Source organism: Rattus norvegicus, chromosome 1 (assembly GCF_036323735.1).
Source record: "Rattus norvegicus strain BN/NHsdMcwi chromosome 1, GRCr8, whole genome shotgun sequence".
In the NCBI taxonomy this organism is placed as follows: domain Eukaryota; kingdom Metazoa; phylum Chordata; class Mammalia; order Rodentia; family Muridae; genus Rattus; species Rattus norvegicus.
The window spans coordinates 63,928,866-64,217,223 of record NC_086019.1 but is presented as its reverse complement, the minus strand read 5'-3'; the positions used below and the strand labels follow the sequence as shown (position 1 = coordinate 64,217,223).

Below are 288,358 nucleotides of genomic sequence, written 5' to 3'. Positions count from 1 at the left end.
GATGAGTCACAGCACACTGTCCATCACCAGCTTCACCAATCACTTCAGCATGGGCCAAATGTATGTGCTATCATCCCAAGGAGTTTTGACAAAGGAATGCACGCTAAGCTGGAGGGTCCTCTTATGATACAGCGGTACAGGGTTTCTCTCTACAAAGGCCAGGGGCAACTGGGTAGCTGCAGGGCCAACGGTTGGAGCCAATGGTCTCAGGGTTGTGCCAGAGGGTGAACTAGAGAAAACCCATTTCAGCTAAGGGCCATCCATCTTGCTTTAATGTGGAAGTCTTTTCTTATCCCTGGCTTGTGACTGGATAGTTTGTTCATGATCTCAGACCTCCCTACAAAGAGCGATAAATAAGGAGCCCATGGCTCTTGTGGAATGCAAGGCCAAGATTTAAAAATGTGTTTCAACACAAAGTCATGGGGATGGAGGGCCAGGCAAGTTACATAACAGGGATAATAAATTGAAGATGTCACCTCGAGACGCAGAGTTGAACATACATTGGCAGCACTTAGCCCTGCAGCCACATGGGCGCGAGACATGCCACAGTTTGTTTAGAATCCGTCAGCGTTAACCACTCCAGGGTCTTGTAAATCACCCCTCAGGCATTTTAACAGATTAGAGAAGCAGAAGAAACCACTGTGGCAACTTGTTTTTTCTCCACAGATCCTCAGCAGACAAAAGAAAAGATGGTCATTCTTTTGCCTTGGAAGCTTTGGGAAACAGGAAAATCTCCCAGGTTCTGGAGAATGTGACAGGAGCTCCATTGAACACAACCTCTCCCAATCTGGCAGTTCGAAGGGGTGAGGTACCAGAGACATGCCTGCCATCCCAGTCCCCTCCCTAGTGTGTGAACTTGACCTTTACAGAGAAGCAATGGCAGAGACCTTAGTCTTATGCTGTATGTTAGTTTAGGGTTGGAGAGCTCTGATACTGGCTCCAGCACATGTAGTTTGGGCAAGGGGCAATTCATGTCCCCCTGTCAAAGACCCTGCAAAGCTACTTCTAAGCTGATTTTCCATAGCACCTATCTCCTGCAACTCTGCTGGTTTTCCTTGGACAAAGGAAGAGAGATTCTGGAGAGACACCACCCTACTCCCGTCCTTCACCTATGAAACTATTGAAACAATAGTTTCTAAGGCATCTTAATTCCCCAGGAGTCCCTTAGTGGAGGAGGCGAAGGGCTGGGGCACCATCCAGAGTGGGAGCTCGACCTCTAGAAAGAGATTCCACCAGTTCTGGCCTCTCCTCAGACTGCTCTGCAGGAGGGACTGGAGCCCAGGCACGGTTGCCTGCAGCTTTGCACTTACTGCTCTTTATTTAAATCTAAACCTCATGTCAGGGCCCCACAGATGGGAGTTTCTGAGGTGGGGTGGGGTGGTAACTGGATTACTTTAAGCTTTCTTCACAATGTGCCCATGTGGAATAAAACTTTCTCTATTTTTCACCTTTTTTTTTCAATTGCCTTTTTGGGGATACATGGCTAAACCTGTCTCTTTAGGGCTACCAGGGCCCAGGTTGTACTGTAAAAACTCCTATAGAGAAATATTTAAACTATAGGACCTGGCCCTTTAAGGAAGACTTAATTTATTGGACTCTCTGCTATGATAGCTGGCCTCTTCCTGGATCCTTCATTTGGTTAAATTGTACTTTTCCTGTGTGAAGAAAAATGAAAGCTTTATATAGATTTGAAGCGGCTATTGCAACTTTAGATAAAACAATAAAATAAATAGAATGCAAGAGAGAAGGTGTTCCTTGTCTATGTTTAGAACACCTCAGGACAGGCCCACACAGACATCTTCAGGATTGTCCCTGGCAAGACTGGGGACAGCAGGAACCAGAAGCAAGACCTTAGAAGTAGCCACAAACCTTGCTGCTGTGTGAGAGATGCATCCTAGCAGGAGTGGGGCCCACTGAGCAGGGCTGTGAGGACAGATCAGACAGGCCTGGAAGGAAAAGACAGCCACGAGAGCCATGGCTTGTAGAGAGCCTACGGAGATGGGATCGGTGCCCTTAGAGAAGCAGCCCCACTGACCTGCACCAGGCAAGTGAGAGAGAAAAACAATGCCTCCAGCGGTTCAGAGTCTATGTTTAGAGATACCAGAGGGCACAGAATCTGCTGATGATTCCCCTAAAGATGGACTGGAGGCTCGCCAGGAAGAGACAGTACTAGGTTTTCTCAAAGGAGAAATGGTGAGTGGGGTCCTACAGGGAGACAGGAACTCTGCCTTTGGGGAATAAACAAAGGGCACCAGCAAGAAGCTGGGGGCTCTGTGCAGACTGGATTGATGGAGGGAAGCACATGAGAAGGCTCAGGAGCAGGGACACGGTGGGTTCTGTCATCAAAGGAGATTGTTGGCAGAGAGGCAGAGAGGCAGAGTGGAGAGGGGTCGTCTCCAGGGATGCTCTCCAGACTGCAACCACTGAGCTTGCTGACGGACGGACGGACGGAGTCCGAGTGGTGATAGACAGGTCTGGAAGCGCACACACCCAATCACTAGTAACAGATTAATTCTGGGAAGCCCGGCACTCATGGTGATGGCCAACTGGAATCTTAGCCTCGATACTTTTTACACAAGTAGATTATATCAAAGAACATTTTGATCCTATTTGTGAATTAATGGGGCTTTAGCAATAACAGTGCTCTAATGAATATCACATGAACTTCAAAGTTCTCGACTAGGAAGCCTCAAACGTATGTGGAAAACTCAACTAAGCCATGTCCTTAACAGGCACACACTGTGTATTATCAAAACTATTTGCATAATAAGAAAGTGACCGCAAGAGATATCAGTTGAAGAAATGTCAGAACTCACCATTTCGTAAGAGCAGGGAGGAAAAGGGAGCCACACTGAAGTTGAGAAATCTGAGGAGAACTAGTTTTGGCTTTACTGCAAATTTAGTCAGGTTATTGAACATTATTTAGCATTTTCTTCTGGAAGATAAAAGCCCCTGCCGCAGACATATGAGGTGTGTGTGGAAAGGCAGAAATAAAATCATAAATGTGAGAAGATTTTTGCCCTATTCTAGTAAAGAACTTCTACAGAATTTAAGGGGAATATCTGTCATTCTGTTGGACATAGTTGACATCATGACTGTGTATCAAGTGTTGGTAGGGAAGACACGGTCCATACACACTTCTCAGTGACAGAAAGATGTATAATGACTGTATAACATCCAGAAAAGAAGCCACTTAACCTCAAGTGTGGCCAAAGATAAGTCTATAGAGAAAATTATTTGAAAGAGAAAAACTATGAACTTCAGTGAAGTCTATATAGACCTGCAGGTTATAGGTAGTAGCTAAGTAGCCAGAGAGCTGAGCTGAGATGATCTCCCAGCGAGTCCAGGCTCCGTCCCTCTGCCCATGACTCATCAGTTACACAAGAATAATAGTGGAAGGCAACCTCAAGAGGACGAGAAGTCAGTGTGAGCACATACACTTGGCCTTGAGTTCATCCAAAGCCATGAAGATGCCAGATGGCTCAAACTCACAGTGTGTTGGGGTTTAGGGAAGAGGGATATGACTGCATCAGGGACAGGAGGGCATATTCCATTGATCAAGTCATAATGGTATTTACTCAGGTGGAAAGAGTCCATTCCTTAGTCCGACACAGCACACAACAGAGTATATAGCGTACCTCAGACCTTGGGCTCTGTGACATTGTACATTCATCTGTGGCATTCTTTCTAAGTTGCCCATTGACCGAACTTAGGTACAAAAGAGAAATCTGCTTTAGTGTAACCATTTATTGCCAGAGAAGCAACTGGCCCTGCCATCTGCATTGTAGCTGGACAAGAAAGCATCAGGCCAAGTTTTCCTGCTGGTCCACTGTAGCAATCATGAGTCTTCTCTGGGGATTTCTCAACATCAGAACATTTGGTTATGAGCTCTCTCTCTCTCTCTCTCTCTCTCTCTCTCTCTCTCTCTCTCTCTCTGTTTCTAGAATAGACTAGATACCATTGAGTCATAAAATTATAAGACATGCTAGGATTTTCACATGCTCGTTTGAGAACTTACAGGAGATAGATTCTGGAAGGATTTTGGAACAATCCATTATAAACTTCATTGTTAAATCATAAATTTGAAGTTCCATTTGGTAGACATGAAGGAAATTAGTGTCATTCTTATGAAAAATATTCATTGTGCATTAAAAAGAATACCACATCATGAATCATACAAACCTGGCAACAAAGAGTCCCACCATGATTAACAGTCTAATGGGCACGGGCAACTTTGTTCAGTTTTCAGACTCAAGTTCTCTGGACATAAAAAGACACAAACCCTCTCTTAGTTTGAGATGTTCAGTTTCACTACGAAATCCGGATCCAGAGATCTTCAAGATAGCATGAATGGGGTAAGCCATGCAAACATTCAATCTTTGGTGACACTAAAAGAAAAACATAGAAAGTAAAACAAAAAAATCTCACTTAAGTATAAGTAAACTTGTAATAAAACATCTAGCCTCATTGTTGTTAATAAAAACTTAAGGACCTCAAAGTGTCGCTTTATACTAAATAAGTGAGTAATCTGGGTGATGAACATTGTTGATTTGGTGGATATCCACATACACCCTTCAAAGATATTAGAATGCTAAGTGAAAACCCGGGGACGTTAAGGGGACATTCCCTTGATCTCCTTTATAATTTAACTTCAGACATCTCTAGGTTCTGAGCCAGCCCAGGACAAGTTACTGACGCCAGTCACATTGCTAGGAAGAAAGAAGTACAACATCTGCCGGAAGGGAGCTCGGATACTGGATAGGGTGAGCTCCCACTGTCTGTGCGGGGATGTGAGTCAAGGTCTAAGGTGACCCTGGGTCAGAGCTTTAACATATGCCACACAGAGCACTCATTCCACAGGAAACCAGCTCAGACCCCTTAACCATTTAAATTCAAGAGAATGAGCCCCAGGAAAGCTCCTCAGTAGTGGTCCTGTTTCTGCCTTAGTCAGTAACTGTACATTTTTCCCTTGGTCATGAGCTATTGCCCATGGTTCCCCACTTCTGACAGGACCTACCCTCTCCTTTCAGCAGGGGTAGCACCAACACATTCCTGATACTATCGTGGTTGTTTGCATTCTGTCCCTTCTTCAATCTACCAACTTTTGTATTCACTAAGAACTACTAGAATGTTACTTTGGATATTTGGAAGGAAATAAAAAAAGTGAATTAGACATAATCCTTACCCTCAGGAAATGTTCAGTCTGTTAAAAGGATACAGATACTAATATACAATGCCCTGTGTGCCTAGAACAGACACAAAGGAGAGGTCCTTCAAATCTCTAAATGGTACATTTCAGAGGGCTTGACTAGCATTGGAAACTACGAGACAGAGAGGAAACCCTGCAAAGAAACAACTCAGACTTATATTTGACACCTCTTTTCCATCACCTCCGTTTGCCTGGTTTCCAGGTGGCAACTGTTGTGTCTGAGGTGAGGTGCTGAAACCCTGGGGTTTCTAGAAAGGAAAGGAAAGTCCCACAGACAGCCAGAACTTGCTGTTCCTCACTGAAATCATCAAAAGGACAGACAGGAACATGGAGGAGAGGCCAGACTGGAGCAAGTTGGTGTCATGAGAGGACAGACTCACTGTATGTGGAAACAGCTGTGTCACTTCTGGAGACCTCAGAGTACATGAGCTTCGTGGCAGCTCAGATGGTCCAGATGCAGTGTAGGAAGGCCTGCCTATGCATCACACAGCCTGTATGCCAGAGGCTCACTCCTCTTCAAGGAACCTGGGCCTGGCTCCCTCTACCTCCACTCTTTCTCGTTTGAGAAGTTATCTGTGCCTAACTCTTCAGACATATGCATGCATGGGGTTCTTAACCAGGTAGACAGGAAACTTGATCAAATATCCATTGTCTTAAGGTTTCGTTGCTATGAAGAAACAACACGACCTAGGTAACTTTAATAAAGGACAACATTTAATTGAGGCTGCCTTACAGTTTCAGAGGTTCAGTCCATTATCATCACAGCAGGAAGCATGGCAGCAAGCACGGCAGCATCCAGGCAGATATGGTGTTAGAGGAGCTGAGAGTTCTACATCTTGATCTAAGAGCATCCAGAAACAAAGATTCACTTTGGCCAGACTTGAGCCAATATATGAGAGCTCAAAGCCCACCCTAACAGTGACACACCCCCTCCAACAAGGCCACACCCCTCCAGCAAGGCCACACCCCTCCAGCAAGGCCACACCCCCTTCAACAAGGCCACACCCCTTCAACAAGGTCACACCCCCTTCAACAAGGCCACACCCCCTTCAACAAGGCCACACCCCCTCCAACAAGGCCACACCCCCTCCAACAAGGCCACACCCCTAACAGTGTCACTCCCTGTGGGTCAAGCATCCAAACACATGAATCTATAGGGGGCGAAACCTATTCAAATCACCACATCCATGAAGAATTAATACTGAACAACCCCAAGATCCTAGGTACCCTTCCATACTTCTACAGCTACAGCTAAGAAGGCACAAGCTATAATGCGTTATTGTGTCTTCTGAGCCCAGTGTGAAAGGCAGTTCCTCTACACCAGTGGTTCTTAACCATTCTGATGCTGCTACCCTTTATACTCATGGTGTGGTGACCCCCCAGCCATAAAATTATCTTCGTTGCTATGGCGGTGTAACGGTAAGTTTGCTACTGCTATGAATTGAAATGTAAGTATTTTTGAGGACAGAGGTTTGGGGTCTTGGCCCACAGTTTGAGAACCACTACTCCAGCTCATCATTGCTTAACTCTGATTAGGCACAAGGCCAGCTGGTGTCCAGCATTGTCCACTCACCCAGCCAGTGAGCTAGACCTGCCCTGCCAGAGGTGTGCAGGAAGGACCTGCATTAATTGCCTGTGTCAGATGTAAACTTCCTGGAAAGTCACTCAAGCTCTTTCTTCATCTCATACTCATGTCTGCGTCATCGTGGCGTAATCTTCTCATGGCTATATGCAGACAAAGACCAGATCTGATCATTTCCCGGATCATCTTGGCCTACTTCCATTAATTAGAATTCCCATGAAAGGAATAAGAACAGACAAGGGGTTCCTGCAGGCACACCTGTGACCTCTCCTAGCCCTCCTCCTCACAGAATAAGACAGCCACATTGGAGGTAGTGCCTCAGTGAGGGGTCTATTCAGAGCAGTGGGGCTGGGAGCAGTAGCAGGAGGAGCTCAAGAGATGAGTTTGCCTTCTCTTCTCTGAGGAAGCACCAGAGGTCGGTGGGTTGGGCGCTTCCAAAATCCCGTGGCCGCTATGGGCCCAGCATCCATCCCGACGTCACGATCCTTTCTTGGCACTCCACTGCAGCACCATACAGCAGACATTATGAAATTTAAATTTACATCTGTTGTTTTAGTTTTCCGAGATTCAATATGGATTCCACGTGTCATCAGGTAAACATCCATTTTGTACTGTATTTAGAAGGTCTCGTGGCTGAGCCCGGTCTCCATTAACGAAACTGCTTTTTAAAAAGACTCCGGCTGCCGCTGCAGAGAGCCCCTGGGCAGCACCCCACGAGCGAACCTGAGCCTCGGGACCACAGGTAAGACCAAAATTTCTGCTGCACGAAAGCTGCCTGGTGAGCTTGGGACACACGGAAGCAGAATTTCTCTAGGACCGGGCACGTTCTGTGTTTAGCGGAAGTCCCACACCCGCGGATCCCGGCCCGCAGCAGCTCTCTGCTCCCAGACCCGGTGAGAGAGAGACCCAACCGCCTGGTCAGGTGGGCACTCCTGAGGCTGCAGAGCGGAAGAGACCACCAACACTGCTCACCCCTGCCCACATCCCTGGCCCAAGAGGAAACTGTATAAGGCCTCTGGGCTCCCGTGGGGGAGGGCCCAGGAGCGGCAGGACCCCTGCGCCTGAGACACCGCCGGAACCTGAAAGAAACAGACCGGATAAACAGTTCTCTGCACCCAAATCCCGTGGGAGGGAGAGCTAAACCTTCAGAGAGGCAGACAAGCCTGGGAAACCAGAAGAGACTGCTCCCTGCACACACATCTCGGACGCCAGAGGAAAAAGCCAAAGACCATCTGGAACCCTGGTGCACTGAAGCTCCCGGAAGGGGCGGCACAGGTCTTCCTGATTGCTGCCGCTGCAGAGAGCCCGTGGGCAGCACCCCATGAGCGAACTTGAGCCTCAGGACCACAGGTAAGACCAAATTTTCTGCTGCAAGAAAGCTGCCTGGTGAACTCAAGACACAGGCCCACAGGAACAGCTGAAGACCTGTAGAGAGGAAAAACTACACGCCCGAAAGCAGAACACTCTGTCCCCACAACTGACTGAAAGAGAGGAAAACAGGTCTACAGCACTCCTGACACACAGGCTTATAGGACAGTCTAGCCACTGTCAGAAATAGCAGAACAAAGTAACACTAGAGATAATCTGATGGCGAGAGGCAAGCGCAGGAACCCAAGCAACAGAAACCAAGACTACATGGCATCATCGGAGCCCAATTCTCCCACCAAAGCAAACACGGAATATCCAAACACACCAGAAAAGCAAGATCTAGTTTCAAAATCATATTTGATCATGATGCTGGAGGACTTCAAGAAAGAAATGAACACACTTAGGGAAGCACAGGAAAACATTAATAAACAAGTAAAAGCCTACAGAGAGGAATCGCAAAAATCCCTGAAAGAATTCCAGGAAAACACAAACAAACAGTTGAAGGAATTAAAAATGGAAATAGAAGCAATCAAGAAAGAACACATGGAAACAACCCTGGATATAGAAAACCAAAAGAAGAGACAAGGAGCTGTAGATACAAGCTTCACCAACAGAATACAAGAGATGGAAGAGAGAATCTCAGGAGCAGAAGATTCCATAGAAATCATTGACTCAACTGTCAAAGATAATGTAAAGCGGAAAAAGCTACTGGTCCAAAACATACAGGAAATCCAGGACTCAATGAGAAGATCAAACCTAAGGATAATAGGTATAGAAGAGAGTGAAGACTCCCAGCTCAAAGGACCAGTAAATATCTTCAACAAAATCATAGAAGAAAACTTCCCTAACCTAAAAAAAGAGATACCCATAGACATACAAGAAGCCTACAGAACTCCAAATAGATTGGACCAGAAAAGAAACACCTCCCGTCACATAATTGTCAAAACACCAAACGCACAAAATAAAGAAAGAATATTAAAAGCAGTAAGGGAAAAAGGTCAAGTAACATATAAAGGGAGACCTATCAGAATTACACCAGACTTCTCGCCAGAAACTATGAAGGCCAGAAGATCCTGGACTGATGTTATACAGACCCTAAGAGAACACAAATGCCAGCCCAGGTTACTGTATCCAGCAAAACTCTCAATTAACATTGATGGAGAAACCAAGATATTCCATGACAAAACCAAATTTACACAATATCTTTCTACAAATCCAGCACTACAAAGGATAATAAATGGTAAAGCCCAACATAAGGAGGCAAACTATACCCTAGAAGAAGCAAGAAACTAATCGTCTTGGCAACAAAACAAAGAGAATGAAAGCACACAAACATAACCTCACATCCAAATATGAATATAAAGGGAAACAATAATCACTATTCCTTAATATCTCTCAATATCAATGGCCTCAACTCCCCAATAAAAAGACATAGATTAACAAACTGGATACGCAACGAGGACCCTGCATTCTGCTGCCTACAGGAAACCCACCTCAGAGACAAAGACAGACACTACCTCAGAGTGAAAGGCTGGAAAACAACTTTCCAAGCAAATGGTCAGAAGAAGCAAGCTGGAGTAGCCATTCTAATATCAAATAAAATCAATTTCCAACTAAAAGTCATCAAAAAAGATAAGGAAGGACACTTCATATTCATCAAAGGAAAAATCCACCAAGATGAACTCTCAATCCTAAATATCTATGCCCCAAATACAAGGGCACCTACATACGTAAAAGAAACCTTACTAAAGCTCAAAACACACATTGCACCTCACACAATAATAGTGGGAGATTTCAACACACCACTCTCATCAATGGACAGATCATGGAAACAGAAATTAAACAGTGATGTCGACAGACTAAGAGAAGTCATGAGCCAAATGGACTTAACGGATATTTATAGAACATTCTATCCTAAAGCAAAAGGATATACCTTCTTCTCAGCTCCTCATGGTACTTTCTCCAAAATTGACCATATAATTGGTCAAAACACGGGCCTCAACAGGTACAGAAAGATAGAAATAATCCCATGCGTGCTATCGGACCACCACGGCCTAAAACTGGTCTTCAATAACAATAAGGGAAGAATGCCCACATATACGTGGAAATTGAACAATGCTCTACTCAATGATAACCTGGTCAAGGAAGAAATAAAGAAAGAAATTAAAAACTTTTTAGAATTTAATGAAAATGAAGATACAACATACTCAAACTTATGGGACACAATGAAAGCTGTGCTAAGAGGAAAACTCATAGCGCTGAGTGCCTGCAGAAAGAAACAGGAAAGAGCATATGTCAGCAGCTTGACAGCACACCTAAAAGCTCTAGAACAAAAAGAAGCAAATACACCCAGGAGGAGTAGAAGGCAGGAAATAATCAAACTCCGAGCTGAAATCAACCAAGTAGAAACAAAAAGGACCATAGAAAGAATCAACAGAACCAAAAGTTGGTTCTTTGAGAAAATCAACAAGATAGATAAACCCTTAGCCAGACTAACGAGAGGACACAGAGAGTGCGTTCAAATTAACAAAATCAGAAATGAAAAGGGAGACATAACAACAGATTCAGAGGAAATTCAAAAAATCATCAGATCTTACTATAAAAACCTATATTCAACAAAACTTGAAAATCTTCAGGAAATGGACAATTTCCTAGACAGATACCAGGTATCGAAGTTAAATCAGGAACAGATAAACCAGTTAAACAACCCCATAACTCCTAAGGAAATAGAAGCAGTCATTAAAGGTCTCCCAACCAAAAAGAGCCCAGGTCCAGACGGGTTTAGTGCAGAATTCTATCAAACCTTCATAGAAGACCTCATACCAATATTATCCAAACTATTCCACAAAATTGAAACAGATGGAGCCCTACCGAATTCCTTCTACGAATCCACAATTACTCTTATACCTAAACCACACAAAGACACAACAAAGAAAGAGAACTTCAGACCAATTTCCCTTATGAATATCGACGCAAAAATACTCAATAAAATTCTGGCAAACCGAATTCAAGAGCACATCAAAACAATCATCCACCATGATCAAGTAGGCTTCATCCCAGGCATGCAGGGATGGTTTAATATACGGAAAACCATCAACGTGATCCATTATATAAACAAACTGAAAGAACAGAACCACATGATCATTTCATTAGATGCTGAGAAAGCATTTGACAAAATTCAACACCCCTTCATGATAAAAGTCCTGGAAAGAATAGGAATTCAAGGCCCATACCTAAACATAGTAAAAGCCATATACAGCAAACCAGTTGCTAACATTAAACTAAATGGAGAGAAACTTGAAGCAATCCCACTAAAATCAGGGACTAGACAAGGCTGCCCACTCTCTCCCTACTTATTCAGTATAGTTCTTGAAGTTCTAGCCAGAGCAATCAGACAACAAAAGGAGATCAAGGGGATACAGATCGGAAAAGAAGAGGTCAAAATATCACTATTTGCAGATGACATGATAGTATATTTAAGTGATCCCAAAAGTTCCACCAGAGAACTACTAAAGCTGATAAACAACTTCAGCAAAGTGGCTGGGTATAAAATTAACTCAAATAAATCAGTTGCCTTCCTCTATACAAAAGAGAAACAAGCCGAGAAAGAAATTAGGGAAACGACACCCTTCATAATAGACCCAAATAATATAAAGTACCTCGGTGTGACTTTAACCAAGCAAGTAAAAGATCTGTACAATAAGAACTTCAAGACACTGAGGAAAGAAATTGAAGAAGACCTCAGAAGATGGAAAGATCTCCCATGCTCATGGATTGGCAGGATTAATATAGTAAAAATGGCCATTTTACCAAAAGCAATCTACAGATTCAATGCAATCCCCATCAAAATACCAATCCAATTCTTCAAAGAGTTAGACAGAACAATTTGCAAATTCATCTGGAATAACAAAAAACCCAGGATAGCTAAAGCTATCCTCAACAATAAGAGGACTTCAGGGGGAATCACTATCCCTGAACTCAAGCAGTATTACAGAGCAATAGTGATAAAAACTGCATGGTATTGGTACAGAGACAGACAGATAGACCAATGGAATAGAATTGAAGACCCAGAAATGAACCCACACACCTATGGTCACTTGATTTTTGACAAAGGAGCCAAAACCATCCAATGGAAAAAAGATAGCATTTTCAGCAAATGGTGCTGGTTCAACTGGAGGGCAACATGTAGAAGAATGCAGATCGATCCATGCTTATCACCCTGTACAAAGCTTAAGTCCAAGTGGATCAAGGACCTCCACATCAAACCAGACACACTCAAACTAATAGAAGAAAAACTAGGGAAGCATCTGGAACACATGGGCACTGGAAAAAATTTCCTGAACAAAACACCAATGGCTTATGCTCTAAGATCAAGAATCAACAAATGGGATCTCATAAAACTGCAAAGCTTCTGTAAGGCAAAGGACACTGTGGTTAGGACAAAACGGCAACCAACAGATTGGGAAAAGATCTTTACCAATCCTACAACAGATAGAGGCCTTATATCCAAAATATACAAAGAACTCAAGAAGTTAGACCGCAGGGAAACAAATAACCCTATTAAAAAATGGGGTTCAGAGCTAAACAAAGAATTCACAGCTGAGGAATGCCGAATGGCTGAGAAACACCTAAAGAAATGTTCAACATCTTTAGTCATAAGGGAAATGCAAATCAAAACAACCCTGAGATTTCACCTCACACCAGTGAGAATGGCTAAGATCAAAAACTCAGGTGACAGCAGATGCTGGCGAGGATGTGGAGAAAGAGGAACACTCCTCCATTGTTGGTGGGATTGCAGACTGGTAAAACCATTCTGGAAATCAGTCTGGAGGTTCCTCAGAAAATTGGACATTGAACTGCCTGAGGATCCAGCTATACCTCTCTTGGGCATATACCCAAAAGATGCCTCAACATATAAAAGAGACACATGCTCCACTATGTTCATCGCAGCCTTATTTATAATAGCCAGAAACTGGAAAGAACCCAGATGCCCCTCAACAGAGGAATGGATACAGAAAATGTGGTACATCTACACAATGGAATATTACTCAGCTATCAAAAACAACGAGTTTATGAAATTCATAGGCAAATGGTTGGAACTGGAAAATATCATCCTGAGTGAGCTAACCCAATCACAGAAAGACATACATGGTATGCACTCATTGATAAGTGGCTATTAGCCCAAATGCTTGAATTACCCTAGATCCCTAGAACAAACGAAACTCAAAACGGATGATCAAAATGTGAATGCTTCACTCCTTCTTTAAATGAGGAAAAAGAATACCCTTGGCAGGGAAGGGAGAGGCAAAGATTAAAACAGAGACTGAAGGAACACCCATTCAGAGCCTGCCCCACATGTGGCCCATACATATACAGCCACCCAATTAGACAAGATGGATGAAGCAAAGAAGTGCAGACCGACAGGAGCCGGATGTAGATCTCTCCTGAGAGACACAGCCAGAATACAGCAAATACAGAGGCGAATGCCAGCAGCAAACCAGTGAACTGAGAATAGGTCCCCTATTGAAGGAATCAGAGAAAGAACTGGAAGAGCTTGAAGGGGCTCGAGACCCCAAAAGTACAACAATGCCAAGCAACCAGAGCTTCCAGGGACTAAGCCACTACCTAAAGACTATACATGGACTGACCCTGGACTCTGACCCCATAGGTAGCAATGAATATCCTAGTAAGAGCACCAGTGGAAGGGGAAGCCCTGGGTCCTGCTAAGACTGAACCCCCAGTGAACTAGTCTATGGGGGGAGGGCGGCAATGGGGGGAGGGTTGGGAGGGGAACACCCATGAGGAAGGGGAGGGGGGAGGGGGATGTTTGCCCGGAAACCGGTAAAGGGAATAACACTCGAAATGTATATAAGAAATACTCAAGTTAATAAAAAAAAAAAAAAAAAAAAAGACTCCAAGAGCTGCAGCCACAGAAGGCAGCAAGAGCACTTTGATTTTTTTTTTTTAGAAAGATTCACACATGTGCTAGGATGAGAAGCCATTCGAGTCTGTGGAGCTCTTTGCTTTCGAACACCTCCAATAAGTGTTCTTGGCTCTTGAGTAACGGAAAGTGGAAAGTGAGCGGTTGGCAGAGCGTGGTCATGGATGATGGAGGAGGCTGCCTGGAGAAACAGCTGCTGGAGAGCAGCTCTCCGTGGCCACAAAGGCTGTGTGCTGAGGCCACAGTGGGAGAGGCTCTGCCAGGAAGCAGTATTTCTGGGTCGGGCCTCTAGCCACTATCTTCCGCTCTCTGGCAAAGTCAAAGCCATGGGACGTGGAAAAATTCTTGAATTCTGAATAACGTCAAAGTAAGTTTATCTGGGCAGAAGAACATTTAAGTGGCTACTCAGAGGGGGGGAAAAAGAAAACATAGGAAACCTAAAGGCATCTGTGTGCATTCAAAGCCCGACCTGAATGCCTGCAGGGCAAGGCAGTCTGTGGGAAGCTGGAGCTGTTCAATCACCAGACTGACCTTTGAACTGTGTATTGTGAACACTTAGCAAAAACTAATCAGTGTACATTAAACACACCTTGTACGGGACCAGGGTGTAGCCCAGACAAAGAAAAGAGAGACGAAGAGCGGGAAGGATAGAGGTGAGAGATAGGTTATATGTAGAAAGAGTAAGGCAGTGACCAGCGGCTATTCCTGTGCAGTAGTCAGAGGTGAACTCCAATCTAATGTTTGACTACAAGAGGGCAGACCTAAAAGGTGAGGATGACCTGGGTCACATTGTGTTGCTGTGACAACAAGCCTGGCTTAGGCATTTATGAAGCAAGGAGGCTCATGCTGCACAATCCCACCAGATGGAAGTCATAAGCAACATGGTGCTAACAAATGTCCTGGAGAGGGAACCACAGGGAAAGATAGAAAGAGGAAGACGGCGGCTGAGCACAAAGGGAGCACATGTGTATACAGGACAGCGGGTGGCCAGAGCCACGATCCTGTGACCCGCCTTACACTATAGGGGAGCACTCCACTCCTGCTAGACCTGACCTACTTCCCCGAGGCTGGTCAGTCCTTTTTGGAGGATGGAGCTCCTTGATCAGACCCTTTCCCACTAGGACTAAAGCTCTCATGCCTCTATAAACCCCGGGGGAGCAAATGACAGCAAGGGAGTCTGTGGAGGACAGATCATGTCTAAACTGCAGCAGTGGAGTACCAGGTGCCAGCAGAGGGACCATAGTGGTACCCAGTGCTGGAAGGCTCTCAATCTGCAGGAAGACATGGGGTGGCTATGAGCTGTGTGTGTGTGCGTGTGTGTGTGTGTGTATTAGTGTGTCTCTATGTGTGTCTCTGTGTCTGTATCCTTGTGTTGGTGTGTGTCTCTGTGTGTGTCTGTGTGTATATCCTTGTGTTTGCATGTGTGTATGTAGTGTGTGTGTGTATCCTTGTGTTTCTGTATATCTGTGTGTGTCTCTGTGTGTTTCTGTGTGTGTATCCTTGTGTGTGTGTGTGCTGTGTGTGTCTGTGTCTGTGTGTCTGTGTGTGTATCCTTGTGTGTGTGTGCTGTGTGTGTGTCTGTGTCTGTGTGTCTCTGTGTGTGTATCCTTGTGTCTCTGTGTGTGTGGTGTGTGTCTCTGTGTCTGTATGTGTCTCTGTGTGTGTCAGTGTGTGTATATGCAAATGATGTGGTGTATGTGATATATAAGGGGTTAGGGGAACAGTACTCTCTACACAGAGAGGAAAGAGAGCAGAGGGAAAGCTCATGGCTAACTGATCACCCCTGTGGATTAGCAGTAGGTAATGGTGCAAAGGCAGGCCATGCCCAAGGTCTACCATCCATTTTGCCCCAGCCATCATGTCTTACTCTCTCTGAGGGTGCTGTTCGTCTGTGCTTTGCCCTGCAAACATCTGCAGAGGACTAGGAGGCTCCAGATATGGGCTATTAGAGTTCTTTTGTTTCTTGTTGCTGTGATAAACATACCAATCAAAAGCAAATCAGGCGATAAAGGGTTTATTTCTTCTCTCAGATTACAAAGGGAAGTCAGGGCAGGAATCCAAGGCAGCCTCTGAAGCAGAGACACTGAAGGATGATGCTTGCTGGCTTGCTCATCAGGGCTTGGCTTGCTTTGTTATAAAATCCAGGATCACCTGCCAAGGGTGGTCCCCCTTCCCCCACCCCACACCTTGCACACACACACACACACACACACACACACACACACACACACACACACGCACACACGCCAACCTCTCCTACATCAATCATCAACTAATTGAGAAAATGCTCTGTAGACATTCCAACAGGTTAAACTAAGTGGGGCATTTTCCCAATTAAGGTTCCTTCTTCTCAGATGTCTCTAGCTTGTGTCAAGCAGAAAACTTAATAATAATAAAAAACAAACAATAACAACAACAACAACAACAACAACAAACTAGGCAGTTCATTCTCTGGTGACATAACCGCAAACCTTCAATCTGGAGTTTCTCAGAGGACTCAATGAGGCAACCAGAAAAATTGCTCTGGGTTTCTCAAGACAGAGGACAAGAGGCTTTCTGCCTCACACACTCCCAACTATGACAGGAAGCCACACGCTAGCCTTAGGGGAGCATTCAGTCACTGGTGTACAAGGAACAAAGACCCACAGTCTCAGCCTTTCGCGGGTAGTGTTGGTGTCCTTATTTTATTTATTTTGATGACCTTATTTCGCAACTCTTCAAGTGTCAGTGTTTTCTTGATTCCTGTTAGATGTTACTTCCCTATTCTTGGGTCCCTACTTACCAATTACTCTTCTATTAGCTATTTTTTCTTACTGCTATCACCAGATACCTGACTAAGCCATTTGGAGGGCTTATTTTGGCTCACAGTTTGAGGATACGATCCACTGTGGCTGGGAAGGCCCAGTATCAGGATCATAAGGAGGTCTGTCACATTATCTGAAGTCAGGAAGCAGAGAGTGGACAAGAAGGGAGACCAGGGTGTAAAACCTCCAGGCTCACTACCAGTGACGTGTTTCCACTAACAAGTCGGCACCTTTTAAATGTTCCACAACCTTCCAAATCAGAGCCACCAGCTGGGGACCAAGTGTGTAAGCACATGAGCCTGTGGGGGGCATTCCACATTCATACCGTCTCTACCAGGCTGTAAGAGTTGGGTGAAAGATTGTCATTTGGTCACCTCTGAGGCACACGAGTCCTGTGGCTCAGGAACAAGCCCTGTGGGTCCTCTCTCACCCAATGGCGGTGTGTCTACAGCCACCTTCACTTCAACTCATGATCTAACAACCACAGCGTACAGTGAATTCCTGCTCTAACGAGGCGGGGCCGTGGGGCGGGGTCATAAGAGACAGGCACGTCTCGTGGTCCACAACAGCACGTTAGGAAGGCTCCTGCTCTCTCCACCTAGAGTGCCAGTCCCGTGGCCTTGGAGTTTCCCTTCTTCGACACACAGAGTAGACACTTAGGTGGACAATCCACTAGTGTGGCTTCATCAAGAAATGACTTCGCTGAATTGGGAAACAACGTTTTACTATGTTGCTTTTCCCAAGCGTGAGACTAAGCTTTCAGAGCCATCTTTGTGCCATATTCTGCATGTTCCTGGACGTTTGTTTTGCCAGCTTCAAAGAGCAGGATCCCAGCTTCCACCCCTTTGGCTGTCTTGTTGATTCTCTTCTTTCTTCTCCTCCCAGGGGACGCTTCTAAAACCTGGTGTCTCACCCCTGTTAATGACTACATAGTGTGGAACTTGTCAAAACCAAGTGGAGCCCCTAACACAGAGACAAGCTAAATAAATAAAGATAGAGGGTATCTTGGCTCCTGCTGGGTGACAAGAATAACCATGTGACATTTCCATCTGCCAGGCATCTGCTCCCTGAACAGAGGCCACCTTATCACTGCTATGTAGCCACACAGGACTGCCGAGGGGTAGTTCACTCAGGACCACCTCTGGAAGGTTCTCTTCCACACGCTTGCCTCCTGATTCCCCTGCTCATTTCCAAATAAATAGCATACTTTTCAGAGAACCTCTTTCCTTTATTTTGGTCAGCAATACAAATATTAACCCCAGTGCCCATATCTTTGAATTTGTGGGGCAGTGTGCATTCATTAGATACACTTTTTTTATGTGACTAAATAAATAAATAATAAAATTGATCAGTCAACACTCCATGATACTTGGGCATAATACTATTGGACAGAATTGGCCTATACAAGCCTTCAGTATCGCCCTGCTTCCTCTGGGCAAATGGGCAATTTTTAGTGATTTCTTTCTACCTAGTATCTCTGTGGGTTACCTCATCACATTTTCCACCTCTGAGCACAGACAATGGAAAGAAAGTGACTCTTGACATTTATTGTTTCTTCAAACCTTAGGAGGCTGGTGAAAGGTGGTCGCAACTTTCCCTGAGGCTTATATTAAATTTTAGTCAAATCCAATAAACAATAAAAAGTAACATGGATATTTGTAGTCAGTTCCCTGTTCACATTGTGCCCGCTGCAGGTTTTCTCATGCGTGACTGGACTATGGTTTTTGTATGGTGGGTAGTGCTAAGTGTTTTCTTGGCGGGTGGCACTCTGTGCATCCTGTGTACCTTACTCAGCCCTCCTGAGGCATAGCACCTTTGACAGCAATGAACCATCAAGCAGTAGGGTTATCTCTTTATGATGGACTGTGTTCACAGTAACAATACACTCCATTTGTATTGTAATGGATTCTCGGGAGAGAAGCTCATCCATTTCCCTGCCAGGCACATTTAACTTCTTTAGAATGCGGCCACCTGGTAAGGTTGTGCTCTGGTAGCACATTCTGCCTTCTCCTTGTCCCAGATGGTACAACAAGCAGAGAGATCCTAATGGCCATGTCTGTGTCTTCATACTTTAACCTCTCCTTCTCTCAAGGTTTTGACCCCATCTACTTCTTAGGTTTTGGCTTCCTCCCCTTTGACCCTCTTAGTTCTTCTAGGAATCTATGTCTGCGTGAAACGTGTTGGAGACTGTTCTTTGTCTACAGTGAAATTTTATAGCCAAGCGCTGCAGAGGTCACTGCCTTCCAGATTTGGATCTGCAGATGACTTGAGTCTTCCAAAGCTGTGCATTGAACAGACCAGGTGCAATCATATACCTTTGTCCTCAGAAAGCCAATTAAGGAGACAAAGTAACTGTGAGAAGGAAAATGGGTAGTTCATTCAATGTGACCATACTGACAAGAACAACAAAGAGGCCCAGGGACCCCCCACCTAGGCCCATCTTTGAGGTCCTGACAGGTTTAAATGGAGGGCAAGACCCATTCTTGACCCAGCTCATTCTTGGCCCACCATTGACTCAGTCATTCTTGAAAAGTGGTCCGACTTATCAGGACAGTGTGAAATCTTTTCTTGGGAGGCAAGCTCCTTCTCTGGCTTCAGCCTTTTCCTTCTCATAAAATTCAAAGGGAAATTCAAATCACTTGGAGTCCAGTGTTTCAATGGCCCAAAGGAGGAGCAAAGGCATCTCTATAGAATGTCTCATCTCTGCTAGGACCATTACAGTGTTAGGCTGTGCCTTGCCCAGAGTGACTCCATTTTCTAGCAGGAGCTGGGTCTATTTTGAAAGCAACCATCAGAAAAAAAGTCACCAGAAGCACCTACACACCTGAGAACAGAGCTCCTTGCTCCCAAATCCCATAGGGGAAAGAGCTGAACAACCAGAAGTGCGGACCATCCTGAGACATCAGGACAGACTACCACTTCTGAACACCTTTGCCCACATCCCTGGCCCAAGAGGAAACTGCACAGTGCCTCTGGACACAGCAGGTACCTGCAGTTCTGGTCTGCACCCAGAATTGAATTGAACCAGTCAAACAGCTCCCTGCACCTGAATTCTGTGGGGAAGAGAGCTGCACCCTCAGAAGTGCAGACACTCCTGAGAAATCAGAGGAGACTACCCTCTGCCCACATTTCTGAACCAAGAGGGAATCACCTAGTGCCATCTGTGAGCCCTGGGCGCAGGGACCTAGGAACAGTCAGGGGCAGGACCCTTCCAGTTCCTGCCTGAGCCAAGAGCTGAAAGACAGTCACCAGGAGCACCTACACACCCGAGAGCAGAGCACTCTGTTCCCAGAACCTGCTGAGGGAAACAGGTCTACAGGAGTGCTGACCCACAGGCCTACAGGAGTGTCAAGTCACTGTCAGAAACAGCAAGACAAGCTAACACCAGAGATAACCTGATGGCAAGAGGCAAGTGCAGGAACCTAAGCAACAGAAACCAAGACTACTTGGCATCATCAGAGCCCAAGTCTCCCACCAAAGCAAATACTGGATATCCAAACTCACCAGAAAAGCAAGATTTGGATTTAAAATCACATTTCATGATGATGAAAGAGGACTTTAAGAAGAACATAAATAACTCCCTTAAAGAAATACAGGACAACACAAGTAAACAAGTAGAAGCCCTTAAATTAATTAAAGAATTACAGGAAAACACAACAAAGCAGGAGAAGGAATTAAACAAAACCATCCAGGATTTAAAAATGGAAATAGAAACAATAACAAAAGCACAAAGGGAGACAACCCTGGAGATAGAAAACCTAGGCAAGAGATCAGGAGTCATAGATGCAAGCATCACCAAGAGAAGAGATAGAAGAGAGAATCTCAGGGGCAGAAGATACCATAGAAAACATCAACACAACCATCAAAAATAATATAAAATGCAAAAAGATCCTAGTCCCAAACATACAGGAAATCTAGGGCACAATGAGAAGATCAAACCTAAGGATAATAGGTATAGAAGAAAGTGAAGACTCCCAACTTAAAGGGCCAGTAAATATCTTTGACAAAATTATAGAATAAAGCTTCCCTAACCTAAAGAAAGAGATGCCCATAAACATACAAGACGCCTACAGAACTCCAAATAGATTGGACCAGAAAAGAAATTCCTCTCGTCACATAATAGTCAAAACACCAAATGCACAAAACAAAGAAAGAATATTAAAAGCAGTAAGGGAAAAAGGTCAAGTGATATATAAAGGCAGACCTATAAAATTTACACCAGACTTCTCACAAGAGTCTATGAAAGCCAGAAGATCCTGGGCAGATGTCATACAGACCCTAAGAGAACACAAATACTAGTCAAGGTTACTGCATCCAGAAAAATTCTCAATTAACATAGAGGGAGAAGCCAAGATATTCTATGACAAAACCAGATTTACACAATATCTTTCTACAAATCCAGCCCTACAAAGGATAATAGATGGAAAACTCCAACACAAGGAGGGAAACTGCATCATAGAAAGAGCAAGAAAATAATCTCCTTGCAAGGAAACAAAAAGAAGAGAGACACACAAACATAATTCCACCTCTAACAACAAAAATAACAGGAAGCAACAATCACTATTCCTTAATATCTCTCAACACAAATGGACTCAATTCCCTAATAAAAAAGACATAGACTAACAGACTGGATATATAAAGAGGACCCAGCATTTTGTTGCATACAGGAAATACACCTCAGAGACAAAGACAGACACTACTTCAGAGTAAAAGACTGGAAAACAACTTTCCAAGCACGTAGTCCTAAGAAGCATGCTAGAGTAGCCATTCTAATATAGAATAAAATTCACTTTCAAGGAAAAGTCATCAAAAAAGATAAGGAAAGACACTTTATATTCATCAAAGGAAAAATCCACCAAGATGAACTTTCAATCCTAAATATCTATGCTCCAAATGCAAGGGCACCAACATTAATAAAAGAAACCTTACTAAAGCTCAAATCAGACATTTCACATCACACAATAATAGTAGGAGATTTCAACACCCCACTCTCATCAATGGACAGATCATGGAAACAGAAATTAAACAGAGACATAGAGAAACTAACGGAAGTTATGAACCAAATGGACTTAACAGATATTTATAGAACTTTCCATCTAAAACAAAAGGATATACCTTCTTCTCAGCACCTCATGGTACCTTCTCCAAAATTGACCATATAATTGGTCAGATACAGGAAGATAGAAATAATCCCGTTCATCCTATCAGATCACCACGGATTAAGGCTGGTCTTCGATAACAACAATAATGACAGAACGCCCACATATACATGGAAGTTGAACAATGCTCTACTCAATAACTTGGTCAAAGAAGAAATAAAGATATTAAAGACTTCTTAGAATTTAATGAAAGTGAAAGTACAACATACCCCAACTTATGGGACACAATGAAAGTTGTGCTAAGAGGAAAACTCATAGCGCTGAGTGCCTGTAAAAAGAAACAGGAAAGAGCATATGTCAGCAGCTTGACAGCACACCTAAAAGCTCTAGAACAAAAAGAAGCAAATACATCCAAGAGGAGTAGAAGGCAGGAAATAATCAAACACAGAGCGGAAATCAACCAAGTAGAAACAAAAATGACTATACAAAGAATCAATAAAACCAGGAGCTGGCTCTTTGAGAAAATCAACAAGATAGATAAACCCTTAGCCAGACTAACCAGAGGGCACAGAGTGTGTATCCAAAATAACAAAATCAGAAATGAAAAGGGAGACATAACAACAGAATCTGAGGAAACTCAAAAAATCATCAGATCCTACTACAAAAGCCTATATTCAACAAAACTGGAAAGTCTGGAGGAAATGGTCAATTTGCTAGACAAATACCAGGTACCAAAGTTAAATCAGGAACAGAAAAACCATCGAAACAACCCCATAACTCCTAAAGAAATAGAAGCAATTATTAAAGGTCTCCAAACCAAAAAGAGCCCAGGGTCAGATGGGTTTACTGCAGAATTCTATCACAACTTCATCGAAGACCTCATACCAATACTGTTCAAACTATTGCACAAAATAAAAACAAACAGAGCACCACCAAATTCACAATTACTCTTATACCTAAATCACACAAAGACCCAACAAAGAAAGAGAACTTCAGACCAATTTCCCTCATGAATATCTATGCAAAAATACTCAGTAAAATTCTTGCAAACCGAATTCAAGAGCACATCAAAACAATCATCCGTCATGATCAAGTAGGCTTCATCCCAGGGATGCAGGGATGGTTCAATATATGGAAATCCATCAACATAATCCACTATATAAACAAACTCAAAGTAAAAAAAACCACATGATCATTTCATTAGATGCTGAGAAAGCATTTGACAAAATTCAACACCCCTTCATGGTAAAAGCCCTGGAAAGATCAGGAATTCAAAGCCCATACCTAACCATAGTAAAAACAATTACAGCAAACCAGTAGCTAACATTAAACTAAATGGAGAGAAACTTGAAGCAATCCCACTAAAATCAGGGACTAGACAAGGCTGCCCACTCTCTTCCTATTTATTCAATATAATACTTGAAGTCCTAGCCAGATCAGACAACAAAAGGAGATCAAACAGATACAAATTAGAAAGGAAGAAGTCAAAATATCACTATCTGCAGATGATATGATAGTATACTTAAGTGACCCCAAAAGTTCCACCAGAAAACTACTAAACCTGATAAACAACTTCAGCAAAGTGGCTGGGTATAAAATTAACTCAAGCAAATCAGTAGCCTTCCTCTACTCAAAGGATAAACAGGCTGAAAAAGAAATGAGGGAAATAACACCCTTCACAATTGTTCCAAATAATATAAAATACCTCAGTGTAACTTTAACCAAGCAAGTGAAAGATCTCTATGACAAGAACTTCAAGTCTCTTAAGAGAGAAATTAAAGATCTCAGAAGATGGAAAGACCTCCTATGCTCATAGATTGGCAGGATTAATATAGTAAAAGTGGCCCTTTTGCCAAAAGCAATCTACAGATTCAATGCAATCCCCATCAAAATTCCAACTCAGTTCTTCATAGAGATAGAAAGAGCAATTTGCAAATTCATTTGAAATAACAAAAACCCAGGGTAGGGAAAAATTATACTCAACAATAAAAGAACTTCTGGGGGAATCATCATCCCTGACCTCAAGCAGTATTACAGAGAAATAGTCATAAAAAACTGCATGGTATTGGTACAGAGACAGAGAGATAGACCAGTGGAATAGAATTGAAGACCCAGAAACAAACCCACACAGCTATGGCACTTGATCTTTGACATAAGAGCTAAAACCATCCAATAGAAAAAATATAGCATTTTCAACAAATGGTGCTCATTCAACTGGAGGTCAGCATGTAGAAGAATGCAAATTGACCCATTCTTCTTACCCTGTACAAAGCTTAAGTTCAAGTGGATCAAGGACCTCCACATAAAGCCAGATACACTTAAACTAATAGAAGAAAAAGCGGTGAAGAGTCTCGAACACATGGTCACTGGGGAAAACTTTCTGAACAAAACACCAATGGCTTATGCTCTAAGATCACGAATCGACAAATGGGATCTCATAAAACTGCAAAGCTTCTGTAATGCAAAGGACACTGTGGTTAGGACAAAACGGCAACCAACAGATTGGGAAAAGATCTTTACCAATCCTACATCTGATAGAGGCCCTATATCCAAAATTTACAAAGAACTCAAGAAGTTAGACTGCAGGGAGACAAACAACCCTGTTTAAAAATGGGGTTCAGAGCTAAACAAAACATTCTCAGCTGAGGAATATCGAATGGCTTAGAATCACCTAAAAAATGTTCATCCTTAGTCATCTGGAAAATGCAAATCAAAACAACCCTGAGATTTCACCTCACACCAGTGAGAATGGCTAAGATCAAAAACTCAGGTGACAGCAGATGCTGGCGAGGATGTGGAGAAAGAGGAACACTCCTCCATTGTTGGTGGGATTGCAAACTGGTACAACCATTCTGGAAATCAGTCTGGAGGTTCCTCAGAAAATTGGACATTGAACTGCCTGAGGATCCAGCTATACCTCTCTTGGGCATATACCCAAAAGATGTCCCAACATATAAGAAAGACACATGCTCCTCTATGTTCATAGCAGCCTTATTTATAATAGCCAGAAGCTGGAAAGAACCCAGGTGCCCTTCAACAGAGGAATGGATACAGAAAATATGGTACATCTACACAATGGAGTACTATTCAGCTATTAAAAGCAATGACTTCATGAAATTCATAGACAAATAGATTGAACTAGAAAATATCATCCTGAGTGAGGTAACCCAATCATAGAAAAACACACATGGTATGCACTCACCAATAAGTGGATATTTGCCCAAAAGCTCGAATTACCCAAGATGCAATCCACAGACTACATGAAGCTCAAGAAGAAGGTTGACTAAAATGCCAATGCTTCACTCCTTCTTAAAAGGGGGAACAAAAATATCCATAGGAGGGGATATGGAGGCAAAGTTTAGAGCAGAGACTGAAGGAACAGCCATTCAGATCCTGTCCCGCAAGTGGCCCATGTATAATACAAGCCACCAATACTAGATAAGATTGATGAAGCCAAGAAATGCATGCTGACAGGAACCAGATATAGATCTCTCCTGAGTGACACAGCCAGAACATGTCAAATACAGAGGTGAATGCTAGCAGTAAACCACTGAACTAACTGACCTGAGAACGGAACCCCCATTGGAGGAATTAGAGAAAGGATTGAAAGAGCTGAAGGGGCTTGCAACCCCGTAAGAACAACAATGCCAACCAACCAGAGCTTCCAGGGACTTAACCGCTACCCAAAGACTATACGTGAACTGACCCATGGCTCTAACTGTATATGTAGCAGAGGATGGCCTTGTTGGACACCAATGGAAGAAGAAGCCCTTGATCCTGCCAAGGTTGGACCCCCAGTGCAAGGGAATGTAGGGGGGCAGTAAGGGAGGGAGGGTGGGGAGGGGAACACCCTTATAGAAGAAGCGGAGAGGGAGGAGTTAAGGGGCTTATGGACAGGAAACCAGGAAAGGGAATAACATTTGAAATATAAATAAAGAAATATCCAATAAAAAATAAAATATTTCAAACAAATTGAAGATTTTGGGGAACATAATTCTTAAAACATAAAAGACACACAAATATTTTAGAAAAAAAATTTGAAGATTTTTTTGAAAAATAATCCTTAAAATATAAAAGACATAGAAAATATTGCAGAAAATATTGAAGATTTGTGGAAAATCCTCCTGAAAATACCAAAGACAGAAAATATTGGTAATAAAAAAGAAGATTTTTTGGGAAAAAAATTCCTGAAAATATAGAAGACACAGGAAAAAAAAAAAAGAAAAAGTAAGAAAGCAACCACCACAGAGCCAGGATGACCTTAACTTGTTAATTCAAGTAAACAATGTCTGTGCAGCACAAACCAGAAAACAAACATGGACAAACAACTTATTTATACAAACAACTTATTTATACTTTTATTATTTAAAAAATATTTATTACCACCTATGAACCAGCCAAATCATGTCAGGAAACATGGACATGTGAAATCATATCAAGAAAATCAGGCCAACAAAGGATATAAACCTTCACTTGAATCATACAGAAGGAGAGAGCCCTGACACTGGATCCTCAGGTCGTCGGGGTTACTGATTTTTCTCATGTCTTCTGGAGATGAGTTGGTTTTCCGGAGGGGAGTTCTTACCAGGAACTAAGCAAGGTGCCCTGTGGTTCCTCTGCTTGAGTCCCCTTCTCTGTCCCTTGTCATAGGGCTGGTCATTCAAGCATATTTCCAGTGCAAGTATCCTCCATGTTTTCTAGCTGTGGATGGGCAAGGCTGGTATCCAATTACAATTCTACAGCTTCCTCCAAGGAACACCCCAGGTCCCCACCCTGTGTTCGTCCCACCTCAGCCAGCTCTTCTAATAATGTCACATCCATGGTGTGGCCAGTCCTCTCTAGTTGCCACTGGTTGACAATAGCACTCTATTCTCTCACAGAACTCCTCTGGTTCAGTAGCTCTTGCTTGTTTACCCCTGGTGAGAGAGTGAACCCTTCAGCTAGAATGTTAATAAAAAGTCTACGCACATCTGTGTCCTTCAGAAAGAACTCCTGGAGCTCACAGACAGCCCCTCACTAGGAAGGAATGTAACAGATTATTGCTGAGAAAAGGAGCCCAAATGTTCTGACTGCTCAGACATCAAAGGTGAGGATCCACCGGGAGCCTTAAGCTCTGAGGCTCTGAGGAGGACTTAGCTGATCCTCAGAAAGAAAAAGCAAAGTTTGAATGTTTGAAAAATGTGAGTCCAGGTGGTATGAACTTCTGGCTCCCAACAAGACAGCAGACTGATGTGGGGTTTGTCATTCCTGTCCTGAACAGGGTCACGGGCAGGTCACAGAAGCAAGCTTTGGCGCTCAGAACTGCAGGAGCACCCGGTCCAGGAAGAAGGGAAGCAATGCTCAGAGAAGTCCAGCGTGCGTGTGAGGGGTCTACGGCGTGTTGTCATTTTCTTATTTCTCCCCCAAATTTGTGACATGTAGCAAAAGTCTGTTTCTCTAAAGTTACCAAGGCAGTGCCTTGCAAGGCACTGTTGGTACATGCTCTGGGGACACTGGCTTATGAAGAAGCCCCGTGGATGGGGAGACAGGCATTAGAAGACATCGAGACTGTCCTACGCGATGAGTGGGAAGGCTTTGCCACGGTGTACCAAAGGGCAAACAACTGTTAAGCAGTTGATGCATCAACATGGAGGGTTACTGGTCAAGGAAGATGGCTTTTGTCACTATGCATTAAAATGGCCTCTAATGTATTAGACAAAACCAAAATGGCCTGGCTTCAAAGGGACAATGGACTCTGGGTATGGAAAATACAAGTTTGTTGGCAGAGCAGAAGTTGAGAGTGAGAGATACCATGTGTGCTGGTAAACGTGCAAACTGAGAATTCCCTGGAGTGAGCCTGGGGTGCTTACAGCTACTGTCACCATGGAGAGTTGTGGAGGACTTTTTTCCTTGCCTCATGACTTTATTTGGGGACAGCATTATGTTAGGTAGCCTAGGCTGGCCTTGGGTGTGTGCTACCACACCAGCTCCTTCAGGGCCATCTCTGTAGCGTGACCCTTAGCGCTCACAGACAGGCAGACCAGCACTCTGTGGTCTGTGGGTTGGCACTTCCAGAAATTTTGGATCCGGGTTCTGATGACCTCGGAGCCAGTTTGTGCATGAAGTGTGCTCTGCAAAATGCATGGCGTGCCAGTTTGTCCTTGGGTGTCATTGGTTAGGACATCGTGTTTTCCTGTGAAATGGTGTGTGTAGCTTCATTAAAAGAGTATTTCGCCCAGCCTTAGAGGTTCAGTTCTCACCCCCATTAGCTCCCTCTCCTCCCACATTCTCTTCTGAGGCTCCATTTCCTGGGGGTGCCATCATTATGATATCGAGAATTAAATGAAAAGCCCCTGCAGTAGGCTTTAGAAGCCAACTATGGTGTGTTTCAGGAAGCAGTTGGAATTCAAACTCTAATACAATCCAGGTTGGGTCCAGAGGAATTCTAAAGCCAATCACTCTCTGGTGTAGTTTCCAGTGCTGTACACATAGATGGGTGCACCCTGTCAGGCCCAGTGTCCTCGTTCCCTCAGCCACCACTGCTTTTCTTCAGGGTTTTATCCGGGTCCAGCCTTTACTTTAATAGAAATGTGAATTTCTGTTTTCCTTGTGATGATCTATAGAGCCTGTGATGATCTTGTCCTCATATTGTGGGTGGTCATATTGTCCAACTTGAATCTGTGTTTAAATACATTGATTTTGAAACAACTCCAAGTGGTTTTCCTCTGTGAGTACTAGAACCAATCAGGCCAAACACAAACCCCACACTAGTAGACACAGCTTCTGTCCTGGTCTGAAAGGCTTTTCTAAAACTCAGGGTCTAGGCTGTGGTTTCAAAGTGGCTGCAGTTTTCCATCTAGGACTCAACATCAGGCATTACTAGCAGGGACAGCCGTTCTGTGATGCTGGTTCATCATCCAACTACGAGCTTGTGTTGGGCAGGCCAGGAATTCCAGAATTTTCAGGGAGTTGAGAGTACCCATAGCAGAGACTTATCCGTACCCATCAGAGCAGGAAAACTCAGACCTGCAGGAGAACTGCCACCTGCCTGTGTCTCACAGGCCATAGAGCTGTTGGTCATAGACCAGGAAGCACCTAGGGGGCCGAGGGGAGGCAATGTATTTGATTAACAGCACAGCAGAAGAGGGTCGTGGCTCAGAGCCTGCCAGGCAGGGCGGACAAGGGCGCTACACCAGCCAGCCTCTCTCTTCAGCGGGTGGGCTATTATCTGGAACACACACAGGCAGCACATGTCGAATATGTGCTCAAACACACATGTGTGCACATTGTCAGTCATTATCTAGAACATTCACAGACGCAGACACATGCACACAGGTGCTCATTCTCAGTATCTAGAGCATACCCAGAGGAGACATGGAGGCTGTGTGTGCCACAGGCATGTGGGTGCACTCAGAAGTCGCATGAAGCCTGTCCAGTCCTGTGGGAGGCTGAATGTGTTCCTTAAAGCTACGTACACGACACTAACACAGTTAGTTATTAACTTTTGTGAAGTGTATGTGTTTTAAAGTATAAGGCCCACACTTAAGGGCAAAAACAAACGAAAACTAAACTAACCAGAAAGGCCACGTCGGATTTGAGAGAAGCCAATCGAAAATTAAATGCGAGTCTCGGGCGCCCTCTGGTGGTCATAACTGCACCACAAAGGGGCAAGTGGCTGAGATTTGCTGTTATTAAAATTCATTAGATTGAACTATCTGGTCTTTAAATGGAGAATGATATTTTATTTACGAATTTCTCAGGTGGTTCTGATGTGATCCTCTGAGGGCAAACGAAAGACAACACACCAGCTTACCACATGCTGACAGATAATCTGTCCCCGTGGAAGAAGTTTGATTTAGACTTACAGTTCTGATCCCAAATTTTGTATCAAGGTGTTATTTTGTTTCCCCTGGTAATAGACTCAACAGTCTACTAAGAGGAGAATAACTGTGCTGTTATCAGCCTCAAAGACCATGCCATAATACCATCTGTATGTCAAGATAGATGCGCTGGCTAGGTTTATACCAACTTGACAGAAGCTGGAGTCATCGAAGAGGAGGGAGCCTCAATCGAAAAATGCCTCCATAAGACTGAGTTGTAGGCCAGCCTGTAGGGCTTTTTCTTAATTAGTGGTTGATGTGGAGGGCACAGCACAATGTGGGTGGTGCCATCTCTGGGCTGGTGGTCCTGGAGTCTGTAAGAAAGTGGCATGAGCAAGCCACAGGGAGCAAGCCAGTAAGCAGCACTCCTCCATGGGTTCTGCATCTCCCCTTGCCTCCAGGTTCCTGCCGTGTTTGGGTTCCTGTCTTGACTCCCTTCAATGATAAACAGTGCTGTGGAGGTGTAAGCCAAACAAACCCTTTCCTCCCTATTGGCATTTTGGTCATGGTGTTTTGTCTCAGTAAGGAAACCCTAACTGAGATAGCAGGAGACACAATAAATAAATAATCCACAATACAGCATAAGACACCAGGAGAAGGCTCTCTCCGCGGGCTGCCCATGCTAGAGTAGCATATCCAACTGCTTTCTTTGTATTCCAAAGCTCCAGTGTTCAATGGAAATGTGACCAGTAATAGAGGCAAAGGAGAGAGAAAGGTGGAGTTTTAGAGAAACAGGAATAAATTACAAAATACTAAAAACAGAACATATACTCACATGGGGTCAGGAGGCAAAGAAAGTAGGAACTGTTGTAGATGACACCACTCTGGACACATTATATTGTAAGAAATCCAGTTTGAGGCTTGCTGCAGCCATGGGTGGGTTATAGCGACAAGAAGGACAGTCCGGTGCTCAGAAGCAAGTGAGTCCAACCACTGTCCCACAGTGAGAACACAGACACAGACGGTGGATAAAATCTCTGTGAGCGTTGCTGACATGAATGTATCTAAGGAGCTCTGGCTCGGCAGTGTGGTGACCTGTGTGACTGTCACAGGATGCCACTGTACAGATGTGTCCCAATCAACCCTGGTGGTGTACCCTCAGGAGTCACACTGAGATCAGGGCAAGAGAGCACCCAGGCTCTCTGGGGGATGCTATCCCGACTCTTATGTGTGGAATAAGCAAAGCTCGTGGCTCGAGTTCTGACTAGAGGGAAAGTTCATCCGACAAGCACAGACAGAGAAGCAGTGGGCCTAACTTTCACTTGACTTTGCAGCAGGGGCTGGGGTGGGGCTAGAGAGCTGCAGGGTAGTCACCTGGCTCTGCAGAAGGTACCCTCCGGTCATAATGGACTGGAATAGTCATATGGCAGGAAAAGATGTAACTAAATTAATGCATCGGAGGTCATCACAGGCATGACTTGGAGAAGGCGGAGACAGGACGTTGCATGGGCTCACCAGACATAAACCACTAAAAACAAGGTTTCCTTTGACCAGGAAACTGAAAGGCAAGCTCACAGGGCTCGTGCCGAGCAGTGTAGTACAGAGCAGGATGAAGTCACATGACCTGACTCACACCTCAGCCCTGAAGAAACAATGCGCTGGAAAATGAGTCCCCAACAGGAGCCCAGATCCACCAGGGCAGCCATGGCTTCCTTTAGGAAAGCCTTGGTACTACACTGAAGTTATAACATAGTAATTGATCAAATATTGATCATCAGACACATTTCCTGCTCCATCTCTCGTCAATCAGGACTCCTGTTTGCACAAAGGGAAACTGGTAGTTTGAATATGCTTGGAGGTGTGGCTTTGTTGGAGGAGGTGTGGCTTTGTTGGAGGAGGTGTGGCTTTGTTGGAGGAGGTGTGGCTTTGTTGGAGGAGGTGTGTCACTGTGCTTGTGGACTATAAGACCTTCATCCTAGCTGCCTGGAGGTTAGTATTCTACCTGCAGCCTTCAGATGATGATATAGAACTCTCAGCTCCTCCTGCACCACGCCTGCCTGGAGGCTGTCATACTCCCACCTTGATAATAATGGACTGAACCTCTGAACTTGTAAGCCAGCCCCAATTAAGTGTTGTCCTTATAAGACTTGCCTTGGTCCAAAGGACACTGTGATTAGGACAAAATGGCAACCAACAGATTGGGAAAAGATCTTTACCAATCCTACAACAGATAGAGGGCTTATATCCAAAATATACAAAGAACTCAAGAAGTTAGACCGCAGGGAGACAAATAACCCTATTAAAAAATGGGGTTCAGAGCTAAACAAAGAATTCACAGCGGAGGAATGCCGAATGGCTGAGAAACACCTAAAGAAATGTTCAACATCTTTAGTCATAAGGGAAATGCAAATCAAAACAACCCTGAGATTTCACCTCACACCAGTGAGAATGGCTAAGATCAAAAACTCAGGTGACAGCAGATGCTGGCGAGGATGTGGAGAAAGAGGAACACTCCTCCATTGTTGGTGGGATTGCAGACTGGTACAACCATTCTGGAAATCAGTCTGGAGGTTCCTCAGAAAATTGGATATTGAACTGCCTGAGGATCCAGCTATACCTCTCTTGGGCATATACCCAAAAGATGCCCCAACATATAAAAAAGACACGTGCTCCACTATGTTCATAGCAGCCTTATTTATAATAGCCAGAAGCTGGAAAGAACCCAGATGCCCTTCAACAGAGGAATAGATACAGAAAATGTGGTACATCTACACAATGGAATATTACTCAGCTATCAAAAACAATGACTTTATGAAATTCGTAGGCAAATGGTTGGAACTGGAAAATATCATCCTGAGTGAGCTAACCCAATCACAGAAAGACATACATGGTATGCACTCATTGATAAGTGGCTATTAGCCCAAATGCTTGAATTACCCTAGATGCCAAGAACAAATGAAACTCAAGACGGATGATCAAAATGTGAATGCTTCACTCCTTCTTTAAAAGGGGAACAAGAATACCCTTGGCAGGGAATAGAGAGGCAAAGATTAAAACAGAGACAGAAGGAACACCCATTCAGAGCCTGCCCCACATGTGGCCATACATATACAGCCACCCAATTAGACAAGATGGATGAAGCAAAGAAGTGCAGGCCGACAGGAGCCGATGTAGATCTCTCCTGAGAGACACAGCCAGAATACAGCAAATACAGAGGCGAATGCCAGCAGCAAACCATTGAACTGAGAATAGGACCCCATTGAAGGAATAAGAGAAAGAACTGGAAGAGCTTGAAGGGGCTCTAGACTCCATATGAACAACAATGCCAAGCAACCAGAGCTTCCAGGGACTAAGCCACTACCTAAAGACTATACATGGACTGACCCTGGACTCTGACCTCATAGGTAGCAATGAATATCCTAGTAAGATCACCAGTGGAAGGGGAAGCCCTTGGTCCTGCCAAGACTGAACCCCCAGTGAACGTGATTGTTGGTGGGAGAGCGGCAATGGGGGGAGGATGGAGAGGGGAACACCCATAAAGAAGGAGAGGGGGAGGGGCTAGGGGGATGTCGGCCCAGAAACCGGGAAAGGGAATAACACTTGAAATGTAAAGAAGAAATACTCAAGTTAATAAAAAAAAAAAAAAAAAAAGACTTGCCTTGGTCACGGTGTCTGTTCACAGCAGTTAAACCCTAACTAAGATAGAAACTGAGACATGAAGCCATCTGGGGACTTAGAAAAGCTGATAAAGGTTGAGTCAGGCCAGCTTAGATCCCCTGTAGCCAGCAGCTGGCTTCTCTGCCTCTTGGAACTCAGCATGCCTTTCTTGTTGGTTCCCAGGTTGGGTGAAAACCCACTGTGGACCTCTGAACTGTCTCCCAACAACACTCCACTCTACAGGCCGTTCTGCAGTCCTGCCTGGGCTGCTCACAGCTCTTTAAGGCATCTGGGCTTGTGGGTAATCAACAAACTGCCAGTGCCCACCTGTGGCCAGTCAGCTCGATTTTTTTCTTTTTAGAATATCCCTTTTTTACATCCTATAGCTTCTAATAGCCCCCTTTAAAAAAAACAAAAAACAAAAAACAAAAAAACCCTCAGTCATCAAGAACACCCTCAAGCCCTTTGGCCTCTCAAATCTCCTCTCTTGGATGTAGAGGCCAAGAGAATTCCTTGTGCTCCATCTCCACATAGCCCACTCTGGAAAGTTGACTGTAGGGGAGAAAGGCCACCCTCAAGGCCAACCCAGCAAAAAGACAGACTAGGGTACCAAAATGCAAGCTTTCTGGAGACGTTCAGAACTCCGCCAGTAGGTGGCAGGCATTCTCCTTGAGCAAAATGCTTGAAGCCAGAGTCTGGGACCAGACCTCACAGAGTCTCCTGTGAAAAGAAAACCTTTAGGTGTCCAGGTGCATGGAATTGTGCTTCAGGATTCTAAAGATTCTATTAATTAAAGAGCTCTGAACTCCAATAATCAAGAAGCAAACGGAACAATTAATTTACAAAGAAAACCATGAGAAATCTCTTCTACCAGCCGTCTGTCCTGTCAGGATCCAGTCAGAGTCCCTGTGTCCCCCTTCCCCGCCCCCACACCCAAGTCCCCGTCTGGCCCACCCCACCCCATCCTTCCCTCCATCCCTCCACCCCTCCACCCCATCTCATTCCCATTCCCATCTGGGTTCCCTCCCCTGCCTCGCCTCCCCTCCCCTCCCACCGTAGTCTTTGTATGGTTTCTAAGTAGGGACCTGTGTGCAGAACAGAAAGGTTTCCCAACACCACTGGCCCCTGGAACCCCTTCCCCATGTCTTCATTTTCTTTGTTCGGTGTGAGCTCTGTGCCTCCGTACTGGCATGAGCGCATTTGCTGACAAAGAACATCTTCATTTCCCAGCAAGCCAGCTCTGCTTTATACAAATTTTGTACGTGGTCAATATTTATGACTATCTGATAAGCCGCAGATAAGGGAATGTTCCTGTGTGGTTGGGACGAGCCACATGGAGAAACTGCTGATTAAAAGGGCCAGGCTCGGGGCTGGGGGTTTAGCTCAGTGGTAGAGCGCTTGCCTAGGAAGCGCAAGGCCCTGGGTTCGGTCCCCAGCTCCGGAAAAAAAAAAAAAAAAAAGGGCCAGGCTCCGGGTGGAGCAAGAGACTGGGTATAATCCTTGGGCTCCTGACATACGTCAGGTCTAGACCACAGCATAACAATTGCTGTTCTTGGTGAATCTGACACATTCATAACGCATACAGCCAACCTCTGTGGTGCTGAAATGAACCTTTACAAAAATAGAAAAATCAAGCCACAGATATTGCTTTGAACTATTTTCAAAGCGTTTTCCTCTCCTCTTATTAAAGAAGAAAGCCACTAAATTTAAAGGGAGGAGACATGTGTTTAAGCAACTCGGACTTGTTGACAAAGCACTATTTCCCTGATATTAGGTACGTTTGACATCTCAGTCCCAGACACTGTTCAGACCTCACTGTCTCACCCCAGAAAAATCTTCGCAACAGAGCTCCCAAGTCCCCAGCTTTTTGCTCTGGCCTGGAACATGGACCTAGGATCCTTACCCTGCCCTCTCTGTGGGAAGGGAGTTGCTCCATTTCCACCACAAGAAGCCACTGGTCCCCCTCTGGGATAACAGGTCCCCATCTGACCTAGACCCCACAATTCTGGAAGTCACTCATTAAAATCTCTCTGTCAGGAACCTCCTGGGACACTCATTTTCTAAGCCTACAACTTTTACAAAAATTATTACTGAGGTGGTGTGTGGTGATTTTTTTTTTAAAAGTGTGTGATGGAGAGGCCCCTCCTAGAGCGATCAGGTGTGATGACAAATTCTAAATATGCCATACCTGAGACAAAAGAACCAGATTTTTCTTTGGCAGAAATCAGGCCCATTCCTTTCCACACCTGTACCACTCATTGCAAAACTCAATTTAGAGGAAGAGGCTCCAGGAGCCCCCTTACAATTGGTCAAGCAGAGTAGAGTCACGGAGCAACGCTCAGAATCCCCTTCACAATCCACCCCTCAGCCAGAGCAGTGGCTGACACACATTGCTCTCACATCAGGGTGTGACCGTGATAGCTGAGTAAGTTTTTTTGTTTTGTTTTGTTTTTTGTGTTTTTTTTTTTTTGTTTTTGTTTTTTACCTCAAAAAAGCAAAACCAAACAGCAAACCCTGCCTGCCTGCCTGCCTGCCTGCCTTCCCAGAGAGCTTTCCTGTTCCCCAGAGAGCAAGCTTCCTCGCTGCTGAGAGCCTAACCTAACACCCAGGTGGAAAGAGCCTGATTGAGTTCTCCTGTATCCCCTGGGCTACTGGGGTCTAGAGCGGCCATGTGCTGGTGCCAAGATGAGGGTTACTGTTATTGGGAAGCTGAGGTCTTGATGACCCCAGGAGGCAAGAAGTCCCTCCACTGCCTTCAGCTGGCTGTGGCTGGTGCTCTTGGGCCTCTCTGTGTTCCTGTGCGTGCAAAACCCTGCTTTCATAGATTTCTTTTTTTGTGAGAAATTAAATAAGACCCACAGCCAGGTAATCAAACAAAAAGACGGTGTTCCAATGCGTTTTCGCCTGAGCCTGCGGACACAGCCTCCCCTTGTGCTCTGTGTGCTGACTAGCTCCCCAGGAAGCCTCCTGTGATAACTCTTGCTGACAGGTACCAACCTGCGCGTGAGGGCCAAGACAAACGTGGACACGAAGCAGCTTCTAAACATTAACAAGTCCCACTCTGCTACTAAATCAGACTTCTTTTCACTTTGGGGAAGCCTGCCGGTTACAGAGGAAGGAGTAAGAAATCCACACTGCCGTTAGGGTATGTCCTCCATTTTCACTTTCTGGGAAAAGGTGGGTGGCGCGGCACATGTTCTGACTTGCTCTTTCAAACGTTGAAAGAAAAGTGGAACAAAGTGAGAAAGAGGAACGGCCTCAGGCAGGACAGAACTCCCTCTGCTGGGAGCCTGTCACAGAAGCCAACTAGGACTGGCACTGAGCCAGGCAGGCCGGTCCCTGAATCAGTTCTACTATTTATCACAACAAATTTTCTATTTTCCTACTCAGTGTCCAGTGGATGCAGCCAAACAAGACAAGTCTTTAATCTCACGATGCTCAGCAGCCCCGTGGCGTGCCGTGCAGTGGGGCGTGGGGAGGCGGGGTGCCGACTGAATCTTGTCAGTGGGTACCCGCAGAGTGTAAATCCTGTCAGGCAAGGCCGGAACAGCCAGCCTGTGGTTGGGGTGGAAGAACCCAGCTCTGCCAGACTCTGTTAGCCTGACCCCGGCCAGCAGCAGGGCCACCTCTGACCGCAGCCTCCCTGGCCACCACCTAGGGAGGAGGTCTCCTTGGTCACAGGGTCCACTTACTGGAAACTGCCGCCACGTCATGGGGTCAGTCCCTGTGAGACCCATAAATAACAGCTCCCAGAAGTACCTTTTCTATTTGCGGTAACCCCCGCTTCTCCTCCCACCTCTCCAAGTGATAAATCAGGTGAGCGGCCTAAACAGCGCTGTTGTTCGTCAGACACTGTGGTCACAGATGACTGACTGCCACGGTGTCCCTCAGCCACAGATGAGACATAAATAGATGGCTATTAATCTCTGCCTAATGAAGTCGAGGACTGGCTGCTTAGATGCTGGTGTTGGGTCAGAGCCACCAGCACTGGGTTCTTTGTTCCTAAACTGGGGTAGGGAGTTGCATCATCACCTGAGAAGGGACTAGGGTCACCAGAGATGTCCCGAGATGGCTGCAGCATGACCATGCACACCACGAATAAAGCATGACCCGCTCTTGAGCTGGGAATCCGGAAGTAATTCCGATGCATTATCTCAACTTGGTGTGAGTGGAGCCTCTGTAATGCCGGTCTGTGTAACAGCTCGTCCCTGTGAAGATATAGACTCTCCTTGGCCTATAGGCTCAGTAGGAGCCTGTCCTGGGGGTACTGGGAAGAGAAGCCATTTGGCCTGGCAGCCAAGTAAGCTAGCTTTTCACAAGCCTCTGAGAGGCCAACTCCATGGTCACTAGGGAGGCCCACTTTAGCCCTCATCTTAACAGTACAAAAGAAAACACATGAAGACTCACGAAAACGCCAGCCATGGTGATTAATGCTTGTAATCCCAGTACTTGGGAAGATGAAGTAGATATGCCTCCATTTCATGGCCAGCCTCACCTACACTATGAGTTCCAGGTCAGCTTTGACTCCAACATGGCACACTGTCTCAACACACACACACACACACACACACACACACGCACACACGCAATGTACAAAGAGTAAGTTGTTACTGGCCTGTTAAGGAGAATGCATACACAACATTTGTGTCGACCACTCCACCCGGACACAGGAAAGTGGACAGAGCACTTCCTGATACTGGCAGTCACCAACCAGGGTCCAGGTAGACTCCATGCCGGGTCCCTAGAACCTCCTCTTGGCTCTCTCTCCTCCCAACACCACGAGAGCTTCAAACCCGTGCTCCACAGTTCTCAGCTGTATTCCTGTACCCCTGCTGTGATCTCACTCCATCCAGCTCAGATGGTAGCCCCAGCGGGCAGGGAGACCTGGGGATATGGGTAGGTGTGCACTAGGATTCCAGCTCCTCTCACAAAGAAAGAAAACGTCACCGTGCGTGCGCCGTTTGCTTGCTTTTAACCTCAGTCCTCTCTGCAGCGAAGGTGTCACTGGTCACGCTCATCTGTGACAGCTCAGGAGAGCCCTAACGCCAGGGGGCGCTGGTTCATCTAAAAAGAGAACATGCTACAAGTTGTAAAACAATTTGTTTCTTCATCACGCAAAGGACCTCACAATAATGAACGCTGTGCCTTCGGGAGCCACAACATAGCATGTGGCCTGAGTCCTCAACACCTCCCAGCTGGTTTTTCTCTCCACTCAAGGCAAGGCGGGTCTGATGCCTAAGCCAACACCAAGGTGCAAATAGAAAGTTCACTTAAAAAGCAAGCATTCGTCACACCTTGAAATAGATGTCACTAAAGTATGCGTTGTGAGATCCTTCAAGCCTGAAAACAAGAAAGTGATGTATTTTATTTAATAGCTACCTAAAATGCTCCAAATTCCCCTCAACTTCTTTCTTCTTTCTTCCTCCCTTTCTTTCTTCCTTCCTTCTTTCCTTCCTTCCTTTCTTTCTTCCTTCTTTTTCGGCATCTCATCTAACCCTCTGTTCATGAACCACGTAACTATTGCTTCTTTTGATGTTTTCTATTACAGGGAACAGAGAAAAAAACAACAACAAAAAATAAAAATAAAAAACCCTCCGATTTGTATAGAATCAATGCATTACTTGTGATTCATCAGTGGTCATTTCTAATTGATACATTTTACCTGGCATATGTGTGATTACACACACAAACATGTTGCATGTGCTTTCTTCATGTATTATTGATAGAATACCCTTAACGGAAGGTGATTCTGTTTCATCGGGGCCCAGCGGATACTCATAATGTTTATGGGCAGGTAAGCTGTGAGAGTTTTCCACAGAATGCTGCCTGGCTCGGCACTCTTTAGCTCCTCCTTGTTTGTTTAACCCCTCTCCACAAGAATCACAGTGACTCTGATCCTGGCTCTGTACTAATGGTTCAAGAGAGGGAAAGCAGGAGGGAGAATGTTCTGGAATTATTCCCTCACTGAGAAGGTCAATAGTAACTTCATTGTCAGCAGAGAGGAAAACACTCAGCAATGGAGCTTCTCACCTCCATTCAGTGCATGGGCTGCATTGCTCTCTAAATTGGACTTAAGTCACTTAAGATGGTTCTAGTGCCACCAAACAGGGCACGGTGATGGGAAGAGCACTGGAGGGTAAGGAAGTTACATTGGATACATTGTAGCTTATCCCCTCAAACATCTTGCAAGTATGTAACCCTGGAAATCTATTCCCAGCATCTCTAGGGCTCCTCAGCCATGAAGTGAGTCCATATCTGACATGTGTGAAGTAGTTAGGGAAAATGGTTGGAATCACATCTTGTGAGGAAGCCCAAATCCCCACTCCACCCAAAACCTCTGTTTAATTTACAGTCTCCATATGAGCAGGGCAGCCAGGAGTGTCCACTCCCAGAGGATGTTTTCCTCATGGCGAGGCATCACTGGAAACTCAGTGGCTCCGGTCAGCATTTGTGCACTGAGCAGCGCCGCATACCGCCAAGGGCACAATGCTTTCAACTCAGGCGTGTGGTAAACTTAAAAAAAGATCAAAAAAAAAATCACACAAAGGAGTCCGGCAGCCCGTGAATGCCCTGTGTATGAGTAATGTTTAGTGTCATCTACTCCTAAGTAAGTATTTAGGGTTAGAGGCACAGGTGGAGACTAAAGGAAAAGGCATGTATGGGAGCCGTGCTAGGTCTCTGTGCACAACGGTACAGTCCAGTCACGTGGAAAAATCCTCCGACCTATGTCTCATGGCTGTGCTCTTATAGCTGGTGGAACTGTTTGCGTCACAGTAGGCTTAAGCCCAAGAGAGAGTAGACTTGGACAAAATGAAGAGAGGCCAGGTAGATTCCATCAGGGCGTGCCTCCTCCCCTTCCTATGCAACACAAGCAAATCAAAGAGTAGAGTTTATGGTTTCTGTCTAGGAAGCTCTGACTTTACGTGGTTTCTTTCTGAACAGGGTCCAGGCTTGTTTCTGTGAGACTGATGAAGCACGTTGTAGAACAAAGCTCCTGGCTCCCACCCAGAGAGATTTTTCCCCTTCATGTTTTCATGGAATAAACTCTCACTATAACACCCTGCTGCAGCCTCTACAATTAAAACTGGGGCACTTGACTGCCACACACAGGCCCATGGGCTCCATATTGGGAAGTGGAAATTGTTCTTCTAGATGACTTTGTACCCATTGCCATATTTCATATCCACTGTCACAGCCCATCCACCTGCTTTTCCACAGTTTAGCCTGTATTCTTTATTACTCTTTATTCTATCATTTCTGTGTTAGATGGTTTTACTTGCTATCTGCCAGTCAGTGTGAGAGTAAGCAAAGAGAGAGAACTGCACACCCTCTCTTCTCCTCCAGAGTTGGTTAATTCCACTTCTCCTATGTCTCCCAGATTGGACCCAGAGCACCAACCAACACCCCCACACTTCCGCAACACACACACACACACACACACACACACACACACACACACACACCGCCAATCTCTGGTCCCCAAACTCTCAAAGCCACTTTGTTTCTAGGATTTTTCTTTCTGCACACTATACCTTGCCTAGACCTGGAGATCAGTGAGGATGCAGGCCCCAGTCTGTGGGTCTGTCTATCCCACTGTTGCTCTACTCTAACTCCCTGAGTTCCTTCCTGCTTACCAGGCAGAGCCTAGCTCTTCAGGGCTCCAGCTCAGCCCAACCTGGCTTTCGGCAAGCTCACACACAGGAAAGGAGTCCCTGAAACTAGAGATAAATGGCTTGCTTCTCTGGTTTCAAGGTAATTTGCATATATTTTCTCCCCCAGGATAGCAACCTTATCTTAATTATGTATTTTCATCTAATTCTCCCATTACATGGGCTTCTGGAAGTCTCCTCCATCCTGCTGACTCAGAACACAGTGCCTTGTTTCAGTTAGGTAAGACCAGAAGTAAGAAAACCGCTCAGGGCAGAAATGGACAGACGGACTTAACAAGGAATAATGTAGGTGTCCATAGGAGTTGTACCATCAAGCGCTAATTCATTTAGGCTTGTCAGAGCCTAGGAAAAAGTTGGCCTTATAGTGGGTTATGGGGGAGACAGGGCAGAACAGGGCTACCCATTCTCCCCAGGGACCCAAGTGAACCCTGCTGAGTCTCAGCTCCTGCCCATCCTCTGCCAATATTCCCTTCATTTCCTCAAAAGTAACGAAAATGACCATTTTGGTAACAGGCATCCATTCTGAATGCCATCAGTCCTGCTGAGTTCCTTGTTCGCACTTAATCTGTCCTTTAGATCTTTAGTAAAATAGTAAGTCTATGATGCAGATAATGTCACCCCCAAGGAAAACTGGGGCATAAACGACTCATCCTCTAGTCTAAGGTCAGAGTTTTACAAGGTAGACACTGTGGAGGTCATCCAAGGGCATCTCTGGAATTCTGTACAGGTACAGAGGGGACACAACAGAAGGGTTTAAACCAAAGTAATAATGCACAGAAATTCATGCAATATTGAGATAGATTTGAAGACCCCCCCCCAAGCAGGATGGGACAGAAAGGAGACCAATAGGAACATGGGAAAGAGAACCAGACCCAGCACCAGCTGGGGCGCTGCTACACACATATGGGGTCTGGGGACAGGTCTCGTGTCTCCAGTATTGCACTGCCCTGCACCAACTGTAGCAGCACTAAGAAGGGTAAAGTGTGACCTAGCAGTAAGCTCACACCATCCTGCAGGTGGAGAGCCAGAGCCAGTACTCGTTTAGCCCTTCTCTGCCCAGTCTCCCTCATACTAAATAGGAAACAGATGCCATGGGAAACACGGGTAAATGTAATTTCAGTGTTGGATTTATCATGATTTTCTGTTGCTAATGCTCCAAAAGTTTATGTCATTTCTAAATATATCTAACTCCTAAATATGTAGGTTACCTTCCCCACACACAAAAAAAGTATGTTCAAACGTCATTTTACCCCAGCCGTTAATAACTGCCCAATGTCAACATGAGCCAGAAACTGGGAATGAATCTGTAAATCTCCACTTATTATGAATTGAGATTCATACTCGAAAATATTGGAATGACATTTGTAAGCTGTCTTTGTACACTTCTCTATATTTAGATGTGGCTTGAACCAGTCTTTTTAAAATTGCTCTGATCAGCTCAGGGACCTTGGAAACTTCTGAAACTGTTATTAGATTTCATAATGGCTCCCATCTTAAATAACCCTCGGCATGTCCTTGTTTATAAATGTTCGTAGAGATGCATGTATAACGGGGTATGTTACATTTCATTTGCTTCTTTTTTAATTTGTATGCTGTACACTGAGAAACCAGTGCTGGTTGGATTGTTTCCAATGGTTCATTTAGGAATGAGTCTTGCTGGAACTGAGAGAAACACAAATCCTTACCTATGCGAGACAGTCGAGGAAGGTCGGGGAAGGGGCGTGCAAATGGCCCGTCTAGCTCTTTCTCTCACACAGCTACCATGTTCTGTTAGCTCTTCTCTGTGCCTAAGAAAACAGAAAATCAAATGGGTTCTCATTGTCTAGAGACAAGTTCAGGCTTCTCTGATCTTGGCAGTGCCTAAGCATCTTGTCAGCCTGTCTGTCTGTCTGTCTGTCTGTGAAGCATTCTAGACAATACCAGAAGGTACCCACTTTAACTCTAAGCAGAACCCAAGCTTCTGATCTTTACAGTGCTCTCAATAGCACAAGGCTGCACAGGAACACTGCAGAACAATTCTTAATGATACGCAAAGTCACTTCTCGCCATACATGGAGGTGCAATCCGTTGTAACAGTGGGGCTCGGGCGCTGCACTGCGATACAGTGCAGTCTTATGATCCACCACAAAGCCTGAGTGCCGACTTCTCTTTGAATCCACAGCAACTCTGGCTTGGGGTTTGCTGCATTTGGTAATTCTTGCTCTGAGTTCTTTTCTCTCCTGGAGCCAGTCCTGAGCTGGGTATCCAGCTCATGTCTTAGTCTGACCCATGGAAGAGCCTTGAGTGCTTACAGTTTATAGGACCAACATATTCCATAGAACGTGGCAAGCGTCTTGTAATAAGAGAGGGTGTTCAGAGTCGGGCCATTCCACAGCTGGTGGGGCACATTCTTTGGACCACGGCCAACAGCTCCATCTACCACCTGCCTTTGAAGGGCTCCACTTTCAGACGGGATGCACCTGGAGGGGTCAGCACCTATGACTTCATTGATGGTATCGGGTCTGCAAGCCTGTGCATAAACACCATCTGGCGCTCAGCGGTTCTGCAGAACGCTGCAGAGTACAGCAAGGTCCTCCACACCCCTAGCACTAGGCAGACCTGGGGGCTGGGACCCACAGAGCCTGAAAGGTAGTGATTCAAGCGTACAGTTTGTTCTCTTCCACCCCCGTGCAGATGGTTCATTTCCAGAGTCCTCAGAAGCACACATGTGGACGTTCAGGGCCAAGGTCCGGTTTCTATATGTGGCCTCTTCGTGTTTTCTTCAACCTGAAATCCTTAAACTCTCAAGTGCTAAGAAGCAAGCCGCTGTCTTAAGAAGAATATCTCCTTCTTTTAGTTCAGCATTTTCTACCTGATACTGTTTTCTTTCCTAGATGTTTAGAAAACAGTAGAAACCTTGCAGGATGTCCCTTGAGCGCTCTTTAAGGATGCTCTGCTTATGCGTGTTTGGAGTCTCCATGCTCATTCCAACTACTTTAAATTAATTTTTAGCATGGTATCTATCTCCTCCTCCATGGCTTCACGCATTATCTGCACGTATCTGTATAACCGCACCTGAAAGTGGATTTCTCATAGACAACAGATAATGGGGCCTTTACTGTGGCAATTTGTTCTGGCAATCTTTGTCGTTAACACTTGGACTGTTCTTGCCTAGCCTAGGATAACAGACGGTGATGAGCATCTGAGGTGTGTCACACTGCCTGCCTGCCTCCCTCCCTCCGACTTACAGCGGTGGTCAGTAGCTGTTGTCTTTCTTCCTCTTTCCCTTTAGTCCAAACCTCAGGGGCTGACCACACCCCCTAGTGCATCTGAATGATCATCTGCAGGTTATCAGGGTCTTCAAACTCATCTTCCTTCCGTGGCAGATGATGGGCTCTGAGGAATCCTTAGATTGGCTCATAGCTGTAGGCGATGGAATCTTCATTTCTCAAGCATCTATCAAAACCGAATTTAAGCAGAAGACTTCTTTAGCCATACATTATGCCCATCTCTAACCCTGTGCCCCTCTACTCCCATGCCTTGAGCTCCCATACACACTGCACCACCCACATGTGTGGGTTTGGCCGCCATTCCTTAAGCTCCCCTCTGGGAAGAGGTGGCCACAGCTTCTTGGCACAAACTGAGAGACCCTTGTGAGAGGCGTAAGTGGAACTAGAAACTCCCATATCAAACCACACATGCCTCTAGTCTGGGACTCAACTCAGCACCCCACCATTCTGGGGGTACAGCAGTACCTTCAATCAAGGACTACAGGCAGGAACTCTTCTGCCTAGGGAGAATTTGCTTTCTCATCTTTATTGAAAATTTCAAAAAGAATTTACCAGGAAAATTTTTTAACAAGTCCCTTTAGTTACTACAAAAGGCCAAAGCAATTGAGCACTAAGTAATAAGCCACAGGTAAATGCATCTCTTGCCTTTTGATGCAGTATTCGTAATACGGTTAACTTTATTTTTATTTATTTGATTTAACTTACTAATCTCACCCATAATTTCATCTTTACTTGAATTATAGGTTTTAGAATTGAAGTGAGAGGCATTTTTAATCAAATCCCTTCATTTCTCAAGGAGGAAAATGGAGGCTTAGTACATTCAAAACACTTGCCAGGGGGGAGGTAACTTGATAAACAACCAAGTGAAAGCCTAATTTGCTAATCACTCTCCTCTAACCAGGTCATGTACTTCATTCTTGGGTAGGACAACGCACCCACTTGAAAACATCAACATATAACTCGAAGGGACAGATGCCCTATGCCTAGGAGGCTCGCAACAGAGCAGTCCTGGGGGAGCCATGAACTTGCAAGGAAAGGCTGCAAACAACACATCAAATGTGACTTCAGTGTATTTGAGACCTGAGAGATCTCCACTGAGGGATATAGACATAAGAACATCAATTTGTAACCTACCACGGGCCTATACTTTAGTAAAAGATGATTAAAATTACAAAATGTCTAATAAAATAAATACATTATAAAATACAGTCAATTCTTAAATTACCCTAGGTGGTTAATTACCCAGGTAATTAACTCCTAAGCATTTATCTAAGAAGTCCTCACTCACTTCATGTGAGAAGCTACTTTATGGAGCCCCCACATCCTTCCCTAGGAGCCCAATACTATTCAGGGAGACATTGAACCTTCAGTTTAAACATGAAACCATATTTACAGTTTACATCCTTGTACTGTGGAAATCAGAACACTATAGCTCATATTTAGCCACTTTGTGAAATTCGGACTGTTCACCAGACACAGCTGTGAGCATGAAGCAGCTGGCATGTTCTCCCAGCAAGCTCTGGGCCACCCTTGGAGAACCAGATTCTATTTCCTACTCCACTGTGCCATAGACTCGTCCTGGAGGAGACCTGGAGCACTGTGGTACAGCACGGTGGAGACGCTGAGCCTCTCAGGGCATGGACAGTTGAGGTGGCCTTCCCCATAGTAGAGCTCACATTCCTTGGGGTTCAAATTTGTTGATGCACCTTGAGGGGGAAAAAACCCAACTACTCATTCTTTGGAGTTGTCCTACACCAGATGCTTAAACGGTTGTGAGGAGTGTTTCTTTTAAAAATGAGACAACATTCCATTCATTATTCCCAGCTCCTAGATGAAGCCCAGTCAGTATACAAGACACAACCCTCTCAAGGGTTATTGGATTTGAAAGAGAATAGGTCTAATTTTCAGTACCTCCCAACAGTCTAAAATATACCCGTATGCAAGATTTTATCTATAACAACAAAGATTTTGTCTATATTGTAACCGATGACTTTTGAGTACAGCAGTGACATATGCTCTAAGACCACTGTCCTTCCTAGGAAGGGCGAGAGTGCAGCAGAGAACACATATCCAGCCATGACAAGCTTTACTGGAGTGGAAGGTAATATGCTGAAGGCAGATGTTGGCAGCTGTAAGGAGAAAGGTTTGCCCCCTGTAGGATGAGTGAGGCTTGACATGGGACATTGATGAAGAAAGGAAAAGCTTCACTAAGTGTAAAGGCTGCTTTAAGTAGGACTCATGGGGTGAAGGCCTAACCTCTACTCTGCAGTCATCAGGGTCAAGGATACCCATGTCACATTTCCGATCGTGAACACCCCTTACCAAGCTCAGAAAGGGATGTCCGGGGAATGAAGTGCTGAGAATAAGAATGAACAGAGAGCAAAGGAATCACAAGGCAGGGCCTCTGCAGACTTGATTTATGCCATTTTCCTGGGAGACAGTCAGAAGCACTAGTCCACCTATGCTAGGAAGCCCTTCATGTGAGGACTCAGAGATAGTTCAAGGCCTGCATGACTTTCACCCATCAGCTTGGGGGACTTGGACAATTTCTTCTGAACTGTGGCCCTGCACAAACAGCGGACCCTTCGAAACCCAGAACCCAAAGCCTGAGTTCTAAGCAGGGAGTTCGTGCATCGTACACGCAGGGGCAAATGTTGGCACCTGCGCGGCGGCTCACCATCATGAAGTCATTACTCAGGATTCAAACACCTCTCCCAGCACTGTAGCTAGACCCATCAGTGTGAGTTTACAAATGGTTGTGCATGTGTGTTTACACAGAGGCATTTAATTATGTGCATACTTATTTTGTAGCTACAGTTCTAAGCAACTTTCCTTCACTAAGGACTGTTTATTAAAAGTATAGGCTGAGAGTACAGCTCACTATACTTTATCAACTAGCCTGGGTCCTGGATTAGGTATCCAATAAGATAAAATAGAAAGAGATGAACGATTTTAAAAAACTATTTAAATAACAATAGTAATAGAAACAGATTAAAATAATCTGATAATAACAATAACAACAACAACAACAACAACAACAATAATAATAATAATAATAATAATAGGAAGAGCCTGTCCATTTTAAGCATGGTTTTTCTCCTATGGCTCTGCCAAGCCAGTGAGGCATCCTGGGCAAAGTCAGAGTGAGTTGAGTGTGAAAAGTCTTAATTGATGTCGTTTTCCTGGGAGGCTCAGGCAGAAAGCAGCACTAGTCCACTGGTGCAAAGAAGCCTGCTTGTGAGGACTCAGAGAGAGTTCAAAGTCTGCATGACTTCTACCCACCAGCTTAGGAGACTGACAATTTCTTCTGAGTACCACTGTCCAGAAAGTGGCCTGTTGGAATGGTTCCTTTGCTTGCTTGCTTGCTTGCTTGCTTGCTTGCTTGCTTGCTTGCTTGCTTGCTTGCTTGCTTGCTTGCTCGCAACATTGTATTTGCCCATTATACTGTGCAAAATTGTTATTCCTGTGATGGGCAGGTGGGGTCAAAACTTAAGGGATAATGCCTAAGAAGCCAGGCATTTCCTCCTTAGGACCCTTCAAGTAAAAACAAACAAAACACAAGTTACAGTTATGAAATTTGGTGTCTGAACCTTTTAGGCCATTTAATTAGGATTCACCACTGATTCAAGTTAGAAACGTGACAAATTAGACAAACCAGACAGATGACAGGTGACTCTGAATAAGCAGTCTCTATAATTCATTCAAATTATCTCATAGATGGGCGCCATTACTATTCCTTTACCTGAAGCTTCTGAAGTAGAGGCAGAAGGATCAAACATTCAAGGTCATCCTTGGCCTAATGGAAAGTTCCAGAGCCTAACCTGGGCTACAAGAGGCCACATCTTTAAAAAAAAATGTTGCATAGATGACTTGTGATTTCTCATCAGCAGAGCAATGATGAGCCCAATGGCTGGGATTTGATATTGGGCATGAGTCACAGTCCTATCTGACATGAAGGGTCTTGGAAATGAGCCCCAAGCCAGCTGCTCACTTTCCTCTGGCTAAGGATTGGAGTCTGCAGCTGCTGTGTATCAAGTGTCCTGAGGTGGCTTCTACAGGCTGTGTGTCCCACATGAAGTGGCCCTCAGCCTCCTAAGGTCTAAAGACTCTCTGTTGGAGCAGATGGTTTCTTGGAGTCTTTTCAGGCAGTGGAAATGGGATAGAGCAAAGGGTGTCCTACTTGCCCTGGAATGAGTCCCCTTAGATCTCCCAGCGGGTTTCTATGCTAGCCTTTAGACTCTGATATCATGATTTGCTCCTGGACATAAATTAGCTCAAAGATGCTTATTTCCTGAGACATGGGTGAGATGCAGGCATTTTTTCCCCACTTAGTTTAAATGTCATTTTTCATCCTTTAAAGAGCTCTCACAGTTATGCCCTGGGTCATTTTAGGACTTTCAAAAAGCCACCTCCTTCTTTGGTTACTGAACCATTGCCTTGCTCCAATAAAAGCTAAAAACTAAAGGACTACCCAGCTTCTGTCTACTAATTGCTTGATCCCAGTTGACTTACAGGGGTGGTTACTTTGATGTATTCACTCACCTGAACAGTCCTGATCCCCCATGAGCTGTGCTGTGGACAGCGTCTTTGGTGATGGCATATGGTTACTGTATGGGGACATCAGGCCACTTCTGTCAAATAAGTGACGAGTTTAGGAGGACCCAAAGAAAAGGTTGGACACCTTTATAACTCTGAATGGGCTTTGCCACCATATCTCTCTCTCTCTCTCTCTCTCTCTCTCTCTCTCTCTCTCTCTCTCTCTCTCACACACACACACACACACACACACACACAGAACAAATACACACAAGAACACACACACAAGGACACACACATACATAAAGAACAAACATATACAAGGACACACACACACACACACACACACACACACCAATCAGAAAGCATCCTAAGTTCTGGAGAAAATAAGAATATAAAACCTGTACTGAGCACAGAGACTCTTCTTGGAGCCAAATCCTCTGGGTTCCTGATCTTGCTGGTCTGCCAAACAACTTGTCCTTGATTCATGAAGTGTCAACCAAATCCACCACTTGATTCAGTAACACTAAGGTGAGCCTATATGTGCTGGTTGGACTCCCAAGGTTCTGATGTCCTGTGGCTAAAGGTCATGGGATCCTAGAGAGGAATAAGTTCTGAAGCCAGGCCCTTGTGCTCATGTTTACAATGTTTGGGTATTTCAGGAAGTAAGCTCACATTTCCTGAGTGTGTGAACAATATTTTTAGATATGAAAGCTGACTTAAAATAGGTAGTGATGCACATTCTGTATATTTGCAGTCAAGGTTTCCTGAAGTGAAGTCTTTCTAGAACAGTGAAGACACACAAACATAAAAACTAACTATAAATACACACACACAACAACAACTAGGCACAAGCAGAAAATAAGTCACTTAGCTTTTATAATTGGATAATAAGTGTCTACATTTGACAAGTCAAAATGGCATTTTCCAGCATCATGGGAAGTGGGTGTGTACACACTGTCCGAGGGAGAAAGCTTTCACTATCTCTTGTTTCTATCCCTCACTCCAAGCAGCAGAGAAGGAAGCTCCAGGGCGCATGCTTCTCTGTCAGGCCTGTCTGTAAATCCTAGGATGCTGGTCATGAAATCTTGACTGAATCCCACACAAGCGTTCCATCTCGGACTAAGGCAATTTGAAAAAAAATCAACATCCTTTTCCACTAAGTTAAATTTGAATGTAATGTAATTTGTGATCACCAAGGAATAAAACAAGACAGGGGTAATTAATTATGTCATATATGTGAAGAAAAGTTTGAGTGTAGTTATTTACAATGGTCTCAGGGTGTATTGAATGTAAAATGAAAAAGAGCTATGCAGGCTGACAGCTGGTTTAAATTAAATAAATCCTGACTCAGAATATTAATTTTCAGATGCTATATGCATGAATATGAATTATACACTCTGTATGATCTCACAGAGTACCACGAGAGAACCACGACTTCCAGGACATTTTTCCTTAACCTCCTGGGCTCCTGTGTGTATACAGACATCTTGCAAGGAAACTTTGTGATCCTACAGTCTCTGGGAATGAAGAGAATTAAGAATGTTTACTGATGTCTTTACTGTGGAGACTCTTCCCTGTCTCCTCTCAGATTTTATTTTGGGGTAAGGGAAGTATTGGGGTGAACTGGTAGGGTGGTTTGAATATGTTTGGCCCAGGGTGTGGCACTATTAGGAGGTGTGGCCTTGTTGGAGTAGGTGTGACCTTGTTGGAGGAAGTTTGTCACTCTGGTAGGCTTTGAGAGTCTCCTTCTAGCTGCTTAGAAGACGACCTCTCCTGGGCGCACTTGGATCAAGATGCAGAACTCTCAGCACTTTCTCTAGCACCATGTTTACTTGGATGCTGCCATGCTTCCTGCCATGATGATAGTGGATTGAACCACTGATCCTGTAGACCAGACCCAGTCAAATGCTCCTTATAAGAGTTGCCTTAGTCACTGTGTCTCTTCACAGCCATGAGAACTCAAAGACACATGGGTTACAAACATGAATGTCAGGTGCACGGATGCAGGGATGCTACCTGTCCTTGAGGTGGCCGGCATTGCCAGGTTCACATATTGGCAGTGTGCACTACTCAGGACTCTGTCAAACATCTGAGCCGGTCACCAGGGCTTGCAGAGTGATATTCCTCAGCCCCGGATCAATTGCAAGATGAAGCTTATTTATCTTTTTTAAGATCCTGAGAAGCATCTCCCCTGGTGGAGAATGTACAGGTCGGTTTCCTGCATCTATTAATGTACAAAAGTGAACTTTTTGTCTACACGGTTACCCTTAAAATTGTCCCAATTGTGACACAACTAAGGTCAACTAAGAATTTCAGCTAAAAAGACATGGAGAAATTGGGTTGGTGCCCAACAAGAAACTTCACCCCTGCTGACCAACCTTCATGGTATTAGAAGGTACCTTGTGAGCTACTGGAGGAGAAAAGCAATCCTCAGTATCACCCAGCTGCAAACTCTGTAACCTCCAACAGCGACCTGCCTGCAAGGTACACTGGAGCAATAATGACACAAATGTTACGGGAGTAACCAACTACTTTGTTGTTGTTGTTGTTGAGTTTATATGTATCAATAGTAAAGATATCTATCTATATATATAGATAGATATAGATAGATAGATATATAGATATAGATATAGATATAGATATAGATATAGATATAGATATAGATATAGATATAGATATAGATAGATAGATATAGATAGATAGATATAGATAGATATAGATAATAGATATAGATAGATATAGATATAGATTAGAGATAGAGATAGAGATAGAGATAGAGATAGAGATAGAGATAGAGATAGAGATAGAGATAGAGATAGAGATAGAGATATATGTGGGCTAGTTCTGTGTGTCAACTTGACACAAGCTGGAGTTATCACAGAGAAAGGAGCCTCCCTTGAGGAAATGCCTCCATCCAGTTGTAAGGCATTTTCTCAATTAATGATCAAGCAGGGAGGGCCCATTGCAAATGGTGCCATCCCTGGGCAGGTGGTCCTAGGTTCTATAAGAAAGTAAGCTGAGCAAGCCAGAGGAAGCAATAAGTAAGCAGCACCCCTCCATGGCCTCTGTATCAGCTCCTGCCTGTAGGTTCCTCCTCTGTGAGTTCCAGTCCTGATTTCCCCTTTCCTCCCCAAGTTGCTTTTTGCAACAGTAGAAACCCTGACTAAGACACTAGGTATATCGACTGCCCTCTAGGGAAGGCCTGGTGCCCAGGAGTGGTTGAGGAACACAAAATGGACTCCAAGTGGAAAAAAAAGTTTTTGTATACTGTTTTGTTATTTTCTTTGCTTTTTTTAGTTTTAGTTTTAGTTAGTTTGTTTCGAATTTTTGAGAAGGAAAAAGAACATGGAATGGGGTGGGTAGGGAGGTAGGGAGGATAAGAGAGGAGTTGGGGTAGAATATGATCAAACAAGTTATAAAAATTAATAAATGTCAATTTTTTAAAAATCTAAGGAAAAATTACAATGATGTCCTTCAGAGAATCTCCAAAAGTGAACAGTTTATCAGTCCTTTAAAATCTCATTTTAAAATCCAAATAAAAATGGAAACCACCCCCATGGAGTTGGAGTAGTGGACTGTGGTGGTTAATTAACCATCTGGCCTGTGTATTTTCCACATTTGAAGTGTTATACACACAAGGCCAAGCCCAGTGGTGGGGTGGGTCTAGATCTTTGTTTGCCTTGGTCTACAGAGAAGTTTGTTCCTGAAACTCACCGGGGCTGTGGTGCTGAGAATGTGGGCTGGCTGGGCAGGACTCCTCCTCTTCCCAGCATCTGACAGCAGCAGACCAGGTGGTTGCCAGTTGTTCACTCCCAGAGATGCTCACCCTGAGCCTTGTCGGGTGCAAGCTTTCTTAGATGCAAGATAAAGGGTCACTTGGATTAAAAATCTTTTTAGACATTTTAAATTCTATGCATATGATTATATCTCCTGCATATAAGTGCTTCTTAATACATGTAAGTGTGTGCCCCATGTGCATGTTGGTGCCCATGGAAGTCAGAGGATGCTGTCAGGTCCCCTGGAACTAGAGTTACTGATGGCTATGAGTCACTGTGTGAGGACTGAGAATCAAACCCTTGTCCTCTCCAAGAGCCACACGTTCTTTAAACTAGGGACCCATCTCTCCAGGCCCTGCCATCGCTATTTCTTCTTAGAAAGCTTGCCCTTGGGCTTCAGAGTGTAGCTCAATGGGTAGAGTGCTTGCCCAGCAGGCAAAAAGCCCCAGGTTCAGCCCCCAGCACCATACAAACAGGACATGATGGTGGACATACATAATCCAAGCACATGAGGTGTGTAAGAAAGGAGGATCAGAAATTCAAGGTTATCTGTAGTGAGTTCGAGGGCAGCCCAGGACACACAGGATCTTGTCTTTGAAAAAGCAAAATGAAACAAAAGCCTGCTCGGCAAAGAAACTTTGGAAGAATGGAACACAGGGGGAAAGAAGAGCAAGGTATCCACTGAGTTTGGGAGTTAAGTTTGGGGACACTGGTGCAGCATAGCTCTCAGCAGTGACTGGCTGTTCAGCCTTCTTGAAAATCAGCTGGGTGGTCCTAGGGACTAGAACTCATAAAGTATCAAGGTCAATACCCAGCACAGAGCAGCCCAGCAAACTGCAGCTTCACCCCAAGTGAGAGAATTAATGTGTGCAAAAATAAAGCCAGGCTGGAGGCAGAAATGTTCTGAGGACTGGCAGGCAGACAGACAGAGAGACAGACTGACAGACCCCCAGGGTTCTGGTAGCATGTGGGGAAGCATGCGGGGAGCCTGGATGACCCAGGGGTGTCCATGTTTGACCACAGCTCCTCAGGTAAGCTTAAGCTCTTTGTCTCAGACACATGGACTCTGCTGTACTCATGAAACAGAGTCTGTACTTGTTCTAGGACAAGATTTGTCCCTAAGAATCTGTAGTATCTCTGCCAGGAGCATCATAGCTTCTCAAGCAGCAGGAGAACAAAGCCTGTCAGGATCTCACATCAGATCCATCCCAAGGTAATCCGAGCATGCAAAGCCCTGAATATAGACTAGAATGGCTACTGCCTTCCCACCCATGTCCTTCCTAGCTGTAGCCCTCAGGGCAAGGGCACTCTGTTCCTCTGTGTCCCTGTCTTCCCACCTGTAGCACATGGCCTTCCGTTTCCCAGGCAGCTTCATTGAGTCTTCCCTTCACATGCATTGGGGCTGTAGACTGACACTGAATCTTGCGTGCTTACTATCAAACGTATTTTTATGCAAGTATCCACAACCACCAAGTGGAAAAACTCACGACAGAGTTGAAACTAGAAAGGCAACTAGCTTTAAAGCCTCTTCCAGGACTGCAGTGTCCCGTACCTGCATTCAGTCCTTCCCACCACAGCTTCAAAGTGGCTAGTTGAAGGTCTCTCTGCATAGCCCTGACTGTCCTGGAACTCACTCTGTAGACCAGGCTGGCCTCAAATTCACAGAGATCCCTTGGCCTCTGCTAGGATTAAAGGCATTCAACACCACACCTGGTCCTGTGTATATTTGTTTTAACAACTATTCAACTAACTATTTTAACTATTCATTGAGATATATAAACTTTGAGTCTCCTTATTTTTGGTATATGATTTCTTTTATTTGCAAGTTTCTTATAATAAAATCTTGATAAAATAATTAAAATATACTAGCCATGCAAAGATGGTTTTCATTATGTTTCATAGACTGTCATGTACTTTTCTCAGGTCAACCCCCATCTTACCTCATCTTGCTTCATCCTGTCTTATTCTATCCCTGTTTCCAAATTATCTCCTCATCTTTCATGTCCTTCTTGTTATTAAATCTTAGTTTTGCATAGGAGGGAAAACATGGTGTGTGTCTTTCCAATTCTGTCCTGTTAAGCTGAAGATAATAATTTTTATTTCCATCTACTTTCCTGCAACCGACATAACTTCATTTTTCATAGCTAAATAATACTCCACTCTGTATTTTCGCCCACCCTCATTGATGGGCATCTGGAATATTGGTCATTCCCTCTCTTTTGCTATCTCTCTCCATTTTTCTCCCTCCTCTTAGTTTTGGAGGGCAGGGCCCTTGTAGAGTTTCCTGAGATCTTTCTTAGCTCTTAGACTCCTTAGCAGTGAGCACTCCCTTCATCCCACCAGAGTCGCAGAGACTGCTGCTGTGTTGTGTTCTTAGCTCTTCCAGGCCATGTTCAAGACTTTGGCCTTCTGCTCATGGCAATTGCAGGAAACATTTTCCCACATTTTAGAAATTATCATCAAAGGTTTCGGGCTAATTCTATTTTTATTTTCATAGTCCAAGCAGAAGGTAAAAGGCAGGTGCACACTTTCCCAGGGAAGGGCTGGAGGTGGAGTCTCTCCCCCAGGCCTTGACTCGTGCACTGATTAATCAGGTAGAAGCTGAGACGACTCTGTTCCATGTTCAGCAATTTCCTGCTCTGGGATGAAGAGAGGCTACCTCCTCCCCTTGGTCAGGGTCTGATTGACAAGGGCATAGAGAGGTCACTTCGACATATTTTTCTTCTTTCAATCTTGTCAGCTATTTTTTTCCATGCCCACCCCATTTGACTGTCAAGAAGGCCTCTAAGGAGGAGCCACACCTTCCCTGGTTGCAGGTGTTTGACATAGTCCTTGCAGCTTGTTGACCAGAGCTCCATCCATAGACATACTGCAACAGTTAAAAAGCAAACATGTCGGGTTTAGATATCTGCGCCTGGGAGGTGGGGTGCATTTATTTGCCTCACCCATGCAGAGCCCTGGAATCCTCTCCCAGCCCTATCTCCACAAAAGCAACTGAAAAATGGAAGTCTTCCCAATTATTATCAGTTCATGAGTGGGAAATATTGATCCAGGCCACGTCCTACAGCTTAACATCTAGAACACGGCTGCTTTTCGGGCGCCCAAAGGGGGCCTGCGCACACATCTGCCTGGAATATTGACAACCCCACACACTGAAACCAGTGCCAGAGAAGTCGAATAAATTACAGCTCCATTAATGGGCCCGTCCGCCTCAATGAATGCCAGATGTTGCACAGGTGACCTGAAGGAATGCTACGATCCCCCGGTTCCCATAAATAACGGGAAAGCTGTCAGGACGAGTAGGCAAACATGGAGTGCACAGAGTGAGCCAGCATTCCTGATGTTTTAACTCTTTGTGAACCAAAGATTCTGTTTTTCCTTAGATGAGGGAACTCAACGCAATGCAAGGCAGAAATGAGTTGGGTGCGTGGAGAGTGGAACAGCTTCAGAGTTAAGCACTGTGGCATAGCGTGCATGTGTAGAACTGGGGTGGGAAAGGCTTGGGTCTCATCGAACCTCACAAGAACGTGCCTTAGTTTCTTGGCTTTTTGTCCTGAGTCTCTGCTCAGAGAAGACCTCAACTTTCCAACGCTGAGCTCCGGGTGCTCCTGACACCCCAGGGACACTTTCTGTCACGTCTCCTTTGCTGCAGTGTATTTTACTGTGTTATCCTCCAAGCTGTGAACATTTGAACAATTCCTTAGTTTGAGAATTTCAAGCAGGTATTAAATAAAATATGATCATATCTACCTCTATTTCCCCTCCTCTATATCCTCCCTAATACCTGCCTCTGAACTTCATGCCTTTTAAAGATATAATGCACTAAACCTGTAAGTGTGGGGATGTGAAGTGTCCACTGGAGCATAGAAACCTGCAGTGGCCACATTCTCAGAAAAAGAATGAGTCTTCTTTCCTCAGAGACTATTAACTGCCAATAACTGCAACCCGTGAAAGAAAAAGAAGGAAGGAAGGAAGGAAGGAAGAAAGGAAGACAAGCAAAAAATCCAACCAACCAACCAAGAACCCGCCATGGACTGAGCATGTAGGATTCCAGCAGCAGCAGAGTGAGGAGTAGAAGAGAATCTGCAATCATACAGCACGTTCTTGGGCGCCTCATCTCATCGGGTTTCTCTGAAGCCTCATTTAGACGTTTTATTGAGCTGTAACTGACATGTAGCACAGGGAACACGTTCTAACGTACAACCTTGTAAGCTTGCTTCTGGGTACTGTGCCATGGGTAACTGACATCTTGCCGGGAAGCCATGGTAAAGTGTAGTTTGCTAAGTCCACACCTGTGCCCATTCATAGTTAACCATCTCCCCATCCTCCCCAGACAACTCTGAAGGCCACTCCACATGCTCTCCAGCTGGTCTGTGGGGGCCTGAGTGATGTACACTTTGACATGTACTTTAGTGTGCTTGCCGATATGGCTGAGGGTGAAGATACCAAGTCCTTGCTTTCTCTCCATCTGCTTTCTTTCCTTCTTTTCTTTCTTTCCTTCTTTTTTCTTTCCTTCTTTTCTTTCTTTCTCTTTTCATTTCTTCTCCTTTCTTCCTTTCCTTTCTTCTTTTTCTTTCTTTCCTTCCTTTCTTTTGTTTGTTTCTTTCTTTCCTTTCTTCCTTTCTGTCTGTCTGTCCTTCTGTCATTCTGTCTTTGTCTATCTGTCTGTCTCTCTGTCTGTCTGTCTGTCTGTCTGTCTCTCTGTCTGTCTGTCTGTCTCTCTCTCTCTCTGTCTCTCTGTCTGTCTGTCTGTCTGTCTCTCTGTCTGTCTGTCTCTCCTTCACTATCTCCTGAAGTACACTTGGGTGAACATCCTGTTAGGGCAGCTCCGTGCCACCCACCTGGGTTTCGTACTCAGGGTACAGTTGCTACTCATAGGACAATTTGGTGAGCAGCTTTAGCCAGATACTTCCCAGCGGGAAAGCAAGAGTTCATGTGTGACTTTCTGTCACCACAGCAAGGAAGCACAAGCCACCACAGCCAGAGTGCATGGACTTCCATCCTTTCCCGTGGTAGTAGCTTAGTCCTCTATGGCTGGCCTCAAGTCACAGACTGCTTTTCCACAGTCTAGCGTATTTGTCAGGGACATCCTCCCCTGACCTTTTGAAAAGTTCTTCTAGCTCTGAGCACGGCTTTCTTCCTCTCTCACTACCCAATGCCTCCGCCATGGCTGCTGCCTTCAGAGCCTCTTGCCTCAGCCACTGGACCTCCCTGGTCACCTTTAAAGGACATTCTTTCTGCTGGGTTTTGGCAGTTGGACTTTTGGGCCTTCAAAGGCACCAGGAACTCAGACAAGACACATACCCACACATAAGCAAAAACATTCATACATATAAAATAACAACAGTAAATAAATCTGTAAAAAAAAAAAAACAACAACAAAAAACAAAAATAAAACCCCCAGAACTCTAGGCCTTGCCCATTTCTCTAGTAAAACAACCCCTCACCCCCCCTACACACACACCTTATAATGAGAGTCTTACTTATAACTGCACAATCTGAATTTTGTTGCCTGTCTTCTTAGGTCTATTAGTGAATTTTAAAAAACTTTAAGTGTTCAGAACATGAAGGGACTGGGGAAGCCCAGGATGGTCACAGCTCAACACTATTATCAGGGTGACTAGTAGGAGAGAGAAAAGACTCCAGACCAGACAGTGGCTAAAATCCCTTCCAAATCTGATGAGGACTTAGGAATGTATGCACAGGACTCTCACATCCCCTCCCAAGAGACGCTTAAATCCATCTCAGCGTGTGTCATCTTCAACATCTCTCCTAGAGTCTCCTCTACTTTCTGCAGCTTCTCTGGCTTACGGGACCCAGAAGAACTTGAGCCTTCGTTGACAGTGGCTTCCGTGAGTTCTCATCATGTCTGTCCTAGCTGATTTCAGTTGCTTCACCTGTGAACCTCCCCTATCTCTTCCACATCCTTCATCCCATCTAGATATGATGGGACCGGGCCACCGTTAGGTGCTCTCAGGGTAAGGAGAAAGCCACCTGCTTCCTGTGTGGATGTGGTGATTAGGGCAGAGGTTACAGGAAAGGTAGCATGTGTGGAATCTGATGGGTTATATCACAGAGATGGATTTCCCAGCTTACAATTCTGTTTCTCTCCTGCTCCGATATACAGCACTCTGTAGCTTAACCCTAAAGGTGCATGCCCTTCATGTGTGCTGTCTGCTCATGAGAGTCAGGCTGTTTCCACCCCCACCGGGTCCCGTTTTCCTGGAATTCTGTGTTAGGAGGGGAAAATAGACATAGTCAGAATCCCATCCTCCAAGTCGCTCTCCGGAGATCCCAGAACTGTGTCCGTGTGTTTAGAAAGAGCCCCTCCCTGGTTTGCTGTCAGCATGTCATTTGGCCTGGGATCACACTGGAATAGACACGGGACTTGTTTCCCTGCACGGTGAAAGAGGCTAAGATCCTAATGGCCAAACCAGACCACAGCGAGTTGCTCTCCTTGGACTTGGCCAGGGTGTGAGGCCCTGTGTGAGGGAGATGGAGACAAGGTCTCCCCCTCCCCATCTCGAAGACCATCCCATGTGTCTGAGGAAAGAACCCACTGTTTTTCAGATACGTAAGGATGCAATTTCACGCATGGCAGCTCAATAAAGCATATTTAATATATTCAAGTCTACAAATGTAAACCAGACCTGGCCCGAGTGCAGCTTCCAGTGGAGTTTACATCCCTCCGAGCCTCTGACATTTGTAACTGTTCACGTGCTAACCCAAACCATCCACTCATTCACCTTAGTAAAAGCATATTTTGGGATTTTATGTGCTGGGACTGGACATCAAAGAATCGTTTTTTATTATAGCGTGATTGCTAGCCAAGTCTGGCTTTGGAGCGCACTGTTCAGCAGCACACGATCTAGCCAGCCGTGGGGCTGGGTAAGAAGGCAGGTAGGCTGCGCCCGTCAATCTGGGCCATTGGCAAGATAGTTACAGGGTCTGAGCATGGAATCCAGCTCCCTTTTGCTATCACTGGCTGCTCTGCCAACCAGCTGGGCTGGGGAGCCTTGGCCGAAAGCTGTGCGTTGCCCTGTTCTGTGTAGATCCATGAGGAAGGACCTAACCCCCAGAGCCCCCATTTTTTGGGGATGTGTTATTGGATAACCCCCTCCCCCAAACAGCCTCGGCTTTTCCCTGCCCTGTCCCTCCAAGATGGCTATAGGAATTACCTCGTACACTTTTCACATGACTGGATCGGAATGACGGAGCACCCTCACATTTACATGGTCCACCAAATACCTGCATACTAAGCCCCATCGTCTCCCATGGCTAATAGGTACTATATAGATGTCACACTTATCCAGGGCCCCACATGAAGTCTGCGCTTCAAGCATGAGGTCCATAGCTCACTCTAAAGTTGGAAGCCAATTCAGACTTCCTGCCTTTCTGCGAGTAAATGCTGATGAGCTGGGTAGGGAAGAGAATTGGTTAGAGCAGGAATAGCACCTTCCCTCAAAATGTGTGCAATGAAACAGGCTGGAGAAGGAACTTTCTCCTCCCACACGTGTTTGCAAAAGAGGAAATTGGCTCGAAGCAGAGCGAAAACAAACAAATATAAAAGCAGTTTTCGTTTCACATAAGGAAAAACTTGACTGGAAATGGAAGTAAGAACCTGGCCCTGAGGACGTGTTAGCCTGTGGTAGGAGACATGCTGAGTTCACAGCCTGCTGCAGGGGTGTGAGGGGCCTGCCAAGACATAGAGGTGGAGGCTCAGGGTGGGTGGCCTGCCCACAGCATTCCCCGGAGCCTGTGCCCACATTAGCAGCTGGCCTGTTGCCAAGCCAGAATGTTGGAGGTCAAGTACCTAGGAAGAGGCTTGGCAGGGCTGAAAGGGAAGTCTGGTCAACCTTAGAATGGGCATAGCCAAGACCCCTCAACACGGCGTTTCTGTCTACACCTGGTTGGTCCCAGGGGCAGGGGAAGCCTCCTCAGGCTGCTAAGAGACGGTGTGTACACTTGCTGTCCTGCCTGACCAAGTAGACAGGTCCTGTTCTCAAGTAAGGGATGGTCAGGACACACGCTGCACATTTGCAACAGAAGAGACCTGTTTGCAGTTCTACTGGACATGCCTCACTCCAGCATCCTGCATAGGATAGAAGTCTCAGAGCAGGGAACCTGCAAGGAGGTCTCTAGAAACATCCAGGTCCTGTCTGACTGTTCTGGGGTCTGTTCTCAGGGAAGAGGGTTACCCAGGGTCCTCAGACAAACAGCATGAGGAATCTGGGATATGGGATGTAGGTGGGGATGGAATGTGCCCCATGATTTAGGAGGTAAAGGTGAGGTGCCAACACCTGGGAAGGCTCGGATCCCTCCCTCTGGACACACACACACACACACACACACACACACACACACACACACACACGCACTGTGGGTGGTCTTGGTTGTATTCTATAACTTTAGCAACAATGCTAGGGTTTTTTTTTTTCTTATGTAAACTGCCCCTCCCCCCCCCTCTACTCTGGCCAGGGAATCCGGTTGGCAGATCTTCCCATCTCCTTCATCTGTAAATCCAATCCCCTGCCTCACCCTCACCTCTGTAGCAGTGGCAGATCTCCTGCTGTGTCCCGGTTCCTCTCCCTCCCACCCCTATCTCTGGTGGATCGTGTGTGTGTGTGTGTGTGTGTGTGTGTGTGTGTGTGTGTGTGTGTGTGTGTGTGTGTCCTCCAGCCTTCCCTCCCACTCGTTTGTTATTCTAGACCACTGGGCTTTCTCTGGGCACCCACCAGCCAAGCCTGTCAGAGAAGCAAGTAGGCCAGCTAAGCAGGAAGGTGAACTTCAGCTCCTCACTCTCTCTTCCCTCCTCCATCAGCACCGCCTCCCAGTCTCGCCCTCGGCTCTGTAGCAGATTACTACTGTGGTTCCCCTCCATCTCTGAGTCTCCATAGCCCACGGACCTAGGGGAAAAACCAAACACTTCTGTTCTACTAAAAGAACCTAGCAACAAAATGACTCCCAATGACACTCTGCTATACTCATAGTGCCTCTGTCAGCCATCATCAGGGAAGCTTCCTCCTGTAGCAGATGGGAACAAAACAGAGACCCACAGCCGGAAAGGCAGAGAGTGAGAGACGTTGGTACAATCAGCCCCGAGTGAGACATCTCCATCCAATCCCTCCCCTCAGGGCACAGGAACCTCTAAACCAACAGGACTGACTGCGTGCCTTCACAGTGGCCGAGGAAGCTTGCTAGAGCCTGCCTGGGTCTGCAGCAGGTGGGATCCTAGAGCTGAAGGAAATAGACCCCGCCATTCCTAATTCAGAAGTTACCTCCACTTGATAACCACTTGCAAATGAGAACTTAGTTTTCTCCAGGGGAGTCTCACAGGGGAAGCAAACCAGTCTTCAGGGTGGACTGCACCCTCGCTGTAAATGGCTGACAGAAAACAAACTCAGCGGCCATCTTTGGAGGATCCTTGTCTCCTAACATCATGTTGGGACTTTTTAAACATTTATCTTAATTTTTATTTTTATTTTCATTTTATTCGTATTTTCTTCTCTATTCCCCTCCCAGTCCTTTGGGTATATATTATGGTTTCCAGCTTGGTGTTTATAAGGGATCCTGAGTGTGCAATCAAGTGGGTCTCTGTGTCCATATCTGTTCCTTGTGTTTTTCTTGGATTCTCTTCCTTCTGTTTAGTTTGTCCTGGTCCAGTGAGTTAGTTTTTTGCTCTATCTTATATCTTATTTCATTATTATCATTTAGAAGCCTATGTGTTTTCTAATGTGGGCAGAAAAGAGGTGGATCCAGCTGGGACAGGAAGGGGAGAAAGCGCGTGGGCGGGAAACATCAGGGTCTATTACGTGAGAAAAAAACATTATTTTCAGTAAAAGGAAGAAAGACATTCCCCAATAGACACTACTGTGAAAATCTTTCAAACAGAGAGGAGGGATATGAAAAGAGTGTGCAGAAAGAGTGGGAATCCAACGGCAGCTGCTAGGCTGGGGGCCCATGTCTGTGAATGGTTATGGCTATGGGCTGCTGGTGAGAGTTGTGGCCTCACAGATTTACAAAGTCACACTGAGACAGGCCAGACCTCTCACTTCATGCTGGGAGTACCTTCGGTTCTGGGTCCCAATCTGCACATTCTGAGGATGTAGGGAAACTTTCTTCTGTTTTCAAAAACTACTATTATTACATGTGTATGGGTGTTTTGCATCTATGTATGCCTGTGCACTGTGTTCATGCCTCGTGCATTGGAAAAGCAAAACAGGATACCAGAGCCCCTGGAAATGGAGCTACAGACACTTGTGAACCACCACACGGATGCTGGGAATTAAACCCTAAGCTAGTGCCCCTACCTACTGAGCCATCTTTCCAGCTCTGTAATCATTGGAGGCACTAACGCTAAGCCGGCACTTTCTTGAGGAGTACTGCTCACGGCCTCAGGTCTACACAGATTGGGAGGAGTGTTCTGGTTGTACTGGGGCTGAGTTCCTGACAACCAGCCATGTGGCCTCACCCAGGCTAGCCAGACCGAAGCTCTGGAAGTTCCTGAGCTCCCGAGTTCCGTTTCCCCCACAAATCTCCCATTGTGTCCGCTCTTCAAACAAATGCATTTTGTCATCACGTCAGTATGAATTGAGAGACAGTGAACTCAATAAGACTTGCTACCAAGCATACAGTTACTTCATCAGGCAGAGTTAATGAGTAGCAGCCACGGACTCTGCTCTCTTTTTTTGCCCTTAAAAGGATATTTCTGGCTGGGAATAAAATGAATCCCATCCCCAAACTCTTCTGAGAATATTAAGCCGAAAATCATATTTTGGAATTTAAAAGCCACCAGTCACAAGGTTAAAATAAAACGCACAGTTCACGATGTCAGAAACAACTATTTCTGAATGGGACAGAATTGCCAGCAGCAGTGAGATGCTGCTCAGTAGGACAGCGCGAAGGAGAGATCTAGCTCTTCTCCTCGGGACAGCTGCCCATAAAGAGACCATAGGTGTGTTCTGCTCAGTCCCCCTCCTCCCCAGGCAGCTGTGGTAATAGGGATGTGTGGGGTGCCTGGTACAGGGGCAGTGCCTCAGGTCAGAAGTCTAGGAAAGCCATTTCTTATTGAATGCAGTTTTCCCCATCAGTTTAAACTGTTTGTGAGAAACAACAGTGGAAATCTTTGTCCCCTCCCTTGTCCTTGTGGTCATCTGAGCAATTCTGTTTCCTGTGTTTCGTCCCTTGTCTTATGAGAACATTTTTATTCGGAATTTTAGACTCAGAGAAACTAAAGTACTGATTATTAAAAAAATGGAAAACTTAAATGGAAGGCTAGGGGGGGTCAAAGTTATTGATGCTGCCTGTTAGATACCAGGAGTTCCCAGATGCCTCGCTGTTGCCCAGGAGAGGAAGGGAAACGACAGAGACCCAACCTCATGTTTCCATCTGCCAGGCTCAGAACAAGGGACCAAATCTCCAGCAGTATTGCATTTAAATATCAACTTCCTTGTGGTGTGTTGGCCTGTGGTGGCTTGTACTCTAATGCTAATTTGGGGCTCCCTGGAGTGACCCTGCCCCCAGTTAATTGTGACTGGTGAATAAAGACAGCTAATAGCTGAGCAGAAGAGATGGAGAGAAGTAGGTGGGGTTGGGGAGAGGCGGCCATGGGCTAAGATCATGCAGGAGAGAAGAAAGGAGAGCCGCCATGGCTTAGCTGAGCCATAAAACAAATGGCCAGCCGATTGGAGATAAGAGCAGCTCAGATGAAACATAGTCAGTAATAACCTGGGTTATGGATAGGAGGGTAGATTCTAACAGCATGGAGGGTATGCAGTTGCCCAGCTATTGAGCTGCCTAAGGCATATTTAAATATAAAGGCCATGTGTGTCTTTCAGGAACATTCATGGTCTCAGGCAGGTAGAAACCCCACATCAGGATTTATTAATATTTTTCACTACAGTTCCTTGTGAATTGCATTTCAAGATGCAGATCCTTGGAAGAATCTCGCCATCACACACTCACTCCCCAAACACAAACAGCGACCAGCCTTTTCCTTGCCGACAATAAATAGAAGCTTCATCTCCACGAGCGCCTGAAGATGACCAGGGCATCCTCTGCACTTTGCAATGAAGTTGGTCACAGTTGCGATTTTTAAGACTCTCTCTCTCTCTCTCTCTCTCTCTCTAATGTGTGTGTGTGTGTGTGTGTGTGTGTGTGTGTGTGTGTGTGTGTGTGTGTGTGTGTGCTTAATCTCCCACGGGCTACTCAGTGAAAACTGGGATGCACATGTCCCATGCACTGACGGGTGGCTCCTTGGCCCCTGAACAGTATGAACCTGGAGCAGCAGTCTGAGCAGGGACCGTTAGGGAGAACTTCGCTGCAAAGGCAGCTTTGACTGGTTCACCTGTGTGGTCACTGGACACCTACTCAAGGGACTCATGCCCAGTCTCAGGCTGAGGACAAATGAACGTGCACTTAAGTGTCACAATTCTCTCCAGACAGAAGGCTCCTAAATGACATTAGTGGCTCAGTCAGCCCCTGGTTCCTTTGCAAAGTAAGGGTAAACAATATCTTGGCTCAGATACACAAGGCAGTTACTGCTAAACTGACCTAACCATCTGAGTGGCCTTCCCCTGGATGACCTGTTTCCCCAGATGAAACTGCATGGTGCCCCAGCATCTTGCTCCGCCTGGGTGGAGATTGGCCCAGCCCTGTGGGTTTCTCCTTTGCCTCGCTTTAAAAGAATCATGTACTTGTTCCTACAGTGCTTCTTTGCAAATCTGACCAGTTAGTAGGATTGAGGAGCTTGGCTGAAAGCATTTCTCAGAGTGGGGTCAGAACAGTCTGGATGTCCACACTGATGGAGGATCAACTCATCTGTCCAAGGGTTAGCACCTTCACCTTGTCTGGGTCACCTTATCCTCAAAACCTGGGAACCTTCTAGACTCCCCAAATTTGATCTTTTCCATCACTCCTTGGTAATCACAGCAGACTGAGACATTTAACATGACTTCAAGGACAATTTGGATTTTACATCGACATCAACACCCTAAATAGAAGGATGGGGGGTGGGGGGGAAGTAGCCAAGCCCTAGTACCCTGTAATTTGCATTACACAAATTATACATCATAAATGGAAATGTCTTCTCTCCTATCTCTACTCCTATGTTTGAGGTATCAGGATATCTGCGTACCTTCAGTCCCAGGGGACACGGTGTTCCATAATTTAATACCTCGTGCATTGGAGCGCATTTCTCAAATGAGGTAATATATAAACTTGCAAATCCTAGGATGTCTGGGTTGTCAGAAGATGTTTCAAAGAAACAAAAGTGGCTTTACTGGAGCCTGAATGAGCAAGTCCAACTCTGAGGCATCAGTGACAGAACCTAAGAGGCACTTTGTAGCTACAACATTCTTCTGACAGTCACAGGACAGTCAGGTATCAGGCGCTGAAGGTGCAGTGGCTGTGGTGGGGACCACCTGTGAGGCATGCTGATTGTCTTGACAACTGGGCAGCAATGGAAGCCCCTGGGGCAATCACAGGCTGACAGGATCACACAGCAACAGGGCCTCCCAGATCGATATGTTGCTGAATGTCTTTGTCCTTAAGATTTACAAGAACATGGTACAGAGAGATTAAGATGTTTAAGAGATTAAGAGATGGCCAGGTCATGAGAAAGGTTCCTCATGGTGGGGTCTGTGCCGTAAGGTAAATAGAACCTTCCTCATACCACCAGGAGGAAGGCAGTTCAGTGAAGCCATCACCAGAGCTCTACAGAAGCATCCAATCTCCATCCTGATCACCAAATGCTATGCCTTCCCCAGACACCATTGTTTGATACCCACCCTCTGGTTCCTTATGGTCTGTGGAAATAAGCCTGTCTTGTAGATCTCATAAGGTCACATGAATTAGGTTCTGACAACCTTGTTTCCTTTGACTTCTCTGGAGCTGTGTCCCAGTCTCATCTGACATGCCCACACAGCCTCCCCAGGCTTTCTTTCCTGGTGTGTCCTCCTTGGGTGCTAGAGTCTTTTGCTCTCTTGGAGAGTCCATACCTTGTGTCCTTACCCCTGAGACAGATGGTAGGCCAAAGGCCATAGCCAACTGCGTATAACAGTTGTGCATGCAATTGTGTGTGTTGACAATTCCACCATATATCTACAATGAATGAGGATAGAGAGAATCTCTTATAAGCATCATCTTTTTTTTTAATTGTATGGCCAATGAGCTGAGGCAGGAAGTAGGAGGTGACATCCAGCAGGGATAATAAGACTTCCGGGAAATATTGATGTAGGAGATTTGCCTTGGAAGTTTGAGGAGGTAGACATAAGACAGGGAGATGAAACCAACTAAAGTGTAGCTAAACTTGGGTTAAAATACAAGGGCTAACAGTTATGAGCTAGTTGGAGAATAAGTGGAAGCTTATGGCCTAAGAATTTATTAGTAAATAAGTCTCCGAGTCATTATTATGGGGAACAGACTAGTCTTGGGTGGAAAAGCCCAAAGTAGCTTATGAGTACTAAGACCTCTCTTAGATTCAAAGAACATGCGAGGGCGACTCATTCATGGTCCTTGAGCTGTATTTTTCCATGGCTCTGTGATTCTTCTAAGTCTGTCATGCTCATTCTTAGGCCTGGCTGTGGACATGGTGGCCTTGAACTGGCACAGGGTCCACAGCCTAGCATCACACACGGTGGTCTCATCACACCGCACCCTTTTGCTTTCACCCTGCCTCTGGAGGCTATGAGTGCTCTGGGAATCCTGTGTCAGGAGGCTCATGTAAGCTGAGGTGAAAGGCCTCCTGGGAAAGGAGTGGAGCCTTTGGCTTCTATAAACTTAGTAAACACTGGCTTGCTTGAAGGCAGCTGAACATCTGGGCAACGTGTCATGATAGGATCTGTCTGGACAGGGTTTTCCAAACATCTTGGGAGGCAGAGAATCACCCAAAGGGTGAACCATAGCTGCAGGGCAGGTGTTTAACAAGCCTGTCACCCTAGCTGTGCGCACGAACACGGCAGCCTCCTTCATGTTTGGCTAAACAATTTTCATTCCTTTGATTTTTCTTTTTAAATATACACATACTTTGAGGTACACAGAGCCGTTACCGCCGGAGCACAGGACAGTCTTTGATTGTGTGTCAAACACCATGCTCATTCCTAACCTTGACCATACAGCTCTTCACAATCCGGTTGGTGAGCTCAAAGAGCTCACTGAAAACCTTTAGCGGCATTCCCATCCAGCGCCTGACAGGATGGTATAAACAGAGCGCCAAGCACAACCGTGTGCAAGATGCCTGAACGTCACACTGGTGCTGGAGACACGGAGTGTGCATCTGTGCGGAGAACTGAGCCAGTTCTCACCCGGGAGCACCATGCAGAACATTGAGCATACTCTGCCTCTCACTTGCATCCATGTGAAGGTGATGCTGGAAGTGTGTGCCGGGTGTGCAGCTGTGACGAGAGAGAATGTCACACAGCTGAAGGGAGCGGCTGCCAGAGGCCCGAAGTCACAGCAGGAGCCTGAGCCCGTTTAGAAGACACTCAGACTTACCTCCATCTGGTCACTGCCAAGTTCAATGTCAGATCAGAGGGCTGAACCTTTTGATCTCGAAGAGGAGCCTGATTATTGTGATTTTCATAAGTAGCTGTTTGAACATGTCACCAGAGAGGACGCTGGCTTGCCAACTTGAGGCCTCTTTGTCTATCACGTTTGTCTGAAAATGCTTTCAAAAGTCGACTCTGTTTTTCAAGTGAAGTCGTTCTGTAGGTTCTAAGACGAAAAACAGAGATGATTTTCCATTTCCATCACATGAATTTGTCACTTTCATAATACATGACTGTTGTGATTCAGAAAACATCCTGAGGCTATCCTGATATGCATTCAGCAGTTGGATCTCAGTCGGGGGCTGCGATTGCGAGTGCAGAGTCTGAATTTCCTCCACTTGGCAAGGAAGTTCTGATTTACTAAGAATAAGAGAGGTTGTTGCAAATAGCTATTATCCTTTAAAAATATATCCTCCAACGCAGGGACACTTTCAAATAACACCCCACTAGGGCCTTTAAAAAGCCACAGCAGATGCTGGTAGAACTATATATAACTCAGTACCATCTCAGGAGATCATAAAACCAAAACATTGATCTACTACATCATCTGGCTCACCACTCCTTGGTATTTAAACAAAGAACTCCAAATCAACCTTGTAAAACATAGAAGACAGGGACGCAACAGCCGTTGTGTTTGTGAAACGACTAACAGAAAGACACCCGACAACAGTGTCTGTTGCAGCACTGCCTATAACCGCAAAGTTATGCAGCCAACCTAGGTGTCCAGCAGCACAGGCATGGGTAAAGACAACAAGGCGTATCTTCAGGCATCAGGATAGATCAAGTTATGTCACTCACAGGAGAACACATGTAGTTGATGTCATTGAGTTTGACAAATTAAGCCAGTCTCATGAGAACAGATGCACATTTTCTCTCATTTGTCGTCCCCAGATGTTATAAGTCACATGAAATCATGTATGTGTATATTAAGTGAAAGTCAACGTGCAGTTGTCTAGGGGGGGAAGGGGGGATTAACGTGAAAGGGGATGTCTGAGAGGATGGGTGGAAGGAATGAGGTATTTTGTCCATCATTTAATATATAAATGCACAAAACATTTTAAAAAATTACAGGTTACTTAGAAAAAAAGATGGCAATAAAAATAATAAATTGTGGATGTGAATTGCTACCTCCCAAAAGAGCAGTAGACAATGTTTTTTCCAAGATGTGTTAATTAACAGAAGGTAGCATCTGTTCTTCTGGGGGCAATAAAAGTCAGATAAGAACATCCAGAGAGCTCCAACCTGCACTGAGACTATTGGTAGCAGATTTTCCATCTGATTCCTGTTTTATGATGGCAAAGACCCAGCTTTTCCAGGAGGCTCTAGAAGGGTCCCCATGGAGCCCATGGCTTGGATGTTCACAGAATTGGGTTCCCTGCACTGGAAGCTTGGAGCCTTTATGTTTGAACTGTGCTCACTAACAAAGGAGGACGCAGAAAGGAAACTAAATTTTCACTTGGTTTGAGAAAAAAAAAAAAAAGAGAGAGGCTTTGTTTTGTCCAAGAGCAAAACAATATAAGCTGGATGGATGAAGAGATGGACAGACAAACAGATGGATGTCACATGAGCGGGATCTTAATTTGAACACAACCCATTTATGGCTGCACAGGAGACCATGGAGCTGACTTGGAAACAGAGCAACCCTCATAGGAACAAATGTTTCTGAAAACCCTAAATTCTCTCTAGTCTATCACCCCATAAGTGCAGCAACTCTTATTTAGGGTTTCCAATGCTGTGAACAGACACCATGACCAAGGCAGCTCTTATAAAGGACAGCATTCAATTGGGGCTGGCGTACAGGTTCAGAGATTCAGTCCATTATCATCATTGCAGGAAGCACGGCAGCATCCAGGCAGGCATGATATTGTCAAAGGAGCTGAGAGTTCTATATCTTCATCTGAAGGCCAATGGGAGAAGACTCTGGATCGTATTGGCCACACTTAATCATAACTATGAGACCTCAAAGATGAACCTCTACAGTGATACACTGCCTCTACCAAGAGTCAACTCCTCCAATAAGGCCACACTTCCTATTAGTGCCACTTCCCATGGGCCAAGCATATTCAAATCACCACACCTACTGTGATGTCCTTGAGCTGATCTTGGTTTTATTCTACTTGGCAGGCCCATGGTTTCCATCCATCTCTTTTTACCTGTGTGTAAATATGAACTACTGTACACCAATGCTTAACAAAGCTAAGACTTGTAGTAAACATGAGATAGCGTGTTCAATTGTAACCAATATTCTTACGTATGATGAGTGGTTATTTATGGTCTACCTCTCCACTTAAGTTTTCACTATGCTGTGAAATGTGTTTGATTTTTGCATATTGGTTTACACCTTAAGATTTTTGTTAAATGTGCTTATTACTTCAGCATTTTATAAGACCATGAAGCTTTGATGTATGAACCTCATCATAAACTATGAAATTTCTGTCAAATTTTTCATAAATGCACTTTATGATACTCAGATGCAGATGAACCCACATCTAGTTGAAGTGTGTTGAATGTTTTAAATCACAAATGGACATTAAATTTTATCAAATGCTTTACCTTTGACTACTAGATTATTTTTGCTTTAGCAGTGACTACTAAATTATTTTACAATCGCTTTCCTTTGTTACTCTGATAATTTTAATTGATTGGCTTTCAAATTTTAAACCAATTTAGTCATGGTTTTGAAGCATTGCCAGATTCAATTCCTTACTGTGTTGATATGTTCGCATCTGTAAATCAGTATGTGCAGAGAGTGTTACATTGTCTGTAGGTCCTGTACTATTGTCTTCTTGTCCACGGTGTTTGATTACTAGCTTGTAGTCCTTAGATTCTCCTGGTCAATGTTACTAGGAGTTTATTAATTTTATTCATTTTCAATTTTTGACAATTATATTATTTATAAACTTTGTTTTATTGAATTATGTTCTTTATAAATTGCTGTTTTATACAAGTTTATTTTGTTCTCCTTTTGGCTTCTTAGGATAAGGTACAAGTCAATTATTTTATATCTTTCTTTCTGCTAATAAAATTAATTGAAGCTATACATTTTACTTCCCATGCTGCTTTAGCTGCAGTCATACACTTTGATACAGTTTCATTACATAATTCAGTCTCAACAATATCTAAATATACATTTTTCTTGATTCTTTTGTATTCTGAATTTCATTATTGAATGATTAAGTGTTTAAAGACTTTTAGACTAGCTTAGTAACTTCTAATTTAGTTCTTAGGTTTGAGTTAAATTTTTAATTATTTCAGTTTTTAAATTACTGGGAACTGTTTAATGGCAAGAAGTAGCCTTTGGAATTTTCATGTTCAGCTGAAAAAAAAATGTATTCCCTGAATTTGGATCTAATGTTCTGGAAATAGAAAACAAGTTAGGGGGTTGGGGATTTAGCTCAGTGGTAGAGCGCTTGCCTAGGAAGCGCAAGACCCTGGGTTTGATCCCTAGCTCCGAAAAAAAGAAAAAAAAAGAAAAGAAAACAAGTTAGTCCGTGGTGCTCTTCAATCTTGTATATCTTTACTAGTATTTGAATTATTTTTAAATAGTACTTTTAAATAGTACAAAGGAATCAAGAAAAATGTATATTTAGATATTGTTGAGACTTTTAAAGTTTCTAATATTTCAAGGACGTTTGCTTCATCAGGTCACTTTTCAAACTAATCTCTTAAGCATTATATTGTCAACAAAAAATAAAGATCAAAGATCTCAGTTTGCTATATAAAACATAGAATATCAGTGATGTGTATATATTAATAAATGGTATAAATATTCACTTTATTCACATGACATAACACTTATATTCAGTAGTGCACAAAAATAACACAGCAACTTAACATGTTATATGCTCTGTGTATATGATTCGTGTTTACCCTGCATTTCATGTGCTGGAAATAGGGCCCCAGTGTGCTACCACTGGGAGTTGGTGAAGCCTCTATAGGAGAAGTTGTAATGGGGACCAATCATACCAGTGGGCATGAGGTCATTAGAAGGCTTTAATGTTTTCCAGTGACCCTGCAAGTGTAGGCTTCTATTAAAATAGCTAGAATCTCCCCAATCCCGGTGCCTGTCTCCCCATCCAGGTCTTTTTATATTTGCTTTTGCCATGATGCCATCCATCATGGGCTAGAATCCACATTATAAAAGCATTACCAAAATCAGAAAATACATAGCTAAAGAAAAAAAGAAAACCAGAGGGATCTCCTTGTCTTCATGCATTAGATATTCAGATAAAACAGACAAATTCTTGGGGTCACAAATTATTAAAAATCACACAGGAAACCAAAGAAAGTGAAGCAATGAAAATCCATCCACTGAAGAGGCCGATTTCAGGTAGAGTTGTCTTCATGTGTGAACACTTCCAAAGATAGAAGAAGCGATCCTACCTCCTCACAAAACTGCCGGAAGATAGAAGAGGAAGGGTTCCCAACGGACTTTGTGAAGCCAATGTTTCCCTGATACTAAAACAGACTAAAATATCGTTGCTGTAAAGGAACACTATAGATTGGCATCCCTCGTTGTCTACACTGTTCAAGTGTTTGTGCTAAGAGGCTGAAGAGCTAAGAGGCTAACATGTGAAAATTATATGCATGGCCTTGCTGGAGTGACAGATGCCTGGTTGGTATAACACTTACTGTTGAGGTTTGGCCTTTTGCTATGCTAAATACTGGGTTTTCCCAGAGACTTCAATAGACCCATGTGGTGCTATGTGACCTTGCCCCCCAAATTGTCCTCGATTGGTGGATAAAGATGCCAACAGACGATAGCTGGGCAGAAGAGACACAGGTGGGGTTTAGGGTTCCTGGTCTTGGGACTGGAGGAGAGCCAGGATGGGGAGAAGAAGGTAGAGAGAGGGAAAAAAGGGTAAGAATCTTAAAATAATGGGCATGTGGCTTGGCTAATTGGAGTTAAGAGCAGCCCAGCTGAAACACAGCAGACTATATGAGATTATTGGCTGAGAATCAGGCATAACAGCATAGAGGGTAGACATCTGCCCATGTCTTGTGCTGACTAAGGCTTATTACAAATATAAAGGTCGTGTGTGTCTTTTATCTGGGAAGCGAATGGTCAAAGGTGGAGTAGAAGCCCTGAGTTGAGAATATTCAACAACATATACAACAATTTAAATATCAATCATTGTGACATGTCATATTAACAGAAGACAAAAACACATTATGTGCTGGCTAGTATTGATTGCCAGACTAACAGACTCGAGAATCACCTAGGAGACTGATCTCTGATCACATCTGTGAGGTGATGCTAGACTGAATTAACTGAGGTGAGAAGATTCTAGTTTGGGATAATGGGCACTAGAACATCCACTCTGGCTATGGAGCACAGCTGGAGTCATGACCTGAATGAAAATGAGAAAACAAACTGAGCACCCGTGTTCATCTCTACCTCCTCCCTGCCTCAGGTTTCTGCCGTCATGCTCTCGTTATCCTGTCGGACTGAAACCTCTAACTGTGAGGCTAAACAAACCTTCCTTCACTAAGTCTTTGGGTGTTTTGTCACAACAATAATTGATAATTAAGTAACTAAAACACACCCAGAACAGACACAGCATCAAGTACAAAACATGCACAACACAACCGGCCACAATGGTCACTGTGAACCCTCCAAAAGCAGTGGGAGGTTAGATCCTCAGTGGGGTCCTGTGTCGTGGGGTCATGTGACATCAAAAGCTGTAGCTATTATGTACCAGTTCATATAGATTTAATTTAGTAGTTCAAGGCTGGAATCAACAACACAAGGAAGATACCCCAGCCTCCATTTATAAATAAACTCTGCCAGAGAGACCATGAAAACAAACCAGCCCTCCAAAAGGAAGGTTCTCCAGTAAGATCTGTTAAACATTGAAAGGGACCCAGGCGTGTCTCATTAAGAGTTGTGCTCTGTGCTCTCGCTTGCAAAGGTCAGTGTTTTTAAGATGGAAATTTGTAAGAAATTGGTTCGTAGAGACAATTTGGTGTCTGTACAAATGCCAGCAAGCTTTTCACAGTGAGTGACAAACGAATCTGAAAATTTCCATGAAAACACGCAGACTCAAAATAGTCCATAGAATCTTTAAAAAAATAAACAAGGGTGGGGGAATTCTGCTTCCTAATTTGAAAACTTACTTTAAAATGGACTTAAAAGAAAAGACGAAACCCTACATTTGAAGTAGACACAGACCGCAGCACTGTCTCTCATCCACACAATTGGCTTTCTGAGAATAACAAAATCTTGAATGGTTTTAAAAAGGGCAAAGTAGAGACCAAAGCAGAATTGGATTCCAAAAGCATGGCAGAGTCCTGGCTGGGCCTTTACTAAACAGAGATCAAAATGTCCAGAAACAAACGGAAAGTGCTCAGTCTGTTTGAAACAAATGTGAACTGTCAGAGCCGTTGTATGTGTTTCCCACAAGCTTAGGACAAAGTAAACCAATCTCACTAGGCAGTATGAAGCTCAGAATTGCAACCACAGGTATCTCACACGCTTCTGGGGAAGGGGGCTGTGAGCCATATATAGTTCAGATATACTTGACAATCTAGAGCAGATCAGAGCACAAATGTTATCCTATGAACTGGAAAGTCTCGTAGGAACATGCTCAAACTCCTCCTCATGCATATTGTGAGGCATACAACAGTTCGTTGTGGCAAGTTCCAGTAAGAAATCTGCCCATGTTCAACAACAGGGTAGAGCTGCTTTAAACTCGAGTTCCTTTGTACAATGGGAATGGAAGACAGATGGGCCGCAGGCATTGGTTTGCATGAACCTCATTATGCTGAGATACAAGAAAGCCACAAAGTAGTGCGGTGTGATTCGATTTTGTGGTACGAAGTTGACTCTTTATCTTTCTAAGGATGTGTGCTGCCGTAGAATGTGGGTATTTCTTTCTTGAACTCTTAATAGCTATGGTTACCTGAAGGAGCCCCAAAAGACTGGGCCCATGAAGTTCCATGATGGGGGAAGATCATGATACCTTGTTCCTTCCCATGGTTAGATAAACAAATGGTTCATGGTTGCTATGGGAGACAGTTTTCAGCAATACGACCACTTCTAAGTAAGTTGCCCACATTTCTGTAGGAATCTCCTCCCCCACACACCTGGTAGGTAACGTCAGAGAAACACCCTGGTTCACCAAGCTAGACCAGAATGAGTTGTTCCTGTCACCTGCAATTTGTGTGCTGTCTGGGTGATTAGACAATTTGTCTCCCCAAGAAAAGTTCACACTATGTACACAGTAAGCTACACAAAGTAAGTGGGTTTTGTCCCGGTGGGGGGACAATAGACACATGGCTGACTTTCAAAATGTAAACGATGCACTTCTCAAGCCGTGTGGTGACATGCAGGCTGGGGCATCACTATATCTTGAACCAGACACATATGCTTTCTGTGCATTTTCATTACTCATATTTTACAACATAATATGCAACATATAAATGTATTTACAAGGAGACATGGACACTAATGCAATGTGGTAATAATAATAATAATAATAATAATAATAATAATAGCAGCTGATGTGCTCAGAATCAGAACAGTTACACAGTGATTTATCCACCATGGAGTACTAATGGGTAGCTTACTCTAACAGGGTGAGTCTAAAACACTCTGTGTTAAGGGGAAGAGTAAACGCAAAAGCTCAGCATGGCTTCTGCGACAGGAAAGATTTGGGCAGGCTGTAGGACACTGGAGCCTCAGACACAGGCAGGTTTGCCCTGATGGGGAGGTACCGTTTCAAGGAAGGGACATAAACTAAAATTGGACTGTGTTTTGGGTTGTACAACTCTACGTTTACTTTTTAAAAATTACTGAGTTGTTTCCACCGCTACTCTACTAAAGCAGCATAATTCCTAACTACATCCTAAATATTTATCTTTATGCCCACAGATAAATGTAGCTCTCACCCCCTCATAAAAGAAACTTCTCTTCACAACAGATGGAGACCATTACAGAAAACCACAGCCAATGAAATGATCGTGTGCTGCCCAGCCCCGGGTGACATACAGCACACCCAGCTCCCATACCCAAGGCTCAGAGAACATCACGGAATAGGGGCAGAAAGATTGTATAAGAGAGAGGTTTGCTGCGAGATTTCACCTCTCAGAAATGACAAGAAGCTGCGTCATAAAATCTTATCAACATGGCTGCCTTAACAATACCTGAGCTTCAGCAACACCAAGACAAAAACTAATATGGAGCAGGGAAATCTCACAGGGTCCCCACCCTAACTGAAGAATGAGAGGCAACTAAAAGACGCAGAGAATGGGAGAAATAATCCTCCCTAATTGGTTATTCAATGCCAGATGGTCAGGCCCCAAATCATATATCATATACGTACAAGTGACATTATATGGACTGTGCAGGTTATGCATATAAATATATATACATATATATGTGTGTGTGTGTGAGAGAGAGAGAGAGAGAGAGACAGACAGACAGACAGAGACAGAGACAGACAGAGACAGAGACAGACAGAGAGACAGAGAGACAGAAAGACAAAGAAATAGAAAGGAGGGTCATAAAGGCATGAGAGAGGGTAATGGGGGATGCATGGAAAGGGTTAAAGGGAAGAAACTATGTAATTATATTTTAACCTAAAAAGAATTACTCACTTGGGCTGGGGAGATGGCTCAGTAGTCAAGTGCACATGTTGCTATTACTGGGTTTGGTTTTCAGTACCACTCAGTTGGCCAGCAGTGGTGGGGTCCAGTAGCTGGTGCCCTTGACTCCTCATGCTCCCCCCCCCCATAGAGGCTGGAATATTATACCAGATTATAGAAAGAGCGGGCGGGGCGGGGGAGGAGTCACTCCTGTTTGTGACCTGAGGAAGTGCATCCCGTCTTAAGCATATGGGACTCATTTTGCCTTTGTGGTTGGCTCTGAAGCTGGGAACATTCTGACAACATGGACGGTTACACCAGCCCGTCTCTCTGTCGTCTCTCTGTCATTCTCACTGTGGCCATATTGCTCTGAATACTTCAGTCTGTGACCTCATTTTGGCCACGTGCAACAGGCACCAGCTCAGTTGCTGAACCACACCAGTGCAGGCGACACAAACAGGAGAGCTGGTCAAGCCCCCTACAGTTCTATTCATGAGGCTGCTGAGCTGCATCTTTGACGCTGCCCCTCTGGGGAGATCACTCACAATGTTGGCCCCATGATACCTGCAACGGCTGGTAAGGGAGAGAGCGCAAGTGGCTGACCGTGGGAAAGACAAAACTGTAGAATCTGAAGGAAGCAAGGGACCTATCATGCTACAAGCTTTTCCCGGGCACAGAGACAGCTCATGTGAGGTTTTGTCTGTTGAAGAACACAGGGAAACATGGGCACCCACAGGGGGTGATCCAGACCAGCCTGGAGAACCTTCTTTTTTTGGCCTCAGTGATGGAAGGCTGATAGATACAGAGAAAAGGCAGGGGTGACACTGGTGGTGGTTCCACCAGGCATTGATGCCTGGGCCACGCGTTCCCCCTGGAAAGACTTCCTACTTGAAGCTGGGGTGAGCACAGGCTCCTTCTGTTGGTTTCTTCTTTCACTGATGAGAACCATGCAGCAGCTGTGCGTGAGGAAAGGCGCGATGACATTTAGCTTTGCACCAGCAGAAACACTTTAAGAGATTTAAAGATGCTTATCTCAGTTAAACCATGGGGAATGTTTGGGCTCATGAAAGCAAACAGCCTCAGGCAGCATCTCTTCCCCACCCCCCATAGGATCTTTCAGAGAGCCCCAAAGCTGCTATGGGGCTTCAACACCCCATTGTGCCCCCAACTCCGGCGTTCTTTGTTTTATTAACATTCTAAGTGTTTAGCAATGTCAGTAGAAAGCTATGATGACAAGTTCTTGGCGGCTCTCATCTCTGGAAACAGTGAGGACAGGGAGTCCTTACAGGTGTGCCAGAGGCTACACTGTCACCGGAATAAGTCTAGCTAAGAGCCATTGGCCCCCAGGTCAGGGAGGCACGGGAACTGTCTAGCTGAGTCCCCAGCATGCTCTGCTCTTACAAGTATCTGGCAATGATTTCTGAGAGTGGTATAAAGGCCGAGCCCCGGCTTCACACTGTGCCAGCACACTTGAGAAGCTCAGAGCGCAGGGGCTCTTTTTCATGTTGTAGCCGAAAATGAGCTCTTAAGACCACTTACAACCGTCGTGATTTATGCAGCTGAATAAACACTGCATTTAAAAAGAAAAATTTAAAACTATAAAGTATGACATATTTAATGGGGACAGGGTGATGCGATAGGATCACCAAGCTTCGTAAAACTTTAAATAAAATTAACACACATCACTTTTTAATACACCCGTGTCAAGGCATCTTAAAGACGCAAGAAATAAACACGTAAGTCCTCCGTCCCCTTTTAAAGCCACACTAACATGTGAATCCTTATCTCCATTTATCAGAAGCTTTTAATAGCCTGGGTGGATGACAGAGATCCCGTTTCAGTGCTGCTAACAGCTTCCTTTGATGTTCTAATCCTGGGAGGTCAGAGGAAGACCCTCCACACATCTGTCTCTGGGCTCCGATGCTAGCTGGCACTTCTCTGCTTGCTGCAGCCTCTCTCTGCACACTCTTTCTCCTACAACCTGCTCCTGCCTTTGAGGTCTAAGCTTCTGAGATTGGTCTGGCCTGTTTCGTTTCTATTGTGCCGAGGAATAGCCCTAATCTCCCTCCAAACTAGGTGTTCTTTATTTGACTTGCTGTTAGACTTGGGACAGACCAGCAAAACTACCTTTTGGCCTCAAATGCATTTGACTTCCACCAGGTACCCTGCTGGCCCTTCCTTCTGCCCGCTCCCAGCTTCCACCTTGTTCCTGGTGTTACTTTAATCCTCTTTCTTGCATCCACCATCAGCAAGGGAGGCCATGAAGGAACTGTCATGGATTCTGGTATACTTCGCTCAGGGCTCAGGGAAGAGATTTTCCTGTTTGAACTATCATCTCTCTGTTTAACAGATTGGTCTTTAAGGAAAGGTCTCCTTCTATAGCTCACACTGGCTTGGAACACCAGAACCCAGGCTGGTCTCATACCCTATTCCTGCCTCCACGTTCCCAATGCTGGGGTCACAGACATATATATCCCCACCCCAGATTTGGCTATTAACAGCTTTTCTGAGGTCTTATTTCCAGGGCATGTGTCTTAAATGTGCAATTCAATGATATTTTATTTTATGTATATGAGTATTTTACCTGCATGTATGTCTGTGTACCACGTGCATGCCTGGTCCCCAGAGTTGAAAGGATCAGATCCTTTGAAACTGTGGATCATGCCACAAGTCAGAACTCAAATTACAGATACCAGCTCTCTAACAGCGCCCAAGGCTAGATGTCCAAGATTTGTGGTCAGCAGACCAGAGTCTACCTACTCTTGGCTTCCTGGTGCCAACTCCGGTGGTATATCCTCATGTAGCCTTTCCTTGGCGAGCACCTGCCCTACGTCTCTGCTGGTTCACCTCTTCCTATATGAATACCTGTGAAACTCGACGGAAGCCACTCTCATTTCAACTGGCCTGTCTCCAGAGTTCTTAATGCAGCTGCCGCTGTTTTTCAAGCAGGACTTCAGTGCATACATTTGAGGGGGACACAATTTAGGCCATGGTACCCACTCACTGGTAGACACAGACAGAAATTGGGTAGTTAATAAATAACCTGAGGTCAGCTCCTCTGAGCATTGTAGGATAGAGTGGAAACAGGGTAGGCTAGCTCAGGCTTGTCCCAGGAAGGACAGAGAGCCAGTGGTGGGCTGATGGCCAGAGTCTGACCACACAAGCTCAGAGCACTCATGTATGCTTATGGTGGAGCACTCATGCATGTTTGTGGTGGGCTGTTGACCACACATGCTTAGAACACTCATGTATGCTTATGGTGAAGCACTCATATACGATTATGGAGGAGAACTCATGTACACTTGTGGTGGAGCACTCATGTATGCTTGTGATGGAGCATTCATGCATATTTGTGGTGGGCTGATGATCACACATGCTAAGAGGACTCATGTATGCTTATGGTGGAGCACTCATGTATGCTGGTGGTGGAGCACTCATGTATGCTCGTGGTGGAGCACTCATGTATGCTCATGGTGGAGCACTCATACATGCTTGTGGTGGAGCACTCATGTATGCTTATGGTGGAGCACTCGTATATGCTGGTGGTGGAGCACTCATGCATGCTTATGGTGGAGCACTCATGTATGCTGGTGGTGGAGCACTCATGCATGCTTGTGGTGGAGCACTCATGCATATTTGTGGTGGGCTGATGATCACACATGCTAAGAGGACTCATGTATGCTTATGGTGGAGCACTCATGTATGCTGGTGGTGGAGCACTCATGTATGCTCGTGGTGGAGCACTCATGTATGCTCATGGTGGAGCACTCATACATGCTTGTGGTGGAGCACTCATGTATGCTTATGGTGGAGCACTCGTATATGCTGGTGGTGGAGCACTCATGCATGCTTATGGTGGAGCACTCATGTATGCTGGTGGTGGAGCACTCATGCATGCTTGTGGTGGAGCACTCATGCATATTTGTGGTGGGCTGATGATCACACATGCTAAGAGGACTCATGTATGCTGGTGGTGGAGCACTCATGCATGCTTGTGGTGGAGCACTCATGTATGCTGCTGGTGGAGCACTCATGCATGCTTGTGGTGGAGCATTCATGTATGCTGCTGGTGGAGCACTCGTGTATGCTGCTGGTGGAGCACTCGTGTATGCTGGTGGTGGAGCACTCGTGGATACTTATGGTAGAACACTCATGTGTGCTCGTGAGGTCATCTTTTCTCTCATTTGCATCCAGATGGGAATTCTGTGCATACTGTACAAGCCTGTGTTCAGTGTGTTTTATAAGAACAATTCACTCATTACAGACTCCCATCCATGTCGCTTCCTCATGTGGCAGTTTGTGCCATGGCGTGCTGTATGCGTCGCACTCTTTATGATACCTTTTGGTGAACAGAAATGATTAATTTCATTGTACTTGGATGGTTTTATGTCCTGTTCAGTAAATCATTCCCTCCCTCAAGGTCACAAATATAAATTCAAGGTATCTCCTAACAGCATCTTTTTTTCCTCGTTCTTGTACTTATTGTGCATAGTGCTAGGATGGGTCAGAGTCTGCTTTACTGTCCCCTAAGGTGAAGCATTTATCTCAACAAATGTGGGACTGTCCCCTTCTTCACTACCTACAAAAACTATGTTGCCCAAAGTTTCTGAGCCTGCTTCTGGAACTTTATTGTAGTCCAAGAGCAGTCTCCTTGGTGACATCGTGGTTTTCTCTGTAGACATCTTATGAGCACTCTGTGCATTTATTCCTGGGTTTGCTTTGATTTTGTCTTTGAGGCAAAGTTATGTGGCCTGACCATCCAATAGCACGTGGTACATGGGCTGCACTTAGTCTGTCATGATTTTCCTGTCTTAATTGTAAGCTGAAATTCTTTTGAGTGTCTGATGTTGGCAATTTCATAATAGTTTGACATACTATATTCAGTCTTTACTTACACATGTAGAAAGAACCTCTTCCTCTGGTTAAGTTCTCTTAGGCGACAGGTTATGTGAGGCCAGCCATGCAGATCTTACCGACAGTGTCCTCCAGGTTCTCATGGGACACATCCTCAGAGAGTCCCTCAAGGAGTGTACTGAAGACATTTGATATGTGCTGTGTTGGATATTTTAAAAGCAAAGTCATTCCAACTATAGTATAAATTTAATGACTTTTGTGTGCTTCTTGGCCTGTGGATAGGCTCTGAGCTGAACGACTACACTGATAGGAACCAAGGATGTGACTGAAACCTTAGTCAAAATGCCTGTGGTCCTGGGGGCCTATTTCAAGACCAGGGCCAGAGGCTTGAGGGGCAGTGCCCTAGGTGAGGAGAATAAGGGCATCCTGGTGAGAATCCACTCCGTCTGCTTAATGGTTCCCTGGAGCCTGGCCACTGGATGGTGCTGACCACACTGAGGGAAGGCAGATCTTCACCTTATCCACTGACTCACATGAAGCTCTCTTGGGCACACTGTCCCAGACACACCCGGGGCATCTTATCAGTCCAATCAAAGGTCAGGCTGCCTGGTCTCCCATTTGTAGGAGGTCAGGGCCCAGTGCTGACAAAAGCTCGGAGGATGATTCATGAAATAAACTTCATATACATTCATGTCATATATAAAACATTCAGTTAAAATGCCCTTGCTACCCTGACATAGAGGCCGTCAAGTTCACATACCAACTCTTGATCTGTCAGCTTCCGAGACTTCTCTCTGCTCTGTCACAGAGCTGGCAACCCCCAAACCAGGGACATTCTTAAAGAGAAGACAGTATGCTATCCATGTAACAATTTACCAAGATGGTCAACTTTTCAAAGGGAGAAGTTTGTTCTCTGAGGCTCGGTCCTTGCTTACTTGGCTCTGATATTTGGTCCCAGTGAAACACCAGAGTGAGAGCACATGGTCGAAAACGTATTCACCTCATGATGGCCAGCAAAGAGAGAGCAGGCAGCGGTGTCTCCGTACCCTTCACAGGTGTGCCCTCATACCTCCTTTGCTGGGACCCACAGAGTAAGCCTTCAACATTTGTACCTCTGGGGAAATTTCAAGCCTATTGAAAGTGGAGATGTTTTGAAAGATAGCTCCAAACTCAAGAGTCAAAATCAAACTTGGAAACAGTGGTGAGAAATTAAATTCTTTTTTCGACAATAGTATAAGGGTTATTGTATTGAATCTACCCTGTCACCAGAAACGTGTCTGTTTGCTAACATGTATATGTGTACACAGCCATACATTTGTATGTAGTATTCACACACATACACACACACACACACACACACACACACACGCTCTTCTATAAAATATGTCAATATGTGTACACAGGCACAAACATGTATGTAGTACGCACACACATGTATATGCTCTTGTATAAGATGTCAATGTGCAGTGTTTCTTTTCTCTAAATCTGTCATCATCTCATGATTCATTTCTCATTGATTTTGTGGTTGTGACCATTTATGTATTTACCCCTAGTTAGTTACATTTCTCACATTCTCTTAAGTTGGAGAGATGTCAGGAAAGACAGTAAAAGTCAGTTAAAATGGAACCATGAAATGAATGTAAGAAAAGAAAATTAGCTGTGAAATATTGACATATGTATGTTTTCTGAAAATATTTTTTTTTAAAAAATAGGTTTTTAATTCTGGTGTTTGACATTAGAGAAAACGTTTAAGGCTAATGTTGCAACCTTTGCAGAACCGAAATATCAAGGTATCTCCATGCAGCCTAGTGCTCGCAGAGTTAATCACTCTCACATCTCTCTTTGGCTTGTTTGCTAGATGTTAATGAAGGACGGAGGAAGAGCAATTTAGATTAATTGCTCTTAATTAATTAATACCAATTGACAATTTATGATCAAGTAAATTAGGTAATGAAAAATAAATAGTAGCCACAAAAACTGTCATGCAAACTAGAATGGTGAGCAGGATTTCACGTTTTTTGTGTTATTGAATTTACATGGGTATTAAAGCACACTCCAGTGCCACAGAGTTTATCCGGGGCTGTGACTGAGAGCTGATGAAATCCCCATGGAAAGAGCTTGCCCCCATCCCTGTTCTCTGAGTCGGCGTTCCAGGACACGGAAACCCAAGAAACCAAAGACAGGATCTCTGCACACTCGAGGTGGTACCGTTCAGCCAGCACTTGCTCCCGGGGTATCAGACTCGAAACTGGTTTCTCACACAGGTAGGCTACACTGAGTTAGCAGACAGCGTAGCTCACAGAGTTCTCAACACACAGAAATTCAAAGCCCCAAAGCAAAAAGTCGTATGAGATTCTTAAGAGTCTCTCAATCGGACAAAGGGGGAAACGCCCAAAACACAAAGCAAATGTTACCCACAATGCAAGGCCAGGCACTGAGTATCAACTCAAGTATCTTTTTAAAAGAATATAGCATGGGTTATTTTAATGCTTTAAGCTTAAAAAAAAAAGGACACATTGGAGAGGGCTAGGGAGATGGTTCAACTGTTAAGTGCATGCTCTGCTCTTCAGAGGATCCTAGTCCAGTTCTCAGCAAATAGGACTATCTCAGACTTTCACTTCTGTTACCCGCGCAAGCTCCCAGTGTCTCCTGTCCCATACTGCTCTTCAGACGGTGTGTGAGGGACTGAGCCAAGTTTTCAGGCTACAAACGTTTCATTTTTACTTCTACAAGAAAGAATAATTTTGCCCACAAACAGTTTCCTAAGGAAAGAAAACGTAGGAAGGGTGCTCACTCATAGCTTTGGTCTACATGTTGGATCTGAAAGAGCTGGGGCTTTTGAAAGAGACCTGCAGTCAAAACTCTGTCCTTGTGTTTAAATCCAATGTTTAATTTGTGAAAACATAAAACAGAGATTTGAAGACAAGCCCATTTTGCTACACATGAAAATGTTCAGCTAAGGGGTAATTCGCTTTATGTTATGCCTTTTCACTATTTTCACAGTAAATATAATTAAAAAGTGCTATAAGAAATAAAAGAATATCTTTTGGCTAAAGAAAAAGCCAAGTAAGGGCACAACAGGGAGAAAATATCAGACATCTTAAAGTGGAAAACAGAAGAATTACATCAGGGCAAACGTTTAGGGTTTACTAGCCTTTTAAAATAATTTGCTAATAAAATTCCATATTAAATTAGAGGGCTCATGTTCAGAGCCAGGGTTAGAATGGTATATAATTAATTCTAGATCGTCCTTAATTTATTTGAAGTTTCAACACTGTCTGTAACAATGCCTAAAACAATTTATTTCAAAAATTATCTCCTCCAATTTACACACTGAAGAGAGATTTGTGCGGCTCCATTTACACCAAGTCTTGTAAAGTGTCTCTTATGGCCACTCTGTCACCCCAAGAAAGGGGAGGTCAGCTGCCCAGAGGGCAGTGTCTGGGTTCAGTCTGTGTGCATTTATGAGGACCCGATCACAGTAAACATTCTCTCATGATCGACCAGGGACTGTCCTAGCGTAAGGTTCCTCTGGTTGTAAGGCAAAAAGTCTCACAAGACAGCTGGGAACAGCAGCTGCCCCAGATGAGGAAGGTTCCTAGGCCATGAGTGCCAGCTCCCTGGGTCCACACAGCAACACCGGCTGGTATCATCCACGCTCTTGCATCAGCAGCCAACACTGTCAGGCAGGATGTGCACACGATACAGCAATTCACATAAAGCCACAGATTTTGATGAAGCCTGAGAATCCTGAGAACACAAGCTGAGCTGTAAGGACTCCTGTCAAGACAGAGTAAATTTTCACTGGCTCAGAAAGAAATATTTCAGGGTTAGGAGTGTAGCATAGCCCATGTGAGGTCCCCGGTTGGATCTCCAGCCCGTAAATAGACTTAGAAAGCTTCTCATGTTCCTTCCATCTTCACTCAGAATCCAGCCTCCTGCAGCCTCCTGCAGCCTCCTGCAGCCTCCCGCCTCATGCACCCTGCAAGAATGACTCTACCACTTCGATTGAGACATTTATCTGGTCTGCTCACACATTATCACCTGTGTGCTTTGATGGAAGATTGTACCATGTGATATGCCCTGCAGGATGTTCGCCCAACAGGAGATGGACTCTCCCAGGTTCCGGTTTGGACCCATTTGTGCAGAGCTTCTCATGGGCACTGCTTTCGTTTCCAATGCAAACAGATCTAGAACTATAAATGGCTGGATCATGCTTTAGCTTCCCCAGTCTACCTTCTCCAGACTCAGAACACATGTATTCAGAGCCATCTAACACAAAACCTTCTTTATAGCGAAGTGGCCAATGCCTCGAGGGACTCAATGAATACTTGTATTCAAAGCATGCTGGCAACACAGCGCAGGACAGATCGGCTTTTTTTTTTACCCTGGAGACCGTGCAGCTTCCTAGAGCCGCAGCTCTCTAGGCTGCCTGGAATTGCTAATGTTAATGATCCGGCCAGAAGAGACACACATTAGAGCACGAGGCCCAGCTTTCATTGAATGGGGGCCAGTTTTACACACTCATAAGTCAGAGCCATGTGCATTTTCAATGGTAAGAGGCTGCCAAGAGAATTTCCCAAGCATTTTCAGTATTTGCAGCAGTATTTCCAACTGTTTGTTATGGTCCCCAGCACGTGGCTATGTGGCCGGATCAATTGGCCATTGCATGACTCCGTGGGACTTAGGTCCATTCTGCTGATCAATATCGATGTGAGCTGTGACTTCCTGTGTAGCTCTTCTCCCATTTAAGGCTCCCTTAAATTCTTTTTTGGGTGACTGCTCTGCCACCATGTTCTCTCCTTCTGTGAATGATTGCTTGTTCACTGTGTGGATGCAGTAGGGGATAGTCAGTGGCTTAAAGTAGAGACCAAGTGCTTCTAGTTGTCTCAAAGAAAGACACAGCACAGTACATTCCTGCCCACTTAGTGGCTCCTGTGTGAGTGGTGTGTGGGAAAAGGATTAGAGTGGAGATGTGCAGGCTAGGACATGAGTCGGGGGGACATGCGGGCTAGGGAAAAGAATTAGAAGCGTCACGCCTATATTCCCATGTTTCCTCATCAAGCGATAATGTATCTAATGCCTCTCTTTAAAAGGACATCTTTTGGAGTTAGTGTAAGAAATAACCTGTGAAGGGGCTGGGGATTTAGCTCAGTGGTAGAGCGCTTACCTAGGAAGCGCAAGGCCCTGGGTTCGGTCCCCAGCTCCAAAAAAAAAAAAAAAGAAAAGAAAAAAAAAAAGAAATAACCTGTGAAGACTCCGAGTGGAGTTATCTGGGAGGCTCCTAACCAGAGTGGTTATTGCTACTCTCAGGATGAACTTAGCCATGGGGATGGAACAAAGTCAAGATCAAGGCCCTTCCCACTCAAAAAAATGTTGTCATTCCCCAGCTGGAGCTGGTTGAGATGCTTCAGTTAAGCAGTAAGTGTTGTCTGGTCATGTGAGCTCACAAGCTCCTCGGGCAACTGACTCAGGGAAAGAGGATGGTTTGGGGACGACCAAGCTCAAGGCTGTTCTACTTAACGTATTCATAAATTCCGAGATACTTGTGTGATATGGTTGTACTTTCACCTAATATTTTATACATGCCAAGAAGACAGCAAATTGAATTATGCTTCTCATTACAAAATAAAAGGAAAGGTTTAAAATATGCTCCATCTAGAAACATCCATCTTGTCAGCATTAAGCTAATCCCCCTGCAATGCACTCGTGGTCTTTGTCTCTCGGTTTATTACTGTTAATTTAAGGAAGGTTTTAAGACATGCTTTGTGCTTCGCACACTAATGACTAAACCAGAAGAAGGGACTGTAAGCTGTAGTTTTCTTTACACAACAATAATGAAACCCAAAACAAAGAAAGGCAGAATGAGCTGCAGGCATTGAAGCCTGAGCGGTGCCTGGAATTGAAGGATAGAGGACAAGAGTTGTTGCTTAGGTTAGACGGGAGAGCCATGGTTCAGCTGGGGCATTTAAACACACATGGGTGCGTGTACACGCACACATGAACACACATACACATGCACAGGCATACATATAAACACATACACACAAGCATATACAGAGACACACAGACATATACACATAGAGACACACCCATAGAGCAGCACATGTAGACATACACACAGAAGAACATACAGAGACACACAGACATACTCACAGAGAGACACACACATAGAGAAGCACAAACAGACATAAGCACAGAAGCATGTGCAGAGACACAGACATACACACATAGACACACGGATATACACAAAGAGACACACATATAGAGACACATACACACACATCCAGAGACACACAGACATATGCACAGAGAGACATGTACATAGAGAAGCACATACAGACATACATACGGAAGCACATACACATACACATTAGAGACACGTAGACACAGAGACACATAGAGAGAAACACATACAGACACAAGCATATACAGAAACATACAGACATAGGCACAGAGAGACATACACAGAGAAGCACATACATACATACATACACACATACATACATACATACATACATATACACACATACATACATACACACACACATACAGAGAGACACCTAGACACACAGAGAGAAACACACACACACACACACACACACACACACACACACCTTCACTAATTAGAGTTGAGTATGTGTAAGTGTGGATGGAAAGTCTCTCTGAGTCACTGGGTAAGGCCCCAAGATGCACCAACTGAACAAAGTAACCCTTCTGACAGCTCGACTGACTGACAGCTTGGCTGAGGACATTCCTTCTGTGCTTCGAGGCCATTTGTTTTTGTTTTCCTTCCTCCAGAGACCTCGGATGAACTTATTTTTTAAGAAGATAATAAAACAAACGCTTAGAGAGCTGGGTGGGTTTTGCTTAGTCACTCCGTAGACACTGCTAACCTGGGTATAATGCAGGGAGCCAGCCAGAAGAGCACCGTCCTTAAAGAATGGCATGGCTTCTTTTGTTTAAAGTACTCGCCGTGTAGTTGAGGGAGATGGTACAAAAAGAGGGGAGCAAACAGCAACTGACCTTTCAATGCTAGTCCAGTTTGATACATAAAGGAGCAGCCACACTGTTGCCAAAATTCCATGGAATATCAAAACTGCAGAGTGACCAGAAGAGGAGCATATTTAGCTAGGCGAGGAAGCCTATGCATTTGGATTCAGTGACTTAGGACTCCTCTCGATCTACTGCACTCTGACACTACAAGAAGAGCAGCACAGAAATCCCAATGCTTGGTTTGCAATGAGAAAAATCCCAGACTCTACTACATAGAGTGTTGATATGCAAGATTTAACAAGTCCAACTTGTTCATGAAATTTGTTCTACTAGAGACATAGATATTCCTGCCTCTCTGACTTACAGCTAGATGAAAAGCATTTGGCTTCATGGTTTATTCCAATTGATGAATCAGACCATCTAATTTTTCTCATATGTTTTCTATTACACAAAAAAATGACAAAAATTCTAGTTGGAAGAATGAATAGTGCAAAATCAGAACCGCAGAAGTCTTCAGTAGGATTTTACTTGGGATATGAAGTAGAGTTTTCCTATTTTTTTCTGCTAAGTGTAAATCAATGGTCTGGGTTAGTTTTTGTTTTAACTGCTCAGTTTGTTAACAAGTCCCATGAGATCAGAGAGTAGAAGCCTCAAGCACCGACAATATACAGTTCCCCAGAATTCTGGGGCTCCCCGTGATCATTCCATCCTGAATTCTGCAGCCAATGTGAGAACTTCACTTTAGATATCACAACTAGCTATGCAAAATGGCTGCTCTGTGTATTTCTTTCAATATCCAGCTGGAGGAAAGAAAATACTTATATTCATTAGAATCCATTTGCGTGACTTCACCTGCATGCCTTCCTGACATTTCATATCCAGATCTACAAGGAAATAAATTTCTTTGCTGATGCAATGTAAGGTAAATATAAGATCCAAGTGATCATGATCTCCCCTTCTTCCTAGATGCAGGAGGAGCTAAGTGGGGCCTTGTCAATATGTAGCAACCACCTTTAGGTTAGTCAGCACAGAGAACCCTGAATAGTGACTGTACTTCAGAAGGTAGTGGACAGAGGGTCCCCTGCTGGCTCTCTTTCCGCAGCACTGGAAATGCTACCAGAAGCAAAGGGAACAAGTTACCTCAGAATCTAGGCAACTGAACAAAACACCAAAGGCAGAAAGGTCTATTCAAGAGAATCTTCTGGAACATGGTTGGACAGTTGTCTAGATGACACAGACTTGGAGCTCTACCAGTCCCCTACCACCAGATCAGTCCCAGTAAGTCAATTCCGAAGTATTGCCAGTCCTGAAAAAACCCTGACCCCAAAATAACGTCTTCAGAGCAGTGCCAGTGTTTCTTACAAACTTGCGAATCCCAGACATGTTTTTAGAGTGTGAGCTGTGCCCTTTGATCTAATGCTCATGCCAGGGTGGTGGGGGCAGGGTGGGTTCAGAATTCAGCTAAGTTTTATGAAAACAGCAAGGCTCAGCTGCAACCCGAGCTCTGAGAGTTTAGCCTGGAGGAAGTCCTAGACTCAGGGAAGAACAACAGCTCACCATTCCTGCATATCTGAGGGCTACCTGTCTGCAAACCCTGAGCTGGCCAGGAATCAAGGACAGGGGGTGGCAGGAGCTGGAGGGGACAGCTCTGTCTTTTATTTAATGATCAGCCTTACAGAAAATTAAGAGATGCCAGTGAGGCTTGTAAGGAAAAATCAGAAGCTTAGCGTGCGCGCGCGCGCGCAAACACACACATGCACAGATGCACACACACTGACAGAACCCAGTGTCCATATGCTTTAGAGGGTGGACAATCTACAGAAATGTGTGCAGAAGTCATAAATAAATGAACAACAACAGGTATAAGGCATACATAACTCTGGGGACGCATCCCAGGCAAACCCAGCAAACTGTGAGGGTGGGGCTGAGGAATCTGCTTCCAGGAAGGTTGTGTTCTGCAAGAGACTAAGCAAAGAGAACCTTTAGGCCTGATTTGTTCCTGGGCTTTATATTGCCTTCCCTTGGCCTCGGTGTCTAACTTTATGCAATGCTCCTTGGGAGACAACAGCTTTGTGATGTATTTTGTACCACAAGTTGTCTACCGTGATGCTGTCCATACTGTGACTACAGTGTGATGCATTTCAGATGTTCCAAAAGTCAGGCTTCCTCGTCTTTTCTAACAGTGCTACAGTGTATGTCTTTATGCAGCTAAACATGTTCTTTTCTCCTTCACTATTTGACTTAGTTTTCAAATGCAACAGTTCAAACTCAAAGACTCTTGTCAATTACTTTCTAAGCACGCGTGCACGCACAGACAGACAGACAGACAGACAGACAGACAGACAGACCGACAGACAGACAGACAGACAGACATATTAACTAGGACTTTCACAAGAGGCAGAGATCCAATGTTGTAGAATTACTTGCAGACTCAGTAGCTGGCAGTATTAAGTGCACATAAAGTTAGCCTGAACATTTTTCATTTATTTTAGCCATCTGATTTCCTTTATTTATGTCATTTTTCTATGAATATTTGATTTATGTCATTAGTCAATTTAATGCTTTTTATACTTTATTCGCTATGTTATATATTGTTGAAAATTATTTCCGGTTACTATTTGCAATTTAATTTGCCTTGTGATGTTTAACATATAACTTCTTATTTATAAAATAAAATTAATATTTGTCTCATTATTTCTTGACTTAAATCTTAGGATGTTCTTTGATTTTTTTTCAGGTTATTATTCTCCAATATATGTGTCCAGTTCTTAAAAATTATTTCTTTTCATACTGGTCTGGAATTAATTTCAAAAAATGGTATTAAATAAATATTTTATTCTATTTTTTGCACAGATAGCCGGCTTTGCCTTAGCGTAATTTCTTCAATAATCCTCTTCTGGCTTTCCCTAGTGAAATACAATCACTCTTTTATATAAAGCATATGAAAAGCGGTTCTATCTGGAAAACTGCTCATTTTTCTGTTTATTTGTGTTCCAAAATGGAGCAAGCCTCAGAGTCATTATCAAGGCCATTATGCCATCTGGGAATTTAGAGAGAGCTCAAATTAAAGCTGGATGCTCATCACAGTATATGATGAGAAGACAGAAGGGAGATTCAGGGATGGGGAGAGGAGCTGGGGAGAAAGGGAGGTGAAGGACCAGAGGAGTTGATGGGGGCAAACACAGCTGGAGAACATAAAAGACCTGAAAGAGATTGTCCATCTAAAACCCACACTATACGTGTCAGTGAAAATATTACAGTCAGAAACAACCTGCTTTGCCCCGGGACTTAAAACTCCACTAGGGCAGGAGCACACATCCCTTTGAGTGCAATAGATGCTCCCCTTTAAAAGGCTCCTGCAACATTTGTCAATGTGAACAAGTATATCAAAATGAGTCCACAAAGGGAGAGAGAGCCTCGGGGTCAAGGGTCCAAAAACTGCTATGTGATGGAGAGGCCTCTTGAATTTGAATTTAACTTTGGAGACAACGGGATAGGGGCAATAGCAAAGGATTCCTCAGAGAGGTTTGCAACTAAGACTTATAATTCTTACCCAGGCATGCAATTATCATCATCATCATCATCATCATCACCACCACCACCACCACCACCACCATCATTATCACCACCACCACTACCACAACCATTGTCATCATCATCATCATCACCACCATCACTATCACCATCACCATCACCAACACCACCACCACCACGACCATCATCATCATCATCACCACCATCACTATCACCATCACCATCACCATCACTAACACCACCACCACGACCACCATCATCATCATCACCACCACCACCACCACCATCATCATCATCACCATCATCATCATCCCAGCACTCTGGAGGGAGGCAGATGCAGGTTGATCTCTGTGAGTTCAAGGCCAGCATGGTCTACAGAGCAAGTTCTAGGACAGCCAGAGATACACAGAGAAACCCTGCCTCAAAAAACATATTTATATTTGTGTGTGTTTGTGTGTGTGTGTAAAAATAATTTTTTCTGGCTGCCAGGTGCATGTGTTACCAGCAATCATTCCAGCAAGAACACAACAGGGATGGCTACTAGAACTTGGCAGCCAGCAAGTGGACCAGGCTAAGTGAGGCCACTGGGTACTCATGGTAAGTCACAAGCTCAGGACAGGATCACCAATATGGGCAGAGTCTATGAAGGATTCTTACAATTCTAAAAAACCCCTTAGTGGTCCCATAAGGATTGGGCCATCATATACGTGGGTATGGATGCCTGGGTATAAAGTCTCTACACCCAACTCAATATGGCTGAATGGTAGTGTTTGGAATGTGCTGAAAAGGTGCGGAGAGGAGACTGATATGCATCGTAGACACCCTTCTGGAATTTAGCCAGACTCTAATGGTCAGAAGTGATTGCTTTGTTTGGCCTTCATTCTGCTTTTGAAGGCACAATTTCCACACTGCAGGGGTAGGGGTAGATTGGGGGTGAGAGAACAGGGACTGTGTAGTCCAAGCAGGAATGTTTGCTGACAAGTGAAGAGAGACAGAGAGTTGGGACACAGCACAGTCACGGTGATGCCTCAGCTCACAGCATAGGCGCCAGGCTCAAGGGTGTCTATAGTGACATCTGTGGACGATGCCTCCTGGGCTTCCAAGCCTCAGTGTTTCCCTAGGCCACCACCACCTCCACTGAGAGGATTGGAAAGGCGGCCCATGCCAAGTGTCCGCACATGCAAAGCGCTCGCTCATGGCGATTCTCCTATAACACGTCTCCGTCCCCACAGGTCAGCTTCTCTAACTACAGAGTGAAAAACCAGTTTCTGTCAGACTCCTCCCAGAATTCCACAGTGTTCCAAAGGACACGTGGATTGATGTGTGCCACCGAGGATAAATGGGTACCAGCTGAGCTATTCTGAAGTCACACCTAGGCCAGCCTGTTTACAAAGAAACTTGTTCAGTGCCTCTGGCAGCCTCGGGGTCCGCACTGTGCAGCCCTGTTGGGGAGTCTTCATTTCACCAGTCAGTCAAAAACACCTAGAAGGCTGCCCTGCTAGACTACCCTGACAGAGACCAAGTGTGCTGCATCTCTGAGAGGAGAGACTTCATATCAAGTTGAGGAACAGGGTTAGGAAGGAGGCACCTTTAAGAGTTTCGTGGAAGGTTCTGAAACTGAGCATATTAAATTCTCGGTTTTGAAGAAGGCTTCTGAAATTGAATGTTTATGGTTTCAGCCAGGCCAGCAGAGCTGGACATCACAAGAAGCAAAAATAATCCCCGTTAGCTGTGCTCTGACCACAGTACCTTCTCTTGTGTAGGAAGCTGGCAACCTTACTGGGCAGCCGCACAGAAGCAACCTCTGTCTGGGCCAGCAGAACCTGGACGTGGTCTTAACACAGATGGGGGCTGGCAGTACAATGCTGGACATTGTTGAGGTGTTTGTGTGTCAGCCTGTGGCGTGTGTGAGCATTGTCTCTATGTAAGCTGATGGGTGGTGTTGATTCACTCCTCTAGGAACAACTGACTGAGCGTGATTTTGCTTATCACTACTCTGTGAGGACAATCTCCTTACTTGCCAGTATCTCTTCACATCTCCAACCCTTATCCCTGAGTACATGGGGTACGTTTCACCATTCTCACTAATAAGTTCAATAGGAACTTTCTTTGAACACCGTGGCTTGCCTTTGGTGAAGACCAGTGTCCCCAGGGAACGGATCACAGAAATTCCCACCAGGAATTTCTCCCACACTTCTTCATGTGACCAAGAAGTGCCATGGACCCAACATCTCTGCTGCATGACTAGACCACAGCCAAGTCAGGACTTGAATGATGGGTCCAGAACTCCAATGGCAGCGAGTGGCATGGCGCCCATACACACAGCACCATTATTTCTGAACACGGGGCTCTCAATGGCTCACACTGCTGCCCATGCACATGTGCAGACTTTGACCTCAGCTGAGCCACAGAATCTCCTTTTGCTCCAACCCAACAAACCTGATGTCTCAGATCTTTCTAGAAGCACAAGATGTGGATCTGAATGGGCCTTGAGGGTTTTCACCTAGTTCCGTCCCACTGGGGTGGCCTTCAAGCTTCCAAATCTTGAATGCCACCATATCTTTAGTCATTCAGGGAGATCCACAGCTCCTGATAGAAATAGGCACTAGAGGAAGGCCATGATGATGCCCACATGATCCCCCTTAAAAAGACTGTATGAGAGAGGCCGCACTGGGAACTCTGGGTAGCAGCAGTGGTTTACTGCTGCAAGCAAGACCCAGTGCCCAGCCTTGCTGAGAGTAGACTCTGCCTGCTTTCCAGCAGAACTCCGTGAAAGAACACTGATCTGAAAAACTCAGATGCTTCAGAAAAACCTAGTCCCAGGGCTGTAGAATAGCTCTCTGGTAACCTCACCTGCTGCACACACGTGAGCCTGATTGTGAATCCTCAGCACCCAGGCAAAAAGCCAGGTGTGCTCATGTGTACTAGTAACCCCCCAGAACCAAGGGCAAGGGCTGCGGGGGTTCGATATTGCCAGCCTCATCCCAGGGTTAGTGAGAGGCCCTGCCTTGAGGGAATAAGATGCAGGAGATAGAGAAGATGCCCAACACTCTTTTCTGATTCTCCACTGCATGTGCACAGACATACGGGCTCTGCACACACCGCCTACTCACTCAGACATATACACACGCACATTCTGATATACTCACAACACAGACACACATTCACATGTTCACATAGACGCTCACATGCTCACACGGAGACACACACATTCATACACGCTCACACAGAGACATACATTCACACGTGCACTTACACACAAACACACATTCACACACACACACAAACACACACATTCACACACACACAAACACGCACATTCACACACAGAGGCACACATTCACCCACACTCACACATGGCCACACACATACAAAGCATGCTCACCTATACATACACACACATAGACACACACAGAGATATACGTACACCCACAAACCCACACAACACACACACACACACACACACACACACACACACTCACAAGAAAAGCTGATCCAGACCCTGGCTTAGCCGTGACCTCTTATAGTAACAGAGAGCTAAGTTGTCCCCCTGACCAATTACCTAGTGACCAGTCTCAAAATGGAACCAGAGAGTTCTGCTTTCTTAAGAGAAACCCCAAGGAAAAAAAACCATTAACAAATAAGTGGAGAGTATAGAAAGCAGAGATGCCAAAGCCACAAAAGAGACCTGAAAATCACAACTAAAATGAGAAGTTTTCAGAGAGATATCCAATTGGAAAAGGGAGAAACTGTGGTAATCAAGACTGGGAATCCTAAAAGCTGAAACCAGGACAGAATTTATGAATGTACACATCATATGTCAGTGTGTGCCTCTCTGCTTCCTCCTAATACACACACACACACACACACACACACACACAAACACACACAAATACACACACATACACACACAGAGAGATACGGAGAGAGAAGAGACAAAGACAAGCAGACAGAGGGAGAGAAGGAAAAGAGAGAGAGGCAGATGGGAGACATAGAAAGTTCAGGTGAATAGCTTGACTTTCTCAGACTATTTCATAAAAACAGAAGAATATCATGAAAGTAAAGTTGAAGAAACTTTGACCAAATGTAACAATTTACATGTTCTAAGAAGCGACTAAGTTAGTTTTAGAGTGAAAAGGTAGAGAAAATCGAGGAAGAGGAAATCGTTAGATAATACCAAAAATTATCGAAACAAGGCAGAACGAGAGAGTGTGAATTCCAAAAACATAAAAACTAGGCTGAGTGTGAGAGGTACAGTGATGCTATGCTGGGAAACAAAACTTTCTGGTTATTGTCACACCGTAAGCCACAGTTGTCACTAGGGCCAACAGAGATCAACTCCAGGGCTTCGTGACCTTTGGCTGTGAGCCTAGCCTTGTGGGGGAAGTGAGTGCAGGAATCTTCCCCTCCTAGCTCACCACGCAAAGTGACCTTTACCTGCCCTGCACTTCTACACAGTTCACTCAGCAGAGTGAGTTGGGGCTTCTCAAAGGCACACAGCATGCAGGGGTGGGCTTCTGAGACTCGTGCTACTGCTAAAAAAAAAAGACACTCAATTTACACAATCTCATAATTTATTAGCTCTTGGGTGCAGATAAATAATACTTACTGGAGGCTGGAAAGATGGTGTCACAGTTAAAAGCACTTAACTGCTCTGCAGAGGAGCCGAGTCCTATTCCTCCCGACACATCAGGCCACTCACAACCTTTGGTAAATTCAGTTCCAGAGCATCAGACACCCTCTGCTGGCTTTGTCAGGTAACTGTACTCACGTATGTGTGCCTGCAAAACACACACACACACACACACACACACACACACTCACACACACACTCACAAACACTCACACACACACTCACACACATACACCCACACCCACACTCACACTCACACACACACACTCACACACACACACTCACACTCACGCACACACTCACACACACACTCACACACTCACACACTCACGCACACATTCACACACATATACTCTCACACACTCACACACACATACACTCACACACACTCACATACTCACACACTCACACACTCACACACACTCACACACACATACACTCACACACACACACTCACACACTCATACACACTCACACACACACTCATACACACTCACACATACACACACTCACACACACTCACACACACTCACACACATACACTCACACACATACACACACACTCACACTTAAATGAGTCTTTTTTTGAAGGGTAAATACTGTTTCTTCTTTTAAAAATCAGGACAAGGACAGTAAGGTACTTTTTTTTTCCTCTGCTGTTATGAAGAATCAAATCCACCAGGAATCGGCCATTTCATAAACAGACTTCATTTTGTCTCCTCTCCAAGGAGAAGTTTATATAAACTGAAAACCTATCTTAAAAATTATCTACAAATGAAGCTGAGGTGGAAAATTGAGCCATTTGGTCTATTATATATTCCAAAACACTTCCCACCACGGATCAAGTCAGAGAAAGTACTCTGAGCAATTACCTCAATTTGTCACGGTCCCTGAAGATTCCCACCTTTCAACCTCGCCACGCTGGTGGTTCAATGGTTCAGTTCTCCATAACAGCAGACCTGACTTTGCCCAAGAGGACAAGAGCTTGGCTTGTGGAGCAGGGCTGATTCTGACACTTCTGTCCCCACAGGCATGGGATGTCCTCTCACTGTCCACGTCTGGGGTGGCCACTTTGTTTTCTGAGCCCCTTGCCTCATGTTTTAGCCTCCAAATCCTGCCTGGGATGATATCTGGAGCTTCCCAGCATATTTTCCAGAGCAGGAGCCCAGCGCTAATCAGGCCATTATATCCCCTGTCCCCTCTAGGGACATGAAAGGAAAAGCAGAATCTTGACCTGTTTGTACCCACCATAGCCCCTGACAAAGGGCCAAAGTAATGCTAACAAGGCCCTGCCCTGATCCTGCCCTTACCCTGCCCTGACCCTGTCCTGCCTCTGCTGGCTCCTGTACCCTGCTCCCGAGTGTAGCACATTCAGAGAGACACATAGAAGAAGATGCATTCTCCCTGTCAGAACACAAGTTGCCTTAGCCAAGCATAAGCTCTAAGAAATATGTCTCAGGAGAATTAAGACTGGGTGTCTGTGCTTACGAAGAGGGTGCGTTCTCACTAGAGCACACAACTTAGCCACAAGCCTCTGTTCTGGTACCTTGCGCACAACCCAAGCGTGTCTGCCCTATGTCAGGAGACAAACCTGCTGGCACGTTGTACAACCCATCGTTGCTGTTAGAAGGTGACCCGGGTTGGACAGTCCTGGATGCTATTCTGGAAGGAGAGCCAGCCACTCCTTATTTACATACTTAAGACTGTTTGATTCATAAACCACAGCCCAAATATTTTCTTTTAAAATCTCTGTAAGGATTGAGACATACTTCACAGAAAGCTCTATGTGTCCCTGAGAGCAGCTGCCCTGGAGAATAACTGTCTTGTTTTATAGAAAAACACCTAAATCACTCCTTGAGGCCCAGCCATGGGGGCATTCAGATCAAAATGACTTGTGAAGAAACAAGCCTTGTTGAATTGTTTTTTAAAAAAGATGATGATTTGGAGTAAGCATTTAGACATTCCTCCCGTGGCAGAGGTATCCAGAAACCATTGGGGTTGAAATGATTAATTGCTCCAATAGACTCTTTGAGAACGGTGTTTATACTGCCATGTGTAACACCACAGGAGTGCACAAATGGCTTCCAAATTCCCAGGCTTCCTCCAAGACTATGGAGGAGAAACTGGGCTTCGTGCCAGGTCGACCCATTCCAAGGCCATATAAGTGACCTATGGACACCCAGGCCTCTCAGAGAAGAACCCAGGTCCACAGCTTCCTCTGCATCTCGCTTGTCCCTTTGCCCCTAGTGTCTCCCATCAAGAAGGGTGATACACGGGTTAGAGTGTCCACGCTGCTGGATGGAAGACTGGGGAAGAAGCCCAGACTGCAGCCTCCCTGGGCCTCAGCAGTGTCCACGTAGCAGGTGTGTGCCAGCCAGTAGCACAAACCACACTCTGTTGGGTAAATGTGGCTGGCCTAGCCTCCCGCTGCTCTGCACAGACTTTGCCTTGGCAGTGGCTGTCCATTGCCTAAACGCCCAGTTCACTTCAGCTGCAGTGTTTGCTCTCTTTGCTTGGATAAAACAATCTTTCTCTGGGTAATTTGAGACCCTGGAGGTGAACATGTGGTGTTATTTTTCTCGCTCTTTCACCAAGTTCAGTTTTCTGGGAAATAGGAAAGGCTCATTATGTGAGTCTGCATCTAATCTACAGAGATGGTAATGGTTGATTCGGCTTTCTGAAGGTCCCTCCCTACTTGAACCCTGACCTCCACCCATTCCTTTGCTTTGTCCTAAAACCAAAGCCTGTGTGGTTTGTAGAACAAAGCAGAACAATGGCATAAAACGTGGATTAGTAACTTACCTCACTGCTGTGAAAAAGCACCTGACAGATGCAGCAGATCGAGGGTCTTGGTTCATGGTTCTACAGCACATGATGGGGGTCGGGGAGAGGCAGCAGGAACATGAGACCATGCAACAGAAGCAAGAGACCATGCAGCAGGAGCAAGAGGCCATGCAGCAGGAGCAAGAGGCCATGCAACAGAAGCAAGAGACCATGCAGCAGGAGCAAGAGACCATGCAGCAGAAGCAAGAGACCATGCAGCAGGAGCAAGAGGCCATGCAACAGAAGCAAGAGGCCATGCAACGGAAGCAAGAGACCATGCAGCAGGAGCAAGAGGCCATGCAACAGAAGCAAGAGACCATGCAGCAGGAGCAAGAGGCCATGCAACAGAAGCAAGAGACCATGCAGCAGGAGCAAGAGACCATGCAGCAGAAGCAAGAGGCCATGCAACAGAAGCAAGAGGCCATGCAACAGAAGCAAGAGGCCATGCAGCAGAAGCAAGAGGCCATGCAACAGAAGCAAGAGGCCATGCAACAGAAGCAGGAGGCCATGCAGCAGGAGCAAGAGGCCATGCAGCAGAAGCAAGAGGCCATGCAGCAGGAGCATGAGGCCTTGCAGCAGGAGCATGAGGCCATGCAGCAGGAGCAAGAGGCCATGCAGCAGGAGCAAGAGGCCATGCAGCAGGAGCATGAGGCCATGCAGCAGGAGCAAGAGGCCATGCAACAGAAGCAAGAGGCCATGCAGCAGGAGCATGAGGCCTTGCAGCAGGAGCATGAGGCCATGCAGCAGGAGCAAGAGGCCATGCAGCAGAAGCAAGAGGCCATGCAGCAGGAGCAAGAGGCCATGCAACAGAAGCAAGAGGCCATGCAGCAGAAGCAAGAAGCCATGCAACAGAAGCAAGAGGCCATGCAACAGAAGCAGGAGGCCATGCAGCAGGAGCAAGAGGCCATGCAGCAGGAGCAAGAGGCCATGCAACAGAAGCAGGGGGCCATGCAGCAAGAGCATTGTTTGTTAGGTGACCCTAGATTGTGTCTAACTGGCAGCATTAACCACAAGACTCCTTTACAAGTGAAAAACGAAGTCACTGGGGACATTCTACCCAATTCATTTTAAAGGAGAAATATAAATGATAATAAAGTTTAAAAGTCAAAACAAAAACCATATGACGTGAAAAGCAAAGTCTTAGCTATTGTTAATTTGGCAATAGAGAGTCTGTCACATTTTCCGTGTTAGTGGTATCCCAGGACTTTGTTAAATTTTCTTAACATATGTAATTGGCATGTGTGTGTCAGGCCAATTTTCAAATAATTGGAAGAACTTAGTAATGACAGCAGTAGTGGGAGGGGTGGTGGTGTTGTGGAGGAAACTCCCGGCCATGCATCTCACCTGAGCCCTCTCCCTCTCTTGTCATCACCAGAAGTCCATTCCGGGGTCGCTTGGTGACCTTAGTACATACGAGCTGCCTTCTCTACGTTCCCAGCGTGCAGTAAGTATTGTTCCACTTGGCATGTGCTGATTGATCCCTTCCTGGCTGTTTCCATTTCTCCTTCCTCAATATTGTAGGTTCCTTATGTAACTGACATGCCATGCTCACCCCCAAAATATACCAATAGGATTTTATTCTAATAATATGTAAGCTTGTCCTAATGGTACTATGCTGGCAATAATATGTTAGGCTTGGTGTTTTCGAGGCTGGACGTGCAACGTAGGGCCTCTATATGTCATTCACAGTGAAACTCGGTGGAAGAAGAATGGCTGGCTTTTATTGGTCAGGCTCTAGTAAACGTTTAAACATCCCATAGAATTGTAACTTAAATCTGCCAAGAAAAATGTTCTGGAGTCTAATATGGCTGGGGGCTTGATGGCAGATCAGTGCAGAGTCCGGAGTAAAAGCACCAGCTGCCGGATTCCACATACTTGCTTGCTGTGGTCCATCAGAAAACTCACTAAATTAAAACAAACAAACAAACAAACAAACAAAACAGCCTTCAGGAGCAGGTGTCTCCAACTGTACCCATCCAAGGATCAGGCTAACCTGCTCCTCGTTGTATCTGTCCCAGCTACAGTTTTCTGGAGTAGTCAGGCACCCCTTCTCCCCTTTTAGACTATGTCTTCTATCTGGAACGTTCTTCCTTTTTTTTTTCGGAGGTGGGGACTGAACCCAGGGCCTTGAGCTTGCTAGGCAAGCGCTCTACCACTGAGCTAAATCCCCAGCCCCTGGAACGTTCTTATGATCCCAAATAGTACATGTAATTCTTTAAGATATTCATCTGAACAATTACTCTGATTAAACTTCTACCTTCACGACCTTATAAGCCACCCACCCATTCATCCATATATACATTTATATGTCTACTCACCCATCCTTCTACTCAGCCATTTGTCTGTCCTTCCATCTACCCATCCATTTATCTGTTCGTTATTCCATCCACCTAGCTATCTACTTACATACCAACTTATCCATCTCTACATCCACCTCTTCATTCACTTACCTATCCAACCTTCTGTCTATCCATCTAACTGCTCCATGCGCCCACCTACGTGCCAATCCATCCTTTACCCATGTGCCCACCACCTTCCTTCTTTCATCTACTTGTCCACCCCATTCCTCTACCCATCCAGCCAACCACCCATCTGTCCATTCACTGATAACATCAATATTTAGTAAATGCCGGTGTCTGCTAGGTGTAGGTATTGCAATAAATAATAGGATAGAAATATACACAGAACAAGTTATACATGTTGAAAACCCTTTTATTAAGTAAGTAAATATATGCCTGAGAAAATGCACACGAGGAGGACCTGCCATAGGCTGTGCTATTTGGGGAAGTATAGTGGAAAAGTCAAGACCTAAGCATAACTTCAAAACTTAAAGTGTCATGTTAATTATATGTTATTGAATTATAGGTTAACTCAAAAATACGGTCACTTTAAAACATAGCATTTGGGGCTGGAGAGATGGATCAGTGTTTAAGCTATCTGGTTGCTCTTTCAGAGAGAGGTCCTGTGTATGATTCCCAGCACCTACATGGTGACTCACAACTATCTATCAACTACAGATCCAAGGTCTATGACACACAGCTTCTTCTGGTCTCTGTGGGTCTCAGTTACACATATATTTCATAGATACACATGTAGGTAAAACATCCATACACATAAAAAATAAAATAAATACAAATTTGTTTTGAAATCTAGCATTTAAGGTTCAGGATTCCAAGCATGACTGAGCTCTTGGACAGAGCCTCTCTGGGGCTTTAATCAAAATGCTGGCTTGGGCTATCGTCTGACCTAAAAACTTGTGCTCAGAAAGCCCTGACTACAAGCTCACTTACAAACAGGCTTGCAGGATGCAGATCTTTTGGAGCGGTTACTCAGACATCTCATTCAGTTTCCAACTTGTGATCATTGAAAAGCAAGTCTAGACAGGCAGCTAGATTTATTAAGATCATGTGGGGAGAGCTAGAGATCCAGCAAGAGGCCTTGGCATAGGGTCCCTTAGGTCACTCTCCACCAGTTCATTAGAAATTGAACTCACAGTCTAACTCACACTCTGGGGGAGGAGGCAATGCTGTGCAGACATCAGAACCACGGGCATTTATCCCAGGAGCCCTGTAAATGCCACCACCTTCTTGGATCCTTCAGTATGAAGAATCCGGGTAAAAGTGGGTGGGATGTGCACTTGAGTCTGCTGACATACAAGAACAAGAGCTGTCTGGGAAGAGCCTGGTGGCAAAGCAGGCTCTTGGGTTAGGGTGCTCATGGGGAAGAAGGAAGGTGGCTGAGTTTTAGCTGTAAGGATAAAATCACTTAAGAGGAATAATGTCCCCTCCCTTGACACCGTTCACCTTCCATTTGTTCATCAACTGCTCGCCAGGCTGCCAAGTCACTAAGGTTAACAGTTATTCAGCGCCTTGTACATCTTCATCAGTTCACGTTGCTTGTCAATCTCTTCTAGCCGCTACAGATTCTCACAAAGGAACTGTCAGTGCTGTCTGCTGTCAGTGATGGCTAAGAAATTCTGATCAAATCCCTCTGAACAGAATTCTGTAATTTTCAAGTGAAAAACGTCCCCAATAATGTGTTTAACATTTGGTCTCCGTTGGTGAAACTCTTGAGGAACCTATAGGAGGTGGAGTCTCACTAGAGGAAGTATGTCACAGAGGGCGGGGCTTGGGGTTTTCTAGCCCAGTTGTCTAGCCTGTTTTTTTCCCTTCTGTTTCCTGTTGGTGGTTGGGAATGTGAATTCCTGCCCGCGCCACCATGTTTTTCCCACAGACTGTAGCCTCTCTGGAACTATAAGCCAAAACTAAACCTTTTCCCCCTAAAGTTGCTTTTATGGGGATGTACGATCTCAGCAATAGGAAAGTACCTACCTACTATAGTGGCCCACACGGTGAACCTTGCTGTAGTTTTCTTGCTGCATTTTGGTGGGATGTTTTGGCTACCGAGGCTATGTATGCTGTCATTATCCAACTTGGATTGTCTGAAAATGTGCATGTGTGCCTGGGAACTTTTCCAGTGGCCCAACCCTGAACATAATTCGAGCTCTCCGAGGTCTTTCGCCTCATCCCCACAGGACATATCCATAACCTTTGCCCCAGCTTTAAACCCATCCCGGCCCTCACAGTAATTGCCTTGGCATCCTTGCCTTTCTGACCCCGAGAAGCAGCAACTGTGTGTTGAAAGGGCCGGAGAGTCGAGTGAGGGGTATTTGCAGGGGCCTGTTGCCTTATCCTTCCAAGTTGACAGGATTCCATCTAACCTGGGATGTAGAGCGGGGCCCTGGGGCTCATCCAGTTGAGGTCGTGGGGCCAGGGGAGGGAGTGATGCCTCAGCCCACAGGCCCAGACAGGGCACAGAGGGGAGTCTGCCTGGAGCTGGTTGGCGCAGGGCCCCAGAACCGGATGTACAGACAGTGAGCGGAAGGGAGTTAAGGAAGGCCCAGGCCCAGGTGTTTCATCCCAGGCCAGGCCTATCACTCCGTCTTGCTTCACTCTGGGAGGTCTTCATTAGCCCTGTATTTTCATTTAACACAAGTATTCCATGTGGGGAAAGAAAAATCACATTTTTGGTTCACCTTGGTTGAACTTGGAGCCTTTCAAAAAACAGTAGGACCTGATCCCGCAGCTGAGTGTGGACCTGGGACCATTGCCTCAGCAGCAACAGAGGTAACACCACCTCCCTCAGAAGTGTTTGATCACTTCGCCAAGCCACCCAAAGACTTCTAGAAACGGAACTGAAGTTCACAATGCCACTTCAATTCATGCTGTGTCTGCAGCTCATTCTCATGTTCCCCGAGATGGGAAAGAAATTAATAATGATTTCAGGCTCAGTCAGAATCTTGTTGACGCAGATCTTCACTCGTTCGTTTTAACCTCTCAGGCGCTGCTTTTGAGAGCCGTCTTGGTCAAGTCTTAAACCTCGCTTGTGGTCAAGTCTGAACAAGACGCAAACTTCTCTCTTACGTGACCTTGGCCTGCTACTGTTGGGAAGCTCAAACTCAGAGCTCCATTTCAAGTCTTGAAAGGTGCTGAGCTCCCTACCTTAAGCAAACTCCAGCCTCATACTGTGCTTCAGTTGCTAAATGGGGCAGATTGGCTTTCTTGCTCCCATCTGCTACCGGAAGAAAGATCTCTATCACAGGTGTATGAATGATGCAGAACAAGGAAATGGGTCTAGTTTCCTACATCAGCACTCCATAGTCTTCAGAACTGACCTAGGCTGCAGATCTAGTGTTTCTAGTGGCTGCCTGGCATCTGACACACTGGCTGTCTAGAGCACCCATGACACCTCAGCAGATGAGAGGTCCTTTCTGCACCTGCTCTCTTTTAGGAAGTTTCTGGCACTTTCCTAAAATCTGCTGAGATCCTAATGGTCTATCTTGACCCAGCATCCTCTGCCCTGCGCCTGTATGCTTTTGCTCCGGCTGATAATGAGGTTATCATGCTCACCAGAGTGGCTTCCTTCTGAAACCCTTGGTAACCGGCAGGGGCCACACCTCAGCTGCTTCTTTCCAATGTATTAAAGCTTCCGACAAAGTGCTCTGGTGTTTCAGGAGACATGGCTGGTACTATCAGTACAGGGTAGATGCCACAGCTTTGGATCTAATAGCTTTTTGCAGCGCAGAAGAAAACACACAAAGCTGTTATGGTGGCTCTTGCTTGAAATTTTAGCACTCAGGAAACTGAGGAAGACACAGTTCAAGGCTAGTGAGGGCTACACAGTCCAAAGTGAGCCTGAATGTGGAGTGGGTCCTTGCCTCAGAGCACAACCCTCATTAAGACAAAATTGCAAAGTAGGTGGAGGTGGGCTCCAAAACAAATGGCACATTGAAGGTGTACAGGGGAATCCCTCCCAATCTTTCCCGGGTAAGCGGACCTTGAACTTTCTTAAATATTAATTTTTCAGACTTTTAACAGAGAAATAAGTGAAGGTTTTTGGGCGGAAGAAACTGATGCAGGTGGGAGGTGATGCCTGGGCCACACATTGCAAGGAAGAGCATGTGGAAACAGATGCACCGAGAGGCCGTCGCCCCAGCTTCTGAAGGGCATGGGGCTTATAATAAGAGTCTGGAGCTTTGCCAAGCTTTAGGTGGACGACATGTGTCTGATTCCAAGTCTAGACAGCGGGATATAGAGTATGCAAGCACGGTATGTCTGCGTGTGGAGGCTAGAGGAGGGCGCCGGGGGTCCTCTAGCTCTCCACCTCATTCCCTAGAAACAGGGTCTCCCACAAAGCCTGGAGCTTGTGTTTTTCAGGTTGGCTGCCTGTAAGCTCCAGTGATTCCCCCCTTTTTCACCCTCTTCTCACACAACACTGGACTTACAGACAGACATGGCCACTGCTGACTTTTTGCTTGGCTGCTAGGGATCTAACCTTAGGTTCTCATGCTGCTCTCCTCCAATGAGCTATCTCCCCAGCCTCCGTACATAGTTTGATTTGTTCTCTTAGTGACACAGTTTAGATATGAGGTGCCCCCTCCTGTGTCTCTGTTTGGTCCCTGTCCAGTGGATCCAGTGTCATTGGTAAGTGATTGGATCACGAAGGTTCTGACTTAAACCACTGCTGTGTTCATAATTTGATAGTGGCTTTGAGAAATGGAGCCCAACCGAAGAAAGCTGGGGCATTGGTTTGTATTCCTGGGCGCTGTGTCTTGCCTGAGGCTGTTCCTTTACCTTTGGGCTCTCGCATGGCCCTTGGTCTCTGATGTCACATCCTCTTAACGCTATCACAGCGTGCCTGCCACAGGCTACCGCAATACTGTCTTGTTGTCCAGAGACCGAGTCTCTAAGAGCAGCATGCGAAATTAACATTCTTCACCTCGTGCCATTCATCTCAGGTGTGTAGACACAGACAAACACCCTGACTCATTTGTACTTGGGTTCCAGCCCCCTAACACTTTCCTATAGATATACTTTCCATTATCAAAACAGATGATGACCTTTAATTGCATAGAGCAGTTGCTTACAGAGAGAGATGGAGAGTTCAGCCACATGGAGCAGGTCCTCTCATGGTTTATTAAAGATTTCTAAATATTGCCTGAAATAAGGAGCCCCCCCAGACGCCCAGCAGAGAACCATTGTGTGTTATGACAGTGTAACCCATGAGCTCCAGAAGCTCCCACTGGACTTGTCAGGATTGCTTGATTAGACTATTTGACATCTAAAACTTTCTCCCATCCTTTTTCTCCTCTGCCCCTTTCTTAGTCACTGAAGTAATAAAAGAATATGAGTTTGATTTTCCTGTTCGCCACAGGGTCTTAGGCAAACTCGTCTGCGAAAGAATAAAGCACTTTTAATATTGGAAATCCGTGCATCCAGTTTTTGGAAAGGGTGAGAAAATTGAGTGTAAAAAATGTTGTATATTAAGTGTTTTGTTTGATCAAGTGTTCCTTCACAGACAGTTTATTCAAACTAAATATTAAACAGTATTAAGTTTTTAAAAGTATAAACACAGAGAATATAAAAAGTTTTCAGAAACAAAATGAGCTTGAGAACCGATTTATGGATATTAAGAGAGATGAGGTTGCAAAACACACCCAAAAGGAAGCTCTGAGCTCTGGGTTATGTAAATGTGGCAGGAAGTTCACAGCGCCTGCCTTCCAAATTGGCCTTTGCTCCATAGTCAGACAGGGAGGCAAGTTTTCATTGCATTCGAAGATGGAGATGAAGGCTTGCGCATTCTTCTGAGACTGAAAGTGAGAACAGACACCACTGGCATCTGTGCCTGGGTCTGCCCTGGTGTGTGCCTCCTGTACAGATCCCAGTCCCTGGTGGCTCCATGCCCTGTCTGCAGTCTTTCTGCAGATGGGATCTAGGATTGGTGACTGTCCCCTAGACCACAGGGGACCTGGAGAGAGAGTGCCTGTGATCTAAGACCCTGTGAGTGGTCACCCTGAATTCTTACCTCCACTCGTTTTCAATTTTGCAAAGAAATCTTTTCACTGGGTAAAGTGTGCCTGGGGTCTGTGCTGAGATCAAGGAGGAAGCAGGTTCCATTTTCCTTCTCCTGCTGCCCAGAAATGTCCAGGACCCCTTCTAGCAACACAGTTAAACTTGTAAAAAAAATATTTCCAGATGAGTCTAAGGACATGCTGCTTTTTCCACATTTGGTCATACCTTCTAGAAACAGCTCTTTCACCCGCACAGGAGCTCATGTCATGAAAAGGTTAGAGCTCAACTCATCACACATCTGCCACAGCCAAGAATTTGAGGGTAAGAACTGAGGACCGCTTTTCCTTTCCCTGATCATTAGACCTCCGGTGTATGTCTTACTGCTTCCTTTTTCCTGGGTTTTGGCATCCAAGCATGAGAACCCAGGACTTAAAAATGATCTCCAACTGCCAGACTTTCTAAGTGATAGCATTTGGACCACTTTTTTTCTTTTTTTCGGAGCTGGGGACCGAACCCAGGGCCTTGCGCTTCCTAGGCAAGCGCTCTGCCACTGAGCTAAATCCCCAACCCCAGCATTTGGACCACTTTCAAGGGAGCATCAGAAGTGAGCATCAGATGTCCAGTCTCAAGTAGCTAGGTGTCTTCACAGTCAATCTGTCAAAGGGGCTCACTGTCATCTCTCTGACTGAGTCAGAGTCCCCAGTCTCAAGAACCATGTTTTCCAAGCTCACCGTCCTCACATGTAGGGTTGGGAAGGCTGTTCCCCTCTACCTATCACAGTCATAATTGATTGTCTAACCCTGAGCCCTGTGGACATCCATCGCTGCTATGGACCGCTGTCCAGCTGGCCAACTCCGCTCTCATCCTTCCCAGAATAAATGTTCAAGTTCATCCTTCAGTGATCCAGTCCACAAACTAAGCTGAAAGTGGTGGGCTGGCTGCCTGAGTGTCTGCAAGCCTCCCAATGCCCTTTCATTTGCATGCATTGGAGAATTTCTATAATTTCTTTATTGTCATCGAATAAATGTGCAGTCAGCATACGAATTGGATTGATAGTGAAGATCCAAGAAAATAATGTGAATTTTCTTTTATGTCGGTTTCTGAGGTTGCTGTTGAGGTCAAGGACGTGTGCTACCCTCCTCTGTGAACTGCAGCTGGAGCCACAAGAAAATGCTTTCAAGAGAGCTCACCTTGTCCTTCATGTTCTTCCCATAGAACATAAAATTCACCTTCTTTAAATTTCAACATTTTAAAGTGGACAACGTATCAGCTTTTATTCAGTTCTCAAGCTATGCAACGATCACGACCACCAACATCTAAATTCTAAAATGTTTTCATGACCTACGACACCTCATACTGCCTGACAGCCAAGTTTCCATCCGCCCTGTGACCATGCCTGCTTTCCTGCAGAAGTTACGAATTACACTGTATCCACCATTGCCAACTCTTACTATTTGCTGTGCTTCAGTTCCCAGAATGCAATGCATCATGATCAAGTCATGATCTTCGCATGCAGCCAAGGCTAACTGAGGTTACATTTTCATTAGTGGAGTGCACCATAGTAACCAATTAAACTAGTGCAAAGATTGTGAATTCGTGCACCAGAAAACCTCTTATAACATGCAATATCCATTCATGTCTTTAAAATATTGGGAGACATGATAAACTTGATGCATAGGAGAAAAACTTCAATCTGATATAGAAACATGTAAAAAACGTATAGCTGTTGTTACTCAGCCTCTTTGCTACATTTATTTATTTGTGTGTGGTGTGTGTGTGCTCATGTGTACATATGCACATGCATGGTGTATATGAATATATGTGTGTTAGTGTGTATAGTAGTGTGTGTGTGTGTGAGAGAGAGAGAGAGAGAGACAGAGACAGAGACAGAGACAGAGACAGAGACAGAGACAGAGAGAAGACAATTTGAAAGAGTAGGTTCTCCCCTACAACTGTGGTTTTCTTTAATTGAACTCAGGTCCTCAGGCTTGGTCTTGGGTGCCTTGGGTGCCTCCTTAATCATCAATCAGAGAGTCTTAATCAACTCTCTGGCCTTCTATATCTTTTTGAGTGATAAAGTACATATGTCATCATAGGGCCAAGAAACTGTTAAGTGCTTCCTGCTAACATTAGAGTTTAATAATGTAATTCATCATTATTTTATTTAAAGTTTTTCTGGAAACCTTATCCACTGAAATAAGACAATGGAAATAAAAGCATTCAAATTTGAAAAGAGGAAAATTTAAAGACATAAAGCTTAAGAAATCGGCAGAATAATCTTACAGAGGTGGTGAGATGTTGCCTCTGTATTTAACATATTTAACAAAGAAACTAATAAATTTTCAAATATTTAATTAAGCTTACAGTATCATAGAGACCATAAAAGAGCTTCTTAGATATAAATTTAACAGAAATTGTACAAACAATTTATGTTGACAAATTTTAAAGCATCACTGAGATAAAATAAAGGGAAACCAAATAAATGGGAAGACATACCGTGTTCATGGACTGTAATACCCCGATATTTTTTTAAATCCCGATTGCCCACAAATCAGATATAAGCACAACATAAGCTCAGCCAAATCCATAGCTTTGCCATATAAATTGATGAACCGTTTCTCAATTTTTTAGAATAATTCTAAGCACATGAAACATCAAAGTCAAAAAGAACGCACAGGGTTGCTTCATGTTGTAGGAGGGTGTTCTGTCAGGGACGGTGGACACTAAGGGCTTCAAGAACAGAAGGAAGAGAACAGCAAGTCGTATTTTTACACTTCATTAAGCATAAGGGGGAAAGTTAACTTTAGGCCTGCCTTAGGACCTCCAGACTGACTGCCAACCTCCCTTAGGACCCGCAGAGTTGACCCTCAACATCACCTTGGGGTCCACAGAAGAAGCAGTCACTGGTGCCTTTGGGCAGGGGTGGTAAAGCAGGAGAGTATATTTGCAAAGCACGTAATTCATCACATTCAAGAGTCTTCCCCAGTAAATAAATAGACCAAGTGGGCAAACGTTTTGAACATGTCACAGGGAAATGTATACAAATCTCATACAAAACCTTTAAGAAATGGCTAGAATCATTAACAATTAAATAAACACCAGTCAAAACTGTAACGAGCTGTGTCTTCACTGAATCCCCAGGCTGTGGCACACATGGCGAGCAAACACACGGCCGTGGGAATATGAAGAGATAGCTAAAATGCTTTGGAAAACTGGCTGAAATTCTAATGCTCTTCTATATAAATGAAAGGAAATCATCCATCCACAAAAGGATGTATACAAATGGTTTTTCTTCTTTTTATTATTTAATTATTTTACTTATTTACATCCCAAACAAGTATTTTTCATTTTTCCTAAAGATTAGACATATTGCAACCAGAGAAATGGATAGATAAACTATGGTTTAGAATATAGCCCAGTCATGGAAAACAAGAAGTAGCTGGCGTAGTGGTGTGTGTGTGTGTGTGTGTGTGTGTGTGTGTGCGCGCGCGCGCGCGCGTGTGAGTGCATGTATAAGTGCCTGTGTCTGTGAGCATCTGTGTGTATATCTGTGACTTTCCGTGTGTCTGCGCCTGTGTGGGTGTGGTTTGTGCGGGTGTGTGTCTCTGTCTCTATGTCTGTGTGTGTCTGTGTCTCTGTGTAGGTCTCTATGTCTGTGTGTGTCTGCATACTATGAATCTTTTCTGGAATTCTTTCTTCAGAGATATGAAATTCAAGAGCAGCATAAAACCAAATCGGTGTTTGATGGTGGGAAATGGGACATGACTCTTCATCGTGGAGGATTTCCTGGAGCGATGGAGAGTCTGCATTCTTAGGGTGATGGACTGTCAGTCCACAGTCATTAGCTTATGACTGACCACAAACTCTGCATCTATCTAGATGTAAATTTTATCTCAGTAAAAATATCCAAAATTGACAGTGTTTATCTGTAGAATTGAGGAGACAGAATGTGCACTTATTCACAGCAGACCATGTCAAGGAGAAACACCAGATGCAAATGGTGAGGGCCTGGCAGTGGGGTTGAAGGAATTCAGGATTTCCAGAATAGTTTGGGAAACTTATTTTGTAGGAAAAAGCCATTCTTTTGTGATTCACAGTTTTGTTTTTAGAAAATTGGACATCGCAGCCCTGCTGACATGTTACGGGAGAGTGGCATTATGCTAGAGACAAAATGTCCATCACTTAACTGACCACAGCAAGAAAGTGTGCCAGGGGTGAGGCTAGGGTGGTTCAGCCAAGTGTAGGGTGTAATGGGTTTCGCAAAATTTTCCATTTCTGTAATTTAACAAATCATATGCGAGAGTGTGCATGTGTGTGTGTGTGCGTGCACATCGGCTGTTCTCAGAACATTTCTGGAGCATTTTTTATCTTCTTCCCCAAAAGATGGGGCGATGAGTCTTGTGCAAGACTACTTCTAAGACTTCCTGAATTGCAAACTTTCAGCCAACAACCTGAACAGGCAACTCACAAAATCAGCAGGAGAGGGGAAAGCAATGGAGGAATTCATGCTTTCCAAATGGCATAAAAAGTATCGTCAATTGTCACATATATGTAGGGAGTCTAGGTCCAGCCCCTGCATGCACTCTGGTTAGAATGCAGTCTCCATGAGCCCCCATGGGCCCAGGTTATCTGACTGTCAATATTCTTATGGTGTCCTTGACTCCTCTGGCTCCCTCAATCCCTCCTCCCTACATTCTTCCATAGGATTCTCCTAGCTCCGCTCAATGTTTGGCTGTGGGTCTCTCTGTCAACTTCCAACAGTTGCTGGGTGAAGCATCCAGCTGCAACAAGACTTGGTGCACCCTTTTCCACCGAGGCTAGACAAGGCAGCCTAGTTAGGGGAAAGGGTTCCAAAGGCAAGCAAAGTAATCAGAGATGGCCCTTGCTCCCGAGTTAGGCCTTCCACATGAAGACCCAGCTGTACAGCTGGTATAGCCTGAGACCCATGTCATGAGAGGGAGTCCACTCCTGACACTATTGATGATATTCTGTTATACTTGCAGACAGGAGCTTAGCATAACTGTCATCAAAAGGGCTTCGGCTGGACTTGGAAAAAAATGGTACCCACTATGGTTAGGGATAATGCCCTGGAGGAGAGGAGGAGCAAGGAGAAGGAAGAGGAGAAGGAGGAAGAGGAGGAGGAAGATGGATTCTTCTCATGTGGAAACTCTTGACCTGTGTGCAAGCTCACAGGAAAGCATTCAAAGCAAGTACAGAGTCCCTGTGGTGTTAATCACAGATCCTCCATTTGCTATCAGCAACTGAAAATTAAGAGCAGCTAAGGTTGCACCAGGTCCACAGCCTTGAATCCTGGTAGAGGGGAGGGTCTGGAGATACTGGGACATAGGAGGCACGGAAGAGGGCCCAACAGTCACACTCTGTTTTATGAGCCCTAAAGGGCAAGAAGGCCTGAGGACAGTGAAGGTCAAATGCCAGACGACAGAATGCTCCTTACCAGGGCTTTTCATTTAAGAGAAGAGAAAAAAGAAGGATGTGGGAGAAAAACTTGGCATTCGAGATCCTATTGAGGGCATTCACAAGCATCCTTGCCACACTGAAGCAGAGGAAGTTTATAAATGGGACTAAACTGACACATTTTATTTAGAGAAATGTCTGAAGCCATGGTCACAAAGCCAGATGTGGAAGACACTGCAGCAACCTCAACCTATGACATCACACATGCGCGAGCGAGTCTGAGGCTTCAGAGAAAGACTTGACTGGGAGTGCCAGGGAGCTCGAAGCTGTAGTTCTGGGGTTTGGGGGCAGAAGGTGGGGGTAAATAGAAGGTTTTGTCTTTGACATTAGAAGTGGAAGGATTGTAATTACTTGAGTGGACAAGAGGAATCAAATGTCCTCCTTCCTTACTTTTGGAACTGCCAGAGTGATGTTCTGCCTTGGGGAACAATCATTTCACTTTATCAGGGCAGGAAATCCGGCAGTGTTTAAAGGAACTGTGGTGGGACATCTTGATTGTCAACTCAGTGGGACCTAGGATCACTATGGAAAAAAGTTTTCAAGCATTGAATTAGATGAGGTGGAAAGACCCACCCCAAATGTGAGCACATCACCCCATGTTCTAGAGGACCAGACTGAGAAAGAGTAGAGCTTGAGTAAAGAACCAGCATTCACTTAGCTCTGCTATTGTGCAGATGCAGCGTGGCCAACTGCCCCATTATCACTATGCCTCCCACTGTGAAGGACTGTATCCCTGAAAACTGTGAGTTCTGTGAGTTACAATAAAACTTCTTTCCTTAAGTTGGTTATATCAGTAAACTGTCTCAGACCAGTAAGAAAAGTAACTAAGTAGCAAGGAGCTGGGAACTTGAGATCTCAGGAAGAAGCCTCCTTCTCAAGCAGGAGGGAGGGGCAGAGGAAAGGAGGGTCAGGCTGAGTCTGTGAAAGAAGGTTGCTGGAGAAAGATTAGCAAGAACCAGATGGTAGTAGAGCTACTGGTGATCTGGATCTTTCCAGAGCTGTCCTTCCTGGTTTCACTTACCACGTTGAGTAAGTTTTACCTAACTGAACTGAAAACACAACTAAAATGCCCTTCTGGCATTGCATTAGCTGCATTTCCAGAGAAAAATGGTCAATGTGGACTTGACCGGACTCCTTGTCACCATGATATCATACTCTGGTGGTGCAGAGAAAAGACCTGCAGTCCACCTGGCACCGGACACACTGGAGAACAATAAGGGGATGACTGTTTGCCAGAACTTCTGTTTGGACCTCTGGAGTTATAAGTCTTATAGCCATCAACACTTGAGACCATCAATACCCTTTCTCCTCCACATGTACAGTACTGGATGCCAGATGAATGCTGGGTAAGAAGGAGGTCCATTCATTCACAGTCCCAACACAACTGGTCTGAAAGCCATTGGCTCCCTCGTTTTATTTATTTATGTGAGTGGCAGAGGGAGGGAGGTAACTACACACATGGTTGTGCTGGGCTGTGGGAAAAGAGGACCATTAGTCAGACAAACTCCTCGTGGTAACCAAAGCGCAGGGAGTCTGAAGTTTCTGCGTGTTTTATAAACACTTTATTTCTAGCACATGTCACAGGGACTGCTGCTCATCTCTCAAGGGAGAAAGCAAGCAAGCCACAGCCCAACCAAGTCATGGGAGCTCTAACCTTTGCCAAAATAGGAGTCCCAAGATTTGTGTTTGCTTCTTAGTGTTTAAGGGGCAAAAACTAAGCCCTTATTCAGACTCTCCTTAACAGGAATAAAAAAGGAAACAAAATTTAAATGCTTAAGTATTCTTGAATGTCCCATTTACTGTTTTGTTGTTGTTGTTGTTTTGTTGTTATTGTAACACTTTTATAAACCAACTTTAGGAAAGACTTTCTCACAGCCAGGTATTTCCACCCTCTTGGTGGCCAGGGACAAGGTCTCTCTCTGGGAACTGGAAGTGGCATATTGCACTCCTTGTTCTGGTAACCAAAGTGGCTCTCCAACCATCACAACGTATTCTGTTCTTCCTCCTTCACCTGATAGGGTGATCTGGGTCAAGATTTCAGATGGAACCCACCACAGAAAGAGAAATACTGAATCTAGGTCACCCATATGTCAAGAGTTAAGTGCTGAGTGTGTCAACATTTGGTCTCTAAGCTTCTGTTGGGATTCCATCATTGCAATCTTCCTTTTGGTGACATGTTTTAGGAATCTAGAAACTGGAGTTTCAAAACGCATAAAATATACAAATAAGATGCCCAGATAATGGGTGCTCCTCTCCATAGAACAAAACTCAGACTCCATTGGTGGCCCCTTCAAAGGATCCATATTCCAAATATGTACCAGGCCACCCCTCTAAGTCACTATCAGTGGACACTCACAAATACCCAAGTTAGCTGTCACCAAGACCACAAAAGTGGGGTGGGTGGAGGAAACCCTAAGGTGTTCACACAGCAAAATGTCCCAGGATGGTTAATATTAAGTCGTAATTTCAATTGAGCGGTCCAGTTCTTGTGGAATACAATGGTCACTTGAGAAATTGACAAGGTCTGGCTCCCTGGCTCACGCCTGGCTCTTCAGCCACCACTTAGAGCTGATGGCTCACCCCACCATGTTTTCCTGTTCACTCGTCCTTACCAATGAGACAAGGATTACCCCTCACACCAAAAAGAAAATAGCCACAGTGTTGTTTATTTGCCTCAAAATCAAACCAAATATTTGTCTGAGGTTATAAATATTTAGATAACTTGTCCACTAATTTCTATTTTCCTTCATGTTTGGCATGTCCCTTCCCAGAGCCTAAACACCCTCTCCTCGGTTTTATTTGTTGATTTAAGCATTGTGTGTCATCAGGCAGAGAAGGGAGTTTTAACACCCTCGTGCACGCAGAGCTAGAGAGAACTTTATTTCTCATTAGTCTGTAAGTTCTGTCTGTACGTCTGTCCACCGTGTTCAGCTGTGGTCTGTCCAGAGATGGTAACGAGGGTGAAAATGATCAAAACCCATTATGAAATGTCATGATGAACCCCATCATCATGTATAATTTTATATATGCTAATAAAAACTGAAAAAGTATGCTTTAAAACCACTGAGATTCTCACAGGCAAATCCAAAGTTCAAGACCACTTGTTGCCTCCTGACAGGGTCGCTTGCTGTAACGCCAGCTCTTCCGAAAACAGATTCTTAAGAGTCCTGGATCAGAACACGCCTAGCATCTGTGATGGGCATTGCTAACTCTTAACTTGATGGAATCTGCAATTACCTATGGGGCAAGCCTAACTTCTCAGCGGCTCAGCTAAGTTCAGCCTCTGAGGATGCCTGAGAAGGACTATCTTGATTATGCTAACTGATGAAGACCCATCTTGACTGTCAATGGAATTCCTTTCTCAGGGCATCTTGAATGCTCTAAAACCAAGAAAGCAAGCTGAGCGCTAAGAAGCATCCATTTTTCCCTGTTTGACTGTAGATGGGTGTGAGCAGCTGCTTTGGACTTCTGCTGCCTTGAATCCCACACTATGACCGACTGTCCCCTTGACTCTCAATCTGCTGTCTTGATTTCCCCACTGCGATGGTCTGTATGCACCCTTGACTCACAAGTCAAATAAGCCCTTTCTCCCTTTAACCACTTGTTGTTGGAGTATATTTATCACAGGAACAGAAGAAACCAATGCTTGATGTGCGTCCCCATCCCTTTGGAGTATGAAAATTTTTACATGATGAGGCCATTCCCAGTCAGTGTCTGAGGGCTCCTGCTGACCAGGCCACTGTGCTAGGCTGCAGCGTGTGCCTGCAAGGGCAATGATGCTATACCCAACAAGTTATGTTTACCCCTCACGTCAATATAACACTGAAAATGGCAGCGTGAAATCTACATCCCCCGCCGGAAACACATGTCAGTCGGGTGTGTCACTTACGGGATTCCTCAGAGATGTCAGCAAAGGAGGTCCTGGGTCAGACAGAGGCCTGGGCAGCCAAGTGACAGTGAAAGTGTGAGGCTCTGTAGGTCACCTCTGTGATGGAGCTGGCTGACTGTGGGGGGTGCAGTAAGCCAGACCTAAAAAGGACTGCCACTTTTCAAAATACTCTGCACACGGCTGCTGCACTGGCTCCTGTCCACTGTCTTAAACACGTGGAGAAGCGAGTTGGAAGATGTGTTTTTCCAGAGCTTCCTCATTCTCTATTGGCTACATCAGTTCTCTCTGGGTCTCCTGTGGAGTGCAGGTTGAGCTGGAAGTCCCTTGTGATCAGCACAAACACAGTACTATTGTACCCCCAATAGGGCATGTAAAAAGTGGTTCCTAAGAGTCACTGTGAACCCCTAAACGTACAAACCAAGTCTCACCAGCTTTACCCTTGCTCTCCCCCTCCTTGCCCACCTCATGTCCTTGGGCCTGGACTCTTGCCCGTAAATCAAGCCTCACTAAGCCTGCACCTGGCCTTTCTGTGTCTGGGAGGGATGTGGCTGATAATGGGGACAGGGAGTGCAGAAGATTGACTGTGAGAATGGAAGGGGCACCATGGGTGGGGCTTGTATCTGGAAAACACTTTAGTCCCCAGCTATGGCTCTCTGTTCCCTTTCTAGGCTATGGGACAGGTACCCTTTCTTAGGTACCAACAGTTTCTCAGGGCTCAAAATTCTGGGGATAAATTCATTTGGCAATAGCTAAGTGGCAGATTACAGGTAGAACTGTGTCTTCCCAAAGATTGAAGTGTTAACTTTTCCCTATACCACATCCAGCATACCCTCTCCCTACACACACACACACACACACACACACACACACACCTTACTGCTCCCACAGCCCCCATATATACAACATATACTCGCTCCTACATGCACATACCCATCTGCACACATAGACTCACATGAACATATGTCACACACACATACACACATCCTTCCTACTCACCCTATCTGAAAAATGAGTCTTAGTAAATATCACCAAACCAAGATGATGTCCATGGACAAGGATCCTAATCCCAGTAGCCAGTGAGATGAATACACAGAGATTGAGTGAGGACTGCCAAGTAGAGATGAAGGCAGGAACCAGTGTAGGCAACTACATGTCGATTCCTGCACCTAAGAAGTTAGAAGCTGCATGAAGGGCCATCCCAACCTTCTGGGTAACAGCACTGCCATCTGGACCCTGGCCTCTGCCCCGGGACTGTGGAAACGAGGTTCTGTTTCTAAAGCCAACTTCTTTATGTGTTTTGTGACCACAGGCCTGGGAGACTGGCAGAGGAATGCAACATTACATGGAGGCTGAGGGAGACAGAAGCTGCTCTCCTGTCCCCGTGGCACTGTTGTGTCCTGAAGCCTTCCTGTGCGTAATTTAATAACTCTTAGTCACTGGTATAACGGGTCTTGTGTTCACTTTCTACTTTAAAAGTAAATGACAGTGTTTGGATTCTTCTTCTTCCTCAATTGAATAAACACTCCAAGAGTGTTCTGGATGCTAAACGGGAGCTCACCTCATCGTCTATGATGAACCTTGTAATGGTCCATCAAGAGAATTCACTGATAACTAACCTGGGAGAACGTTTTCTATTATTCTTCTGCATTTGATGAGGTTTTTTGAAGGGGATTGCTTTTGAATCCACTCCACCCTCCTCCCTGGTCACACAACGCAGAAGGGGTGAGTAGGAACTTCCTGACCTACTATGTGCTCCTCAGGTTCCCACTGAATGTAGGCCTGGTCATATCCTTGGTGCTTTGACTGACACATAAATAGTGCCAATCCCTCCTGGGTGTCCTACAAGTTGACAATGGTAGATTCCTCTGGTGAGGGCAGTGTTCAGATGCACACGGTTAGGATGTCCTGTTGGTCATGCTAACTCAGCATCAGATGAGGTCAGGACACAGGTTGGGAAAATTGTGGGCCTGCCTTTTAACTACATAATAAGAACCAGGAATTTTCACAATATTTCCACATTTTGTATTACTTCAGTCCCTCAGAGAGAAGAGCCTTGTTGAGGACGAGTCAGTTATTGAAGGGTGTCAAAGCTTTGCAGCTCAAACAGAGTTCAGTATCCAAGCCCCAGAAGCAGATGAGTTCTTGAGTGTGACCATCCTAGCTATGGTTCCCTAGATTGCGAGGGTGCCAATCGCACACCAGAGATGCCGCCTGCACCCCAGAAATGATGGGTTTCTCCTCCTCCCAGTTCTGCCCACGCTGGCCACAGGTAGTACCTGCTTAGATCAGTCCTCTGAATGCCCAGGTCAGTGCCAGGAGACAGCCTTCAGGATCCATGGGGCTGTCGACATAACCATTTGTCAAGAGTGGCTTACACTAGCCTCCCTAGACTGTAGTGCATTCTGGAAAAGAAAACAATTTATCTGCTTAATGGCCAAGGCCTGGACATTCCCCAGCCTCCTCTCCTTCTCAGTCTTATTCTGGTCTTTCTTGGTGCCAAGTGGCTGCATATGGTTCTCCGTGGACATTTAAGAGGTGGCTGTTAGCTTATTTGAGTAACAGAGATCCCTTTTGTATTTAAAAATAATCTCCATGAAGAGCTGTGAGCTGACATCTCTAAATCACACCAATCTCAGAGGCTACTTCAAAGTACTCTATGGAATTCCTCTTCTCACCTCAGGCGAAGGCTACTGAGGTAACTGCTTCAGGGCTGTGTGCCAAGAGGTCTCCAGCCAGTGTTTCATTTCCTGGTGCATACTGCTGCCTCCTGGGGCTTTCTGTCTACATTGTTTCTTCTCTTTCCTCCATTCCCTTCTCTTCAGCATGTCTTTCCCATAATTTTCAACTTTGTTGCAAGCAGCTGAGCTAGAACCAGTGGTATAGGAATATGGAGCATTTAGTGAATGGCGTGGGATGGGGTGACAGCCACTGATAATCACTGATAATCGCCCATTTATTAACCTCAGTGAGGAGATCAGAACTCAAAGGGACTTCTAACTAGCTGGGTAGACACCTAGGTTCGAGCATGCCCATTGGTTCCCTGAACGTTTGGTGGGGATTGTGCAGCCCACATTAGCTAGTATCTAAACAGGTCCCTCTGCAAGGCCTGGGCCTCACAGGGACTGGACTGGAGAGGTATCCCAAGAGGACTGTGAGTGTTCCTGTCCCTCATCATACTCCTCCTCCCCTCCGGCCTGTGGGCAAACTCTGCAACCAGCTTTCTTCTGTTCAGAGGCAGAAGGATGCCCTCTGGCTATCTCCCTCAGATGTGTCTCTGGTTGCCAAGTCCCTGTAACTCTTCCCAGACCTGAGAAAATCTATCCAGGCCTTTTATTTCCTTAGAGGTAAAGTCCAAACTTCCTTGCCCATCTGAGGCCACCCTGGCCCACCCTCCCTGTCTTACTCCTGTGCCTCTTCGAAGGCTTTCTAAGATCCTGTCCTGGGCCCAGGAAATCTCACTGCTTCCTCTCCTGAGGAAGAAGGTATTTACTGTCCTATGCCCTGCTCATGGAGATGAGAGTCCAGAACCAGGGATACAGACTGCTTCTGACATCTTCCATGACTGTTATGCTGTTAAATGAGACAGATGGCAGGTTTGACGGTAGCATGGTTAAGACCAGAGGGAAGAGAGTACAGTCTCCGAGGACCAGTTCCAGGGACCTCAATGAGAAGAGGTACTGGGGTTTCTTCTTGCTGCTTAGTTTTAACAAGTTCAGGTTGCATGTAGAAGTTGATAAAATGGTTTTATCCAGAGATCAGGATTGTGTAGTGTTGTCTTAAATGGAAAAAAAAGTGATTTGGCTTCCCACTCAGACCTACATCTGGCTCCCGTTGCTGCCTATTCTGAAGGAGTCTCAAACCCTAAACACCACCACACAGGGAGGTCACAGCCTCCCCCATACAGGATATCCACAGTCTACATCATACAAGAGGGCCACAGTCTACGCCATATAAGAGGCCACAGTCTATACCATATTGGAAGATCATAGTCTACATCATACTGGAGGGTCACAGTCTCCACCATATAGGTGGTTTTAGTCCCTTCACACATGAAATGACGAAGATGTTGCAAGTTGCGTTGTCTAGAAATGTTTACAATACACAGAGCTAACAGTTTCAGAATAAATTTCTGACTCCAGCTCATCCAACCTTGAGGCTGTTTGGTTTTCTATGCCATGCAGATATCTACCCCCACAATCCAGGCAGGAAGGGGTTCTTTGCGCCAAATAGAAGTCTCTTTCTTCCTCTGCTGCTAAGGCATTCTGTGCAACTCTTAAGGTGAAGGAGACGCTGCTTTCTCTGGCTGGGCATTCATTCACATGCCTCTTCCCCAGCTTCAGGTGAGCAACTGTAGCCACCCCAGAAGCACACTGAAGCCAGCATTGCCACCAGAGTGGGTTCAAGGCAAAGCTTCCACGGCACCGAGAAGCGCTGTTCCCATGGACCCATGCTGGCATCAGCAATGCAGTGAAGGCTTGGCAGCCTCGGTATGGAAGCCATGTGTGGTGCCTTACAGCTGCCAACAGTGATGACCACCAGCTGAGCCGTTTCTAACAGCAGACTCACTCTCGCAGTGTCCTAAATCCAGAATGTGGAGGTTGGGGTCTCAGTAGGACCATGTTGATGGCTACAGCACTGAGCACCTCATGCCTCTTCCAGCTCCTGGCCATTAGCCTTCACAGGCTCTGGCATGGGACGACACCCTCTATGACCCCCTTTATCCTCTCACAGGGCAGTGTCCTCTCTGTTTCTGAATTCCACACAGGCTGTCTCAGGACACAGGCACAGAGCCTAGGACCTGCTCTAAGCGAACCTCTGACCACATCTTGGGTGAGCAGAATCCCACAGACCGAGGTTAGGAGTGAGAGAGCTGTCAGCAGTTGTGGAATAGAGGTGCCTCCGGTCCCTCTGAGCCTAGGCTCGAAGGCGAGGCTGCTTCCATGAGGACTCTGGTCACCACACCAAAGTTCTGTGATCACCCTTTCCTGAGCAGATGCTAGAATTCCCTCACTGCTGGGGTTTGGGGCCATGAACTCAAGCTCTTCCTGTCCCATGGAGCTTTCCTAAACTCTTCTTTTTGTAAAACAAGATCCATGGTGCCTGCTTCTGTGACCATCAGGAGTGAGCCCAATACCCTGTCTTTCTTCTGATAATAGCACCACCATGTAATCCAGGATCCATCCTGAGGGCTCATTTTAACTAAATAATCCACAAAGACGTTACTTCCAAACCGCACCCTACTGGCAGCTTTTGCAATTGGCAATAATTTGTCTACAATATCCCATTTCAGGGGAAAAAAAAGAAAAGAAAGAGAGAATGTTGCTCACTTGTCCATGTGTGTAGGTTTGTGTGCCCACCTGTCTGTGTGTACATAGATGTAGTGGCTTGCAGAGACCAGAACAAAGTTTTGGACCTTTTAGAACTGGAGTTACAGGAAGTTGTGAGCCACCCAGTGTGGATGCTGGATCCCTGTCTGCTACAAGAGCCTTAAGTGTTCTTAACCACTGACCCACCTCTCCTGGTCCAACCACATTCATTTCATAAAGCACATTGCAACTGGGGTCCTGAGATTCTCTTTTCTGGTGACATGATATGGCCAACTTGCAGTGTCTTGAACAGGTCTAGACCTCCAAAATAAGGATACATAAACACCAGAGAATAAAATGTTTTAATGAAACTATTATTTTCAACAAACGAAAGAATAATATAAGTGGGGCTGGAGACACAGCTCTCTGCAAGAGCAACAAGTGCTAATGTCATACCAGGTTCACATTCATGATATCTGGGGAGGCGCATGTGCACATGCACACATACGGGCATGGATGCAAGGGATGTCTTCCTGAGATCACTGATTTAGCTGGACTAACTCTCCAGCAAGCTTTAGGGATCCTACTATATCTACTGTCCTGGCACTCAAGTTATAGCCATGCACCCCTGTGCCGTTTTTACACCGTGGTGTGGATTCAAACTAGGATCTTCCTGTATGTATTACAAGAAGTTTATCCACTGACCCATGCATGAGCCCCTCTGAGATGGTTCTTCAGGGTCAGGGCTGTCCATGGAAATTCTACCATGTAACCAAGATCTTCTCATGCATCTGCTCCACTGACAGCCCGGATCTGGCTCCCATGAAGCCAGGCGTTCCAAAATGGCGTTCCAAAATGGCATTCCAAAATGGTGTTCCAAAATGGCGTTCCAAAATGGCGTTCCAAAATGGCGTTCCATTGTTTCCAAAATGCAGAGTGAGAAGCTGCCTGGAAACCTTTGCAAGGCCACCCCTGATCTGGAAGGCTTCTATCCTGGTTGGGTTTTGTTTGTTTGTTTTGTTTTGTTTCTGTCAATCTGACACGAGTTAGAGTTATCTTGGAAGAAGAACCTCAACTGAGAAAATACCTCAATCAGACTGGCATGTAGAAAGGTCTGTGGAGCATTGACCTCATTAGTGATTGGTGTGAACGGGCACAGACCACTGCTGGTGAAACCACCTCTGGGCGTAGATAGGAGGATGTGCATATCATGGAAAGCAAGCCAGCAACCACTGCTCCTTCATGACTTCTGCTTCAGCTCTGGCCTTGATCGCCAACTGTGATCTAAGATGTGTAAGTTGAATAAACCCTTCCCTACATAAGCTCTTTCGGCCATAGGCATATCACAGCACTATAAAACTAAGACGGGGTCTCTCTAGAATAAGTTGAATTTCTGTTCACCCTGACTTCAGCCCTTCCCATTATGCGATGGTATATAGATTACTTACTGATTGCCTGCTCTATAGTTTGAACCAGAAACGTGTTAAAGCATTAGTGGCCAGATAATTCATTGTTGGGAAACTACTGGGTCGTGAGACTGAGACCATGTCAGTGAGTTTATTCAACAGTGGCTCCTAACATACAGGATTACTGGGAGGACAAGTAGGATCTGTGACCTGTTTGGATGAAATACATCACTAGGGTGTGTCCTGAAGGGACTACCGTGGTACCAATCCCTTCTTGTCTATCAGCTTGACAGCTGCCCCAACACGAGCAATTGTTTCCACTAAACGCCTCAGGCCACAATGTCTCCCTCACCACAGACTAAAAGCAGGGGAGCTGTTGTCTTAGTTAGCGCTTTACTGCTGTGAATAGACACCATGACCAGAGCAACTCTTAAAAAGAACATTTAATTGGGGTTGGTTAACAGGTTCAGAGGTTCAGAGGCTCAGTCCATTATCATCAAGACAGGAGCATGGCAGCGTCCAGGCAGGCATGGTGCAGGAGGAGCTGAGAGTTCTACATCTTCATCTGGAGGCTGCTAGTGGAATACTGGCTTACAGGAAGCTAAGGTGAGGGTCTTATAGCCCACACCCATAGTGACACACCTACTCTACCAGGGCCAAACCTCCTAATAGTGCCACTCCTTGAGTAAAGCATATACCCCCAGGGACCTCCAAGGTATGTTGCTGTGTGAGCAAACCTAAGTCCATCCTCCCGTGACTGTCTGCCAGGCACCTGTGGCAGGCATGGAAAGTGACGAACACCAGCTCCCTTCAACACCAGCATCTGAGGAACTCACTTGCTGCCACACAAATGCATGGCGAGTACAAAAGAGAGTGCTGTTCCCAGGGAGGAAGCTGCAGGGAGGCCACTCCTCCCCTCTTCTTGTAGAAACAAGGGGTTTTCTTTGCCTTAGGGATCCATGGCCTAGACAATTGCAGCCCCAAGAAGCCAGCAGCACTGACAGGTCACCAATGAGTGCTCCATTTTCTCTGTCAATATAACATGTTGAAGACAGAATAATGTATACTGTGGGTGGCAACAAGTTAGCCCTGGAGGATCTGGAGCATTAGTGACCCAGGGCTCCTTCTCTGCCTCCTACCCTTAGAGGTGGATGTGTATTGAGTGCATAAATAAGCGTGTGTGTGTGTGTGTGTGTGTGTGTGTGTGTGTGTGTGTGTGTGTGAACTTGGGGGCAGACGTGTGCATGTGGGAGGCATGGGGTACCTTCCTCGAATGCTTTCTATCTTCTTTGGGATACATTTCTTATTAAACCTAGAGCTCCTAATTTGTCCAGATTGACTGGCCAGTGACCAGTAGGAGATTCTCAGGAGATTCTCTGTCTCCCCCTTCCCAGTGCTGAGATTACAAATGCATACTGCTGTGCCTGACCCTTTACACAGGGACTCGGGCTCAAACTCAGGGCCTTCGCTTGCAAAGGAAGCGCTTCACCAAGATTCCTTCCCAGCCCCCATGTATACCTTTTAATGTCCACTTACCCCACAAGCCTCAGTCGGGAGATCCAGGCACTGCGGTCTCTTCTGGTCCTCTTTTCAGAGTTTATTTTTATTTCAAAATTGAAAACTATTAGAAACACTGTAATTGCTGGATTTAATGTTCCATCCAGGCAAGTTTACTGAACGTTAGAACAACCTTTCCAGCCTTACCCAGCCATTTAACTTTAAAGCTAATTTGGCGCCTCTGGAGAGACATGGGTTTTTCCTAGACAAGGTTTTCATGGTTTCATTTCGTGACATTTAACTACACGTTGAATGAAGAAACCACAAAACCTTGCAAGCCCACAGCAATAATGTCAGATGAAATTGCTGATTTTGTTCTGGGTTTCAATATTGCCATATGACTTCAGTCAAAAAGCATACAAATTAAACAAATGCTAAGCGGGAGACCTGGGAACAGTGTGGAGACTACGCTCACGGAGGTCCTCAAAGAGCTGAGGCGGACATCTTTATAGTAGTCGTCACCATCATCTTTATCATCATCATCACCAACATTGTCGGTACCATCACCGTCACCGTCCCCAATCACCCTTGCCATCGCCACAGCTGGGCTGCTCAAAGACAGCCACTGTCAGCCTGACACAGCCCATCTGCCTGGTCAGAGACCACAGAAAATCTATGGTTTGGAAAGAGTCAGAGAAACATGTGAAGCTCTTAAATCAAGGTGGTCTCCTGGAGACTCTGCCCAACCCTGTCTGCTCTGCCTAGAACCTCACAGGGAAGGAGGACTCACGCCCACTCAACAGCAAGAGAAAAGATCCCAGGTGACACTATCTGAGTGCGTTTGCTTGCTTGAAAAGGTTGCCTACTCATACATCCGCTGAGGTCAACCTATACACTGAAAACAGCAGGGCATTAGTAGGACTGATCATAGTCACTAATGAACAGAATGAGTCAGCAAGATGGGTCAATGTTAAAGAGGACTCATGCCAAATCTGATGACCTGAGTTCAATCCCTGGAACTCACAGATTCCCGGAAGTTACCCTCTGACCTCCATATGCACACCATGCACACACAAGCACACACGCACATACCTATAAAATTAAATAGATGTAAAAATTAAAAATAAGAACCAAGACATAGCAATCAGGACACTATAATGTGGTCAGTGCTATGACACCGATTCATTCCCCAGCCTTTTCTCCCTCTGTCTAAACATCTTAGTGTATCAGACTTAATGTTTCTAGGGTGAGTTGAGATGATGCTAGGCCGATGTAATGAGAGGAAGCAAGGAGATGGATACAAAATTGTGTGACACATTTCAGTGCAGAATGCAGAAAATCCACCTGAGTCCAGGCAGTTGGCCCAGCCACAGCCACTCTGACCACACCCATCGTATCTCAGTGACTAGCAGGTAGCTAACAGACACAGAGGAGCAGCCCTGACCAAGGGACAGTCCATAACTAGAAGATGGGGCAGCCAGACACACCCCCTTGCAGAGAGCACACAACTTCAACATGCTTTATTCATGTATGTTAACATATTTGGATGGCAGCTGAGCCTAGGTAAACGTAACTCAAATAGAAGTCAGATAAGGAAGGACTACTGTGTACACTGTGCACACACAAATACAACATCCTTGCATATGCATTACATATACATACATGCAAGAATCTATATGAATATGATTATATACATGTAGGTATATACTATGTGCAAATATGCACATATTTGAAATATATTATGAATGTGGATGTTATACACATATCCATTTTATACAAATGAACATACATATCTATATCTGTATCTATCTTTATCTCTATTTCTATCTCTATCTTTATCTCTCTCTTTTCTCTCTCTCTCTCTCTCTCTCTCTCTGACACTTCCTGGAACAGAGCTCTTTGATCTCTAAGTTTTATACCTCCTTGTATGAGGCCCACCCTCTGGAGAAGGCACACTGAGGCTGAGTGTAGGAGGCACTTTGCACTGGGAGGTTTCTGTGGGTAGCTATTGGGGTCTCCTTTTCATTCTCTTCAGAGGCCAGAGCCTGATGCCTCTCTGTCTCTGAGGAGCTTGCAATGTCCATCAGGGCAAGATGAAGGGGGCCCTGTAAGAAAGCGTCCTGAACCCCTTCTTGTATGTACTTCCTTCTGTCCAGATTCCCTATTCCCGATGTGGAGAATCATGCTTCTACATTCAAACTCTATACTCACTCAGAAAACAGGGAGATTCCCGTGTGCTTCTACTGCGGGAGACACATTACTCTGATAGAAAGAAAGCCTCTCTCCCTAACCTAGAACACAAGAAAAAGGACAGGCTGGGTGTGATGGCTCGTGTACAACCCCAGCACTTAGGAGGCGGGGGGGGGGGATTGCTAAGTGCTCAAAGCCCGCTACTCAGTAAGTGCCAGGATAGGGTGGACTAAAACTGAGCTTCCTGTCCTGGGTTACCACCTGCATTTTTGGGTATAGTTTGGCAAGGACACAGCAGCCTGGGACTGAGGACAGTCTTCATCTGCTTCTAGAGTTCCATATTATTTTGTCTCCCATTTAAATAAACCCCTGGCTAAAGGCAGAGGCTGCACCAAGAGGGATTGAGCTGAGCAGATCCTCAGGGAAGTCTCTTACTGCAGAAGAGACAGACAGGAGGATGAGCTATGCCCCCCCCCCCAGGTGTCTGTTGAGAAGGCAGTTGTCACAGGGTTTTCTGCTTCTAAACTTGGTCACCCCAACACACAATTGCTGGAATAAAGGCAACTGAGGTGCAAAGTCCTTAGTCCTGAGGGTTTGCTTCTTTCTTTCTTGTGCTTGGGAAGCAAACAATGGCAAAAGAGGGAAGAGCCTTTTAATTCTGGGTAATGAGTTCCTCATCTTTGTTGACCCTAAACAGCCACACCTAGGAAAATCATGTCTCACCTTTAAGACAGGTGAAGGATGCTGGAAGGGACTGGACTCTATACATAGTCAGTATGGACAGGTGCTATGGTTTGAATAAGAATGGCTCCCATAGGCTCATATATTTGAATGTTACCAGGGAAACAGCCTATTTAAGAAAGATTAGAAGGATTGGAGGTGTGGTCTTATTGGAGTGGGTGTGGCTTGTTAGAGTGGGAGTGGCCTTGTTGGAAGAGGTGTGTCACTAGGGGTGACAGAAAGCCAGAGAGACAGCAATGAATGCTATGATGACAGGCATAGGTCCTTATGAACTTTTGAGGTTTCCAAAGTCCACAATAAGCTCTCTCTCTCTCTCTCTCTCTCTCTCTCTCTCTCTCTCTCTCTCTCTCCCTCCCTCCCTCCCTCCCTCCCTCCCTCCCTCTCTTTGCAAGTCAGGAAATCAGGACTTCTCTACTGCTACTCCTGTTTGCCTCCAAAGCAAGCCCCCAAATTCTTTTATAAGAGTTGCCTTGGTCATAGCGTCTCTTCACAGCAACGTAACAGTAACTAAGACAACAGGCATGCCAGACTACATCACACCACACAACAGAGACACCATTACGTCAGGATGACTAGCTATACCTTCTTTTTCTCCTTCACCAAAACTCCACTGCCAATGAAAAGTTAAGGCAGCATTCCCTCTTGGGCCCCTGTTTTTTTTTTAATCTATGGCTTCGACAGCTTAACTCTAAGAGACTTAGTAACTGGTCAGGGGTGACATTCACTCCTGTACAAAAGAAACCTCATGATTTCAGAGTTGAAATATGGAGGTTTTTGAGAGCAACTTTTCCTAACATAAGGTCCTAACTCTGAGAAAACAGTTTAAAGTTCAAAAACTTTTGGACATCAGATAACTATTACAAAGCCAGGTTTAGATGCCTCTCAGTAAGAAGCAGGGAATTAGAAACATATGAATCACAGTTTCCGTTAAGACCCACTTGAACTTAAAGATTAAGGCACAGAGAGCTATTGCCTAACTGAATGTGTTCAAGGGCTTAGTAAATTCCAAATATTTAAAGCATAATGAAGACATTTGGAGGGGAATAGTTATACATCTTTCCCCCACCCTTTAAGCCATGCAAGTAAGGTTGGGTGCAGAGAGTCCTGACAGTTACTCTTAGCTTAGGACAGCTTACCTCACCTTGGACCAAAGACAGATCCTGAGACTGAGACCTGTGGATCTCTCTCTACCTTTCCACATTTTTATTTACAGAAGCTATTTAGAATTAGAGTTCTCCAAGGTGTGAGAACTGAAAAAAAAAACTGTGTTACAGAATCTTGGTGCTTTTGCTACTCAACAGCCAAGGGAGCCAGTTCCCAAAACGATGTGCTGGTTTAAATAACAAGGACGACGGATATTACCTGTCCAGGTAGAGAAAAATAGGTTAGAAAATCAATATCAATCAAATAGAAATTTATAAGAATTTACAAGTAAGAGTGCACAGAAAACTGTATTCTAAAGAGAAAGGTACAAATGTGGTTGAGCATCCCAGAAGACAAGGCAGAGAAAGAAAGGGAATACTCACCAGAGTTCTCATCCAGTTAGAAAGCCACAGCCATCACTACAGGAGCTGAAACTGGAAACGGTAACAAGCTATACTACTGGAGTCCCCAGAAAAGAAAGACCAGGCATCTTCCAGCAGGGAGGAGGGGAGCAGGACCAGACCCAGGCAGATATGAGGTCTCATCGTCCTGTACTGCAGTGAGGACAGGTGTGGACAGAGAGGACATCTTATTCCCCCTTCCCAGAGGAGGATGTTAGCCTAGCTTATCCGGACATTCTAGGGCACAGGTCTTATATTGTTTATTCTTGCATTTTATGCCTTAACAGCCAGAATTTTCATTGTTCTGTTAAACTGTTTTGTTACTTTGTATTTCCTTTCTCCATCGATGGTTACATGGACTAGGAACGTGTCTGTTCAGTTTCCAAGCCCTTACTGTTGCAATGTGAATGCCATGTTTCCACCTGATGTTACCAAGGTACAGTCCTGTGTTTCAGTGCAACGGAGCTCTACCTCTCTGTGGTTGTGCCTCCCTGAGGCTGTGCCTGTTTGCATTTTACAGCAACCTTGATGCTTATAGCACTTTTCTTATATGTTAACTTTTACTGAAGTGATTTATAGTTTACACAAAAGTTGGAAGGACAATGCAGGAAACTCAAACGTCACACCCACAGCAGTTAGTTTTTTACATTGGTTCCATCTGGCTCTTTCTCCCTCTCCCTCTCTGTTTCCCTCTCCCCATCCGGCTCCCTCTCCCTCTCCCCCTCCCTCCCTCCCTCCATCTTTCTCTCCCACCCTCTGTGTGTGTGTGTGCGTGCGTGTGCGTGCGTGTGCGTGCGCGTGCGTGCGTGCGTGCGTGTGTGTGTGTGTGTGTGTGTGTGTGTGTGTGTTTGCATCTGTCTTCCTGAAGCATGCTGAAGCATGAAGTGTGTGAACAAAGTAGATGAGCAGACATCAAATCTCTGGCTGTATTTTGTGGAAACATGGTTTCTTACTTAGTCCAGGGTTCACTGTTTTTTCTGGCCAGCAAGCCCCATGGATACAACTGTCTCCCTCATCCCTAGTTCTGTGTCTGTGTCTTTATGTGTATCTCTCTGTCTGTCTCATTGTTTCTGTCTCTCTGTCTCTCTCCCTTTTTTTCTCTCTGTGTCTATCCCTGTTTCTTTCTGTCACTGTCTCAATATCTTTCTACCTCTCTGTTTCTATGTCTGTCTCCATCTCTCTGTTTCTCTCTGTCTCTCTATCTCCCTGTCTCTCTCTCTCTCTCTTTCATACACACACACACACACACACACACACACACACACACACACCCCATTCTGTAAAGAAAATCTTTCATGCAATGTATGGAAGCATCACCTGTCAATAAAACGCTGTTGGCCTATTAACTTAGACAGGAGATAAGAGGTGGAAGTTCCTGGAGAGAGAGAGAGAGAGAGAGAGAGAGAGAGAGAGAGAGAGAGAGAGAGAGAGAGGCTCAGGCATAGGAAGAGACTTTCCCCAAACTCTGTGGAAGATGGCCACATGAACCATAACTAACCGTGTAGCAGGACTTAGAATAGAATAAACAGGATAATCGTCATGAGCTAGCAGGAACAAGCCAAAGCTTTTGGCCTAGGCAATTATTCATATTGAAGACATCTCAGAGTCATTATTTCAGAGAACTCAGGCATGGATGGAAAAGCCCTAGGTTATACCATTCCTTTTGCTTAGCCTTGCCAAGCCCAGTGGTTCGGACATTGTTCTGTGCTGAACTCTTTACCTAGTCCAGCCAGATCAACCAGATCAGACCAGAGGCAAGTCCTTCATGTTCAGCACCGTGTCACCAAGAAGATACAGTAACGGGCCTGTTATCGTGAAACCTGTGGTTCCAGTGGCCCTGATACTGACCAGTGATACATGAACTCCATGCCTACCTTATCCCTGGGCAGATTCTAGTACACAGTTTCCATACACCCCTAAATTAGAACTCTAAAGGCAGACATAACCTGCCTTCTAAATGCCCACAAGCTTTTGAGCAGCAGTGACCCTAGGCCTGGTGCTTTTCTGAGAGATCCTTGTGAGTCAAAGTAAACTGTACATCCTGGGTCTCGTGCTCCTCTCTCCTCCTGCCTTGTCCCATATCTGCATTGCTGGCCTGGAGCTTTTCCCATGAGATGCAGCCTACACAGCCAGTGGTAGAAGCTACCTCATCTCTGGTCAGCAGCTGCCCTGCTTTGTCTAACAATCACAGGCTTAAACCTCCCTCAGGCAAGGGGTTCCCCTTTTCCTCAGCTGTCACGTAGAAGTTCCCTCCTGAGTTACTGGGTTGATGGCTACACTGATGGGCCCAACCTCCTTACAGCTGAACCCAAAACCTCTCTGCTTAGACAAAAGAACAGAGTTTCTCTATGGGCACATCACCACCTTCCTTCTGTAAGGTGTGAGTTATGATTCATGTGCCTGTAGTTTAGATACTGAGAAAACATTTCCTGTTTGCTATTAATGGCAGTAAAAAAACAATCTTTAAAAAAAAGAAACATTAGTTGTTACTTGCAAAGAATGAGAGATTCAGAAGGCATGCTCCCGTTCAGAAAGCCGGCAGAGACGCTCCCATTCATGCCCTCATTCTGACTTAGTATACCCATCACAGGAGATACCCTTCTCCATACATACTCTATGCTTTACCTACCCTGTATTTGGTAAAGCTTCCTAGATACAAAGTGGGCTTAGGAGAAGCACTGACAGACTGTGAATTAATGAGTCACTGTCAGTTAAATATCTCTAATAGATACCATGAAGTTTTATCTTCTAACAACATACAAACTGTCAGGAAGAGGCGGCTCTCTGTCAGAGAACAGGTCTTCAGCTAAAATACCTACAAAGAACGTCCAATAGTCTGTGCCAAACCCACACACCTTTCTAGGACAAGAACTTTCTCACCGATGCCATTGTCCTGGCTGAGCCTTGGTAGGTTTAAACGCAGATCAGGGCTCAAAGAGCAGGGGGCATACAGGTAGCTTCTCACAGATCCAGATGGGCTGTGGGATGTTCTCTGTGCTTGTCTTAGAGAGCACTCTAGTGTTTGTGCTGCCCCTCCTAGGGGCTAACCCAGGTCTACCTCTTACCTTGCTTGTACCCATCTGTCCTCCAGTCTCATCTCCATAATGTGTTGCTCCATCATCAGGATGGGGGCTGAAGAATCAGACCTTGAGTTTGAAGACTGTGAGAAAAGAAAGCACACCCTCTACCCAGATGACCAGCATCACCATAGATTCCCACAGGAACTTGGGGGACTGCATGCATCTTTTTAAAGTCTTCTATCACCTACAGAACACGGGTGTTTATGGACTACTGTTCAATTGTTCTTCAAGAAATTATTTGTGTCTACGCAGCTCCCACACAAAGGTCACTGGCTGCGTGGGAAAATTGAGAGGAGACATCCTTGTTTCTTGAGGAGGCCACTCTTCACTCTGTGAAATAAAAGAAACCAATATGATTTGGGTTTCTCATGACTCTGATTACTGCTCAAACTGTTACCAGAAGTGCACACACCTCTGAGAGACAATCATGATGTCAGCCCAGTTTCTCCTCTGTAGGGTGAATGATCATGGGGGCCCGTTTAAGGGTTTGGTCAGTGGGTCCAGTAAACAGAGGTCCTGGGACTCAGGAGAAGAATGGTGTAAGACTTTCTGTTAAATTAGAAACTAAGTCAATAGATGAACAAGCAACACCTAAACAACCAGCAGACAGAGAAACATCCCAGTGACAGACACACAGACCATTGCCAACACCCAGGGACAATCACCAACCCCACAGACAGACAGACAAACCATCAACAACACCCATAGACAGGCACACAGACCATCGTCAACACCCAGGGACCATCACCAACCCCACAGACAGACAGACAGACCATCAACAACACCCATAGACAGGCACACAGACCATCACCAACACCCACCCACAGACAGACAGACATACCATCACCAACATCCACAGACAGACAGACAAACCATCAACAACACCCACAGACAGGCACATAGACCATCGCCAACACCCACAGACAGACAGACATACCATCACCAACATCCACAGACAGACAGACCACCACCAATACCCACCGACAGGCACGCAGACCATCATTAGGCTCGCTGATGCCACCCATTGTGTGGCACACAATTCTGCCACCTGTCATGACCCTCACAGGGGCATCGCTGTGCCTTTGCTCAAGTTACGCACAGACAGAAAGAGGGATTAAGAGGAATTAACGCATCCACCTCAATTGTGGGCATTCTAAAGGTCCAAAGACCTGGTAAAGCATACAGCCCTATGAGCCATAGAACCCTACCCTAAAACACACATCCCTAAATGAGAATCTACACAAAGCGGGGTCCAGCGGGGCTTTCTGTAAAGTGTGTCCAGTCACAATTTTGTTGTACCTCCTCTGTCATATCTGGGATTCTCCTTCTTAAGGATCAAGAGAAGAGCCAGCCATCTTCCTGATGTCTGGGTGACAGTTATTGTAGGGTGTCACAAAGTCTGTGTGCTCAACCCTCGGATGATGAAACACCATCTCCCAGTCCTTGATCCCTGAGCCACGTGCACTAGCTACTTCTAGGTCACTTGGCAGATGCTCCCAGATAAGCTGCAGCGAAGTCATTTAGCTGATTTAAGCTAAGCTCTCATTGATAATACTGTTAAAATGCAGTACAGTCTCTGTACTGTAGGGATGGAAAATAACAGAAGCAATGCAGGTGCTCCTGAATGGGAGACATCATACCCTTCCTGGTCTCCTGCTTTGCATAAGCTGTGCTAATTTCCTAATCAGTCTGTCTCCACTCTGGCCTGGTTCACCTTCCCAATCCCAGTGACACGGTCCAGGCCTGGAGCCTGAGATCTGAGAACACAGGGCTGAGAACGCAGGGCTGACTCGGGGGTCATAGCTAATGGAGCAGTGACCAGAATGAGGGTAGGGGACTAGTCCTTTACAAATCCCCTGCATCAGATGTGAAGTGACCAATCATGGCTTGTCTGGACCCCCAGAGATCAGGGCATCCAAGTGGCTGGGCTAGGGCTGGGACAAGGGGCTGAGTCACAATGTCCTAATACATTACAGACCAGGTGGCACTAGGACAATGACACAGACATCAGGAGGAATGTGACTGCTATTCGTCATTCAGACAGTGCTTTTGTAATAAGTAAATCGGACAAAAGTGGCAAAGGACTCTGTGTCTGTGGTGTTTTGGTTCACTCTGAGAGCAGGTGCCCTTTTTACTGTCAGGCAGGAGTCCCCAAGGTCCTCATAGGAGCTGAACCCATGCCTGCTGGAAGGCAGAACTGGTGTTTTCAGGAGCAGCAATGAGAGGACATATTGGACTCAGTTTTGAGATCTCTCCAGAATGTGAGTCCTCTTGGCTTTTTCTTGGTGTGTATTTATCTGGCTCAAGAGACTGGGATGCCAAGAATCCCTGGGGGCGCTGTTGGAGGGCCTCCAGGTGGCCTGAGCGCCTGTGAACAGCACCTCTCCTGTGTCCTGCAGGCCCCCTGTGGGAATGTGATGAATGTGTCCCTTTGTGGGGCTTTGGCTTCCAAGCTCTGGAGAGCGCCACCTGGCACCGTACTCCTCACCACTCAGGGCTTTCATTTGCAACCCCCAGAACATTGCTGCTTCTCAGCCTTTCCCAGTGAGAAGCACATGTCAGAGCTGCAGGGGGTTGCCTGGCACCCTCTGTAGCCTGTCCCTTCATCCTCTATACAGCAAGAGAAGTCAGGATCACAGTGACATTCCCTCCCCACCCCCGCAAATGTCCCACACAAAAGCTGCACGAGGCCTCAGTGAGATGGGAGCAGCAGGTCTTTTTTTTTAGGTTTTTTTGTTTTTGTTTTTGTTTTTTGGGATTTTTTAGGCTATTTTTAAATTTTTAAAAAGTTTATTTTAATTATATAAAGTGAGAAATGAATATTTCGTTTATTTTCAGTTTTTTTTAAATGAGAGCTATAATTCCTCTCTCTAATGAGGTAAAAAAAAACTCATAAAATTGTAGCTGGAAAAGTTTTCTGCATCTTAATATTTGATCTGTATACAATTGGTTCAGAAAATAAAGAATGAAGTCTCACGCGTGGGAGAGAAGGACACTGGGTCAGAGGTCGATGATGTGACATCCCCAAAGGGCTTTGAGGGGCAGGGAATGGGAGCATCTCCGTGGAGGGGAGCAGCTGGGACATTTGGCTCCTGACATTGCTGCCCAGCAGAAAGTGGAGTCTCTCCTGCTTTGGCATGGAGGAGTCTTTGGAGGGCAGGGCCAGCTGCATACCCTGCAAAGGAAATCCGGGTCCTCACCAGCGCAGTCTGCTGCCTTCAGGATACATGCTTCTGACTTCACTAATCTCTGGGACTATAGGCTTGGAGAAGAGGTTGGCTGTGTTCAAGAATGTGTTCTGACCTAGACAAACTGAGGACCACTGAATGCAATGAATAAAGACCGCTCTGATATCTGATGCGGATATTTAATGGGGGAGGAAATGGGTAGAAAATCAGCCAGTAGCAATGTGTCTGGGTAGATGACTCCGCCTCTTCTGAGAAGAGTGCAGTAGGATAGCCAATGGGCTCTAGCCTCACCCCCAGCATGACCAGGATTGCTCTCCAGTCTCTGCTGGTCCCTCCCACAGCTCTGGCTCCTTCCCAGACAGACCTAGGAAGACACTGATGACAGAATAGTGATTGTCTCGCACTTGCTTCATATGAGACCATCCATCTACATTCTACTTTGTGGGTCCACGTGCAGCCCAGCTACTTGGATGCTGGGCACAGCCTCTGCGAGTGCTAAACTCAGGGAGCTTGTTGCTGCTGCTGCTGTCAGTTGCTGGCCTATTGAAAGGGCCAAGTACGGCTCTAGGAGTGGGAGAACACAGTCTAAGTTGGGGGACACAAAGTTGGGGTTCCCTGACTTCTGGGCCTCCAGTTGCTGCTGGAGAACTGCACAGAGAAGTCGGGAACGAAGCGTCGAAGTGTCGGGGGTTCAGTGGCCCTCCACAAGGCCTGGACGGGGGTTCCCAAGGTCCTGGACATCCAGACATCACTGAGTTAGTTGTGAGGAGTTGGGAGTTGAGTCTGAGTTGGGGTGCAGGCTGAGAACAGCGTCTAGCTTGGGGGTAGGAGGAGGGGAATGGGAGCTCCTGCTTAGCTCACCAGTGATTATCCCTAGCTTGTCAGTGGTTGGCTGGAAGCACAGAGAGGCCTTCTATGGGAGATTTAGTTTGCGGCTCTGTAGGCAAAGGTCTTCTCCATGCTCCCCATGGTGGCTCTCAATGAAAGAGACAGTCCTTAGTTCCAAACTGTTTCTTGGTTGGTCATCATGGAAAATGTATACATACCATACCAACTTCTCAGGGTGGACCAGATTTTAAAAACCTTTTGCAGGGAGGAATGTCCAGGAAGGGGAGCTTATTGGCTAAACCCTCAGAGTTTCTAGGTACCTTATTAGCATGGAGAACTCTATTCTGGGCTACATGGCCAAGTAGGGAGTGTGGTCACGTGTTCCAGGCCAGGAATCTAGGAGGGAGCAGGGTGGCATCCACCATCTTAGGTAGATGCCCAGGTGCAGGGGACTCAGACCCACTCTACCTTACCAAGTTTCCTGGCATGGTCCACTGGCCCACACTGGGTGATTCCAACTAATACCTGAGATTCAATGGGAAGAAGGTAGGTTTAAGTTGAGCAGGAGGAGGCAGAAAGCTGGGGATCAGGGTTGCAGGCTTCTGAGAGCTAAGATTCATCACTAATATTGGCTCGGTTTCTTTTTCCTCGTCACTGAAATGAAAATACCTATCCAACAGGGCAGTGAGGTTCGTCACCTGACCTCGGGTGTGAAGTGCCTACCACACGGTAGGTGCCTATTACTGTTGGCCTATTCCACTTCTTGTCCTTTTCTGGATTCTTCACCCCTCCAGCCAGCCCTCAAAGCCCCTGCAGGCCTCTGAGCTCCACCCCGCTGGGGTATGACTTGGCCACAGGATGCTGGATGCTCAGGGATTCTTCAGCAGGCTGACTGAGAGGCTGTGGGAGGAGCCATGTGGAGTTCACAACAACCCCATATTGAAACACTGCAGAACAGAATTGGATACAAAATAGAAGCCACTCTGCCCAAATGTGGAAGGAGCGGGTTGAGTTCAGCTCCGCTCCGGCTCCGCTCCAGCTCCGGCTCCAGCTCAGCTCCAGCTCAGCTCCAGCTCCGGCTCCAGCTCCGGCTCCAGCTCCAGCTCCGGCTCAGCTCCGGCTCAGCTCCGGCTCAGACTGAATGTGAGGTAGGGCCTCTCCACTCACCCGTCAGAGCCACAGCTGAAGCGAACCACCTCTGCCATTTATCACACCTTCTGAACTTTGTATCAGAGTGTGCTGAGTCTGTTCCGTGTCCTGTTTGTCAAACCGTCACTGTCGGAACACGACTTTCTTGGACATAGCGCAGTTCTTTTCCAAGCCTGTAGTCTCGGCAACTACTGATGTTAGAAACAAGTGAGCTCGGAAGCAGCAGAAGCTTGCCCAAGCCTAAGTCTGACCACCCAAGCATCTGACTTGAGAACCTGTTCTTCAGGGTAGTCTCCACCCCTCCCTGCTGTAACCAGGAGGAAGAGATAGGAACAAAAGAGAGAGCAGTGTGTTTACTCTCACCTCAGGAAAAAGTCCGTGTAGAGCCAGGCTTTAGGGACTTAAGAGCTTCCTGGATCCCATGATCCAGGATCCTGATTCTGCCTGCTGGCCTCTCCCTCATGTTCATGGTCACCAGTTCTGGTTTCGAGTCTCCAGGTGGTGACCATGTGGGGTGATAAGCTTGAAAAGAAGGCAAAGGTGGCAGGTTCTACATGGCTGCTGTTGTCCCTGGAATCAGAGGACAAAACCAGCCCCCCCGGGTCACAAGGGCACATGTTCTGTCAGGACAGCAACAGGGCTTTAATCCTTTGACATCTCTTGGCATGCTGCAGATGGGCTGATTAGCAGTGCCACTTGTCCCTAATACTCAGACTTGGGGCATCTGGGCTCTGAGCTACAATGCTAACTCATGTCTCTCACCATTAGGAAGACTAGTTTTATAGACTCCTTTCCATAATGAACTTGGCATTTCAAAGTCTACCAGGATGCTCAGATATTATGACAACTGATACTGGAGAAGTGACTTACCTTCAAAGTCATGGTCACTGCTAAGAAAGGATATAATCACTGTTCCCTGACTTTTACTGCCAAATAGCTAACAAGTAAGAAGGGTGTCTCCAGATGGTCTGGAGGGTCTCCATAACTTCTAATAACATACGGTGCCAAACCAGCAGCATCACACAGTCCACACAGCCTGTACCACCAGCAGCCAAGCTGAGGCCTGCATTGGGGTAGCTCCCACTGGTTCCCATGGGTTCTGAGCCAAATAATGCAGGTTTTGTACGTGCCAGTTTCTTATCTACAAACCATCTGAGTATCCTGATTGTTTCCCTGTTCTCTGAATGAACTAGCTTTGAAACAGTCTCTGCTCCTGGCAGTGGGTTAGTATGGGATTTCTTTTGTGCCCAGTTTGGCAGGGATGACCTAAGCATCTTCATCTCTGTGTGTTGGGGTCTAAGTTGCTATCATACTGTAAGTGTGTGGGACCCTCAGCTCCCCCGAAGTGAGGTAATAGCTTCATGTCCCTGCTCGCCAGCTCTTCCTCCTATATCAGCTGCCCACACTGAACCAAGACCTGGACAGTTCTAACCTCAGGGCCCGCTGACCACTGAGCCTCCCTTCACCCCACGATACACATCTGAAGTACATATTCCATCACACTAGAGGCAAGTACGTCCACAGGCGGACCACACAGTGCATGTGTTACAGAATAGCTATGAGTGCAGCCCCACATAAAATTGCAAATTTAAAACAACATTCTTCTTTTTAAAACTTTCTCCTGTAACTCTGTTGTGTATTTCTCAAATGTGAACTTTGTGGTTAGTAATGTCGAAAGGTTGGGCATATCTGCTGGTGAAGTCCTACAGGAAGACCCCGTCCCCTGTAGCTGGACTATCTGCAGGACTGTTTACCTACGGTCATCTGTGTCCTTGGAATATGATATGGAAAATTCAGAAATAATTCATAAGAATTTTATGAAACCTTGGACCATCCTGCAGCATCCACCTCAGGTCTACACCAAATGTGATGCCCTCTGTCAGTCAGTGACTCTTTTTGTTTTTTGTTTTTTTTTTTTTTTTGGTTCTTTTTTTTTTTCCGGAGCTTGGGACCAAACCCAGGGCCTTGCGCTTCCTAGGTAAGCGCTCTACCACTGAGCTAAATCCCCAGCCCAGTCAGTGACTCTTATATCATCAATGGTCACTGTAACGCTTCCTCCCTCTCAAGAAGGCAGAGTCCCGAGGCACTGACTATTGTCACCCTATTTTACCATGAGTTTCTGTTGATGGCTTCCTAAGCCTGATTTATAAGCCCAGCTTTATGGTAGCTGTATGTGGGCAGAAACCTGTACCACACATAATTCTTTACTATTCAGAATTTCATTCACCAGGAGCCCTTGGCTGCATCTCCTGCAGAAATGGGACAACTGTGACATACACATGTGCGTGACACACTAACGTATATAATGTAGGAAGCATATATATGTGCACATATATTTACCTAATGAGGATCCATCTTTATTTATACGTATGTGTAATGTATATATATATTCAGGTGTGCATAGTACTTGCTCTATGTATGTGTGTATAATCTGTGTGTTTATGATATAATCTGAGTGTATGATATAGGTGTCACATACAATGTATTGGTGGTTTCTATGGAGACAGCTAACACATGGAGATGGTGCAGATGAGAACTCCATGGTGGGCACAACTGCTATAAGTCCCCTTTGACTTCATTTGTGTTCCCCAGAGTCTGAGACATGGCTGGCTGATATGCAGCCAGTGGCTGATACGCAGAGGATCCCAGCAGCCACATGGCCATGTGGGCAGTGATGGAGGAGAAGACACTAAGGAAGAGGGTGCTGATCCTGACTTAAACCTCATAAGAAGCATTCAGGTGACATTGGGTAATCCTGCATGGCCTCGGTCACGCGGTCAGCATCTGGGATTACAAGGTCTACTTCTTGCTCAGGGGGTCAGGATCCTCTTTCCTTGGCATAGAGGTAAAGAGGTTGCTGAGTGTGGGAAATTAGCTCACTGTAAATTCTGTGGTGAGGTGGACGGAGAGTGCCTGGGGCAAACAGCCAGGGACACATGGCTAACTATACATGACGAGGTATGCACGGCTGGGCAAGCATCTGAACAGCCACAGTCTGTGGTTGTTGCTGTCCCGTTCAGTCCAGCTTACAGATGGCCAGCCTCGGGAGCTACCAGTAGCCTCTGAACTTGGCTGTGAGCCTTGAAGGCAGGCATGAGTTGAAGTCCAAGGAGACAGTGTGACCACAAGTGGTACAGAGGAGAAGCTTGTTCAGTGTTACCAAGGTTCAGGGCCCACGGGGGAAGTCACAGTGCACTCCTCAGCTCAGCATGCATCTGTGGAACATGGCTCCTCCAGGGTCAACCATTACTAAAGCTGATTTACAGGGACACGTCTGTTTTGACTCGAGAAGTAGTTTTCTTCTTAGCAACTACAGACAAGGCTCTGGGGAGTCCCATGCACACCAAAATCAAACAAGTTTCTCACCAGGGCCGTGTCAGCTAAATAAAGATCCCAAGCCAATTCACCCCACTAACAGCCAGAGCTTCAAAGGGTCTATTGTTAAGGGAAATGAAATAAAAAATATTGTGGAACTGGGTTTCGCTTGGAGCATTAATGCAACAATGTCCAGAAGGGAAGTTCACCTCTGCTGTGGCTCTGTACCCACATGCCATTGAGATTTGCTGTTCATTTGAGGTCCATGCTGGTTCTTCCTTCATTTGCTTATCAGTTTGCCTGGTCTGTGTGATGCATACTGTGGATATTGTGGGGCTGGTCTTCTACACAAACAGTGCAAACATAACTAACCAAGAGCCAAATAGGTAAAAACAGAAGGACCTTTACTTCCCAGTGGTATATGTGGGGTTGCTCAGAGTGTCTCTGTCTGTGTCTCTGTCCCCGTGTCCATGTCCATGTCCGTGTGTGTGTGTGTGTGTGTGTGTGTGTGTGTGTGTGTGTGTCTTTCTCTACTATGTAAGATCTCAGGTATAAATTGATTATCTCCTAGAAGCAAAGAGAACTCTCACCAGAGCCTGACTGGGATTTCTCTTCTGTCTCTGTCTGAAATATCAGTGAGGACTCAGATTCCCATGCTGCAAATCTTGAGCAGGTGAACTCAATGGTGTCAGCCACACAGGCTCAAACCAACCTAAGCGATGAAGGAGAATGTGCTCCTTACACTGTCCAAACGCTGTGTTTCTATCCTGTGAGGGGGTCAGGCGAGCCCTGTGCTGATTCTCAATGACAACTGACCTGGCAGTGTTAGCTCTGCAAAAAGGACTAACCTGACCTGAGAGAAGATGCTGAGGTGATGGGTGACCCTCTCTGCTCATGGTCCCTACAAGACACCTGGACACAAGGCCTCTCCCCTCTGATACTCAGAGTCTTGCCTTGCCCTGCTCACGTGGAATGACAGCAAGGAACCAGTGCCGCCCGTTAGCAGGACGCAGTGCTCCTGGTGGAAGGCTGTGTGAGAACACAGAACAGCACATAAAGGCAGAAGCACTTGCCACTTTGGAAGTGTGGCTGATGTCTACACGAGCGATGCTCATGTCTACACTGACACACACACGATGCATTGTCCTTTCAGGCATGAGAACTCGTCTTTGGAGATGGACATGCCATCCAATACAATCAGTATTTAACGTGCCTGTGGATATCCCCAGATCACTCTGGACTCCACTGTTGTTGGTGTCCGCAGAGGCATTTCAACAGGGGCAACAGGCATAGTATTTCTTTGACTTGGACTATGTGACAACATGAAAGAAAAGGTGAAATATTAAGAAATGTGAATTTTGGTTTTTATTTTCATTTTACGTTCTGTATTTGTCTATTTCGTCTGCATACATGTGTAGAGGCCTAGTGCCTGCAGAGGCCAGAAGAGGGCATTGGGTCCCCAGAAACTGGAGTTGTGAAAGCCACCATGTGGCTGCTGACTATCAGTCCCAAATCCCCTGGAAGAAGCCATCTTTCCGACCACAGGAAATGGGGATATTTCACTTCATTAAAATGTTTGAGTATGTTTAAAGAATGTAAAAGTTCACCAGGAATGGGGACTGCATATCACCCTGCATCGGGCATTCACTTTGCAGCAGTTGTCTGTGGGTTTCATCTCTGCTCATTCTGCTCATGTCATGGGAGCAGATTGGGAACTAGCCCAGGACCACAGCGAAGTCACCTGGAATGCTCAGTGCATGTCTTCTGATTCTCAACAGAGTGTAGATGAAGGTTGAGGTCCAAGGTTCCAGGAACACATGGTATGTGCTCTGGCTACCATGTTTCTCTCTCTCTCTCTCTCTCTCTCTCTCTCTCTCTCTCTCTCTCTCTGTCTCTGGTTCTCTCTCTGGGTGTCTTCTCTCTCTCTCTCTCTCTCTCTCTCTCTCTCTCTCTCACACACACACACACACACACACACATTGATACTGTAGTAGATGAAAAGAATGAAGAAGAGTGTGATGGGGTGAAATGGAGAGCTTAAGGGGTGATTTTCTGTTACTGACATGCATGTTTGACTTGTAAACGTCCTTGTGAGTGAAAGCTGACACCCCAGGATAAGCCCTGACTGCAGGAAGACTGAGTTCTGCAGCACAGTGAGCCTCTTGACTTTATTGAGCATGTGCTACACCAAGTACCCAGCTGACAGAATAAGCATCAGCCAGTGCAAATGCGTTTACTGAGTTATGACAAGCCATGACATAGCTGCGGTCTTGAGCTAGCAGCTCTAATGAGAGAGATGCCTTTGCACGTAAACGAGCTGTTAATGCAAACGTGTCTTACTCTGCTGCAAAGGGGTTGACACAAGTCTTGCATGGAGCTGTGGGAGGAAGAAGGTTTCCTGGAAGGTTGGCACTTCTATGTGATGGCTTCCAAAAGGGACTTGCTGTATGGAGAGCAGTTAGTGACAAAGTACCTGTTTATGTGGAATGGAAGAAAGTTATCCTTGTGTGTGGATGGTAACCAGGCAGGTGTGGGCATGGAGAAGAATCCCCCATCATTGGTGGACAGTGACAGATTGCATTGTGGGTGAGCAGCCTGGGAGATACACTGCTTTGTAGACAGAAGCCATAGGACTTGTGCAGGGGTCAGTGCTGAGGCCAGAGGTCATCAGGTTTGTGCCCATGGGTGGCAAATGAGACATGGCCAGCTCCTGCCTGGTACTGACTACAAACCTCCTCACCATAGGGGATCCTGAGAAGAGGTGTTTTTGAGACTCCATCTGTCTCCCATCTTCCCACACTGGGAAGAACTAGAATGTAGAAGGATGTCCAGGGGTATAACGGTTCTTAGCAATGTGAGTTCCTGGCTCCAGGCTGGCTTGAGGCCCTTAGGACCTGTTCTCTACCTGTGATGTCCCGCCATGTGCTCCAGGCCCAGGTCATAAAGCTGGCTTTGCTGTACGTGAACCCCTATCACCGGGCCCTGAGCATCTTGGGGCTCCATGTTCATAGTAGGCTTTTTCTTCAATTGGGAACTGATGGGAATATTGGGAAGACGATAGAAAGGATGAACAGAGAATCATGCTCAGAGGGAGGAAGTACTTAGGGCCACCCACCATGTTTAGAGAGAAGGGACTTGTGGGCAGGCGAAGCCTGGAGATCCAGAAGCATGTATTTGGGGTAAATGAGGGGAGAGTAGAGAGAAGAGAGGAAGTTGTTAGGTCCAGAGACCTGAGACCATCCTGTAGGAAACAGGAGAGTGAGGAGTGATATCAGTAACTGTGGGGACATCCTTTCCACCCCATGAAGTGAGATTATAAATCCAAATGGACACCTATGGGCACACCTTTGAGATCTTTCTGCTGTTGCTCCAGGGAGAAGTTTAAGTAAAAAAAGAAGCACTGGGGGATCCTGTTATCTAGGGTCTGTGACAGAGTTAGGAATATCTGCAAAGGGGCCACAGAGTAACAATCCACATCATGGTCCAGACTAGGGTAGGGAAGACCATCTGGGCATTAGTGGGCACAGAGGATGGGCTTGGCACATCCTGGGCTGCAGGCTGATCCCCAAACCACTGGATACAGAAGGTTGGAGGCTGAGTGGGAAGCAGAATGTAGTAGTGGTGGAAGACTATCCTTCATGAGACAGTAAGGCATCTCCATGTCCAAGACAAGGCAGTGAGAGCCCAATTGATAAATGCTCATATTAAATAGAGATGGCACAAGTCAGGAGTACCAGTGCCTTGCTGGGCACTGGCAAAGGCTACCCATAGCTACAGGCCAACAGCCCAGAAGGCAGAGAGTCCCAACTGGAGTCCTCATGTGTGTATGTGAGGGGGTCTTTAGAACCTCTCTACAGGGAGGTTGGGTACAGGAGGCAGGAAATAAGCAGTAAGATCATGTGACCCTCCTCTGGAGCCCTACTACATGTCATCCTGTGAGGTGAAATTGATTTTCTTGTTTTTCAAGGGAGCTGAAATCTACAAAACTAAAGGGAAAATTGCCAGCTCACACAGGCTGACACCCTACTCCCAAGTCAACCTAAAGCATACCCAAAGGTCTCTTCCAACTCCTGCTGCCTTCTGTATAGAAATGCTGTCTTTGGCACCCACCCATTTCCCCTATGTCAGTCAGTATGCTTCCACAAGCATTGGTGTCTGGTTGATTAAAAACACGTTGGATGTATAGTCAAATAAGAATTGTTGGTCTCATTACTGGGAGCATTTGTTCACAAGGCTTGTTGGCACCCTAAAGGTAACCAGCTCCGGTTGTGACGGTCTTCCTTTCCAAATTTTGTTTAAAAGAAACGTTTTTATTTTATTAGTCCTTCTGCATTTCATCTCAATGAAATGGGATTGAAAGCAGCCCCCACATTCCCTCTGTAGGGATGCAGGCTCTGAACATGGTGGCTCCTCCAGGTTGACAGGACAAGAGCCCTGGCAATTCTCTCATGTCTAGAGAACATGAATGATGGCATCTCCACCTCCTGTCACAAGATGGGGTAGAAAATGTAAAAGAAAAAAAAGGGCTGGAGAGATGGCTCAGTGGTTTGGAGCACTGACTGCTCTTCCAGAGGTCCTGAGTTCAATTCCCAGCAACCACATAGTGGCTCACAACCATCTGTAATGAGATCTGATGCCCTCTTCTGGTGTGTCTGAAGATAGCTACAGTGTATTTACGTATAATAAATGAATAAATCTTTAAAAGAAAAGAAAATGCAAAAGGAAAGCGTTTTCATTGACCTAAAGACATACTGAGACCATAAAGTCAAGATACAGAGGGGAAAATGTGCTGACTTAGTGATGAGGACTCCGAGGGATGGGCAGTGGTTTCAAGCATCTGTGGACTTTGTAATGGTGGTTGTGGAGACCTAATTTCGCTTTGAGGATGCCAACATGAGCTGGCCCTGTGACAATCTAGCCCCCTCTCCCCATGCAGGAGGGAACTACTCTTCATGCAGGAGGAAGCCACTCTCCACAAAGAGGAAGCAACTTTCCCAGTGATCTGACAATGCAAAGGTAGCCATTATTTACACCATTTTGGAACATGTCTGTCAATTAACGATGAGTCAAAATCTTGTATGGCTTTGCTGTGGATATGGAGAGCCACTCAAAAGCCAGGAGCTGAAGGGTGACCCCTACCATGGTACTTTGGGATCTGGTAGAACACTTCAGAGAGTCGGGTCCTTTGGAGGAATCTACAGATCACTGGGATATGGGATAAATATTCACTGTCACCATCTGCCCTCCCAAGGAGCCAGAATGGGGCCACCCAATGTTGGACTTGAATCTCGTGTCTGAGCTAAACACATCTTTTCTCATATAAGGAACATAACCCTTTATATTTCATCTAATAGGTGTTTTTAGGTACATCCATCTGGACATGTTAAAAGAAAAACCCCAATGTCTCAAGAGAGATGAAGCACCGTCTTACACAAACCTCTTAACTCATGGCATCTGCAGATGTGTGGGTCCCTCCCATCCTCCCACTCAAACAGCAGGAATTTAATACTAGCCAGAAGCAGGCTGGCATCTAACTCACTTTGAGAGCTTGGCTGGCCTGGCCTCGAACTAGAAATCCTCCTGTCTCAGCCTCCCAAGAGCTGAGGTGACAGGACAACATCACCATGCCCTGCCAACAACAGTCTTTGGCAGCCTAACTCCTTGCTTATCAGGTAGATAGAAAACAGATAAAGTACGAGCTGTTGGCTCTGGCTCACTTCCCCGACTGTAGGATTCTCTGTGCTCGGTCACTGCCAAGTCCCCACTCATGCCAAATCAGGTCATGGTCTGTCCAGTGAGGGAAGGGGAGGGGAGAGTTCAGGAGAGATGCCATCCACCTGGGCTCTTCTCTTTGTTACAAATGGAGATTGCTCCACTGGAAGGCTCAGGGAATCAAAACTGAGAAAACCTGATCCACTGGAGTCTGGTTCCTGTGAGCCTGCATCTCTCAAAAGGCCAGACGCTGCTGCAGCAGGCTGCTTTCCTGATGTTACAGAAAGCAGTTGAAACATTCAAGCTGCCATCTGACACCCCCTCCCTCCCCCCATACAGGCCATTTTATTTCGTTTTACTTTTAAACATAACTTCCTTGTTATCGATGTGATGGCATCCATCGGTAATCCCAACACTTGGGAGGCCGAGGCAGGAAGATCACGAGGTCAAGGCAAACTTGCTCTATAGAATCCTTTTCTTGAAAGACAAGGTAATAGGCAATAGATTTAATTCATTAGGGCAGAGCTCAATTAGTGAAATTTCTCACCAAGTTAGAAGACCATTTTCTTGTGCAAGATGGCTTCTTACTTTGGTAAGTATTAAGTGATAGAACTTAATGATGAGGGAGATCATGAATATATAAATTAAAACTAAATCACAGAGACCTTTTAGTGAGTCCAGCCTCACTAAAAGATGCTCAGAAGTACCACGAATATGTTTTTCCTCCTGTGAGGAACCACCTCCACCAGGGAGAACATTAAGCCAGGTTGTAGGGGATGTCAAAACTCTAATTTTTATAGCAAACAACTTAGTATTTCTATTTGTTTATTATTTATTTACTGGGTATGATTTCAATTTTAACTTGAGGATAAAATATTTGTTCTGGAATGAAAGACTTAACCAGAAGGCCGTGTAAAACCTCTCCGCTGCGTAACACACATGAACTGAATTATGCGGCCCACTTATCATCATTACTAAGCACTCAGGCATCCAGAGGCAAGATGCAGGAAAGGAGCCATTTACATCACATAAAACACATAAGATAGATAAAAATCATGAGGTGTTGTTGCTCCACCAAGAATGAGCGGCTGCCTTGGGGCAATGTTGTTCTGTCTGCTGAGCAGGCCTCTCCCCTCTGTCAATTCTCAGATCCCTGTCTCATCGAAGGCAGGGAGCAGATAGTGAAGAGGCTGAAGCCATAGCTTCTGGTCAGAGCTTTGATAGGATTCTACTGGCTAAGCATGGGAAACTACAGATATGAAGCAAAATGCAGTATATACAGGCTTTCCTATCTCCCCTGCCCTCCTTTCTTCCTTGGGTTCTGAGGCACTGCTAGGAGCCCTTGAGACAGTATAGATATAGACAGACCTCAAAACCAGGAGCTGGGGCTCTGAGCAAACCATAGAACAGCTGGCTGCATCAGCCCATGCATCTGGTTTTTGCCTGACTTCGGGTTTGTTGGGAAAGTTAACCGAGTTCCTAGGTCATTGTTATTTCCCTTTATAATTTCTAAGAAACAAAATCCAGTCCTGCTCAGTTTCCTTGGTTCATTCTTAGACCTTAGAAGGATTACCTGTGCTGCTAGGAGGGTCTGTACTTTGCAGCCTGATACACTTCTGGGGTTTAGACTCAAGTGTCCTGTTAAGAGAAACATTAAGGGCTTGAGAGATGGCTCAGCGCTTAAGAGCACTGGCTACTCTTCCAGAGGCCCTGAGTTCAATTCCCAGCAACCACATGGTGGCTCTCAACCATCTGTAATGAGATCTGGTGCCCTCTTTTGTGTCTGAAGACAGCTACAGTGTACTCATATAAATAAAAATTAATAAAAAAAATTAAAAAAAAAGAAAAACATCCAAGCTAGCGTGAACTAATCAGACCAACTATGAAATACTGCAGAACACCAAGGAATGTCCTTCACATCACAAAAAACTTAGTATTTATATGTAATTATTATTTACTATATAATAAATAATCCCTAGGATCCCTAGGAAGGATCCACTGTTTGGTTTGCAGTAATGCTGAAGTGAGGTATTGAAAAAAATCTTTTGGGGACCTTTATGATGAAGTGGAGCATCTGCCATGAGCCCGGGAGTGTAGCTCTGTCCTGCATTCCACTCTGCTGTGGCTTCCTAGCCTGTGGCATTCACTGACTCACATGACGGACACGTGAGCACAGACAGACTCGCATGACAGAATGTGCAGCACAGGCAGACGAGTGGGCACTTAAGCAGCTGAGCTCACTGTGTCTCAGCACAATCATTAGAGAAGATGCCCCAAGGCACATTCATCCAAAGGATGAGAGCCCAGAGTAGCCCTGTGTCTAGCATGGGGCCCAGAACCAGGCTCAAAAGGTCCTGACTACTTGGCTATCCCAGACCACACGCAGAGGCAAGAACAGAAACAAAGCAGAGATGCTGGAGCTGCTAAGTTTTCCAGGGAGTTGTTTGTAGCACTGTGGAAAAATAGGGAAAAGATGGCCAACACATCTTTCAAAAGGGAAGAAATGCTAAAAATGTCTGATTACTCAAAAAGCACTCCAAATTTTGGCCTGTGGGGTAGGCTATGGTGATGAAAATCATCTCCCCCCCATCATCATTATCAAGTAGCAGCAGCATCACCACCACCACCACCATCATCATGACCTAATATTACCATTAACACCACCACCACAACCACTACCAGCATCATGACCATTACCATCATCACCACCACCACCATCACCACCACCACCATCATCATGATCATTCATTACCATCACTGCAATCACCATCATCATTATGACCATTACCATCATCATGACCACCACCACCACCACCACCATCACCATCACCATCACCACTATTACCATCATGTATCATCATGACCATTACCATCAACATGGCCACCACCACCAGCAGCAGCAGGACCATTAACACTACCACCACCATTATCATCATGACCATCACCACCATTACCACCACCACCATCATGATCATCACCAGCACCACCACCATCATCATGACCACCACCACCACCATCACCATCACTACCACCATCATCATCATGACCACACCATCACTGTTATGATCAGTCACCCTCCTCCTATTTGAAAAGACTTTCTTGCTTCCTCATCATCCTACTTAGATAACAGAAGGAGGGTGGGTGACTGTGATTATAATGGTGATGGTATTGTCATGATGATAGTAATGGTCACAATGGTGGTGGTGGTAATGGTGGTTGGGTAGTTATGCTGATGGTAATGGTGATGACAGTGGTGGTGGTGGTGGTAACCATGACTATCATCATCACATCACATTACCATTACTACCAAGACCACCACCAATCATGACCATTTCCATATCATCATTACCACCATTGCCATTATCACATTATCATCCCAGTCACTATTATCATAACCACCACCACCACCACCACCACCACCACCACCACCATCATCATCATCATCACTATCATCGTCATTACAGCCACCATCATTAACACTTGCCACAATCACCATCACTATTATCAATACCAGTATCCTGACTGCCCTCACCATCATCATCAGTTCCCCTGATTTCCCCTTTATGTGCGTTTTCTGACTTTCTGGAGTAGCTTTGTTGTTTGCACTATTTGGATTTGCACTTGGAAGCTAGGATCACATTAGTCATGTCCACATCAGTTTTAGCAAGAGCTGAGGCATTTCACCTTGATAGTGTAAACAGCCCAGGTGTGACATCTGTGTAGATGAGGTATGAGATGCTTAGTGTGCCTCTGAAGGCATCCAAGTAGGATGAGGAGGAAGCAGGAAAGCCTTTTCAAACAGGAGGATGGTGGCGGGGCATTCTTGGGGAGGCATCCAATCCTAAATGTAGCTCTTGTGGGCAGAGAGGGGAGCCAGCTGCTGGTTTAGATTTTCAGTATTAATGCCCTACAATCAGAACCATGTGTAGCTCCTGCCTCACCCATGATCTGTCAGCCTCCCGAACATTCTGTCCTCTCTCGTGCCTTCTTCAGAACCTGGCCTAAACCCTTTCTCCTCTCTGTGCCCTTCCAGCCTTTTCATTCCTTTCCCCCTGTGCACATCATCAATGCTCAGAATGAGGGTCTTTCTGCTCTGAGTTTGGAGGACCCAAGATGAAGTGGAGATACTGGAAGAGGCTGAAGGGGGAAGGGAACTTCAAGAATTTTCATGAGATGTTACGGAGCCCATCAGGGTGGTGAGGAGTTCTGGTGGTTGGAATGGGAGAAGGCAAATGTCACCTTCAGGGTTCTGGCTATTTTGTCTCATGCAACGGCACTAGCTTTAATAAAACAAGGCACCATTAACTGCTTCTTTCATGTCCAGAGTGTCTGCAGCAGGAGCAGCATGGGGCAGGTGGCGTTGATCCATCCTGGGGTTCTGTCACACAGTGAGGGCATAGAAACTTCTAGTGTATCGCATAGGGCAGACTGAGGTATTCACAACTATTAACTCATACATCCCACCTGTCACAGGGAATGTACCAGCACTCCTGTCCTGGAGGAGAAACTCCAAGGTTCAGAAAAGTTGAAGAACATGTCCCCCACCACACAGCCTCTCTCAACAGGCAAAATCAGACCCCAATCTGCTGGGCTAGCACCCATGACTTTGGCTTCCACTAGTGGACACTTTTTACAGTAAGCAATCATGAAGAACCAGAGAGATAACTCAGTGTAGAAGAATTTGTTGTTCTTGCAGAAGAACCGAGCTCAGTCTCAGCACCCATATAGCAGCACACAACTGTCCATAACTACAACTGCAGGAGATCTGATGCTCTCTTCTGACCTTCATGGGTACCAAGCATGAATGACGTACACAGACATACACACAGGCAAGACTCTCACACATGTAGAATAATCTAAAAAAATACTTTAAAACAGTAATTAATTGTGAAATGCTGAAACGAAGACTAACACAGTTTAATCGCATATTTTAATCTAATAAAAATGATTAAATTCAGAGTTCAGCAATATAAAAGATTATCCAAAACAGTTAGGATCATACTTTTTTTTTTTTTTTTTTTTTTTGGTAGACAGCGTTGATGTGAGCTGGTCACTTCTTGCCTATACACAGTTCAAACGAGCAAAGGCCTTCCGCAACGTGTGTTCACAATGCAGCCACAGACGTAGACTGAGAGGCTGGGGACCATGAACAGTTTTCCATTAAACCCCAATCTGAAAGAGTTGCCCCAACTCTGCCCCATCTGCAAGTGTTCCTTGAGAACAGAGAGTACAGATCGACCTAGGTCAGAGAGTGGCAGCCAACTATGCACACAGCCCAGCCCAGTCCCGTCCCTCACAGTGTGGTCATCCAGTTCCTAACCTTCATCCCATAAGGGCCTTGGATGAATCCCCTCAAACCCCCAGGCACCCACAGAACCAAAGTGACATTCTCAGCTGCCCGTTGCTCGGCACTCTTGGAGCGATCCAGTCTAGCTCTGCCTTCCACGGGATGTGGTCCATGATCTCTGCAGAAGGCATTTTTCCTTTCCAATGGTCCCTAGCAGGATGGCCCGGACACTTAGAAGTGAGGCAGGCAGACTGTATCCTTTCTGGGCCAGTCGGATGGAGCCAGTCAGCCAGAGTTAGATTTGCTGTCCGAAGGAGGACTCTCTGGCTGCTTGCCCACTCAGCTCCCTGGAGATTTAACAGTAGGGTTGACTCGAGCAGAGCTAAAGCTCAAGTGGAAGCTAAAACTGGAGTCCTCTGACAGAGTCTGACGGCACAGCCTCAAACAGGCACTACTGGGAGTTAAGGCTATGCCTGAGCTAGTGCCTGAGTGACATCTCTAGAGAGCAAAACCTCATGAAACAGGCGACCACTGAAAACTCCTAAGGACACGTAGGCTCTGGCTTGCATCAAGAGGACCAAGAGCAAGCCAACGGAGACTGCAGGCAGAGGATAGGGCAAAGGGCTAAGCCGGGCCCTCCACAGAGGGATGAGGAAGTGAAGCTGAAATGCATTTAAAAACCCACTCCATCAGCACAGATCTCGAAGGTCAAACAAGGACACATACATTGTATGTGATTAATTTCTCGAAGCCAGCCTTCCATTTTCACAGATCACAACAGTCCGTTTAAATATCTCATTTCTACAAAGTGAATTTACATTTAAAGTACAAAGTGCAAATACTATATGTTTTTCGTTTTTAATTGCTCTTTGGTGAGGGAGATTCCCACATGTCTAGGAACTGTCTTGAGTAGTCAGCCATTCATCCTTGTTTCCTGGGCTGGAAAAACAAAACGAAGATAATCTTATGAAGATGTCTGGGTATTCCCTATGCAGACAAAGGCTCGCTCCTGGAGGTAAACCTACTTGTGAGGGAAACAAGACAGGAAAGGACAGGACACTTTACAGTTAAGGATGAGTGGGCCTGTAGTTTAGGAAGCCTTTTCTTCCCTTGAAACCAGCAGGAAAATATATCACCTGAGAAAATTTGCATATTCAAATATCTTAAGTGGACTACTACATGGTACAGGGTAGTCTTAAACTTGCGGTCACCAGACTTTAGCTTGGGTACGTGTGCCCCCAGCCTGGATAGTCTTACACTATTTTAAAAAAATTTCCTTTCGATTCTTCTGTCTTGCTCCTTTTACCTAAGAAGGAATGCAGTTTGCATTCGTGTTTACGGTCTCTTGCTGTCCTTCACTGAATGGACCTTCAAAGAAAATCATTTAGAAAAGAAAAGCAGGAAAAAAGCAGTCATTTTTTTTTTTCGGAGCTGGGGACTGAACCCAGGGCCTTGTGCTTTCTAGGCAAGCGCTCTACCACTGAGCTAAATCTCCAACCCCAGCCATCTTTTTTTTTAAAATCAAGTGCGGTAATCTGCACAAATCGAGGTTGGTCTTTTTATCTGATACCTAAAATACTAAACTTTGAATCTCAGGCTGTCTTTCCTTCCTTCTGGTAACACCACGAGACGGTGAATAGCCCTCTATTCTAAGCTAATGAAAGATTTGTCTTAATTCTAAGGTCTTCTGACATATTTCAGTCAGTACTGAAGATGATCAGAACTTCTGCGGAAGAGGGTTGTCCTTGGTAGCCATATCCAGACACCCGAGCGCACAGCTCTGATCCTTGCTGAGCAGATATGAAGCTATCTAGAAAGAACTTTCTGATTTCTGGCCCACTGACATCACCCCACAGCATGCAGTAGGGAATCGCTCTGTGCATTGAAGTACTATAAGAAAGATGGAGAAACCATACTGGTCTGCCTTTTTTCTGGAACAGCACTAAAGTGGAAGGCTTGGTTTGCGGGGAGGTATTTAAGATTGTGTGGCACATGTGTGCCAAAGAGTTGCCATTAGCAAGAGCAAACAGCCCCTGGGAAGCCTTTGGAGGCAGCTGGGTAATTGCTCTCAGACCTGCCCCCTTTGCAAGTGTAAGTGATTTGCAGTGTGACTGGAAAAGTTAAAACCATAAACATTTACCAAACAAAGGAAAATGAATCACATGCCCTTCCCTAATGAAATCCCTCCAAGGTGTGTACAGGAGGTCCCTACTTAAAACCCACAACAAACAGGGACCCTCCGCCCGGCATCAAACAGGTGCAGCCAATGTAAACAGATAACATACCAGAGTCATAGAGAGCGCAACATGCCTGGCTTTGGGTAAAGAACCCTGCAAAGTGTCCCCACTTAGACTGCGGTTGGAGACTCAGGGACCACAACTGTGCCCTTTAATTGCATATCTAGAAATGTGGCCTCAGAAACACAAATGTTTGTTAACGCCGTTGGGAACTGAAAAGCTCTTTGTGAAATGAACTCCTGCCTCTTTTGATCTCCAGGTGAGTGGGGGTTATTTGAGGGGCAGAGTGTCTCCTGTCCCAGTTGTCACCTTAATATTTAAGAAACAAACACCAAACACCAGCTTCCCTAACCGTTCCTACCACACAACTTGGAAACCCATCGCTAAATTAACAAATTAATTGGAATTTCAAATAATTAAAAAAAAAGGGCAGAATCTTTAAATAAAGGACTTAGCTGGTCAGTGATCTCAGGCAGACTTTGGCAAAGAAAGTTTGTTTGCTACAAATGCTCTCACGTGTAGCTGCCTTAACTGAGCTGTCTGGTTTTTCTGAAGGGACCATTGCACCTAATCCTACACGTAGGCCCTGGATTTCTCTTGTAAAGTTGAAGTAGACGGAATATTATAAAGTCTGCAGCACAGACATACTCACCTGTCTATTCGAAGAAGTACTTTCGGCATTTCCTCTGGGGGCTGGAAAGGAAAAGACATTATTGTTAGTCAAATACTCCTCAATGACAGGCTTAACGTCATCGAATGACACTGTATCCATAGAGGCCTGAGGCTAGATTTGTAAGAGTGAGCTTTTTGTAAGTCACCACGGAAACATTGTCTAACAACACAAATGTCCTATTGTAACACTAGGAGAATGCCTTGTTTTATCTCAAATCCTAACCACAAAGAAAAGCACGGAGAGAGCCTGAGCCCCACCCACTCACATTCTGTTCTTTGAAATATTTTGGTTCAGTATTAAAATTAGAAAACATTAGATTTGTCTCATTTCACTCATACGATGTTTGCTCTTGGCTTGGAGATTAGGGGTCTCCCCTTTCTACTCCCAGTGAAGTACCCACCCATGTGCTACATGGCCACTCTACTTCAGGTGCCCCCTGACTCACTCGGGTCTCTGCTCAGAGTGCAGCCTCTCTCATCTGGCCAAAGTTCCTCCTTGGCCAGAGTCTGGGGGGAGAGGGGATTTCTCCAACCTTCCTTCCTACTTTGCAATGGCCTCCGTGTACCTCTGTGATCTCATTCATTCCCTCCTGGCTATGGACAGTTGCTGTCTGTGCCCTGTGGACTGGTCTCATCTCCCTCCTTTCTCCCTATTCACTGTTGGTTCCATGGTAATATTAGATACCTGTTTCCTGCTGGCCCACAAGTACATACAGGCCAGTATCCCAGATGCTCCGGTCTCCTAAGCCCAGACTCTACCTCCAACCATAGCGACCGATCAGAATTCTAATAGACTACTTAAAGGCAGCAAGGAGAGCAGGACTCTACTCCCATTAGCTGTAGTCCTGCCCATTCCTTCCCAGGGCCAGGCAGCCCCATTCCAGAGCTGCTCTGTAGTCTCCTGATGTCCCATCAACACTCCCTCCTTGCAGGCCAACACCTGTAATAGCCCTGCCTCCAAGCCCTGTTCTGAGTTCACGATTCCCAGCAGCCCTCTGTCCTGTGCAGACAGCCACCTCATTCAAAGGAACATGTTGAGCCCAGATCCCCTTTTGAAGCCATCCCAACTGTGATCTATACCATGTGGTTTCCCGGAAGGCAAAACGTCTCCCTCCTTGTATCTCTGCCTCTAGTATATGCCATGGTGACCATTCAACATTATATAACTAAATTAGGGACCAGGCTAGATTTCTGCCTTGAAGAAATGATTCTTGCTAATTTATGGGAAGATGACTTTTTATTTTGAAGATGGCTATCTAAAGTCCCTGCAGCCAATTACTGTAATGCTGCCCTGACCACAACCACACAGCTCCGAGGTACAAAGGGAGAAACGCACTCATGTTCCACACATGTGCTCCAACATGTTGATGAAGTCAGTCACTAAATCATAAAATCAAATGTCAGAACCTTGGACTCATGTCTCCTGGAATTCTCTCTACCCCTGCTATATCTGGTGACTTACAGAGGTCAGGCCTCACAGAGAGACCCATCCAACAGCTTAAGTCAGTTAACCCACCAGGACAACTGATTTCCTAGAGGTGACGATTTCACTGTCCCTGACCTGGCCTGATTGTTCCAGTGCAGTCTATGAACTGTGCTGGTCAGTTAGCACTAATGAAACCAGGAAGGGAGGTCAGGTTTGAACAGTTAGCCACTGTGATTAGACAGTAATAGGTTGGCATGTTAGAGCTGTGCTCAGCTCATGCTCCTGAGACTTGCTGCTCTCCTGGCCAGGTGACAAGCTGCTGGCTGACCACCTGTGGTCATTTCTACATGGGTGACAATAACCAATGGCATGCCATACTTCTGTACAGCAGACTCCGTCAAATCCAGGAAGCAACCCCATCTCCACAAAACCCCAGCATGATTAAAGTGCAGAGCAGTGAAGTAAGTAAGGCTTACTGTGACGCTTCCTGGTGTTGGCTTTACCCTCCTCTCTGGTGACGCCCAAGCAGCCCATGAGCTCCTGCACCGTGATGGACTTATCGTTGTTCATATCGCAGTATTCAACAAACTTCTTCACGCACTTTTTGGGCTTGGATTTCTTTCGCAGGAACCTCTTAAAGGGTTTGATTTCCTTCTTGCCAATGTCTCCGCTAGAGTTCTTATCAAGCAGCTTGAAGTACCAATGCACAACCCTCTCCTCCAGGGTGTGGCTGGGGTCTGGCTCTGACAGCCTAGAGGATGAACAACCACATCAGGTAGAAGGCCGACGCTGCTGTCTCCCTGACTCTGGCTTAAGCCTTCCCCACCCCAATGCTTATTTATGCCTACCCTGATGCACTACCTGAGACGGCCACTTTCAAATACAAAGTAGGAAAGCCATTCGTAATGGCTCAGCCAATGTGTTCAGAACAAGGAACACCGCAGCACATGTGTGCACTGCGGTTATTCACTTGCCCAAGGCCTTGAAAGCAAGGTCACTGTCCTGAGACCTAGGCTCCCCTAGGCCAACAGGTAGCTCAGATACCGGCATCCACCAAAGGCATCTAGAGTTCCAGGCTCTCTACTTTAATGTGATAATCTGTCTACTGTGTATGTAAGATACGCTTAAATAGATGAGGATAGTTGAAGGCAATATCGAAAAAATGATAAAGTGGTAACTCGACAGTTTTCTTTGGAATTCTTTTGAAGCTGTACATTCTGAGACATGGGTAAGTCAGGCTGTGAAGTCAAACCTTGAAGCTGTGCTGTAAGAACATGCGCCTCTCACCTGAGGTGGAGGACGTGTGTTATCACTTTGGACTCTGTGGACTCCACTGTCCACTGGTATAGATGAACACTTCCTCTGTGAGAGTGCAAACACAGCAGGCAGAGGCCAACAGCTGCCAGGGACTGGGCTTCCTGGTGCTATGCTATTGTGGGTCAGACACTCAAAAGGCAAGTCAGTCACTTCCACAAGTACGAAAAGTTAGGTGACTTCTTTGGCCTTGGCATATGCAATTGTGACATTTCCCCTTAGTGCTCCTTCTCCCCTATGACTTCCTTAGCAAAGGAACCACAAGATGAAGGGAGTTTTGCTAAGGAGACTGCATCCATGAGACAGCCAGGAGCTGTTATCAGGATGGCATGGAAGTCATTGTTTTCAGGCAAACAAAAACATTAAAATCAGGTTTCCTTTAGAAATAAGAGTGAGACACTGTGAACACACGGGGATGAGTTTAAGTACTGAAGTGCCAGAGCCATTCACCTGGGCCACTCCATCACCCTGTACTATGAGGAAGTGGGCGCAGAGGCACTGTAAGCTCTGCCATGGTACAGAACCCAAGCCTCGGTGTGTCTACAGTGTACACAGAAGAGCATCTCTAGGTGAGCCGTGTTGGCGGGATCGATGCCTCGACTTGTATACTTGAACCTGAACAAGTCTCACGTGTGCAGGTGTCCACAATAAGTAAATCTCAGCCCTCAGGAGGCTGAGGCAGTGGCTCTCTGAGTTCAAGGCCAGCCTGGTCTGCAGAATGAGTTCCAGGACAGCCAGGGCTACACAGAGAAACCATGTCTCAAAAATAAAGAAAAAATAAAAACAAAAAGCCAATTTTTTTTGTTGTTGTTGCAGCACTGCAGCATTCCAAAGCATTTAAAACCCGGTAGATAAGTCTCAGACTCAATTTCAACCTATAGATCCACCAAAGGAAATGTGTTCCTCTTCTCTGGGACCCAGGAGCCCCTGAACATGAAGCGTGGGGCTGTTCCCCAGTGTCTTCCTGCTCTAGAGGGTCTCTCTTCTCTCTCTCTCTCTCTCTCTCTCTCTCTCTCTCTCTCTCTCTCTCTCTGTCTCTCTCCACTCAAATGAACTGCCTGATCTCACATGGCCAGTGGCCAAGAAGAATTTAGCTTTCCAGATTCCTTCAGATTTCTGGGCTTCAGACCATCACATTGCTCTGCAGTAAGACTCAGTATACCTGCCAGATGAGGAAGAGGGGTCAGAGACGGCGTGGACCATGTCAGTGGAGAGCGCATCCAGGACACTTGTCAGAAACTCGTGCTTTTTGGCACCAGGACAACCTAAAAAAAAAAAAAAAAAAAAAAAAAAAAAAGCACATTCCCCACCTCTGTTAGTGGAATTCACAAAGTGTAACAGACGTCTCTGTACAATGGAAAAAAGGCTCAGTATTCAGAAATTAGTTTGTCAGACTTGCTTCATGTGAATGAGACAATTTGATGCAGGCACTTTGTGTATGTACCTCTCGCTAACCAATTGCACCGCTATAATTCATAGGTGTTGACCTTGACTCACAGCAACAATTAATCATGGTATTCAACATTTGTTAAATTGCAACAGGAGATTAAGAATTCTCAGGCTTTAGCCTCTGGTTGATCTTTAAAGCCACAACGCAGGCATGTATGGGTGTCCCCTTGTTACAGGAGGCCTCAGACACTTGGAAACATCAGTGGTCACCGAGTTCTCTCTAGTGGGATTTACATAAGGAGATCTAACCCAGGGTAGTGAGTCAAGAAGCTGCCAGCCACTGTTACACATCTCCTAAAATCCCAAGTCTAGTTAGAAGCAATTACGAGGCAGATCTGTGGTTGCCTCCTGAGGGGCAGATTCATTCTTAAACATCAGCTCAACACATATCAGGGATCACGGGCATTCACACTTGAGAGCCTCAGAGCTGACCGTGTAGGATCTCAGCCCAAGAGTGATTTACCAATGCTGGTATCAACTTTCCACAGAGCATTTACCTGCTTCTTCACCAACCTCCCCTGTACTCAACCGCACTTGGGGTACCTGTCTATCAAGTCTGAGATATTTTCTTCACCCTGAGTTATAGCAGCTGGGCAGGGAGAGACTAGGATGCTGGTGAGGCTGAAGACATTCTGGTCTTAGGGTTTTCCTTTAGACACCTGGATTGGTTTTGTTGTTGTTGTTGTTGTTAGTGGTGGTGGTAGTGTGTGTGTGTGTGTGTGTGTGTGTGTGTGTGTGTGTGTGTTTACTATGATTCAGATAAATACTGCCTGCCCGTGGCAAGGATCTGTGGAGGTCTGTTTTGACTTATTAAACATTCTAGCAGAAACAGATGTTAGCCTTTCATAGAGTGTGTGGAACTTGAGACAAGAAAGACTATCTCTTCTGTGCTCAATTAAAAGAATGGACTGCAATCTACAGAACAAGCCAGAACCAAACTGTCCTGAATGCCCTGAGGCACTCTCCAGGAAGAGAATGGAAGCCTGAGGTTGCTTCAGGTAGTCACTGACTCTTCAGAAACTTCTCAAAACCATCTTTGCTGGACAACTGGAGATGGCACGGGCACCAATGGTGTGAAAACAAGGACAGGAAATGATGCAGCAGGCCCATTGAATGGGGCGTCCTAACCACCTGCTGTATAATCAGATGGCCCATGATAACCTTGAAGGAGGAGGCATACTAGGAAAGTGTGGTAGGCCTGTGAAAAATCCTGGGGTACACCCATGAGCTCCCCAGCGCTTGTTAGCCTCTAGAGACTCAAAGGGAAATATGATGAAGGTATCCATTGGTCATATCTGCTCAGAGAATATCCACTGAGAGCTCATAAAGAAGCAGGGGTCTGGTCACAATCAAACTCAAGCAAGGTCCTTGCTTGGGATGAATGCCCAGGTATGAAGTCCTTATTTTGTTTTACAGGAGGTAACTGATGATCCATTTGTTTTAGATTCTGACACCTATGTTTGTTATAGTTTTAGAGACAACAATAAATGGAAAAAGAACAGTGGATCATGTCCAAAGAGGGCAGAATGAAGGAGAAGTGGTGGGACTGGTTGAAATGAGGACCCAGGAAGCCTCTCATGAGCTGTCTGGGTTGGGAGAGTGAAGGGAGTGTCTTATCTAAATAGATGGTCAGAGGTAATAGTGGAGATATGCGAAAGAGACCCAGACAAAGGGCCAGAGATATCTACAGGCTGTACCTGCCAGGTTTCTGTTGATTGGCCACCAAGTACCTTGAGCTGACTTGTTCCCTGTTAGAATCTGAGAGCCCTTTGCCTCCACTACAGAGCCCAGAGTCATACTGCTTTGTGATACATGGACTGGGGCATAAGAACATTCCCAAAGGGCAAGATAAACAGATATGAGACCAACTGACATACTCAGAAGAGAGAGCTAAGACCACCCATTGCTGGAAGGTGATGGCTTGCCATGTGTGAAAGATAGCTGCACCATGGTGTCAAAGTGTGTCACTGGGAATATATACTCTGACAAACATCCAAGATAACGGACCTGCCTTGAGGCAAAGGGGCAGGGACTAGACATGGCTTCACAGTGACCTGGTGTTGTAGACAGAAGTCTATTCATTCTGCAGACACCAGTTCCCATGCCCACAACCATAACCTGCCCAACCATCTCATGAGCAGTGAGCCCTTGGGTTCTTCTGAAACATCAGATCTCTGTCAGGACCATAGGCTGACAGGAAATACAAGACTCATGGTTAATGCTTCATGCCTCCAATGTCTCTTCTTAATCAAGCTGCCTGTCTTGGGGCCTGATGGAATGTTTCTAAGAATGCTGGCATTCCAGGGTAAGTGTCAGGATCAAGCACAAATCTTGATCTAACAGGACAGTCAATTTATTTAGGGATAGTTCTGCTAGGAGGATGTTCTTCCAGTCAATGCAGAAATGAGTTCAGAAGTCCTTGGCCTGCAATGGCTTCTCTGGAAGTTCATTTTCAATGCCTTAAAAAGATTGCTTTTTTAAAAAAAATCTTTTAAAAGAAGTGTGTTCTGCACTTTCTATGAAACACTCTTATTTTTAAAAACAGACTTCTTTTATTTAAAACTACTGATTTCAGTAATTTTGCTTATGCTTACGATTTATTTTTTTCCAGTATGAATTTATGCATGTTTACAATGGGTCTCCTGATTGCAGGGCAAATCCACTCTGTGGATCATCACAGTGAATGCAGACTTTCTCCCAGTAACCTGCATGGTATGCCTGGCTACCACAAGGAAACCCCACGCATAGCCAATGGAGGCAAAGAGCAGCTTATCAAGAGAAGAGACTGGGTGATCCTAACCTGGGTTTTATACACATGCTGGTCAGGCATAAAGAGAGCAAGCCTCCATGCCAATGAAACACCTTGAGATTAGGGAAGGCCACTGGGATAGGAACTTGGGCCTTGAGCTGGTCAAAGCCAGTGAATTCATGAGTCTGAAGTATCTGGTTGATGACATGTTTTAGACTTGTGGATACGTCCTTAGTTTAAAAAGTCTATTTTAAGTTGTAACATTGAACCTGACATTCAGCCAAAAAAATACCCTCTGTCTGCAGTGACTTCTCAGTGAGAAACTACCAGGGTACTCTTTTCTCTGAGTTTAGAGCTTCCTTGAGCATTTTTTAACAAGAACCTCTAAGGACTGAGGAGTCTTGAGGAGCATGATGTTAGCAGAGGTTGGACCACAGCTTCCAGCTCATAGCACAAAATGTTATACCTGATGTTTGAAGCCATCTCCACACACAGGTTCTCCCCACCACCATGCCAGCTTTAGGCACCCCCCCCCAGCCTTGAAAAATTGATGAATCTGTTCATACAGAGAGACACAGAAATACAGAAAGACACAAAGAGAAAGAGGCATGAATCTTATATCCACTTAGTGGAAATCTGAAAGTGGATGGTCTTTGAAACTACCACCAGGCCAGGCTAGAGGGAGCCAATGTACTGACCCCGTCCCTGAGCAAGGATCAAGGCCTGTGAGTTCTCCTTACCACTCTTAGGGCCACAGAATTGGGGATAAAGGACCAGATTCACCCTACCTGGACAACCATCCTAGTGAGTATGTGACCAGAGCGGAAAGCGATCTTCAGATGACTTCAGTCTCCTTGGTGAGGAGTTAGTGAGGAGGGGAAGGTGTGAAGCCTTGTGCGCAGGCAAGAAAGAGGCTGCTGTGAGCATGCCCAGTGGAAGCCTATCCCATGTACAAAGAAGACTCCACCACACAAGGTGCGGGGAGCTGGGAAATGGGCTTGGCTGAGAGGTCTGGGACTTAAGCAACAGGTAATGATCCATGGTCACAGGGCTTCTAAAACATGAGGTCACAGATATTCCTAGAAGGTGACTGTTCCAAGTAGCTACCATCTCCTCCTTGCCTGCTCGCAGACACAGGACCTATTTCTCCATCAATCCCCCGCTCTCTTTCCTCACGCACAGCTCATAACTCCTTAACATTTAAATTTAGAACTATGAAAAGAATCAAAATTTAGACACAAGCAACCAAGAGTTAGGGGAGTTTGCTCAGCTGCTTGTGTTTAGCTGCCTGCAACTTGTTACAGGTGTGAAAAGCCGATCCGGTAATCCTTCCTCCGGGCTAAGCCCACAGAGGGTTTAGTGCTAGAGAAAATCTCACCAAACTTTCCAACTGCAAGATTAAAACAAAACAAAACGAAAACCCACTCTTGTGTTAACTCTATTTTGCTATTTTCTTTATTTCTACACTTGAAATATTTATATTCAGATCTCTTTATATCATCGTATTGCCTATCTTTTAAAGCGCAGCTCCTGGGCTCAGGGGTGCACGTTAGGGAGTTTATACTCATACATTGGTGGAAATCAACTCAATTAGGAAAAGCAAGTCATGTGAGGCACACGGCTTGTCAATGGCCCCCATTGTCCTAATCCTTCAAAGAAGCTATGGATATAAAGCTGTGGGACTTCTCTTAACGAATATCCCAGAAAGCCTTTGCCTCGGTTTAAGTCTCCATAAGTTGAGCATCAGAAGAATATACACTAGGAACCTGAGGAACATGTCTGAAAGACAGAGTTGCCTAGGCATTTATCCTCAAGCCAGCCTTGCTGGTGCCTGGAATCTCTCTTGGCTTCCCAAGAGCATCGGTGACATTTGTCAAGGGCCTTGATGACAGCCATGACCCCAGCCCTCAAGGTGCTTGTAGAGAGAGGGAAGTGCTGCTGAAGAGATAGTGGGAGAGCCGTCACGAGCAAAGTTCAGAGTCACTTTACAGGACTCATGGGTTGTCTCTGGGTTCCTGTCTGTGTCCTTACAACAACTAAGGTCACAGACCCCCTGAGGCAGAGTGAGCATCTTAAGACGCATTCCACCTTGTAATGTGGCGCTGTAAGTCTCTTCCAAGAGTCAGAGCCAGTTCTGGTGCCTGGCCCCCATTCCAGGCTGGTCTGCTCTCACTCTGTCATGTGGTGAAATAAACATATGCTGCTGCTTGATGTTCTCCTGAGCGAAGGTTGTTGTACAGAAACTGCCCAGAACATTACTTCTAGAGCTGAACTGTCAATGTGTTAAGAACACTTGGTTGCTAACGGCACTCCAGGAAGCAACTCGGTGAAGGCAAGACAGAGTCATCATGTCACAGATGGGGACAGACAGAGTCAGAGACCAGGCAACCAGGGGAGAAATAAAGTGTATAGGTTTGTGTCCAGCGAGACCAAGCACTGACCACATACACAGGCTAAGTTGTCTAAAGACACAGACACCTGGGTGGGTGGCGTCTGCATACATTCTGAGTAGCCATGTCCCCTTGGGGAGTCCCTGGAGTTGAATGCTCAGTCAGTCCACTTGGCCTCTTCAGGCTCCTGTGAAATTTCAGGAGTCCCAACACAGGACAGGAAATTCTGTGATCTCTATAGATCATGGTGTCTTCATTTAAACTTTGAAACAGACAGGAAGACCAATAGAGAAGAGAAAATGACTCCTGAGAGTATAGTCAGACGTTGGCAGTGAATTTGCCAGAATACCTACATTCTGAGAACAGTTCCCAGTTTGGGCATTGATGTACATTTGATAATAAACACTATAAGAAATAGTGCATTCCCCATCCATTCCCATGGACTGACCCTGGACTCTGTCCCCATAGGTAGCAATGAATATCCTAGTAAGAGCACCAGTGGAAGGGGAAGCCCTGGGTCCTGCTAAGACTGAACCCCCAATGAACTAGACTATGCGGGGAGGGTGGCAATGGGGGGAGGTTTGGGAGGGGAACACCCACAAGGAAGGGGAGGGGGGAGGGTGATGTCTGTCCGGAAACCGGGAAAGGGAATAACACTTGAAATGTATATAAGAAATACTCAAGATAATAAAAAAAAAAAAAAAAAAGAACACGATTTCATTACATCCCTTGGAAACTACTTTCTCAAACACTGTGCTGGATAATTTTCGTACATCTAATGGTGGACCCAAGGCTTAGCACTGGTGTAGAGGTGGTACTCTTGATGTTAAAGGATGTAAACAAGAGAATTTATTGGCACCTTTTATAGTAGAGTTCCGTCCTCAAGCATCTTGGCAGATTGATACAAACAGTAATGGGCTTTAAAGAGGTGTGAAGGATTTTATTGATGGTAAAGAGCTTATGTTGATCACGTCACTCTGTTAGTTTCTAAGTAACGCTTTCTTTGAGTAAATAGAGGCATCTATTGTCTTTTCAAGGTCATTGTCATCTAATAATAAAAGACCCATGTTGATTGAAAAAAAAAAAAAAAAGAAATAGTGCATTCCCCATCCCTCTACCCCCTTATGGCACTGCTGAGATGGTGGCAGGTCTGTGGCACACGCCGGGAAGAGTCTGGGTGACTAATGAAAGCTGGGTGTGAGGGATGCGGGTGGCCTTGCCTGCCTGAGACGTGCTGTGAGCCTTCAGCATCCGTCTCTGTCTTAGTATATAGACCGACCTCCAGGCAAAGCCATGGGCCCACATGACAATCAGAGAAACACGAAGAGAAACAAGGGCCCAAACCCAACGAAGACCACTCTGTTCTGAACATCCCCTCTCGGGAAACCCTCTACGGAGCAGCATCTCAGAGCGTTATACTCCGGTCAGTTCATCAGAACCTGTGCATGCTCCCATCCAGGTCTGCAGGGGCAGCCAGGCCAGGCCCTCACAAGTCAGTGAGCGTAGAAATCTCTGTAGGCATCTCTCTCTTCAAAGGTAAACTTCTGTCCTCCATCCCAGGCCCTCAGCTCTCTTTGTCTAAACTTTGTGTCCTTTCTTTGAGTTATCATAAAAAAAAAAAACCCAAAACAAAAACCAGTGAGGTCATAGGTCAATGCTGAGCCTCAGTGGCCCTGAGAAGGCCTGGCAGGCTCTCAGGCTGCTGGTTTCCTAACCCCCATCATCGTCCTCTTGCCTGGCACATTAGCTCCAAAGGACACAGCAAGGCTCATGACTACTAGCTTGGAAACCCCAGACCTGCTCTTCCTCAGCCCCCTCCCTACCCACTGCAGCTCCCTCTTGACTGTGCTCCCTCCATACTACCCCTCAGGCAGCGTTCCTGCCTTCTTCTACCTGCCACGTGTCCCCAAGGCCACTGCTAATGGCAGCGGTAAAACGCAGCACTTGCGCTGGCTGCCACAAGTTCATCAATCAACATATATGTACTAGTTTGACATGATGACACACTTGCACGAAGTCCTGGATCTAACCCACTGAATGACGTAGAGTCCAAGAAGGAGGCTCCACTAAACCTCCCACACGCTGCCTCCCACCTTGACCTCTGTGCTTCTCATGGGACCTCACTTCCTGTTCTGTTTCCATGGCCAGCACTCAAATGCCACAGTTTCTGCATTGTCAGCATTGTCTTGGGGACTCTGGAATGACTGAGCCGGTCACATTTGTCTTTCTATTGTCCCTGCCATGATTCATTCATATTGTATGTGCATGAAGGCCAAGGGATTATCTCTTGGGAGCTCTGGGATCCATGGCATGGGTGAGGCACTTACTAAAATGCTATACACAGAAAACTTACCACAACTTCAACTGAGGTTCCTCTGCTTCTCAATCCTGAGAATCTCCAGAGCTCAGGATTCATCCCAAGATTATGAAATGGAAGAAGCAACACATTGTTCTAGAGCTCTCTAGAGGGGACTGATCTGATTTGGTTCCCAGCGGCAGGAGAAGGCAAGCTACCCAGTGACGAAAGTTGCTGTTAGTCATGGTAAACAATTGTCCTCAAGGAGAAGGGAGATTGGGCTTATGTGGTTTCTCACTAACACTCACAGAAAGCACAGAATGATGCATTGCTCTTGTCTCAACTGGACAAGCCTCTGTGGCTTCAGGAGGCTCCCCAAGGACAGCGGGAGACAGAGGAAACTTCTGCCCTTGGGATCCAGGAGGATCAGGTGCGACCTTGAGGTGTACCAGAGCCACCCACTCAGTGACAGAGTTAACTAGCTTACATCTGGGTCAGGAACATTGAGAAAAAAAAAAACACCTTGGACCAATGACAGTCTTAGAGAGCCATGCCAGGAAAAGATACAAAACTCTGTCTTCAGTCTTCTCCTTTGCAGAACATTCCACAATGGTATCAGTGAAGACAGATATTAATTACCTGACAACCAAACTCAGAAATAGTACAAAGATGATTTCTTTCCCAATAAGTTGGGTAGCCAAAAGTTTGCAAATTATGATCTAAATCATTGTGATTACTAGAATATTGAGGTAGCACCAACATGAAATGAAATAGTCTAACATGACATGCACCCAGGCTATGTAAGCCTGAAATATCAGTGTAGTTCAGAAAATGAATACTCGCTGACCTAAAATTCTTAGTGGGCAACAAACAACCACACCATCATATCAGCCACTGGGAACAAAAACATTCCCTTCGTGATGGTTTTCATAACTGCCTTCTGTTTTTTATGCTTTTAAAATAGTTATCTCGTAAAAAATATGTGAAGAGAAATAATTTGGTGTCTGGCACATTATTAGTATTCTGGAAAATTAGAACTATGACCGCACATGGCTGAGCATCTTCTGGCAAAAAAACAATTAATTAAGGACTCTACATGGCGGCTACTGGAATGGGGCTTTGGCAGAGTTGCTGTTTCCCGGGTGTCTCTGGTGTTACAGTTTCCAGTCACCCAAGCGACCTCTGATGAAAGAGCTGCCAGGCAGCTTCTTGTCATTTGAAAAGCCTGGGAGAAGATGACAGAAGGGGGTCGGTCTGCTTTATCATTTCCAGTTCACTGGGGTATCAAGCCTGGAAGAGTGGAGGGAGGGGAATGTTGTAACTCACGACTTCACAACAAGCTATCTAAACCTACAACACTGCCAAATCACTAAACCGCTCTCTTCTCCTCCTGGCCGTTACTCAAGGGAAAGGGCCCAAGAAATTCCAGGAAAAGAGTTCAGGAAAGTGGCAAATTCTCTAAGGAAAGACTATGCCCGTCTGACCCATCTCCCGGGACCCGGCCAATGACTTGTGAAATTTCCACTCACTGAACATACCTAATGCCACGATTAGGACAATAGGGAAAGCAAGGGAAGCTCTTATAAAACACAGGCTCTCCAGCCTTTGGCTTTCTTCACTCCGGATCCCTAGGTCTGGTTTCTGAGTGTCGTTCCTCTCTGTCTGTTCTCATCTCCCTCATTCTTACTAAATCAGCTCAAAGACACTGTCTTCTCGGCTCCTCTGATGAGGACTTCCTTCCTATTCTGTACAATTCAACACCATTAGTCAGTGTTTCCTCACCATGAATTCAACCTCACGGGAGCCAGCTCCAACCTTTATTGGTGTCTGACAGGAGATGGATGGTGTTTGCTGCATTTAGGAAACCAGACCCAGCCATATGTGTTTGGATTCTTTCTACCTTAGAAATCTTGGCGGAGAAGCCATATGCATGCAGCATCCGCACTGCGGATGAACAAAACGCTGCAATCTTCCCATGGTTCATCCAGATACTGCCCTAGGGAACTCAAAGACAGAGACTCGGGGCTTCCTTGCAGAGTAGGAGCAGGGGTTCTCACAGGATATGGCAGCCTAATCAGGTAACTGGATGACAGGGCTTAGCAAGGGAACCTGAGAGGCGCAGAGGGACAGGTCAGCTTCTTCCGTGTGACATCACTTCCGTGGCAGCAGGGAAAGTGGACCATGGACTGAGGATAAGAATCCCACTTTACAACCCAGTGGCCCAGTGCCTGGTGATCTGCTCTCCGGTTCAGCTGCTCCCTTAGTGGTATATCTGCTCAATAAATGTCAGAACAATCTAACTCATTTCCTGATGACTCTTGGGTTCCCCAGCGCTGTAGCAAGGAGAGGATTGTTAATGTAAAAGGTGCTGTTTGACTCAGGGATTCCTTCCTAGGCAATGTCGCCAGATGGTCTATATGTGGTAATCGAAGACAAACTGAAATTTCCCAGGTGACAACTAGCCTATTTAATTTAATCTTGGAGCTGTGAGTTCATACAGTGCACGTAGTGGGGGCAGCCCCAACCCTCTGATGGCCCTGTGTGGAACATCAATGCTGCCTCCTACACGGGGCAATCGCAAAAGAGTGAGGTTTGGGCTGCTCCAGGAGACACGCTCATCTTGGTTATTTGTGTTCAGGAAGAATCAAATGCAGACAGTGGACACAGTTAGATACGGTGCACGTGTCAGAGAACATGAAGTCAAGACCACAGACGGACCTTGATGGAGCAACCACATGCTGGTGGCCAGGAAATTGATCGGACAAGCACTATGTGCCCATACACAGGGGGCAACGAAGTGAGAACACGCATGCTAGCCACCCAGGGCAGTCCTCTCAAAGTAAGCAGAGCAGCCAAGATTATGCTCACCGAAAAAGAAGAGTTTTTCGAAAAACATGGTCAGCATCTCCTCACCCTCTGGCCAAGTGTGAGAACTGATCCTCTGTCCTGGGTTTTTTCTGTCCTTTACCCTCAGAGATGGGATAATATACTCCGACCTGGGCATCAGGCATGAGACACACTGAAAGCCAGCACCAGCGGCCAGTACCTTAATGGGTGCCAGTACTGGTGGGATGCCAGGTGAGGTATCTGTGGAAGATCTGAGGGGTCCTAGAAAGAGCAGAGTACCCCCAAGAGTTTTTAGGGAGGCCTCTATTCATCTCTCTTAATCCTACAGAAACCTTGCTAAACAAACCAGTCTGATTAGGGCTGGGAGGGGAGGAAGGGGGCTATGATATGAATGAAAGAATAATTTACACTGGCTAAATGCTGCTGGCTTTGCATTTGCAAACAGACTCTCTCAGCATTCTACCCCACACTTGTTTGTCAGAACTGAGACGGATTATCTCCCACAGACTTTCCCTGGCCATGTTCCAGACTCCTTCACCTAGACTGTCACAAAGCCAGGGCTTCAGGGAACAGGAATCCAGTTCCATTCTGAATGAATGTTGTCACCTCGGCACTTATACATATTTATAGGTTACTTTAATAACCTGAAGGATTTTCTATACCCCTAGAGTTTTACTTGGGAGGCAGCCACTGGATGAGGAAACTGGAAGCTATGTTTTCCTTTCAATAATGCTTGCATCACCACCAGGGTTCCTGTTTCCTCGGTATAAAGGTGGCACAGCCTGCAGGGTTGCTCTAATGACAGGACTCTAGTAGTGATAACTTAGTTTCAGGATAAGTGCCCTGTGGTCCTCATTTTGGCACTGGATGGCCACAGACCATCACATACAACAGGACAAACGAGCACATGGAGACTGGTGGGCTTAGGGACAGCATGACTGAACTTTCCCAGTACCGTGTCTACTCTCAGTCTTAAAGTACAGCTAGTGCAGCTGGACCCAGGCTTCCCTCATCAGATCACATCCCCTGAGCAGCATGCAGTACATGTAGTTCTGTGGGGCCACACAACCTGCATGATGGCCTGGACAGCCACTCCTTTAAGCAAGAGTCTGACAACCCACAACCTGTTTGTTAGCTCTGGGTCATTGGCCTCTTAATGGAGGTGTGAGCAAGAGACAGGGTGTATAGCTGTAAGATGAGGAATGCAGACTGGTGGAGGGGGTAGGCGTGAGTGGCCTGCATAGGATCCAGGTGGTGGAAACACACACACACACACACTGCCTGCATGGGTTCTTGAAACGTGTATATGTTGCTTGCGTGGGTTCTGGGCCCAGTTACTGTCTGCTTCTAAGAAAACTGGGACTCTGAAGATAGCACAAAACCTCATGGCAGGTCAACTGGGGATTTGCTACCAAGCTGAAGAACACACTATTGACTTTCAATATGTAAAGAGTAAAGTTGGAAAAATAAAATTACCAAAGGCCAGTGGCAAGGTAAAAGGCCCAGACACCTAAAGGCAACTACATGTGGCTGGACCCAACTTTTAGTGCATGTAGTCCTGTTGGACTATACAACCTCCAGGTAACCCCCCTGTGTCTGTGCCCTGCACAGCATAAGCATGATGTGATCTGGGTGTTCTCTGGACACCCAGTCATATCTCAGCTGCCTAGGAGCTGACCCAGGATACTGCGCAGGTGGCAGAGCTCCTCCCTGTCCAAGTCTACACGATCATGTTCCACAATGTATCTGAATGGTTGTTTTTGATACAATGTAATTACCTTCCCAGCCCCAACCCTTACAGAAGAATGCAAGCTCCTCAGCCCACCAATGTCTGAGTTCTGAAGCTTCCGGCCTTTAGTGTGTGTGTGAGGAATGTGTGTGTGACCTCTGTCTACTGCACACCCCCACGGACTCTTGCTTCAGTAGTTAAAGGGTCACGCAAGCATGAGAGCTTGTGTGAAAACAGAGTGGTGAGAATTTGAACCTGCTCCTACTGGGTGCTTCTGAGGACTCCAAGCCATCAGGCATCCAGGAATCTCCACCTCATGCTTAGACTTTGCCATATTCCTATAGCTATGACCTGAGGGGTGGAGGAAACACTGTCTTCACTGAAGGACACATGACACATGAAGGACACATGAAATTGTCCCATCTGCAGCTATAGGCACCGGCTCTTACAGAAAGGATCTCTTATAAGCATCACCAGTCAATAAAAGAGCTTATAGCCAATGAGTTGAGGCAGGAAATAGGAGGTGGGACATCCTGAGAGAATGCTGGGTAATAATTAGAGGTAGGGGTGATTTACCCCAGAGCACTGAGGAGACAAATGTAAACCAGCAGGTACTGAACTCTGGTTAGAATAAACAAATAAACGGGATAATAACTTACAAACTAGTTAGAGAACAAGCCAAAGCTTATGGCCTAGACATTTATTAATAAATAATTAGTCTCAGAGTTGTTATTTCTTGGAATTAAATAGTTGGGAGGAAAAACCAGATTTTACGGGCTCTTAAGCATCCACTTCTCCCTGTGTGGGCCATAGAGGTGTAGGTATAAATGTCAACAGGGAAAGGAAAGGGGGTGTTGGGCTGTAGCCCAGCTCCTTGCTCCTTCTCTAGACACAAAACAACTGTCTACTTCTACTAACATAGAAGCTATCTGGCCTCCCAGATGCCATGCACAGGGGATGCTGGGGTGGCAAGTTCTGGGAAGCCATTCTGTGCAATACAGAGTATACATCTCAAGAGTGAAGATCGTGGGCAACAAACACGCCATGGCCAGACCAGAGCAACAGGCAGCGGTGGAGCTCTGGTTTGAGTGTCTGCTTTATTCCTCTCATTACTTCAGAAAAAGTTCTCCATTAGAAAAAATTACAGAGATAAAGTTCCCATTGTGGCCCTGAATGAGCAAGTTGCCTGCTCTGCCCCGGGGAAGGTGGGAAGTGGTTACTATCTAACAAGATGGTGTTAAGTGACAGCGAGCCTCTCTGCTGAGCATGTCAGCGTGTCCCAGAGGTGTCCTGACATGACAGGCATCACAAGGTCCTCAATCTTTGAGCACCTCTTGGACTTCATGAGACCCTGATGACAAGACAGCAGAGTGAGGACTGAGAAAAGCATCAACTGTTGTCTAGGGACAAGGGGCTTCCACAGACTCAAGAAGCTGATTAGATAGGAAGAACCCAAGGGAAAAGACAGACACGTGGTGCTGCCGGCCAGCATCAGCATCCTCAATCGCCCCAGGAATTTCTGAAAGGCAATTAGCACATAAGGGGCAGCCACATCACCCTTTGCCAGACAGAGACTCCATTTGACTGTGAGACTGATTGCCCTCAGTTTGACAGTCAAAAGAGAGCTAGATAGAAATATTAAATCGTGTTTAAGGAAAAAGATGTAGAAATTTCCAGGCCCTGTTAGTATTCATTATAAACCATGCTTCCGTCTATTTTTGGCCACCCAGGAGCATCCTGGTTGCCCGTCACTGATTTATGCAGGTGGCCACCAAGGTCTTGGTCTGAAGAAAGTTATAAAAGGAACATAATCCGGTTTCTGCTTCCAGCAGGATCTTTTCATTGTCCCGCCTGTTACAGATGCAATCCCGGATGCATGCCCAGTATCACCTTGAGGAGCTGGATGTACCTTTCTCCTCCCCTGGACTTTCTCCAGCAGGTGACTGTCACCCCCCAATACCTGTGTCTTCCTCCAGAGGGACCTGACTCAGCATGGTTGGGTGTGATCGGAGCTTTTCTTCTGATAAATCTGGACTAAAGCTTTTCAGAATTTTACCCAAATCTACTCAGGTCCTCAGGTATCAACAGAGATCCTAACAAACACCACTATTTCTCTCTCTCTCTCTCTCTCTCTCCCCCCCCCCAAGGGCATGGATTGTGGGGTAATCAAACTATGAGCTTGATATCCAGGCCCCAGCTCCTGGAGAGTAGAGGTGGTTCTCCCACACCTGCACCCTCAGGAATTCCCAGTTTCGTCTCTCTCTGCCTCTGTGTCTCTCTGTCTCTATGTCTGTTTCTTTGTCTCTGTGTCTCTCTTAATCTATGTCTCTCTTCTGTCTGTCTTGGTCTCTCTCTCTCTCTCTCTCTCTCTCTCTCTCTCTCTCACACACACACACACACACACACACACACACACACATCTCACAATGTTGGGAAAGAACAACTCACATTGCCAAAGAGGAGTAACATTGTGACCAGCTCTTGATTCAAAGCACAGGAGTACTGAGGGTGAAAACTTGATTTTAGATGGTAGAATATTGTAGGAGTGAAAAGAAAGGCAACAGATGAAAACAGTGTCTGAGTGGCTTCACTCGGTGAGGTGAGGCAGCCTCCAACATGACAGGCTGACAGTGTCACCTCACTTCACAGCTCACCAGCCTGGGACATGTGACACTCGAAGATTGTCACTACCCTCTGGAATCCAAACCATCCCAGAAATAAGACTGACTCAGGAGCCATCAGGGGAAGCTCCATGAGAGTCAGGGCTGGGGCTTAGGATAAAAACACAAAATGTGTGGAGAATGAGGCAGGGGGAAAAGCTCAGTTAAGTAAACTCTTTGCCCTGCAGGCATGAAGGTCTGAGTTTGCTCTACAGAACCCATGAAAAAAACGGCAGGGGCAGTGGCAAGCACTTGGAATCCTCATGCTGGGGAGGTGAAGCAAGTGAATCCCAAGGCTGGGTGGCCAGGCACCCAGTCAAATGGGTGAGCTGCAACCACCACGAGATCCTGCCTCAGAAACCACCACCTGAGAGGTATATACGCCTTGCCTGGTGACGCAGGGCCCTGGCAGCACCATTCTGCCTAAGACATCCACTTAGATGTGGACGGATGTACTATGAGGAGCTTTCAACTTGGCTATTGTTAGGTCTTTAAAAAAATCAGATTAGTCCCGGGGTAAAGTGAGCTAAAGTCAGAGGACAGCAAGCTGGTCATTTCTTCCAACCGGGTTCTTTTAGATAAATGGCTTTAATAAAGAGGGAGGAAATATTTGCAACAGAATGGAGATTGTTTAGCAACAATTAAACTTACTCGGTGTTGTCCAAGGACAGTGCGTCCTCACGTGTTTTGAAGCCGTGTCTCTGAAACACTGCTTACACTGTGAGCTCGTCTTGGCGATGCTTCTTTGGGGACTGAGAGTGACTTAAATTTCATTCTGTCTCATTTCTTCGTAAAGACTTCTCCCCCATGCGTTGGAGTCAAAGTAACTAGTGATGAACCTGCCCAGCCAAAGCGAGGAACTCACAGCTCTAAACAACCATGGTTGATAGAGCACTGCGTCCAAGAGCTGCCCACAGCCAGGATTCTTAGAGTCTCTGTTGAATGTCCCTACTACCATTTCATGTGTCATTTAATACTGGTCCTGAGCTTCTTGGGCAAACCCCTGGGTATCTTGTAAATGAAGTATTTATATTAAAATGTGGGGAAACAAGAAATCAAGTCGAAGCCCGCAGATCTTGGGAATATGTAGATTTTTTTCAAAATCTGACAGTCTTTAAGCACTCTTTCCTGTTGGTGTCTCTCAGCACTTCTGGAACAGCAACCAGAGTGATGGGAAATGTGTCTGATTCCTGATGCTGCCCCCAGTTCCCTACAGTCCACCAGGCAGGGCCTGCTGCACGACCTATGCACCTATGGATGGGAAGGTGTACCTGCCCCTGTGGTCCACTTGACCTCCCTGGTGTCCCACCAAGCCAATATGGTTTCTACCTTGCTGTACAATCTTCCCTATCCTCCCAAGCCCTTTGCTAGCTGATTCCCCCAGTTGACCAACGCCTTCTAAACACCATGACATTGGTTCTGTGGGTAACACACAGGGGAGCCGCTGCTGTGTTACCACTAATCATGGCTAGCTAGTTAGTTGGGCTCAGTGTCGAGCTATCTGCACAAGGTAATTATCTTGAGGATGGTATTCATGGTGGTGAGCACAGGGCAGCAAACCGAGAGGGCCCATCAAAGCACAAGATGCTGTCATGTGTCCAGTCCCTAAAATGAGGCTAGCCCTGCTGCTTAGAAAGAGGAGGTCTATGGCTAAGGCCAATAAGATTCTCAAACTGTCACTAGGAGCCACCACAGACCTGGTCCAACCCTCTCCCTACCTGCTCAGTAGAAGGAGGGTGGCACAGGATACCCCCCCCCCCGTGTGTGTGTGTGTGTGTGTGTGAATTAGGGAAGCAGATGGCAGGAATGAGCTTGTGTAAGCACAGAGGGACACACACACACACACACACACACACACACACTCACACACAGTTTCACCCGTATGTTCAAGTGTAGAGGATTATGTCTAAAGCTCAGCATGAGCTAGGGCTGTTCCTCAGTTAGCAGAACATGCGGGAGGCTTTAGCTTTGCTTCTCTAGCAAGCACCACAGAAAACAGGTGAGAAAACGCATGTCTGTAATCCCAGAACCCAGGAGGTGAAGCAGGAGGACCTGGAGTTCAAGGTGATCATTCATTAATATGACAAGTTCAAGGTCAGCAGAGGCTACATGCGACCCTGTCTCAACATTTTTTAAAATGAATAATAAATAAACAAGCCTTAAAGTCACCTTGATCTCAGCTGACTTGTGTCCCAATGCAGCGCATAACCTGAATCTAGCATGAAAGTTGACATCTAGTTTTTAAATGAGAAACGTGGCTGTCTCTCACAGTCAGGGAATCCTGTGGCTGTGTAAAGTGCCGTCTGCTGTCTGCCCATCCACTTGGCAAGAAAGGTAAACACCAACCCCTCCATGTGTCATGTGATACCTGGCAAGCTGCATAGCTTAGGGTCTAATTACCTTTGGAAATCAAGCAAGGCCGTGCCTAGGGCGAGGTGGGGATCGTTTTCTGCTGCCTCAGAAAGTCATAATTAATTTTGAAGCAATTTAGAATCATGCTAAAATATTGCTTGAAAAAGAGAGAAGGTGGCTCGATGGTTTGAGTCGAGGGTTATAATTACGCCTGCGATGGCTGTGGGCTGCCAAATGGAGAACACACTCCTGAGTCTCTTACGTCCTCTCACTGGGTAGAAAGAGCTGAGGTATAAAGAAGGCAGCAAACTTCCAGGATCAGTTACCGTCCCCAATGTTTACTCTTTTAAAGTCCTATGCCACAGGCGAGGCATGTGGCTCAGCTGGTAGAATGCTTGCCTAACATGCACCAGACCCCCCGGGGCTCAGTCCTCAGTGCTGCACACACTTGTAACTCGAGCACTCAGGAGGCAGAGCAGGAGGATTGGGAGTTCAAAGGTCTCCTTCAACAATGTAGTAAGGTACTAGAGTCCAGTGTAGACTGCGTGAGGCCTCTCTCAACAGAAACAAAAATTTAAAAAACAAAAGAGATTGTTGCTAACTGAAGTGAGCAAATGTTTCTCAGTGCTAAGTTGCCAAAGGTCGGCATGAGGAAGAAACTCAGATCCCTATTCTGTCGTATCTCATGGCCTCTGTGCCACAGAAGGGAGTTGGAGGGCTGGGTCTTGCCCAAGGGAACCTGTGAGGTGCAGGAAAGGGGCATCTCAAGCCCTGGGTACACAGGCGTACCCCAGACCCGAACATGGAGAGGCAGGAGGGTGTCCCTGGAAGCTAAGTCTTGGAGGAAGAAAGGAACAAATTTCCGATAATGATCACACTGAATTCCTCACAAATGATTCTTTATCTCAAGAGTATATGAAGATAGAAAGAGTGGGATAGGAGAAGGAACAGGGCAGGGACATTGTTCAAAAACACTCACAAGCTATTTTTAGATCTTTTAAAAATTACGTTTAATTATGTTTGTGTGTGGCTACTCACACGGATGCAGGGACATCAGATGGCCTTGGAGCTGGAATAATGGTGTGGAGCACAGATGTGAGTGCTAGGAACTGAAGCCCGGTCCTCAGCAAGAGCAGTACCTGTTACTGACCACTGATCTAACTCCCTAGCCACTCCACATGAGGTGCTTTTTCATTAGGAGCAAAACAAGGAGAGTTGCTGAAGGGGAGAAGAAGGCTCTGTGACTATTTTATGTTCCTGCTAACCCGGATTTTACTTTCCTCATAGCCACCATAAACCAACCTGACTGAAGTCCCTGACCTGAGAGAACTTCGAGGAACCACCGCTCTCCACATACAGCCTGATGCTAGACTCCAAAGACAAAGTCATCGCTCGCTCTCATCTGGCACGAGCTGCAAAACAGGCAGGGACAGCAAGCAGCCTTCCCAACTTGACCTGGGGGTTGAAGGCTGCTGAGCTGGAGGAACGCAACACAGAACGGAAAGCATCTTCACAGAGGAAAACTCACCCCTCAGCCTATGTCACATGGGCTTCACCTACCAGCTGGCTGCTGGGCTATTGTGGAAATAAGTTTCTCCCTCTCACAAAGGAGAGCTTGCATCCTGGAGTTCATTTATGACTTCTCTCCTAAGAAGGTTAATAACTTCCAACTAATGAGAGCTATGAAGTGGGCGTGAGTAGCACTTGCCCAAACATAGCTGACCTCTCCAGGGTCAGGACAGAGGAATGGTAAGGCTCTGTGGTCCTACCCCCTTGTGCCAGCAAAGTGCAGTGGCTGCCTTGACTCGACATAGGACCTCTTCTATGTGCTGAGTGTTGGCTGCTCTGAGTAACTTCTCCTGACCTTCAGACAGGTCAATGATATCATGTCATGCTCTCCATAGCGATGGCCACTCGTTCTCACCAAATTACTTACGGCCCCAGACTTTGAATCAAGAACAGTAGCCACCTAACATACGAAATCCCACCATGAAAGAAGCAAAGGGAAGCTTCACTGGACAGTAATGTGTGGTGTTCTCAGAGCGGGAGAGCCACAGTGCTTAGAAGTCATAGGACATTGTATTAATAATCCTAAATCTTGGGTTCTTCAAGGCAGGCATTGTGAGCAGAGGACATGTGGAATTATAGATGATAAGGCCAAGTCAAATGTTGCAAGCATGTTGTTTTTAAGGAACCAGATCGCCCACTGATACAAAAATCCTGATTTCAGTTAACATGCTGGCAGAGGCTATAATCTAATACATGTGAGGAAGAAGCAAGAGAATCAGACATTCAGGGCTATCCTCAGCTGCGTGGGAATTGAAAGCCAGCCGAGCCTACATAAGTAATGGCCTCAAAAGGAAATTTGATTTAGATACCTGGGGGAAAGTACTCTCTAGGCCAGAAAACCTCTGAACCAGCTGAGAGGTCTCTAAGACCATAGCATCCATATGTAAAGGTCCGAGGCAGGGTGTCTATGCCAGATTCACCCTGAACCTCATCCTCTCTGTCTCAATCCCTGACCCAGGAAGCAGGAAGCAAGACTATATCCACGGACAGGAATGGTGTCCTTAAGATGAGGTCACTGGCAGGTTCCTGAACCTATGGGTGGACAGGGAATGCAAACCAGCCTTGGTCGAGATCATCAGAGCAGGAGGTGGGCCACTGCTATCCATGCTGGGAGAAGCGGCTCCTCTGCAGTGAGCATGCTCAGACGGTGCCATTGGTCCATAAGGAAATGTGGGTGTGCATCCTCCTCTTCATGGTTATAAAGGAGGACTTTCTCCTGACCAGAGGGGACCAGGCCAACCTTGCCAGTTACAGAGTAGGCTGTCAGAGCCTGGAGACTCTGATGGGGGCATTTGTGGTCTGCAGACACTCAAAGGAAAAACAACCAGAGAGAACAAAGCAGAGAGCTTCTTCCACGCAAGGTACTTATGGAATCAAGTTTGCCTGTGACGTCGATGTAACTGAGGCCCCTGTTCCTCAGTCATGGACAGACACTTGTATGCCTTTTGAGAAAGCAAACACCCAAGAAGCATCTTCCAACAGAGAAAACTCTGATGCATGGTAAGTCTAAATCTACTCTCTGTTTAATCTCAAACAGTCCTTGAAGCTAAGTTCACTTGGTATACAGATGGACTTGCATTTATTAAAGACAACAGCCAGCTTCAAATGCCAGTTCAACAAAGAGTCTGTCAAGGTGCCCATTCCCCAGTGAGTGAAGCCTTGCAGAAACTCCCAGGAGGGTTATTTGGGGGGAGGGGGAACTCACATTAGGAACAATTTCCCCCTCTTCCTTTACATGTCTGGTTATGTACCAGTGGCCCTTTCCGCATTGCCAAATTGGAGTTAGCTCTGAGATCAGTGTGTGTCTTACCTGTCTCTTACATGGGTTCCCATGTCTGCTGGGATTCAGCTTCATGTAGAAGCTACAAGGCACAGGGTCCATCAGGCTTCCCCATCTCACATTACATGAGGTCCCGAGTGGTCACCAAGCTGCCTGACCCCTGTGGATGCTGTACTCACCCTGCAGTGGCCTGTTCTTGTACAGGTCCCGGGCCTTCGCTGGGTGAGCTCGGGCTGTGTTATCACATTTGGGCTGCTCATACCTAGGAGGAAGGTGATAAGACAGAAGAGTGGGGTTGAGAGCCTGAGTTGGAGTTGTCTTCAGTTTGTCACATCTAACAAGCTATCATCTATCTATCTATCTATCTATCTATCTATCTATCTATCTATCTATCTATCTATCTACCTATCTATCTATCATCTATCTATCTATCATCTATCTATCTATCATCTAATCATCTATCTATCTATCATATATCTATCTATCTATCTATCTATCTTCTATCTATATTTAGAATGTTTCATAAGCTCTACCATTGTTTCATAGCCCTGTGATTTAATTCCTCGGTGGCTTGACCAAACATTCCTAGATCAACTTATTTCCACAGTCATCAGACAAAGAGGACTTGCAGCTCAACACACATGGTCAGGCTCGCCCCTTTGATCTGGTTAAGAGAGTCTTGCCTGGTGGTTTCTAAACACCCACACCCTGCCCTCCATCTTCTACTTTGTGTCTTTATGAAAAGCAAGTGTTCTGCTCTGTTGTCTCTTGGGGTGTTTTCAAATGTGTGGGAGGGAGGACCATGGGCATGAATGGCGCAAGGGTTTGCCACTTGGCTCCTTCAGAAAGGAGCCAAGGTCTCAGGAAGAACTTGGACGCCGCAGTTATGTCATTGAAAGGCTAACTACTTTTCAGTCCAACTCATGGAGCTACAGAAATTTGGCCAAATGTTTAAAGAGAAAATAAAAAGAAAGAAGAAAAGAAGGAGGGAGGGAGCATGCTGTGGGTTTTACCGGGTGTTAGTAGCAGGTCTCAGAAGGCCTGCCCAGGCCTTCTGCCTGGAGGTACTTGCTGCCTGGATGTTTCTGGTCCAAGCCCAGATGTACCTCTGATGCTGTTCAACGGCTCCTTGAAACTGCTCTAGCTCCAGGCCTGTGTGAGTGCTGAGGTGAAGTTGAGTCCTGTACCAGAGACTACTGACTTTCTCCCTCTGTACTTTCTCTCACAGTGAAGTCAAGGAATGGTTGCCTCTGCAAGGACAAGGTGTGTGGGACAGAAGAGCCCATCCCAGTGAGGTGGGGTCTCATCCTCCCTTGGGTATCTATAACAACCTATCTTGCTGACTTATACCATCTAATGGAAGGTATGACCCATGATCTAGTCTTTCCTCCCAGCTACCAGCAGATGCCAGCCTTCAACACTGACTGAGTCTGTTTCCCACAATTGTAACCCTCTTTGTCCAAGTCTCATTCATTGATTCTACCATGGAGATTCCTTCCTAGGGACTTGGGTGCTGCATATGTATTAGGAGATGGACAGGAGGTGATTCTTCATGGAGCACTGAATAGACTAGTGGAGCACGAGTTAGGAAAGGAGAAAGCTAGGTTGGGGATAATAGGAGTATGTATGAATAGAATGGTCTAGGGCTGCAAACTTTCAGTCAGGAAATGGTAAGATTCTACAGGACATTTCTCCTCGCTCCCTGGCTACTTCCCTTTCCACTCACAGGAAGGGTTGTAAGAGCACACTTCTTCAGCTTCAATTTTCGTCACTGATTTCTTTTCCTACCATAGAAAATAAGAGAAAATGAAATTTCTCAACATGAGACACTCCTTAAACTCTTCTGAAACTGGGCATGGGGGTATGCCTGTAGTCCCCAAACTCAGGAAGTAGAGATAGGACAGGAAATCTAGGCAGGGATGTCAGGGTTAAGCATAAAAACTCTTGCCACAGAAATCCAACAGCCCAAATTCAACCCCCAAAATCCTCTGCAGGAAGAAAAATCTGACTCCAGAAAGCTAACTTGTCTTCTGAGCTCCATATGCATGAAGTGACATGTATGTGTCCAGACTCTCCTCTCCTCTCCTCTCCTCCCCTCTCCTCTCCTCTCCTCTCCCCTCCTCTTCCCTGTCGTCGTCGTCGTCGTCGTCGTCTTCTTCTTCTTCTTCTTCTTCTTCTTCTTCTTCTTCTTCTTCTTCTTCTTCTTCTTCTTCTTCTTCTTCTTCTTTTCTCTCTCTCTCTCTCTCTCTCTCTCTCTCACACACACACACACACACACACACACTAAATTTTTTAAAAAGAATTCAAGGTACTTTGGCTATAGAGTGGGTTTCAGGCTAGCCTTGGTTGAATGGGAACTTATCTCACAAAACCAAAGACAATATGTTGGGCTGTGATATAATGGTGATGGTCATGGCGATGATGTTGATGATGATGATGATGATGATGATGATGAGGAGGAGGAGGAGGAGGAGGAGGATGATGATGATGATAAACGACTTATGACACAGCTTTGACACTAGAGAAATCAACACCCTCCTTCTACAAACTCTACATCTTTGAAAACATTGTTTCCAAAGTTAGAGTCCCCAATGCACCCTCGCCATGCTACCACATCCTTCCCAAAGCCACTAGACTATATTCTTTAAGAACACAGAGCTCAGTGCCAGACAGCATGCACCATCCAGAACCATAGGGCAGAGGCAGTGCGGTGGAGGGGCCCCTACTCAGGTGACTTCTGAGGCCCAGGACCACGTCTTCAGACAGGAGCAAAATTCATCTGAAGACAATAGAGAATGCACTCAGCTGCCTGGGGGGTCATTAACCACTATCAATGAGTGATGCTAAAGTTAGATAAAATAAATGCCTGGGTAGCAGAGCTTCACTCCAGTTTCCAGGTACTGCCTGGGGGCTAAGGGTAAGGTGTCATCTATGCTACAGTGACCTACAGAGAGGTGAGCATGTGTCTCTGCTCCTAACTGATGGTGTAGAACCCCAAACCAGCAGTCCCATGATATTTGAGCCATGGCCTGTCCTACAGTGTCAGAAAGCTGAGCTTTATTTCCAGTGTTCGTGTGGTCCACACGGTCCGAGAGCCAGGCCGTCCGCAGGCCATTCCAATTCATTGAGTCTTCAGTGGTGCTGAAATCTGAAGAGCACATTTAAGTAACTGTGTCTTGCACATTTGAGAGAGCGTGGAGAAAGGCTTGCCCGCACAGAAACCATAACCTGGAGCGGAACTTGTGGGAATTTGGCTGCAAAAGCCTTTGTTCTCTCAACAGCGCTTACTTCACAAAAGAAGAAGAAAAAAAGAACATTGCCTGGCCGTGGCTGCCCATCAGATACCAGGCTTGCCGCCATGGAGAAGTGCAATTTCACGCCCACATGGCCACATGCACTCGGCCACTGTGCAGAGCACTGGGGTCAGAGTGGAGGCTGTCTCGAGGCAAATGGTGCCAGACTGCAGCACCAGACAGGTGGACAAATCCTGAGCCAGCCCTCACAAAGGTGAAAGGGAAGTCTGTTCCGGCACTAATGGAGTAGCTGGCTGTCAGCCCACATGAGGAATCCAATAGCCTTCTCCAAGCCCCTGCTACTACTGGACAGCAGCCAAGTAGAAATCTGCCACTCCTCCAGCTTCGGTACCACCAGGTCTGGCAGCAGGGCCCTGCAGGTGTGCCCTAACTTCGTGCAAGACTGTAGGAAATATGGTCAGAATGTCAGTCTTGACCCATAGGGGCAGGGGAACCTGCAAAGTCTACCATCCCAACCTCCTGTCTGATCCGGAGGGAAGATCAACTTTGCAAGGATGAACAGCACAGGGTGTGTGATTTTTTGACTCACGTCCACAACTGAAGCACCTTATTCCTGTGTGGCACATGAGGACAGAGAGATGGCTTATAAATGGCTAAGTGTCTGACACTTGCAGCTTCCAGTTTCCAAGGTCAAGGATTCCTCCCGGGGAAGTATGAGAGAAGATGGGGAAAGCTAGCACTGAGCTCTATCTAGGGCAAGTGCAAACCCGGGCTTCCCTGGTAGCCTGAGCCACGCTTGCCTTGCTCAGTGTTGTGCGAAAGCTGCCAGGTGACGCTCTGCCTTCTGGTCAAAGTGTTCTGGGCATCACTGTGTGGCCCTCACGCCCTGCTCTCCGAGGGACTCCTACTGTTTAGCTACAGTGTTACCATCTCGGAGGCCACACCCAGCTACTCGTTACTCTAGCCCTAAGTCCCTATTCTTGCTCAATGCCCTCCAGATTAATCACCAACCAAAACATTTCCTCATGCAGGCTTAGCCATGGACCCATTCTGTCACCACCACCCCCTTCCTTCAAGAAGCCCTGGTGTTCGTCCTCTGCATTCACCAAGTCCACATTCTACGATACTATGCCTGGAACACTGAAGCCATTAAAATCATTCCGGTGTTTACTGACAGGAAATGGAAGGAAGAGAAGCCAGGACATGTTCTCACCACTACTGAGAAAGTGTGACAGCATCAGCCAGCTCTGCTCATCAGGGCGGCTGTCAGAGGTCTGATCCTAGACCTGAGTCTGGAAAATCTGCTCTCTGCATTGCTTCCCCTGAAAGGCTGACCGTCCTGCATCCCTCACGCCACCTCTGCCCCATAGTTTCATCTTTCCGCTGCCTAGAAAGGCTGGTCAAGAAGGGACTAGATGGGACCCTACCTGCCCCTGCCTACCTCTGAACGGCTCTCCACCTTGGTGTCACCTATTATAGGACTGTCAGATGCTACAGGTGATATCGTCTCTTTTCCTCAGAAAACAGAGTTTATTAGACTGGAATATGTCCCTGCCCTAGTGCTCAATGAAGGAACCTTAGTAAATGGGTCCTTTCTCTGGCCAGGCTAGTGTCAGCCCAGGGATGAAACTGAAATTGAGCATGTCCATCAGTTCTGAGGGAAGGGTACTCTTACTGTCAAAAAGAGAAACTGCCTTGGAGCTGGAGAGATAATTCAGCAGCTAAGAGCACCAGCTGCTCTTCCAGAGGATATGGGTTCAATTCCCAGCAGCCACACAGATCACAACTATCTATAACTTCATTCCCAAAAGATCTAAATCCTCTTCCGGCTTTTGTTTAGTGGATGGAAGAAAGTGTGATACAGAGGAAGTCGGCCATAGGAGCAGCCCTCTCAGTTTGGTTCAGCCCTTTCCTGAACCTTGGGGAGGACAGTTCTCCATTAGGTAAACATGGGAGCAGGAGTCTGAGGTTGTCTTGTTTGGCCTGATACCCAGGAAAAGTCTCCACAGAGAAATGAGAGTGCCTGGCTTTCTACTCAGCTGCAATCTAAACTGTTCTCGGGTTCTTTGGGAATATCTCACCCTTTCAGAACCTTCTGGAGGAGTGCTGGGTTTGACTGGGTAAGGATGTTCCTTAGCCAACTCAGAACACATCTGCCAGGGCTGCTTCTCCTCTATGATAGCAGTGTAAATGGAGCCAAGCTTGGAGCTGTCAAGAGCCAACTGGTACCCCTGAGTGATGCATGGTGAGGGAGCCAGAGGCTTAAGTATGTAGGAAGCTCACCCCTGAAGAAGAGTGCTAAGAAAAAAGTACACCCTGTCTACCTACACACAGGACAGTGGATTACCACAGAAAAACCCAGGAACAGTAGAGGCTCCAGCTCAGTCATTCATGCAGCGTGTGCTAACTTCCAAACCTAAGGCTGCCCATGGTCCAGCTTCATCTCAGGATCTTGGGTCAATGGAAATACACCGTCCTCCAGTGTCTTGAGGACAGGATGTGTTAACTACTAGAATCAGCTGTGATGTCTTAGCATTGTTACAATACACAAACCAGGGTGCCAAGCAACATGGCCTCAGTCAGGGGCTAGAACGTGGCTGAGAAGGACTGGACGTGGTCCTGATGAAGCCATTGCCGTCTGAGCAATTGTGCTTTGCTTCTGTCCTTGAGCTCTCTGTTGACCAGTGCTTCGTGCTGAATGCTGGGTGTAATACTTGAATAATTGGGGAGATAATTTAGGGAACATTTCAATGCTCACCCAGGCACCTGAGGTGAAATTAGAAAGCAAAGCTAGCAACTCTGTCAGAAAAGATGTTTGCGTATTTCTAAGTCTGGGGGGAAATTCAAAGTCATAAGGTGGGGTTGGGGATTTAGCTCAGGGGTAGAGCGCTTGCCTAGCAAGCTCAAGGCCCTGGGTTCGGTCCTCAGCTCCGAAAAAAAAAAAAACCAAAAAACTACAAAGTCATAAGGTTTTGTCAAATAGCTATTGATAGGTGTCCAACCAGCACATGCACCTACTCAAGAACACAATCTGACCTTCATCATGTGTACCAGCTCTTTCTGGGATTCCAGGAGAACATAACTGTTAGTTCAAACTGGCAGAAAACATAGACAAACCATGAATAACATTGATTACTCTTGCCTTACATGTTCTCTCTCCCTCTCTCCCTCTCTCCCTCCCTCTCTCCCTCCCTCCATTCCTCCCTTTCTCCCTCTCTTCCTCCTTCTCCCTCCCTCCCTCCCTTCCTCACCCTCTCTCTTTCAGATATACAATGATGTTTTGCCTGCATAAATGTCTGTATGAGGGTGCCAGATCCCCTCACACAACTGTTACAGACAGTTGTAAGCTGTCATGTGGGTGCTGGGAATCGAACCCACGACCTCTCTCTGGGAGATCAGTCAGTGATCTTCATCGCTGAGCCATCACAACAGCCCTCACACATTCTTCTCTTTAAATGGTAATTTCTAGATACAAACACTTACATTCTATAGAAAGCTATTTGAAACATTTGGCTTCCTTGGCTTCTTAAATATTTAACCTTTCAGGTCAAAGCCAGCAGCAAGAGGGGGTCCAAATGTTCTTTCTTAGAGTTGACCCCTTCTCTGCTTCATACTTCATGGCCCATGACTGCTAACAATACGCTTTCCCTCCCATGGTCAGAACAACTCTTCTTAAGCAGTAGAAGCACAGAGGACAGAGTTCTTGTGTGACAGTCACACTGAGACTGTGACAGTGAATTTAAGAAGAGCTAAGCCCATTGTAAAAAGAACCTTGAGGGTGGGTTGCACTTTGCTGGCTCTATAACCCAACCATCTCTCCTCCAGCTCCCAAGGGAATGCAATTTACCTTGTGGAGGTCCCGGGAATGGGCCGCCCAGTGTCTACCAGCACACACCAGCAGTATCCAGTGGATGGGTGGCATTGCACTGGCTTGTAGAGGCCGCCGTGTGCACACTCAGGGATCACTACATTGTCATTCTTGGGTTGCTTGGCTTCCTCAAGAGCCGACTGGTGCTCCTGATCACAGGAGGATGCTGCAGAGGTAGGAAGAAACAGGTACTGAGCAGACATATGGAGCCAGCACTGGAGTCCAGTGACCAGTCACAGCTAAAGGATTCTGTGTGCTGACCCAGCACTACAGTGACAACCAGGCCTATGAACAGACAGGTGAGCCCCTCCTACCTCCTCAGCCACATGTTGGGAGATTGGGACGTTTATGCAACAGGACAAGAAAATGTTATTCTTTTCAGGTGCCCATGCTGTGTGTCCCTTGGCCCACAATCCCTGAGAAACACTTGTGATCGGCAAATACTGCTTTCCCTACACAGAGAATGCAGTTCAGTGCACAAGGGTCATGTCTTCTCAGGCTAGAGCCTCGGTTTCTCCTTTGTCTTTAACCACCACTAGTTTATATCCAAGGGACATCTGCCAAAAGATAAACACGTACACACACACACACACACACACACACACACACACACACACACACACACACCTCTACCTCTTTCCTTATAGTCTAAACTTGGCCTAACTTATATATACATATGTATATATGTGTATATATATTTATATATGTATATGTATATATCCCTAGATTGGCTACATATAGTCTCACTCAGACAGAAAACAGCAAGGAAAGGCTCCAGTCAAGCCAAGTATACCACACACAAGGAAAAAACCTCTACAACTTCGCAAGTAAGAAGCAATGGCTGAAGCTTTGTCTGAAGGCACTGCCCACAGTCACAAGAGGCTCATGAGCACTGTGATGTCAGGGGAAGATACCAGGAAGCTGATAGGGAGGGATTTGTACCTCCATGCTGCCCTAGCTGCAGGCAGCGGGTATGGTACAAAGGGCGGAGTCTGGCCCAGGTGATGCTCTAAAGATCAGGAGATTGCAGATGCAAACTGGAGTCTAACTGTTTCATAAATGTCGGCTGTCACTTTCCTTATTGCTCCAGTGCTGAAAGTGGAAGAACACTTGGCATTCACTACATGTGCCTTAGTGTCTCTAATGCCAATAAATAATAGTTAGAAAGCCGCATGGATATCAGCTTGCTTGGTGATTCTGAGGACAATACGGTACGTGTTTCTGTGATCTATCTGTGAACTGAGTACATTATCAAGTGTGGTTTCTATATTTCTAAAAGCCATATCATTGTGTGTATTAACTGTAACCAATGTCGCTTCCTGATGCTTCCCCTATGTTGCTATTCATGGCTACTGAATGAGGAAGAAGAAGGCTAAACTAAACATCTGTCCAGACAGACATCATAGAGGATAAAAACAATGTGTGGGAATTGTTCAACTCTCAGGTTTAAAAAGCAAAAGAGAAATTAAGAAACTGGGCTTTGACTGACATTCTATAATTTCCTATATAACCTGTACTTTCTGTGTATATTCTATAGGCAACTAACATATGCAGACATGCAAATGAAATATACCTCAGATTGCTGGATACTTGACAAAGCTTTTCCCTGACTCTCACCAGAAGGCTGGCATGAACAGAAAGCAGCAATCACTGGCCTTTCTCCCCAAATCTGTTATAGCTGTTGATAGCCGTTCAGGGACACCAAGCAACACAAGGATTCGGGCAACTCTGAAGACAGTTGACACTTCTCTGTGCAACTGTTTGGCCCACCATCAGTCCGAGAGTAAGTAGAACAGACTGTGGGGGCAGCAACCGAGCTGCATGAGGCATCTCCACAGGGCAGCCCTCCTCACGTTACCTAAGGCCTGGTTGGCACCTCTTCAAAATCTTCTTAGGCCATAGAATGTGCAGTGTGATTATCTGGCCACAAAATATGTTTGGTGCTCCATTCCAAGGACATATCGTATCTATGGGAACGGGAATGGAAATTTTTTGAAATGTCCCTATGAGACATTTATGTCATATCTGAAAGCTCCTCATAAGCAAAATGAAATTGATCGAATTAAAGGAAACTCTAAAGTTTGCTGCACACGTTGTAAAATATCAAAGCCATTCTGCATTGGCAGAAGAAATCCTGTTTGTATGAGCGTCAGGGTAGGGAAGATGTCTGGCTCAGCCTTGACAATCTGGTTGCATTTGGGAATTCAAGGCTACTGGAAAGATGGGATCATGCGCTCTTACAGGATAAGCCACAGTGAAGGCAGAGGGCATTTTAATAAGTGTGAAGGCGAAGCAAGAAGGCAATTCACACCATAGTCACATCCCCTCCCTACCTCCTCCCAGGCCCCATCCACTGCAGAGATCTGCACAGGCTGCTCAGAGTTCCTGGGACACAGAAAGCTCACTGTAAAGTCAACACAATGCTAAAGGTAACACTCATCATGTTCACATTAATCCACAGCTAATTAGTCCTGGGAGGGTCTGTTTCCTATCCCCTTCTATCTTGTTATTTATTTCTAAGTTGAGTCTGAAGAAGAAATTGAGTAGAGCTGATTCTCAAAGTGAAAAAGCTGATTTTCACATTATTACTTAACACTATTAATTCTCCCAAAAATTTAACTCAGCACAAAAGGAGGAAGAAAAGCTTGAAGGAAGAAGTGTAATCCAAGTTTGGATTTACCTGGCTGTGAGACTTCCTGCTCCTAGCATAAAGGGTAGTTGTGTGTGTCTGTGTGTGTGTCTGTGTGTGTCTGTGTGTGTGTGTGTGTATCTGAGTATTTGTGTGTGTGTGCCTGTGTATCTCTGTGTGTGCACTTACATGTGCATGTGTACTTGTGTTAGAGTATATCTGTGTTTGTGCATGTGCCTGCATGTAAATGTGTATGTTTCTGCATGTGTGCCTATGTGTGTTTGTGTGTATATGAATGTGCATGTGTGCCTATGTGTGTGCGTGAGTGTGCACATATGTCTCCAAACCACACATCATAACCGTCACCTCTAAGGTGGTGAAACAGGATCTTTGGCGTGAATGGTCATAGGGGAGAGCCCAGAGCTGGTTAGAGGGGACCCACCTTCGTCTTCCAGCATGTGAAGACACCTCTCAAGAAGGTGCCATCCACAGACAAGAACATAGGTCTCCAGAAGCCATATGTGCCTGTACCTTGAAGTTGGATTTCTGGACTCCCCAAACTGTTGAAAATAGCCTTGGGTTATTTCTAACAGACTTCTTTCATGAAGCTTTGCTATATCAGCTGGAGCAGACCAAGACCAGACTTCCCTCAGCACCTCATGAAAGGAGCAGCCACTGGAACCACATGTGTGTCTTCAGAAAGAGGGCTTACTGACTCCCAAAACTGGACAGGATGGTTAGAACATCACAGGCCACACTCAAGAACCCTGTCAGAAGTCATCAGGGCATTGTACCCCAAGACCGGGCCCACGCAGCTGCTCTAGGGCAGTCAGTATTCTGACAAGGATGAGGCGACTTGTTTTTACTAAGCTGAATAACTTCATTAAGTAACTTCATTACTTAAATGGCAAAACTTAGAAAACTGGAAATGTGAAAAGATAGGCCTGGGAGGAAGGACATGTTCTTTAAATGTCCACAGTTGACATCATGCAGAAATGGCCTTCCTTTAGCATTCTGTGAGAGGTCCAGGGCAAGGCAACAGAGTCAAAAGGAAAAAGTAATAAAGACTGTAATGAAAGAAACAAAAATGTCTTTAAACACATATAACACTATTGTATATATAAAATATCCCAAGGAAAAAAATTGCCAGTGAATGTACAAAATTATTTACATATTTTATATACTATGAATAAATGACTACAAGAATAAAGACAATTAAATGTCATTTGTCATAACAACAAAACTAAAATACTTACAAATAAATCCATAATGAGTGGTATAAGATATTTTAAAATGCCAGTACTGAAAACAAAACTGAATCAATAGAGAGATAGAGAATATAGGTGGATAGCAAGACATTATAAACATTAACATTTATAACATCACAAAGTCAAGTTCTCTAAAGGAATTAGTGGATATAACATATTTCATATCAAACTCCAGATTTCAGTAGAAAATAACATGTGGACTCCAAAATGAACATGGAAATCTAAAGACTTAAATAGCATCTGAAGCATTGCTCCAAAGTTCTGGGTCTAATAGTACCATGTTTGAAAAGGAGATATTAAACCAATAACCCAGACAGTGGGATACGACAGCTAGGAGGAGGAGTGGAGAAGAAGGCTGTCCACCGGAACTGGTACTGACACGGGACCAGAGCTAGTCACAGGGAAGTATAACATTCCCCAAGAAATGACAGAAGGTCAGAAGGACTGCATGCCAATGAAAGAAAATAGAGCCACTCTGCTGGAGAGATGTGAATATCAAACCTGTAAGCAGGCATTAGGGGTGTCCCGCCATGTCTTTGGGAAAGACTAACCACAGAAGAAAAACTGGGCAAATTAGACTTCATTAAAATTTAAACAATCACCAGAAGTTGCAATTAGAAAGTAAAAGGCAACCACAGATGGAGAAATGTTCCCAACACACGTTTGTCAAAGACCCTCAGCTCTTCTCATCAATCAAACCACAAACATCCCAATCTGAAACTCACGGAGACTTTAGAAAGCAAGTCAGGGACTGAATAATAAACACTAGAGGAGAGGCCGTCATGAAAATGGTGACTACAACCTCACTGAGCTGTCACACATGTGCGTGGTCCAAATTAGAAATACACACGCCGATGCTGGTGGGAGGTGTAGGGCTTGGAGCCTTGCAGGGCTCCTCATAGCAGACCACTATCCTAACCTGGACACTTATCCAAGAGAAAGTAACGAATACATTCATGGAATGGCCAATGAAGAGATGGATGTGGGATCTTCTTCACAGTCCCGACCTGCCTTTTAAAACTTCCTATCTATGAATTGAAAAATGCACAGATGAGAGTATGTTGCATGCAATAACATAAAGTTTATGTATACATCACAGAGAGGGAAAAACTGAATCGAGGCTGAATCTCAAAACCGTTGTGCTAACTTTTAAAAGGACACCTCGGAAATGGAAGAACACTCTCTTACCTCCACCTGTAAGAAAGACTGAAGAAGTGAAGGATCATGGGTAGGCTCAAAACAGCAGACATCTTCACGGGGAAGCTTTCCAGAGTTATGGAGCAGTGTCCATTGTGGGTAGTAAGGCCCAGGTTCAGGCTTTCCAGAGGCATGTGTGTTTGCCACGGTATCCCACAATGCTCTCCCATCTTCCAGCCTATAAATACTTCTACACTTGCAATTAAACAAAGTCCATTACTCAGGAAGCCCCTAACGTTTCTCTTCCTGTCTTGGCATTTTATGGTGGGCAGCACCTCACATTTGATGACCCAGAATAGCCATGAAGGATAAAGTTGCCTGCCCAGCACACAGTCCATGTGCTCCCCTACTCTTGCTTTGTGTTCTTCCGAGAGTACATGCTATTCCCCTTCACCACACTCCACTGAGCAATAGATTCTCCCCATGAACTGTAGAGTGCCAAGGAGGCATGGACTGCCATTGTCTCTGGGTTCGACTTTCTGTTTGCATACATGCCTGTAAGTATGATGACACGGAGAGGCCCAGAGTGCTGATGTTGTTAGAGAGATTTTCATTAAGAGGAGAGCACTAGAGGGTCATTCCTATTCAGTTTAGTGTCCAGGGGACTTGGATAAAAGCCACTGTAAAATCAACTTAGATATAACTTGGTTTTCTCTGGACTTGGTCCCACAGTCTGGGAGGCCAGAATTCTGAACTCCTGGGCTTCTATGATGAAGATCATAGTGGCCCCCTAAAGTCCTCCTACCACTAGCTAGCTAGCCTGATTTACACACATACACGCACACACACACACACACACACGCACACACACGTGCGCACACCTGTATTTGCAGCTCTGCAGGTCCACACTGCTCTGATGCTTGCACACTGGTTTATGTACCTACAGTGACTTATTCCAGAGTCCCGGTGGCTGTCACAACCACAAGTTGGAAGGCCAGAGTGCCTTCTGTCTTTGCCTGAGCCCACATTCCTTCCTGTAGTACACTGTGGGCATCTCCCTATACCTTGACTTGGTTCCGGTGGCCTGCCCTTATTTTAGGAGTAAACCACAAGCTTGATCTCTCCTTTCCATTTGCATGGGTTTTGCATATACTCATGGATCTGGATACTCTTTCTTCCTGGGCAGCGTTGGGCAGCCCACTGTCCCTCACACAGCCAGCAGCCACTTAGACATGTGTGCAGTATGAGGCCCACACAGGCTCAGCACCACCTGTACCAGCTCCTGACTATTGAACCTCTGCCATTACTTTGAGAAGTTCACCCAGTGAAGGATTAGAAACACAAAAACTCTGCTTGCACATACTCTCAACCTCCAACAGAAACCCTGCATTAGCAGGTATGGAGAAATAAACTTCCAGCCTGGTGGTAATAGCCCGTGGTGGCCACGCAGGAATACTGCTAAGTGTGCAGTCACCCACCATGTCAGGGGGTAAGGATCCAAGTCTTCCAGGCTTCTTCATGTCTTCCTAAGACATTTTCTGGCTTCTCAGAAAATGTCTCATTCATCTCCAGGATTTGTATCTGGAAGCATCTCTTCCCTCTTTGGTTTTATGCAATTCCTGACTGCCAGCACCCATCACAGGTGAGGTGTTTGATCTGGGCAAGGGTGGAATGCCAAGGGACACAGGCAGGGTGTGTGAGGGGGGCAGTGTGGGTGGGAACAGGGATATACAGGAAGGGCCATGGCAAAGCTGCAAGGAAGCAGGCTACAGGTGGGCCCAGGCTGGGCTGCAGCCTATGTATACGTAAAACTCCAGTGCCTATCACCCTCTCACACAACCTCGTGGCCATTGCTAACTGTGAGTGTTCATCAACTCATGACTCGTGCCATGGTGGCACTGCCAACGCCCAGTGACCTCAAAGAAAGGCGCCAGCAGGAAGCCCATAGAACATCAGCATTGCTCTGAGGCTACCCACTTCCTGCCCAGGTTTCTGACCCAAAGGTCTGGGGGGAGGTGAGGCCCCATAATTTGAGTTTCTGAGGAGCTCTGAGATCACGCTGAAATCAGCGGTGTTTTCGTGTGCCAAAGGTTTCTCCATGTGGGTTTTTTCCCCCCTTAGAATGATTACAGTGCTTAATTCCTACACAGGCTGTCCTCATCAGTCATGGGATCTCTTGTGGTTCACTTTCCAATTACACAAAACCTATATGAAATGATCAAAGAAGTCAAGGGGAAACAAAGAATTCAGGCCTGGATTTGCTAGCAATGACAGAGGAGAGTGAGCAGGGTGGAAGAGGTGCCCAGAAAATTTGGATCAGACAGTGTAAATTTACTTGAATGTTCACAAAAAAAAAAAAAAAAAAAAAAAAGACCAAGAGGGGATCACAGTGTTTGGCTTTGCCTGTGCTCAGGATGTGATTATGATCGTCAGTTAAGTATAATCCTGGGGGATTTGCATAATATATTATGTTAAAGACAAGGTCATTGCTGTCACAATCAATGCACATGGTAGGATGGTAGTAAGCATGCATGTGCTCTTTTTAATCCTCAGGATAGAAGGAAGAATAGGTTAGAACCCTGTATTCCATTAGCGAGAGGCCCAGGCTCCCGTAAGACTGGCACCGTGCAGATGCATAGACGTAGGATACTGGTGTGGGTGTACAATCCTGGGATAGAGCCAAATTGCCAACACCTTGCTCTCCAAGAGACTAACTAGGCAAAGTGGCTCACTTGCACCAAAATAAACAAACAAATAAACAAACAAACAAGTGGTTGGATAAAACACCTAGGTCCAGGATCTATAGATATAAAAATAGAGCTGACGTGGCTCAGCAAACAGACTCCAGCCTAAAGCTCTGATTCTGGACCTTGACAGAGGAAAAGAAGCCTCGTACCAAACCAGAGACAGATTTTCTAGAATGTTCATAGAGGCCCTGATTGTGAGCAGCTACTAAGCTGCAGCCCCTTCCCCTGATCTCTTTCTAGTGACTCCCGTGTGTTCTGCCAAGAAGGTGCCACAGTGAAACCCCATAGTCCCTGCAAAGGACCCTAGGTTGAAATCCGTTTGTTCTCCCACCCCTCGGAGGTATCACACCAATGTCAAAGCAGTGCCAAGAGACTGGGAAACATGTTCATCTTCACTCTGGCCTCCGAAAGCCAGACTCTGTGCCCCACCCCTCTCTTGTCAAGTTCCCCTCAGAGTTCAGGCCCCAGCAGCACTGTGTGTTCTGCCGCAGTTGCCCGGCAGAGCCTCATCAAGTGAGTCAGCCCAGCCCCGGCTCGGAGCCTTCTGCCCTAGGACCTTTAGGAGTTAGGGAGGAGAGCATCGAATTGCCTAAGAATAGGAAATGCTATTTGAAAATTCCGTGGAATTGGGAAATTGGCTCTATTTGAAGGAAGTTAAGGAAGAAAGTGGTTTTGTTTTATATCCAGGGACTTACAAAGGAAATCTGAACGTCATCTGTTTCACAGAAGCATCCAGCATTGAGGGCGGTGGCTTTACCCAATGCAGTGGTTGCTAGCAGATCAGACAGTGGATCAGCCTCTCAGAGGTCTTACCTCTCTAAAGCAGTGGCTTTGAAAAATGAGACCAGGGACTCATGAGATGGCTCAGTGGGCAGTGGCATTTGCTGTGAAGCCTGACTGAGCTGGACCCCATGACCCATGTAGTAGAAGGAGAGAATCCACTCTGGTAAGTTGTGTCCTGAACTACATACTCATGTCCTGGCACGTATGTGCCCTATGCACACACACACACACACACACACACACACACACACACACACACACACGAGAGAGAGAGAGAGAGAGAGAGAGAGAGAGAGAGAGAGAGAGATACTCACATTCACAATTAACTAACTGATATAAGAAAAAGCAAGTTACAGGTAACTAAGTTAAACCTTTTCCTCCCCAAGTTGCTTCCGCCATGGTGTTTTGTCACAGCAATAGAAACTCTAAAACAATCAGGCTGTGTGCAAGCCTATAGGAGATTTTCTTAAGTGGTGATTACTTAAATAATCTCAAATAGGGTAGGACCCAGTCCACCTGGGCTGGTGCTCCAGAGTTCTATAAGAAAGTAGCCTGAGGAAGCCAGGAGGAGCAGGCCAGTAAGCCGTACCCCTCCACGGCCTCTGCATCAGCTCCTGCCTCCAGGTTTCTGCCCTGTTTCAGTTTCTGTCCTGACTTCCTTTGGTGATGAACAGTGATACAGATGAGTAAGCCAAATAAACAATTTCCTCCCAAAATTGCTTTTGTTCGCGGTGTTTCATCGAAGCAACAGAAACCCTAAGGCACTGTAGTACCACACAACACCAACAAACACTCCCTGAGACACCTCAGCTCAGATTCAAGACTGCCGTACGTCAGAAACGGCCCAACACATTCTTCTGACATTTTGTACCATGTATTTATGAGAAACAACATTCTCAGCACTAAGCATTGTAAATCAGAACATTGATCATCTCAGAGAGACATCAAGGTGCTCTACAGTTCACAATAGCAAATGTCCAGCCAAGACTCTATATAAAACCAAGCAAGCATAGTTATGGCATTAGTATGCAAGTTTTCTCTTATCTTTAATAAATAGTAAAATTATATTCATATCAAAGAATAGTGCTAAAATAAACTTCAACATGGTTAACAATGTAACAAATTAGTCAATGTTTTATTTTAATTTCTGTATATATACACAGCTCTTGAGTGGAGTCTATTTAAGGAACCCTGACAAACAGAAAGCAAAGTGGGCCAGTGACTCACAGTGGGGCAGGCTGACTTTCAGACACCACCAGGCCATAAACATGGGAACCGACCGAGAAGCTGAACGTCAGTGCACCCAAGACATCTGTCCATAGGAGGATGCCACGAAGCAGATGAAAGAGGCCGCATGCCACATGTCACATCCTTGACTTAGATCACTTAAACACAGTAAGAAAGCAAATAACTCAATTAAAAGCCTGACTAGACACCTCGCCAGGGAGCACACCCAGATGGGAAAGTGAACCTCAAGAATTTTCTTGGGCTTCAAAGCTGTCGGGGCTGTCACGGTTAAAATGATTAGGATATAAAGTCACACCCCCAGGAAAACAACTGAACTCCAAAGGCTGGACAGCACCAAGCACTGGTGAGGCATGGACCGCGGGACTAACACCCTGACGTAGCTACCTTTCTATTGCCGGGAGAAAGAGTTTAACTGACCTTACAGTTCCAGAGGGTTAGAGTTTACGGAGGCCACGAGAGGATGCAGAGAGTAGCATTCTCATCCAGAGGACCACATTCCGCCCTTGGTCCACAGAGGCTCGCGGCCATATCATAATGCAAGGTTTTAGTCCAGCCTCGAAAGTCCCACAGTCTCCCACAGTTTCTACACCATTAAAAAGCCTAAAATCCAAAGTCTCTTCTGAGACTTGAGGCAACCTCTTAATTGTAGCCCCCCCCCCCCCGTAAAATCAAAAGACAAATCACATACTTCCAAACACATACGGCGCAGAAGATACATTACCATACCTGAAAGGAGAAACGAAGGCATGGTGAGTCAACATTGGACCGAAGCAAGCCAGAAACCCAGCAGGGCAAACTCCAAACCCTGTAGCTCTGTGTCTCTGTCAAAGGGCTCAGATGGCTTTGCCACTCTAGACCAAAGTCCCAAAGTCTTCCATATTTGTCAAAAAAAATTTACCCTGGTCAGGTCTATCTATCATGGGTAATGTGATAAAACACTATGACCAGAGCAACTGATAAAAGACGGAGGTTAACTGGGCTATGGTTGCAGTGGTTGAGAGTCTACAATGGCAGGGTAAAGGCAGAGGTAGGTGGCTACAGCATCAGCCAAGGGCTCACATCGTGATACACAAGCAGGAGACAGAACAGTGGGGGTGACATGAGCCTTTCCCAAGTCCTTCTCCCCTGACATACCTCTTCCAACAAGTGCACATCTCTGAAGTCTTCCTAAACGGTTCTACCAACTAGGGACCACGCATTCAAACGTATAAGCCTGTGGGGGTTGTTCTCCTTCAAACCATTACATTCACCATGGTTAGTGGGATTTCAGAAGGCCATGTCTACTGGAGGAAACGACCTCAAACACAGATATCCATTATAATCCTGTATCTACACATGTAGCCAGGTCATGTGAGTATAAATCTATACAGACTTGGTTATGAACACCTATAGCTGATTAAATCATAATTATCCCAAATTGGAAACCACCAAGATAAAAGTAAGAAGGTGGACAGATAAAACAGTGGAGATCTCCATGACAGAATATTTCATGCTAAAAAGTGAGCTATCGTGGAAAAATGGTACTGAGAAACTTTACTGCACATTTATGAATATAAGAGGCCATGTCCTATCAAAGCAATAAGGACAGCAGACAGACCACAGGTGCCTGGTGGCCACAAGACATGGACAGGTGTAGCATAGAGAACCTAAGTAATGAGGCCATGGTGAGGCATCATGGCCCGTCATTATCTACTCCCAGAGAGACGGTCAGGTGAACTGTAGGTACCTGAGAGCAAAACCAGCATCACTGGCCAGTGTGACCGCACAGCGTGTCAAGGTACATGTTAGCTCTGGGAATGAGGAACACAACAGCGGGAGGCCGTGGTTCTGTTCTCAAGACAATGTTTTCTAGAAAGCAAAAGCGGCCTACACAATGAAGTATATGCGATGTAGCCCTGCCTTGACACTCCTGCTTGGGCATAGGTACCACTGGCCTCCTAACAATGTTCGTGTGTGTGTGTGTTTGTGTTTCCGACTGTCTGCTTGTATGTGTGTTTGTATATGTATGTGTCTGTGTTTGTGTCTGTGTATATGTGTGTTTCTGTCTGTTTGTATGTGTGTGTTTGTGTGTGTGTGTTTCTGGTCTCTGATTGCATGTGGGTGTTTGTATATGTCTGACTCTGTGTGTATGTGTGCGTGTGTATGTATGTGTGTTTGTGTGTTTCTGTCTGTCTGTTTGTATGTGTGTGTTTGTGTATGTTTGTATGTGTGTTTGTGTCTGTGTTTGTGTCTGTGTGTATGTTTGTTTCTGTCTGTCTGTATGTGTGTGTTTGTGTGCGTGTGTTTCTGTCTGTCTGATTGCATGTGGGTGTCTGTATATATTTAACTCTCTGTGTGTGTATGTGTGTGTGTGTGTGTATATGTGTATGTGTTTGTGTGTTTGAATATTTATATGTGTTTGTATACGTTTGTGTGTGTATGTGTCTATGTTTGTGTGTGTGTGTGTGTGTGTGTGTGTGTGGTAGTGGTGGTGAGAATGTTCCTCTCTCTTTCCCCAAACTACTAATTTTAATTCAGTTACATCCAAAAGTGGTTGAAATTGTGACAGGATATTCTAGAAACCCCACGGGCTTTCAGAACTGCATGGGGTGTCTGTCTGTAGAATGCCGGTACGGATTTATAAATTATGACAAAGAAAAACACATAATAAAAGGTACTAATTTTTAAACAGCAAGGCAAACCAAAAAAAGCACAGATAAATATCTTAAGTAATTTATTTATTAGCTTTCGCTTCGACCCATAATTTTTCATTTCATGTATGACTTGATGGGAACAAGTTGCTTCTGCAAAAATTATAGGGGTAGCCTTGGATATCATAAAATATGTCCGTATTTGTGTGAAAAATGTAGCTTAAAATATTTAAATTAGGAAAAAAAACTTAAGCTATGAAAGTGATTTCCAAGCAAGCACTGAGTTTGCTATACTGATTTTTGTTTTTGTTGTTGTTGTTGTTTGTTTTTCAGTTTTAAAAACTGTCTTCTAAAATAAAGTAGCATTTTTCCCCTGAATCAGAGTCAAGACAAAACAAGAAAAATCAAGATTATTTCTAAGTTTTCAAACCAAAGAGAAAACTGTCTTTTAGCTGAGAGGTCTGGAGAACTTGGTTCTTAAGATGAGTTCAGAAGGTTTGGGCAGGAAAACAGCAGCGAGAACACGTGGGCTCCAGTCAGAAAGCTTCACTGGGCACAGTATGGATCTATGTGTACGCTGATCAACTCTGATTAAGAGAGCCGTGTTCCATCTGCCTCCCCCAACAGGGCTGCTGCTGTTCAAAGTCACTTTAGGGTAGACGCACATTCCCAGAAGAGAAGGGCTGGAGCTCCTCCCAGAAGTGCTAGAGAGAGAACGAGGAGCTACGTGCACAGGTGAGTTCTCAATGACCCCCGGGTCTCCTCCTGCAGTGCCTGTTCCCACAGAGCTTCTCAGCAGTGCTCCTCTCTCGCCTCGGGTGACTGGACATGCACACCACCCAGGTCGAGTTTACACAGGCTGACTCTGCTTTGTGTGACGAAATGCTAATAAACGGTACTCACTAGCTTTGCCGAACACTTCCGTTTACAAAGCATTAATATGTGGATGTAGTAATCCACAGGTGCAGAAATGAAAGGTGCCTACTGCAAGGGCATGCCTTAAAACCTCAAGGATTTCCTTCCCTGTTCAGCTTCCTTCCCTGTGCCCTGTGCATACAGGAGACACTTGGAGCCTGGGCCTCAACCAGCTACAGTCAGGGAGGAGGAGAACAGGCCCGGGGGGACAAGGCGACTTTGAAAAGAAGCATCCTCTGGCTGAAGTGCCAGACAGACATGCTACTGTGCTTTCCTAAACCACATGTACATTTTCCTAGTTTATTAGCACAGCTTTATACTTGGCTGATTTTCATTAAAGGAGCAAACAAGCATTGTTGGTGAGCAGCAGCCTTTGATACATAGTACCTGTGGGCTGGGAAACCATGGCTAAAGTTGGGGGAATTCTTGGTTTTAGCCAATGTTTGCTAAGAAGGGAAAACTATAAAAAGAACGTTTCGAGGTCACCCGCAGCCAAGACTCGAGCCCCTCTTACCTGCTACACAAACTCGTTCTTACTTAGGGGACATCCTGGGAATGGACTACGTGTATGTAACAGCAAGAACTAGGGCTCCATGGTGAACCCCATCTTCACACCAATCTTCTATTCAAGCTTTAGTCACCCCAATAGCAACGATTCAGATGTGTGTTCCCCTGAAATTCATATGCTGACCCCTCATATATGAGAGAGTTTGGAAACAGGACATTTCAATTCAGAATTCAGGGAGACCTTCATATGTCCTGATTGGACTGAAAGAGGGACACCTGGGATGCTCAGAGGGACATTCCTGAGAGGAGGCAGAGAGGCTCTCTTGCAAGTCAAAGAGAAATCTGCAAGACAGACCAACTCTGCCAGTTCCACTGCCTGGACTCAGCCCTAGCTCAGGCCATTGAGAAGGAATCCCCACTCTTTAAGCCCAGGAGCTGGGATATCTATGGAATCTCATCAGAGCAGTCAAGGCAAAATAATAAACAATATTAAAATTTGCTTCTGAGGAATACTCAAGGAAATTTTTCTAAAGCCCTAAGCCCCAAAATAGCTAAACAAAGTTTTGGGAACATCACATGGCCTCACTTGCAGGCAACTTTGTTAGATCAAAGCAGATGCTGAGGTGAAGGGGTACTCCAATAGCAAGAAGCACCATCTGTGGAAGGGTGTCCCATGCAGCTTGCCCATTATTAAGTAGAAGCCTTGTCATCCCTGCCACTCACAATGGCTGCTGACACCACTTTGAATCCATAACAGTGAAGGAGGAAGCTAACTGGTGGTCTTCCTGGTCCAAAATTCTACTCTGAAGGATCAACTCAGCATAACAAGTTTCTATAAAACTGAGAGCAGCTGCCCTTGGGGGCACAAAGGCTTCTGAACAACACCCTGCCAGCAGCATAGCAGCTCCACCAATTCCTGCTCAAGGGCCCCAGTGTCCAACACTGATCCACAGTGACGACGGTGCAAGGGTTCTGAGAAGAAACGAAAGAAAAACCAAGAGACTAAACCCATCCCAAAGAAACCACCGGGCTTCAAAGAGGCTTCTAGTCAAGGAAGCACAAAGGCAACTCATAGAATAGGGTGAACTGTATGCTTAACCCGTGTCAGACCTGTACCCAGAATGCATCAGCCTTGCTCTCAGAGCCTTCCTGAGAGCACCCAGTGTGAATATTAGAAACATTCAAATACGTTCACAGCTTCACACTAGTAATAGTGAGTTTTTGTTCTTGGTGGTCCATAAAATTTAACATTAGCTTCCAACAACAACAACAACAACAACACACACACACACACACACACACACACACATACACAGAGAGAGGAGGGAGGGAGGGAGGGAGGGAGGGAGGGAGAGAGAGAGAGAGATTGATTAAAATAAATGAGCAATATAGATGTTAAGAGGCAATGACTTTCTCTGGAGCTATCTGTAAGAAGTAGGTTAAATTCTAGTAGTCTCTAGCAGCAGCTGCAGAAGTCATGGTGCAAATGCAAGAGGCCACACTCTCTGTCAGGATCCCATGGTGAGATGCTGCCTTAGTCCAGAGCCTCTCACTTTCAGTGCTCCCCAAAGCCTGGAGGGCGCTAAGCCCCAGTAGGGGAAAAGGCCTCAGGGAGGTTGGCACCGCTCAGGAGAATGAGAATGCCCCTTCAGTCTTTGTAGGCCATGAACTCCCATGCACATCTGTAAACAGCTGTTTTCTGACCGTCACTGAGACTTCACAATGCACCTCTTCCTTACCAGATGCCTGCAATTCTTTTAGCTTCTGTGAGAAGGATCATGGGGCCTGGCTAGTACAGTCTGCCATAAGAAAACCGTCTCTTTTCAGTTCTCATACACAAGGCCCGTTTTGGGTGTCCAGGGGCTTCTTCCAGAGCCAGAACCCCCTACTCTGTATCTATCAGAGCCAGAACTTACCTCTAACCACAGCCAAGCAGCAGAGAAACACTAGCAGGAAATACATGTTTAAGGCGGGTCAAAGCTCTGCACAGTCCAGTCCTCTGTCAGCCTGAGCAACCCCAACCCCTATCCTCCCACACCCAGCCATCTTTAGAGATCCCCACATCTCCTCTGCCAAAAAACAGCAGGAGAAACCTACATTCCAGGTTGGGCTGCACATCCACATAGGATCCTGAAATGCATGCTTGCCATGGAGACAAGTAGCCCCAGGCTCAAGGAGCTGTTTTAAGGATGAAATCGTACCAATGTGTAATCAGACCCCTTTGCCTGATGCACACCAGCACCATATCCTTTCTGTTCTGGAGCTCTGTTTGTATAGGAAACCCCTACTGCACCAGCGATCCGATGGCGAATTGGATTTCATTTCTCCTCGGAGAATAAAATGTGCTTCTCTACCTAGATATGCATTAGTGTGCTTCCAAGCAGCCTAACCAAGGGTCCACTTGATTTCACTTTTTTTTCTTAAAAAACAAAAAACAAACAAACAAACAAAAAAAAAACCCTTGGGAGCTTTGAATACTCTGATCATTTACAGTTTGATTGAACATTGAAATCTGAGAGTTAAACATGTTTGGAATTAACAAACCCTTCCCCCATATGGTTAGGAAAATTAAATCAACTCCATCATGTACATTTTTAAGCAGGATAATGAACATTTTAAAAAGTGTGCATGGTTACAGCTACAGTGAATTGGAATTATGTAATTTATAGATTTTGATCTCTTCAAATGACCAAAGCTTTATAACTTAAGAGTCTAAATGGTATTTTGATGGTTTTATAAGGTAGCTTTTGAAAAAAAAAAACACAAAAAGAAAAACCTAGAAGTTACGAATGACATGTAATTCATTATTTTCCCCCGGGGAACGAAATTTAGCTTGATTTAAAGCAGAATTAAAAGATAATTATCTTTTGGCATTAATTTTAATATGTGCAATAAAGCAAAAGTTATCAATCCCGAATAAGGCAGAAAATACTTCCACTGGGGGGGGTCCCATAAAACCACAGGACACGGTGACCATCAAGGGTGTCCTCTTGGGCATAAGCCAAAGAACTGTTTAACTGTTGAGAAGGGACAGGCAGAGGGAAGGGAGGGGGTGTCCAACGATGACACAACCCAGGCCTCTGTGCTTTCTCCAGATTGTACAAAATCCAGAAAGACAGTAAAAGATTGGCAAGCGTGCGCTCAGCAGTCTGCAGAGAGACAGGCGAGACTGAGTGCAGGGAGCCTCCCCTGCAGCCTGCAGAGGCTCAGCTTTGGGCTCTAGAGCTGCTGGAAGAGCCAGGGACAGAGAGAAAAAACAGATACTCGACATCTCCGATCAGCATTCAAAAATAAACAAGGCACCGAGACGTCCAACGCCTAGATTCTCTACTCCGTACTGCAAGTGGGAGGAAGGTCCAACTGCTGATGCTGGAGCTGCAACCAGGAGCCCTTCAGTGGTGTAGGTGAGGGCCAGTCCTTGGCTAGTACCCAGCGGACTGCCTGCAGGCAACCAGAACTAGAGCCACTACCCTCTGACCTAAGAGGGTAGACTGGAGATTACCCAGCCACCGGGAACCACAGCCCTCAGAAGCCACCCTTGAACTAGTAGCTGGTGACCATGAATACTCTGCTCTCCATAGCTCCTCAGCTACACTTGATAGCTGTAACCTGTCAGAGCTTCCAGGTGGTGGGAAATACGGAATGCTCTGTGTTACTCTTTATAACAAAGCCTGCCTTACCTTAAAGAGCATCAATAGGTCCTCCCGACAGAGAGGGGAGTCATACTATCTCTCTCGGGGATAGCAGAGGGGGCAGCTTTAGATGCTGTGCTCCATTCTGATCCTGGTAAGTACCACTTGGGTGGCTGACCTGAGGTCCCCGTGGCTCCCATTTGGACTGGCAGTAACTTCTGAAATATTTCAGTGTCCATATAGGCGTAAGGAAAATGATGTAGCCACTGCTGTCACACCTGGTCTGGAGTCCATAGCGGGGCCTTTGGCTACTCCAGTCCTGAATGAAAAAGCCCATTTGTAGAGGCCATAGGCTCAAACCACAATCTACCAGGTGGGTATATTGGTCTTCGTGTAGATTGTGGCTGTCTGCCACATAGCCACAAAAGCCATTGCTCCTTAGCTTGAGGCTTTGGACTCTGGGTAGACTGATCAGCAGGAGTGACCAGAATAAACAACAATGCCTCTACCTCCCTCCAGAGGTGATCTCAGCCTCCCCTTTTTCCAGCTATTGTCTCTAGAGGAGGCCTCTCCCCTGCTTCCCTGCCAAGGGTTTAGGTCCGAGCAGTAAAGATATCTCGTGAGGTCTCTGTCAGTCCTACTCCAGTCTGGCCCCATTTTGAAATGATTTTGTTTTCAGCTACTGACCCCACTCTGTCAAATCCCATGGGGAATGGGCTGGCTACATCATGACTCTTCAGATGAGGAGGCAATAGGAGCACAGAGCCTTAGTCCTCCCAACGCTTACTGTACAGGCTCTTATGATGGCTAGGCACCCCAACTCTGGGAACCCCGAAGTAGGTAGGATGCAGAAGACAGGTCCACTGAGTTTCTCCCAGGCTTTGGATGGTCACACACATAATCTTTTCTGTCTTAAAGTAGTAATCACCCGGGGTTGGGGATTTAGCTCAGTGGTAGAGCGCTTGCCTAGCAAGCGCAAGGCCCTGGGTTCGGTCCCCAGCTCCGAAAAAAAGAAAAAAAAAAGTAGTAATCACCCACTTGCCTACTGTCATGGCTGGATGGTGATGGCAGCTCTGACCCATACTGGCTAAAACAGGCCAAGGAAGGAACTGTTTGGTTTGAAAAGAGATGAGAAGGAGGGGACACAGTGGGTCAGTGCTAAATGAACACTACCTATTGCCCTACACCTGACCACTGAAGTCTCTGGAAAAGCCAGAGAACATGTGTGCCTGGAGAGCCGGTGCCTGTTGTACACAAAAGCCCTTTAGAGGCTCTCAGGAAATAACTACAAACTTCTCACCCAGCAGAACATCCTGTGACTTCTCCCAGCGGGCATAAGAAGGGGAAAGGACAGAACAGCGTGTTTGGTCCACACCTCAACTTGATTCTGATCATCAAGACTCTGCTGGCCTAAGTCAGACTGCGGGTAGCTTCGCACCATCCCCTCCTCGCCCTCTTCTCCAGTGTCTTGTCCTTCCATAAAAAGAGTTTACACAGATATTTCTGTATTAAATTATTAAGTTAAATATGACCCACAGCAATAAGTCCCCAGCTATCCATTCATCTGTAGATGTTGAGAGAAGTTTTAAGAATTGTTAGAATAAGGATTCAGTTCTTGGTCATCTGGGAAAGATTATGACCTCTGAAAATAACAAGTAGACAGAAGCTTCGCTCTTGTATTTTTTTTTTTGTTGTTGTTGTTGTTGTTTGCTTTTTGTCGTTTGTTTGGTAAAGGATGATTCTTGCTTTACAGAGGAGAGGTGCAGCACATGAACGTGGTCTAAATAAAATCTTGCTGGAGATGGTCTTCAAGTCACTCGCCCCACTGAAAGATCTCTCTTCCTGGAGATAAGCAACTGGCCTAACATCTCAAGTCTATGGTTCTTTTGTTCCAGGGCACATCACCCGGATCCACTGCACATGGCTGTAGAGGTGCAGATAGAGGCTCCTGTTCTGATCTTCATTCCCCCACAGACATGTCCTCTCTCTGTCTTAAACTGACAAGACTCAGGCCTCTACTGTGGCGCATGCTTCTCATTGAGAATGGGGCTTCACACCCTGTCTTAATTGACTTCCATTGCTGTGAAGAGAAAGTACGGCCAAGACAACTTACAGAAGAAAGTATTTAAACGGGGTCTTGCTTACAGATTCAGGTAAGTAGAGTCCAGGGCTATCATGGTGGGTAGCATGGCAGCAGGCAGGCAAGCATGGCGCAGGGGCATTCACTGAGAATTCACATGTTGAGAAAACATCCAGGAAGCATGGAATAGTGTGGGCTCTGGAAACTTCAAAGCTCATGCCCAATGACGTACCTTTTCCAACAAGGCCACACCCCCTAACCCTTTCCAAACAGTTCCACCAACTGGGGAAAAGCATTCAAACGTATGCGCCTATGAGGGCCATCCTCATTCAAACTACAACAAATCCTATACAAACTGATATTCATGATTCATGAATAACATTTACTTTTTGACACTGTTAAGAGACAAAGCAAGACAGAAAAACGAGCCTCCTCTTTAGCATTTTAGACTGGATTTTAGAGGGTCAGGCAAAGGTTTGGAAAGCACTGTATACATCAGGTAAAGGATGTGGACTAGATTCATATGTGTTTGATGAACAAATGGGTTAATAATCACATAATTAAAAGACTCTTACAGAATCTTCTATCCAAAACACTTTATAATCAATCAATATGTATCCATGAATAGAAAAACAAAACTTAATACAGTAAGATGATTCAGGACCAGAAAGAAGTGAACACCTTTCATTTTGAACTGACAGAAAAATTTGAACAAAATGCATTTGCAAGTAAAATGCAAATTTAGACTTTATTCATTAATTTAATGTGTGTTGATTGGTTCTCTTACTAGGTTAACTCACCAAGAAGATAAAAATTCAGGAATCAAAATATAATGGCACTGAAGTCTCTCTCTCTCTCTCTCTCTCTCTCTCTCTCTCTATATATATATATATATATATATATATATATATATTATTGTTTTTGCTTGCTTAACAACATCATGACAATGGTACCATGAGGGCCCATCGAACACAGGTTGGCAAGACTCTGCTAATTTAGAAAATAAATAGTACGTGTAATTTTCATAGACTTGGAAGCCTTGTGTTTTACAGGAATGGATCCTGTTGTTACTGAACACCCTAGGGCCTGTTTGGTTTGCACGTAACCTGCCTCATGATATTTACTGTAGTGCCCTACAGATTTTATGGTAAAAGTCATAATAATATTTTAGTACCAAGTCCTGAGAGAAATGCAAATTTATGTGTATTGTTTTCATGCATATAAAAGGAAAATAGTGCATTTCCAGTTCGGTGTTTGCTGCAAAGGAGCATGCAAGAGTTATAATACTAAGTCAACACTTGACGTACAGAGCAATAACTCATCAGCTCTCATAGCTGATGTCTGTCAACCCAGGATAAAACCCAAGTAAAGAAGTACCACCAATCTATGCTCCATCCCTTAAATAGTTTGTTAAATAAACATCTCTGTAGCTGCCAAAGATGATCATAAGTGAAGGTAGCTTTTAAAATAGAAATTAAATACGAACGAAAGTATTTCCGATGGCCAAGTTTACTAACAATAGTCAGGCCATGTGTCTCCAAGAGTGTTTTCAGGGGTTGGGGATTTGGCTCAGTGGTAGAGCGCTTGCCTAGGAAGCACAAGGCCCTGGGTTCGATCCCCAGCCCCGGAAAAGGAAAAGAAAAGAAAAAAAGAGTGTTTTCAGCTTCGCTGCTAATACCTCGTTTAATGTCCTTCAATATCATGTGGGAGCTACTGTTTGACCCTCAGAAAGTAGACAATAACAGTTAAACAAAACCTAATAGTTTCATGGCCCGTGTCTATAAATCAACTTAATGTCTCTGTTTTGAACTGTACTCAACGTACAGAAAATTTCAAACAAACTACAGTAACTTATGTAAGCTGGACTTTCCTCAGGCATTTTTTCCAATCCTCTGCACAGTGAGTGCTTGCTCCGTAGTTGAAGGTTAGTTATAAACGGCCTAACCCTGACGACCGTGACTGAGAGGTGATCCTGTTATTCTACGAGTTACCTGCCTACATTGAAATCCTTCCAGAGCACAATTAAATTCGCCTTCAAGTGACACATTTCCAGTGACTGCTCTTATACTTTTCTGTATGTTTCTCAGATCAAAGTCACCCAAAGTCCCATGAGAAGCTCTCAAGACCCATTGCTTGTTTACTTTCTCATACACTGGTTGCTTTGACACAGGATGGAATCAGATACCTTTTGTAAGTATGGCAACAGCATTCAGTAGAACCTGGCTCTTGAGCTTAATGAGAGAAGCATCCAGGTGACTTTTTATACAGTGGGTACTCTAGTTAGCTTTAACTGTCAACTGACACAGCCTAGAGTCACCTGAGAAGAAAGTCTCAGCTGAGGAATTGCCTGGATCATGCAGTATATACGAGGATATATACTTACATAATATTTAATAATAAAAAATAGAGCATATATAGTCATTTAACGTACATACATATTATATATGTTATTTTATATATATATATATATATATATATATATATATATATATATATATATAATGTATTATTGGTTGATCGTTAGCTAAAGGAGGGCTGGTCTACTTATGAGAGCCAGATGATCCAGAACTCTATAAAGCACACAGAACATAAGGATGTCTGCAAGCATTAAACACCATCCTCATGGCTCTGCCACACTTCTTTGGCTGTGAAATGAGTTCCATGATCTGAGGTGCTGCTGTGTGAAATAGTGAGGCTTTAAGTCATGCATGAGTAGCTAAGGTAACTTCCACCAATGGTGGGCAGTGACCTGGAACTCTAGGCTGAGCAAACCCTTTCCTGCGCTAGCTGTTTTTCATCAGGGTGTTCTGTCACAGAGACAGAAATAAAACTAAAAACATGGGGAAGTTGCCGACGATAATCATTGCTGAGTAAAAGGAAAAAAAATCACTTTATGTTCCCTGCCTTTGCATACTTACAACTGGTAAACCTTTGGGTTCTACCTTTCTTAGAGCAGCCAAGGGAGAAATCTCCATCAGGGACAAGGTGAGGCTCAGCCATGCAGAGCCAGAAGGAGATGGTCAGGGACCATCAGAGAGCAGTGCTCACTCACTCTGCGGGAGCCCACTGGCCAGTCCAGGTAAGCCTTCTATTGCATCAGGGAGCCCCTGTCTCACCCCATGCTGTGCCAGACAGCAAGCTTTCCCAAACAAGGCATTCCTGGGGCTTTGAGATTGAACAATGCCAGACACAGTCTTCCTGACAGTCAGTCCTCTGTGCTGGATGTGGGTGCACATAGATTCTTCTCTTCCGAGCCGTGACACTTCTTAGGTCTCTACTGTATCATATGTAAAATGCACTTTAAAAGATGCGTACAGCCCAGACAGGAGCACTCTGGGCCAGGAGTAGCCGCCTCTCATCTCCACGCTCAAGGTCAATCCCAGGAAATTCCTGTGGTCACCCTGACCTTCCTCGGACTTCCACTAACCCATCGGACAGCTCCAGATTTTACAAAGGGCCAGAGGAAGCAAGCAGGACACCCACCCACTGAGCTACATAAACTCCCGAAACAAAGTGGTCAGTAACAAGCTGCCCGGCTTGTCTACATGTCACCGCAGTTGCTTATAAAGGTCATTTCTGTCACTGCTGTCCTGTAGCAGGTTCAATCCGCACATTTGGAGGCTTTTAAAGCCGCCGAGAGCGCAGAAACTGCCTCAAGGAGAGCACACACCAACAAGCAGCCCGCTGTGCCTGCGTAGCCCGCTGCACAGCTGCACACAATTCCTTCTGAGCACACAGAGAATCTAATAAGAGAAAAACTTTAAAAGCCCACAGAAGGCAAAGCTCCTGAATTTAATACTCCCTTGCACAGACTGACACCAGGTCCCAGTTTACCTGAATTTTTATTGGTCTTGTTCTGCCGGCTCTTAACTTGCTCGGTCCAGAGGGTGGGGTAGCGTGAGGCAATATCTAGGAAACATGAAGGTGAACAGGTCATCAGGAAGCGAGGAGTCCCTCAGCTAAGGAATTCAGCCTGATTCCCAGACCAGTATAATAAATAAAGATTCACTGCATCTTTCAGGAAGAAACAGTTAAAAATGGATAAATGCATGACCAAGGAACAAGTAATAGAAAATTTTAAATATATTTTTTTCTTAATCTGAACATGTAACTAAAATCTGTTTGGATAAAGGCAGGTTCTGAGTGTTATAAAATGCATCGATGTGAGCTGAGGTTGTAACTCAGCGCTGTCGTAATTTACCTAATATACAGGAGGCCCTGGGTTTGTTCCTCAGCAGCACCAGGGAAAGGGATAAACAGAGGGAGGGAGGGAGGGAGGGAGGGAGGGAGGGAGGGAGGGAGGGAGGGAGGGAGGGAGGAAGCAGCCTAATGCACAAATATATCCCATGAAGTGAATTCGTCACTCATTTAACACGAGACTCTCACATGATATTTAAAATCTTTCACATCACACAGTAGGGGAAAGTAGCCCCTTAATATTGAGTACCACACCTGATTGACTACACATGACCCTGAAAACACAGACTCTGCCCGTCGGCTGACTTTGAACCCCCTTCCATGTGGGACAGGCAGCCCTGCATTCTTGTGGGTGAACTGGGGTTCTACAAGAAGGAAAGTTACCATGGCAGAGCCCAGAGAAGCCCCAATACATACAAGCCACTGCTGTCATTTGAAAAGCATGTAGGATTCTATATTCTTCGGTGTGTGTGTTAGGTGTGTGTGTTAGGTGTGTGTGTGTGTGTGTGTGTGTGTGTGTTATAATGTGTATTGCATATACATGTCCCCCAAAGCCTGATCCCATTTGACTTGAGAACATGACCAATGCTATAGGCAGTCTATAAAGGTAAACATAGCGATCTATCTTTGTCACAGCATCGTGAAGACCAGATGTGAGTAGGGAAGCGGCACATGTTATCACATCTTTTTGAATGTATACATTTCCATTAATAAAATGACTACAGAAGAACCCTGTGGCAATGTGGAAAATCACCAGGAGAAGCCATAGATTCTCATGACATTGGAAATGGCCTCTCACAGCCAGCCTACTGTACTGTTCTGTCTGTCCTTCCTGGGTAGCTTATCTTTCTGTGTGCAGAATCTTTCTAGATTCACAAGTGAGTAACAGCAGGCAGTAGCCTTCTTTGTGTGTGTGAATGACACCATTTCCAAAGCAGCTTGATATCACTTCCCAGCCCCTGCCTGTCCCTCCCTGCTCCCCGCCCAGTTTCCCATCACCCGCTCACCTTCTTCATCTCCTTGGGGCTGAGTCTCCAATGCTGGGGCTGCAGCATCATCTGAATTCAGAACGGAAAAGATTTGCAAGGAGACTACAATTATGAGAGTAAGCTAAATAAGTGTGCATCCAGGTTGGAGCCCAGGACCTGCAAACCACCCACAGAACCTCCCCACAGCCCACCACAGAGCAAAAACCAGTACCCCAGGGGCCCAGGCAGCAACAACGACTGCTGCCAACGAAGGGACCGCTACTCACTCCCAAATGCTATGGGAACCTGAAAGCCAAGGCCCACCCAGAGACCTAAACCATCAGCTCAGTTAAAGGTAAGTGGTAAACTCTGGGAAGGAGGTGCTAAAAGACCTGTCTACTGCAGGCCATGAGGTGGGGAAGAGAACAGAGATCCACAGGGGTCACTGTGGGAGCTGAAACCCCATTTCTGCATGTGTTGCTATGCGGAGGACACTTTGAGAGCCACCATCTGAACCAGCCAGGTGTCCCTTCCCCTCATGGGCTTCCAGCCACTTAGTAGTAGAAGCATAGAGGGAACCTTAGCAGTGTTACATGTGGGATTGGGGGTCTGCAGTGTGGGAGGGGTCAAGCAAATGAAGAGCTAGGTGGGAGGCCAGGGTGGACTCTGAGAGGAGTGGCCCTGTTTCCTGGAGGATCCTCATCACTGAATTTACTGACCACCTCCCTGTGGATTCCTGTGAAGCTCAGGGTGAGAGCACTGGACAAGACAGTAGCCAGGACATTGGTCTCTCTCCAACTCTCTCCCCACTGCTTTTCTTCAAGTCTACTCTAGACATTTTGGTACAGTCATTTCAGAATCCACATATCAGATAACAGCTAACTGTGACTCCACTCTATCCTCCAGCTGTCTAGAAACGCACTCCGGGATTATAGGGGGGGTAAAGGAGACTTGTTTTCAGAACCTTTAATCCTTAACAATCTCTAGAAAAAAGTCTGATGTCCAAACATGAAGAACTCAGTATGACTTATATGGAGCATGCAAGCCTAATGTTTGACATAAGGGAGATTTGCTGTTGAACCATTATAATTTTCAAGGAAATAAAATGAAAGGAATAATATATTTAAGCCAGGGGCTGGGGATTTAGCTCAGTGGTAGAGCGCTTACCTAGGAAGCGCAAGGCCCTGGGTTCGGTCCCCAGCTCCGAAAAAAAAAAAAAAAAAGAACAAAAAAAATATATTTAAGCCAAATTTAACACACTATGAATCTCGAGGGGTCATAGAAGAAGCCTTTAAATGGCACATATGTCTCCTGGGGTTTTGTGGGAGAGGGGGGTTTCTTGCTAGTATGTATATCGCTGAGGATCAAATCACTCTGGTGGGCCATTCCCAAAAGCTCAGGGTCCCCGATGGCTGAATGGAGCCTGCCTGCTGAGAGGGAGGTGGGAATGGTTGGTGATGTCCACCCCAAAGGTGGAGCTGTGCCCAGGCTCTGTCCATCCAACTCAGGCCCCTGTGTGCGTTGCCCTCCACCCCACCTGCCCTCAGAATGCTGTGTCTCCAGCGCCATGGGCCGACCGGAAGCTCTAACAGAAAGAGGGGCACAGACCACAGAACAGAGAAGCTGTTGTTTCCTCCATGTCTCTCTCGTGCCTTGCTTTCTTCTCTAAACCTAGATTGTTGCTTCATTAACTCTTTCTTTTGGGTGCCTGTCCAGAGAGCGGGGGAATCCAGTCCGGAGGCCTGCTTGTTCTTTGAATTCAGCTTTTACCCACACCCACTCCCCCAGGGGTATCCGCCAGTGGAGCCCATGGGCATCCTGACAAGAAGATGCTAGTGGGCAGCAGAACCCTCTGCCTTATGGTCCTCCACGCCATCAAGTGTATTCCTTCCTCCTGTTACTCCTCAGGTGTTCCCTAGACTGAATGACCAAAGACCACCGTGCCTGTTTCAGGCTCCTCTGAGCATACCTGAAACCTCTGTGGACGGTTTAGTCCTCTCTGTCTACCCCAGAACCCTCTGAACGTATTGCATGCATGTATCTTAACAGTACAGATCTTTCTTACAGGCAGGAAGTCTGGTTCCTGGCCAAGAGACTTGTGCCTCAGGAATGGGGCTGAGTAAACTCAGCTCTGCTTGTCTTGTCTTTATACCACTTCTCTTTGTCAGGTTCATTATACTATAACCCATGGTGGAGGGGAATGTCTATGGTTATGGAAAACAAATGCATCTTGAAATTTTTTCCTGACTCCAAAGCAGAGTGTGTATTATAGGGACTTCAGGGGGAAATGAGGAAGGTCAAAGGACAAAGGGACAGATCTTCCCAAGATGTCTCAGTAGGCAGGTTACAGGAGATGAACTTAGTCATCAAGTGGCCCCAAAGAAAGAAGCGACTGTCCCTTGCTCAGAAGAGCACTGCTGTAGAGAAAGCTCTCGCCTCCTCACAGACACACATTATCACGGCCATTTCTATGGCTAGGAATATGTGAGACACCAAAACACTGAGCCTCTACTCTCTGGCCAAGTGCCTCTCTTGATGTTGTCACTCAGCACACCTAAAATAGAAGTCAGTACACCCGCAGGGACTCTGAGATACCCACACGATTGCCTGACTCGCCTGCAGTTGAATGTAGGTCACCGATAGCCCTGACAGACCCACAGCAGTCCCCTCATAGACCCACAGTAGTATTTGAACCTGCCACACCCACAGTGGTACCTGACACCTCCAAAGCTGCCCCCATATACCTGTAGTGTTATCTGACACACCATAGCTGAGCAAGGCATTCCTACCTACGGCTGAACCTGCCACATCCAGTGTTAGCTGCTGTATTACAGCTCTCTTCATACACTACAGGGCTATCAGGCACACCTACAGTTGAATACAACACACCCACAGTGGTCTTGAGCCCCTTTTAGGGGTCCCCACACAAACTGTAGCCAGCACCCCTGAGTGTACTGCCTGATCCCACAGGTGACTAGCAGAAGACAGGACTGGATCCAAACTGCTAGAAGATCTGGACAACACCTTCCAATGTACCCCAACTTGAGAGTCATTTCAAGGTGCAATCAGATCAAGTCTTATATGCCATCATGCAAATTCATTTCAAGATAGTTACCTGCTTTTCCGGCACCTTCCCGCTGGGGCAGCTTTTCATTTATTGAACCTGAGAGAGGACAATAAGGAACGGAATTACAATGCTCTACCAAATGGTTTTCATCAATTAGGGGAAGCAGCTCGGCCCTTCTATTTCTATAAGTCCAATGTGCATTCTCATGTTCTAGCTAAATTGCACAAGTGACCTGACACCATCGGGGGAACTGTAACCAAAGCGGTGGCACTGACAGTACTGAGGAGTCCCCACTGCTTAGGCTCAAGTGTGGAAGACCTTTACCCTGACGTATGGCAACAGATACACCAGAAAAGCAGTCTGCGTCCTTGTCAGCGCACATGGACCCGGTGAGTGTTGAGGTCATAAGGTACAGACCAGACGGGACATGACGCTAAAGGAAACCAAATCCTTGGCTTCAACTTGAGTCTGATTATGGGAAGAAAGGAAAACTGTAGGTTTGTCCTTTGAAGATAGACACAGACCATTCACAGAGCTAAGGAGTGTGATGCTCTCAGGACAGTAAGGGACACAGGGAGAGGACATCCCGGGTGCTTGCTTTCCATACAGACACGCTGTGGCTGCCTGTGCTTCTACGAGCTCGTTTCCCTTCTGTGTGAGGGCCATGTGTTCACCATGCTGCCCATGTGTGCTTTGTGGAGAAAGGTGTTGATGACGCACAGTGTGGACAACAGTTCTTCTCACAAGTCCCAGGTAGTGTTCTTTTGCTTCCAAAGCATTGGATACCAACTTCTCCCACCTCTCTACCTGCTCGGTGTATGGGGGAGGGGGAGCTCCTCTCAGAGCTGAGACTAACGCAATGCCCCTCAGCGAAGATGCCCCAACTTATAATTTGCTACAGTTGTTTTGGGCTGTGGATATGAAACTGGAAAGGGATCAACACTTCCATTGAGGGCAAAGACAACTTTGTGACATCATTTCAATTGCTGGCATTTCTTGAAAAACAGTAGTAATGTGTTGGGAGACACAAAAGCAAATCATTCAGAGACTCCTGGGTGCAGAAGACTGCTCTGCACGGTCCAGCTCTCCCTGCTGCTTCCTGGCTGCTGCCTAAGCTATACCTTAGAGACCTTAGCCCACAACCCAGGAGGCCAGATGGGCAAATGGACCTCCTGCATCATCAGCCTGCACCCCTGCAGGTGCCGTTTGATGTAGATGCCTTCCTATTCCCATCTACATTTTTCTCCTGCCTGGGAATGTGATTGCGTTCTGCAACTTCTAGGGTCTAGGTTTACCTTGCTAAGAATCCAAACTTACCACTGTGTGTCTCCATTGCTTCCTGGCCTGCCCCATCTTCAGGGACCAGCTTCTTGCACAGCTTTCTTGTTAACCCACGGGTGGAAGCTTATCACGGGTAGCTATGAAGGATCAAAACTTTCCCTCTCTGGACTGAAGTGACAGGATTTTAGTACTATCTCTGAGCTTGTGTGTAGGGAGGGGTTTTGATTCGTGAATGAAATATAAATATTCTAGATGGTCAAACTGCTCCCTTGAGAGCGAGTCTCAGGACTGAATTAAGATAATCTTTTGTAATCTGAGGAGGAAACAGAGCAAGCTGCTAAGCAGAAAGCTGATTAGAGACAAAATGAGGGTAAGACTTGACAGCTTACCACCATCGCTCTCTCCCCGGGGAGTTGTGGGGTATGCTCTCAGAGCAGCCAGCAGCCAACGGTCTCCCCAGGGGCACCCATCACCGAGTTCATCAGGCCCCTCAGCGTTAGCCAAAAGTAGTTCCATCTCACAGTGCTTGCTAACCATTGCTGTCCACAGTGAGCTGCCCCCGATGCGCCACTCCCCAGACCAGCAACAGAAGGGCACGCTGAGCTTCTGTCAGTGAGCTTCTGTCTTGCGAAAGGGGCCTTTTAAGTAGAATGTCATCTTTAGCAGTTGCTGGGGGTGTCGATGCAGGGGGATGCCCCATGAATTACAGAGAAGTACTGCATTCTTGCTCTTGCAGCCCAGGTAGTTGGTTAAAATACAGATCCAGCCACATGGCAAGAAGAGGGGGCTACCCACAGCCTCACAGAGGGCAGTGCCCTAAGGACACGCTAGCTCATTTCCCGAATAAGAGATGAAATGCTTGGTATGGACACCAGGAAAGCAGTCGGTGTGGTGGTATCCCACTCACCTAAAAGAGCCAATGTCTCCCTCAGAGCACAGTTAGCAAGCAAGACTCACCCCAGAAATCACCAACTCCACAGATCACATGGCTTCTCTTGGGAGAGGGATTAGAGAGGGCAGGGAGGCTGGAGAAAGGAAAGACAGACTGTGCTATCTGTGTTAGGACAAGCATTTTCCATTGTCACTCAGCAGGTGCCGATGGCTTCTGCTCTCGTTCTCTGACAAGAGGCCCTGAGCATGGTGTGAATACTGAAGCCAGTATTGAAAGATGCAGTGTGGTAGGCGAGGAGAGGATATGGCCCTCAGTGCATCTCAGCACTGGGACCTGGCAGACGTCTGGATTTACGCCCACTAAGCCTACTTTCTCATCTATGAAATGGGCAGAGTGTATGGAGACTGTAACCCCCGTACTTGGCTGAGGCACTGGGGACTCTCAAATTTGAGGCTGGCCTATGCTACAGAGAGAGACTACCTCAAGAATAGCCACAGCCACAAGGCAGCAAATGGGCAATGTGGTGACCTCGTATCGAAGCAAGCCACCAGCAGCAATGGTGACTGTCCCCTCAGAATGACCCATGGCATTACTCAATGTGCTCTACACATAGACGGTGAAGGAGCATGCCAACCCATGAGAGCAGATCTTGCAAGGCCACACCACCGTGGCCTCAGCCATCGGCTTTCTCCAACTTGTTTTCTTGTTTATACAACCATTCAACACATGACCATGTGTCGTGGGATAAACAGCAGTCACATAGCACCAGAAAGGCCAGGCTACTTCGGGGAGATGAATTCAATAGAACACACAGGCACCCACAGCATGTCTATATGGGAAGCAAGCACCTGCATAGTCCTTAGCCTCTGTCTCTCACTGTCCTGAGAGCTTCGCACTCCTTAGGTCTTTTGATGCTAACAGCTCAAGACCTAGCCCTACTGTTACACCCAAGACACAGATGAAGAAACTGAGGCCTGGAGGGCTAAATGACTACTGAGTAGCAGACTCAGCCCACAATCTGCAGCCAGCAGGCCATCAGAAGGGTAGTCTGCAGCTGGAGCAGCTGATGTGAGGGCTACATCCACGGTCCTTATCTGAACTCTGAAAGCTCAGTCTACCATCTCCCTGTCCACCTACCCACAAGACAATTGCCTGGAGGGGACCCTACACAGACTTCTAGGTCTAATGTGCAAGAACTGCTCCTTAAAGTCTCTGGGGGTCCCTCCTGCCACCTCCTTAAGCCCTGGGGCTGCTGGGGAACAGAGCACAAGCCACTGCTCATTTGCTCTCTTCCATGATTGGGACCTGACCTGTCTGTCCCCTTCCAGCTGTGAATCCCCTGAAGCTAAGTAAGGGAGTCTCCTCTCATGCACGCTGAGTCAGCTGCACTTCCAAAGTCTGCACTGTCTTCCTCAAAGCAAAGTAAGAGCTAGTAGCTTCTAGGAGCTTATGCAAAGCTTCCCCCAACCCCCACTCTTCTTAGTCTGCACAGAGGCAACTGGCTTCAGTGACTTCTGCACAGTCGTGGTAGGATTTAACAGAGCAGTAACACTGGGAGTAGGTAAAGCATGGCTATCTACCCACATTTGTACACAGTCACAGGTTGGGGGGCTGGCCCAGGAATATAGGCTGTCCTCTGCACCTCTCGCCTTATGCTTCGGGAGTGAGGATCATGCACGAAATTAAGAGACGGTGCTTGTTTTAAGTTTTGTAACCATCTCCAGAGGTACCCAGGGACTGATCTTTACATGAGCGACATAAACCAGGACCACTTACTTATAAAAGGCCTCTTAATGTTTTCCAGAAAATTTATTAGAATACATGAAGGGGGAGCCCTAGGTGAAGTAGGTATGGCAAAGGGATGTTAACAAGCCTTCTGTAAAGTTAATTTTACAGGGACTGTGCTAGCAAGGGTCAAAGACGATCTTACTTCTGTCAACCTGTTGAAAGGTCACCTGGTCCAGTCTAAGGCCATTCAGAGTTTATTCCTGGGTCTTCCACACCCTGAAGTAGAATTCTCTGGACCAAGCAGCAGAGATGGGCATGAGAAGATTCCAGAAGAGACCACCAACCTGCACAGCCTTGTCAGAATGGCTACAAAACTACAAGTTGTGAGGTTAAACATGTAAAAACTTGTTAGTGAATGGATGGAGCGGGCACCTTTGATGTTGTTGGACCCTTTACTGAAGCATCTGCCTGCCATCAGCTCCAGAGCTGGTCCTTGGAAAGGGGACTAAGCACTGTGATGCTGCCACATTGAGTCACACCATTTCTGTCTCTCTGCTGAGAGTTGGAATCTGAAGCCAAGCTCTGGCTCTGGCTAGTGTCCCAGTGAACACTCTCAGGATATCGTGGTGCTGAGAGCCCTTTCACTGGGGAAATGGCTGGGAGGCTAAGAGAACCCACTGCTCCGGTAGAAGATCTGAGTTCAGGTCCCAGCAGCCACATCAGGAGACTACTTGTAACTCCAGTTCCTCTGCTGCCATCTGCAAACACATGCACATACACACACAGGCACACACAGACACATCTGCAAACACATGCACACAAACACACAGGCACACACAGACACATCTGCAAACACATGCACATACACAAACAGGCACACACAGACACATCTGCAAACACATGTACATACACACACAGGCACATACAGACACATCTGCAAACACATGCACATAAACACACAGGCACACACAGACACATCTGCAAACACATGCACATAAACACACAGGCACACACAGACACATCTGCAAACACATGCACATAAACACACAGGCACACACAGACACATCTGCAAACACATGCACACAAACACACAGGCACACACAGACACATCTGCAAACACATGCACACAAACACACAGGCACACACAGACACATCTGCAAACACATGCACACAAACAAACAGGCACACACAGACACATCTGCAAACACATGCACATAAACACACAGGCACACACAGACACATCTGCAAACACATGCACATAAACACACAGGCACACACAGACACATCTGCAAACATATGCACATAAACACACAGGCACACACGTACACAATATATTAAAAATAACAGAGATTTATTTTAAGTCCTGCCTGAAAGGTCAGCCTACAATATCTTTTTTTTTCTTTTTTTCAGAGCTGGGGACCTAACCCAGGGCCTTGCGCTCGCTAGGCAAGTGCTCTACCACTGAGCTAAATCCCCAACCCTAGCCTACAATATTTTAAGCCTGACTAGGAATGAGCTCTCAATCAGTCACTGGAGTGAAGCTATTTCCAAATTACAAGATTAACCTGCTGCAGACATTCTCCTTGGAGGGAAGTCTCTTTGCTTTTAACATTTTCATCTATGCCCAGCCATGTCAGTCTTTGGAAACAGAAAAGAAAAAGAGAGAGAGCAGGAGAGGGAGGGGGAATCAAGGAGAAAGGAGAAGGAGGGAGGGAGAAACAGAAGGAAAATTAAATCCCTCAAGACTACACATGACCGTCTGGAGATCCTTCACCAGCACAGATGAGAGAAGCCAAATGGACTCTATGCCATGTTTCTTGAACATTTCTGGCACCAGAGAGGATATGCAAGCGTCAGCTGCAGACCAAGAGCTCTAAGTCTACAGGGCTTCATGGAACACCCAAGTCTCCAGGCCAAGGAACATCCACTCTCAGGAGGGGAGACAGGAAGTCAGCAGAGAACAGTTCAGTCTCTAAAGCACCCTTGTCTTTAGCTTCTTGTCACCACTCTCCTTGAAGCTATCCCCCACCCCACTACCATGAAAGTCTTTCTTCTCCCCCTTTCTATACCTGATCTATGCGCGGACATAATCCAAAAGGCATCAGAGTCAATAGCACGCATGAATGAAACCCTCTTCTATTCCTGCCCCTATTTATGAGAACCACCCCTCTGTGGGGTTTTTCTGGATGCCACTGGGCAGCATGGATGGTATTCTGTATGTGTCTGCAGTGCTTGTCCATTGCTGGCCCAGGCTCCAGGCTACACCAGTGTCTGCCAGGCTCCACTCACTGCTGGCTCCCTGGTGGTCAGTGCTTGGTAAGAGCCTCGATAACAGTGAACAGTGAGTGAGCTTTTTGTGCAACAAATCCAGACAGGAATACTGCAAGAACTGGCCAAGCACTGTCCCATGGTGGGAAGAGGCTGGTGGCTCAGGAATGCCCATTGAGGAGTAAGACCGAAGGAGGAGGTAAAGGTTAAAGGGGCCTGACATCTCCACACTTTCTCTTCTACCTCAGCCCTCTGCCCCTCACACCTAGCTCAGGACAGGGAATCAGAAGGATGGGGAAGGTCACTGGCTTATGATCTATGGGCTAATTCCTTTTTCGTGTAAGCAGTGGCCATCAGTGGAGGTTGGCATGATAGGAGACGAGCTTTTTCAGGTTTGTAAGAAAGGAATTAGGGCATCTCCATCCTGATCCCTCAGGACAATTGTGGATCAGGACTCAGAATGTCAACAAAAATGTTCAAGCCCAATGGAATGTTAGCCAAGCGGGTCTGGCAGCAAGTAAGCCCTCAGCCGCTCCTCAGCATATTTGTGAGGGGAGTTGAACCGGGGTATTTGACGTGTTCACATCCTAAATGTGCACACCACCTTCCAGTGGCCATGAGAGAAGAGGAAGTCTGCAGGGAAGGCTTCGCTTTTGCCTCATTACCTTTCTGTCGCTGTGACCACTGCTGCTACATTCATTCCTCTGTGGACATCAGAACCTAGCTTGCAGCATGCACTAAGACCAGCACCACTCCAGGAGTTCTCCAGGCTGTTGGCACCAGGGTACAATGGTGGAGGGATCCAGCCTCACGGACTGATCAGCTACTAAGTTCTGGAGTCAGCCACTGCAGGGCTATCCAGGTCACAGGATGTAAGACAATCTGAAAAATTACTTTTATTGTATATCCTTCTGTTGGTTCTGTTCCTTTCTGCTCACGACCGGACACCTCCAGGCCAGGGCTGGTTTGTCTGCTGGGAGCTGTAAATTCCCTGCCCTGTGTTGTGCTTTTCCGTGTCCTGACTCACACAGCTGTCAGCTCCATGGCACCAGTGAGAGAGACAGGGAGTGTGTATCTGTCTGCACCGATGTTTATCCTACTGTGAGGCTAGCACTCTGTGTTGTGTTATCCTACAGACATCTACAGACCCGGTTCCAGGGTTTGGTTTTTACAGCTAGTGTTGCTATAGGCCTGCCACATGTCTGCATCATGGAGCTGTGTTCCTCCAGGGTCCAGTCCCACAAGGAAAGAGCTGGGCCCTGAGTGACCAGCTTACACACTGCCATGGGTGGTCTATTGTTCTGTCTTCTCCCTTGCCACACAGTTACCTCCGTGTTTCTGTCTCCACGTCATTCTCTGAGAGCACCAGTGGGACTCTAATCTATGCTGCCCTGGCATGAAGACACAAGGACACCCTCCTATAGAAAATGCTACTGCTTTGACCATTTTGAAACTGAGGTATTCTGCATCCATGGCTTCAACGTACAACTGTGAAATGACTATTCATGCCTCACCCAGGTCTTCCTGGTGCAACTAAGGACTTGGGGAGGGGTTCTACACTATGTCATTGGATACAAGCCTAGACGGGACACCAGCCTCTATCACCACTTAGATGATACAGAGTATGTTTACATGGTCCTAATAAGCACATACAAACACAAATACATATACACATATATATATAAATACATATACATGCATACTTGTATACATATGTACACACAAATGCATATATACCATGTATACATATATACTATGTGTATACATGCAAATATATACTTACATATATACACACATTCACATATATACATACACCCATGTGTAAACATATACTTATATACACACACATATACGCTATGTACATACATATACATGCATATACATACACCCACATATACCCACACGTAAACATGCACATATATGCATACACTTATGCACATTCACACATACACAGATAGACACATGTACAAATCGAACACACATATACACCATGTACACATATACATCATGTACACACATACATATACCCACATATATACACATACAGCCATATTTAGATATGTACATGCATACATACACATTCACACACATATACATACACATAGTCCAACAAATTTGCTGTCTTCTGCTCATTTCTAAAGTAGTTTCTTAATTCCAGTTTTATAGAGTATACCTATATGGTGAATTTGGTCTGAATTTGAAGGCAGAAGCTATGTAGTGAATTCTGCAGTTTTACCCCTGTACACCACCTGTGCTGAACATTTCCTGGTTGCTGATGGCATGGGCATATCCAAAGCACAAGCTCCCTGTGGTTTGCAGACAAAATCAGGGTCACTCTGACCTGCTGTCAAAGCCAGCCCAATGTAAAGTGTAACCCACTACCCCACTTCTCCATCAGGCGGTGTCACGACACAGGAAGAAGTCCATTGTATTATGTAAAAGCTACATTGTCAGTTCTGTCTCTGTGGGGTGAGTGTAGGATGCCCAATTCCTCCACAGCCTTCCCTTACATCTCAAAATCCCTCAGTTGCTCAGCACAGGGCAGTGATGTTCCCCAAAGTATTAACAAGTAATTCTAGCTCTCTCATCCCCATGGGATTGCAGAGTGAAAGCTTAGCATCCCGCTCTGTGGGAACCAGATACACTAGTCATTCCAACCCAGTGGGGAAGAACATCAACATAATCCACAAGGGAGGGAACCCCCAGTCAACCGCACAGCACACACAGAAACTACTCCCTCAAAACAGGGCAGCCATCCTAAGAGTTCTGAATTGTCTAATTGTCCTTTTTGTTTGGTTTGGTTTTGCAGACAAAATCTTCATACATAGTCCAGGCTGGCCTAGAACTCTCCATTCTCTTGCCTCTGCCTCCAGCGTGCTAGGGTTACAGGTGCGGGGCACTACCCTGGGCTTAGACATCAGATCCCTTTGCTCCTTACCCAAGCACTATACACCAGGCTTTTAAGCAAAGGGCCAGAATTTGCATGCAGCTACACACTGACCACATCTCATAAGAAAACCGCACAGTCTATTCCAGAAGCAACGGATGTTCCAGCGGTACAGCCCAACAGTCTTACAAACAGCTAGAAGGAAGCTGGTTCCACAGAACCCAGCTTTTTCTGACAATGCAGCTAGGATCATGGAATCCTATTGCCCTGCCCTCTGCTTTCTCCCAGGAGAGCAGGTCTGTCTTTTCCTCTACAAGTCTGTACAGGAACTACTCAATGTAAACATTAACTCACAGGGAAAAAATAGCACTTTGTAGGTTGCAGTGGTAAAATAGTTTTGAAATAAAACAAATGTATTCCCATTCTACATGACATAAAGCACGTGGGTTCCAGAGTGAACTGTGACTGAAATACAGGGTTTGTCACAGGGTCCCGAGGAGGTCACAGCCAATGATCCCGTGCCCAGTTCCTCTGCCTGGGTCACAATAACAAACGGAATCTCGGCAGGCAGTGCCTGACCCTTAAATAGTAAGTAAGTCTGACAGTTAACTCCAGACACTAACGTTTCAACCCTCAAGCGACAAACTTGGAGAAATGTGTGTCTTACGTCCCTAGTCCCGAACAGTTTGCCTATTTTCATATTATAACCCAAAGACTTGGATGACAAGAACGTTCAGCTTCATCAGACAGCAAGTTAGTCAGGCCCGGGCAGGAGACCATTTTCACATAAAAATGATCTGAATCATCTATAACCTTTTTTGGTAAAATATTAGTGGAAAAGGGACCATTTTATAGACTGTGAGGTCGCCAGCCTTGTTACTTTCAGTACATCAAGCTCCCGTCTGAGTAATAAAATATCACACGTAAATGTCTGGAAACTGAACTGTGAGGAAAGATCCCCTTTCTCTTTGAAAACCCATATATATATAAAAGCAGGACCTTTTGCTTTTTTTGGCCAAGGAAAACAATGGGTCATTCAAGCTGGTGACTCGAGCCTCTGTGGTTATATTTTCAAATGATTCAGCCCAGTGTGTTCCTACGGCGAGTTGTCCCCTGCCCCAACATGTCGACAAAAGTCTTTGCTTCTTTTCCTCCAGGTCTATGTGGAGTGGTGTGTCTAGTGAGCTCATCCTACCCCTCTCTTACTAAATGTCCTTTTGATTTGTGAGTAAATCTGAGTAAGATGACCAAGAGAAACAGGAAGGCATTTCCCTGGAGCCAGCATTAGTCAGACCTACCGGGGCACCTGGGTGTCTTGTGGGCCACAGCGGTGCCACTGATGGGCCTTCCATTTGGTGTAACACACCAACAGTATCCTGTGTAGCTGTGACACTGGACCTGCAGAGAAAGGACAGGGAAGTGAGCTAACCACAGGCAACTCTCCCACAGAGTTACCTCAGAGGACAGCTAAGATTCTCAGGTGCCGCATTTGGCCACCCAGGGGAAGCTGAGTGCTGAGCTTCACCACAGATGTATGGAGAAAAAGGAACTGGTATACTTTACTGTACAACAGTGAGGGTCAGGCCCTGCTGCAGAGAACCTAAGGCCCTCCCTTCACACACGGCGAAGCCAGTCCCTAATATTTCTCAGTGAGTCCATGGCTGACGCAGGGGGAGGAGATAGTTGTCCAGCAGTGATGACGTATTTCCACATCACCTTTTCAGTTCCCCGAGGTACCTTCCTCTAACTTTCAGTTGACCAGAGTAGGGGACATCCATCAGTGTAGCTCCTCCCCTATGCTATCCCTTCTCCCTTCTCCCAAATGTCACATGACTATGCTGAGACACATGGCCCCGCACGTCACATGAGATCACAGGTATTGACAGCAGAATGTTTTTGCTGCCTCCCCCCGCCCCCAAGAACCTACTCTACTGGTGGCATGCTGCAGACAGCTCTCAGTAGCAGCACTGACTGACTCAAATTAGAACCAAGCTATTTTTAAGAGAGTTTGGCCAGCAGCATGACCATAGGCAAGCCATGACTTGATGTGGCAGCATCCTACTGTGGACTCAGTGGCTGAATCATGGAGCTTATGAATGAGCTAAGCTACAATCAGACCCAGAGCTTGGCCAGTTAACTGGGGTTAATGAGCTTTTCTGAGAGAGCTGCCTCATACGGTATTCATGCAGCACAAGGATGCAGAGGCCACGGCTGTGGTACAGACACCTGAGCCAGCTAGGGCTTAAACTCTCCCTCACATACCATGCTGTGAGGCTCCTGAGGTTGGCGTCTCAGAAACAAGATGACTGTTTCCCACTCCATGGCTCTGGCTCCTTCCCTTTCACCCCCAGCTCTGGCACCTCAACCCAATAGCCCAGGATTGGACTCTCGAAGCAAGACAAGTCACCTGACTGTAGGTGCCGTCGTCGTTGCATTCTGGGATGAACACTTGCTGGAACTCCTTCCGGGCTTGCTCCTGGGTGTACTTCCTCTCAGCCACACACCTGGACACATCTGTGGGGAGACCACGGTAAAGCAGTTACAGGGCAGGAGGGGAAGACATCAGATAACATTCTAAGAGACAAACACAAGCTGTTGAAGAGTAGAGCACTGGGGTTAAAGGGTCCTGCCCAGCACAGCAGGTGCCCCTCTGTTCCTACAAGAGCTGGAAAGAGTGTGGCTCATTCCCCACACTTTATAGAAGGGAAATGGAGGCTAGGAATAGCCCCCTGAAGGTGTCTGTGAGGTAATGGGAAAGTCTGGCTTCCTAAAAACAAGAAGCAGGCTGTGCTAGGGCCCCCAGATGCACCTAGACGTAGATGGAAAGCCAGAACACACAGCTCAACTCAAATCAGAGGCAGGTGCTGGGGCCTGATACTCCACAGTAGCCCAACACCTAGTGGGGCTGAGGCTACCTTCTATGGGAGTCAAGACTCACCTCTTTCCTCCGCATCTTAGTCTCCAGGATCTCACAGTCTGTACCAAACCATCAGAGAAACGTGGTGATAAAAAGCTAACCATGCCACAGCTCATGAGAAAAACGAAGCTGATTTATTTAGTGATATGAAGCATGAGGACTGGATGACTGGTAGAAATGGTAAAGTCCAAAAGCAACCAAGCGGACTGGGCAAGGAGCTCAGTGGTAAGGTGCTGCCTCTCTGCATCAGGCCCTGTGCTCAATTCCACGCACGAACACAGAAAGAACATTGAGGGCCAGTGAGATAGCTCAGCGGCACAGGCCAACAACTCAGTGACCTAAGCTCAACTCCTAGGAAAAAACCTGTAATACAAACTGTCCTCTGACCCCCACAGGGGCACTGTAGCATGTGCCGCACATATTCATACAAATACACAAACACACACACACACACACACACACAAAGAGACAGAGACAGACAGAGACAGAAAGATATGAAAGAGATGATAGATACATAGACACAAAGATAGATACATAGATGGATACATAGGTAGATACATAAATACATAAATATATAGATATATACATAGATGGTACATAGATAAATGAGATAGATATAGAAAGAGATAGATATGCAAATAAATATAAATAAAGTAATACAGTTTTAAAAATCTAAAGTATATTTGATTTCTCTCTAGGGAAAATGTATCTGCACACGTGAGTACAGAGCACGAATGAGTTAAGTCCTCACAGAGGGATACTAATGTTCTTTCTTTTCTGTTGGCCAGACAGGCCCTGGCAGGTGAGTTCCTGGCTTGTTTCAGATGCCAGCAAGGAGGCTTCGGGTGTGGGTCTAACACTAACTGTGACCCAACTCGCCATGCTGGGGAGAGGGTAACAGGTCCTAAGGATCAAACACACCAAAGCATTGTAAGGCCTGCCACCCTGTGCACCGTGCTCTGGGGACAACACAGCAAGTCCCACCCTTCAGTTTGACCACACTGAATTTAACCCTGGAGACAAATCCGTTGCCAGCATTCCTGTCTCCCGGTTGAAGTAAGCAGCGTCCAGATCAAGAACACTGCAGCCTCTTACCTCCCAGAGAAAGGTCACCCCAAGCCATCCATTTCTCTTTTCTACACAGTTACTCCTGGGAGCTACAGCCCATGTTGTCATTGTGGGTACTGACCAGATGCACCAGCTTCAGCGCAGCGACTCTGGGGACATGGGTGACTCCTCCTCCTGTCTTTGCCTCCCCAAAGCAGGGATTGTGATCAGATCATATGCTGTTGTTGCCAGCTGTTTATGTGGGCCCTGGGAATTGAACTCTTCATGATTATGAGCTGTCACTTTTCTGAGTGAGCCATCTCTGGGTCAACACGTGGTTTCAGTGCAGTCTGTGTTAGCTGAATAGAAACCATGGATTTGCTGGCTTCTTTACTTATTTTTTGAATGACCAGAGGCTAGGGGACACATAGACCCATAAGCCATTCCTAATACTTGAGCCATCATAAAACATCCCGGAAGAGCGTAAGCACAGCATAATTTTTCAAGCAACATTTTGTTTCGTCCTTGGCTCATAGTTCCCTACAGCCTTCACATCACCTTGATCAAGCCATTTCCAAATTTGAAAATCTGTATACTGGGATACTCATTCCAAGTTCATGGATGGCGTGTCCCAGGCTAGTGTGTCATAGGAGACAATGGCAACAAATGAATAAAATCTGTGAAATCCAAGTATCAGGTAACTATCATCTCCTGATGGCAAGCCACCGGCCTGCCACATCTCACTCCATACATTACTGCCAAGTCTGACCAGGGTCTCCACCAGGGAGACACCCCAGAGGCAGGGTCTTTGGGGGATCCACACTCCAAACTGGCAACATCTCCTTCTATTCCTCCTCGGACACTAAGCCATTATGCCCCTGATACATACAGCCACCCAGACCAAAGGAATGAAAACCTTTCGCACCTTGAGCATTATATTTTCCCACACCTAAATTTTCAGTCGATTTTAAAAGAATAGAATACAAGTATTATTTCAGCAGAGTTTCATTTACTGGTGTTAAATTTATATTACTGTTCTTTTATTCTTTATGCTTATACGAAGTACTTTAGAAAATAAACAATTCCCTGTTCAGGACCTCATTGAGATAGTTTACTCTGGGTCTTTTGTTTGAATATAAAAATCCTCAAAACCTAAGAAAAATAAGTATTAGTGTGGTACCCCTGAACAGTACATAAAAACTCCCCTCTGAGCCGTCTCCAGTTCAGGTCAGTGGTGTTTCCTCCAGTCCTGGTGTGGGATGACCACCGCCCTCTGCTGCCTCCACCCTGTCCAACTCCAGCACACTGCTGTCACCCTTGACAGAATCCCTCATCCAGTACAGACACCCTCTACCCCGGCACCTCTCTTCATCTAAGGATTGACCTATTCTGGGCATGTTGTATGGAGAGCCACAGGCCCTTGGTGTCTCACGGCACACCCCAGCTGCAGCATGGGCAGTGCTTCCTGTGGTTCACCACCTGCTGCCCAACACTGGCAGACCCCATGTTTTGACCACCATGTACGTGCCTCACAGATTATCTGCAGGTCAGCTCTGAGTGCCTTATTTCATGCCCTCGTGGTTTAACACAGGGGTCGGCTGTCACCATTGGAATAGTTGCTGGGGGCTGGGGGGGTCCACACTGGCTGAACTGCTTGACTTCCCACTGACAAGGGCCACGATGCTACCCTGTGCATTTCCCAATAGCTATGTCTTCTCTCCTTTTAAACTGCCATAGCCACCTCAGGGAGCATGACTCAGTATTTTTAAAGCTATGTCATAAGAAAAATCAATTTAGCTAGCAATTCCAATGTTAGTATTCTCACTAGGACTGGAGAGATAGCTCAGCACTTAAAAGTATGGCTGCTCTTTCGGAGGGTCCAAGATCAGTTCCCATTGGGCAGCTCATAATCATGTATAACTCCATCTCCAGGGGATCCAACAGTCTCTTCTGGCTTCTGTACACACGCACGCGCACACACACACACACACACACACACACACACACACACACACACACAGCATATACTCAGATAGACACCACACATACACAAATACATTCACCAACACATACCCATAAGAAAATTCCAATTAAATACATTTATTAATAATTTATCACTTAATTGTATATAATTTACTTTTTACTAGAACAGAGAAAGAATCTTTGATGCAAATTAAATGAGACATTTTGGAGACCTTTTGCTCTGACCTGAAAGAGCCAAGATTTTTACAAATAAAGCAGCAGGGCGCCACTAACAATATCCAAACAGAAGTTTTCGATGAATTCTTGATTAATACTAATACATTTTGGAAACGACTTTTTTCCAATCTCAATTGAAAAGTAAAGTAGATCCCAGAGGGTTCACAGGATTGTTTGTGTATAAATTTATATTAACCCAGAAATGGTGTTGCCTGTTATTGAAGAAACAGTTAGCAGTGGTTTGCTATGATGATTTCTCGTGTGTGTTGGGGAGTGGGGAGGTCTGTGTGTGTGTGTGTGTGTGTGTGTGTGTGTGTGTGTGTTTAATGGGAAGAAAGCAATTTCCCATCTTGCAGAAACCACTCAGGACAGAATCAAGCAGTCATTGGAAGAGATTGCTTTGCCGGATGTTTTCTATCAAGGAATCTTCGTGAGAAGGAGCTGTGAAGAGGGGCAGTCGGGGGCATTTTCAGGTTTGTGTGATTGAGCAGCTCGTGGTATCTATGCACAGTAGGCACCTCCTTCAGGGACCCCTGTTCAGCAGGAGCAGTTAGAGACCAACCTCCTGCCAGGGCTCTGCTCGCCCATGCCGCATGCCGCAATGTTGCATGCCAAACTACAGATAGTGCCTCTGTCTTAGCGTGCGTTATATCACTATGATGCAGACCGTGAGCAAGAGTAACCTGGAGAGCAAAGGGTTTATTTGGGTTATAATTTTACTGGGGGAAGCCAGGGCAGGAAATGAAGCAGGAACCTGGTTGCAGAAACTCAAGCAAAGGCCGTGGAGGGATGCTGCTTACTGGCTTGCTGACCCTGGCTTGGAATCCAGGTCCATCTGCCCAAGGTGGTAGCACTCACAATGGGCTGGGCCATCCCATAAGAAATTATTAATCAAGAAAATGCCCCACAAACCTGCCTACAGGCAATCTGATGGAAGATTTTTCTCAACTATGGTTCTTCTTCCCAGATAATTCTGAAGCAGCCAGGGTGGCCTTTAACATGTGTCTTGTACAGAGCCAACTCGTCTTGGAGGTGGATAAATGTCTCAGTACCTTTGAACATGGAGCAGAGCAGGCAGACAAGGGCACAGGTTTAAGTCTATGGGTCACTCAGTCGTCATGGGTACTGCAAAGGCCATGTGAACTCTCTGGGGTCAAGAGCAGATTTCACTACTATTTCCTAGGGCTCCATGTAGTGGCCACAGAAATGACAGACTAGGAGAGCCTTGCCTTTGATGTTCATGGCCTCAAATAAAAACAGACGCTGCATTTCAAAGCTGTAATACTTTACCCACTTGTAATTTAAGGCCAGACTCTGAAAAAGAGAGACGATTCTGCAGTGACCCTTAGATTGAAAGCACACTTCCCATCCGTACAATGATGTGCTGTGGTGGGAACCTAGGGCTAGCAGGGCACCCTCTCCCAGCAGGTCCCTGCTCTCTCTAGCAATCAGCTAAAACAGCTCGCCCTGCACTTACAATAACAGAACAGTAAGTCCATTTAACTTCCCATGACAACGGAAAAACTGTGATTATAGAACTAGAGAAACAGAGGCAAAAATTTCATCTTAAACTCATAAGGCATACAAATAGAAAGTGCTGGCATACAGTTGGCATTGCAAAGGGACATGAAGGTAAGCAATGAGGGTCACTCCATGTGTTAAAGTGAGAGGCCGTTTCTATGGCGTGTAAACAAGGGATGTGTGACCATCACCATCCTGTCACAGGAACCCACCTCCCTCCCGGCATGTCAGAATGGATGATGATGCAATCCCCAGCTTCTTTATGGTGAAGGTTGACTGCCAGCCCTCCAGAGGGAGAGGCCGGCTGATGCCACACACAAGAGCTCCTTCCTCATGGAAGCTGCACCCTGAGATCACAGCTGAGCTGGAGCAAACAGAAGGGGCCGTTTCCAACTTAGTGTCCCATAGCATTTGCTTGCGTTTCTGGCTATGGCTTGTCTGGGAAAGGGGCGAAGTCCCTGTGGTGACTTCTCAAGCCTACGATGACACAGCAGCAAGGGAAGCTGAGCATGGTGCAGGTGGGGCTGCTGTAAGGGACAAGCAGGGAGGGCTGGGGGACAGAAATGCTCTCTCTGAGGACTGTATCCATGGGAAAAAAGACATGCCAGTTAGATGCTGGATGGAGAAGAGCCACAGACACCCTTGTACACTCAGGAGCAAAGCCAAGCACACCCTCACTGTGCACCCACACTCATACCTGCACGCTCATATGTGTGCGTGCACACTCACACTTGCATCTGTGTGAAGTCATATACTCGCACCTGCACACATGTATGTGCACATGCGTGTCCCTCACACTACACAGAGCTCTCATGGACAGCTGGTTTCCTCCGTGGAGCTCAGGTAGATCCACCCCTCACTGAAGCAGCCAACAGAACCATCCAAGCTCTTCCCATGGGTCACCATAGTCCTGCGTGCAGCTGCAGGCAGCATAGTCGCAATGCTTCCTTTACCACTCCCACGGGATTGTCTTTAAAGGTGAGACCATGAATGATTGTGTACAGAAAATGGGCAGATGTTGGAGCTTGTGAGCAGTTTCTAGTTTGCTAGTTGCCCATCAGTGAAAATGTGTTAGAAGTGTTTTAGAAAGAAGAAACCTTCTCATCTTCTCAGATGAGAACACCCGGCATTCATGTGGTCGTGGAGATGGAAGACAAATGTATTCTCCACTCCTCTATAGAAGAGAGGTCCTGACTCCCAGAGCTCCCTAGTCTGAGGGTCTCAAAAGCTGGGGAGCTGAGCTTGGGGGGGAAGCGGGAGAATCAACTTTTAATCTCTGTCAGATAATGGTTCTGAGCCACTGTGGCCCATCCTGTCACCGTGAGAACTCAGCAACCTCTGAGTTCAACTGTTTACTCTCATCATGGCGTCAGACCACCCTGTGAGTTCAGGCCTCCCAGTGGCCAGTGTTAGAGCTCTCCTATGTCAGGGATCCCAGTGTTGGTGAGTGGCGGGCACAGGAGGACCGGGCTGCCAACCAAACATCTGTACTCTCCACATGAGTCTACTTCGAGCTTTTGGTCTAGAAACCTTCAAGGGAGGTGTTTCTGGAAATCTATTATAGTTTTGTTCCCAGAAATCTCAAAATAATCCCAAGGTTTCCTGGCATGTGACCTTTTCCTTTATTTTCTTCTTTTCTTTTCCTTTGTTTTTTTTTTAATTCAGTTCCAGAGATTTTGTTGAAAAGAAAAGCAGCCGTACTGGTTCCAGATCAAAAGAAAAAATATTAATATGTTTGCCGAGTTCCGAAAACACAACTCCACAAATTTCTATGAAAACACGAGAAAAATCCACCAGTCTAAACCACTGCAACTCCAGTTGGGGTCAATGTCAAATTGTGACGGGAGACATGCACATTTTAATCCTATTTAATTAAATGTGAAATAAAATATCTTAATTGTTGTTTCCAAACCAGCACATGCAAAAGAGACAGGCCCACAAATCTGTCACCCACAAAATATGTAAAAATGGCCTCAAAATAGAGATGGCTAGCTGTAGCTGAACATTTTACAGCTCCGGGAAGCAGGGTGCACATGACTCTTGTACAGCTCACAGCATTTGTAGTCTTGGAAAAGGAAGAAGATATTGTCATGTCAGCCACGATTCGCTGTGTGGCAGCCAGCGCTGTGCCTGGGTTCCATGGCATGGATCCATTCCTATAAACTATCTCTCCGATGGTTGATATGCAAGGCGGGAGGTGATGTTACCCAGTTGACGTTAGAAACCAGGTAAGCAATGTTTGGTAGTGTAGGTCACCTAGGCAAAGACCCCACCCCTGTGTCAATTCTTTCCTCTCAGGGTGAGGTAGGTGAAGACATACCCTAGCAGATAAAATTCACCCACCACAGATGGGAGCAAGATAGAGCTTCTTGGGGTCCCGTCTGTACCCCAATGTACTAAAGGTGTGTGCTGTCCACCTGGGTTGAAGACCACACGCATGGAGGGCAACCTCTCCTCCAGGACTGCATTTGCTGCCTGGGCTGACTACAGCCCTGCAGAAGCACAACACAGAACGCTGCTGGAGTCTGTGGTGTTTTTATGGTAACCCTTACTCTGTATGTCACGCTTGTTTTGGAGAGGTGTCACATTTGACTGACTTTCCCCATTGTGTTTTTAGAAGTTTCAAGTGTTTGATATAAAATTTCCTCCATTAGGGGTTGAGAATTCCACCAAGAAAATTATCCAGGAACCGGAGGCTGCCTGCAAACAGCCATGACCCAGAACACGCCGAGAGAACATCTCTGTCCCCTTCAAACTGACCCCTGTCACAATTAAATCAAATTGAGACCAGAGACAGTGGAAGTCCAAGCCCTGGGGAGACACCTCACACTAGGGACAGGAGAGCACTCCACTGTTATTTTTTTCTTCCCTTGAGGTCATAAAGTCCCCTGATCCACACCATACTTCTCATGTCTTTACTGGTCCTCAGTAACCATGGCAGCAGCTGCTCCGTCTGACCACTTCCTTGTGGTCCATCAGCAGGATGCCCAGCCGAGCCAAGAAAATGTGGCAGGAAGCAGGGACAAAGGATGCCAAGCTTTGTGGAGCCACGTGACCACCACCGCTTCCCACAGAGACCGTTTCTGAGAGCCAAGACCTCCTAGGCAATTGCTTCTAGAAGCTTCTGTAGGGGTTACATCCTGGTATTTAAAAGAAGTTCTCATTTATTCCTCTTCCTTCTGTTGCCTATAGCTGAGACAGCGACAGTCAAAGACATAAGATCGCATCTAATTTTTCCTTGAGTGTTTGATCAGCTCTCATGGCACAGACATCTGTGAGGGACAGGCATGGGGCCAGGCGTGGACTGCTGTCATATCTGCTGCCCTCAACCTCTGGTGCGATGCCTGTAGGGGATCCATTACACCCAGGGACACTCTTTCAGCCACACCATCTATTTGAATGTGTGAAGATGCTGGGAAGAGTGGTCCGTGGTTGGATTTGCAAGCGTGGACTGGAATTTGAATTTGTAGGCTGCTCACTCTCAAGCTACAGGGTGCTGTGAGGAAGCACAGATTCCTGTGGTGTCCACGTGGTACCACCTCACTCTTCAGAAACTGCGGGGTGGAGCTGAATGGAACGTTTCTGAGACCACAGAGCACTGTTTAAGGAGTCTCTTGGGGAGACAGAAGCAGCCACTCACCCGAGTCATCGACCCTACGGAATGTCAGTGCCCGTTCCTGGGGACATGTGAACATGTTTGCAGAGGTATGTGTGTTACAACATGGATGCTACGCAAGAAATAAAAATTAGATTTTTCTAACTCTTGTCTTCTCTGAAAAAAATTAAACATCTAGAGACAAATAGCAATAGGACAAAGTAATAATATGGTGTATGTAATATCAGGTAGGTGAGAGTCAATAAGGTATTTATTTTAGGTTTTTTTTCCCAATAAACAGGAATGGATGTTTAGAGCCAAAGAAGGTCATTAGTAAGTGGCATTTAACCTAAGTGTCCCCTTTTCCTCATAACCACTAAGGAAGGCCACTGGGTTACGTGGTTTCTGTGACACTGAGTATTTTTGTTGTAGTATTGGGTTGTTTATGTTCTTGTTTGTTTTGCTTTTCCAAGTCAGGGTCTCACGGCATAGCCATATTGGCCTTGAACTCAAAGTGCTCTCCTAGGCTCACCCTCCCAAGAACTAGGATTATGATCATGACTCACCATCACTAGCCCTAGCCCCAGGTACTAAACCTGGGGCTCCATTCATTCTAGACAAGCAGGCTACCACTGGGCTACCTCCCACTCCCTCTCCACCTCTCAATTACCTTGAGGCATGGTCTCACTAAGCAGTCCAGACAGGCTTTGAACTTGGGATTCTCCTGCCTCAGCTTCCCAAGTGATAGGATTGCAGGTGTGCTCTTGAGACTGAGACGTTTGCTCTTGGCAGCGGGAGAGCCTTCTGAGTTAAAGGTCAGTCTGTCTGCATTACCTGTAACAATGGCCCAGGGCTGCCCAGCAGAGCTCCGCACTTTGACAGAAAGAGTAAACAACTTGGCAGCTGGGTTAATTGAAGGCAGAGGCATGGCCCTGGCGGTTAATGTGGTTGGGCTGTTTAGCTGGGAGGATTGTCAGAGATAATGGCTCATCAACACACATCTTCTCAGGACCGTTTTAATCTGTGTGGTCTTGTTTCCCAGAGATTCAGAGAAAGTAAATCCCCTTTGAAAGCACTGTGTGCTTGCCGCTAAGCTGAACCCTTCATTACTGTTCGAGGCTCTTCCAGACTTGCTCTAAGCTGTAACTCTGGATCTAGTTGCTAATCTGAAGACTGATTAAGTCCAAGGGTAACGTCCACATCAAACTGACCTCACTCACAGGAAAAAAAAAAAGAGGAGCTGATAATCATTTTAGAGCACTTCGAGGCAAAAACAAACAACCCTGAAGTGCTTATGATAAATTTGTTTTATGACAACACGAAACACTTTGGGGAAATCAGGAAATTTGTAAAAATGACTGCTTTGCAGCTAGATGGTTCAGTTGGTAAAGTTTCTTGCCTAGCATGCAAGGGGCCCTGGATTTAGTCCCCAGCTGACCATAAACCCCAAGTTCTTGTTCCCATCCTTAATCCCAGCACTCTGGAAGTGGAAGCACAAAGATCAGAAGTTCAAGGCCAGCCTTTGCTACATAGTAAGTTCCTGGCTAACCTAGTCTACATCAAGCACTGTCTCAAAAAGTATTACTTTAAGATTCATAAAAATGACTCTTCACACACTCTGAGAAATAGTTGCCAATTCAGAAGGTTTCAAGCTGCTAGGCTTGAAAGTAAATTGTCTATGCCCTTGCCACATAGGCACCATCTTCCGGCCATGGCCTCTGCGGCTCACCTTTGCAGTTCCCACGGTGGGCAATCTCCAGCTGGGGATCTTTGCACTTGGCCCGCTGGAACTCACATCTAGACAGGAAGGTCCTCCCATCTGAGGCGCAGAGCGGCTTCTGAGGGGAGCTGGGGCAGTCCAGGCTGCAGTCTCTGTCTTTGTCTTGATCGACTCTCAAGAACTTGGGGAAGAAAGAGAAGTGAGAGCTGTTTAAAGAACTCACATTGAGGAGACAGGAGCACAGAGCACACAGAGAACAAACTCCGAAGAAATACGGCCACTCCACGCTCACATCTCACAGAAGCACCAAGGGAATCACTTTCCAAATAGTTCGACATCCATTTCACAAGGTGATAATAGCTGACCACAAGTCCGTATCTAAGGTCTGATGGGAAGACAGATGCAGCTCTTTGTAAGTGGAAGGAACTCCCCCATTCACCTTCCCCTTAGAAACCTGAGGAAGGGGCTCGCCTACTCGGCCATCCTCATAAAGTTCTACAGGTGGCATCGTGGCCGTTGTGGTTGTTGTTGCCGCCGCTGCTGCTGCTGCTGTTCCTCTCTATAGCCCCTTTCTTTAGCAGTTCACTCAAGGTCAATGTCTTCTCATACCTCTGGAAGTCAATGTTTATACCCTTCAGGAACTGGCAGGTCAGGCTTTTTTTAATAAAATGGCTCCGTTGTCAGAATACATTTGTGTATCCCTTACCTAAATAGGTTACTGGTTTTTCTTTTGTCTTTTTGTTGATTTTCTTGAGACATGGTGTTCTGTAAGCCCAGGGTGGCCTCAAACTTGCTATGGAGTCAAGGATGGTTTTGAACTCCTAATTCCCCTACCCTCACCTTCCAAGCTCTCAGATTACTGGGGTACACTACTTCATTTGTAATTTTTAACCTTATGCTTTGAAAGTTCTTGTTTTTCAACAAGCATTGAAATATTTGCTAAATGAATTGCTCGGTCCCAAAATTGAGAGGCTGATGCATCCCTGTGAAACGCCTTGAACTCCTCTTACGACACATCTTCCCTCTGCAGAAAGAGTAGGTTCTAAAGGTCGCACTTCCTCACAAGTTCTCACTGAGAACTGAGACCCTCTCTGTAGAAACCATAGTGGATTTGCATGGTGTAGTTCCCAGGAACACACTGCCTGGGCTTTCGGGCTTTCTTTTCCTCTCTTATGCCCTTGGGTTTGCGATAACTCCTAGGAAAATCTCAACGTAAACCCCTCTGACTCTGCCCATTCACCTTGGACAAGGGATCGGGATCCTGACCAACCTCCACCTTTCTGCCTATTCCTTATGTGCCAGACCTTGTCCTGTCTAGTCATACAACAGGCCAGGTAGAAGAGCCAAATGAACATGGCCATTTCTCTGGTTGAGTGCCTCGCATGATGCAGTGTCTCATCTATGAAACCAAGGTCCATCTTTCATTTAGACACATAGCCTTAGATGGGCCTCATCAGTCATATTCCCTGATGGGAAGACAATGCTGGCCACTTTGAGAAAATACCAAATGTTCTGGGGTGAGGGAAGAACACCGTCCTGGGGCTCAGCTCCACTCTGCAGCCCGGAGTTTATAGACAAAGCTGCACCACAAGCCTTAAGAAGGTTTTGGACATCTCAACAGATGCTGCTTCTAACTATTGTAGCCTTACGTTGGTTACACACTGTCACCAGGAGACATGGTCCCTGGGAGGATGGTGACACAGACTCTCCTTACTCCCTCATCTATGAACAAGGTGGCTCTGGGGTGTCAACCCAGGGCCGAGCTGTAGAAATTGAAGCCTTCAAGTTCAGGACCTCGGTTCGATGCCTCAGCAAGATTGCTGGTGTGAGAAGGCCTTCACGCCTCACTGACTCTGAGTTATGTTTGTAGACCTTTGAAACTAAGGGAAACTGTTGAACAAGAGACACTTTGTCATGAGTTACAGTTCTGGGTGAAACCTGAAGACCAGGAAGACACCTGTGAAGCCAGGGCAGACATAAGGAGACAGCTGGACCAGGACTCTGTGCCTAAAATAAGGATGGCTGTTAGCATCAGAGATGGGACACTACATAACGCTTTGGGCACTCACAGACTCCTCATGTGTGAAATGGAGACGATAAAACAACACTCATTCTGTAGGATCACCATGAATATAAAACGAGATCATATTCGGAAAATATCTTGGCCAGACATGAAGAAGTAAGTCACTGGCAGTGATCCCTACCAATCACATACCTAGAGTCTATCATTTTAATGTGCATGAGTCCACTGTGGCTTCTCCACAAATACTATTTATACTATGTGAGCTCCAGGCACACCTCCCACATGTGATTATCTCCAGGTGAAATACTGAGAGTGTGAAGTAAAAGAGCTAGATTAGGTTAAAGGGGGATGGTGAATCTTTAATAAAGTGTTAGAAAGACATAGGAAGACTCAGGAAAAGGAAAATGGAAGCTTGGCTTTGTCTCAGGGTGGCTGGAGTCAGTTAGGGGACATTTGGAGTCAGGTAGACAGGGAGAGGCTAGGGCTAGAGGTCACTTTCCCTAAGGTGGGAAAAATGTCACCTTGCATGAGGAGTAAAGGTAGACCACTGAAATGCACATGCACATAACCCCAACTCCACCACATTGCTGAAGGACTCTGAACTGGAATCCTAGACAGAGCAGGAGACATCTAACACAAGCAGGCCATCCACATATCTATATATATTCTCTCTCTCTCTCTCTCTCTCTCTCTCTCTCTCTCTCTCTCTTTCTCTCATGTGTGTGTGTGTGTGTAATGTTCTCTGTGTGTGTGTTCTCTCTGCTCTGTCTGTTCTATCTGTTCTCTCTCTCTCTCTCCCTCCCTCCCTCCCTGCCTCCTTCCTCCCTCTTCCTCCCCTGTTTTATTATTTAATTTAGTGGACATAAAATCTTATTCACATATTTATAAACACATTTGACATGTCCATTTTGGGTCCTATGACCTGACATGTCCTCGAATTTTCTCAGTTTCTTGAGTGTGCGGTCAGGAATCCACAGCTGAACTCAGTGTGGGTCAAGGTGCCCGTCTTCCTCTGTATCTCTCCTTCTGGTGCCCTTGAGCATCTCCCTTCCACCTTCCACCATCCCCCCTCCTTCCTCCCTCCATTTTCCCCTCCCTCCCTGTTTTATTATTTGATCTAGTAGACATAAAACTTCGTTCACATATTTATAAACACATTAGACATGTCCATTTTGGGTCCTATGACCTGACATGTCCTCTAATTTCCTCAGCTTCTTGTGTGTGGTCAGGAATCCACAGCTGAACTAGTGTGGGTCAGGGTGCCCGTCTTCCCTGTATCTCCCTTTCTCGTGCCCCTGAGTGTGTCCTCTTATCTCTTTCTCTTCCTTGCCTCCTCCTCCTTCTCTCAGTGATGGAAGTGGGTGCTTTTGCTTATTGTCAGCCCATCATCCGCTGCTACGGTTTGTGTTTAGAAGAGTCAGTGGGAACTTCCTTACCCTAGATTCTTCTTAATAAGATACCATATGGCTGCTATTACTTCAGTACAAGAGTTACCCGTGGCAATAAGAGAATTACCTTCCTCAGCAGTCGGTCATTAGTCTTTCGGGTCAGACATGATGTATCTGCAAACTCACTGTGCGGTCCTGAGGCAGGGCTGGGCTTCAGACAGACATGCTCTGTCTGAGGCCTCTTCACTCTAAAGTGTTTGTGGAAAGTTCCATGGTTCGTGGGCACTGTCCTCATCGACAAACAAGAAACAGTTTCCTATCCAAGACCCCAGGGGGGAGCAAGAAAGTGCCAATAAGGCATTAACAACTCTATTCTAGGTCACGGATCTGGGCCACCGCACGGCTTTGGGATGTGGAAGAACCTTCAGTGAACCCTCAGCAGTCAAGTTGGAACCCTGTAATTGGAAAACACTTGGAGACGGCTCTTACCCATTTACACACCTTCAGTGCCTCACACAGGACTGGCCTCATGTTGGTGCTCAATGCCGGTTTATTGCCTGAAAAGTCATGTCAATGAGGGAGGGGGAAATGGGAGGGCAAGAGGAGGAGGTCGAGAGAGTGCTGCAGGCTTCCGTGATGACACCCAGAGCTCACAGAACAGTGGACAGCCAGCAACCCTGAGAGGAACCTGTGGCTCCTCCCACCGTCTGTCCCTCTTTTCTGTCTTCTCCTTTTTAGCCGAGCCTTATCAGACTTCATTTCTCAGACTGTCTCCTTGCTTAGAGTTTGAACACGCTTGCTGTTACAGTGGTGAGCCAGGTTTTGGAAGATACTGGAAGCCTTCTTGCTGCAAGCATCATTTCCTTTCACTCAGATCCTTCTCATGAAATGCTACCAGTAGCCTACCTTGCAAAAGAGGCAGTGAGGCAGCCAATCACCATACTTCTGAGGTTTCATAGAGGGCAAGTGCAGTCATCCTCAGACTCAGAAGTCTGCTGCTAAAAAAACAAACCCTGAGGTCCTAGAAGGTGTTATACAGGAAATATGTGTGTGTGTTTATACATACGTGTATATGTGTACATATATCTACATGTGTATATATGTATATGTGTACATCATCCTCAGACTCAGAAGTCTGCTGCCAAAAATCAAACCCTGAGGGTTCTAGAAGGTGTTATACAGGAAATGTGTGTGTGTGTGTGTGTGTGTGTGTGTTTATATACATATGTGTATGTGTGTACATATATATCTACATATGCGTATGTGTATGTGTGTACATATATGTACATATGTATATGTGTGCACATGTGTGTACATATATCTACATGTGTGTATATGTATATGTGTACATATATGTACATATGTATATGTGTACATATACGTACATGTGTATATGTGTGTGCACATGTGTGTATTATGTACATATATGTACATATGTATATGTCTGTAGGTGTTCAAAGACTGTTCTCATGAGAACCCGAACCATAGAAATATACCAACAGTACCTGTACATGTGAGTTCAAGAGGCAACATATGCTGCAAGTCTGCCCAGTGCTGGATACCCAGCATGAAGCCTAGCCCTTTGCTTTACATCATGCTGCGTGCAGTGCTTCTCAGGCCCTCCGAGGATCAGAGGAACCCTAATGCTTAGCCAAATCAAAAGCAAACTTGGGGAAACAATTTTCCAAGCATAGAGAGACTGATAAGGGCTCCAGGATAAAATTATCCTTTCCTAGCCTTTTCTTAGGCACCAAATGCACAGGGAGAGGTGGTGGCATCAGTATCTGAGGCTCAGATTGTAGGATCATAGCTCACCAACACCCCACCTCTGGTCCCAAAGACAGGGTAGAATATCAGGAGTGCTCGCCTGTGATTGAATATCCTGTGGGTGGGGACCCCAGGCTGTACCTTAGGAAACAGTTCTCTCAGAGGCACCTGAGTTAATCTGCTATGCCACAGTTGGGCCTTTAGGATATAGTCCAATTTGGAGTTGGGAATGTAGCACAGTTGCTAATGTAATTGCATAGCATGCACAGAGCCCTGGTTGATCCCTAGTGTCATATAAAACCAGATATGATTGTGTATGCCTGTATTAAACACTCAGGAAGTAAAGGTGGGACAGTAAGAAATAAGGACATCTCCTACCACACAGGGAGTTCAAGGTCAGTCTGGACTACAGACCCTGTCTCTGTAAACCTCCTGATGGTTCCGCTGCTTTCTGGAGCCGTTCAACTATCACCTCCAGTAGATAGACACTGTTCTCCATGCTGTCCCAGATTTTTTGGAACCAATCATAGTATGTACCTGACGAGGTGATACAGTTTCTTGCTCTGGTTCTACCGCTCATTTCAAAGCCTCCTTAGCAAATTGCACTAAAGTATACACTACAGAGCATGAGACTAATCTGGATATCTGGGAACAGAGCATATAGGGAGATGGGACTGCCCAGAGTCAAACCCCAGTGAGGATCTAATATTATACACTGAAGTCATTCTAGCAAGGGCCAGGATCATGGGACCAAATAGGAAACAGAGGAGCCTGTCTTTGCAAGAAGCCTTAGTTCAGGAAAAATCCCCACCCTCTCATGCCAGGTGAGAGAGACTATGCCAAGAAAGGATGGCAGCCATGAGGTCTCACGAGGGCCTAAACCACCATTTATATTTTACAATTTATTTTTATTTGACACAGCCTGCACATTTGGCTGTTTGAGGTTGTCAGATCTCCCAAAACTGGAGTTACAGACAAGTGTGAGTGCTGGGAATTGAATTAGAGTCCTCTGGGAGACCAGCCAGTGCTCTTAACCACTCAGTCATTTCTCCATCCCCCACCATCTTTATATTTTAAAGAACTATGATATGAACCTGATCAAAGGCTCTTTGACCTCTGAGTGAAGGCCAATCAATGTCCACTGCTTGGCCCATCCAGCCCCGTGTGCTGTTGAAGATCACACACACACACACACACACACACACACACACACACACACACACCCATCACACAGCTCTGCCTGCACTCACTCACTTTTGCTTTTGGGGAAAAACACATTTCTCACGTTTTATAGAGTAGAATGAGTGTTTTCCAGAGTCCTGCAAGGGAGAAGCTCCCTGGGATGGTTGGTGCTAAGTGAACTCCCACTTGGGGCCTTGCTTTAGGAACTAGCTTGTGAATGAGCAGCTCCGAGACAATCCTGTGTTTCGTTGAAACAGGTACTTAGATTATGCTTCTGCTAAAAATCATTGAGTTCCAAATTGGGTCCAAGAGGAATCGAAAAGTAGGGCAATAGGCAACATCTAGCCTGGCTTTTGTGTCTGTCTGTCTCCTTTACTTTGCATGAAAGCACAGAGATATTTCTAACCTTTCCTCTTGAGTTGCCTGTTATTGCCTGTTATAATGATCATAGCCCGTCAGGAAATACACGTGCGTGTGCACATGTGCGCACGCACACGAATCCATCACTAGTAATTATCCATCAGATCAGAAAAGGCCTTACGCGGAGCAGGCATGCTCATATCCTAAGAACTACCTTGTTCATTCTAGCAATAAAGATTCTTTCAGGCTACCTAGCAGGGCTGGGAAGAGCCAAGAAAATGACGGACTAAAATCAGACAGAACCACACATTGACCAGGGATAGTTAATTGTGCTTACCCAATCCACTTCCTCTAGTTCTGACTCTATTTAAACTAAAATCTCATGTCAGTACCGTAAAGGTGAACTTGAGGTCAGTGGACCCTCCATCTACTCTGTGTGCCCATATTAAGGAAGTCTCTCATTCTTCCATTGGCATGTTGAGATGGGTGACCAAGCCCAACCTGTCGGGGATGCTGGAACAAGGGCTTTTGCCCTAAAACTTCTGGTTACATCACAATAGAGGGAAAGACCCGATGGCCAGACTTTGCAAGGAGCCATGGGTGGGAATGGGGTGCACCCCTGTGCACGGAACCTATGAGAAGAAGCTGAACCTTTGCCAGGGAGCAGAAAGGAAAAGCCATTTTGCAGAATGCTCAAGGGTCAAGTGTTCCCTATGGGGCAGTGATGGTGGGGACAGAGGCCCAGGGCTTAATTGGAGCCAGGAGAAACTCACAGACCACCAGTAGATAGCCTTTCCCAGTGCTCACTCAGATGGTCAAGAGGGTCAAACCCAATGCTGAATCAGCTTCTTCCCTTCATCTCAGCAGCTCTTGCCAGGGGGCCATGCTGGGTCTTCCTCTTCCAAGAAGGTAAGTCCTCCTTGCTCAGGAATGACACAGGAAGGAACCCATGGCAGGATAGAGAGAAAAAGCCTGGAGTCTGGGAATGATTCAAAGCCCTGCCTGGGAAGCTTCCTCAGCCAGCACCTCCATTCTCCCTCACCTTGCTTCACACATGGGAAGGAATTCTTGAAATATTTTTAGTTTTGTTTACACTGCGAGATAAATGACCAGGTCACGAAGTCCTGGAGAGAAAGCATCTCTGCACCTCTGGTACAGCTACCTCCCTCCCGAATGCCCCTGTGCTATCTGCAATCTAGGAGATAGGGCCTGGTGCTAAGCGCACAGCGCCAGACATTGGCCTGTAGTTCTTCAGCTGACACCTCCCAAGTGGGCCCCAGGCACCTTCTCTCGGGTGCTACCATGCTGGATACTCAGCTCATAATAGGGCCTGGGATCCACAAAAAACTGTCAACAGTGGGGTTTCATTCAGGCCTGTTTGTGATTCAACAGAATCCATAGTATCCCAAATACATTTTCTTCCAGGACCTGCAGTCCAGTAAGAAACCACTCACATGTGCAGCTTCTACAGTTAAACTAATTGCAATGAAATAAAATTAGAAATTCTGCTGCCCACTGCCCCAGATGCACTTTGAGTTGTTGGTGGTCCCCTGGGGCAGATGCTGCAGTTCTGATCACAGAAGTCATAAAATAGTCTACCCTCTGTCAGAGGCAAGTCTTTCCTTACCTAGAAACCAGGGCTGAAGGGTGATTACTTCTATAAACTAGCTCCCTAAACCTGAGGTTTTCCTGACAAAAGGAATGGTTTAAAATAAGACAGACAAGCAAAAATGAATTCTGTAGCATACAACAAGTTAAATGAGTCAAGGCTGCAGAGGGAAGAGCAATTTTCACAGAAATTATCTTGAAATTCACTGTTTTGGTTGTAGAGAAGGAAATGTTTTAATTACAGGAAGAAGAGATTCTGGGGCTTGTGGGGAAGGAAGAAGGGATTTCCAGGAACTTCAGAGGTGCTTAAATGAGAGAGGGAGAGTGGACAGGGGACTCTCACGGGTGGCTGGAAGGAAGAAGCTCAGAAAAGGGGGTTCCTAGGGAGAGGTTCCATGCAGAGGCTCAGAGAGGATGGCTCTGAGAGAGGTGTCTCTCAGAAGGCTACCTCCCCACTTCCAACAGAGCCCATCAAGTCAAGTGCTCATTGGCTGACACTAACCCAAGGGAGGCAAAAATAACAAGACCTAGAGAAGCGAGGTCAGGAAGCCTAGTGATGAAACATTCATGAAACTGTGGCCAAGGGGCTATGGGAACAAGTTGGAGTTGGGAAGAGTGTGGGGTATGTCCCAAGAGGAAGCTCAGCTCTTCTTAACAGTGGTTTCCCAAAATGTTTGTCAGGTCACTGCCAGGCAGAGAACTCTGACCATGTGGTGAGTCTTCCATGAGGACCTCAATGGACTGCGTCTATTTTCTACACAGTACAGATTTAGACGTTAAACGCAGACATAACATTCAGGTTCTTACAGGATCGGGGGGGGGGGGCTGTGGATGAGACCCCAGGATGCTCTCATCCTTCAGTATCAAATGAAGTATAGGTTGGAAGTTCTCAAACTGGCTGCCACAGGCTTCCCAGGTAATATCTCTAGCCACGTACTGCCATCGGGAAAGAGCTGAGGAGACAGAATCCATAAGTCTTGCTCTAACACATGAGCCCTCTTCTCTGCCCATCAGATACACAGAAATCCCTGCCTCAGCTCAGGTACCCTGTGAAAGGAGCACGAGCCTTAACTGACTGTCCAGGACATTCAGCTGACACGAAACCTGGCTTCCACCTGGGATGTAGGGAGAAAGTTCATCACAGCATCTAACCACTGCACTGTCCCACGAAGGACGGTGAGAAGGCCTCTTCACGCAGGGGACATGTACCTGTGGAGGGTGCAGGTGCAGGAGAAGAAAGAGGCTCATGCCAGTTAATTTTAGTTTCATGGTGGTGGCAGTAGTGGAGAACTTGACACAAGCTAGAGTCATCTAGGAATAGAGTCAACCGAGAAAATGCCTCTGTAGGATTGGCCTGTACACAAGACCCTTGGGGGCATTTTTCTTCTATAATAATTAATGTGGGCCTGCCCAGCCCAGTGTGGGTGGTGCCCCTCTTGGGAAGGTGGGCCTGAGTCTTATAAGAAAACAGTCTGCCTTCCTCACGTGAAGCAAGCCAGCTTTCACAGCTTCAACCTCCGTGGCTCTGCTTGCCTCTGGGTCCCTGTCTTGAGTTCCTGCCCTGCATTCCCTTGCTGATGGATTTAATAAATCCTTTCCTTCCCAAGTTGCTTTTAAACTAAGACAAAGCTCCATTCAGCTCGCCTCCCCAGAGTTAACCAGCTGGGTGGCATGAGGCTGGGGGCAACTAAGCCTATTCTGGCTGAAGCTACGTCTCGCCCTCCTAGTTCTGGAGAAGGCAGGGCAGGAAGACATCAGTATCCTAGCAGTTTCTTGGCCTCCTACAGCTTCGTGGTACTTAGATCTGGCTTCCAGCCTAGGCTTGCCCCCACCTTTAGGAAAAGAGAATGCCAAATTTGTTTGCACCCATCTACCAAGTTGTCTGGCTCCCTCTCTTAATCACTTGCTCAGGGACAAAGGGGAAAGCCCCTCTTTACATGTCACATCATTATAACAATTTTCCAAAATCTAGACCAGTGTGCCCAGAGTCATGCATGTCAAGCCAAGAAAACAACAGGGTTTACAATGGAGACAGACAGACGTGACTTTAATTAAGGGCCATTTGATGACGTCTGGACGACTCATTAGTAATATCTTCAAGTTGCCGAGCCCACAATGTGGGACATGCAGAAACTGCAAGAATGTCAGGCCACTGGGGCGGGGGGTACATCTCAGAAGCTCTCAACAGGCAACAAATGAGAAAAGCCACTGAAAATGGCCGCAGCAGCCAAGAGGGCTGAAAGGGCTGACAGATGCGGGGCAAGGTGCTCAAGTGGAATGACTTCCCAAGTAGCCATTTACCTAAGACTTGTCTACTTCCTGGAAAACAAACATATTAGATCATTGATTTCTCCCAAACTTCCCTTAACTACTAGTACTCAGTATACTTAATGTTTTATTAGTACAGGTTCATACATGAATCAGGTTCGATTAATTTGCATCATGACTATGGCAGCTAACCCTCGTGACAACGGTGTCCATCTCAATGGTATGGTGGCCTCTCTACGTTTCCTGGGCAGGAAGTTTTCCTTTGGTTTTAGAGACCTGCCCCCCAGCAGATCATTGACCAAGAATATGTGTCAGTGTGGTCTGGGCCATCTTTCTCTGTCCGTATGATATAACACCAAGGTCAGAGAACGGGGGTGTCTTGCTCAGAAGAAAAAACACTCTTCAGTGGGGTGGCTCTAAGACAGCTTAGAAAATGCATCTTTGTCTTGCCTCTGTCTACATGTTGTCCCATGAGACTGTCTCTCTGACTATCTTCTATCTCTTAGGTCTCTGCCCCCCCCTTCCAATAAAAAAAAAACTGCAGCACATCTGCCTCATTCAGCAGTAATTCCAACTTGGTGTTTGGTCACAAACAATGACACTGCCCCACTTTTCTGCTACAAGGTATCACCAGGGTGCTGAGAGACCACTGAGTCCTACATTCTATGAGAGGAGCTTGCCTGAGTACAGATCAGGGGTTAGGGGTTAGGGGTCAGGGGTCAGGAGTTGAGGGGCAGGGGACAGGGGTTAGGGGTTAGGAGCTAACACAGCTCTGAGAATTGGACCCACTCATATCCTTAGTTCAGGGCATGGGACAATGTGGGTGGCAGATCTTTCTTGCTATCTGTGTCTGCACCTTGCTTCTAAAACACAAGGGGAACAAAAGGCTACCAAAGACTAAAGTGAGGTTGCATACACTGACAATAAGCTCATGTTTCTGTGCATGCGAATGTTTTATGTGTCTGCTGTGTCTGCCTCTGTGCTGTGTACACAGGCCTATGTGTATGTGCCTGTATGTACATACAATTTCTCCCTGTGTGTGTATGTGTGCATGCATGTTTATGTGTGCATGCATGTGCGTGTGTGCTTGTGTGTGTATGTGTGTGCAAATACATGTGAGTGTGTGCATGTGTGTGTGCATGTGTGTCTGTGTGTCTGTGCATCTGTGGAGGTTGGGCTAAGGATGTGCTTGAGACAGTGAGAAGTGGAAAGTCCCATTTAATCCCCTCAACTTTATGGTTTTGAAAGGCAGAACTGCACTTTTGCTGTCATGGGAAATTCTCCCTTGAAAAACAACCTTTAATTGTTCAGGACAGGACTCACCAGCAGAGCCAGGAGGTAGGGAACGAATGTCAGGAATAGATCTTCCTGCAGGGGTCCACACCACATCCATCTCACCTTCCTGCTCTCTCCTGGCTCCTGGCCCTTGTTATTAGAAACCACAACAAGCTCAGCCACCTGGTGTCCTTACACGAAGGATCTGGGCCACATCTTTTCATCGCTACTTCTTCGTAGAAGTTGGCAGCAAGCCGTGCAGTGAGGTGGGGAAAATGCCTTTGTAGAATTAGCTCTGGAGGGGGCCATGCTTTGTCCTGTGAATTTCAGAGCTGGCTCACATTGTCTCCCTTTCCGAAGTCAGTGATGGTTGTGAATACTTCGAAAACCACTCTGACTCACCACCAACCAATATCTGTGGGAAGCTGGTACCGGGAGGACCATGAGCATCTGGCGCTTCCGAACAAAATCATCATAATCACGTGACAGTGTTAAGGCACATGGAGGTCTTGGGTCCCGCCGTAGGGGTTCCTCTCTTACCACAAACAAGTTCAGACCTCAGGTGAATGGAAGATGGGAGACGCAGCAGGTGGACAAGGGGACTCAGGGTATTAGAACTTGCACAGAGACTTTTTATCAGCTGTCTCCCTAGTCAGCCCAGGACATTTATGAGTTGTTCTTAAGAGTTTAAACCAAAGGGAAGTCACCAACCATTTTGCACCATCTTCTGGTCCCTGGCTGCCAGAGATGAGTCACTGGAGGCTGCAACAGCCCAGTGCAGGAAGACTGTTACCCTACAGAGGATTCGTCGCTAGAACTCAGGGCAGTGAGCTGAGGTCCTACCCCAGCCCTCCCCCTAACGATGTTACAGGATATGGCTTGGAAAGCAGAGTTGGCACTGGCCATATACTCGTTGAAGAACCAGCAGAGTCTGAACACACTAAGAAGAGAGACAGATGGTGTCCCCAGGTCAGCCTCTAGCACCGTCACCAAGCCACTGGTGAGTCATAGTGGGTTTGGAAGTGCACACAGCAAGCATTAGCTTAGGGAAGGAAAGCAACGGGAGCCAACTCTTAAGTTCCTAGGATAAATCACAGCCCTCCCGGGGCTAAATCTCCAACAAGACAGCCTTTCCACCCCAGAGAAAGGATCACTGCTTATTCTGTGAAGAGGTGGTAAATGAGTCCTCTTAATTGCCATTCTCCTGCTCAGCCACACGAAGAAACATGTGGATCTCTCACAAAAGTTGGACATCAGTTTCCATGGAGTAAGAAGGAACCTGAGCAGAAGGAAGTCACACATTGGGTCCGTGACGTCTTTTGGTGAGCACCGTGCTGCTTTGAATGTGGTGTTATTTTAATCCTGGTTCTGCCATTTGGTTATTTTTTTCAATGATGTTGAAAAAGATGCTGAGTCTATGGGCTCATTCACTAAATTGGTTCAGGAGATACAGAACCTCTTCTTGCTCCCAGACACCATGTTGGAACAAAAACAATGATGGGCAAATATCAATTTCTCTCTCCTTCTCTTCTTTTCTCTTCTCTTCTCTTCTCTCTCTCTCTATTTTCTCTCTATCTCTCTCGATCTCTCACTCTCTTGCTCTTGCTCTCATTCTCTCTTTGTGTATGTGTCTGTCTGTCTCTCTCTCTCCCTGTCTCTGTCTATCTGTCTCTCTCTGTCTCTGTCCCTCTTTCTGGGTCTCTGTCTCTCTCCCTGTCTCTCCCCTGTCATTCTCTGCCTGCCTCTCTCTCTCTCTCTCTCTCTCTCTCTCTCTCTCTCTCTCTCTCTTTCTCTCTCTCTCTCTGCCTGTCTTTCTGTCTCTATGTGTCTGTCTCTCTATCTCTGTCTCTCTGTCTCCCTCTGTCTCTCTCTGAGTGTGTCTGTCTGTCTCTGTCTCTCTCTGTCTCTGTCTCTCTTTGTGTCTCTCCTTGTCTCTCTCCCTGTGTCTGTCTCTCTCTATCTCTCTCTTTCTCTCCTTCCCTCCATCTCTCCCTCTGCCCCCACCCTTGCTAGTGAAACCCTCTAGCAAGTTCTCCATGTCTGTTATTGTTAAGCTCCAGTCTTTTGTAAGGCTTCTTCTCTCTGGTGATATTTTTGTTTTGTTCACACATTATTTTCATGACTTCCTTGACACCTTCCTTCAGTTTCCTGAGCATCTTTAAGATGCTGTCTTATGTCCTTGTAGTGTGTCTCTACTATCAAGTAATGTCAGTTTTTCCTCAGGTTCTTTCTCCCTGCAACCTTCCCTTGAATGTCTAGTAATTTTTGTTTGTTTGTCGAAACTGTTTGGAAGACTCCCCATTTTCTGTTGTTTCCTCTTCTCTTTCGTTGCAAAATGGCTTTGTGTCAAGTATCTGTTGTAGTATCAATCAAATCTACCACTGAGAGTTGGGAGGATTGGTGAGGAGGCTCCTATGCTGAGAGTTCGAATCAACCTAAACTAACTACACGTCACTGTGGAAACCTTCCCCTGAGTCCCAGCCCTCGGGCAAAATACAAGGTCAGGACAGACTCTGGCAGGGCAGTTGATGTCTAGGTGGAGGGGGACCTAGGGTTCCTCTGCCTACATCTCCAGACCACAGCATCTTTCTTTATTACCTATGCAGAAGTGCCTTTTAAATGTATTATAATAGATATATTAAAATGCATCAACACATAGCCTTGCCATGTCTAATAAATATAACTCAAATATTGCATTTTAAATCACTAACAAGTAGCAGAACCACACTCTCTAAGGCGGGACCAGCTAAGAGCAGACACTGCAGTTCAGGGCCCTTGCTCTCCCGTGTGAGATAAGGGAACAGCTGGACCACACACCACAGTTGTTCCTTTTCCCATGGACAACACCAAGAAGCAACCAGATTGAAAGCCCCCCCACACACACACACACATATACACAAATCCCATGACACATTGATTTGCATACTCACACACACTCATGCATATGATGCTGTCACACACTCATACGCATGCATGCACATATGGTCACAGACTCAACCAATTCCCATACACACATGAGCTCTCTCACACAGTGACACACACAAAGACATACACTCACATTACACACTTCTGCGTACAACTCTTTCACATGTATGCATGCACACACGTACATGCACACACACACACACACACACACACACACACACACACACACCACTCCTACTCCAACCATGCTGCTCTCCTAACAGACCGCAGCTAGTGCTCACATGCTCACAGAACTAGGTGAGAGGCACGCCTGTTACTTATTCTTGGGACTTGAGAGGTCATGAAGCAAAGAGCCAGGACTCTGTCTTTCACTCACAAGGTGCTGCAAGTGCTATCAGTTCTCTCAGAACATCAAGGAAATTGAGTTCCTCTACACACCTTTAGTGCTTCAGCTCCAGACACGTTTCCACAGAATGATGGGAAGAGAAGGGAGTGAAGTCAGAGAGAGCAGCCATCCTAGCACAGGGCTGTGGAGAATGACCTCAAATGTCCGACCCACAGTGGATTTCTATGGAGCAGTGGGCACCAGCTTCTCCAGGAAGGCTTCCTCCTGCATCTGAGCCCATCTGTTCCTCATTGACACCAAGGCTTGAAAAGTGCAGGCCCACAGGGAAACGAAGCCACACATACTGCAGATTTTAAGCTAACCAGCCTTAATTGGGACTCAGAAGTATTCTAACTTAGCTCAACTTCGGTTAAAGGTTTGCAGTCAGCACCATCATCACACCCTGAAGTCTGTAATGAACGCAGATGTTCAGACCAGAAACCAAGGAAAACAAACTTTCTGGTTCCGAATATTCAGTGGTGACTTGCTCCCGAGCCCCAGTGTTTGACAATACAGAAACCAAGGCTGATTTACAGTGTGTGCTGGAGCCAATGCCATGCTGATACTTCTCTGCCCAGCAATTCCACTTCCAAAGTACACGAAGTAAAACTTAGAACTGTATGGAAATACACGTGTACAATGTCAGCCCCTGAAATATTAAACAAAATAGCAAAACAAAACTGAGGGAATCTAGGTCTCCAATAATTAAGCTGTGACAGCTCAAAGGCAGTGATTGCCCAGAATGCACAAGGCCCTGGGTTTGATCCAATATAAAGTAAAAAGTAGTAATGGTAACAGCTATTCTATTTACATACATCGGAAGTGTACTCATTCATGACATGCAGAACATTGCATAGTTCTGTCTTACATCGTCAAACAGTATTTTTAAATATAAATTTAGGATAGGATCTCAGTTTTCTGATCACTATATGGATTATTACACATACACACATACAGGCACATATATAATTACATACATGAACAACATACACAAACACACATATACATACATACACACATATATTCAAAACACACATATAGCTACATAATACACATACATACAGGCACATATATACACATATACATATACACATATATACATGCATACACATACACATATATGCACAATACACACATTAACATACATACACACATATATTCACAGCATACAAACACACATACATATACACATATATTTACAACACACATACATATACACATATATTTACAACACACATACATACAGGCACATACACACACACACACACACACACACACACAGAGTCCATAGATAAAAGATTGCAAAATTCACAGTACCTAAAACCTGTCAGAGAAATTGGTCTATGAGTCACAGACTTTCTTCTCTGTCCTCTTAAACGTTCCAGATTTCTTCAATGGACCTCTCATTTGGTTTTCTTTTAAAGTCATTCTTTTTTTTTATTCGCCTTCTTTTTTTCCCATCTTTAACTTGTGAAACACTTAAGACCCACTGAGAGCATACAGCAATATACTTGGCCCCCAGGCGGATGGTATCAGTGGTAGCCCAAGAGCAAACTTGCACTGTAGAAGGACATCAAACTGTAAGCAAGCTAGACATCCAAAGGCAACCATCAATTGTGTGTTCTCTGCCTCTGCACACAAGAGATTTTTCTTCCTGGGACTGGGGAGATTAATTATATATAAGGAAGAGTATGGGTCCAGTGCATAGTCCCAAGACTGCCTTGTATTCTGCAGGATTAGAATCAGACATAAATGGTGACATCCTTGTCCTACCCTTTATGTGTCTGTGTTGTGGATAGCGATGTCCACATTCCAGTCTTGGTGATCATCTGTGGAAACTGAGTGACCAACCTGAGCCATGGTCATGTTGAAGATTTGATTACAAGGACATGAACTGTCTCTCAATGAGCACTAGTTCCTTACCTGAAGATCTTTCAAAGTTGTCGTGTCTCAAACCCATCCAAGCACAATCTAGGTCCCCAGCTATCTGCTTGACCCTGCTCAAGGCCACTGCAGCCTATGACGGCAGCTTGCCTGTGGAAGGGTCTTTCTTTCCATTCTCCTGTACACCCTGTGTACACAACCAGTTGTCACCTCCCATCTCCTCCCCTCTCCTCCCCTCCCTTCTCTCCTTCCCCCTTCCTCTCTCCTCCCCTCCCTTCCTCTTCCTCTCTCCCCCTCCTACTTCCTTGTCTCTCATCCACCAATGCTACCACCTCCTTCACAGCTGCATCTCCTCATGGGGGTGACCAGACTTCCTTGTCCACTAACAGGACTCCACACCCAAGCTTCCTTCATCCCTGTATCTGTGATGTGCTGGGGCTATGGTCAAATATGCACTTGGTATCTTGGGAACAAACGAGGGAGTGAATTCAACTGGGTCCATGAAGAAAGAAAGAAGCACCTGGATGGAATGAGTGTGCACCCGGCTACACCTTGACTGCCTTTGCACAAGCAAAAGTCTGACTAAGCCAGGGAATGGAGCCCAGACTTGACCTGACTCTCAGCTGAGTAGCACCAAGCATTGCTAAGACAGTCATGGAAGGCTCATGGACTCCTGATAGTGGAATGCAAAGGCCTCTAGGCTCTGGGTCTACCAGTTACCATGTGACTGTGTTCTGTGACTCCCACCATGACCGCATGTCTCCCACATGCAGACACTCACTACCCTAGCCAGAGGCTCCCTGTAAGTCACATGTGCAACCCCTGCCCGTGCTACTGTCTTGTCCCTAACTATTGTTTCTCAAGTGATATGAGCAGAATGCCAGCATGTACGTCTCAAGATCTGCCAGTATCAGAAAGAGGCAGAGGCAATGTGGTGTCCACGGACTTTTGGGCTCTCCCCTCTTTCCCCTGTAGTCATGCAGGCAGAACTGGGACTCTCAGAGCATGGTCTCTGTGTACTCCTCTAAGGAGAAAGTTGGTAAAGCCGCAGCAGAGCATATACTCCAGGCCTGTTGAATATCAAGCAATGCAGTAAATGCAAGCAAGCAGAGGGATGGCATGCAGGGAGCCCAGGGATCCAGGGGCCATACCTGAGTGTCATTAGGCTCCCTAGCTTCTTTGTCATGGAGTCATATCCACAAGCACACGCCAGCCACCTTCCCTCAACCTACATCTTCTCCAGCCAGTGAGACTGCCAAGGTGCCTGCATTTCTCCACCCTTCCGCCACAGCCACGCTTCCCTGGCAGATTCAGAGTCATTGTCATGGTCAAGATTAAGGGCTGCTTCACTTCTCAGCACATATGAGTTTGAGCCAAAGGATGAAAGGTTTTCATGGTTGGGGGAGGGTTTGCCCGCAAGAGTCAGAGTTTTGTCAGGTGCCGTGAAATTATAAGCATGACCTTGGACAGGGAGGAAAGAGCAAGCACCTTCAATCCCTCCATATCCTCTGTCTGCTATTGGGTGTTTAGGCCAGCTCTTCCGAGTAAGGAGCAAGAGATTTTTCCCATCTTCCTGACAGCAAAAACAAAGTATAAGTTCTAAGACCCGTAAGCATCCTGTGCAATGTGACTGACTTTTGCTTCCGGAAAGAAAAGCACTTGTGCCCCCCACCCACATCTATTTGCATGAAGGATAATATGTAAAATTTCAGATGTAGCCAAGGCTCGACAAGTTCTAACTAAAGAATCAAGATGCCAAAGGCAACAGCAGTTTAATACTGCAGTGATGAAGAAAGTTGTGTCGAAATGAACACAACTGTCTTACACAGCTCACATCCGTAATGCAAAAACCTTGACTTTTTTCAGAGGAGCCCTTTAGACTTCTTTAACAGTGTGACTAGGATACTGATGGACCAGACATATAGACCAATGAAAGAGAGGAGAGGCCAGAGTTAGGGTCCTAACCATTCAATCAAAGGTTTTCCATGGGTGTGGAAAGCCAACAGACTGAAGGGGTGTCAGCTTTTTGCAACTGACCTTGGGAGGACCGGAAGGCCATGTGCAGAAGATTAGAACTAGACAGTAACCCAACGAACACCATATACAAAAGTTAACTGATAGTGGTGCAAAAAGCCATTATGAGACACAAAACTCTTGACAACAGCACATGGAGAAGAGTCATGACATTGGGTCTGGCCATCACTTCTCAGCTATGACGTCAAAAGTACAGGCAACAAAAATAAACTGGTTGACATCCTCGTGAAAGACCTGTCCGCCTGTATCGGGGAAATTGTGTGTAAACAATGCATCTGAACAGAAGCTGAAATTCAGGACATACACAGAACTCCCATCATGCCCCAATACTAGTAAATAGAACCAGAGTAATCCACGGCTGTGGGGGTGAATACATGCTTCTTCAAGACAGGATATGATTGAGATACCCAGTATCGCTGATGGTTTTGGAAATGCAAATCAAAACCACATGACGGAACATCATATTTTACTGATTAGAAGGCCCACTGTGGAAAATTTTAAATGGAAATAATAACTACTGGGAGATAGGGAGAGACTAGGAGCTTGGTCAATTCAGGTGGGAATATTTGGTGTTACAGGCTCTAGGGGGACAAAGGGAAATAGATGTTCTAGGTGACTCAGAACCCAAGTTGAGTGTGTGGCTCAAAGAACTGAAACCAAAATGAGAGTTAGTTTCGTTGCTATGATAAAACACTCCCACCAAAAACAATTTATATAAGACAGAATTCCTTTTGTCTTAAGAGTTCCAGGGGGGGAGGTCCATAATTGTGGGTGTATCCTGGTGCCTCAAATGAGAATAGAGAGCAGCTAGCCCACAACTAGCCTCAGCTAGCCCACACCTAGCCTCAGCTAGCCCACACCTAGCCACAGCTAGCCCAAAGCTAGCCACAGCTAGTTTACAGCTAGCCCACACTTAGCCCACAAGGTTTAGACATCATTGGCTTTAGATTTAATATAACTTCATTGACAATTTTTTTTTAAGCCAGAAAGAAGTCCAAAGAGTCCTCATGGGATCTTAGAACTGAAATTCATTTAAAGATTTTGTTTGGTTAAAAAAAGAAAAAAAAAAGCACTGTGATGTCAGTACAGATCATTTAAACACTAGATTTTTAATATAGCAAGCCATACGTTTGTGGCAAGATAGCTTAACAGTTAGTCTATTTCATAAGAGAGCAAAGATGCAGTAGAATGAAGTATCAAGGGTCCTGTGTATCTGGAAAACTTGCTGCAGTTCCCGAGTACCTGGGGTGGGGGCAGGAGAGTTGTTTAAAAGGGCGTGCTGGCTCTGTCCTGTACAGAAACGAGACCTCACCTCTCACCCCATGGAGCAGTCACAGCCAACAAGGCAAGTTACAGTGGAACTGTGAACCACTAGAAGCAAACAGTGGGACCCACATGCAGATTTAAGGCCAGGAATAAGTGGTATGGAGTGTCCAAACTGCCCTATGCCCACCTGGCTTTCTGATGGGGTCAGGCTTAGCTCCCCTGGGCACAAAGTGCCACCACTGGCAAAAGGCACTGCTGGGGACATGGACCTGTTTGAATTTCATGTGTATTTTCTGAGTGGATCAAACAGAGAAAATTATTGTTTCTAATTTAGTCTGCCTGCCCAAAGGCAAGAAAGAAACATACGCTCGACTTCATTGAAGGAACTGGAAATTTCCGTTCTGGTCTCTTGGGTGGGGTGGGGGAGGAGAAATCATTTCTAATGAGGCTGCAACCAGGCATCTTGGCATGCTGGCGATGTGGTGAGCACCCTTTGTCTCTGTAAATGTCAGTATGCTGACCAGCCACTGGTCGGGAACCAAAGGCCCTGTTTATTTTACCACAAGTGCTTGTGATCCGGCCTCAGGACAGGCTCAGAGTTACATGGAGAGTTGATGTGTAGAAGTTTGTTGATTTCAGGACCATTTGCAAATAGATTTAGAAGATTGCCCAGTTCTTGAATACTGACCCTCTGTACACTATTGATCGTTTCTGCTCAGCCAGCCATGTCTGTGTTTATGTAGACTGGTGAACCCATATCTGTTTAAAAAGTACTCACTTACCCCAGCAAAGCTGGTCTCTCTTCTCAGCATTGCATATTCTCCCCTGCCAAAACCTATTCCCCATGCTTAGAAGTTTCCTCGGAAGAAAAACTACACCTCTGGCCCCCAGCCTCCACACCCACGCCCCCATCACTAGGGTCCAACCCCAGAACTTGCAGAAACAGTGCTTAATTTTGGTAAAGATTATCTTCCCCCGCTCCCTGTTCTTACCCATACCCCACCCCTGCCAAATTAGGCAAGGAAAATCAATACTGTGGAGCTAAACAGAAGGGTCAGATCAGCTAATGATGCTCTTGATCCAGAGAAAGCAGGGGCTTGTGGAAACCTAGCCAGACTGCCTCATGTGACTAACCAGAAAGGCTTGTAGCCAGAGAGCTTCTGAATCTAGAAAATACTTAGCCTTGCTAGACACCCTCTTAATATGGTTATATCTGGTAACTCAGAATGAGTTTGGGACAAGACCACCATCACCAAGATCAACACAGAATGATGTTTAAATGGTTCTAGAAACTTGAATAGAAGGGAGTGATTTGAGGAAGACTTTCAAATGGGCATGAACGGATGCAGACTGGAGGTGGCTTGGACAGTGTGAAATTCTCTAGGCAGGAGGAACATCCCATTGTGTATAGTCAGGGTTTCACAAGGCAGGCGGTCCCAGACATACCCCAGTTGCCTGCTATTGTCACTGTGGAAGACAAAGGTCTGGAGTGCCAATGGTTTTCCCAGACACAGACTTTCCCTTTGTTCTCAGGGAGCAGCAAGGAGTATCTTACTCCAGCCAATGAACAGCCATGGCCAGATTCCCAGAGCACCGTGCTCTTCTCCAGGCCTAGCTCCAATGAGAAACAATCAGCAGCTTGTTTAATTAAAAGAAATGGTGAGTCCTCCAAATGGAAATAGACAAAACTATCTTGTCTATAGTTCATACGCATGGAAATTTTTACAAGACAGCTATTACACTGAACTCAAGAGAAGTCTACCTCAGTCTTGAGTCAGCAGTAAAATGACTGCCCAGCATGGGCAAGACCCTGAGGGTTATTTCCAGCACTGAAAATGAAAGCATACAAGCAAGAGGAGTCCCTATCGGGATATCAAGAGAAAAAAAAACTTGATTAACAATGAAAATAAATAAGTAAGAATCTCAAAAATCAGCTACCAAGTAAACAACCTTAAATGGCTATAGATAGATAGATAGATAGATAGATAGATAGATAGATAGATAGATAGATAGATAGATTATAGATACATACATATATACATGATAGATACATAGATGATAGTTACATAAATACATAGATAAATACACACACATACACATGACAGATACATAGATGATAGATACATAGATTCATAGATAGATGATAGTTACATAGATATATAGATAGATACATAGATAGATACACTTAGACATAGATACTTACATACATGATAGATACATTGATTCATTCATATAGATGATAGCTACATAGATACATAGATAGATGATACATAGATACAAAGATAAGGATAGATATAGACAGATATATATATATGTACATATATACAAACATTTAAATGCCTTTGTTGAAATACATTTCACATACACTATATTCAAAGTGGGGAAGTACATTTTTTATTTAGTTTAATCGTGTCACTTTGATGGTTGGTCATGTTCATCCTGCCAGTGGAATCCCAGAGACACCAGTATAATCCATCCATCATGATAACCAGGAAGTCGTGGGAAGAAAGGCTCAATATTCGCCTGGGAGCCCCAGGAACCTCCGGATGCCCCCACCCCTCAGTCCTACCAGCACTATGACCTTGAAGCTCAGAGCAGATGAGTCTCACTGAGATGGAGCCACAGTTCTGAAAGGAATGCTGGGGATGGACAAGGATTTACTGTCCCTCTGCATCAGTCACCATTCCTTGGCCCGCTGATGCATCTGGTAAGCCAAGCATTCAGGACGAGTTTTCTTCTTGGCCTCTCTCCCCACCCCGCTTCCTTCCCACACAAGGCAGTGGCTAACATGGAAACAAACATATTGCAGGTGCACCCTTCATTGGGCTGGAGTTGGAAAAATTTGTCCTCTGGGACAAATGCAGAGAAGCCAGACTGAGTGTTATACACACACTATGACAAATATGCTTTGTTCTTGAGACTTTGGGTAATAGACTCCCATAAAGCCAAGCAAGGGGAGAGGGTGGAGTCACCCCCTCATGCATCCTGCATCAAGCCAGTGCACAGTTGCCTGACCACCAAATACTACCAGATTTCTCTGAACTCTTCCCCCTCCCCACCTCCATAGCCATCAAGCAGCCTCATGTGGTCTCTAGGTGCCCAAAAACAAGAGAACAGGGGAAGGGCTCAGGTTTAGGGGTACTCCCACCTGACCAAGAACACCTTGACATACATGCAACCCACAAAATACTGTGTGAACTTGGCAGAGAAAATTATATGTGTGGTGTGTGTGTGTGTGTGTGTGTGTGTGTGTGTGTGTGTATGTGTTTAATTACTAAGCAACAGGTAATTTGTCCACATGAGTAGCCCAGATTGCTTCCTTCTTTCTATAGACAATTTCTAAAAACCCTTCCTCTCCCAGGTAATAGCACATTAGAACAGAACTTTGAATCGATAAGTTCTATCTCGCCCGGACCATTTTATACAACCTAGTAATTTGAGGGATTGTAGAAAGGTGTCGCTGAAAGAACTCTTGAGAAAAACTCAAGAGTAAAGTCAGCCTAAACAGTTCTGAGGGATAGGAGACTTCACAGAATGGCTCCAAGATCCTACTTATTATCAAACTGAGAATATAAAAGCAAAAAAAAAAAAAAAGGCAAAGGTCAGATCTTTGGCAAAGGTGACAGACTAAAAGGAGAGAATGGAGACACTGGGAACTAGCCAGGTACCCACCGTGGACAGAGGAGGGGATCTTCTGGAGGTGAGAGGGTCTGCCTGGAATGTGAGCTACTTGACTTTGGAGCAGGGCTGTGATCCAGCAAGCCTTTGAGCCCTCTCGAAACCTTGGTCCACCTGGGTCAATGTCTAGAGGCTCCGTGTTGTGGAACCAGCAGGATGGTGTTGTGTACCCAGTATTCTAAGCAAGTACACACACAGGCTTGACTTGTAGTCCCCTCCATGACCATCATAAGACTATTATTACTCATCCAAATGGTTTTCCTCAATATGAAGTGGTTGTAGCTTGAGAAATATCCCCAGTAAGCTCTTGTGTTTAAACATTTGCAGGGGACGGCAAAAATTAGGAAGGTTGCAGAATATTTAGGAGGTAGAGCCTGGTCACAGGGACATAGCCTGGCCCCACTTCCTGTTCATTCTCTGCTTCCTGAGTATGGATGCATTACGGCCGACCAGCCTACTGCTACTGCTCCTGTCATCAAGCCTTCCTACCTGTTGTCATGTCTTCCTTACCCTGGTGGACTGTTTCTCTGGACTATGAGCTACAATAAACCCTTCATCCTTTAAGTTGCTTTTCTCCTGTTTTTTCTTTCTTTTCATTGCAACAGAAAAGTAACTAAGACTGAGGTTGCTCTAAGAATGCTTCCATGATTTTATGATAAAGTCTCAATACAAAGAGAAATTCAGAAGCTGTCAAAACATGACTACTGCACATGCAAAGACAATTTTTTTAAGACAGGATCTAAATCTGTAGACTGCCCTGAAGCTCACTACATAGACTAGGCTGTCCTTGAACTCATGGAGATCCATCTGCCTCCATCTCCTAAGTGCTTGCATGTACCACATTCAGCCCTAGGTTGTTTTAAGCAGTCATAAATATAACATTATCAGATCTAGATAACTCTGATTTAGAGGAAACATTACAGCATTTGGATTTCTGGCTCTTAGGCATGGAGAACACTAACAAAAACCACATAACTTATGATATGGAAGCCAATATCCCTCCTGATCAAAAAGTGACCCCTCCTTCCTGGAGAAGTCCATCTTTCCTTCCTAGACTAAACAACAAGAACAATAGGCTGATCTCTGGCAGATTTCAGGAGTGTTAATGGGTCTACAAGCATCTAAGAGCAGGTATCCAAATGAGATCTCCATCTGTGGTGTCTCTGCTGAGAGACAAGCATCTCTACCTGGAAGTGCCATCCCCTATATCCCCAAGTGTCACGCCAGGACATGTCTGATCCTCTGGGGGTATCCCAGAAAAGAGAGTAAAGGGATTTTCTGTTTTTAAGTTTGGGTTAGTTAGTAACATACTCCGAGGGCAGAAGACTGGATACCACAGCACACTAAGCAATCTCCAAGTAGCCCAGAGACTACTCCTGTGATGTTTTGGCAAAGAATGTGACTGTTTTTTTCCCCTGTCCTAAAAAATCTACCTGAGGCTAAACTGGAAAGTTTCGGATTAATGACACTGACAGAGGCGATTTCAAGACAGCCTAGTATTAACTGTGTTGTGTGGTTATCAGTGATCATTCCTAGGCAGATCTATAATCAAGAGGAATAAGGTAGACAAAGAGAAATTGCACAATGTATGGTGTGAGGAGAAAAGGAGAACCAGGAAGTGTAATGGAGCTAAGTCCAGTGCTCAAGGAGATAAAAAGTTTAAAACAAATAAAATTAACAAAGAATGGAATGAAAGGAGTAGTGAAGTCGGGTAAGACTCCACCCAACTAAGCTCCCAACTTGTGAAAGGCATTGAAGACAAGCTTAAGCAGTGAAAGAATTCAGCATCAATAGAAAGCTGGTGTAACTGTAAGTTCTAGCTCCAACAAGCAGAAGGAATTGGCAGCTGCAGCCGTGTGGTTCTGGCCTTAGAATTAAGAATACAAGAAAGGAATTATAGATTCTCCCTTTTAAGCTAAGGAAAGCTTCTGAGGCCAGGCATGTTTCAGGGGTGACTCTACATGGAGGCTCAGAGGTCACTGTTAAAAGCTGAGTGTGAAGACTGGATTTTGTTGGAGATTCCAAGATGTTGGAGATGACAGTGTTGTAGGATACTTGCCAAGGAGAGCTGTTAACAGGATGAGGAACCAGCCCAAGAGATTGCCTTGACTTTCAGATGAGATTTGATTTGGGACTTTTTAAACAGTATTGAGACTGTGATAAACACTGGGAACTTCTGAAGTTGGCCAGGATGCATTTTTGCATTATGATATGGCTACAGGACTATGGGGGGCCAGGGAGTGGAATGTAATAGATTAAGAATGACTCCATAGACCCAAATGTAGGGGTAGCCTTGTTGAAGGTATGTGTCATCGAGGATGGGCTTCAAGGTTTCAAAGGCCCATGCCAGCTTCCCCCCCCCCTTCTTCCCCCTTGCTACCTGCCAATCAGGATGTAGAACTGTCAGGTCCTTCTCCAGCACCAAGTCTGCATGCTCCCTACCATGATGATAATGAATAATAAACTCAACCTCTGAAACTATAAGCCAGCCCCAATTACATGTTTTCTTCTTTTTTTTTTTTTAAGAATTGCTGTGGTCATGGCGTCTCTTCACAGGAATAGAACGGTGACTAAGACACCTGTTATCAGATTGACAATAAGAAAAGTGTGGGAACTCAAAACATAGCAAGGAAAAGACACTCAGATTCCATCTCAGTTTATTTGCTTCAAAGACAAGTTCAAACTTCTAAGCTGCCCTACATACTGGTCTTAAAGATCCCTTGTATGTTTCCAAGGAGCTCCCTGGCATTTCCAGCATGTTTAACACTAGCAAGGAAAGGGAGTTGCTCTGAGTCTGCTTGTCTCTGTAGACACTCGCAGCCCCAGGGTATTCGAAAAGCATCTAAATCGAAGCCAATACACAGTGAGGCTGTATTTTTTTTTTGCATTTTCAATTTTTATGAGTAAAGTTATTGCCTCTTAACATATTTCCTCCCAAAATAATCCTGCATATGAGCATAGACACTTTGCATGTCTGAGGCTGCCCATGTTTGTGTTTGAGGTCTATGTTAAGTATACCCTTACCTTTGGGTTAATTGTGGAGGCAGCAAAGGAGTAAATCAGACGGTGAAGTAGACTGAATGTGTGTTCCATATCTGGGTTCCCAACACTGACCATTCTCAACTGAGTGTTCCCTTATCAACTGAAGACACTGAGCGTGCAAGTTGCTAACCCTTCTTGTGACAGATTAAGGCCAACAGGAAGAGTTCGTTCCCTCCTTCCATGCCACCTGCCCCTACCTCTCTCCTCAAGTGTAGGCAGTGTGACATATTCTGTCACTGTAGCAATGCTTCTAAAAGCCACAGAAGAAAGCACTGCAGAGACATTCCAAAAGTACTGATGTTGGGAAGACTGACAGACCAGCTCTTATTTTACAAAATGTGTCATATTATTGTATGACAGCTAAGCCTTCTTTTGAATTGCCTGAAAGGGCATCTCATAATTCCGAACACGTTCCTGGAGGTTAGAGTTCAGGGATGCACTTAGCTAAAAGAACGAGTCTCCAGAATCCAGTATCCACAAATGAGATTTGCCTGAGAAACCACTTCCGTGTGTGTGCTTAACACTTTATCTTTCACAATAAAACAAAAGGTCCTTTGGGGTCTCCAAAGAGTTAGAGATCTCAGTTATGCTATTGCTCAGCCTAGATTGTTGAAGCCAGATGCCTACTATTGGAAAGGAGACCCCGTGATTCAGAGACAAGGGAGCCAGAGAAACTGAGCTGACCACAGTGGCCTGGACCTATCCCAGCTCGGCCTCGGTCCCAGCTCTTGATACAGGTCTGCCTGCATCTCCCAGAGCGATTTCCAGCATCGCCTCTCACTAGCTCCCCCAGCCTCCGCAGCCATGACCAATTTGAACTCATCCTCTCATGTCTTGAGAATCCCCTCCAGATGTTGCAGACGGATCCTTTCCAGGTTGTTCTGGGACCTAGTACTTCCTGCCTATGACCCAAATTCCTCCACACCAGTCCAGCGAAGTCTGTGACCCTGACAGGAACACATCTATAGAGCACTAGAATGAGGTTTAGGCCCTGGCCCAAGCTCCTGACTCACGACTTGTACTGGCTGCAATTTTCCCACCTCATTCATCATGACTGGACACCCACTCATCCCATGACCCTGGCGTGTCATTTAATCTAGCCATGTCTCAATTTCCTTGTCTGTAGGATGGGTATAATGAGAGTTCCCATTGGTAGGGATATAGTTAGATGCACCTCCTGTTAAGGATGTGGTCCAGACCACCCACTGATGTGAGTAGGTAGAACTGTCTACTCCTAAGGATGCTGTAAGATGCTATACTGAGGGTGCAGTTAAGAGAACCCACTACCGTGAGGTACCATGATATCTGCTGTTACAGATGAAGTTTATAGCACCCACTGCTGAGAGTACTGTGTTTTAAATGAGATGTCACTCATAATTTCAAGCATTTAAATAATTGGTCCCGGTTAGTGGTGCTGTTTGGAAAGGGTTAAGCAGGGCGGACTTGCTTCAAGGGAGTATGTCACAGGGTGGGCGTTCAGATTTCAAAAGCCCAGTACCATTCCCACTTCACTGTCTCTGCTTCCTGTTGGTGGTTTAGTGTGTGGGCCTTCAGCTGCTCAAGACATCCTGTCTACCCTCCTCCACTGTGGTGGTGTCGGAACTGTGAGCCCAAATAAATCTTCCCTTCTCTAAGTTTCTTTGGCCATGGTGCTTTATAGCAGCAACAGAGAAATAACTAATTCAAAACTTTGTACCAGGAGGTAGGCTATTCCTGTGAAGAACAAGAACATGTTGGATCTGGGAGCACTGTGCAAGTCTTTGAAACTTTTGACTAGAAAAGCAGTTGAACACCCTGTGAGCAGAGCTTAGTGGTCTGTTAGAGAACTTTTGACCGTCGTGTGATGTGGACTCTAGAGGCCTCAGCTCAAGGAGTTTCAGAGAGAACAATGCTGGCACCTGGGCTAGACATTATTCCAGTGAGACTGTGGCAACCGATGTGACTGCTTTCTGACCTTGTAGTAAGAACCTGCCTTAGCCTGAATTTCAAAGAAATGGACTAATTTCCTTGGTAGAGGAGGTTTCCAGATAGCCTAATATTGACTCAGTCTATAGTCATTCGCATTCACTCTTAGGCAGGTCTACAAATGCAAAAAGAGCAGGCAGAGAGAAACACAAAATGTACAGTTTGTAAAGAAAAAGAGCACCAGGGAATTTACTGTTACAGCTGAGGCTTATGCTAAAAGACGTAAGTAGATTAAAAGGCGCCTGATTGCATTGAAACAAAGGAAAGGATGCCTTCTGGCTACCCAACCCAACAAAGGCTGCTGCAAACGTAATTCAGGAGGGCCAGAGTCCGTCTCAAACAAGTAACCAAAGTTGGCAATATAAACATCATCCACCCGATGCTGGCTTTAGAGGCAGGAGGGAGACACAGGTCACAAACAACAAGGAATGGATCTTGGATTCCCCCTCTGCAGCTTGAGAGAGCTGCTGAGATCTGGCAGTGTGTGTCTAGGGAAGCCCTGCACTGAAGCCCTGAGAGACCATTGTGTGAAGCCAGAAGGAAGCTCAGCTCTTCTTAACTTCTTCTTTAAACATGTTGGAGATGCCAGAGCTACGGGATGTTTGCCAAGAAAAGCTGCACTCAGGTAGTGGAACCAGCCCGAGAAGGAGATGTCTTAGCAAGCAGCAGAGCTGGAGGGCCAGATCCATCTAAGCCATTTTACATCAGATATGAAGCCAGGGCATTTGGTGTTCATTGTGCCGGCCTTTGGTCTAATGCATCCTCACTGTGTCCCCATGCCTTCCTTTTGGAAGGGTAATGTATGTTCTGTGTTGTGTCGTCAGATGTTGGGTTTATATGGTTTGCTTTTATGGGGGGCAGGGAGAGTTGCAATCAATAGATTTTTTTTTCAGAGTCTCAGAAGGAATCCTGGACTCGGAACTTTTAATACTATGATACCAGAATACTATGGAGATTTTTGGAGTTGCATTAAATCAATTTTGCACTGTGATACGGCCAGGAGCCTCTGGGAGTCAGGGGTAGGATGTGGTATTTGAATTAAATGTCTCCCATGGCTTCAGACATTTGAATACTTGCTGTTCATCTGATGGCGCTATTTGAGGAAATACGGCCTTGTTGGAGAAAGTATGTCAATGGGAGTCAGCTTTAAGGTTCCAAAAGTCACCTACCACTTCCAGTTCACAGTCTCTGCTTCCTGCCTATGGCTTAAGATGTGATTTCTTAGTTTGCTTCTTCTCCCGCCATGCCTGCCTGCCACCAAGATTCCCTGCCACGATAATGACAGACTCATTACTTTAAAACTGTAACTGCAAACCAACCCTTCCTTTACAAGTTGCCTTGGTCATGGTGTCTTATCACAGCAGTAGAAATGTAACTAATGCAGGTATAGTTTGATGCAGGCACTAATAGTGAGAATTAGAATATCTATGTAGTGTACATGTATAATATAATATGCAATATGTAATGTGTAATGTGTAATATGTAGTAAATATGTAATGTGTAATATAATATAATGTATAATACAATATATAATGTGTGATATAATATATAATAAACAATATATTATATATAATATTGTATTTATATGAGTTAATCATTTTGAACAGAATTTGTGCATACCAAACACTACAGATATATTAGCCATTGTTACCCACACTCCATCATTGCCAATTTGTGTCAAGTATTTAATTCCAGAAAATGTTACTGCTATAGCATCTGATTTTCAAAGATAAGTTAGTTTTTAATCATTAAAAATGAAAATAAATATAATAACAGGTCCAAAAAGTGACCACCTTCCTGCTTTGTTTACACACAGAGCAGAGGTTTCAGTTCAAGCCAAGAGGCCTTCTTGGAGGAAGGGTGGTTGTATAAAGTAAGCTCATAGCAACAAAGAAACCCAAGGCACTGAGCATTGGGAGAAGGGAGCAAGCGTTCTGCTCAGTAACCAAGCCCACCAGCATGGTAAACTTCGGCTCTGAGAGCCTTGCTTTCACTGGAAGTCTAGCTCTACCCTATAGCAATGAGACAGGAGATGAAAACAGGCCGAAAGGGGAGTAACTGAGACTCCTCTGCCATCTACAACACAGAGGACTAAGATTCAAGGGCAGATTCACCACAATGAGCAATGGATCCAGGACAACACAGAATGCTGGCTCAGGCAAAAAATAACCTGGACCCCCTGTTACTTACCAAGTCTCTGACCACCCACATGGGATCCATGAGGACTCAGGGAACTGGTGCCCAGTGAGGCCCTCATATATTGAGTTGCACTGCCTGACCTGTAACATACCTGTGTCATCACTGTGAGGTCTTCCCAAGCTTCCCAAAAGTTACATAATTTGGAAAATGTCCAAAGGGCCTTATTTCACTCTATGTAGGAACGCAGTATACAAGAAACTCACAGTGTCCATTTTATTGTAAGTAGAGCAGACTGAATTGGGATGCCATCCCCACCAGGGGAAAAAGATAAAAGGGCAATCAAATAGGGGCAGGAGGAGTGGGGAAAGAAGGAAGAAAGCTGCCCCATTGCTATCAACTAAGAAAAAGGACAGAACCATTAGGTGGTATGTCCAGGTATTAGATGGTATGTCCAGGTGTTGAATGGTATGTCCAGGTGTTGGATGGTATATCCAGGTGTTAGATGGTATGTCCAGGTGTTGAATGGTATGTCCAGGTGTTGGATGGTATGTCCAGGTGTCAGGTGGTATGTCCAGGTGTTAGGTGGTATGTCCAGGTGTTAGGTGGTATGTCCAGGTGTTGGATGGTATGTCCAGGTGTCAGGTGGTATGTCCAGGTGTTAGGTGGTATGTCCAGGTGTTAGGTGGTATGTCCAGGTGTTGGATGATATGCCCAGGTGTCAGGTGATATGTCCAGGTGTTGGATGGTATGTCCAGGTGTTGGATGGTATATCCAGGTGTTAGGTGGTATGTCCAGGTATTAGGTGGTATGTCCAGATGTTAGGTGGTATGTCCAGGTGTTAGGTGGTATGTCCAGGTATTAGGTGGTATGTCCAGATGTTAGGTGGTATGTCCAGGCGTTAGGTGGTATGTCCAGGTGTTGGATGGTATGTCCAGGTGTTGGATGGTATGTCCAGGTGTTAGGTGGTATGTCCAGGTATTAGGTGGTATGTCCAGGCGTTAGGTGGTATGCGCATGTCAGTGTATTAGGAATACCACCTAGGCATTAGGTGGTATATCCAGATTTGCCCTGAGAAGCACTTGCTGAGCTTCTGTCCAGAGGCCACCCTGTCCCCAGAGTAAAGGTGAGAAGTCCTGGTGCGGTGGGTATGAAGTCCTGTGGCAGTCCCTTGTATCTGTCACTTGCAGACCTTGTGCCTTTGGTTTTGTCTCTCACACATCATCAGAACACACCACCCTGCATATTTACAAATGACAGCTCCAGGGCACTTGATACTCACAACGCTGTTCTATAGGGACAACAAAAGATGAGCTAACCTGAGGAGCCACCAGAAGTGCTCTTTGTGGGCTGAAGAGGTGAGCACCCCCCGAAGCCCTCAGTGTGTACATTGTGACTTGTACACTTCAGAGGGGAAAGCAGCATCATCATGGACTAGCACAGCTCTCTGAGAACGGTGAACAGCCCAGACGCTGTGTGTCTTTCTTCACAGAGAGCAACCTCCTTGTGACACAAAGGTGAGCTCTGCCTACTCTCACAGTTCAAGCCAGCTGCTGTCCCGCACTTAAATCCTAAGAGCTCAAGACCCTTCTGCTAGAAACAAATACAAAATTGGAGGGGTGTTGTTGTTGTTGTCATTGTTGTTTAAGTTTAAACATTATTATTTTGGGTTCTGCATTAAATGGAAAGTCAGAAAGCATGTACTGGGAAAGGTTGTGTTTTTTAAGTGACTAAAATATGAAAATAAAAATAGAGGACAAGCTGTTTTGGCTCTGAGTCCCTGTGTTAGTCAGATGTTTGGTCCCTGTGACCTGAGAAATTAACTTTTCAAAGGAAAAGTTTTTTTTTCCGCTCTTAGTTTCAGAGGTGCCTCTCTGGTCCCTTGGTGGTGGTAAGGCAAAACACAGCACCCAAAAAGCAGAGGAAGAGATAAAAGGATCCAGGGACATGATGTGCTCTTGACAGGCATGTTCCAAGCAGTCTCATTCCTCTAGTCAGCCCTAATTGTCTCCTCACAGCATTCAGCTGAACCTTCCCTATCACCACATTAGGGCTCTCAGGATTCAGACCCACTCAGAATCCTCTCAGCTGTGACCTTAACCTTGAGCCTTCAGGACATTTTCAGATTCAAAGCAGAACACTCTGGCTCTGGGCTAGTTCACTCACCTGTCTTACAGTCTATGCTTGAGACAGCTTGTAGCCTCTGCCTCTCCACCCTGCCCTGGGAGCTTAACATAACCTCACTGGTACTTAACCAGGCTCCACAGCAGTTGGAGCCGGGCAGAGCCCAGCTGTAGGACAGCAAGAGATCTATCTGCTCACAGGGTGGGGTGGAGGCAGGACAGACAGGAACAAAGACGTGCGCACTGGAAAAAGCCTGGGAGAGGAAGAGACAGAGACTGGGACAGATGGAAACCTGGAAAGACGGAAGGAAGGAGAAGCGAAAATAAAAGAGGGAAGTAAAGAATCCATTAGAGGAGGGGTGCTTCTAGAATCAAATCAGCTAGGCAGCATAGAACTATGTCTGGCACATTTCAAAGAAATAAGGGGGCAAGGACCAATAGAAATACCAGAGTGATGACACAAATTGGAGTAGGGGCATTAGTGTTTAATTTGCTTATTTTTTTTTTTTGGTAAAAGAAATGTAAATGGATTTTGAGCCAGATGCCAACAGACTGTCAGTACACATGTGCGTGAGTGCGGCTCATCCAGGCATCGGTTAGAATGTATCTAACAAGAACAATGGTCCCAATAAGCACAGTGCTAAGAGTACAGAGAGCAGAGCTGAGTGTGTGGCTCAGTGGCCCTATGTTGCAGGAAAAGGGAAGAATGTATCCAGTAAGAATATCGATAAGGATGTATTTGACAAAAATGATATCCAAGGAGAATGCCTTCAAGGGACTGGAGAGATGGCTCAGGTTAAGGGGAAGTACTGATCTCCCAGAGGACCACTCCAGCACCCATATCAGCCAGCTCACAGCTGTCTGTAACTGGCACCTCTGCCTCTGTCCCTCCCCCCTCTCTCTGTAAGTGTATGTCTAATAAGTGTGCATATCAAACAAAATAGAGCCAGTAGTCCGCCTTCCCAAAGGACTTCCATAAAGCACACTTAAACACTTGCTGAACTAAAAAGGAAACAAACTTTTGCAGTCCTGGGCACAGAACAGTGATTTGCTGTAGCTGCTTTTCTTTTAGGATAGGTTAAAAATCACTTTTTAAAAAAAATCGCATTTTAGAGCTTTATTGTGAAGAGTACAGATACGATATTAATTTGGCAAACAAAATAACTCTAGTCGTTGCTTTAAAATTAATGGGGCAATTAAGTTTGCAACAGAAAAAAAAAAAAAACAGGAACTCCAGAACATGCCCAGCTTGGCTTGTTTTAAAGCCAAACTTCTAACTCTATCTGATATTTGGGTGGTAACACTGAGTTTACACAAATGTCCCAGACTTCTAAACAGCGAAGACAGTGCCCCTGCTTTTTTGTTCCCTCACTTGGGACCTTGTGCCTTGAGTTAAATGTATGAGACTAGAAGGCCATAGCACAGCAAGCATCCACCTCTGTAGGTGGGAGCTGGGAGCAGGCTGCGGTGGGAACCCCAGCCCCTCGGAAAGACAGCTCATACCCTTGGGCTCCCTCCTGTGGCGGACTCGGGAAACATAGAAGCACCTTCCGAAGGGTGGAGGGGTGGGTCGTTACTGCCCAGGGATTGCACCTGGATGTCTCTCTGGGAGGGTGGAAGGGCGGGAGAGGAGCCAGGAGTACAGAAAGGGAGCTCGCAGCTCCACCTGGATTAAGTCTATGAATAGAACGATCTGTCTTTGGCAACTCTACCCAAAAGATAAACCTTTTAAGAGTGAGACACGGATTGGCACAGCACCTATCTGTGTATCCGCTCAAGAAAGAACTTGAGCGTGTATGTTCAGGTCATAGCTATCTATTGCTCACTTTCCTTCCCCTCAGGGGCTTTCCAAACTCCAAGCTGCACACAGCCAGGACATATATTTATAATCATCTGGTAAGGAGAGGTGAGAGCAGAAGAGATATTATCTGGAAGAGCTCAGAAAGCTGAGAGAACAGTACAGAGAGAAAAGGCAGTTTGATATTAGTGCTGGCTTCTAGATTCCGTGCCCAAAAGGCAGCATGCTGTCCCTTAGAAGGGGTAGGAGGTCACGTGAGGGGGGCTGGAATGACAATTCACACCTATGAACAGCCTCAGCCTCAACTACAGGGTGAGTCCCCTACCTAGTGGCCTAGTGCAACTCCAGGATCCAATTTAGCATTTTATAAATGACCATAGTTAAATCATGGGAGGGCTAGAGGCTACATTTGTCCAAGTCTCCAGAGTCTTTATCCAGGGACACTAACTAAGCAGCAGATGGAAATAATACAAGCCTCACCTGGTGGCAGGAGCCTGGACAACCACAGCCCAGGGGCTAAGGAAGCTCCTCTGCCATAAGGACCAGGAGCACACCACATGGGCATCACCCAAAGGGAATTTCCAACCTGATATAAGGCATCCAAGTGCAAATGCCAGTGATCGGCAGTGATAAAGTATCCCTGTGACAGAAAGGTTTACAAACAAAAACACAGCTAAGGGCAACTGGTTAGAATCTCAGAAAGTCTTTCGGAATATTAGGCAGCCACCAACTTACATGGTAGTTCCAGGTTGTGTTTGCGACAGTGAATTCTGACACACTTGTCTGGCATGGATGTTTTAGATGGCCAGTTAACCCCTCTATGGAGAGCCAGTGGGAGAAAAGAGTAAGGGTCACTGTCCCACACAAGCACTGAGAGCCACAGCGTCAGCTCCTCATGTAACCCACTCAAACCCATCTACCCCTGGCAACTGACACTAGGCCTGAGGAGACAGGGCTAGGGACAAGGAAGGTAGCCCTGTAGAGTCCTACCATCTCCTTTCAACCGTGGAATGGACAAACAGTCCCCAAAGAAGAAGAAATGGTGATAGTTCTTATTGATTGAGGAGCCAGCAAACTTTTGACATGACGGATTCTGTACCTGTGGCGGAATCAAAGTCCCTGCAGCGGTCCTGCAGGCAGCTCCAGACAGTGTCCAGACAGTGTCCAGACAGTGTCCAGGCAGCTCCAGACAGTGTCCAGACAGTGTCCAGACAGCGTCCAGGCAGTGTCCAGACAGTGTCCAGGCAGCTCCAGACAGTGTCCAGACAGTGTCCAGACAGCGTCCAAACAGCTCCAGACAGTGTCCAGACAGCATCCAGACAGTGTCCAGGCAGCTCCAGACAGTGTCCAGACAGTGTCCAGGCAGCTCCAGACAGTGTCCAGACAGTGTCCAGACAGCGTCCAAACAGCTCCAGACAGTGTCCAGACAGCATCCAGACAGTGTCCAGACAGTGTCCAGACAGTGTCCAGGCAGCTCCAGACAGTGTCCAGGCAGCTCCAGACAATGTCCAGACAGTGTCCAGACTGTGTCCAGACAGTGTCCAGGCAGCTCCAGTGTCCAGACAGTGTCCAGACAGCGTCCAGACTGTTCAGACAGTGTCCAGACAGCGTCCAGGCAGCGTCCAGACAGTGTCCAGACTGTCCAGACAGCGTCCAGGCAGCGTCCAGGGAGGGCGCTGCGCCATGCATTTAACCCATGATGTGAGAAAGAGAAAAGGGGTAGGGCTCAGGGTCTCACCCTGTCTCAATGTGTAAGATGTCCTATGCACTCACTCACCCACTTCCGGGGCAGCAGGTCTGGCCAGCACTGTCCTGGAAAAAGGCTGAAATCCATATATCTGGTTTCCTTAAATAGTACCTTTCTTTGCTCCCTCCCTTCTTACCCTGCTCCCCCTCTCTCCCCACTCTTTCTCCACCATCTCTCCCTTCTAATCCCTGTACCCAGTCTCTCTCCCTCTCTCTCCCTGATTCTCTCTCTTCTCTCTCCTTCCCTCCCTCCCTCTCTCTCTCTATCTCTTTCACTCTCCCCCCTCTATCCCACTGTCTTCTCCTCTCTCTCCCTCTGTCTCTCTCCCTCTCTCCCCTCTCTCCCCTCTCTATCTCTCTCTGCTCTCCTCCTCTCTCTCTCACCCCCCTTCCTCTCTCTCCCCTCTTCAAATCTCTTTTAAGAATTGAACTTCTCTAAAAGAAAGTGAAGTGTGTGCCCTGGAGTCCCCTCAGAGGCAGGACAAAGAGGGCAGAGCCACTGTTTCAGCCAGACAACAGGAATGCCCCCTGCCTGTTAATTTCCCCTCTAGGACTGTGGCAGCCACCTGGAAGCAGATTTATTATAATGCTTGGGTGGACTCTTCTTTGACACAGAAGTAGATGGAATAGTCCAACACGCATTTCATACTCTCATAAAGCCCAGGAAACCACATAGACAGCTTCAGGGAGCAGCTTCCACACACAGGAAGTGTCATTGCCTGGAACCCCAAACCATAAACAGATGATAAATTCAAAAATACTTCTCCTCTTCCCCCTTTTCCCTCCCCCATCATGCCACCACTGGAAAGAAGAACACTAAGGTCTCTTCCCCAAAAGAACTCGTGTGTGTGTGTGTGTGTGTGTGTGTGTGTGTGTGTGTGTGTGTGTGTGTGTGTGTATGACACACAGGTACACATATATGAGTGCATGTTTGTGTATGCAGGTGTACATATGTGTGGGTAGGTAGGTACACATATTTCTGTGTACAGGTAGAGGTCAAAGGACAGCTTTGAATGCTGTTTATCAGGTGCCACTCATCTCTGTATGCCTGAGACCGGTCTCACATTGGCCTGCAGCTCACCAAGTAGGCTAGGCTGACAAGCTAACGAATCCCAGGGATCAGGGCTGTCTCTGTCTCTCCCTCGCTGAGATTCCACGTGCCTGCTAACATACCCAGATTTTTAAAAACATGAGTTCCTAGAATCTAACCCAGGTTCCTACATTTTCAAGGCAAAGACTTTACCAAATGAGCCATATCCCCTTAAAAAGCCAAATTTTAAAATGTTTAACTGTGCTGAGGAAAAACTTAAACAGTTCCACATCCTCTGTTGAATGAACTAATTGATAATCAAAACTCAGCTGCACATTAGAACATTTTTAGTTAATTCCATCGAGAATTATTTTCTAAATTATGAACAGAGACAGAATTCCCTTCATTATCATAATATCTCTATTTATTTATTTATTTGTTTATTTATGTATTTGGTTGGTTGGTTGGAAGGTTGATTGGTTGGTTTTTTTAGAGACAGGGTTTCTCTGTGTAGCCCTGGCTGTCCTGAAACTTGCTCTGTAGACCAGGATGGTCTTCAACAAAGAGATCTCCCTGCCTCCGCCTTCCAAGTGCTGGGATTAAAGGTATGTGTCACTACCACCTGAATGGTGAAATCTCTATTTCATATCAAAATGGTTATCAGTTAAGATGACTATATCCTGTGAAGTCTTTTTACTTTCATTTGACCTCTAATTAATGAAAGATGCTCTTGTGGGCACATAAAGACGAGACGTGTCTGTACTGAGGGCTCTCCATAGTTAAGATTGGTATGATGTTGTGGGGTTGGGGATTTAGCTCAGCGGTAGAGCGCTTGCCTAGGAAGCGCAAGGCCCTGGGTTCGGTCCCCAGCTCCGGAAAAAAAAAAAGAATCAAATGGTATGATGTTGTAAGAACCATCTGGTGCATGTGTGTGGATGAAACCCATGTGAAGGGAAAGAAGTCTACATGGGACACTCAGAGACCAAGACTCCATAAGGCAAAGGTAAGCCCAGGGGGGATGTGGCCAAAGAGAATGGCAGGATTGGGTGTGGAACCTTGATCATTGGGGCTGGGCGTTTACTAATGTAGTATACCTATAACAATGTGTAAAATCAGAGCACAATAAAGTAATGAAGTTGGAAAAGACTCAGAAAGATTTGTCTACTGAACACAAAGACACTCCTCACCTCAAGCATCCACAGCCCTGTTACTCTGAAGCTAAAAGAAACCCTAGGAGTGAGGACAACTAACCCAGCAACATACACTCCCATTCTCGCCCAAGTGCTGCCAACACATTTGCTAGTTTTTCCGAGCTCCTTGTGAAGGCATAAAAGCTACAGGTGTGCACACCTGTGGGACCAGAGGGGCGTGGCCAGCATAGTCCCTGGAGCTCACAGGAGAGCTTCTGAGTCGAGCTCAGAGAGAGTGCCCTGGAGCTTTTGGACAAATTCATTGCTCCTTCAGGACTCAACCCTCATGGTCACCAACTGATCTCTGGTTCTTTTGCACAAGTATTGGGGTCTCAGCCTGGAGACACCTGCCTTCTTTCTGGTCCTTCATGACAGCATATGAGCGGCAGAGCAAGCAATGTCCTGAAATATCTGGCAATTGTCTTAAACTCAAAAAGCAGCTCAGCTCTGGTGTGTACCCATCTGGAGCTCAAAGTGGATTCCTTGTTGCTATTGCCTTGGTTACTGGATCTCACACCCAAATCTGAAGGAGCAACTTTCATGTACTGGTTATATTTTTGGTTGTTGCCAATAAACGTATAGATTTGTTCCTAAGCAGTGACTATAGTTCATAACTCCAGGACAGGTGCAGGACGGAAAAGCACTCACTAGACTGTCCTCCACCTCCACTGGCCCTCAGAGTTCTCCCTAGGTTAGAGGCCATTTTCATCAATAAGAAGGAGACTCTTCCATCAGATTCTGGGAATGAGAAGAGCTTGGTGCCCCACCATGCTGAGAGGCTCCCAGCACCACAGACCCCAGGGCAGGGACACAGGGATGAGCCTGTGAAGTGCAGAAACTGAGAACTCCCTTCAGTGAGGGCCAGGAGGGAAAGGTAACAGAATGACTACAGGCTCATGAGAGGAGAAGCAAAGGGCCCACAAATAACTGTGACAAGAGAAGGATAGAGGGAGAAAGTGAGACCAAGAGCAAGAAGAAATGATGTTATCAGTGAGGGAGATAGATAGATAGATAGATAGATAGATAGATAGATAGATAATATGTAGGTAGGTAGGTAGGTAGGTAGGTAGGTAGACAGATAGGTAAAGAGGTAGGTAGATAGACAGACTGATGGACAGATGGATGGACAGACGGGCGGACGAATGGATAGAGATCGCATGTGCACATAGCCTATACCTCTTTCACTGTAAGCCACACTGTGTTCAACACAATAAAAATATGAATATACTTGTGTTTCATCAAAGTGAGGTTATCCTGTGACCTTCTTGGTGTTGAGAAATCTAGTTAAATTTGGCCAGGTTTTATAATAAAGATTCCCATTGAATCCCTTTTTAAATCTGGGATACAAATGCGAGTTGACATCTTTAAACCATGCTCTTTATTTGCACTGAATTACATACAGCCTTTTGCCTTTCGATTTTCAGCCTGGAACTATGAGACCACAGCAGACTGTACACACTGTCCTCCCTTGGAGTAATTTAGTTTTAATCCATGTGAAATTAGAATTCAATGGAACAATAACTCATTCTGAGCCTTTTCCTCATGTGGGACACAGTCTAATATTTCATATGTGTATGGATATTCAAAGTCGGAAGACACTCAGTTAGTGGCAGGGCCCTGCTCCCTACCTGGCCCCACAGAGAGGTGGACATTTCATTCCCTGTAAATGAACTCATCCACAAAGAGAAATTCTCTCTCCAGTTTTCCTTAGCTTCAAAGCACTAATGGAATTTCCTCACTGTAAGTTTGTGCTTGTATATGCGAAATCGTGTCTTTTAATAGAATTTTTAACCTGTAAACATTACCTTTCACCTCCAACCTCACAAGCCACAGCCAGTCTTTAAGGCCTCTACGTCCTATCATCCTGGCTGGTCCAAAGGTGCATTGGGATACAAGATCCCTTAAACCCCTGAGCCATGGTAACCCACAGGCATCCATGTTGCCAACATGTCTCAATTGTCTTAATCAGGCTTACAGCTATTCACCATCTTCATTTCAAATCAGAGCTAAATGTTTGAATTTAGAGATCATGTAAATGAGTTCCTAGTAGGAAACGTTGTCTTTATTTCCCTCCTCCTTCCCCAGCTTCGGAGACTGTCTTCACAGAGCCTCAGGTACAGTGTTGCCAGAAGAGGAAGGAAAATGGGATTGCTGTTGATTCCTCAGACTGAGGGATATGGTGTCACAGCAGCATGGTCCATACACTCCACTCCACATCACGCAAGTGCACAAGGGAATGGGATAATGGACGGCACATTGTGTCATGGACTGATGATCATCAATGACACTCTTCTGAATCCACACATGCAAAATGCTGTCTTCCCATCACTCTCCTTCCCTTCAAAGACCCATGCCGAAGACGGCAAAGCACACCGCAGAGTGCCCACATCTCCTCACCTCACCCCACTCGCTGGAAGAATGCCAACATCTGTGTACAATCAGGCCATGGGAAGGGTGGAGAAAATCCACAGGCTGGCTCTGCCCATGTGCACTTCCTCCCCAACAGGTGAATCAGTTTACCCATTTTGAGGAGAAACGGGCAGGACAAAGGGAAGCAGAGAACGTGCTCTTTCCATCTGCCTGGACAGCCCACATGATTGCTCTCATCTAAGCCAAGCAAGGAATGTGCTCCAATAGTGCCAATATCCAAACACCGCTTAATGACACAACAGTATAAGAACTGGTGGCTGTGGTTTCTAAACTCCCTTCCAGACCAACAGCATAATCTGGATTGGAGAATGAGCGTGGTCTGAGTACATCAAACATTAGCTTTAGCCCTCAGCACATGCTCAGTAGTCTTCTTCCCCATTCTACAGGTAAGACCAAAGTTCAGTCACTTGCATAAGATCATACACCCATCAAGAAGGGACCTAGCCCCCACACATCTCCATGAACTGTGAGTCCCACAAACCCTTGTAGACCGACAGTCCCCCACACCCATCATGGACTGCAAGTCCTGTATTCTCCTGTGGACAGAGTCCCGTGTATTTCCAGGAATTGAATTCCATACACCCTTAAGAATTGAGTCCCATGCAGCCCTGCAGACTAACACTTCAATCATTTACCAGAGACAGAATCTAAACCTTGTACACAGGAGGCTATTCTCTGGGTTAGCATTCAGGAACCCAAAGACTTCTCCAACAAACAGAAGGTAATTCAAAAAGAGATTAGCACCACAGGAAAAAAAAAAGCCAGAACATTTAACATTTCCTAGTGACTGACCATTCAAACTTTGATTATATCTTAAGTATATAGAAATATAGCAACCACAATCTTCGTTTTCTAGCTTGGGGTGGGGAGTGGGGGAAGAAGAATCCTGACAAATAGTTTATAGCTTTAAGTACTTCTCCAGGATGAAAAAAAAAAAAAAGCAGCATTTTATGTGTTAATGTGATTTTAAGACAAAGTGTTCTTGGGGAGTGCAGTAAATGGGGCACTTCCTGTATGGTGTAAGACCAACTCCCAGCTCCAGTAAAGGGACCCCACAAGCAGCTGGCACCCATGGAGACTGGGAAACCCTTGCAACAGTGTAAAGAAACAAAAGGGGAAAAGATGGAAAGTGAGAAGTTTCCAGAAGGGGTAGGACAAGAAGACAATCTAGTAATTTTAAACTGTCCTGATTACCAATCTATCTGGGGGGTGGGGGGGGTGGGTGAAACAAGTCTATTTGGTACTTTTAGAAAATGTGATTACAGAAGTCTGCTGCTTAGAACTCAGAAACATGGTGCTAAGACCTTTTGAGAACTGGCCTCTTTCCCTGTGGACTTTTTAAATTTACTTGAAGTGTGTGCCTGAGCTCTGTACATACACGGGCATCTATGCACACGTTCATTTATGAATGCAGGCATGCAGTTCCTTCAGGTTCCTTGAGGTAGGGCAAGACTGAGGGAGGGAAACTCCCTCCAGTTTCCAGTTATGGTTCTAATCTATCAGTCACTCATGAGACACAAGGCAGGGCCCTAGGACTGCCCCAGAAGAATTTTAGGTATGAACAATGAACTCACTCAATCTTCCCCCTTCAAGCTGCTGAAAAACAGGGAGAGGGAAAGAAAAAGCAACAGGCTGGCCTGCCTGCTTCACTTTTGCAAAGAGCCTTAACCAGACTAGCCCTGGTTTTCCATAGGATAAGCACCCTCCGCAGGGCACCTACCACTCTCTCCACAGGGGCCTGCTCACCACCTTGGTGTTTTCTTAAGCACTTGTTCAAAAACACGTTTAAGTGGAATGCTTTCGTTTCTGCAGATTGCATTAATTATGGGCTCCCTAGAGCGCGGGCCGCACAAGGGCTGCCCGCTGGGCTCTGCAGACACCAGCCTGCAGGAGTGGCCGCGGTTGTGTTGGCCCGAGGTGGACGCTCTCAGCCCCCATCCACAGCGCGGTTTCTGGCACCTCACCTCGCGCCTTGGCGTAGCCAATACTGCAACTAAGAGAGACAAACTTAGAGCGGTCAACCACAGTGCCACACGCGCTCGGGAGCGCTCCCTGGCACGCACAGCATCTTGCCCCTAAGGAGAAGACCCAGGAGACTAGGGACACTCCTTTGTGCCTCCTGTGCCCCAGATCCTTCCTCCTCTATGAATCTTTTAACAAAAGAAAAGCAGTCTTTAATTCAATGTCATATCTGCTTCTTTGTCTCAAGGATTCTCTGAGATGCTCCGCCACAAGTGGAACCCATGGGCTGCGCTCCCCCCGCCCCACCAAAAGGATAAAGACAGGGGGTCCTCGTGGCGCTGGAGCTGAAGATCGCCCTCTTCCTAACGCTAGGCTGGGTCGGCGGCGTTGGCAAGGTGGACACCCAATCCCTGTGAGTTCACCCTAAAACAGCTGAGGTGCATAAGTGGCCCAGATCCTTGTTCCTGTGCCATCCCTTCCCACCCAAAGTGGGGAACTGCGGGCACTCCCGCATGCTAACTCCCTTCTATTCTGGACTGGTAGGACCAGCAGCCCTTCACCTACGGAGTAGCTATGGACCCTGGACACCCATGCCGTGGGACTCTCCGGGACCCACCTGTTGGAGATCACCGGACCACCTGCTCCTGGAGCCTTGTACCAGAGGGGAGAATGGGTTCTCAGCGAGGAACAACAGAGAAAGCCGGGGAGCGCGTCCCGGGACTTACCGTGAGCGCCGAGAACTTCTGCGCGGGCACTGGCGGCAGCAACGCAGCGAGCAGCGGCAGCCAGCACAGCTGTGGCGGCAGCATGGTGACGCTGGAGGGGACCAAGCGAGGCAGACGCCCCACACGCTGCACCCAGGCACTCGGCGAAGATCCGGTGTGCGAACGCGAGAGCGAGGGGTCAAGAACTGCTCTGCGGTCCTACCGCCTCTGGTGGAGACCGCACGGCCCCTCCGTGCGCTCCGGCCGGGGCTCCACGAACTCTTCTTCGGCTGCCCCTGCTGCTGTCAAATAACCCTAGTTTCCCGGATCCTCCCCTCCCGCCCTCTCCGCCCTCCCTCCCGCAGATCTCCTCCCAACGCCCCACCTCCCTCGGCCACCGCGCCCGCGCAGGGGCCGCCCGGCGTGCAAGGCTGTGAAGGAGACAACGAAGGCTACCAGGACCAGGCAAGCGTGTGTTGGTGCTGTTTGCACGCCTCCTTCACACAAACACAGGGACACACCTTACAGGGGTACGAACTCACACAGGTTCCTGAGATGCACTGTGCCCCGCCCTCATGCCCTGGGGCGCCTTCTGTCTTTTTCTTGGAGGGTCCCCACTGCGCCTAGGCTGGCCTGTGGCTTTGCATTCACCAGAAAGTAGCTCTCTGAGATGCTAACTGGTTATTGGCTCCTCAGTAGTGCCGCTGAAAGCACCACGAAGTCCTACATCTTTCCACAGGTTAACCCTGAGGGCCGGAGGGGTCTGAACACAGATCTGTGAGGTAGATGACTTCCTGGGCAAACGTGGAGGAAGGTGAGCGCACACACTGATGTTGCCGCTTTAAGCATTTCAGGTGTTCAGCAACAAGCGCGTTTGAGTGGGATGTTGTTGACTGTTGATGGAAACCAAGGGGATTTTACACACCAGGTTCTGCAAAAGGAGAGCATTGCTGAAATAGTTTAGCCCTGGCTGGTAGCTTCACAGGAAAAGGCCCTAATTCTACCTCATGCAGAAAGCCAACTGAGAAGACTTTGGAGAACAAAGAATCAATTGACTTGTCAGGGCCTCTCTGTAGGGAGCAAAACAGCAAGCTCACCTCCAACTTTTCTCTCCTCTGCTGTTCTGGAGATCCCTGTGAGCTGGGTAATCAATCAGAAAGCAGCTACCCTGCCTTAAGCTAACACGAAGTCCTCTGGAAAAGAACAGCGCTGGAGCTCCAAAAGGATAGCATTGAGGAGTGAGGTCGACCGAGCATAACAGTCCCCAACTTCATGAGATCAGCTGTGCCTACTTTCAAGAGGTCATTAAGGGTGCGCCTGTGGACATTCCCTCGATGGGGGAAAGAGAAGTATCCCTGGGCCTCACCTGAGATGCCAGTTGTTCATCCCAAGTCGTTGTATGCAATTCTCCCTACTAGTACTTGGCCTTGGGGTCTCGGGAGGTACTCAAGTTCATGGGCTGAGGAAAAATTTATCGAGAGGGGCTCCATCTATGTGGGTGTGAAAGCCATCAACTAAGCTGTGTGAAGGCTGTACTATGGATGCTCTGAGGTAAAGTCACCTTCCTGAAAGTAACCCTGTGCCGCTTAGTAACCACTATAAGCTTATTATCTCCCCGTGTGGAACTCCCAGTGGAATCCTAGTTCATCTTGCCACTGGGGCCTTTTGAGGATAGGTAGACCTTGCTTATGTCTCCTCAGGGAAAGAATTCTCACAACACAGGCGGAAAGAAAATCTTCTAGAGACAGCTGCTTAAAGAAGCCTTCAAAACTCCAGTCTGTCAAGCATTCAACACCCTCCTACATTGAGAACATGGAGGAACATGGTACCAAAACTCTTCAGAGTCAGACTCGGTCCAGGAACAGGCATGACTGAGTAAGCAAATAACTTATACATTGAAATAAAAAAATTAAATAAATGCTGTGCACTTCTATCCTCTACAACAGTAATAATAATAATAATAATAATAATAATAAATATAAACAGCACATTCAAGAAGTATTTGATACAAAACATTTTCCTTTTATCTTTTATTTCAAGGGCACAAATTATTAGCTGAAATGTGTCCTTAGGACTCAGAGCCTGAAAATAGCTTTTTTTTCTACTCTCTTCCACTGTGTGTGTCCAGCAAGTAACAGGCTTCATTTGCTCCCATTTTACAGATGAGAAACAAAACAAACAGCTGTATGTCCTAGCCAGCCACAAAATCAGGGGCCGAGTCCAGATGTCCTAACTTGGAATTCTGGCAAGCCTATCACATCCCCTGGAGATGCGGGAAGGCAGAAGAAAACTCCTTGGCGCTTGCTGCCTTGAATCCTTGAATCTCAACACATCTTTCATGTGTCCTCTGGGATTCCAGAAAGATCAACGTAACGACATGCTTTTCCAAGCCACTGACAGACGAGACGGATCAGAGCCTTCAGAGACCCTCCAACATTTGGAGGCACTCACATGGACCGAAAGCCAAGTTCTGTCTTCTCAAAGATGCTCCAAGTGGAATTTGGAGAGGTAACCAGTTCCCATTGTGTGGAAAAAAATAGAACATTTATTAAAACCACTAAGAAATGGTTTTGTGTGTCAGCCACTTCCTTCAAAGTTAAGGCAGGAAGAAGTCAGCTCACAGGTCTGAGACATCCCTAAAAGAAAGAAAAAATATCCCCTTCTCCTGGAAATAAGCTTTCAGTTTTAGACAGGAAGGGCGGCAGGCTTGCTTTTGGACGTGACCTGTGGACCCCAAATTTACATTTCTGTCATTAGTGAAAGTCACGGTGAGGAGGAGCAGAGAAGACAGGTCAGTCCCTGTGGGATTATCTTATACCCACATGTCTCTCCACAGAGAGACCATCGTTGGCCATCCGCCCTGCCTTCCTTTTCTTATTTTATTAAGTTAAACTGAAAGGTCTTTTTATTCCTGGTGAAGAGGCCATTCACCATAACGATCATTTCTGGCTTACTCGAGTTTAGTCAGTAAAAGAAAAAAAAAAAAAAGTCAGACATTTTCCCATCTCCCAGTATGCAAAACACAAGCAGAGTTGAATGTTCCCAAGGTTTCCCTCAGCTGTCCCTTTGAGGCTGGGTTGGAGTGAACAGCTGACCACTGTGTCTAAGATACATATCTGAGTCACCTACAAGCCTCTGATTTCCGTAACATTTCCTCCAGGTTCCTACTTAATCTTAAGAGGAGAAATCTTCACAGATTCCCTGGGTTCCCAGGGTATATGTGTAAATGCCCAGGGTTTATGAAGTCTCCATCCTCTTCTTGGCCTGTCTTTCCCTGCCTACCTCTTCTGGTCCCCGGGATATGAGGAAGCTGGAGTCTTTTCTCACTGCTCTTAGACTCATTAGTAGAAGAATTTAAGAATGACTCAAACAGAAGTCTGAAGACAGTTTTAGCAGAGTTTAAAAGGAAAACACTCATATCCTAGTAAGATCACCAGTGGAAGGGGAAGCCCTGGGTCCTGCTAAGACTGAACCCCCAGTGAACTAGATTGTTGGGGGGAGGGCGGTAATGGGGGGAGAATGGGGAAGGGAACACCCATAAAGAAGGGGAGGGAGAGGGATTAGGGGGATGTTTGCCCGGAAACCGGGAAAGGGAATAACACTTGAAATGTAAATAAGAAATACTCAAGTTAATAAAAAAAAAAAAAGAAAAGGACAGAGTTAAAATATGCAGATGGCTGATAAGTAAAAGTGTTGAAACACAAACAAAATCATATCTAGAATAAGAGCCATTTGAAAGATATAATCTCATATAGTTATACATGGAATCAGAATGTATTTAGAGCACAATAAAGGATTACTGGTAGACTTTTTAAAAAAAAGAATCTACAGTATATATATTTATCCAAAAAAAAAAAAAAGGAAAACACACCAGCTGTAAATCTTAGCAGTTGCCCCAGAGGACAGGAATAAAGGAGAGAAGAGAGAAAGTCGCACAGATACATGAAGCTGTCTTGCTCCATCCCTGTAAGCTACCACATTAGGAGTGGGGATTCTGTGAAGAATACGTACAGAGTCTTCTTGAAGGAAAAATTATTTCACTTGTCTCTTTAGCAGGCTTAAGGTGAGCCCTGCCTCCCTAAGAGTGGTCCCTCAGCCAGGTGGTTGGCCCATCCCGGGACAGAGCATCTATTCACCTGACCAGGGGTTTTCCCTTGATGGTCCTTTATTGGTGCTCTACAAATGGATCCATCACTAGCCCTTTAAGCTCCTCAACTCCAGATCCTGCTTGTTAGAGTATGTGAGCAGACGGTGACAGAGGTCGGCTGGGGTTAAGGCCACTGTTCTAGTTTCGTGTATGCACTAGAGTTTGGATTTGTCCTCTTGTTCGAGCCTGTAAACAAGCCTTCCTGTCCTTCACACGACAGATTCCATGTCAACACTTCCTGTGGCTCTTATGGAAATAGTTTGTGTTACAAGCTAAGTCATCCCCACAGGAGCACTGAAGGTAGTCTTCTATCAGCAATGATAATGTCCCCAGGAGATCACAGAATGTGCCCAGATCCACAAGGCTGGCAGCATGGAGGCAGATCCTCGCTTGTCTTCACCTTGACAGGGTCTTCTTCTGCTCTTGAAGAGAGCTCTGGAAGGGACCAGAAAAGGCTCAGGCCCCAGCCCAGCCTGAGATACTCAGTTTTTAAGATTTGAAATCGCAAAGTCCTTTGGGGGGGATTGGGGAGGGTGATGGAAACTATAGGCACTTCACCCAGGAGAGTCTGTGGGCATGCGCACATGGACATGCACTCGCTGACTTATTCTTTTGCGTATTGTTTGAGGTCTACCTCAAAACAAACAAAAAAGCACTTTGTGGTTGTTTCTGAATTATTGATGATTCTTCAACTCCAGTACAGTGTTTCACAACCTAATGTTTCCAAAGAATGCTCTGTCTCACAAAGCCACAGGCAGAATCATCACCTTCCCAGAGACGTCCACCCCTGCAGCACTGAAGACAGATGCCAGGGCCTGCAGAAAGGGCACAGTCCTGGGAAAGTGGATGGGTGATTCACTCAAGCTAAATAATGTATCATATTGAACACGCAGAACGCCCTGTGAGGACTACTGTCAATATCCAGGCTCCGTGAAAGATCTGCCTGTCTGCTCCTGGGACAGTCTCTGTCAGGGTGTGACACTAGCCGAATCTATCAACTTCAGAGTCAGTAAAATTCACCAAGACCCCGGATCATAGAAACAGTACGAGCCCCCAGATCATAGAAACAGTACGAGCTGGGTGGAGTTAGCCTCCTCCAAACTCACATAGCCTAGACCACCTCAGGACTCGTTACCCCAGCCTACACAGCTCAGGATCAGCCTCTGTGTAGCCCAGCCTAGTCCATCTCAGCACTAAAAGATCATCCCTGCCTGTGAACTGCCCCAAATCACCTCAGAATTGGTCCCCCGAGTCAGCCTAGCCTCGATCCCAGCAGGACCTGCTTCCATAATCGCTCAGCCAACCTCAGAATTGATCCTTCTTGTCAGCCCAGCCTAAACCACCTCAGCAGAGGAGGATCAGCCCTCTCTGTGACCAGGCCTAGGCTACCTTGGGACCGGCCCTCCTTATCAACCCAGCCTAGAGACTCTCTTCTTCCTGACTTCTTGGGAGACATACCTTAAGAGGAGGGAAAAAAAAAGTTTTAAAATGGTAAAAGGAATACAGCTTGCCAGGAGTCCTCTGGGGAAGTGTGGACCACACAGATAGAGTTTATATGGATAGAAAACGGTGTAAGAAGATACTCTATTAAAAAGAACTCTCCATTAGCCTCCAGTGATTCTCTCCTCGGCCCAGCTCTCTGACCCAGCTGCAGTGGGACAGAATTGCACACACCCTCTAGGCCTTAATCCCCCCACTTCCCTACCCTTCTCTGAGCATTAAGATGTAGCTCGGAGAGAAAGCTCTACATATTTAGACAAACAGCCTCATGCCTAAGCTGCCTGGTAGTGAAAGCCATGCTGGGAGAAGTGGCCCCCCACCCCTGCACTGCTGCATATCGCCTAGACAACACACGCCTTACATAGCCATACTTCATTAAGCTCACTCTGATTTGTCTTCAGAACCAAGCACGTCTCTCTGCCTCCATCCCAGGAAGCTAAAACATGTTTGGTTCTGGTTACTCTGCCTCCAACCTCTCTAGTACCTTTTTGTCCTCAGAAAAATCACACCTGAAGAAATTCAGTTCTGTATTCCCAAAGGGAACCACGTCCCTTCGTTAGTTCCTGTAAGGCAGTTAGAGACGCTCATGGCTCCAGAAAGGAGGGCAGAAAGGTAGCCTTGTACATCGTGCGAAGCTGGCTCTCTGTATGCATCAAACAGCTGCTCAGTGTCCCAGGCTCACACAGCATCTGGGGAGGAGTCGTGTAGATCCAAGCATAACCGCGCAGGGAGAGAGGCATAGTACCTGTCTGCCACCTCTGACTCCACCCTCTTCGGTAAGTTCCTTGTTTGCTCAAGCACTTGGAGCCTGCCTCCTCGCAACCTGAATTACTCACTCTTTCAAGTGTGCCAACTTCTTCCCAGAGCTTTCTAAACGCAGCACCAGCTGTGACCCTCGTTGCTGCAACATCTTCAGCAGAGCAATGCCTGTGCTTTGGGTGTTCAGGATATGAAACACCCGTTCCAAAGGACATCCATGAAGGTTCATCTGAACTTCCCGGGAATAAATGGAGTTGTACTTCACGCTACGTTTGTCCTTTTCCTTTAAGCACAGTCCAAGATGCCAAAGGACCTCTCACACCGATGGGGCGACAGGGCAAGCTTTGCAACATACTTGATCTCCTCAGTGTCTAATGGGCAGCTGGGAGCCTCGAGCCTGCCTCTGGGGGGACAGGACTTGGGAAAATGGTCAGTAAGGAAGTACAGTTGGAATCACTTTAGCCAAGTAGAGAGTCTTGAAGTGGTTAGGATTAACAGAAGTAGCCAGCCCCTGGGAGTCAGAGGCAGGCAAATCTCTGTGAGTTTTAGGCCAACCTGAACTACAAATGGAGTTCCAGGACATCCATGGCTGTTACACAGAGAAACCCTATACCAAAAGGGGGAGGGGGGACTTATCAAAGTTAATTTTAAGCCCATTTACTCATTTTTTTTTAGGATTTTGTAAA

General features: G+C 45.9%; 1 protein-coding gene and 1 non-coding gene across 3 annotated transcripts; one reads left to right on the top strand and one right to left on the bottom strand.

The window, feature by feature from the left end:
* Window positions 1-152,271: 152,271 nt before the first annotated feature.
* Smoc2 (SPARC related modular calcium binding 2) lies at window positions 152,272-281,597 on the bottom strand. 2 transcript variants are annotated; one of them, XM_006227958.4, is made up of 13 exons: window positions 281,288-281,597; window positions 237,107-237,278; window positions 226,506-226,612; window positions 225,397-225,496; window positions 215,091-215,138; window positions 212,015-212,098; window positions 210,645-210,719; window positions 187,214-187,400; window positions 180,292-180,374; window positions 159,454-159,556; window positions 157,454-157,728; window positions 155,532-155,572; window positions 152,272-153,581 (listed from the first exon to the last, which is right to left on the bottom strand). In XM_006227958.4, exons 1-13 carry the CDS (start codon window positions 281,369-281,371, stop codon window positions 153,564-153,566), a joined length of 1,377 nt encoding a protein of 458 aa, XP_006228020.1. In that variant the 5' UTR covers window positions 281,372-281,597; the 3' UTR covers window positions 152,272-153,563. The 2 variants fall into 2 exon arrangements, with proteins under 2 accessions (XP_006228020.1, NP_001099685.1); NM_001106215.2 differs by having other exon boundaries at window positions 152,358-153,581; window positions 212,015-212,065; window positions 281,288-281,535.
* Trnap-agg46 (transfer RNA proline (anticodon AGG) 46) lies at window positions 208,360-208,440 on the top strand. Its single transcript has one exon. It is a non-coding gene; the product is annotated as a tRNA-Pro (tRNA).
* Window positions 281,598-288,358: the final 6,761 nt, after the last annotated feature.

What these genes read in the sequence shown, in the direction of transcription:
- Smoc2 (XM_006227958.4), bottom strand. Translation starts at nt 281,371, where the DNA reads ATGCTGCCGCCACAGCTGTGCTGGCTGCCGCTGCTCGCTGCGTTGCTG. An exon ending in AGAAGTTCTCGGCGCTCACG is followed by an intron (nt 237,279 to 281,287) that starts GTAAGTCCCGGG and finishes TTCTTCCCCAAG; the next exon opens with TTCTTGAGAGTCGATCAAGA. An exon ending in ATTCCCGGGACCTCCACAAG is followed by an intron (nt 180,375 to 187,213) that starts GTAAATTGCATT and finishes CCTTCCTCCTAG; the next exon opens with GTATGAGCAGCCCAAATGTG.